At 40.7% G+C, this 281,569-nt stretch overlaps 2 protein-coding genes and 1 pseudogene across 3 annotated transcripts; 1 reads left to right on the top strand and 2 right to left on the bottom strand.

Annotated features, from left to right (window-relative positions):
* Positions 1 to 39,784: 39,784 nt before the first annotated feature.
* LOC136872027 (probable cytochrome P450 49a1) lies at positions 39,785 to 124,275 on the bottom strand. 2 transcript variants are annotated; one of them, XM_068227301.1, is made up of 12 exons: positions 124,118 to 124,275; positions 103,667 to 103,878; positions 96,297 to 96,430; positions 90,466 to 90,578; positions 81,079 to 81,195; positions 62,076 to 62,152; positions 61,308 to 61,509; positions 56,563 to 56,725; positions 55,981 to 56,150; positions 44,178 to 44,256; positions 41,639 to 41,845; positions 39,785 to 40,078 (listed from the first exon to the last, which is right to left on the bottom strand). In XM_068227301.1, exons 2-12 carry the CDS (start codon positions 103,866 to 103,868, stop codon positions 39,971 to 39,973), a joined length of 1,572 nt encoding a protein of 523 aa, XP_068083402.1. In that variant the 5' UTR covers positions 103,869 to 103,878; positions 124,118 to 124,275; the 3' UTR covers positions 39,785 to 39,970. The 2 variants fall into 2 exon arrangements, with proteins under 2 accessions (XP_068083402.1, XP_067001949.2); XM_067145848.2 differs by lacking the exon at positions 124,118 to 124,275 and adding an exon at positions 116,228 to 116,369.
* Positions 62,604 to 62,722, top strand: LOC137500705 (5S ribosomal RNA; annotated as a pseudogene).
* A 5,627-nt stretch (positions 124,276 to 129,902) lies between the features above and the next one.
* On the bottom strand, positions 129,903 to 203,851 carry LOC136872026 (probable cytochrome P450 49a1). Its single transcript, XM_067145847.2, has 12 exons — positions 203,767 to 203,851; positions 199,660 to 199,871; positions 194,425 to 194,558; positions 190,709 to 190,821; positions 184,292 to 184,408; positions 179,273 to 179,349; positions 175,629 to 175,830; positions 171,837 to 171,999; positions 169,163 to 169,332; positions 164,641 to 164,719; positions 158,362 to 158,568; positions 129,903 to 130,994 (listed from the first exon to the last, which is right to left on the bottom strand). Exons 2-12 carry the CDS (start codon positions 199,859 to 199,861, stop codon positions 130,887 to 130,889), a joined length of 1,572 nt encoding a protein of 523 aa, XP_067001948.2. The 5' UTR covers positions 199,862 to 199,871; positions 203,767 to 203,851; the 3' UTR covers positions 129,903 to 130,886.
* Positions 203,852 to 281,569: the final 77,718 nt, after the last annotated feature.

Genomic DNA, 281,569 nt, shown 5'->3' with positions numbered 1-281,569 from the left:
GCTCATACACGAGCCGGGAAGGAGAATATTTGGAGAGGCACAGAGCCCGTTTCAAGTAGATTGCCTTCAACTTCTCGATTTTATCTAACTGTTTCATACTCAAATGTTCCCAAATGTTTTCCAAGCCATATGTTGCTATAGGGCTGATTTTTAGATGAAAGAGTTTTATGGCCGTTTCTAAAGACAAGTTTCTCAGATGCTTAATGTCAGATATTGCTTTCATAGATGCATTTAGACGGTCCATGAGTTTTATTAGATCGAAGTCACCTTTTGTCAAGTCAGGCACATTCGAAATGCTGCTATTTGTTATATCCTTCGCATTCTATTGATGGGTCGTTGTTGCCGACTTCTTTGCTACTGGTGTCACATTGAGTTATTTCTTTCTCCTTGGTAGGTGGCATCGTAACATTCCTTGGACAGAATAACGTCCCTATGGAAGTCAAGCTTTCAGCACACTTTGATGTGTTATCACAGCGAGACTTGACCACACACGATGTAGATAATGTTGTGTATGTTGTTCTATATAACATTACACTCTCCACGATCAGTACCGATAACATTATATATCACAATGTAAGTGTACTTGCCTTGATATCTAGCTTGTAAAAGATTTCTACAATGAACGAAGTATCACAACACGATTACACATCCACCATAAAAGAAAAAGGTGTTGTCTGTGGGTGTAGATTTAATTGTAGGGTTTAGGGTGGGAGGGAGGTTGACGTGGTACCCTCCCGTAATTTGACTACACTTCAGATGGGAAACCACGGGAAAATATTTCGAGCATAGTCGATGGTGGATTCGAGTCCAGCTCTCTCCCGAGTACGGAGCTAGCAGTCATTACTGGCCGTCCCTAAACTGGACTAACCTGTTCGGTAGAATTCTGGTATTCGGTATGTAAAACACAAATCCAAGAAATTCGACATTTCTAAGCCATTTTGATCACAGATTTTTTTCTTTTAGCTATTTGCTTTACGTTGCTCCGACACTGATAGGTCTTATGGCGACGTTGGGATAGGAAAGGGCTAGAACTGGGAAGGAAGTGGCCGTGGCGTTGATAAGGTACAGCCCCAGGATTTGCCTGGTGTGAAAGTGGGACACCACGGAAAACCATCTTCAGGGCTGCCGGCAGTGGGGTTCGAACCCACTATCTCCCGGATGCAAGCTCACGGCTGCGCGCCTCTAACGGCTCGGCCAACTAGCCCGGTTGATCACAGTTTACTCATTGTCCTCATATATTTTCGAAAATTGCCCAAACCCTTTAGAGGGTAGCTCTGTACCACTTTAGAATGTAACGTTGTAATAAGAGATGGTTGGTTCTGATTAGGAAATGTTCTACTGGAGAGATAACTGAATCCGTGCGATAAAGTTATCAGTCATTTAATGATTCACAACCGGGTCCAGTATACAAGTAATGTGATGAAATACTTCATTCAACAGACTCATACCTTGTCGGTGATGAAATAGATTGTTATGATAACTGGTACAGGTATCTGTCCTCTTATCACTAGAGCTCGGATTCTTATAAAATTGCATATTCTACTCCTTTACTGTAGACAACTTAAAACGACGAATTGTAGTTCTGATATGGTAATTCATGGGTTTGAATTTACACAATTTTACATATTATAGTGTTATTACGTATTTTACATACTACTGTATGTCAAGAAGATCGCCTCTGTTGAGTAGTGGTCAGTGTGACTAGCTACGAGCCCTGGAGGCTCGGGTTCGAATTCCGGCTCTGGCACTAATTTTGAAAAGTCTTACGAGGCCTGGAACGGGACCCACTCAGCCTCGGAGGTCAACTGAGGAGAGGGAGGTGCGGTTCCCATCTCAGCCATACTTGAAATCTTTTCCATGGATTCCTCACTTCTCCTCGAGGCAAATATCAGGATGGTACTTACATTAAGGCTACGGCAGCTTCCTTGACTATTCCCTCCAATCTTCCCAGGCCCCAAAAGGCCCTTATGCAGTATAGCAAGTGAGGCCACCAGGGCTACTCCTTCGCAGTTGTATCCCCGACCAAATGTTTCACGCTCCAGGACATTATTCTTGAGGAGGTAGAGGTAGGATCCCTCACTGAGTTCGGGGGCAAAACCAACCCTGGAGGATAAATGAACAATTGTTGTGGAATTTCCCTTCATGTAGACCGGGAGAGTTGGCTGTGCGGTTAGGAGTGTGCAGCTGTGAGTTCGCATCCGGGAACTCTACTGTCGGCAACCCTGAAGATGGTTTGCCGTTGTTTCCCGTTTTCACACTAGGCAAATGCTGGGGCTGTACCTTACCTAAGGCCACGGCGGCTTCCTTCCCGTTCCTAGGCCTTTCCTGTTCCATCGACACAATAAGAACTCTCTGTGTCGGTGCGACGTAAAGCAACTAGCCTTTCATGTAAAAGATATTTAAATTGCTAAATTTCTAAGAAAATACCGTAGTTCCCTTAAAATTGAGATATCCAAACCTTTCTCTCTGAAGCAAAGTAGGTTCAAGTGCCTTAACTCTATCATCAATCCTTTGTCAGAAACTGTTTATTTTTTATTTTTAGGATTTGCTTTACGTCGCACCGATATAGATGGGTTTTACGGCGACGATGGGATTGGAATGGCCTAGGAGTGGAAAAGAAGCGACCGTGGCCTTATTTAAGGTACGACCCCAGCATTTACCTGGTGTGAAAATGGGAAACCACGGAAAACCATCTTCAGGGCTGCCGACAGTGGGGTTCAAACCCGCTATCTCCCGGATGCAAGCTCAAAACAGCGCGTTCCTAACCGCACGGCCAACTCGCCAGGTAAACTGGGGTTGTGTCCACGACGAGTGTATATTAGTAATGTTCTGTTTAGTCTGTTATATTACAAGAAGTTGACTAACTGAAAATGCTCCCCAGAATGGTACCCAATAATCAGCACACCCGTGAGCTCAGTTAGCATTTCGCATGAGGTTCTTCTCAGGAGAGATAGGTAATAACCACGGTTAGGAGTTTTAGATACAAATTTCAGGGGAAGAAAGGAAGGGAAAAGGTGCTCAAAAAAGGTATTAAAGAAAGGAAGAGAAAGGTGCAGATTTATTCAACTGATTCATCGATTTCCCTTTCCTCTATTCTAGTTTATTGAATTACAAACAAGTACATCACATTATCACTCATGGAAAGAAGGGGAAAACATGAAGTTCTTGTACTTCAAGACATTAAGCATCTCTACATTTTTAAAAGTAATTATTTTTCTATTAGGAGATAGAATGACTTTGTAGATGATAAAGCTCCTTTTGACATCCACAGAAACCAGTGGGGAAACCTTGTATTCACCCGGAATGGTAACTCACTAGTTGTGGCGAATTTCTCAATGGCTGGATTCTTCTGAAGACTAGACTCAAGTTTGTCTTTGGCAAAGCTATCTAACTGCTCCCTCACGGAAGTGAGATCTTGTTCTTCTATTCGTTTAATAACTGCAGTCAGACACTTGTAACTATGGATACAATATTGTTCTGTCTGAAAATTACGTATTTTCTCCGGTAAGAGAAGTTGCTGTGCTTTGGAAAATGGACCTGCGTTGGCTGGATCCAAATAAAGTACAAAATCAAATTTTGTCAAAATTCTCACACAACGTAGCAGCACACTCAATCCATGATCCGCAGCGAGGAATAACATCGCCACCTAGATTACAAAGCATTCCAGCTCTCTGCTATGAAGTTGATGACGTCACTATTTAGCCATGGAGCCGGATAGCTGTAGTTTTAAAGACTGGGAAGGCCTTAACTGTGCCATTAAGTAAACCACAATTAACTGAAACAGCTATACCATCTAGACTTCCAAACTGTGCATCATATTCAAACAATACATCTACATTCCATTGACATGTACCATCAGAAAAGAAAGGAAAGCAAGAAGGAAGTGCATTACAGACAGCTATTGCCAACAGTTTAAACACATTGAGTGAATTCAGTGGAAAATATTCCTTTCAAACATTTCATTAATTAACTGAGAAATTAAGTTATGTAAGCGTTGGTGATAAATGGTCATTTAAAAACATGAATCAGAGTGTTATTTTTCTGTTCATTGATTCTTACAAAGTGCCACGTGATATTGTATGTAGAAATATTGATGAAAACCTAAATTTTAGTGTGTTTTTAGGTGGTTATGCAATTAACTGTAAATATATTCCTACAGTAATGTTTTGTCTTCCAGAAATAGAAAAATATCATGAAAACTTGTCAGGGTTTCATGTTAGAGAGAACTAATAATCACCAATGTAGTGATCTCATTGTGAAACTCGTGGACAACTTAAATTGTGGGGATAAAAAGCAAAAATTGTAGAATTTTAAAAATCCCAACTTCAGTTGTGTGTTACACAACCTGAATGACATAGGTTTGACTCAAACGTATTTTTATTCGCACCTTTACTGTTTTCATATCTGCCCATGCATACACATTCTTAAGAAGTTATAGATTTATTATTCTACCTCACCCAAACACCATAAGAAAATTATGTGGAAATGTGAATGTTGATCCTAGTAATGAAAACTTTTTGTTGTACGTGAAATATAAGGTACCACAACTATAGGGGTATGAGCGTGTAGTAACACTCATGTTAGATGAAGTACACCTGATACAGTACTTAGTTTATAAAGGATGTAATGTTGTTGGTATGGCATATGATACAGCCATGTTTGCTACAAAAGCACATGTATTTATGGTTCAGGGTGTCGTTTCCTCTCTGAAGGATGTGGTTAATATTTTGCCTGACAAAAAAATGACTGCAAATAAATAAATGTTGTGTTGGCTTGGAGAAATTATGTTTTGAGGTAATTTGTAAAATTACTGATAATAACTCTATAAATAGGATAGCCGTTTCAAATTTTGCAAACCCAACTCAAATTAGTATTGCGTACCCCAATCCAGCTGAACCTTCAAGGCAATCATCATTTTTAATTGATGCTGTCCATATATTTAAGTGCGTAAGGAATAATTGGAAAAATTTGAAGTATGATGGCTGTACATTTGTCTACCTTGATTTCTTTGAAAGAGATAACACTAACTATGCTTCACTTTCTGCCCCTAGAGGTCTGTTTGACTCAGGAAATCATAACTTGTTAAAATTTGGGTATGTTATTAGCATTAAGGCTGTATGGCCATCAAATTTAGAGAGAAAAATGTCAAGCTTGTAATGCAATTATTTGGTGGTCACATTGCGAACAGTCTCTTAAAGCTAGGTCGTACGAAACATCTCCAGAACTACGAAGGCACTGCCAAGTGTTTAGAAATAATGAACAAAATGTGGAGTACTGTAAATGTAAAGACACCACTCAAAGGATTACGATCAAGGGAGAAGATGCAGAAACCTTTTACTAACAACCCATCAGATGAATAAAGAAACTTCTTGAAACAGTTTCTACTTTGGTTTGATGATTGGGAAAGTGTGAATTTACCAGGTGGAACACTAAACAGAGACTCATTCTGTTCTTAAATTAACCACTTAAGGTTTAATTGAGTTGACTGAATATTGTCTGGCTAGCTCAAAATCTTGTACCTGGCAAGTTTCAAACTGATGCGTTGGAAGCAAGGTTTGGATTATATTGGCGGTTGTCTTTTCCTCAGTATCATGTTTCTGTTAGACTGATATTTGAAGCTGAAAAATAATTAAGACTTTCAAGTTCATTGCAACTATCTTTAAAGCATTTTACCTCGAATAAGCTAACCATTAGCAAATTTAATGTACATGAAGAATATTATCCATTCCATAATGATTATTAAGAAACTGAGCATTTCAAACAAATAAATGTATCTGAAAGTAATTTGTAAATCTCCGATTCAGACTTGGCAGTGCTGATGTATGTTGCTGGTTATTGCTGTTATTCTATTTTAAGGATGATCGAGTGTTAAAACTGTTCTGAAATTTTAGTACCGGTGCTGGATAGGAAACTGCATGAGGCAAAGAGCTTGAGTTAATCACAGTGTTAGGTAGGGGAGGATTAATATATCATCAGGAATTGGCAGTAATAATTTTTGTGTATACATATTAGGCCACGCAGAAGCTGTTAGGTAAGGAGGTCATTCGAACCTTTTTTAAATTAAAAAGTTAAAGGCCAAGGGTTTTGAAACTGGTATCTGAATTAATCTGGTCCTTTGATGAATTTGTTACGTATCAATTTTGTACACAGCATGAATGTAGGAAGTGCTGGGGAAAATTATATGGATTTTATTAATATATTGATGAACAATTATTTTGAAATGGTAATCAATGACAAATCTTTCCAAACAAGAAACACTTGTAAAAGAAAGTTGAGTACTCTTAACCAAGAAATCTTACCAATAAAATAAGCCCATGTTTATCAGAAAAACTAATTTAATTTTGACACTGTTGCTTAAAAGATCCTGCATTTAATCATTGAAAATAAAATGTTTATATTAATAGATTGTGAGAAGTAATCTTAGGTCTGTGGGCTTATTATACTTTGTTCGGTGATGTAGTATTATTTTATGGTATTTTTATAAGCATAGAGCTATTAGGTTGAAGATACTTCATTATACAGTACCTTGTTAATGAAAACACTTGATTTGCTTACATGTTAGGTCTGTTATAATTACCATAATTATCCGTTGTAGTCTCGTTATTGTAAAGAATAATACTGAAGGTAATATTTTCATGAAAGTAAATTTCATTTATTTCAACACTAAGTTGTAAATATTGGAAAGACTGTGCTAATAAGATTAAGATGTGAAATTAATGAGCCGTAGTACTGTTTTTAGCCTTACCATTTTGGATTTTACTGAAATTTGACATAAATGTAGGCTAATAATGTGTGGAATTACTTTATACAGAGTATTACAAGCATATTCGTAGATAGGCTTTCTTGAGTTATTGAGTTTATAAAATCAGCGAAACTGCTCAATTGTAATGTACAGGAAATTATATGTATTTTTGAAATACATCTTGACATAGGCTTGAACAAGTTATTTATATAATAACTTAGCTCTTACTTGGTGATTCAGTTTGACTGTGCTGTACACAGTAGATGTATCAACACACTATAATCATATTTGTAAGTAATGTGGAAGTCTCTGCAGCTGTAATAGATTAGGTCCTTCCAGTAGTAGCTTACACATCAAATTTTGAATAGATTTCTGAAGATTATGATGAATGCCTGGTTTTGGGGGACACAAATAAGATTAAGCTACCCCATTAGCATGCTCAGAACACATACAATCCATCATTTATTATCATAACAACAAGCGAACTGAGCGAGTTAGCTACGCGTGTCACGTAGTTGTCACCTTACATTCAGAAGGTAGGGTTTCAAATCCTACTGTTCGTAGGCTTGAATATTCATTCTCACACCAGGCATATGCTGTGGCTATCCTTTAATTAAGACCACAGTTGCATGCTTGTTGCCACGAGCTCTGTCTGAGCCTGCATGATTTAAAACATGTAGCAAATCAAAAACAGGCAACAAATGCTGAAATGCCTTCAAACTTTACCTCTTCCTGTTGTAGTTTTACGTTTTGTTTCTTGAATTTATTAGAATTTGAGTAACAATTTTTGCTAATTTGTGTGAACTGATCGTAATGAAGGTATACAATCTCAACATTCCTGCCGGTTTTCTTGCGTTTATAAACACATAAGTTCTTCTTGGAGTTGCTCTTTAGTTGTAAGGTATGCAAAACTACATCTTGTGTTTATATTCTCAATGCACCAGTCATAAATCTAAAGAGGTGCCAAATTTGGTTGCTGTAGAGTCATTGTGGTCTGGTATGTGTAGCTGGTCACTTAACAGTTCCTGCCACACCATCATATCCACTCTTCTCATTGGATGTTGCGTAGAAATGCCATTAAACATTCACATTAAAATCAGTCTCATTGTTACAAAAGCTACACTGAGCAGGTGATCCATCAGAAAAAATGGATTATATGTTTTAATTGTATTTTTTTTTTCACTCAGAAAGAGCAAAGTTTAAAACTTTTAATTGTAGGAATGTTACAAAAACATTATTGTGAGAGTAACTAGACCTAGAATGAACACACCAGTTAACAAAGTAAATAATAAGATGTTTTTAGTTCTTGCTTCATACCTTCAGAATACAACATGTTAGAAACATTTAAATTAATATATTTGCTGTAAGATTTTTCAGTTCTAACTTCAGAATTTCAGAATATTTTAGGCACATTTTAAATAATATATTTATTTTAAAAGTAAGATGTAGGATTCTGAGAAATTGAAATTACAATTCTTGTCATTTTGTGCTTGAAAATCACAACTTAAAGAGCTATATGGGACTTGAAAGGTGTCTAAAATATATATTTTGCCTTGAAAATGAGCTGAAACTCAATTCACTTTCTTAAGAAAAACCAACGACGTATCAAAATATGAAAAAAAAAAAAGGCTGCATCTCTAATTGTAGCAATATTTCAGTAATTTATTCATCAATGACTCTTGAGATAATTACCTGGGAGGTAAATAATTTTATAAAATGCCATTTCTTTCTGTCTGTAACAATTATTTCGAGTATTTTTCAAATCCTAGAGGGTCAGATGTGAGCTTTGTTCATTTCACATGGAATGACTCAGTATGGTTGGTATATTTTTCAAATATTTTTAACATCAAAATGTGGTAAAATAATTAAATGCACATCTAACACGAGTTTTGCTACTGTGCTATGGTCATAAATTAATTTTAAAATGATATTTTTGTGAGAAACTTATGACGTGATAAATCACCAGAATTAAAATGGAATTTCTGAGTTTGAAATGCTAACCAACAATTGCTAACTTTGAATTATTTCCACATATTATTACTGAATTTTATTTATTATGAAGAATAATACAGGTGGTAGCGGCCTTTTCCGAAAAACTGGATTTAGTTAATGGTCTTCTCGATTGTCAGGTAGACAGCGTTCGCCTACAAGTCGTGACGTCGTGGTTGAGTTGGAAGGTTTTTGTCATCTAAGCGGCGTTGGTAATGACGGAATTTTGTAAGGGTCAGGCCATTGGTTTCCCTGTAGGCAACAACACGAATCGGAGCTTTCAGTAGAATCTTCTTCAGGGCAGAGATGAATTGATTTGTGGTGCCGTATTCGTTCTTTATGGATTCACAAACCCAGTGAAGGGTATGAACCAAGCATGTCACATGCTTCAACTTATAAAGTATAGGTTTCAATTAACAGCTGAAACCATGTATAGAGCTTGCTCAATAACCACAAGAAGAAGTTTTTCAAACTTGATACCAGTAGGCCAGAGTTTTTGGCAGATGTCCATAATTGATTGCATTGCTGTACTGGCATTGACTTTCCGCAGCTCATACATTTTTTACAACATGGGCTTAACGTTCTCCCCTGCTAAGGGAAAATCTAAAATTTTCAAAACATATCATTCTTTTCAGTCTATGGTTTCATCCACAACGATTCCAACATCGTAATCAGACACTTTCTCTTCGATCCTTTGTATGGTTTGTTGGTAAACAGGTTCCATGTAGCTTTTCTTAAAGTACTCTCATCGGTCATTGTCATCTTTGTGTATTTTTCAAGAAATCCCTTGAAGGTTGGATGGTTCACCTTATTGAGTGGAATTCCTGCTTATATAAGAGCTGCACACAAATCAATGTTTAATTCCTTCAAATTTTGGCTCTTTGAAGAACTCTGTTGAAACGCATTTCGTAATAGAGGGTACCGCGATTTGTCTGCTTAAAGAGTCTTATTCATTTGATGCTTAGAGCTGGAAATGTGTTGTTTGATGTGATCTCGCTGGTGTTTTTCATCTAACAACATTCTTGAATCACAAATAGTACCATCAGTATCTATGAAATCGTGTTTGAATGCCTGAGCCAGAGCAATAAATCAGGCACTGGATACCTTTGGCATGGTAAAATTTAGTAGTACACTCGTTTAGTAATGTAACAAAGTGCTAATACCAGTTTACTTGCTAACTCAATGCGACTATCACACAACTCACTCTTGAGCTCACTCGCTCACTTGCTGTGCACACTGTCTTATAACACCGCGACAGTTACCAGAATGTTATCATTCATGCAGGAACTGCAGTCTAAAGTCGCCAGAGCAGTTGCCGGCTCGGATGACGGCCGGCAACTAGTCGCTCAGTTGCGCCACTAGTCGCCCGCGGCTAATAGGCTCCATTTGATCCAATGGTCCGTGACTCGCCAGAGCAACTAGTTGCGCCACTAGTCGCCCACGGCTAATAGCGGCCTAAGCGATTTCTAGTATCTTCGAGCAGAACCCAGTCTCAATTCTCGGAACTACGCGGGTGCGGTTCATGACATCACTGCGTCACCAGTCTCCGCCTCCATGCGAACAGATGACTTCTCTCACAGAAAGAAACTCACATTCACGAACAGCAGGCTCCTGATTCTGGTGGAATAGAATCAGTGATTGCCAATTGCATTATAGCTATGAAGCGAGGGAAAGAGGTTTTGTCGAACACGCAATTATTTTCCATTGTTGCACGTGTGCTTTCAACTTCCGCATGGTGTTTACTGAAAGAGGTACGCTTAGTAAAACCTCAGTAACAAGAGTTAAAGAGTCGTAGGAAAATAAATGTTATCGACCGTCAACATTTTCGCAGCCGGTGAAATGATGGCTTCGTCAGGACTGTCCTAGGGGGCACCACTGTAGAAATTCGGAGGGAGTTCATCATAACTACCCTGTAGACTACGTCAGGATCACAGAATTCTTCTTATTATTATTTTTCCTCTTCTCTCCGTACCGCAGATGAAGCGTCTTTTAAACAAAATTTTTCACGGTCGTGGGCGTAGTAAGCCTACTATTCGTTAAAAGTGAGCATTTGATCGAGCATTTAATATGATAGCATTGCTTTTAACCGCGACGTCCAATTCGGTTAATACTCTATTCTGAAAAGAATACTGACGTCATTGCAATAACCTATGTCGAGATCGGTTTAATATTTGTCTAAATCAGTTACAGCATGAGGGAAAAATGAATGGGTGGATTTTAATGAAATTCGGTATTACAGTTTCGAAACAGAGTTAATGTAGGATCTTGGCAGTAAATTTTCCAAACCTTTCACCAGATCGAGAAAGTGACCTTGCGGTTTGGATCACGCAGCTGTGAGCTTACATTCGGGGAGATAGTGGGTTCGAACCCCACAGTCAGCAGCCCTGAAAATGATTTTCTGTGCTTTCCCCATTTTCACACCAGGCAAATGCTAGGGTTGTACCTTAATTAAGGCCACGGCCGCTTCCTTCCTACACCTATCCCTTTCCTGTCCCAGCGTCGCAATAAGACCTATGTTTGTCGGTGCGACGTAAAGGATATTGCAAAGAAATTCATCACGAGAGGGGTACTTCGGAAGGGGCCTGGTGAATAAAACTCGATTACGTGTCCCACGTTTGGTTATACATGCCGTATTTTTTTATCTCTTTGGGGTACAGTAATATGATTTGCCTGTGTCTGTTACAACATCAGAGGGAAATATATCGGTGAATTTTAATGAAACTTGATATTACATTTTCAAAAAAGGTCGACTAGATTTGTTTTTAGTTTTTCAGATATTGCATCACTTTCGCACTTTGAACGAAAAGTTCTGTAAAGTTCTCTTACACAACAATACAAATCACAAAAACACAGCTGACAATATTCACGTGCCACATTGCGTATTTCTACAATGAGGTTGATCAGTATCATCTGATTGCCACTATACTTGTGTTACTCACATTCCATGTTGGTTCTCTAATGGCCAATTTTATGCTTAGTTAAAGCTGGTGAGGTTTACAATATTTGAAACAGAGCCGATCATTTTTCACCACTCCTAACGATCAACGCTTCTTATTTTATAATTAATTGACCTTTTACTACAGCCAAGCACGATAGAATTTCACGCAGTTAATTAAATTCAACCAACGGACTGCCTCCAGTTGCAACATGAAATGTGTCTCATTATTTAGCACCTATATGTGTACAATATGCTCCGTATTCGCGAGTAAATTATGTAATAAATGGCGACATGTGCATCAGATACTTCATAAAGCATATCTACTGGTCCACGACTTTAAGGTGGCGAAATTACTGTACCCTCTGCCTGGTAGGTTATTCAGCTCAATTCCCAGTCAACATCTCCCCATGTATTACCCTTGTACTTCCTTTTTTTTACAATTGCTTTATGTCGCACCGACACAAATAGGTCTGACGGCGACGGTGATTGATGGTCGATGGGATAGGAAGAGGCTAAGAGTGGGAACGAAGCGGCCATGGCCTTAATTCCTTGTACTTCTAGGAGCTTTTTAAATCTGACTATATTACCTGGAAGGAATATGCATTAAAAACAATGACCTTGTTGTGATACCGTTAAGACACTGCCTTGAAAAAGAGAGTCTGTGAGTTGCATAAAGATTTCGCTTCCTGTATGCGTCGTGTGGAAATACAGACAGGCCATAAGTATTTTGACATTCACATTTTCGACTATAGATAGCGTAAATTGTACCCATGGTCAAAGCAAACAGCAGACCGGCTCATTACTTTACCTGACTAGAGAGTTCAGAGATGTCCATGTTTCGAACCCAGCGGTAAACTGGGACCATCTGTTTACCTGGGGACGTATTTTTTTTTTTTGCTAGGGGCTTTACGTCGCACCGACACAGATAGGTCTTATGGCGACGATGGGATAGGAAAGGTCTAGGAGTTGGAAGGAAGCGGCCGTGGCCTTAATTAAGGTACAGCCCCAGCATTTGCCTGGTGTGAAAATGGGAAACCACGGAAAACCATCTTCAGGGCTGCCGATAGTGGGATTCGAACCTACTATCTCCCGGATGCAACGTAAGTATTTTGACCTATGAGTTTTTACTTATAACAATGACTTACTTTCGTCTGATTTGCAGTTCTGTCTTTTACCCAAACTGATAAAAATGGAGGAATGGATAGAGTATTAATTAGATCTTTGGCAAGTAGTGATTGGGGCTTTCAAGGCATGCAGTAGTGAAGCACACGTTGCAGAGGACTTTGGCCTTTCTAGACAAATTGTAAATGTTTGGAACAGAGTCTACAACAATCACGGAACACTTTTGAATAAGTCCAGATCTGGTTGCCCTAGAATTGTACCGCTGCTGTTGAGAGACTCATTCAAAGACAATGTGTTGCTGAACCTCTTACGACGCAGCAGCTATTCGGAATAATTTAGAAGAAATTTATAACATCAAATGTATTTATTTATTTATTTATTTATTTATTTATTTATTTATTTATTTATTTATTTATTTATTTATTTATTTATTTATTCACGAAGCGCAAGATACAGCTACCCTGAGCAAATTTCACTTATCCCCGAACCCCCTCCCATGGCACTACAACCCTTGAAAGGCCTTGGCCTACCAAATGACCGCTGCTCAGCCCGCAGGCCTGCAGATTACGAGGTGTCATGTGGTCAGCACGACGAATCCTCTCGGCCGTTATTCTTGGCTTTCTAGACCGGGGCCGTTATCTCACCGTCAGATAGCTCCTCAATTCTAATCACTTAGGCTGAGTGGACCTCGAACCTGCCCTCAGGTCCAGGTAAAAATCCCTGACCTTGCCTGGAATCGCACCCGGGGCCTCTGGGTGAGAGACAGGCACGCTAATCTTACACCACGGGGCCCGCTCAAATTTCACTTATACTGTTAACAAACTAATTAAAAATTGTAAACATTCATGGTAAAACATAAGAAACATAACAAAAGTTAACGAGATCTGGTACACAACCTACTGATAACAACTATCCAAACTGAAAACCATGAGAGTGCGTGTGTTCGTAGCCAAGTAGTCGTGGGTCAAGATGGCTGTATAACCACTTCACATCAACTCATCCTTAAGAGGCTATTTACACCCGTCTCGAATATGCTTTATTTGATGCTATATCAAGCTCTTGCCTCCTGTTAATAGTGTTAAAGAGTGTTCGGAGGCGTTTTATGAAAGATCGTTGAAGTATTGAGAGCTGAGTGTGGGGAATGTGGAGAAGGTCTTTGATTCTGGTGGAGCGGGAAAGGACTCGGAGAGACAAAAATGACACAAGATGTCCCGAGCGGTAGTGTCCATTTAAGATCTCGTGGAGGAAACTCAGGTCTACTAAGTATTCTAACTAATTATCTTCGACAAGCTGAAGCCATTTACTGAAGGTGCTGTAGAATAATATCAGGCAGTATTCCGTTCAGGGATCAGTTCACCAAAAGGGTCCAGTTCCATGAATATTCTTAGAGAACCAGAAGTAAGTGAATGGATGTGGCATTAAAATAAGGCAGAAGAAATGAACATACCTTAAATATGAGAAACTAAAAATGAATTGAAACTATGGTAAAGTTATGAATCGGCATTTTCAAAAATGTTAATTTGGAAATAAGAGCGTACATTGGTAACATACAAATATGCTACAAAGTTTGGGATGTAGAGTCACATATGGCCTTCTATTCATCGTTGACAACAGCCACTTGTTCAATGTCCTGTTTGATCCGGATTGTAGAGTCTAATTTCAGTGATACTTCTCGAAGTTTCGTTCTAAGTGATTGTAGTACCGGCCATAAGTATTTTGACAAACGATTAAATCGCTTCTCTAACTATTGTTTTCACAGTGGCCTGATATCGCTGTCTAATTTCTGAAGTTTCCATCATCTTTACGCTAAACTGGTTTGGAAAACTCCAATCTCCTATATGCCGTAGCACATCTCTATTTGTAACTTCTCGATGACCAAGATGACGTCTGTATCCATGTCTGCTCCCCTGTTGGATCTAACGTCTTTTACATGGTTCTTGTACATTACGTCAATCATGAAAATATGGTCTACCAGATTTGTAGTCACACCATCTGGAGTTATCCATATGAGCATGGCCGCATTCAGCGGGTCAACACCCTCTGCCAATCGTTTTAAGGGCTTAGTGCAGTAATTCTTATGATAAGATCATAACCCTTGTAGTTTTTCCCATAGTGAGAATTCCCCTGCTGAACGATCTATATTCACTACCATGAGTAATGACACCGCCAACGGCCGTAGCCGTGTTAAAACACCGGATCCCGCGAGATCTCCGAAGTTAAGCAACATTGGGCGTGGTCAGGAGTTGGAAGGGTTGCCACGCGCTGTTGGTGGGGGATAAGGGATTGGAGGAGCGGAAAGGAACTGGCCACCTTAAACTCCGGCTCAGGGACATCTCTGTGGAGGTTCAAACCTGCCTTCGGGCAGAATAACTCTTACCTAGTAATGACACCGAGGTCTTTACAAGTAATCTACACAATATATATGCCATAAAAGAGAAAGGTAAATTAAAATTAAAATGAATTAAAATGAAGGTTGCCCGAGGCATTAAATGTATCAGAATGTTATGGAGGATTAAGGGAAGCCTGTGGCGAGAATACTTTACCGCAGGCCCTCTCAAACGCCCAACATCTCACGCGTGCAAACTGAGGCGCAGAGTTCCTGTGCACAGTGCATCGGTCCCACTCGGCTCGGCTCGGACCAACGCTTCGTCTCTCGGTTACTCGGCTCAACTCAGCTCGGATTTGGAGCGCTGTGGAGCAAGTGAGGAAGAGGTAGACAGGCGGAGTGAGCGAGACGGGCGTGGGGAAAGAGAGAGACAGCGCTATTGCTCCAAAGCGAGGAGTGAGGGTCTGCACTCTGGTCAACCTAGTGAAGTCGTCTTTCACACCGTGCACAGTGCATGCACCAGGTGGCTCTTCTTTACCGTATAGGAGGGTTGCACGTTGGTTCAAGGCGTTTTGTGCGGGTCGGAATTAGAGTAAGGATTTGCACTGAACTGGTGGGCTGTCCATTCCTCAAGATCAGATTAACATTGTGAGTTGTCCGGGAACTCTCCGTAAAGGTTAGTCTCAGTCATCGTATGATGTAGCACATACGAAATGTCTTAACATGAGGATAATCGCGTCGCTTTGGGTTCCACATCAACTCACTAACGAATAGGAATGGCACCAGTATGCACTGTCTGGCATCCACCTGGACATACAGCGCAACGAAGGAGATACATTCCTGCAGCGTATTGTCGCCCCTGATGAGACGTGGGCACGAGCCTAAGACCCTGAATTAAAGATTCAATCGAATGAATGGCGTCACCGAGGTTCGCCACGTCCACAATAATTTTGAAAAGAATTCAGTCGGGTGAATTTATGCTGATTGTTGCATACCACTACGAGGGTGTTATGCTTACGCGTGATGTGCCTGATGGACCAACCCTCAACAGTGACTACTATTACCGATTTCTGGAGTGACATTTGCTTTCGGCTATGCGGCGCCAAACGTTCACGTTTACTGCGAGACGACGCAGGTTGTCATGTCGCAAACAATGTTAAGCTCTTACTGCAGCGGTGGCATTGGGAGGTCTTGGAACACCCTCACTCACTGGACATGAGTCCTTGTGACTTCGACGTGTTTCCGAAGTTGAAAGAAACCCTCCAAGGCTGCCGATTTTCTGACGTGCCATATGCACTGTGCACAGTAGGGCGATCCGTCGCTGTCATCAACAGAGAACGCCTTGCCAGCGGTCCCCAACGGCTTTCCGACATTTGCCAAAAGGTAATGGACTTTGCGGGTGACTACTTGAAGGAATGTAATGCAATTGTACTTTTTAGTTCATTAAATATATATATATATTAATAAAAATTATAAATATATATATATATATATATATTAAATATTGCGTTCTATCAATATAGACTTTATTTACAGCCCTCGCATACTGATGCAAAGCAAAGGAAAGCAAAGTCATTTCCGTACAGGCCATGAAGACCCTTGGAGGGGTGGAATGTAAAGGCTTCCACTATCCCTAACCTCGGCACTTAGTGGGGTAGAGTGGTTAGCTCCAAGCCCGGGCGCTTTTGCCCCCAGAAATTAAGCTGCTACTCGTTTTTGGTGTAGGCTGAGTGAACCTTAGGGCCATGAGCAGCTCCGGAAGTGGAAATCTCTTTTCATAAATTTTACGACTTCCTGACGGGGAATAGAACGCACGTCCTTCCGGGCGAACCGAGCACTCATTTACCGCCGCGGAGAGGCAGCCCCTCGCGTGCTGACGTAAGTATATTAAAAGGACATGAGTCACTTGTAATGTGTATTGTTCCTCATTTTTTTTTTTTTTTTTTACTAGCAAATGTACTCGTACTTCGCCACGGTATTCTATATTGTATTCGAATATCGAAGTAAATACTGTACATGCAGTAAAGATTGTTCTAAAACTGCATGTCTCTTAGCGTTATCCGAGAAACAGCATGGGGACGTCCCCATACGCTGTTTCCAATGTAAAGTGTTTGTTACGGATTTGTGATATAACGGCAGGCTCACTTGCCTACTGCCATTCGCAATCGAGTTGGTAATTTTACATTATAATTGCAGGCCCCATTGCCTACTGCGCGGTCACAATCGATTTGGGGAGTTTTCGTTACAATGGCATCCCCCCTTTCCTACTTCCAGACGGATAACAGTTCAGGAGTTTCTATTATAATGGCAGGGAACTACCCTACTATCTGTTCAAAATGAGTTGTGTAGTTAACATTATGATGTCAGGCCCCTTTTCCTACCGCCAGCCAGCTTACTGCCAGTCACTCCAAATTGGTGAGTTTCCATCAAAATAGCTGGCCACTATGCCTAATGCCAGTCACATTTTAGATGAGGACATTTGTTTATAATTGCAGACACCCTTGCCTCCAGCCAAACACAATCGGGTAAGGGAGTTTTAAACAAAACCTCATGCTCCCTTGCCTTCTGCAAGTCAAATTGAGAAGTGAACTATTCATTACAATGGTGGGCCTTTCTTACTACTGCCAGTTACACAGGAGTTGGAGAATTACCCCATTCCTACTACCAGTCAAAGTCGGTGTGGGGAGTACTGATTACAATAGCAGACACACCCTTTCTCGATCGCTACAAATCAACATCAGTGAATATATATAGATAGACATACGAAAGTGTGCGCGTGTTTATAATATTGCAGACTATCGACAAAGGTTATACCATAAGACGCCGGATTTAGTGGCCTCAATGGCTGGTCCTATGATATCTCATCTATTCTTGGGTCAGACTGAGTTAGAAACGTTGAACAGAGTAAAGTTTTCGTAAGATTATCTCACATTGCATTACTTTCCGGATAATTAAGTGACACCTACATACATAGCATTTGACTCACGTTAGGCTACTGGGTGGGCCAATTTTCGTGAAATGTTTGATGATTCTATATTGATTCTATAGTGATTGAAAGTATGAATTACGCATGTGAAAAGTCCAAATTTACTTAACATCGATTAATTGACAAAAATAAACGTAAAAGGGATAGAGATACGACAAAAAGTCATAAGACCAAGGTTGTAGGTTGTAGATAATTCCAAATTGAACGGAGATTGTGCAATCCGTTATGTGATAGGACTTCCATAAGGTCTGCACCATCATTAAAATTGCCTCCATATTTCTATATTCATCGGGGATAAAAAGTGAAAATTTAAAGATTTTGGAAGTTTTCCGTCCGTCACAGGCTAAAACGTATAATTTTGTCAAATTTCCATTTTCTTTTTCGTCTGCAGATTATGCCACAATCTGAATTTTGGGCGAGGAGGGTAAAAATTAGGACTAACTGGAAACTAAAAAAAAAAAAAAATTGCAGATGTTCATTATTACCCCTTAAGCGGGTAGCTGAGCGAAAATTTCGCCAAAATAGTCAATGTAGAAACACACCGTCGGTTCGATTTCATTTATATAGATAGATAAGGAATCTGCTTCACGTACAACACCTTTGGGCTATTGCCGCTGGACTTAACCTGCAAAACTGACCATTCATGATATCTCCCTTATTAATCCTCCTGACGAAGAAATGCACATGAAAAAAAAAGTTTTAGAGACGGAATTCCATCACGTTTGATCGATTTCCAGTCAGGTTTGTTTTGTACTGTATATATTGCGCCGTTCCCGCGTCCAGGTAAGGACGCACAAGATCCAGGCTAGCTCAAATTAAATAATAATTGTCACTATTTGTCATTTACGGGCTATGAGTTCCGATTGAGAAGAGAGAACACCGAATTATGTTCGAGGAAATATCTAACTCACGCAGAAGGACGTCTCCTACTCGCATATTAGCTAGAATTCCCTACGGTTTACCAGATCGCCAAAAAAATATTAATACTTACAACTAAATAACTACTCTAAAAAAACATTAAAAGAAAGGTTGATATTTTGACGTATTACATTTATTATAAACTCAGTTCATTCCGTAGAAAGAATGACATAATTTCTCCTTTTGGAATAAAAGTAATGAGTGTTGGGCTATGCCTTTATCTAAAAATTCATTTCTGGTAACATTGAGTTAAGGTTCTTGAAAGAAACGAAATGTCCAGTTAGGATGCTTGAAAAATAAATAATCACGATCTTAGAAGATCTCAATCGAAGAACTACTTGTCTTGAATATTTCTATTTGAAAAGGGAAGAAACTAAATTAAATGACGGTATCGGATAAAGAAATATTGGGTAACGACAATATTAAGCAATTAACATATCAGATAATTAAAATACTAAATGATTAAAATATTGGATAAGTAAAATATTAGATGCATCTAATGAAGAAAAATAAAGTTTACATCACAATATAATATGTACAGTGTCGTAGATTGATGATGGTTCTAGAAAATGTAGGACGCTGGTTCATATTTGGCAGTAACCCTCTTAAAAAAATTGGAATCACATCTTTTCTACATGAAATCTCACAAAATTAAATTCAAATGTTCTGTTTTCTCTCCTCTTATTTACGTTAATTTACGGAAATGCAATAACTTCTCTTGATTCTAATTCTTTGTGTCTAGATACACAATCAAATTAACCTGGGAAAATATCCTCATAGCATTTATAATATTTGACAGTTGTACTTCAAGTAATGCTCATGTTTCTTGACGCATCCTGTTGCATAAACATCGGTAAGTCGCCTTTAAATTAATGTATACTCCCAAAAAGAATGGTCAAACGTCACATCTAGAATATTAGGTAAATTACTCTTTTAACTCGCGATTATTCATAAATTGAAGTGCGTATCCATGCTATTACACTGTATTACCAAGTGTTTGTAATCATAATTCCATTAAGATATACGATAATTATGTGGTCTACCTTGTGCGAAGACTCTACCTCAAATTAATAACTCTTATGCGTGCAGTTCAGTCACCAGTGATACTAGGTAATGCCTTAGAATTAACTTCCAAGTCTGCCTAACACATGAGAAAAACCTTATAATTAGAAGATATACACGGGTGTTAGCTAATTTAAATTCATCCTCCTCATTATGAATCATTTGGTGATTTTGAATATAAACGTCAACATACGGACGGCATTGTGATCGCATTCTATCCTACTCTTGGCTTACTCATGGATAAATAATCGAATGAAGACAGAATAAATTCACTAATCACTTCAAAAATACGTAACATGGAACATTATATGCACAACAACACAACCATTACTATATTCGCGAAGAACAACAACTACCACCAATATTAATTACCATATCTCATATCATTACTCACATTAAATAATCGTCATTTCACATTTCAAATAAATATCACATTTCACTTCACCGTATATGCCTTATCATATTCTAACTCGACGTACCTCTTATCTTTTTCATGGTTCGTGAACTTATCTACTCTGTCATAGCTTTAATCCTTTCATAATTCCAAAAGATTACCACATTCTTATATATAACAAGCACTTCATACACGATTTCCTTCCTACAATTATTCAGTCACATAAGTTCTCACATATGCCTAACTTCTATTTCAACGTCGTATGAAACTCACCAATACATTAAAAACTAGCCTCCTATCACATTATATTGATAGCGTTACGAACGAAGGCTTTATTATCACTGGATGACTGTTCCCTACATATGGATTTGACGTTTAAGGTTTGAAGAATACCTAACATCCTTTAACCTAACTTTGGTAACGAACTACTCGTATTCAATTATCGCACTTGCATTAACTAGAATAGCACATTAATAAAAAGAAAAATGAATAATATCTTACTTGTACATTGAACTCAAAGTGGACTTATCTTTGTTCAGCAACTCCTGTAGTCAACTCATGTCCGGGCGATTGGACATGCGGACATAGCTCCTTTCATTTCCCTTAGGTGTTTGGGAACATTCGGGACCATCTCATCTGGTTACGGGTCATCATGGGCTGACAACGTCATCCTACGGTGCGTTCATCTGGGCAGTCTCGCCTTCCTTCTCCTTAGAGCATCATGGTAATGGCTTGAGCAAATGGAACAGAATAATATAGCATTTCAGTCAATGTCGTCATCTTATAGCTATGTTCTGTTACTATTTGCCTATGATGAATAAACGTCGTTCTTGGAAGAGTTGATGTCAGAAATATTTAACAGTCTGGGATAAGTGAAGGTAATTATTCCACTCAAAATGTGAAAATTGTGTTTTTTTATATTTTCTTTCTCAATGTTCTTGCCGAAGATATAATCCTTTAGCCGCTTTAAATTGGGAGTATCGGCTAATACGTCGTCTAAGGAATGTAGTGTGACGTATCACCGTGGAATCTTCTATATTTTTAAAAGTAATTTATTTTGCGGAGTGAAATAATTTATCCCACTAATACTGTAGAGTATAGCCGTAAATAATGTCTTCCTCCTGTCTTCAGAATGGAATTCCAATGGGCTGATATCCTCCTTCTGGTAACCGACTATATCGTTCTTCTCATAAGCAGGTTGAGTGAATGAGTGAAATTTTCTTTCTGATTTTTTTCCTAGTAATAGCTCGTAACAATCTTCTTACTTCGTTCTTTTTCCACTGCCTTCTATGTTTTGTTCTTTCGCCGAGCGCTTGACGAAAATATTACTATCTCGGCTTGTAATAGTGTCTGACGTTTCAATATCGTCGTTTTGACAATTTAGACTCCATTTTTGTTCCGGTTGTATCTTTGGGTAACAGTGAAATGGCACAATATTGTGTAAGAGTAAAATCACCATTTTGGTCCCCTATAAACCACCAGTCCATTCCGGGAACATGAAATGTTAATGACATTTAAAAGCTACATTTGGGCAAGTGGATGTTAAATACAAAGTTTGCTTCGAATATCTTCAGTATTTTTCAAGTTGGAAGAAATAAGCTTTACACGCCCCCCGCTCTTGAGTTAAGTCCGATGGGACTCGTACCGAAAAACGGTCCGTTAATATCTCCCTTATTAATCCTCGTGTCGAAATGATGCACATGAGATAAAAGGTTTAGAAATTAATTTCCATTAAGGCAGGTAGATTTCCATTAAGTTTGGTTGTGTATATTTTGTGGGAGCGCAAAATCACGCTTTCGGTTTCGTATAAACCCCCAGTCAGCTCAGGGATTTAGAAACTATTTGCCCTAAAACCTACCCAAGGACAGGTGGATTCTAAATATGATGTTTGGTGTAAATATATCCAGCACATTCTAGCACTCGCGTATATACGGAGTAATTAAGGTAGAAAATAATACAGTTAAGAAAGTTGAAATTAATAGAAAATGGATTATAACTGAGGACAACCGGAAAACGACAAATATGTAAATGCCAAGTGAATGTATTGGAAAATCAAATGCCCCTCAATAAATTATGCTGGTGTGAGTTATGGATATAATAAAGCGGTAACAGAGGAGAAATTTAGGCGCAGTGATTCATAGGTAAACAGATAAGACGATGACTAATGGTGTTATTACTTAATATATTCGAGGGCGGTTATAACCTCCAACGATATTCCGCCAATATCCCGCAGATATGCCGATTGACGCCTCCCTTGCCTTCTACCCAAGGAACAACCACGATTTAAAAGCATGATGAGGAAAATGGCAAAATGTTACTTCCATGCTGGCCAGCAATAAGATACGTTACCATGGTAACCTCTAGGTCCGTTGTCGGTCTGTCGGTCACTCAAAGCAGAGCATGATATCCGCAGGAAATAGTAAGTTTCTTCGTCATGTGAAGAGTAAGCTATATTATGAACATAACAAAAGTTGTTTACGATGAAGAGACGTTTCACTTACGGTCCACGGAGTTTACAGAAAATCAATAGTATAAGAGAAAATGGGGGAAAACCGTTCTGGTTTTCCTATAAATCCCCCGTCTATTCAAAGATATTAAAAAGATATGCATATCCAAACCTTCCCCGGGATGAGTGTACTCTAAATATGAAGATTGGTTGAGATCTATCCAGCCGTTTCGACGTGATTGTGGAACAGACAAACAAACAGACTGACAGACACGAAAAGTAACAACCACTGATTTTGTCTTGAGTTGACCTAGAACGGATAAATATATGAAAAATTGGCAAAACAAAAGAAATTACAGACAGCGGACCCCCTACAACTTTATTTATATAGATTTCGCGTAGAGTTACAAATATATACCAGAATATTTTGTATTATAAATAATAAAGAAGGAAGTCAAAGATTAGAGTGCTGATTCCAGATCCATTTTACCACTTCTGCACCCAGGGTATAGGAGTACATGTCAGCTAGATATGCTATGATGCTTCACTGTTGAATGATATTTCCAAAACCGTGACGTAGAGCTTGACATCTCCAAAATCGGTGAGTGGTCTGATTCAATTTCAGTTCGTTCATGCATACTCTGTGATTCGTAGTAACGTGTTGATGATCTTCCTTGCAAGCGGTACTAAGTCGAACCCATCAGGTGCTTTTTGAATACTCATGCAAGTGAATACTCCTGGTAGGGAAAGTCGAATCCACGTTTTTTGCCACATCCGGTGAATAATGAAACCATTATGAAGCAAATGTGTGACAGTTTTCTTTGTTGAATATCTTGATTTGAGTGTTTCAGATACAGCACTGGTGATGCATTCATGAATACGGAAGTCAGCGTTATCCTGGATATTTGTATACACTTGCAGCAGAACACGTTGTCTTCTGAAGTCGATAGGTCGAATGTGACTTAGATTTGGGAACCTGAAAGTAGTTGTGGATGTTATACACGGTGTGCATAGTCACATTCCGATGGACTTTAAGGTTGTCGGTATTGCTGCTTTTCAGTCAGACAGAGCACAGTATTCTTCTGTACTGTAAAACAGATTACAGTAGTGAATATTTATGTTTATCTCCATATAAATTCACACTGTTAATGAAGAATTCTGCTCCTCATATAGTGTGTGGCTCTGGGCGTTAAATCAAACATTTATACTTCGGAGTGGAATTGAATTTAACCATGAAACAAACTTCAAATTGATGGATGGCAAGTTTCCTATTAAGATTAAAACATGAGCATTCCGTTCTTCCTGGGTTGGGTTTTAGTCGGCATTTCTTGTAGTACTGGCGTAAGTTTCTAAAATCGCCCGTCGTCAGTCTGTTCCATCCAAGGTCTTGTTGCTGACTGTAATGATAAAATCACATGCACAGCTAAATTTACTACGGGTAGTTTCTGAAACAATCTCCTGTGTAAGGATAAAAATGTATAGGAGGAAGAAAGGAACCTTGAGAAGAACGTTCCTTAGTGTCCTTCAGTTGCTCATGTAATGGGCCAGATTACTTGAAATTGTCTCGCACGCAGCATTTTGTTCAACAGCATGTTTCATCCTGAGAGTCCCTTTCTCCACACAGAATTACACGTTGCAGGTACGTCTAAAATTACTGCATATGTTATCATATATTTTTAAACCACCCTCAGTGAGTGTGTTCGTCAATAATTGAGGAAAATCCGCCCGTGAAATATCCCAGGCATATCAAGTGTAACGCACATGAAAGTGGAGTGTCCTGAATATCCCAGAACCATACTGTGTTTCGAAATTTAACTGAAAGTTATTGCTATTTTAGTAAGGCTTGCATCCTTTGTAGCATTAACGGAAAATGAGCAAGGCCGTAAAAGATTGTCTTGATGGGAATACCATGACAAACGCAACAATGGTGCACACAGTGTGTGAGAATACTTTGGTGTTGGTACCGTTTGTGGTAGATTTATCGGTATGCTTACTGCTGGACAGCGAAAATAGTGATCATCCACAGTTTTGCTGGAAGCTTTGCAACGAACAAAAACTTGCAACATAGCCTCACTACGTACTTCTTCTTACCACCCAATTTGCTTCCCCCACTCCAATCCCAACACACAGGTTGTAAAATACATTCTAGAACAGATATTGATATACTGTATCGTTAGTGAAGAATCCATTCTCTAATTATAAGTTTAGTTTCCTTGATTAAACAGTTCTATTTAACTTAACTGAGATGATCTGTTAGAAACATCAAGGAGGAGGGTACTGATGCGGTTTTATTCTTTCAGGTAAGTTGAATCCCACGGATGAATATAGGGCTGAGACTGCTCGTAGTTCAGTTAAATGATTAAATTACAGGGAGTGTAATTTAAGACTTCGCACTTATGGTCACGGGCCGCGGGAATCCATAAGCCAGTACCATATGTTTTGTCTCAGGCATGGCGTGATAAGACGTGTTGACAGCTGAAGCAAGAGACACTTAGCTCTCTCATTCAATTCGCTAGTAACTACTGGACATTTTAAGGTGTGTTATAATCTTGGTCGAGTTTCATTTGCACAGGAAGAAGAAACAAGATAGAATGTGCCAAAGAATATTCCGTAGACAGTTTCCCCGTTCGACACTACCATTTTGTTCGCCAGTAATTGTTCTACAAGGTTTCATCCTGACAAACTCTTAACGGGAGTCCTTCGCTCCACACAGTATCTAAAGTGTGGCTAAGTGTAAGAGAGGACCATGAGTCCTAACTTCGCCACTACAAATAAAGGCAAATATAATAATAATAATAATAATAATAGTACCACATGCCGCAGGTACGTCTACAAGTACTGCATTGTTACATTTACATGCAACAACTAGTTCACATGTGCCGTAGTATTGGTTCCGTGACTAACAAGGAAAGCAGCAAAGAAGAACAGCTCTCACACAGGTGAGGTTAGAAGATATACAGACTTGACTGCAAGTCAGTCCACAATATTCGCTTTGGAGAGGAGCTCAGGAGACTGGCATTTCTCACTCGTCAGCACGTTATGGAGTAAAATTATTACATTTACAATCTTACCGGACTCATTCAATTAATAACATTCAACCTACAGTTGTCATTGCAGGAATACGATTGTGCAATTAGTTAATGAACAGTGTTCATGACAGTATCGTGATTCTAAAATTTATTTATTACTTGATTACTATTTATTTGTCCTGAGCATGTATATAACTGGTGAGTTGTGTTTCGTTTAGTTTCTGTATGTGTAATAAAGCCGCTTCTTTGAGGCGGTTATATCCGCTCGCCATTGCGGTTACTGCGTTCGCTGTCTCCGTTACCCTGCGCTCCTATTCCTCAGTACTCCACCACGAAGCAGAAACGTGTAGTCTTCACCTTTCTATGTGCTGTACTTTATGCATCGAAAGTGGATATTAACATAGAGTCGGAGTCAGCACTGTCAGATTATGTGTTAATGTGAACACATTTCGAAGAGGATACAAAACATGGAAAACCTAAATACACCTCAATAGCAAATCTTCATCGTATAATAACCTATTTCAGGGAAGTAAAGGCAATCTGAGAGATATCCTAAGTTTTAGATGTCTCATCATTATAAACGTCAAAATGAAGGCCACATAGGATGAAAAAAAATGAAATGTTGTATGGCTTTTAGTGCCGGGATATCCCAGGACGGGTTCGGCTAGCCAGGTGCAGGTCTTTCTATTTGACCCCCGAAGGCGACCTGCGCGTCATGATGAGGATGAAATGAGGATGAAGACAACACATATACCCAGCCCCCGCGCCATTGGAATTAACCAAATAAGGTTAAAATCCCCGACCCGGCTGGAAATCGAACCCGGGACCCCCTGAACCGAAGGCCAGTACGCTGACTGTTCAGCCAACGAGTCGGACGACACACATGATGAATTATGAGTATACTTCGTAACATGGTAAACTGACGTGATGATAATGTCACGCACACACTTTATTGAGAGTATTCTTGAAATGTTCTTGGCTGTCAAAGTACACTAGGAAATTACGGTAATGGAATTGAAAGGTTACTCATCGTACACCACTTTTCCTAAGATATGCACATCCTCCACTTGGGTCATTGCACTTCTTTATGATTCATTTCCTAATGACAGCAAATGTACAAAAAAATATTCCCCTTACCTCTTTATCACAGTTAATAACAAGAGGAGTGACTGACAAACCCGTCCAAACATATATTTATTGTGAACTTGTATAATATCCAAGGGCGTCACAATGCTATTGGTGTGGCCCAAAGGAAAAATTGGAGCGGATTCAGATCCAGAGATCTGGATGGCTAGACAACGGGTCCTTCCCGACCTGTGCTGATATACTTTGGTACCTAAGAATAGTAAGAAGTTGCCCCATCGGCCTGAAACCACATTGTCTTACTGCACGAGTAGCGTCTTATGGTGGTTCAATGTGGATACTCAAAACGTATTCTGTACATGCAGGCAATACGGTAGTAGATATGGTCCGATAAAATGGTTTTCAACAATAACCGTTCACACATTAATAGAGAATTTCTTCTGATACCGATGCTCAATATCAGAACGCTGAATCACATAGAATCGTGCATTCCTTCTCGAGTAAACGTTGTTTCTGCTGTAAAGAAAACAACTGCGGCAAAAATACTTTAATCGAATTTGCGCTGCAAAAAATCCACTGAATGAAACGAGCATGAGGATGATGGGCCAATGGGCTCCATAACCTGTACCTGTTCCATGCGGAATGGGTGGTAATGGCTTCCATGCTGAACCTCCTGAACAGTTGATTGTTAAAAGCACCCAGTTCTCTCGGAATGCCCCATGCACTAGATAATAATGTAATTGGTTCAACCATGTTTAGTACAGCGTCCTTAACGTGAGCAGTAACACGCATGCGTGGGACATGCTCTCACATGAACGTTGGCCTGTAAAACGAAGCGAATGTTTGGTACTCGAAATAACAGCATTCACTCAGAGGAACGTGCTTTAAAGTAAGTTAAGGTGCTATACTACGATACGAAAACCGAAAACTCGCCCTATATTGTATTCGTTATTCTTACCAGGAATGCTCCCGTTTCTCGAAGTAGGTTCTTTTTTTTTTTTTTTTTTTTTTTTGCTATTTACCTTTACGTCACACCGACACAGATATGTCTTATAGCGACGATGGGATAGGAGAGGCCTAGGAGTTGGAGGGAAGCGGCCGTGGCCTTAATTAAGGTACAGCCCCGGCATTTGCCTGGTGTGAAAATGGGAAGCCACGGAAAACCATCTTCAGGGCTGCCGACAGTGGGGATCGAACCCACTATCTCCCAATTACTGGATACTGGCCGCACTTAAGCGACTGCAGCTATTGAGCTCGGTTCGAAGTAGTTTTTAAAAGGAACTCATTTATGAGAGTGCGCACATCGACAGAATGGAATTAATTAGCTGTAGTAACGCTGCGTCTGTCGCTCACATGATGGGGGTTTTCCGCTGTATATCACAAGTCAAGTCCACTTTCTTTGCCCAAGAGTACTGTTCATCGACGGTATTATACCAGTACGAAATCAAAAATGATTGTATGACATATTAGGGTTCCAGCAGATAAGACCTTAGCAACAATGCCATCCAGTAAACAAGTAGGTCGGGCCCAACGGAAAGAAGTACACCTGATGAATTTTGGATCCTACCTTCCTACGTGACTGCGGATACAACGAAAAATTGCCTCTCTTATCAATCAATCAATCAATCAATCAATCAATCAATCAATCAATCAATCAATCAATCAATCAATCAATCAATCAATCAATCAATCAATCAATCAATCAATCAATCAATCAATCAATCAATCAATCAATCAATCAATCAATCAATCAATCAATCAATCAATCAATCAATCGTTAATGATCTGCATATAGGGCTGTCACACAGGTGGCAGATTCCCTAACACTTTTAGCTAGATTTTTCTCAAAACTTTTCAAAGAACTTTGAAATATGTCGAACATTATCATTGATAATTTATCCTAGTTACTTACTGCTCTTCGTATAAATGAAAGTAGTATAATAAGCGGGTTCGGCCGCCTCCTCCTCCTCCCGCCGCCTCCTCCGCCTCCTCCTCCGCCGCCGCCGCCGCCTCCGCCGCCGCCGCCCGCGGGAAATTTGAATTTTGGCGGGAAATTTGAATTTTGGCGCGAGATTTGAATTTGTAAACAAAGCCACGTGCTTTTTGACAGCTGTCATCGACAACAACGCAACGCTAACCTCACTGCTGCCATCTTGACGGGCCTAAACCTCACTAGTGCCAACTTAACCTAACTAGCATGAGGTAAACAAAGCCACGTGTTTTTTGACAGCCACGTGCTTTTTAACAGACAACAACGCATCGCTAACCTCAGTACTGCCATCTTGACGGGCCTAACCTTAGTGGTACCAACTTAACCTCACTAGCATGAGGTAAACAAAGCCACGTGCTTTTTGACAGCCACGTGCTTTTCGACAGATTTGTAAACAAAGCCACGTGCTTTTTGACAGACAACAACGCATCGCAAACCTCAGTACTGCCATCTTGACGGGCCTAAACCTCAGTAGTGCCAACTTAACCTAACTAGCGCGAGGTAAACAAAGCCACGTGCTTTTTGACAGCCACGTGCTTTTTGACAGATTTGTAAACAAAGCCACGTGCTTTTTGACAGCTATCATCGACAACAACGCATCGCTAACCTCAGTACTGCCATCTTGACGGGCCTAAACCTTAGTGGTACCAACTTAACCTCACTAGCATGAGGTAAAAAAAGCCACGTGTTTTTTGACAGCCACGTGCTTTTTTGACAGCTGTCATCCGCCATCTTTAAACCACAAAGCATTGTACTGCCCTCTATATCGCAGTAGCCGCAAAATTCGTCACCTGTCATCAGCAGTGCTGCCATCTTGACTGGTCTAAACCTTAGTGCTACCAACTTAACCTAACTAGCGCGAGGTAAACAAAGCCACGTGCAGATGTCATCTGCTACCTTTAATCCAGAGAGCATCGTGCAGCCCTCTTTAGCTACTTACCTTTGAAATGTGGTACTTCACAGCTGTCATCCGCCATCTTGCATCGCAAACCTCAGTGCTGCACTCTATGTAGTGGCGGCAAATTCCACGTGCTCTTGTTTGGAAACAAAGCCACGTGCAGCTGTCATCCGCCATCTTTAATCCATAGAGCACCGTGCTGCCCTCTTTAGCTACTTACCTTTGAAATGTGGTACGTCATAGCTGTCATCCGCCATCTTGCATCGCAAACCTCAGTGCTGCACTCTATGTAGTGGCGGTAAATTCCACGTGCTCTTGTTTGGAAACAAAGCCACGTGCAGCTGTCATCCGCCATCTTTAATCCAGAGAGCACCGTGCTGCCCTCTTTAGCTACTTACCTTTGAAATGTGGTACGTCACAGCTGTCATCCGCCATCTTGCATCGCAAACCTCAGTGCTGCCCGGTGGCGGCAAATTCCACGTGCTCTTGTTTGGAAACAAACCTATGCGCTTTTTTGTCAGCTATCATCCGCCATCTTTAATCTAGAGAGCACCGTGCTGCCCTCTATGTGGTGGTGGTAAATTCTACACGCTTTACAAACCCATGTGCTTTTCTGACAGCTGTCAACCGCCAGAGAGCACCGTGCTGCCCTCTTTATGCCGGTGGCAAATTCTACATGCTTTTTGACAGCTGTCACCCGCAAGAGAGCACCGTGCTGCCATCTTTAGCTAGATACCTGTGGTAGCGGTAAATTCCACGTGCTCTTGTTTAGTAAACAAAGCTACATGCTTTTTTGACAGCTGTCGTCCGCTATCTTTAATCTACACAACACCATGCTGCTCTCTGTAGTAGCGGGCAATTTGAAAAGTTCTGTTAGCTATCATCCGCCATCTTTAATCAAGAGAGCACCGTGCTGCCATCTATGTGGTGGCGGCAAATTCCACGTGCTCTTGTTTAGTAAACAAAGCCACGTGCAGCTGTCATCCGCCATCTTTGAGCACCGTGCTGCGGGCAATTTCGTCAGCTGTCATCCGCCATCTTTAATCTACAGAACACCGTGCTGCCCTCTGTAGTAGCGGGCAATTTGAAAAGTTCTGTTAGCTATCATCCGCCATCTTCGAGCACCGTGCTGCCCTCTATGTGGTGGCGGCAAATTCCACGTGCTTTACAAACTCACGTGCTTTTTTGACAGCTACCATCCGCCCTGCTCTCTGTAGTAGCGGGTAATTTGAAAAGTTCTGTTAGCTGTCATCCGCCATCTTTGAGCACCGTGCTGCCCGGTGGCGGTAAATTCCACGTGCTTTACAAACTCACGCGCAGCTGTCATCCGCCATCTTACATCGCAAACCTCAGTGCTACACTCTTTAGTTGAAAAATGGTGGCGGATAATTTAAAAAAGAAAAATTCTACAGCGGCCATCTCTCGACGCTAATTGCACAAGATGGTGGCTATACATGACTCCTTAAAGGTGCTTATGCGAGATGATCGCTATACATAGACGCCCTTGGGATGCTTGCGCAAGATGGCGGTTATACATGGCTCCTTATGAGGGATGCTTGCGCGAGATGGTGGTTGCTCTTATGAGGCGGCTTAAGGATCCTTGGCTAGAGCCTCCCTAAGGATGCTTGCGCAAGATGGCGCATGCAAGATGGTGGCTATACATAGCTCCTTATGAGACAGCCAGTACAACATGTGATCAGAACATTGATTGATGTGTTCAGAACACAAAATAAGTAGAATCGAACACTGTACTCGATACAACATGTGATTAAAACATTGTTTGGTGTGTTCAGAACACTAATCGAACGCTGTACAACATGTTAGGGGATACCTTTGTTTAGATTGAAACATAACAAGACTAGAATTGAACACTGCACATTGATTGATGTGTTGAAGGGCATCCGGTAGTAAAACAATAGTTCGTGATTTAAAATCTAGCTGTAAAACCCCCGATTCTCGACAGATTCCTAATCCGAGTTCTTTGACGTCAGGAAGGGCAACCGGTTGGAAACAATTATCGAACACGCATCGCGAAGGCAAGAGTGTGCAGCGATATGCTTGTTTAGACTTGCAGATTACGAAAGAAACATAACAAGACGTGAGTCTTAAAACAAATTCTTGTGTTTTAAAATCTTAGTCAGGAAGGGCAACCGGCAGTAGTGATACAGCGATTTAAAATCTAAGAAGAGCATCTAGCTGTAAAACCCCCGATTCTTGACAGATTCTTAATCCGAGTTCTTTGACGTCAGGAAGGGTAACCGGTTGAAAACAATAGCGTATGATGTAAGAGCTTAGATACTACCAGTTTTGCGTCAGGAAGGATAACTAGTCTTAAAACAAAACAGATTCTTAATCCGATTTGTCAGGAAGGGCAACCGGTTGAAAACTATAGTGTGAGAGGTTAGATACTGCTAGTTTTGCATCAGGAAGGACAACTCAACACATTCATGCGATTTAAACACATTTTTATTCCCAAGAGAATCGAACCCGAGACTACTGGGTGAGAGGCATGCACGCTAAACTAAACTGTAGGCTATGGGTTTGTTCTACAGTCCTCGAAGTATCGGCACAGTCATTCTGAGCGAGTTGTGTGGAATGCATGTGTTAGCTGAAATTGTACACGTATCTTCCGGCTCAACCTTGAGCGAGGACACTGATAAGCGACTTGTAACTCGCGAACGTCTTCTTAGCTGAGTAGCATGTAAGCTCTTAAAACACAGTACCAATTAAGGTTGTAAAATATTCTGAAATAGTCCTCCTCTGTGGTGTAGTAGTTAGTGTGATTAGCTGCTACCCTCGGAGGTCCGAGTTCGATTCCCGGCTCTGCCACGGAATGTGTAGCATTTAGCCTATGTAAGTTCCTAACGTAAAATATCATGATTGTACGGAGAGGTTAAAACACACACAGTGCCTACTCCTATTGAAAGAACCTGCACGGTACCGGCATGTAGGCTTCTCCTGATGAAGGAGCCTGAACAAGGTTTAACGCCTCCTATCAACAGCCCTTACTTAATGCTAGCTTTTGCACACCCCGCCTCACACCATAGTTTTATACGACCGGTTACCCCTCCTGACTAGGATTTTTAAATCGATAACTAGATGTCCCGACATAGCCTACTCCTACCGAAGAAGCCAGCTTAACGCCTCCATCCGACGAATGAATCACCCTCAACACTCTTCAATCATTCACACTACTTCGGAAGATAGCGGGTTCGAACTAGAAGCTGTAAATGCTAGGCGAGGGGCCTGCGCGATCGTCATTACATGATCTAGCTAGATGCCCTTCCCGACGGCATAAGTTGCTAGGATTTGAATCGCGGTATCCATCATTGTGTCTGACTTGCAAGCTCACGCGTATTTTTATTTTTTGCTGAGATATCATGCTACTTCCGTTCGCCAGCTAGAGCGGAAACTCGCAGTACTGCGTCTATTTCATCTTACAACTTGGAGGAGACAACATGTGTACATATAATTTATGATCTTTCACCCCCCCCCTTAAAAAACATGTAAGTATGTAGTATCTCGGAACATTCTTATCCGTGTGTGTATCAGTGTTGTAATTACTAAGCGAGTGAGCCGAGCGAGTTGGCTACGCAGTGTGCTTTCTTGATTTTCGTATGAGTGTATTCACAATTACTAAGCGTCTGAGCAGTGTGATGAACGAGTTAGCTACGCGGTATAGATTTTTTTTTCGTACTAAGCAAATCATTTGAAGTGTTAGCTATGCGATATGTGCACAGTGTGTTTTTTGATTTTCATACTAGGCGAGATAGCTATGCGATATGTGCACAGTGTGTGTGTTAATCATTGAAGTTGTACTGAAAACATCAAACAATGTTCGATTCTAGGCTTGCTATGTTTCAATCTAATTTTCTTAGAACAAAGGTATCCCCTAACATGTTGTATCGGATCACATGTAACGACATCGAGTGCAGTGTTCGATTCTAGTCTTGTTAGTTTCAATCTAAACAAAGGTATCCCCTAACATGGTGTACAGTGTTCGGTTCTTAGGACAAAGGTATCCCCTAACATGTTGTATCGGATCACATGTTAAGGTTAACGACATCGAGTGCAGTGTTCGATTCTAGTCTTGTTATGTTTCAATCTAAACAAAGGTATCCCCTAACATGTTGTACAGCGTTCGATTCTACTTGTTTAGTGATCTGAACACATCAATCATTGTTCTGAACACACGTAACGACATCGAGTGTAGTGTTCAATTCTAGTCTTGTTATCTTTCAATCTAAACAAAGGTATCCCCTAACATGTTGTACAGCGTTCGATTAGTGTTCTGAACACACCAAACAATGTTTTAATCACCTGTTGTATCGAGTACAGTGTTCGATTCTACTTATTTTGTGTTCTGAACACATCAATCAATGTGCAGTGTTCAATTCTAGTCTTGTTATGTTTCAATCTAAACAAAGGTATCCCCTAACATGTTGTACAGCGTTCGATTAGTGTTCTGAACACACCAAACAATGTTTTAATCACATGTTGTATCGAGTACAGTGTTCGATTCTACTTATTTTGTGTTCTGAACACATCAATCAATGTTCTGATCACATGTTGTACTGGCTGTCTCATAAGGAGCTATGTATAGCCACCATCTTGCATGCGCCATCTTGCGCAAGCATCCTTAGGGAGGCTCTAGCCAAGGATCCTTAAGCCGCCTCATAAGAGCAACCACCATCTCGCGCAAGCATCCCTCATAAGGAGCCATGTATAACCGCCATCTTGCGCAAGCATCCCAAGGGCGTCTATGTATAGCGATCATCTCGCATAAGCACCTTTAAGGAGTCATGTATAGCCACCATCTTGTGCAATTAGCGTCGAGAGATGGCCGCTGTAGAATTTTTCTTTTTTAAATTATCCGCCACCATTTTTCAACTAAAGAGTGTAGCACTGAGGTTTGCGATGTAAGATGGCGGATGACAGCTGCGCGTGAGTTTGTAAAGCACGTGGAATTTACCGCCACCGGGCAGCACGGTGCTCAAAGATGGCGGATGACAGCTAACAGAACTTTTCAAATTACCCGCTACTACAGAGAGCAGGGCGGATGGTAGCTGTCAAAAAAGCACGTGAGTTTGTAAAGCACGTGGAATTTGCCGCCACCACATAGAGGGCAGCACGGTGCTCGAAGATGGCGGATGATAGCTAACAGAACTTTTCAAATTGCCCGCTACTACAGAGGGCAGCACGGTGTTCTGTAGATTAAAGATGGCGGATGACAGCTGACGAAATTGCCCGCAGCACGGTGCTCAAAGATGGCGGATGACAGCTGCACGTGGCTTTGTTTACTAAACAAGAGCACGTGGAATTTGCCGCCACCACATAGATGGCAGCACGGTGCTCTCTTGATTAAAGATGGCGGATGATAGCTAACAGAACTTTTCAAATTGCCCGCTACTACAGAGAGCAGCATGGTGTTGTGTAGATTAAAGATAGCGGACGACAGCTGTCAAAAAAGCATGTAGCTTTGTTTACTAAACAAGAGCACGTGGAATTTACCGCTACCACAGGTATCTAGCTAAAGATGGCAGCACGGTGCTCTCTTGCGGGTGACAGCTGTCAAAAAGCATGTAGAATTTGCCACCGGCATAAAGAGGGCAGCACAGTGCTCTCTGGCGGTTGACAGCTGTCAGAAAAGCACATGGGTTTGTAAAGCGTGTAGAATTTACCACCACCACATAGAGGGCAGCACGGTGCTCTCTAGATTAAAGATGGCGGATGATAGCTGACAAAAAAGCGCATAGGTTTGTTTCCAAACAAGAGCACGTGGAATTTGCCGCCACCGGGCAGCACTGAGGTTTGCGATGCAAGATGGCGGATGACAGCTGTGACGTACCACATTTCAAAGGTAAGTAGCTAAAGAGGGCAGCACGGTGCTCTCTGGATTAAAGATGGCGGATGACAGCTGCACGTGGCTTTGTTTCCAAACAAGAGCACGTGGAATTTACCGCCACTACATAGAGTGCAGCACTGAGGTTTGCGATGCAAGATGGCGGATGACAGCTGTGACGTACCACATTTCAAAGGTAAGTAGCTAAAGAGGGTAGCACGGTGCTCTATGGATTAAAGATGGCGGATGACAGCTGCACGTGGCTTTGTTTCCAAACAAGAGCATGTGGAATTTGCCGCCACTAGATAGAGTGCAGCACTGAGGTTTGCGATGCAAGATGGCGGATGACAGCTGTGACGTACCACATTTCAAAGGTAAGTAGCTAAAGAGGGCTGCACGATGCTCTCTGGATTAAAGATAGCAGATGGCATCTGCACGTGGCTTTGTTTACCTCGCGCTAGTTAGGTTAAGTTGGTAGCACTAAGGTTTAGACCAGTCAAGATGGCAGCACTGCTGATGACAGGTGACGAATTTTGCGGCTACTGCGATATAGAGGGCAGCACAGTGCTTTGTGGTTTAAAGATGGCGGATGACAGCTGTCAAAAAAGCACGTGGCTGTCAAAAAACACGTGGCTTTGTTTACCTCATGCTAGTGAGGTTAAGTTGGTACCACTAAGGTTTAGGCCCGTCAAGATGGCAGTACTGAGGTTAGCGATGCGTTGTTGTCGATGATAGCTGTCAAAAAGCACGTGGCTTTGTTTACAAATCTGTCAAAAAGCACGTGGCTGTCAAAAAGCACGTGGCTTTGTTTACCTCGCGCTAGTTAGGTTAAGTTGGCACTACTGAGGTTTAGGCCCGTCAAGATGGCAGTACTGAGGTTTGCGATGCGTTGTTGTCTGTCAAAAAGCACGTGGCTTTGTTTACAAATCTGTCGAAAAGCACGTGGCTGTCAAAAAGCACGTGGCTTTGTTTACCTCATGCTAGTGAGGTTAAGTTGGTACCACTAAGGTTAGGCCCGTCAAGATGGCAGTACTGAGGTTAGCGATGCGTTGTTGTCTGTCAAAAAGCACGTGGCTGTCAAAAAACACGTGGCTTTGTTTACCTCATGCTAGTTAGGTTAAGTTGGCACTAGTGAGGTTTAGGCCCGTCAAGATGGCAGCAGTGAGGTTAGCGTTGCGTTGTTGTCGATGACAGCTGTCAAAAAGCACGTGGCTTTGTTTACAAATTCAAATCTCGCGCCAAAATTCAAATTTCCCGCCAAAATTCAAATTTCCCGCGGGCGGCGGCGGCGGAGGCGGCGGCGGCGGAGGAGGAGGAGGCGGGAGGAGGAGGAGGCGGCCGAACCCGCTTATTATACTACTAATGAATATTTGCTCCAATTTTTGCTCTTTCATTCCAACTTTCTTTTCATTTCCTACCTTTAAATGATTTCAAAGACATTGGAAATTCATCGAACATCTCACATGGTAAATTATTCCAAATTCGTCTACCTGTGAACGAAAATTTGCCCTAATTTTTGAACTTGATCTAGATCTTTATCTTCACATTATGATCTTACTCCACTCAATCTTATTCATCTACTAATATAATTCCACGCCGTCTCTTCTCTGACAGATCGGAACATACCGGTTAGTCGACCAGCTTGTCTTCTTACTTCCAAGTCTTCCCAGCCCAAAGTGTGCATTATATTGGTAACACTTCTCCTTTGTCGGAATTACCATGATCAAATGTGTTGCTGCTTTTCTTTGGATCTTTTTCAGTTCTCGTATAAAGTAATCCCGGTGTGGGTCTCATACATTGAATCCATTTCCTAATTCTGGACGTTAGATATAAACTATCACAAACGCAAAACAGACGATTTTGAGGTTTTTAACGTATGTAACTTATTTTGGTCGAATCTTCTTATGAGTACGCTGTTGTATGTGTGTGTTTCTCCGGAATGAAGATAAACTGTGTAATACTATCGTATGTGCAAGAAGAACCGAGCGGTTAACAATGGTAAGATATCATTAGGGATCGGAAGTTCACGTATTTACATATATTTTTTCCACCATTGTATGAATGTGCTAGTAAATTATTTATGCAATTCACTAATATCTGAACAGAATACGACCACTTTGAAATGGAATAAAAAACAGTATCACATTTCGATCTTTAAGCCCAAAAATGGCATATTAAAATAATATTGTGCTTTTATATGGACGCGCTGACATTTTCTAGTAATATGTAATATGTTCCGCGACTGCAAGGATTGTGACTGATGACACTAATGACTCATAGATGTGAAAGATCAATCAGATAAGAAACGAACGTTTAGCTGCACAGTGTGAAGCTTCTTCAAGGAACGGCAGGATAGCGAGCAGGGAAGCATTAGCCTGGATATCATGTGTCTATGGTGCAATCCAAGTGTTTCTCCGCACTCACCTGGGAATCACTTTTGCCAATTTTGCTATTTTACATTAAACCAAGCTTTTAGGGTTATTGTTTAGCTACAAGAAACTGAGAATTCAGTACTGCTTCAGTGTTCATTTATCAGCACTTAAGAATGCACCTAACACTTCGTGCAGTATTGAACGGATTTTTTCGCGTTACAAAACTTCGCTGAGAGACAAGAGACCAAGGTTGATAATGAAAAGCATCCATCACTGCCTAGTTGTTAACTGAAAAAGTGGAAATTTCGCCGATGATGAGTCTGGCACTTCAAAATCCAAAGAATTTCGAAGTAAGTTACAGGTATATCTATTTTTTTTTGGAAAAAGCTCAAATTGATGATGCATAATATATTGCATGCATATAGGTACTTTTTAGAGCATAAATGTATACATATTTATGCATTTATGAGGGCACGAACTTCCGATCCCTAGTTATCACACAACAGTTCAAATTTATGCCGTCCGCTGCACTCCATATCGTTTTTGCTGTTACGATAGTTTACCATGGTCAGGATGTCAATTTGACCTGCCTTAGAGGTAGAAAATATGTGCCTCAGAAGCTTCTTTCTGCTCTCCCGTGAAGGTAGTGAAATGTCTCTTACTACGATTTATTTATGACGTCCAGAATTAGCCGCTCCACACCATGACGCCACCACCACCACCATCACCACCACCATACTGGTCCCGTTCAACGATGTTCCTGTGGTTGTATCGGCTATTCGGTTCTCTCCAGATTAATGTGCGGCGGGAATCGTTCTGCAAACTGAAGCGGGATTCATCTGTGAAGAGCACATGCCTCCATTAGTTCATGGTCCAGTTTCGATGTTGGCGGCTCCACAGTAAACGGGCCCGTCTCCGTGCTGGAGTGAGCGGAACACACACCGCTGGACGTCGGGCAAACAGCCCTGCTATTCTGACCCTCCGGTACACAGTTTTCCGGGAAACGGCAACCCTTGAAACGGCTGCAAGCTCCGCCGACATTTGTCTTGCAGATGCACTCAGATTTCGTCGGGCGGTTAAGGCCAGATATCGGTCCTGCTGTGGGGTGGTTACTCTTGGTGGACTTGGTACTGGCCTACGACTAACATCTCCTGTGTCCCTAAATCGTCATCAATGCTTGTAAATGACACTTTGTGGCCTGCTTCCAGGCGGCCGAGTATTCCACCCTGCAAAACGGGGTCCAAATGGCGTCGTTGTGCCATTATGTTGTCACGTTCACCACGAGACTACACTCCGCACAATATAACAGGGCAAACACGACTGAGGGAATATAGGGCGCAGGCACTGGCTCTGTTTACCTTGCGGTTACGCCGCTAGTCAAAGCAGGGAACACACCTTTCCTATACAAAGCTAACACGTAAAGTTGGTAGGTGCATATGTCGTGCGATTTGCGGTCTATTTCTTGTTGCCCTGCTTACTCGTAACTTATGCTTAACTTTTGAACATACTACTTCGACTACTTTCAACATTCTTACGTACATTCTAGTTTACGACTTTATTATCACTTTAATAAATATCTCTCAGCACTCTACCAATGACATATTCTTGTTACATTTCCTTAATGCCACACTTTCACACTATTTTCTACTATCAATATTTGTGTAACTTCTCTTATACGTACGTACATTTCTTTTATTTTGACGCTTCACATATTTCGAACAGAAGAACTCAAATTCTTGAGAGAGACAATGAAATTCTCGCGGGTTGAACATACGATTGAGAAGCGTTTTTTAATTCTTCCGACGATAAAATCTGTCATCTGTGAGGTAATGGTCACTCTCTTTCTTCCAACTTGAATGTCAGTGGGTTTACAACCATGTTGACAGCACTTAATTTTATTTTGAGTTCACGGTCGTACTCCAGACGGAAGTTGCGGAAAACCTGGAACAGAAAAGGCAGATAATATAACAAAAAACGATCTGATAGTCCATGATAGAAATTGATGGAGAACGTTGGTACTTTAATACATTAATGCTAAATGTGTTTAAGACGTTGTTAATGGTGGTTATGGTTGCTGTAGGAAGCAGAACTACAGTATTATCATTCCATTCGTAACAATGATTACAGAGAGGAGAGAGTGCGATACGAATTCTCGAAGTAGGCTACAAGGTTAATAATAATTGCGTGTGGCCTCCGGAGAGGCCTTGTGCAGGTCTCTCAATTTGACACCCTGAAGGCGATATGCGTGCCTGTGAAGATGGGGCCATACATAAGATGAATTCTAATGTCGAGTAGAGCACAAACACTCAGTTCCCGATCCCGAGAAATTAACCCGGCTGGGAGTCGAACCCGGGACCTTTTGAAGCAAAGGACAGCACGCTAAACATTTTGGCCGTGGATCTGAATGAAGTACGCTGTAGAAGATAAAGAAATGTGCCATGACGGGCGACAGAAATAAAGTACATCTTCAGGCGAGAAAACGTAACATAAACGTAGAAAACAACAAGTAACCAAGCTAGACTATCTATCAACGGTAACAAATGAAAAATATCCTGATACAATACCATATTCAGCCTGTATTCTCTACTGGACACTTCATTTTCACATATTGTGAGCTTCTACGGCCTGTTAATAGATCCCTGATATTTCCTACTTTACAGTAGAGTACTTTATAATCTGCAATGTCTACCTTGTACCTCGTATTGTATGATTAGTGTTGAGTTTCTCATATAAACAAAATGACATTTCGGATGCTTAAGTAATATCGAAAACGTATATCTTAAAGTCTGTGTATTGGTAACATTTATCCATTTTCTAATATTATAAATTTGGTGTTCTTCTTCTTCTTTATCTGTTTACCCTCCAGGGTCGGTTTTTCCCTCGGACTCAGCGAGGAATCCCACCTCTTCCGCCTCAAGGGCAGTGTCCTGGAGCTTCAGACTCTTGGTCGGGGAAACAACTGGGGAGGATGACCAGTACCCCGCCCAGGCCGCCTGACCTGCTATGCTGAACAGGGGCCTTGCGGGGGGATGGGAATATTGGAAGGAATAGACAAGGAAAAGGGAAGGAAGCGGCCGTGGCCCGTAAGTTAGATACCATCCCGGCATTTGCCTGGAGTAGAAGTGGGAAACCACGGAAAACCACTTCCAGGATGGCTGAGGTGGGAATCGAACCCACCTCTACTCAGTTGATCTCTCGAGGCTGAGTGGATCCCGTTCCAGCCCTCGTAACACTTTTCAAATTTGGTGCCAGAGCCGGGAATAGAACCCGGGCCTCTGGGGGAGGCAGCTAATCACACTAACCACTACACCACAGAGTCGGGCATATAAATTTGGTCTGCTAAGGGAAATCTTTGTTTCTCTTGAGAAAGTGGAGTTTCCTTAGGGAGAGTTCTGTGCCTCCTTTCGTGTAGCTAGCTACTTAAATCGAATGTGTATGTAAACTGCAATATATGAAATGCAGTAACGGAAAATAAATTCCCAAAGATCCAACGAGATTTACCTTTGCAGCCAATGTCTCAATCTCGAGCTCAGCAAACCGCCGGCCGATACACATCCTGGGTCCAAACCCAAAAGGAAGAGCGACAAATGGATGGATCTTATGGTGTTCCTTCTCACCCTTCAACCATCGCTCAGGGATGAAGCGGTTTGCTTGAGGGAAGTTTTCTTCTTTGTTGGTGGCTACCATGTGATGGATCAAGACATCGGTCTGAAAATTTGAAACACTCCTGAGTAAATTTAGTATACAGTTAATTACTTTGTTCAGAAATATGGTCTTAACATAGATTAAAAATAACCAAATAACCAACATACAGTAAAGTGCCTGCACTGAATACGTATATAACATTGAAATAGCCTCAACATGCCATATAATTTCCAGCGAACACTATAGAAATACGTAAACCCACATCGAACCTGGTTTCTTTCTGTAATGTATGTGATTTAAGAAGACGTAATTATGGACAGTATAAAAAAGGCGTATTACGAGATAAAACCTGTGGCGACAGCCCAATAAATAAGTGTAAGACTATTACTTCTGTATTACAGAACCAGAGAATCAAAAATAATATTGAATATGGTAATAATTCTTCAGCCGTAACATCCGTACAATATTCACGCAAAATTCCTGTTCCTATCCATCCACCAAGAAGTGAAAATTCCATCACTCCCCATTAATCAAAGTCTTCAGACTACGCCTAGTCTCATTCCCGTATATTCTCGTATATGGTGAAATATTACATTCGAAACAACAGTTACAGAGCCACGATGAATTTCTTATTTAGGTTCTACCAAGCAATGGGTGGAGCCATTTCTTTCTTTATTGCAGAAATGGAACATACAAGGAATATATAGGGCCTACTAAGATTTCAATCCTCATAGAACGAAATAAAAGGAGAAAATGCCCGTATTATTTTGCAATTCAAATATCTCTACGCACTTGTGAAAGTGTGAACGGTTTATTAAAAGAAATAGATGTTGAATATAGTCCGCAAGAATGGAGACATTATCTATTCATTAAAAGTGACTATGAAAGCAGTATTATTGCACTATGGAAATATAAGTGCTCCTAGTCTAGTACAGTAGCTCCCTCATCAGGTACAAAAGAAACCATCGAAAACATATCTCTATTCATTGAATACAGAGGCTTATAATGAACATCGGTGGGCAAATTTGGCCATTAAAATTTAATAGCTTTATTGCTCCAATTACGAAGGTATTTACCAAGTTTTGTCATTTCCAAATTTACAGGATAGCAGCCAAACAGTACAACATTGTGTGGTGAATGACTGGCCTGTCAGAGTATATTATATTTCTGGTGACCGTATGTTATATACGAACCGCATGAGCGACCCGACCTGAAACAAGTACTACAGCCCTCATTGCACCCGAAATTGGGCCTCATGGCAATTCTAGTGAATGTTTTTGATTAAAGCGGTGAAGAGTGGACTGCAATTGCTGCTATGTTGCTTCCTCATGGCTTTACAGTTCACAGCCGATTTAAATTACCTCGAAATTTAGATGAACATTCTGTATCAGGTTTCAATGTGAACAGCAAAGAGGCTAATATTATTCGTTCTGCTAAGCTCATCGTTTGGCATGAAGCACACTTGGAAAACAAACATTCTTTAATGTGTATAAACCGGTTACTTTCGGTGGAAAAATGATCATACTAGGAGGAGATTTCTGATATGTATTATCTGTTGTTCCTCACGCGTTAAGAGCTGCTCTAGTACAAAATTCAATTAGGTTTTCACCTCTGTGACCACTTTTCAAATTTTTAAACTTCACAAGAACATGCGAGCTAAGGCGAATGAATGTGAATCTGCAGACTTCCTGTTGAAAATATATAATGGTGAGTACCCTTCTAATGATGAGAACTTCATCGACTTCGATAATTTCAAATATCGTCACTGAAATTTATGGCAAGAATTTATTTTCATCCTCTCATGACACTTTCAATCTCTCCACGACTACAATTCTTGCACCGAAAAATGAACATTGCCATGAACTTAATAGGGTAAGTTCAGATCTACTTCCAGGAACTTCAAGATCTTACACGAGTGTGAATACATTGGTAACTGAAGAAGAAAGTGAAGTTTTGCAGTTTCCCATTGAATTTTTGAACAGCACTTGAAATGAGTGGTCTACCTCCCCATGTGCTGACTTTGAAAGAGGGTGGTATTGTAACGCTCCTTAGGAATTTCAATGCAACTACGGGATTTATGAACGGGACGAGGCTAATAGTTAGAAAAATGCACGACACTATCATAGATTTAGAAGTTCTAACTAGTGTAAACAGTGGGGAGCGAATACTACTGTCACTGCGGAGCAGCAGGGGTGCCCTAGTTTATTTTATTAAATCCATTATTATTATTATTATTATTATTATTATTATTATTATTATTATTATTATTATTATTATTATTATTATTATTGAAAATTTCCTTTTAGTTCCTTGTATGAGGTATCGATGCTATTTAACTTATTAACTTGACTCCTCCTTGGTTACAAGATATTTTGTTTTGTACAATTACACTTACCCCTTTAGGTATCCTGTAGTTGCTTAGAACTATATCGTTTGCAACTTTACGCATATTGCCTGGCGCAGTTGGTGAGATCCTGAAAGAAAAATAATAGAATTACTCAGGAAACGCTGTAAACAGAATAGAATACCCCTTCCTATTCTTTTTGTTAAACGGGGAGACATTTTGTCTAATATTATCCAATGTCAAATGTGAGCTGATAAAGTTAGTATTGTACTTAACTAACCCGGGGATTCCGGGTAAGAGGCAGGCACGCTACCCCTACACCACGGGGCCGGCTATCAGTTACACATATTTAGTGTTATTCCACACCCGGTATACTTTGTAATAATGCTTGAGTTATTAATAACTAACAATGCCACGCATTTTATAACAATATTACCTGTTTTCTATTCGACTGTTGTTATTCGCCATATGACTCGTATAATGTATAGAAATACAATTGTAGATAAATTACCGTCTGTACAGCTTTCCTGCCCCAGATCAACTCAGTCAGCACTTTCCAGTTTTCTTGTTTGCGTTTCGCCCTAAGGACCATAAGGTTGAACATGAAGACCGCACTTCCAAAACTGCCTGCATCCTTATTAAAAGATTTTGTAAAAAAACTTATAACTCATTTCCTTTTACTGGCAGTGTCCAATATTTTCAGTTTTATAGGTGGGTGAACACGCGTTCATTATACTCGTAATTATGAAAATAAAGGCTAGATATTTGCGAAGTTTTTAAAGACTACCCGTGGTGTAGGGGTAGCGTGCCTGCCTCTCGCCCTGAGGCGCCGGGTTCGATTCCCGTTCAGGTCAGGGACTTTTATCTCCACCTGAGGGCTGGTTCGAGGTCCATTCAGCCTACGTAATTAGAATTGAGGACCTATCTGACGGTGAGATGGCGGGCCCGGTCTCGAAAGCCCAGAATAACGGCCGAGAGGATGCGTCTTGCTGACCACACGGTCCCTCGTAATCTGCAGGTCTTCGGGCTGAGCAGCGGTCGCTGGGCCGGCCAAAGCCCTTTCAAGGGCGTTAAGTGCCGTTCGGTTTGATTTGGTATTAATGACTAGCTGATGTACCCGTGCTTTGCTACGGAATTCTACACTGTATACAGAATTGTCGTAAGTAGTGTACACGTTGTGAGTAAGATTATATTAAATTGGATAGCTCTTAACGTTACCCCAGAAACGCGACTGGGAGTCACCATGCGTCTTTTCTCAAGTGAACACTGTTACCTACTATCAGTCACAATCAAGTTGGGATCGTCGTCATAAGACCTATCTATGTCGGTGCGACGTAAAACAAGTAGCGAAATCAAAGTTGGGGAGTTTTTATTATAATGGTAGCCCACTTGTGTACTGCCAGTCTGAATCAAGTTGAGCATTTTTCATTATAATGGCAGACGCTCACTCTCCACTTTCCTTTTTACATCCTTAGAAAGACTGCCTCTGTGGTTTTTCCAACCGAAGTCAACTAAGGTCATTACAATGGCATCAGAACGAAGGTCGCGATTTAAAGCAATGCTACCATATAAATACTTGATCAAATGAAAAACCGCACATTTTCTCACTTTTAACAAACAGTGCTACACTGCCGATCTAACAGTCCAAAGTTGCAGAGCTTGAATTATCAGGCCGCAGACAGCCGTGAATACTCATCTCCCATTATTTCGTATAGTGTGCTCACTGCTCATTACAGTCAGTGCCTCAGCGTGGGGATCGAATAGTTTGAATACTATGGTAATAACGGCGTGTGGCCTCCGAAGAGGCCGGGTGCAGGTCTTTCGAGCTGACGCCGTATAGGCGACATGCGTGTCTATGAGAATGGGGCCCTACCTGTGATGAATTCTAATGCTGAAGACGACACCCACACCCAGCCCCCGAGCCATTGGAATTAACCAATGAAGGTTAAAATCCCCGACCCGGCCGGGAATCGAACCCGGGACCCTCTGGACCAAAGGCCAGTACGCTAACCATTTAGCCATGGAGCCGGACTGAATACTATGGTGAAACAGTGTGTTACGTACCGTTAGTTACCATGAAATGTATGAACCAGAGGAGTGTCGTGCTAAAGAAGAAAGTTATCTAACTCCCCCAGCTAATTTCCGCCAATGTTGAAGCAGGAGGTTATACTCGGTATGCAGAGATGAGAGGCAGCAGAAGACACAAAACACATCACAGCAAGGAATGGTCAATTTAATTTTATTGTTGACTAATTTTATGATGTTTCTATATTGCAGTCCTTCACATTTAGTTTTCTTCTGACTGTATGATATTATTGCATTAAATGTAAAGTGAGTCGTCCTTTCTTTCGAAGTGTCAGACCCCTTCCATTTTTTTTCATCTCTGATTAGTGTTGTATAGAGGATGGTTGCCTAGTTTTACTTCCTCTTAAAGTGATAATAATCTTACTGGACAAGTTGGCCGTGCGTTTAAGGGCACGCAGCTGTGAGCTTGCATCCGGGAGGTTATGAGTTCGAACCCCACAGTAGGCAGCCCTGAAGATGGTTTTCCGTGGTTTCCCATTTCCACACCAGGTAAATGCTGGGGCTGTACCTTAATTAAGGCCACGGCCGTTTCCATCCCATTCCTAGGCCTTTCCTATCCCGTCGTCGCCGAAAGACATATCTGTTTCTGTGCGACGTAAAATAAATAGCAAAAAAATAAACAATAATCACCACCACCATTCTTATCATAGTCGGTACGATAAAACATAATAAGACTTAAATGATCGGAAATTGTATTCTCTATGACTTATGTTCGTAGTACTTTTCGATAGGACCAATAACATAGGTTATTAAAAATTAAAATTTTAGTCGCCTCCCCTTAAACTACCATTTCAACCAGAATGGCTAACATTATTTATTGCGTAGATTGTAGTTTCTTATTTTCCGACTTTACATACCGATTTTGATTAAATTCTGTTTACCCATTTTTTCATGGCTCGATGTTGTTGTGGACTTAGCAACAAAAATCCAATTTCATGAATATCTCTGTTATAGACGGTACGTTAACAGTGTATGAGACATAAATGATAGAATACTTAATCCTATACAACTTTAGCTATGAATATCGATAGGACCACTAATATCATAAATATTTGAGAATTACATTTCAGGCCTTCCCCTAAACTACCATTTCACTCAGTGTGAATAAAATTATTTATGTCCTAGCTTTGCACACCAATTTTCATTAAATTCCCTCAAGCCGTTTTTCTGATGCGTGTACAGGCATATAGACAGATAGACAGACATACATAGAGACAGAAATTACAAAGAATTAAAAAGTGCATTTCCTGGTACTGTGGACATGACGGATACAGAAATATCATTCTTTTTTTAATTCTGAGCAATGTACAGATAAAATGCCTATTTTATATACATACTCGTAGATTTTCTGTTGGATGTAAAAAGTTTTGAAATTGTGCACTGGAATGAGAGAGTTTTAAAAATGAATTTATCATTTATATTAATATTATAATTATGTTGTACATCCCTGTGAGCAGAAATCATAAACTTGAAATTCAATCATTACCATAAAACTATAAAATATTGCAATACCTTTCTGAAACCCAAGCTGTGCTTTTAATATTAAGCACAAAATTCTTAGTGACATCATAATGATTTCTTCCTTTGCTTTGGAAAATGTTTGAACATTAAATCAAAATTAACACAACAGTTTAAGTCGTAAAGTCATAGACCTCTTCAGAGGGATGATGTAATTCCACATGCTCTTCACTTGTCTGAACTACCTACATTTCATCTTTATGGAATGACAAATCACTCATATATCACAACTCGGGCCAAAATTTACCTTGATCTAATTTTTGAATAGTTGGCATAAAGAGCTGCATGACATTTTAGTATACCCTGCACTGTGAAATTACCCCAACCAAAAACACACTGTTTTTTATTACAGCCTGTAAGATTAGCGAGAGAAGTAGGCCCATATCTGAAAAGAAATAAATTAGAAGTGATCAATACAGATAGTATTCTGGTTGCCAAATATTCAATTTACACGAAATTGTTTAAATCACTAGGACTCGCACCCTCAGAATTAAAAATTATAGGTACCCTTATCTCTGTCATTTCTTTTAGTTTTCCTCCATTTTAATGGATCACTCAGTTTCTTTCGTCTTCTGCCAAGAGGTGATAGCAATCTAACTTATACAGTGTTAGTAATGGTTGAAAATATGAACTTAAATTGACCTTGTAGGAAAAATTAAATGAAGGATGGGGAGAGATTTGGAACCCAGAAAACAAGTAGCAGGAAAGTTGCTTATGGGTTTTAAGAAGTTTTGTAAATAATAATCGTCGTGATAGAGATAGTTTTGGAGCTGTATACATGGTGGAAGGAGAGAGGTTTGAAAAATTACATCATCTTTGAAGCAAATCACAAAGAAAAAGGGCAAGTTTAGCCATGAAATAGGTAACAGATTTGTTAGAAGAGTTCGTTGAGAGACTGAGACCTCCATTACTTCTTCCTTTTTCAAGTGGAAGGAAGCAGTTTTGAAAGTTGTGTCTTCATATATTTCGATCAGAATTCATAATGGTCTGACCATCTATCAGCAGGTTTTACTGATTTCAAAGTAAGTTAACTCAGAATATTAGAGTAGGTAGAGCATTATTATTGGACTTTCGTGTTTTAGGCAGCCAAACTAAGCGCTTTTTATATTTGTCAAGAAAACATCGACTTTTCTGGAACGCACACCAGAAACAAAAATTTGTTTTTACCGCCTAACCGTAAGAGGAAAACGTCATATTATTAAACAATGACAATCAAGAGTGCACTTTTTCAATTATATGAAAAGAGAAACGCCTTCAAAACACGAAGTGGGCATTGTGACCGTGTTAAAACTACAACATGAGCCATACAAATACTATTTCTATACAAATGCTAAGACAAATTTTAATAGGACGATTTAATTGATTGGGCCTGTTAAAACGCATTCCATTCCATGCTCCGCAGACAAGCACCGATTATTTCACGTTCAAAGATCAGAAACATTGCATCAGCCAAATTCACCTTGCTTATAAACGACAACGCCTTATAGCACTGCAACAAAAGAAGTGGACATTCACCAACTCGTATAATGAATTCAATAAGTAACTAGAAGCCTGCCTTTACAATTAGTAAATTATTGATAATTCCTTCTTTCTGATATTCATCATATTTCCCAGTGTACTCATCCGTGTTCTTTATTTGCTTTTGTATTGCCTTTTGCTTTGTATTACCGTGTGATTTCTTAATGAATTTTTCATTTCTTTTCAATTGTAAATGGTATCATATCGTCGCTTCACCGGTAAAACGTTTTATCCCACAATACTCTTCCTATCCATTATTCTCCTTAAGACTGGTCACGCCTCCCAGCCACATATGGATATGCAGTCCATCAGGACAATGTCCGTTGTGTTCTTTTTCCTATGCCGACAAGTAAACGAAAATGAACCGTACATGCATTATACACTAGGAGTGCGTAAATACGCAATGCAAACGTACATTCCTATAGTACGGTACAGTAAGGTTCATTTTCCTTTACACATGAACATAGGAAAATTAACACAACAAAATTTGTTCTGATGGACTGCATATCCATACGTGGCTGGGAGGCGTGGCCAGTCTTAAGGAGAATAATGGATAGGAAGAGTATTGTGGAATACAACGTTTTATCTGTGGAGCGACGATATATAATGCTAATTTTGTTCTATTTTGATTTTTGTTGATGTTTAATTTTGTTTTTGTTAAACTTTAACTCCATAGATACACACTGTTACTGAATGTCAAGAAGGTACTTAATTGGATGTAAAACCTGCGTACTTTCAGATAAATAAATAAATAAATGAATAAATAAATAAATAATCTACACACACCGTGTCTCAGTGTACTGCAGCGTTTAAGGAAAGCGGGCAAGTTTTTGTGTGTGAGGTGGGAAGTTGGAATCCGGGCGGGATGTATTATTTTAATTTTTGGTTTTGTAATTGTTACCTCAATTTACGTGAAATATGCTCTTTTTATGCATATATTCAGTACATAAAAAGGTATGTGGCCCTACGAAGGACCGATTTGACAACAGGGTCGAATAAATGAGGAGCAGGGAGTAGAGGGAACCGAACTACACTGACAATATTTAGCTACGGTACAAAATTTTCGAAGTGATGACCTGCGAATTATATGTACATTTGGGCAAGCTGCTGAGTAGATCTTCTAGCATGCTGAAGCAAGACCGGTGATATTGATTTGCAGGTTTGGGTTATGACTTGCCGAAGGTGCTCTGGATTTTCTGACGCTTGAGTGCAAACTATTTGTTTCAAATGTCCCCATGGGAATAGGTCCAATGCAGGGAACTGACGGGCCGAGAAACAGGTCCTCCTCTTCCTGTCCATGTTTCTGGATGTTTATCATGCAGATGGTGACGGACGGCTAACATCCAATGTGGTGGAGCTCCATCCTGTTGAAACCATACCGTTAATCGATTTCCAAGTGGTGCATTCTCCAACAAAAGTAGGTATTCATGGCAGAGAGAGTGCAGGTAGAGCTTGCCTGTTAAATAACCCTCAAAGGAATACGGCCCGATCAAGTGATAACCCAAGATTCCACAACATACTGTACTTTCACTCCCCATTGTACTGGATAGGCTGCCTGTCACACGCAGGAATGATTGGCACCACACCAAAAACGCGTGTTATGGCGGTTGACGGTTCCATTATTGTCGAATCGCGATTCGTCCGAGAAGATGATGTTCGACAGGAATCATCATCATCATCATCTGTTTACCCTCCAGGGTCGGCTTTTCCCTCGGACACAGCGAGGGATCCCACCTCTACCGCCTCGAGGGCAGTGTCCTGGAGCTTCAGACTCTTGGTCGGGGATACAACTGGGGAGAATGACCAGTACCTCGCCCAGGCGGCCTCACCTGCTATGCCGAACAGGGGCCTTGTGGAGGGATGGGAAGATTGGAAGGGATAGGCAAGGAAGAGGGAAGGAAGCGGCCGTGGCCTTATGTTAGGTACCATCCCGGCATTCGCCTGGAGAAGAAGTGGGAAACCAAGGAAAACCACTTCCAGGATGGCTGAGGTGGGAATCGAACCCACCTCTACTCAGTTGACCTCCCGAGGCTGAGTGGACCCCGTTCCAGCGCTCAGACCACTTTTCAAATTTCGTGGCAGAGCCGGGAATCAAACCCGGGCCTCCGGGGGTGGCAGCTAATCACGCTAACCACTACACCACAGAGGCGGCTGTTCGACAGGAATGCTGGATCATTTTCCACATTTCCTAATAGCAACTGACAGAAATTCATTTGAGCTTCGAAATCTTGCCCGTGGAGTTCATGGTGTAAATGTGGACGCTAGACGCGATAATTATGTGCATTCGCCATACGCACGGCTGGCTGATGTTCAATTGCTGTGCAATTCACCATGTACTTGTGTGTGGATTACTGCGAGCTGTTTCCAGGTATGCTTTATAATTCTGACCAGATGTTACAGTTTTCTCTCGGACACGCCTGTTGTTCGTACACTGCTGAAAGACTTTACAGTCGGATGTCACCTGTCTCGATACCTTTCCTGGTACAGACGTAGTGCCTGGCGCGCATTTTTCCTTCCTTCCCCATAGATAAGGAGCATGTCCACGTATTCCTCCGTGGAAAACATGACGGACGACTGATGTGACTTATTCAAGCCGTGTAGTAGTGCAGCGCACAATATCGATAACAGCGGCGTTCTTCTGTTTGCATGTGGCACACACTGGCCCGTGCCTAAAACATCATATAGATGCAAAAAAGAATTGAAACCTGTAGGTTTCACCTGCTCAGCTAGCGTCTAACCTCATGCGCTACGATGTGACAGCGAGTGCGTGCTTGACGAATAGATTGGAGTTCCTCACTCCGTCAGTTCACTATTTTTTCACGTCACTGTAACTTCGTTTGAGGCATAAATTTTTTAAAACGGATTATAGCAACTGTCAGGTGTGGTCACAGTGCTTGAATTGTCAGCTTAAAGGGCATTAGTGTCACATATGATGCCAGTATGGACATTTTCACACGTTTGTTGGGCTGCATAAACACAATTAGTAGGCAGAATAGAATCACTCGTATATATTTAAATATGATATGAGTTAAGAACTGTAATCAAAGGTAAGCCTTCTCGTGAATGGTGTTACATCGAATAACTAAAATTGAACAATATTGCAAGAACTGGAAAGGACTTGGACGAAGTAGGGAGGGACGGTAAGCAATGGAATGATGGACATGGAGCTGAGAGGTCAGGTTGTATGTTTCACCCAGAGGGAACGTTCTCTCAGTTTGTATTGCTGTGTTGATATGAGTGAAAGTACTGTACCTCAAGGGAATCACGCTAAGTACCTGGGTGTTAACATAAGGAAATATCTTGATTGGGGTAGTCGGATTAACGGGATTTTAGGTAAAAGTTACATATCTCTTCAAGCGTTTATGAGGGTATTTTGGGGCTGTAGTAATACTGCCTCGGTGGTGTAGTGGCCACAGCTAATTTAGGCCATGGCCACTTCCTCCCAACTACCTTGTCTATCCCTTTCGATCATCCATCCCCCCACAATACCCCTATTCAGCACAGCAGGTAAGGCCACCTTGGAGAGGTACTGGTCCAGCCCACGTGTACCCCCGATCCAAAATCTCGTGCTCCGGCACATTGCACTAGAGGTTGTAGATGTGGGAGCCTTCGCTGAGTCAGAGGGAGAAAACTAACCCTGGAGGGTAAACGGCTTAAGGAAGAAAGTACTAAGGGTGTAAATGAGAAGACGTATAAGACCCCAGTCAGAGTACGGTTCCAGTGTACGGAACCCACACCAGGATTACTTGACGCGAGAAGAGGAAAAGGTTCAAAGGAAAGCAGCAAAATCTATTAAGTTTGATTTCCGTCAAAGGATTAGTGTCACGGAAATGTTGCTAACTTCAAGCTGGGAAGATTTGGAGGAGATGAACTTCACGACTAAGCGGTACTTCCCTTGCTATCACTGAAGAGATAGCTTTGAATGACGTTAATTCAAGAATAATCTTATATGGATTTCTTAAAAGAGCTCAGGTCATAATGTGAAGGTAAGGTTGGAATTCAAGAGGACAAATCGGAGCAAATATTCGTTCATGAGAAGATGAACTATGGACTGGAATAATTTACCGAGGGAGATGTTCGATAAATTTCCAACGTCCCTGAAATTATTTCAGAAAAATATAGGTGAACAACTGTTATTGAATATGCGATCAGGACGACGGCCTTAAATGTAGTTCGCTGTTAACAATGCTGACTAAATCACAAGAACAGTTATATATAGCGTTCCAATCTTCTGCAATCGACGAGAGAAAGATCGCCATTGCAAATATGAAAGTGGCTGAGGTGTGAGCGCATCAATTAGTTCCCTTTCTGATGGAGCCACTTCCTGTGATGAACTTATTGAGTGAGTTGGATTTCAGTGGGCTTTGTAGACTGATATACAATAGCATATTCCGCTTGGTGAGGAAAATAGCGGGAAACCTCCTCATTCCTCATTTCCATGGGAGGGCTCCTTGGTGAGGTCTGGGCTGCTTTTGACAACTGATACTGGAAATGTTCGGCGTCCTACCAGCTACCGGGGTGAGGAGGGGTGAGGAATTGGCAATGCCAATATACTATTGATTATTTATAAAATGTATAGACTCTTTGTTTGACATTGTTTTCATTCACCGTGTGAGTTAGCCTCATGGTAATGGTAGCGCAGCTGTGAGCATGCATTCCGGAGAGAGTTGATTCGAACCCAACTGTCGGTAACCCGGAAGATGGTTATCCGTAGTTTCTCATTTTCACATCTGGCAAAAGCTGGAGCTGTACCTTTATATGGCAACGGTCGATTTCTTCCCACTCCTAGCCCCTTCAATCCCATCATTGCCATAAAACCTGTTTTTGTCGTTACGACGTAAAGAACATAGTACATTCTTTTATTTCCAAAGTAACTAAGTAAGATTGATGTTTACTGCGGTGTTTACGTTCTGCCGCAATTGAATACCACGCACTCTACACCGCAGATTAATGTGCGAACCTGTGGTAAGGCAACGCGGATGTCGGCCTGCAAAGCTTTCTACACTTGAAGAAAATCACGTGACACTGTGTTCATTATCATCCGTAGATATTGTCGTAGATCGTTGGGTTCCGGACGAAGGAGGCATGGACCTAACAGTCTGTGGGATAACACGCCTATCTATATTAGGAGGTTCGTCTATGACCACTTCAACACCTACATGGAGGGGTTGAATTTATATCCATTTCACCTGATTTGTATTGAAACTCTTTACTCCCACAGTGACGGGTGACGTATACAGTACAAAAGAATAATATTTTTCTCATTTGTTCTTTGGCGATTTGATAATGGTGTGGAATAATTTCCAACTTTCCATTTTAATTTCATCTTCACCTAAGAGCTCTAAACAGCATTTGCAGAAATATTTAATTCGACGGAATGATGATGCACGTTGTTCCTTTCTTTATTTCTTTTCTTCTTCCTTTCGTAATCTGTTTACCCTCCAGGGTTGGTTTTTCCCACAGATTCAGCAAGGTATCCCACCTCTACCGCCTCAAGGGCAGTGTCCAGGAGCGTGAGACATTGGGTTGGGAATACAACTGGGGAGTAAGACCAATACCTCACCCAGGCTGCCTCACCTGCCATGCTGAACAGGGACCTTGTGAGGGGATGGGAATATTGGAAGGGATAGATAAGGAAGAGGGAAGGAAGCGACCGTGGCCTTAATTTAGGTACCATCCCGGCATTTGCCTGGAGGAGAAGTGGGAAACCATGGGAAACCACTTACGGGATGGCTGAGGTGAGAATTTTGAACATTTCATATTTAAGAAAATTCTATTTGGTATTCTGATGCGTTCTGCTCCTGTCTGTTTCCCATGATTAATGTACTATGTACAGTTGTAGAAAATGAGTGCTAACATGGAAACAAGGCGTTTACGGACCCATGCCCATAGAACACATTTTATTCTTCTACATGTGCGGAATGTGTCCTCAAAGTTCGGCTGAATCTTTTTGTTACACCCTTGTATAAATTAACTCCTGAAAACCATAATGTATCTTGTTTTACAATTATTAGTGTAAAGAAATTGCAAGCATAGTGGATACTCTTATTCACCTTCGGCCAGCTCTTTATGTACCAATGAAGTATAAATACTGACAGGCACTGAGTGTTAATAGTAATGTCTTATCAGACCCAGGCCGATTCGTTGGCTGAGTGGTCAGCGTACTGGCCTTCGTTTCAGAGGGTCCTGCGTACGATTCCCGACCGTGTCGGGGATTTTAACCTTCATTGGTTAATTCCATTGGATCGGGGAGTAGGTGTTTGTGCCGTTCCCAACATCCTTGAAACTCACACACCGCCTTCACACTATCCTCCGTCATAATTACACGTAGTTACCTACACATGGCAGATGCCGCCCACCCTCATCGCAGGGTCTGCCTTGCAAGGGCTGCGCTCGGTTAGAAATAGCCACACGAAATTATAAATCAGACGAGGACATTCAATATAATATAAGTTTCCCAAGCTAAGCCGTATTCAGCTACTGATCAGCCAACGAGAGCCGGAAGTTACTTGCACAAGAAAGCGCGCTTTTCTCCCATCTCAAACTGCCAACAACATGCTGATTTTGAATCCTAGTACTTACCACTGCTGCATATTACTTATCTTCGAAGATCGTATCTGATCTGGAGTTTCAGTAAAGCTATCACTGAAAACTATATCCGTTAGATGCAATTACATTAAAGCTACGCTATGAAAGTCTGACAAATTCCTCAGACAGATGTTTATAAACTTACCTCATTGACTCCTTTATACAGGCTTTTAGGTACTTCATGTCCTCCAGGTTCTGTGCTGTGATAGTTTGATCCTTGGATGGAAGGATTCTCTTCAGCTCTTGGTATAATTTATCCTGCTTTTCCAGGTTTCTTGCGAGATAATGAAGAAGCGTGGCCGTCGAGTGGGCAGTCTAAAATAAAGATGTCACAATAAGGCTCACTTTTCGATTAATAATTATACGCGTGGATCTACAGGTGGTGCCTTTATTATCTCTAAGAAACCATAATCGGCAAAATTGATACACGTGGAAGATAATCATCACACTCGCCATTGAATGATTCCTATGTTAATGAATGTAAATATATTTTAACAAGGCGCAAATATATTCTAGCCACTCTACAGTTACGTCCTTGAGTTGCATAAGTTTTAGGTGTTCTCATAGTTCAGATCGCTAAGTATTTATGCAAACATCACTGTAGAACTGTTGTGTGGGTAGAATAAACTAGCACTTTTGTTAAATACTGTACGTTTCCATTATAACTTAACTTTTTCGTGCCTTAATAATGATGGTGAATATTGTTGAGTTATGAAAAGAACTGTACCGTATCAATCCCTGCCAACATCATGTCGAGAGACATCACCACGCCGTATATAGGATCCTCGTGTTTGAGTAAGAGCGACTCCAGCACACTCAATTTTCGAACATCAGTTTCTGTATTTTCCTTTATTTTTTGCATAGCTTTACGAATGTATTTCATGGAGACCCTGGAAATAAAATCCACTTCAATCTAAGGTCAAGTGTTCGGAAATACAGTGATAATCAAGGCTTCAAATCTTGTAAGATGTATGACAATTTTAATTGGTTCTTTATTGTTATATAGTAAGAAGTCAACATGCAAAATTATTTCATGAGTAGCAAGTTTCATCTACGATGGAGAGTTGCTTAAACTGTTGTAATTATCACGGGCGATACACCCAATACTTGTGCAAACTTCATTGCAGAGCTGCAGTGCGGACTAGAAATGAAGAAGAAGCTACTCCTTGAAATAACTTTGCATTCCGTCATAATACTGAATTACCCTGCAGTATTAATCCTTCCAAATAAGGATTATAAACTGTAAATAATAGCATATTTTTGTTCTTTGCATATTTTAGAAATAAACTGATGACGAATCATAATAAAATATTCAGTTTTGTGGAAACTCTGTTCAGATTCACATTTACAAACATCGTTCATATTAATGCCCTGTCATTTTTAATGGAGGAGAAAATACCTCAGAATCCTTACGGGAAATAGCTCTGGGCAAAAATCCTTGATACTCTGGAAAATAATATCCTTCAATATGTAGAAAGAAAGGGCGAAAGAGCACAAACAAATATATATGGTACGTGACAAAAAAATACACATAAATTATTGCCCACTAGTACATAAGCCTGCCCTTAATAGTCGAAATTACTATCTGTAAAATAATTCGATATTCTGAATGGAATGTTAATATGTCTTATGAATAAAAGTTATACTTTCCAGGTTTATACGGCATTCGAATGGAACCAAAACTGGCAATGTAATATTTCCTTACAAACCATATAGATAGCATTTGTAGCTCGGAGTTGTACTTCGACGTTTATAGACCTGCGTACTCTTGAGATAGGTATGTACAACTGTCCGAAATGAATCACTATCTACAGCGTCATGTGCCCTCACTCCATGTGAGCACTGCAGAGAGGTTCTGAATTTAATCCAGGATTTTGCCTGCATTTTAGTGATTAGAAATTCTATAGCATCACCTCCCCAACCCTGCCGGCCAACAACCTGATGGTAAAAATATCCTCAACTCACAGTTCTTGAACTGGCCAACGAAGATATCAGTCCATATATATGATCATGACCACCATATGTGCTGCTCTGTCTCGCACTTATCGATAGAGATAAACCCCAGAATGGAAAAAGGTAATTCATTCATTTCATTTCATTGAAAGATAGTACTTTTCACTGAACGGTTCAAGTATGATGGTACCGCTTTAAGTCTCTCAAATATATCTGTGGAAGGCAACAGAATACAGGATGTACGCAGTTTGACATCATGCCGATAGATAGATCGTGGCGAATGAGACAGTACATTCGCTGACAGAAACGTACTGTTTCTTTTTAAAGGGTACGAAATCGTGGTTTTGAGAAGTTCATTGTATTTGTCCTGTGAATATGACATAAAAATATAGCATCGGTACCAATTTCAGTTATTAAAACCTTCTCATTTTTCAATATCACTGTGAATGACAAACATAATTATGGAATTTATATATACAGATGTGTTATTCACGTTTGTCGTGCAACGATGTATTGTTTGATGCTAAGTAATAGTTTGCCATATTGAGATTTTTCTGTTAATCGAGGTTATCACAACACAAGAGAAGGTGTTTTCCGTGACACGTTATTTCCTGTTATACGGAGCGGGGCGTCAGAATGGACGGTGATTGCTTCACGTTAAAGAACAGTATGATGAGCGAATTAATAATAAGACACCAAATAACAGAACAACCATGCGGGATCAATTTTATGATAACGAAATGGGACAACAGGGCGTCCAATAACCGCCGCCGCAGACGAGAATCATGGACAATTTCTCCTATTTGCGTTACAGTTCCCAAAGCTCAGTCTACGGAGAACATCGCTGAAACTCGGTTTGATCCCCTCTGGGGGTGGGGGTGGTAGAATAACAGCCATGTCCTCCCTCCACTCCTTGTTCTAAGAGACGACTAAAAGCGGACCCAGGGGCTCAGCTTGGGAGCATGGTTTGGCTACCACGAGGCACTAAGCTGGTCAAAAATCTTCCTTTTCTGATCCCGACGTTACTAGGTGTTGAGGCCCAGGGCGTCTTTCATTTTCACGTCCTTATTTTTCTTTGGCCGACACCTTCATTTTTCGAAGTGCAATTTTCCCTCTGATTAGTGATAATAGAGGATAGTTTTCCCAGTTTTACTCCCTCTTAAGACAAATATTAGCACGAGCAGCACCACCACCACCACCACCACAACCATCACCGGCAAACCCGGATTGAGAGATAGGTCAATTCGGTGAATGTTGAAAGAGCTGGGTGCTTCTTCGTAAGGCATTCAAGTTGCCCGGGGTACAGAAAGGGATCAGCGAGCCCGATTACAATGTTGCAGCTGCGGGTTGTCCATGACTTATGACTATGAGGATCCAGATGTGTCCTGCAACATATCGACGGTGTCAGTGCAATACCTCGTATCTGATAACGACCTTCCTATCAGTTATTCTCCTTAAGACTAGTCATGCCTCCCAGCCCCATATCGATATGCAGTACACCAGTACAATTTTTGTTGGGTTCATTTTCCTATGGTAATGTGCACTGCAGGCGAACTGAATGGTACTAATGTCCAGTGAGCAAGGGCTCGATTCTGAACCCTACCGATAGTTTATATCGTCCGCTCGCAAAACGTGATGCAATGAAATCATGTAGCGACGTCCTTTAATCATGAAACAAAGTTAATGTTTCGTGCCTCGTGACCGGGTGTAACGAAGAGGAGAATCAATGCATAACATTAGGTAACAGTACAGTAATTAGTGTCTAAACACCGAACCGGATGGCGTACGCACTCTACTCTCGTCCTACTACCAGTGTCGACATGCTCCTCATCGATGGGGAAGCAAGAAGACACGCGTTCGAGGCACTGCGTCTGTATGAGGAACGGCATCCCGACAGGCGATAACCGGCTGCAAAGACATTCCGTCGTGTTATAAGACGCCTAAGGACAACAGGCGTGATTTACAAGCATGCACCAGTCCGTTATAGGCCGTTACATCGGGTGAAACAGTAGATGTCGTTCAGGAGGTAGCTCGTAATAATCCACATATCAGTACAAGGGCGACTGCATAAAAGGTGAACACCAGCCGGCTGCTATCTGGCGAATACTGCATGAACAAACATTTCACCCATACCAGCTCCATAGCCGAGATTTAGAAACTTGAATGGAGTTCTTTCGGTGACTATTAGGCAGGCGGCATAATGATGCAGCATTTGTATCACACATCTAGTTCTCGGACGATTCGCGCTTCCACAATAATAGGAATGTGAATCGCCGCAACATTCGCTATTGGAGTCTCGACAATCTTCACAGGCGATCCTTCAAGTACTATGATGAGTGAATGTGTGGTGTGGAAGTGGAGGATCTCCTGACTGAACGTTATTTCTTTGAGGGCCGTTGGTTGGGCGCACGCTACTTGAACATTCTGCGTCAGGAATTCCTACTGCTGCTGGAGAATGTGACCTTGCACTATCGTTCGAGGATGTGGATTCGACAGGATGGAGCCCTCCCAGATTATACTTCACCTTTTCTTAACCATCTGAACGAGGAACTGCCGGGGAAATGAATAGGATGAGGTGGCCCTGTTTCATGGCCCGCCACATTACCGGATTTAATGCCGTTAAACTTCTTCTTGTGCGGGCATTTGAAGGACGTCATTTACACTCAAGTGCCGGAAAACTCCGACAAGCTCCGGAAACTCATCACGGACACCAGCCAAGCAATTACACCTCGAATGCTTCAGCGCACAATACGATCTATAGGACACCGGGCTGGAATGTGCAGAAACCAAAACGATCATTACTTCGAGCGTTTGCTGCGATAGAACCTTGTCAGGGCAATTGTCTTCCTATTGTATCCTGTCCGTATGTGTCCGGCCTACTAACTAATAAAATTGGGCCTTCTTAAAACCACAAACACATTCGTTCACACCAATTTGCATGAAAGCGGGTATTGAACTTACATTACTTGCGGTACGTATTAAACAAATATTTCAAAAATAAGGAGTCTTCGCTCCGGACTTGCACCTCACACATAAGCCCTCTTCGCCGTGCCTTTACCAACCACGCTACCGCTCCATACCGTACGCTGGGCAGCTTATAACATGTGTTACGTTTAGTGCTGTCACAATTTATTGTTTCGCCGGCGTGTCGTGTTCATATGATCTAGAAGACACACGCATGCCTTCCAGTGTTTAATGCGAGTATTATAATACGTCCTAACACGGTGAGGCGGTAAATACCAAGATATCCGGTTGTGTTGTCTGAGAATACCATCAAGGCAGATGTTTTCAGAATGGAATTAGTATTGTGCCCGTCTCTGTGGTGTAGTGGTTAGTGTGATTAGCTGCCACCCCCGGAGGCCCGGGTTCCATTCCGGACTCTGCCACGAAATTTAACAAGTGGTGCGAGGGCTGGAACGGGGTCCACTCAGCCTTGGGAGGAGAACTGAGTAGAGATTGGTTCAATTCCCACCTCAGCATTCCTGGAAGTGATTTAATCATTTATCACCAGTTACTTACCCATTGATGCAGTCCAGAGCATCTACCATCTCCTTCCATTCCTTCCTTTTCTTAAAGTGACGCAGTCCAGGTTTCAAATCAAGCTCAAATAGAGCATTCAACACTACATGAGTTGAGTCGATCATCTTTTGCGCATCAGAATCAGGACTGAATTGGCGTTCTAGAGAGCCTAGACGAGTGTCCAGTGCGACCAGGGAAATTGCTGCGGTTAAGAGAAATGCATATCGGTAATACTGAGATAAACATAGCAATAATAATAATAATAATAATAATAATAATAATAATAATAATAATAATAATAATAATAATAATAATAATAATAATAATAATAATAATAATAATAATAATAATAATAATAATAATAATTTAGCACTTTCTACATAGTACAAAACTATCAATACAAAGCATAACTTCTGCAGGTATGAAAATGCATAGCCACGTATATGTGTGGTTCAATTGTGATAGACAGAGCTAACAGTATTGCATGGTCTGGTATTTGCAGTGACAGCTCAGAAAATGGTCAGTCTGAGACAATAAGGCACGCGTTCAACGCTGGGTCAGATGCCTGTGATTATGTGTCGACTGTGTTGAGGTATCATTAGTATGCTGCCGTTATGATGTAGTTTATACCGACCAGAAACACGGTGTGACGTTATAGACATCTGTCTACATTTCAATTGAACAACCCCAATAAATAAGAAGATAACTCTTATATAAACATACACCATATTAACATGCTGTTACGATTGTACAAAAATATGTACTTACACTCCAGAGCCCAACGGAAGAGGTAATTGATGAAGTCAGGAGGCAGTTCAGCGTTCTCTCTTCTCAGCTCTCGCATTCTGCAATATGAGACAACGGATTTTATGTTGTAAGAAAAAATATGTTCAGTCCTGTCCAAAGGCTACTTGGATCCTCAACAGCTCCGCCATCAGATGTCACAGATAGCCTTCTTATCAGTGAAGAGTCGTACTGGGGGAATGAGAAGTGAAGTAATTTCCCGTTGATTTCTTCACTGAGCCAGATGCTGCTATACATATCAGTCTACTAAGCACACTGAAATTCATGCACGAACTGATACGAGCAACATTTCATTCATAGAAGGGACTGCTGCATAAGGAATGTCATTACTAGCATCACTCACTTTCTTATTGTCAAAGCCTTTGACTGAGACAGATAAACGAAAGTAAATATCACTCTAAAATGAGAGACAAGTACGATACAATTCAGTGGCGATTCATCAGCAGGGTTGTGGTCCTAACTGAAATTCCTTAGGAAAGTATGTGCTATATTGCCAAAGGCCATACCATGTTGAATACACAGGTTCTTGTCTGATCACCGCAGTTAAGCAACATTCGGCGCGGTCTGTAATTGTATGGATGACCGCTTGCGAACACCACGTGCCGTTGGCTCAATTCCCCCCAAGATCTTTGTAGGTCCATGCCCCTAACAAATAGCATTGAAAAGTGCTGTATTTTTATATTTTTAAATGGAGTTTATTCCTTAAGGATATACCTATATTTTGTACCCATTTAATAATTGCCGGTGCAGTATAGAACATACTATATTGTGCAATTTGCTGTCCTTTGAGCCGGCTAGACCCAGGGGTCGGTAAAGCGTTGGTCCTGTTTGTTAAGTGCGGCAGAATCGTAAGCTAATCTACACCTGTACTAGTAAGTAAATTGACAGGAAGAATGGACATATACCTTTAAATGAGAAACAAATGTGGGATGAAATGGATTTATTAATCCCCAGAAACATAGAAAATGGTCCATGCTAAGTGCGACTCGTATCGAAATATATCTTATCGACCTCAAGTTAGTCGTATAAAAAAATTAAAATGCGAGAAACGTTTATAAGAAAACGTTACTTTAACGAACAAGCAAAACAAATTTGGGCTACAACCCGTAAAATTTACATGAGTATTTCGTGCTTGTACAGGGAATAAGTCGTAAATATTTTACGTTGACCAATTAACAGTTGATTAATTTCAGTTGACCAAATAAGAGTTAACCCGAAGTACTTGAATGTATAATTGCGCCAGATAAGTACAATAAAAATCCAATAATATTGTTCGTAGCCATCGTCGTAGACAACGTTTCTATGATGAATCGGAGGTACTAATACATCAGTGAAATAGCTAAGACAATATATTTACAATCCGTCTAACTGCGGATACATACAGAAACAATATGGCTTAGGGTGATTTGCTAATATCACTTACAAACTAACACTGAGTCGACTTATGAGCACGCGGGCTCGCACAAACACAGTCCATGCAGAAATGGACGACAATAAAACCAGCTGACGAGCTGACATGCCCAAATTAGCGCAACAAGACACAACGATACAAGAAATAACACAAAAATAGATCACACCTATATACACTGACTGACAGAGCAAATGCAACACCAAGAAGGAGTGGTCAGAACTTTATGCCAATTGCAGGGTAGACTGACGTCACTGAGGTATGCTCATGATGTGAAATGCGCCGCTGTGCTGCGCACGTAGCGAACGATAAATGGGACACGGCGTTGGCGAATGGCCCACTTCGTACCGTGATTTCTCAGCCGACAGTCATTGTAGAACGTGTTGTCGTGTGCCACAGGACACGTGTATAGCTAAGAATGCCAGGCCGCCGTCAACGGAGGCATTTCCAGCAGACAGACGACTTTACGAGGGGTATGGTGATCGGGCTGAGAAGGGCAGGTTGGTCGCTTCGTCAAATCGCAGCCGATACCCATAGGGATGTGTCCACGGTGCAGCGCCTGTGGCGAAGATGGTTGGCGCAGGGACATGTGGCACGTGCGAGGGGTCCAGGCGCAGCCCGAGTGACGTCAGCACGCGAGGATCGGCGCATCCGCCGCCAAGCGGTGGCAGCCCCGCACGCCACGTCAACCGCCATTCTTCAGCATGTGCAAGATACCCTGGCTGTCCCAATATCGACCAGAACAATTTCCCGTCGATTGGTTGAAGGAGGCCTGCACTCCCGGCGTCCGCTCAGAAGACTACCATTGACTCCACAGCATAGACGTGCACGCCTGGCATGGTGCCGGGCTAGAGCGACTTGGATGAGGGAATGGCGGAACGTCGTGTTCTCCGATGAGTCACGCTTCTGTTCTGTCAGTGAAAGTCACCGCAGACGAGTGTGGCGTCGGCGTGGAGAAAGGTCAACTCCGGCAGTAACTGTGGAGCGCCCTACCGCTAGACAACGCGGCATCATGGTTTGGGGCGCTATTGCGTATGATTGCACGTCACCTCTAGCGCGTATTCAAGGCACGTTAAATGCCCACCGCTACGTGCAGCATGTGCTGCGGCCGGTGGCACTCCCGTACCTTCAGGGGATGACCAATGCTCTGTTTCAGCAGGATAATGCCCGCCCACACACTGCTCGCATCTCCCAACAGGCTCTACGAGGTGTACAGATGCTTCCGTGGCCAGCGTACTCTCCGGATCTCTCACCAATCGAACACGTGTGGGATCTCATTGGACGCCGTTTGCAAACTCTGCCCCAGCCTCGTACGGACGACCAACTGTGGCAAATGGTTGACAGAGAATGGAGAACCATCCATCAGGACACCATCCGCACTCTTATTGACTCTGTACCTCGACGTGTTTCTGCGTGCATCGCCGCTCGCTGTGGTCCTACATCCTACTGAGTCGATGCCGTGCGCATTGTGTAACCGTGCCGTCTCTGTTTTTTCCCCAACTTTCATCCCTTTCGAACCACTCCTTCTTGGTGTTGCATTTGCTCTGTCAGTCAGTGTATGTGTGTGTACATAAGTGATGAGACATGGGGATCGAGCTCGTTGTCTCCAGACTACGTTGGTTTGCGTTTTGGGGGACACAAGATGGTCTATACTCTCGGCTCTAAACCATCAGCTATAAGAGAAGTACACAATAATTGGCTGACGAGGGAGGCCGGTCTCGGAGTAACTTTCACTTTTCTTTGAGGGGGTAAACACAAACCCTGCCTGTCGGCCCATTCACTACGGGACCACAAATAGCTAGGCCTTTAGCCTGTTACAAAACCTTCCTCGAGGTAAACAAGTGAAAAGCTTATATTCTCAGCACAGCGGGTGAATTTATCGCACCTCCCAGCTGGGTAATTAGCACTCATATACATAAGGCTCCAGCAGGTCCTGGCGTTGATACCACTTCCATTTATAATGTCGCCTTTATTCCTGGAATACTGCAGAATAAGTAGATTACAACCAGCCTCTTCACCACTGTGTGTACGATTGTAATTTGCGATCTTGAAGTCAGGCGATAATTGGCTCAACCTACACACAGATTTTGGTTCGAAATTCGTGTCATCAGATCAAGGGTTCAGACCCAATCGACATAACCTCTTCTAGCGGCTTATACACATACGAAACCCACATGATTCACAAACAATCCGCGTACGCGAATGTACATTGTACACTGCTCGAATGTACATTTATCTCACGCGCGGCTCTCGAGCTACAATTAATTGAAATTATCAGTCAAAGGATTCGCGTGACCAAATCTTGGTCTATCAAATAAAGGCGAATGAAATCGGGACATACATTTTATCCTGCAATTGTCTTGCTCGAGATAGAAATGGAAATTCTAAATTCCCATGGAGGGAATTAGATATTTTTCCACCAATAGAGCATATAAAAAATCAGATAAAAAATTAGACGTATGGCTTTTCAGGCGTTTGCTCTATTAACCAGCATTTCGTCTTAGGTCTGACACTAGACTCGTCAGAGTGGGATGTGTCAGACCCTACCCACTGATGCTGGGGTGTATGCAGGTGAATTTGTCAGAAGCCTATTTATGAGACACAGTCTGACAACTGCATACGGGAGATAAAACTCCACAATGGAATTAATGCCCGCCTAGGAATTCCAAATGGAAATTCTAAATTCCCATGGAGGGAATTAGATATTTTTCCACCAATAGTGCATATCAAAAATCAGATCAAAAATTACACATATGGCTTTTCAGGCGTTTGCTCTATTCTGATTTTTGATATGCTCTATTGGTGGAAAAATATCTAATTCCCTCCATGGGAATATAGAATTTCCATTTGGAATTGCTAGGCGGGCATTTATTCCATTGTGGAGTTTTATCTCCCGTATGCAGTTGTCAGACTGTGCCTCATAAATAGGCTTCTGACAAATTCACCTGCATACACCCCAGCATCAGTGGGTAGGGTCTGACACATCCCACTCTGACGAGTCTAGTGTCAGACCTAAGACGAAATGCTGGTTAATAGAGCAAACGCCTGAAAAGCCATACGTCTAATTTTTTATCTGATTTTTTATATGCTCTATTGGTGGAAAAATATCTAATTCCCTCCATGGGAATTTAGAATTTCCATTTGGAATTGCTAGGCGGGCATTAATTCCATTGTGGAGTTTTATCTCCCGTATGCAGTTGTCAGACTGTGCCTCATAAATAGGCTTCTGACAAATTCACCTGCGCACAGGATCGCCGATCAACATATCCTTCACATGTCCACACTTTTTTCGGCTCGGTGGCCCTATTCTCTGCGCACACTCAGTCGGCCCAAGCATAATTAAACGGGCAGACGCCTCGTTGGCTGTCGCCTTCCCTATTCACCATGACTTTTCATCTGATTCTTGGTGTGGACCCCGCTATCGACGAAAATCAGCTTTTTGACGTTCTTCCCATCCGAGCAGTCAGGCGGCTACATGATCGCACCACTAATGACATGTCAACGCAGATCGTGGTGCAATTCTTTGATCACGTCGACGACAGCCCTCCAAACCAGTGGAGTAAACATCAACGGACGGCTTTATAAGGTGGTTCCTACTCCTGAGTTCATCCTTCAACAGTTGCGCTCTGACCCCGGCGAACCTCCCAGCGTTTATCTATGTCCCCCTCGCACACTTCAGCATTTCCCACCGCTCCCCACCTCTGTAACGATCACCCTCACTACTACTACTACTACCACCTCCACCCATTCTGCACTTACCCTCCCGAGTACTTCCACTCTTCCTCCTACAATTAGCCACCCCTCTCCCATCATGTCCACCCCTGCCCTCACCCCATCCGTCACATTGCCCAGTCCCCAACAGCCCCCTACCACCACCACAGCTGCCACCGTCACTGCTCAGCCAGCTTCCCAAGGAGAGTCCACCGCTGCCGCAGTTCTTCACCGGCCTCCGTCTTCGAGCTGCGTCCTCCGTGGCATGGACCCTACCATCACGGAACAGGACATATTGGGGGAACTCCACATGGTAGGCGTTCTGGCACTTCGAGTGTTCCGTATCTACAACAATGCTGGCCCAACGTTTATGGTACACCTCCAACTCCCGTCCGATGAAGACGTCCACAAACTGATCACCTCTGGCGTCCGCATCCGTCGTCGGCGCTACCGCGTGGAACATTCTCGCTCCCCACCCCGAACTGAGTGCTCACCTCCCATCAATTCTCCTCGTCGTCCTCGACCGGACCCGCTACCCACCCCACCCCCGCAATCGGTATACCTACCTGCTCCCCAACCCCCAACTTTCCTGTCGCCCCTTCCGATCCTAGACCTTCTTCGTCTTCTCGCTACCTCCATTACTAACATCACAACCACCCTCTACTACCTCCTATTACAAACATAACCCTCCTGCTTCTTACTAAACCTTTTAACCGAACCGCAAACTGTCCACTCATGTTTTGTTTTCCCGATGCTCCTTGGGTGCGGTACCGCTCCTCTTGTCCACCCTCGACGATCCGGCGCCACAAGCGCCCTCAATGATTGTTTTTTACCAGGTGCAATAAAGTGTCTTTCACGTGCATTACTATTCGCTACGTCTCTATGGTTTCTTTTGTGCGATTTTATCGCACTTGCTACCGACGTACTCCGAAGGACAACTGAACACTCTCTTCTAATTTCCTCCTTTTTCGTTATGTCTAGAGTTAACATTGCAGCGTAAGAAGAGCTGCAGGCCAATTCTGTTTATTTTACGTTATAGTAGTGCAATGTAAGCAATGCTGCAGGACTTTCACAATTTTCTGTTTCAATTGTATCCTTCTGCGCGGGGACAATCTACATATTATTTTACGTATGTGCATAACATACCCGCTAGATTTTGTTAATCTCACTCTCCCTTTCTCATTCGCAAGGCCCAAGAGCCGCTAGTTCGGCTGATGGCCCGCCCGCCGCACTCGCGGCGGGAATGAAATAACTTACGTTTCCTTCCTTTCCTTTCCTTTCACCTGCATACACCCCAGCATCAGTGGGTAGGGTCTGACACATCCCACTCTGACGAGTCTAGTGTCAGACCTAAGACGAAATGCTGGTTAATAGAGCAAACGCCTGAAAAGCCATACGTCTAATTTTTGATCTGATTTTTGCTCGAGATAAGCAGATAAATATTTATAAACGCGCACAGGCGGCTAACGTTTCTTGTTATCACAAAGAAAGATTCACATCTGCGCGCTCCGTACTGCTCGTACCAAAATCTTCAGAAGAATGAGAAAGCTTCCCTCTCCAGGGGCAATTAAATAAACAGTATGTCTCTTTGTAGCGCGAGGTAAATTCCCGCCTAACATTGGTTGCGTGACGGTTAACAGACTCTCGCCTGCCTATCGTCTTTCCATTCAAATAACATTATTATATAAGGACTCAAGGAACCATTATTCGGATCTAGGAGTGAATAATAAATATATCTTCAGGTGATACTATATTTAGTTTGGAACTGTGGAATTCTAGCTTAATAGCGAAATAATCGATAAAAGTCTTGAGATGCCTGTACTGTGAATTCGAAGTTTGTCAACCTGAAATCGTGTTGTAGGGTTCCCTTCGTTCAAATATAACCACCTCCACACTCAAGTGGTTTGAATTTGAAAGTTGGGGCGAGGCTGGTGTGCCTAGTAACCACGGCAACGACTCGCTTTGACCAAATTGGCTTGCAACCTTCTGGTAAATTCCATGCTGCGCCGTACCTAGCTCGGCCTGTAATGGGTTCTCAGAGTTCGTACCCTACTTCTTGCATGCGATTAAATGGATGCGTTGACCTAATTACTATATTTACATATTGAGGCATCCAGGGGATGGCTCAGTATGTTGTATACTTTATATATATTGCATATATAATTTTGTCTTCAAGAAATACCGGTAAATATGTTTGTCAAGCTCCACGTGGTGTACTGTGCACTTTCCACCTCGCGTTTGCAACCCAATTGTTTTCTGGGAGAGAAGGTGGAGAGATGTGAAAGTCACACCGGAAGAGATCTGGACTGTAGTGAGAGTATTGAGTTTTACACGCACATCCCTGAAGCGTATTCTTTACTGATTTGTAAGTGTGGGGGCGGGCGTTGTCTTGCTCGGGCGTTTATTTTTTATGGCACGCCTCATTTTATTTATAGCGCTGTGTATTAATTGCGACCCCATGCTCTATTCGTGGGCATCGGTTTGCATTGGGTGACGAAATAAGTGACGAGGTACGGATTAGGTTACGTCGAGAGCCCGCCTTTATTATTAGGATGGGATTCACTGCCTCATGGCTTTGCAGATATTATACCAGGTTGCTCTCCAGTCCCGTACTTTCTACACATAGGCTTAAGCAACCCACACAAAGTAATGACGAATGGGATGCCTAATCGCTGGTGTACAAAGGAGCGCTGAAACGTGCTTTATTTGGAATGTGAAACAATAAGAAGTCAGATGTGATATGGGCTTTTCCGCTTATACCGAGTAAGAAAGCAAGGTGAAATTCTTTACATTTCAGAAGGAATTTTGCTCCGCGTCTTTACAAGAAAATTTACTAGAAAGTCTTCCAAAATAATGAGGTTTTGAATTTAAGAATGCTTTACTGTTGGACCTCTCCTCTGATACTTCACACGCACACACGGTGTGACAGAACATCTTAATTTGATCTTAATGTTGTTGTCAGCTCCCGCTTGGAGCGTTTTGCTAGCATACAGCGAGCCAGCTGGTGACAAACACGTCCAAAGGTAGCATTCCAAGTTTTTCATTTTATGCAAGCCATGAATATAAATTAGCATTGAAATGTATTTTTATCTGAATATATGCATATAAAATGCCACATAGACTTTTGTTGCCACCTAATTATGCCAGTGGAATGATTTTAATGAATTTCATATATATGATTAACCATTAAATACGAACGTTGTATTTAGTACATTGTAACCGCAGGAAATTCTAGAAGAAGCTATGTAACTATCACTGTATCGCACTTCCTGTGTGGAACAGTGGCAGAGTGTCGGCCTCCGGATCCCAACATCGTAGGTTCAAACCGGAAGTGGTATTCGGATTTTTGAAGGGTGAAAAAAAGTGCATTCGGCGCACCATGTCATGGGATGTCGGCATGTAAAAGATCTCTGGTAGCAGATTTCGTGTTTACACGACAAAATTCACTATATTTCAGCCACAGATGCCACCTAGTAGTCCTAGAGAAAAACAGAACATCGAAATTGGTGAGCAGGCAGCCAGATTGCGTCAAATTAAAATTTCTGCACACAGCTGAAGCCATACGTTAGTTATTATTATTATTATTATTATTATTATTATTATTATTATTATTATTATTATTATTATTATTATTATCTTCTTCATCTGTTTACCTCCAAGGTAGGTTTTCCCTCGGACTCAGGGTGATACAACTGGGCAGGATGACAAGTACCTAGTCCAGGCGGCCTCACCTGCTATGCTGAACAGGGGCCTTGCGTGGGGATGGGAATATTGGAAGGGATAGACAAGGAAGAGGGAAGGAATCGGCTGTGGCCTTAAGTTAGGTACCACCCCGGTATTTGCCTGGAGGAGAACTGAGAAACCACGGAAAAACACTTCCAGCATGGCTGAGGTGGGAATCGAACCCACCTCTACTCAGCTGACCTTCCGAGGCTGGGTGGACCGCGTTCCAGCACTCGTACCACTTTTCAAATGTCGTGGCAGAGCCGGGAATCGAACTCATGCCTCCGAGGGAGGCAGCTAATCACACTAACCACTACACCACAGAGGCGGACTTATTATTATTGTTACGGAGATATCCGTGGTTCAGAAAGAGGTGAAAGGAGGTGCTAGTGTTGAATGGGTCTAACTATGATATCATAAATTGAGTTAACACTGTAAATAAAGGTTATATTTCTTTCAGGATTTCGAACTTAACAAATTTTTCACTCATTGAAATAATGAGGTTACAGGTACAATGACAATTTTAAAAATTGGAAAATTCAAGATTGGGGACTTTAACAATTCTGAGCTCCAAACCCCTAGGTTACAAATTTGCAATTTCAGGGTGGTATTATTTAGGCAAGGGCAGAAAACTCCCAATTCAAGAGCACTTTGCTTCAACAAATTTACAGCCTTCCAAAGGCACTCCTCAATATTGTAGTAAACTAGAAAAGAGATTACATGCTCTCCAACACTCATCTAATGTGAACCGCCCGCTTAAGGCAACATTACACAAAACTTTACGATCCCTGGCCTCTCAAGGCACAATTTAGACTTATAAAAGGTAGTACGCAGGGGTATCTAATACCCAACCAACGGGCCTTAGTAGAAAATGAACAGGTTAAATTAATGGCCCGAAACACAAACTGAATGGAGGCGTTCACTTGCAGTCCTAGATAATGAAGTATTAAAACCACAACAGGGCTCTCGGCCCGATAATACATGGCCTAATCCCAAGCTGCTGAGGTGACTGGAATGAAAGTACTAAATCGTAGCCACCTCAAATCAAGTTGAAGGGGAACTCGAGAGGGTAACATACTCTCTATCTCCGAATCACAGTTAAAGGTTTTATGACATTTATACATTAGCTGAACGAAAATTTACATTTTAGAAAAGGCTGGTTACATAGTTAGATATTCGGACCTTCCCCTCGGATAAATTTGCGGAGGCAGCAAGGAAGATAGAATTTATGTGGCCAGTACCTGGCTGATGTTCTGCCTGCCGAATTTTAGGCGCCTCGCCTCCTGCCTTAACACACCCACTCAGAAAGACGACGATCAATGAGATAAGGTAGCCAGAAAAGCCACAGCTTATATACCCGAAGGGAAGTTTCGAGAGGATTCTGGAATAGTCCGGACACACCCTCTCAATTTTATTGGCCAATTCAAAATTTTACACCCAAAAACCAAGAAGAAGCCTGTGATAGGCTGAAAAATAAGTACAGAAAATTAGTGATTGGTCACATTCAAAGACTGCGGATTGAGAGAGAAGTGTTTCAAGCCTTGAAATATATATAAAAAATGAAGGCTGGTTTACTTGTGAAAACCTATAAACAAAAAATTTATTTCACTGACAAATAGTTCTTCCTTGCACCAGAGTGCGTGACCTTGGTTTTTGTACTGCCATCTATGGAGAAATGTCCAAACTTCTTGAAGTAAACAAACACAAAGGAGCTAAATCCAGTCAGTTTAGGCAGTGACAGTTTCAGCAGTGACATCCTCTGATTAAAGTTCCAACTTTACGTAGTAGCAGTTTCACGTTTGGTTAGATAGGTAGACTTCTTTAAGGCGCATCTTTTGAATGTGCGGAGTTGAGGTGTACCTCCCGGTACAATTATCTATATATATAAAAGCAAGTCGGGCTGGAGCGATGTATATATAAATATTTAAAAATGAAAAAAGACGTGAATTAATGAGGCACTTCCAGAAATCTCAGAAATTTGAAACTTGGTACGGAGGAAACTTATGACCCCAGGATCCCTAGAAAAATCGGAAATTCTCAAAATTCCCTGAAGGGGGCACGCTGGGGGGGCTCAAATTTTGGGCTCAGCATAAGAACACAGTCGTATAGTATATCCAAAACGATAACCTATAGGTTTCGTGGGCTTAAAAATTTTCGAGAATTTCCTCATTTTTATCCCCTATCCCCCCAAATCAAAATGGCGGCACAACCTGCCAGACGAAGTAGACAATTGAAATTTGGTGAAATTATAGCTTTTGGTCCCTAACCGACGGGAAAATTCCAAGATGTTCAAATTTTTCACTTTTTACCCCCCAAAGATATCGAAATATGGAGGCAATTTTAATGACTGTGCAGACATTCCTTTTGAGCTATTTTTTGGCTAAACGGTAAGTCGTATCACAAAACGGATGGCACAATGTCCCTTCAATTCGGAGTGATCTACAACTTTGGTCCTGTGACATTTTGTCGTATCTCTCACCCTAATACGTTAAATTTGGCCGTATTTCTGGATTGTTCGTAAATTTGGTGATTTTTACAAGTATATTTCATTGTTTGACACACTTATAAGAATGATAGGATCATCACGTTGTGTGCGCACATTGGCACGATTAAGGGACATATGTGTACCAAATTTCATGATTCTAGCTTATACATAAGTAGGCAAAAAGTAATGTAAAATGTTAAAAATGCACCCAAATTTCACCCTATTCAAAATTTGATCTCAATTTACCCCCTTAATATGGGAGATACAATTAAATGGTTTAGAAACAAACATGTAGAGCGATAAATGAGGCGTCTGATGGCGCACACCGTTTCTTAATATCATAAACCGTTTAGGAGATATGAATCTCGAAGTGGAAGTCTGCACTTTTCAACGTGCTCATGCTTATCTGTCATCTATATATATAAAAGCAAGTCGGGCTGGAGCGATGTATATATAAATATTTAAAAATGAAAAAAGACGTGAATTAATGAGGCACTTCCAGAAATCTCAGAAATTTGAAACTTGGTACGGAGGAAACTTATGACCCCAGGATCCCTAGAAAAATCGGAAATTCTCAAAATTCCCTGAAGGGGGCACGCTGGGGGGGCTCAAATTTTGGGCTCAGCATAAGAACACAGTCGTATAGTATATCCAAAACGATAACCTATAGGTTTCGTGGGCTTAAAAATTTTCGAGAATTTCCTCATTTTTATCCCCTATCCCCCCAAATCAAAATGGCGGCACAACCTGCCAGACGAAGTAGACAATTGAAATTTGGTGAAATTATAGCTTTTGGTCCCTAACCGACGGGAAAATTCCAAGATGTTCAAATTTTTCACTTTTTACCCCCCAAAGATATCGAAATATGGAGGCAATTTTAATGACTGTGCAGACATTCCTTTTGAGCTATTTTTTGGCTAAACGGTAAGTCGTATCACAAAACGGATGGCACAATGTCACTTCAATTCGGAGTGATCTACAACTTTGGTCCTGTGACATTTTGTCGTATCTCTCTCCCTTATACGTTAAATTTGGCCGTATTTCTGGATTGTTCGCAAATTTGGTGATTTTTACAAGTATATTTCATTGTTTGACACACTTATAAGAATGATAGGATCATCACGTTGTGTGCGCACATTGGCACGATTAAGGGACATGTGTGTACCAAATTTCATGATTCTAGCTTATACATAAGTAGGCAAAAAGTAATGTAAAATGTTAAAAATGCACCCAAATTTCACCCTATTCAAAATTTGATCTCAATTTACCCCCTTAATATGGGAGATACGAGGAAATGGTTTAGAAACAGATATGTAGAGCGATAAATGAGGCGTCTGATGGCGCAAACCGTTTCTTAATATCATAAACCGTTTAGGAGATATGAATCTCGAAGTGGAAGTCTGCACTTTTCAACGTGCTCATGCTTATCCGTCATCTATATATATAAAATCAAGTCGGGCTGGAGCGATGTATATATAAATATTTAAAAATGAAAAAAGACGTGAATTAATGAGGCACTTCCAGAAATCTCAGAAATTTGAAACTTGGTACGGAGGAAACTTATGACCCCAGGATCCCTAGAAAAATCGGAAATTCTCAAAATTCCCTTGAAGGGGGCACGCTGGGGGGGCTCAAATTTTGGGTTCAGCATAAGAACACAGTCGTATAGTATATCCAAAACGATAACCTATAGGTTTCGTGGGCTTAAAAATTTTCGAGAATTTCCTCATTTTTATCCCCTATCCCCCCAAATCAAAATGGCGGCACAACCTGCCAGACGAAGTAGACAATTGAAATTTGGTGAAATTATAGCTTTTGGTCCCTAACCGATGGGAAAATTCCAAGATGTTCAAATTTTTCACTTTTTACCCCCCTAAGATATCGAAATATGGAGGCAATTTTAATGACTGTGCAGACATTCCTTTTGAGCTATTTTTTGGCTAAACGGTAAGTCGTATCACAAAACGGATGGCACAATGTCTCTTCAATTCGGAGTGATCTACAACTTTGGTCCTGTGACATTTTGTCGTATCTCTCACCCTAATACGTTAAATTTGGCCGTATTTCTGGATTGTTCGTAAATTTGGTGATTTTTACAAGTATATTTCATTGTTTGACACACTTATAAGAATGATAGGATCATCACGTTGTGTGCGCACATTGGCACGATTAAGGGACATATGTGTACCAAATTTCATGATTCTAGCTTATACATAAGTAGGCAAAAAGTAATGTAAAATGTTAAAAATGCACCCAAATTTCACCCTATTCAAAATTTGATCTCAATTTACCCCCTTAATATGGGAGATACAATTAAATGGTTTAGAAACAAACATGTAGAGCGATAAATGAGGCGTCTGATGGCGCAAACCGTTTCTTAATATCATAAACCGTTTAGGAGATATGAATCTCGAAGTGGAAGTCTGCACTTTTCAACGTGCTCATGCTTATCCGTCATCTATATATATAAAAGCAAGTCGGGCTGGAGCGATGTATATATAAATATTTAAAAATGAAAAAAGACGTGAATTAATGAGGCACTTCCAGAAATCTCAGAAATTTGAAACTTGGTACGGAGGAAACTTATGACCCCAGGATCCCTAGAAAAATCGGAAATTCTCAAAATTCCCTGAAGGGGGCACGCTGGGGGGGCTCAAATTTTGGGTTCAGCATAAGAACACAGTCGTATAGTATATCCAAAACGATAACCTATAGGTTTCGTGGGCTTAAAAATTTTCGAGAATTTCCTCATTTTTATCCCCTATCCCCCCAAATCAAAATGGCGGCACAACCTGCCAGACGAAGTAGACAATTGAAATTTGGTGAAATTATAGCTTTTGGTCCCTAACCGATGGGAAAATTCCAAGATGTTCAAATTTTTCACTTTTTACCCCCCTAAGATATCGAAATATGGAGGCAATTTTAATGACTGTGCAGACATTCCTTTTCAGCTATTTTTTGGCTAAACGGTAAGTCGTATCACAAAACGGATGGCACAATGTCCCTTCAATTCGGAGTGATCTACAACTTTGGTCCGGTGACATTTTGTCGTATCTCTCTCCCTTATACTTTAAATTTGGCCGTATTTCTGGATTGTTCGTAAATTTGGTGATTTTTACAAGTATATTTCATTGTTTGACACACTTATAAGAATGATAGGATCATCACGTTGTGTGCGCACATTGGCACGATTAAGGGACATGTGTGTACCAAATTTCATGATTCTAGCTTATACATAAGTAGGCAAAAAGTAATGTAAAATGTTAAAAATGCACCCAAATTTCACCCTATTCAAAATTTGATCTCAATTTACCCCCTTAATATGGGAGATACGAGGAAATGGTTTAGAAACAAACATGTAGAGCGATAAATGAGGCGTCTGATGGCGCAAACCGTTTCTTAATATCATAAACCGTTTAGGAGATATGAATCTCGAAGTGGAAGTCTGCACTTTTCAACGTGCTCATGCTTATCCGTCATCTATATAAATTAAATCGTAACGACCGTGTGTCTGTACATTGATTATTTTGGCGAAATTTCCGTACAGTTATCCGTTTCACCTGTAATTATGACCATCTGCATCATTTTTAGCTTTGGTGTCCGTTTGTCTGTTTGTTTGTCTGTTTGTCTGTTTGTCTGTCCTTCTATAACTTGAAAACTACTGGATATATTTCCACCAAACTTCATATTTAGAATCCACCTGTCCTTGGGTAGGTTTTAGCGCAAAAAATAAAAGCGTAACGACCGTGTGTCTGTACATTGATTTTGGCGAAATTTCCGTACAGTTATCCGTTTCAGGTGTAATAATGACCATCTGCATCATTTTTATCTTTGGTGTCTGTCTGTTTGTCTGTTTGTCTGTTTGTCTGTTTGTCTGTCCTTCTATAACTTGAAAACTACTGGATATGTTTCCACCAAACTTCATATTTAGAATCCACCTCTCCTTGGGTAGGTTTTAGCTCAAATATCGTTTCTAAATCCCTGAACTGAGTGGGGATTTTTACGAAACCGAAACCGTGATTTTGCACTCCCTCAAAGTATACACAACCGAACTTAATGGAAATCAACCTGCCTTAATGAAAATGCATTTCTAAACCTTTTTTTCTCATGTGCATCATTTCGATAACAGGATTTAGTAAGGGATATATCATTAACGGACCGTTTTTCGGTACAAATCCCAGCGGGTGCGTGTAAAGCGTACTTCTTACAACTTGAAAACTAACAAGATATTTGAACCAAATTTTATATATAGCATCCATCTGTCCAGGGGTAGGTTTCCTTGGTGTCTGTTAGTTAGTTAGTTAGTTAGTTTGTTTGTTTGTTTCTTTGTTTGTTGGTCTGTTTGTCTTTCTCTAACTTGAAAACTACTGGATATATTTCCACCAAACTTCATATTTAGAATCCACCTGTCCTTTGGGGAGGTTTTAGGGCAAATATTGTTTCTAAATCCCTGAACTAATTGGGGGTTTATACGAAACCGAAACCGTGATTTTGCACTCCCTCTAAATACACACAACCAAACTTTATGGAAATCTACCTGCCTTAATGGAAATTAATTTCTAAACCTTTTCTTCTCATGTGCATAATTTCAATCACTTACAGGAAAGATAGTATGATCAAACTCTACACGAACATTGGCCCACCCAGTACCCATATGTGAGCCAAATGCTATGCCACATAATTATCCGAAAAGTAATGGAAATGTAAGATATTCTTACACAAATTTCAACCTATTCAACGTTTTTGATTCAATCTGACCCATGAATAGATTAGATGCGAGAAAATATCATAGGACCAGCCATTTAGATCGCTAAATACTGCGCCTTACGGTACAATCCTTTGTCGATATGACGTACCGTTTAGCAGCAGTTAATCTGTAAATGAAGGTCTGCAATATTGTAAACATTCATATACTTTCGTATGTCCATCTGTATATATATTCATAGATGTGTCTGCTATTGTAATCAGTACTCCCTACACCGACTTTGACTGCTGGCAGTAGGAATGGGGTCCTTCTCCAACTCCTGTGTAACTGGCATTAGTAAGGAGGGCCTACCATTTTAATGAATAATTCACTTTTCGATTTGTCTTGCAGAAGGCAAGGGATCATGCAGTTTTGTTCGAAAGTCCCCTACTCTATTGTGTTTGGCTCTAGGCCAGGGTGCCCGCCATTATAAACAAATGTTCCAATCTAAAATTTGACTAGCATTAGGCATTGTGGCCTGCTATTTTCATGGAAACTCACTAATTCTGTGTTACTGGCAGTAAGCTGGCTAGCAGCAGTAAAAAGGGACTGTCATTATAATGATAACTGCACAACTCAATTTTGACTGGTGGTAGGGAAGTTGCCTGGTATTATAATAAAAACTCCTCAACTGTAACCTGTCTGAAAGTAGGAAATGGGTCTGCCATTGTAACTAAAACTCCCCAAATCGATTGTGACCGCGCAGTAGGCATTGGGGCCTGCAATTATAATGTAAACTTGCCAACTCGATTGTGAATGGCAGTAGGCAAGTGAGCCTGGCGTTATCATCACAACTCCGCAACCCTCACTTTACATTGGAAACAACGTATGTGGACCTCCCCATGCTATTTCTCGGATAAGGCTAAGAGACATGCAATTTTAAAACAATCTCATTTGCTGCACGCACAGTATTTACGTCGATATCCGCATACAATGTAGAATACCGTAGCGAAGCACGGGTACATTTGCTAGTTATTATTATTATTATTATTATTATTATTATTATTATTATTATTATTATTATTATTATTATTATTATTATTATTATTATTATTATTATTCCGGGGTATTTATGTACCGCAGAGGTGAAAGAAGGTGCCGGGATGAAGGGGTCTAACTACAATGTCAAGAAAAGAATTTAAAACTTAAACTGAAGGTTATAATTTTGAAAAACAACAAACTTAACAACTTTTCACTTAGTGGGATAACAATGACATTTCAGGTCCAAAATAGCAATTTAGAAACAAGACTTTGAAGAATCCAAGATTTTAAAACTTTAACACTCTTGGGCTACAAGCCCCTAGTTTTACAATTTTTGAGCTCCCAGCTCAAATTTCACAGGCCAGCATAAATTTGTTCAAAGGGCAAATATCCCCTAAATTCATGGAGCACTTGCTCCCAAAATACAACATCTAGCCTCCAAGTGGCATACAGTAATCTTACTTTGAAAAAGAGCTAACAGGCTCTCAGTTTTCCAAGCCTATTCAAGGCAACATAAACTTACAAATTCTGGCCTCTGAAGGCACAACTTACAATAGGAAAATGATTATACAGGGATATTTAATACCCAACCTACTGGGCCATAATGTAAAAGGAAAAACGGTTAAATAAATGGCCCGAACACAAAATGAATGGAGGCGAATGCTTGCACTCCTAGATATGAGCACTTAAAACCTAAAGGGCACTAGGCCGTGGAAACGGGAGCTATACCCAAACAACTGAGGTGACTCGTATAATGATAAATTAATGCATTACGGAAAGGAAGAAAGCCGGTTACAAACGTAGTCACCTCAAACCAAGATGAAGGGCAGCTCGAGATGGTATGTCACTCTCTATCCCCGATTTACAATTAAAGATTTAATGAAGTTTTTACCTAAGCCGGCTGAAAGTTATATTTTTAGGAAAACTAGGTTACGTAGTTAATGATTCGAACCTTTCCCTCAGGTCAAACTGCGGAGCAAGCAATAAATAAAGATGTTATATGGCCATTACCTTGTCGGTGTACTGCTGCCTGATGAAAGAGACGCCGCCCGCCTCCTGCTTCGACACACACACTAGGTCAGATGACGATCAATTGGCCAAGAAACTTGAAAATCAGCAGTTTATAGACCCTTGGGGAATGTTCGAGACCATTCGAGATTAAACTAGCCACACCCTCTCATTTCTATTGGTGAATTTAAAAGTTACACTCAAAATCGAAGAAGAATGTGATTGTTAGAAAATTAATTACAGAATTTAGGGATTGGCTGGATTCAAAACTGGCGGAAAGAAAAGAAAAATATTGCCAATCCGAAAATAAATGAACATCAATTAGTAAAAAAAAAATATGAATACCAACTTCTTGAAATCAAAAGTTCTTTCACTTCGCACCAGGGTGCATGATCATAGCAGTGACATCTATGGAAGAATGTCCAAACTTCTTGATGAAGGGCAAACAAAACAAGTAGAAATCCACACAGTACATGAAACTTCACAATAACAAAATTATATCAGATTTTAGTGGTGACAACTCTTCAGAGTAAAGTTCTAACTTGTTGTATTATTGGTTATACATTTGGTAGATAGAGGAGTTCTTTTAGGCGCTCATTTTGAACGCGCGGCGTAGAGGTATACCCCTGGTACAATTATTATTATTATTATTAGTTCTGTCCTCCATATTAAGTATGTAGCTGCTATCAATAATTGTTCAAGACATCGTCACGGATCTATAAACAGCACAGTTGAAGGAAAACAAAGTGGTTACTGAGTAACATAATTCTGTGATATTATAAAAACAATGTTTGAGAAAACAACCTAATTAAAAATATTGTTGGAATATTCCATTATACTTTTCTCCGCATGTGGGTCTGAAAATTATAAAGTACGAAACACAATATTATAAAAACGCATAACATACCTGTCGATTAAGTCCTTAGTTACAGTGTCTATTGGGCCCACATAGGACTTGGCGTTCCTTGGCTGCATCATCGTCTGATTAAATTTGGATCGCAACTCCTGCCACTCCTTTCCTTCTCTGTAAAGGAAATACAAGATATAATTACACAGAGTAGAAAGAAAGAACACTTAGAAACAAGCTTCAAGTCTAATAAATGTCCAGGATAGCGAAAATAGTGGTCAGAAATCCTAGGCAGAGTTAAAAGTGAAGTCTGGAAATGTGGTTTGATAGTCAACAAAATCAAGATGAAGGTCGAGGTTACAAATCGAGCTAAGTGAATTTACGGATGAACCTACTGTTTATAAAGGCAGTATAATAGCCCGGGCCATCAGGTTTCAGCTTCATGAAAGCCAGCCAGAAGAAGCTGACGCTGAGAAAAGAGAACATTTCGCCGTTGCGCCTTAAAATACCGTAATTTGACAATTTTGATGGGAGAAATCCTGACCTGCAGCACATGTATCACTTAGAACGAAAATTGTAACGACCGTGTGTCTGTACATTGGTTATTTTGGCGAAATTTCCTAACAGTTATCCGTTTCAGGTGTAGTAATGGCCATCCGTATAATTTTTAGCTTTGGCGTCTGTCTATTTGTTTGTCTGTTTGTCTATAACTTGAAAACTACTGGATATAGCCTATTTCTAGCAAACTTCATATTTAGAATCCACCTATCCTTGGGTAGGTTTTAGGGCCACTATTGTTTCTAAATCCCTGAAGTGACTGGGGGTTTATACGAAACCGAAACCGTGATTTTGTACTCCCATAAAATATACACAACCGAACGTAATGGAAAAGTACCTGGTTTAATGGAGATCAATTTCTATACCTCTTTTTCTCATGTACATCATTTCGATACGAGGATTAATAAGGGAGGTAACATTAACGGACCGTTTTCCGGTACAAGTCCCACTGGACTTAACTCAAGTGCGCGTGCGTGTAAAGCCTATTTCTTACAACTTGAAAACTCTTGGAGATAATTCAACCAAACTTCATATTTAGCATCAACCTCTCCAAAGGTAGATTTTCAGGTCCATACCATTTCAAATTCCCGGAATCGACTTGGGATTTACTGGGAACCGGAACGGTGATTTTACTCTCTCACAATATACTGTAGGGTATGCAAGACCAGCCTGACTGGAAATCGAAAACGATGGTAGCTCAACATATGGAATATGACCGAGAGTTGCAACAGCTTGAGTTTCTGTATTAAAGATCAAATACCTCTGGAATATATCGTGGAATGGTGTGTTCTCTTCCTTACGTTAAGGCACCGCCCAAAGGTGAGCACACATTGAATCCTTTCCTTAAAAATAATTAACTTGCATTTTTTCTATAATACATACAATACATTATAACATGAAGAAAGTTAATAACCTTCTCTCCCCTCTCCATTTGATGAAGGAATGTTCCACAACGCTCCCCTCGCTCCGCCCCTAATCCCCATCCCCTCCCCACGGTACAGTATGCCAGATTGTAAGGAATTAACCTGCCCTTCCCTATCCTTTGGGAAGGAATTACAACGTTCCACTCGTGCTTACCCGCTCCTCTCAGCGGAACAGTATGCTATTCCCAGAACTTTACACTATCCTTTCCATGAACAAAGTCCTGAAATAGTGTTTTGAGACACTGGAATAAACTTTGACAATCTAGACAAGTAAAGAAGTAATTCTTTATGTTAAAACGGTAATGGTTGAATATTTATTAAATCAATATTGTCAATACATGTTCATATCATCACCTAACTATCTATCATTGACGAATGACATGTTTCGTACTACAAGAACATCCTCAGATTCTATGAAATCACTTAAACCATGCGTTTAAATGTACGGTATTGTTTACATTGCGTAAATTTGTTTAATAGTGCGTATTCCTTAGCAGCTATGTTTGTAGTGTTATAATTTATATTTAAATTTTTGTCTGTTTGACAGACTGGAAAGTTTTTATGTTACATTCTACTAAGTATACAATGGAAAGTATGGCTTTCTTAACAAATCTACTACAAATAAACGAACAAAAATTATGATTTATTTTTCAGTATCCCACACAATTTTACATCTTGTATAAATTCATGACTTATCTTGGTATATTTCTGGACTTAAACAACCTAGTAAAGAAAATTTCTATGTTAATATTATCGGAGACATATACAATATAATAGTTGTACAAAGTATAATTGTCGATCTTGCATGATCGCTGCACTTTTATCGCCGGATTAATAATAAACAACTTTTCCCTTTGCTAAAATCAAATAGGCATAAATATGTCTACCGGTCATATCAATTCACCGAAGGCTGCTAATTTCATATGGCAACCAGCCATAAGTCATAGCCTGCATGGTTATTACGTAAAATTCTTTGGTCATCGATCCATACATTACATGAGAGCCTGCACGATTGCTAGCGTTACGCTACTTCCTCAACACAAATATTCTGATGACTAACTAGCTATAAGAAATATTCACGTCAAGAAACGGAGTTATTCAAGATTGTTACATTTTCAGGAATTAAGAAATATCAGCAAAAATTAATTCTAAACCAAACAGTATAGACATTAAATCTTTTTATATATTTGTGTACTGTGTAAATTATAAAATAACGGAGATGTTCACGAACTTACCTGTTGATTGCTACGTCCAACAGTACATCTTTTGGATAAATGGTGAGCGTTCAGCACAAATCCCCAGGTACGATTCGCTCTCCAGTCGGGGACTTCAGTCACATCTGACGGATTTATCTGACTAGGGGACTGGGTGTTCGTCGGAATATATACTTAACACATCACAATACGAATCATCACAAAAATGCTATGGTTAACAAATCCATCTCCAAAAGGTCTGGTGCCAGGAACGGCATGCGGCCTGATAATTTAGCCAAGCCACGTGAGCGACACAGTTCGCATCCGTGAACCCTGCGGTACAGTATATGGGAAATAAGATGGATGAATAATATTACATTCAACGTCAGCATCTTCGTCATGGGATCCAAACTAACTTACGAGGGATTGGTTGTTGTCGTGATTGCTTTTTAAAAATGTGGAAACCAAATAGTAATTAGGCCTTACTGCTCAGAAGATCCATTTATCAGGCAATCGCCAATTATCTGCGTTTAGGGCTCTCACCTAGGTGGCAGATTCCCTAACAGTTGTTTGTGTGGAGTCCCCTAATAATTTGGAAGTATTTGGGAATATACCAAACATCTACCTTGATAAAGTATTCCAATACCAAATTCATCAAATAAACGAATTTTATCCTCAATTTGTTCTCTTGAATTCTAAATTGATTTTCATGTAATGATCTTTCCTACTTTTAAAATTTCCATTCATACTTAATCGTCTACAAATATAATTCCACGGCATCTCTCCACGGAGAGACTGGAACATTCCACGTAGTCGAGCTGTTCGTCTCCTTGCTCCAAAGTGTCCCTAGACCTAAGTTTCAACCATTTTTGTGACACTGCTCTTTTCTCTTCGAAAATCGACCAGAACAAATCGCGCTCATTTCCATTCGATCCTTATTTCCTCAATCAAGTAATCCTGATGAGGTGAGGGTCGCGTACGTTGGAACCATACTATAATTGAGGTGACATCAGTGCCCTTTAAACCCTCTTCTTTACATCCTTATTACAAACCCTCAGAGCCCTCATAACATGTGAAAATAGAATGTGATGGCCAATACTGAATGTTCTGTTGGACAAATTTAATCGAGGATGAACCAGGCAGTAAAAACATATATATATATATTCGCAACAGTACTTGCCAATAAATGACAAAACTTCACTAATTAGTAGTCAATTACAACCACTTCTTGTGCTCACAGCGGGTCTGCGGCATCCTCAAATCTTTTAAAGTTTACACATGTAAAAGTAGGTATTTAGAATCTTCTTTAAAAAAAGGAACACGCACCTTTTTGTTTTCGAAATATTCCAATAGGAAGGGTGAAAAAGTTTGAAAAAGTGGTTGAATGCCTTTTTTGAGGATACTTATATCTCAGAAACTGAAGATATTACAGATCTGAACATTGGTATTTGGGGTCTCCTTTAAAAATACAGAAACAGGTATTATTTGTTTTTAGAAAATCCAATTAATTGTGGGGGGTGAAAAGGAGGGTGAAATTTTTAACTGAGTATATATATATATCAAAACAAGTGTACAGATGTAAAAATTGGTATTTAGAATCCCCTTTGAAAATAAAGAAACACATACTTTGTTTTCGGAAAATCCCAATAGGAGGGGAGAAAAGGGGTGAAAAAGGGGTTGAATACCTTAAATGATGATATTTATATCTCAAAAACAGAAGATATTACAGACCTGAAAATTGGAATTTGGGATCCCCATTAAAAATAAAGAAACACATATTTTTTGTTTTGTGGAAAATGCAATGAATGGGAGTTAAACAGGAGTGACAAATTGGGGTGAAATTTAGAAATACTATATCTACAGTATATCTCAGAAACGTAGAAATTGATATATGGAATCTCCTGTAAATATGAAGAAGCATAGGTGATTTGTTTTCGGAAACTCCTTTTAAGGGGAACTTAAAACGGGGTGAAATTTTAAAATGAGCATTTCTATAGTATATCTCAAGAACTGAACATGTTACCGAAGTGAAAAATAGTATTTTTTATCTCTATTAGAAATACAGAAACAAGTATATTTGTTTTCTGAAAAATCACTTGGTTGGAGGGGTAAAAGTGACTGAAAATGGGCATGAATTCTTTTAATTAGGATACTAATACCTCAAAAGCTGAAGATGTGACAGACGTGAAATTTGGTATTTGGAATCTCCTTTAAAAGTAAAGGAAATGTTTTCAGAAATCTACATAAGGGGGGGGGAGGGAAATTGAAAAATTAGTTGAATTATAGGTATGAGGATACTATTATCTCAAAAACAAAAGATTTTGCAGACGCGAAAATTGGTATTTGGAATCTGCTTTAAAATTACAGAAACGCGTATTCTCTGAAAATCCAATGAAATGGTGGGGGGAGGTGAAAGAATTGAAAAATAAGTTGAATTAATTGTATGAGGATACTTACATCTCATAAAAACTAAAGTTGTTACAGACGTGAACAATGGCATTTGGACCTCTTTTAAAAACAAAGAAAAAAGCGTTTTGATGGGAAATCACCTTTGGGGAGGGGCAGGGGTGAAAAGGAGTTGAATTCCTTTTATGAGGACACATGTCTCAAAAACTGAAGATCTTAGAGCCGTGATAATTGGTATTTAGAAGATCCTTTACTATTACAGAAACAAGTATTTTTTAACGGGAAATTCACTTAGGGCGAGAAGTGTGAAAGGAAGTGAAAAAGTTCATTCTTTTTAAGGGGATACGTATATCTCAGAACTGAAGGTGACAGACGTGAACATTGGTATTTGGAATCTCCTTTAAACATAAGGAAACCCGCCTTCTTTTTTATTTGGGGGAGGGTTGGGGGTAAATCAACTTAACGGCGGTGGGGTGAAAAAGGAGTTGAGACTAATTGATTTTGCTGTTCATAATGTACTTATTCTGATCATAAACTGATAAATTTTCACTTTTCTTAGGTTCATTGTCAAGAGCCATATTTTCCTTTGGAGAACGTAAAGTTAGATTACAATAGATTCTCCTGGCATATAAATGAAAATGTAAACTCATCTGAAATAAACGATAGGAATGATATTGACTGTGCAGTTGTTCACCTCTATAATAAGGTCAATAATGCACGGAAGTTTATCATTCGTGTCGCCAAAAATCTCGCGTACTAGCTAACGCGCGACGATGGTGCTGGTCAGATTGTCAGTAATAAGTATGGCAGCATATATAATTTACCGCCAAGTAGCGTTCTTGCACCTTGTTGTGGGTTCCAGACCATCAATAATAATAATAATAATAATAATAATAATAATAATAATAATAATGATGATAATAATAATAATAGTCTGGACCGTCGTAAAAATGTGCGGACGGCGCTAGAAACGGGTCCTGGCTGGGTAATGATTAAAATTGGAGTCCGGCCGCGGGTTCATTACCGCCAAGGCACCCAAGATGACACCACGCCGGATCTCCTCAAGGATTTTATCCATATTAAAAATGCTTATAGGAAAATATGGCAAAGATTTAGAGACCCAACTGATCGGGTGGAATACCTGAACCTAACCCGGGAAGTACGAAATCGATTGCTAGAAAGAAAGATTGAAAAATGGGAGGAACTTTGCCGTAATATCTCAGAAAACGAGTCAGATCACGAATTTTAGCGGATTCTCTCAAAAAGCGAGTTAGATCGCGAATTTCGGCGGATTATATATAAAACGTTAAGCATTCAGTTATAAATTTCATTATAATACTGTAGCGAAGCACGGGTATCTTGCTAGTCAGATATATACTTCGTCCGTTTTCTTGATTGACGTGTCTCACATTTCGCTTGCCTTCTCACGCACCGATCATTCACTCATTAGCTCCATGCACGCAGGTTCGAGCACAAGTCTACTGACTATCACAACACAGAAGTGCTGTACACTTGCCTCGACCCGTCAAGACCGACGAATCGCACAATAAACTCAGGTAACTGCTCCATACACAGAACTACTCAATATGTATCACTCAACAAGCTCAGTGGCAATGCGTTGGCCTCCAAATCTAAGGATTGCCGATTCAAACCCGATAGATATAGTCGGATTTTTGAAGGGCGGACCAAAGCCCAGTTTACAGTCCATGACGCAGGACGTCGCCATATAAACATATCTGGTGACTCTTGGTGATCACCTGATTATTATTACTTTTAATCGACAACAAAACACAACATCAAAAACTCAACTACGATCACACTCCAAAATTTCTCCTGTTCGTGGTGAGCCTACTTTTATACACCTGGTGATGGGGTTCTAGTATATTCCAGATGCGTGCAGAATAGGGACGTAATAGTTTCGCCTTCCATATATTCCCTGGAAACACCAGACGAAAAGCATAATAAATGGAGAGGTCGTTATATGGCCTCAGGTTGGCGGTGAAGTCCCCGGCCTGACTCATCTCTCTCATCCCTTCCCTGAAATATCACAGGACGGCTTCTAGAGGACTGGCTGTCGCATGAGCACGTAAGAAAATCAACATTAACATTATTTCGATTAAATTTTGTTAGCTGAGGTGTATTTGTCACTTCTGCTGCCGCTACTGCAAGAAAAACTAACCCATCATCGATGGGCGAATGACACTGTTTTGGATATATTTGAACTTCGTTGAATCATTTCGTAATCAGGCGAGTAAAACGTGAAAGCTGACATATTACAAATTTCAATAAAAGTAAGACGAAAAGTTATACGCCCTGTTGACGGGTTACTTGTTCTACAATTGCAACAGTAGAGTCATCCAGCGGAGATAAGCGGCAGCTGAATGGATAGAGCACTTTTTTCAAATAACATCAGTCAGATTAATATTAATTTTGATGGATTTTGGAGACTTGGGAACTTGTAGGCTATCACATTACTTTTCCGCGGGATGACGATGGGTGCATGAGAGGCTCAGGGATCCTTTCATCACCGCAATGTCTTTTATGGTTCCTTTTTTCTCTTATTGTTCTGGTTAACTCATTACCACCATTTATTTCAATGATGCTCGTCGTTGATAGGGTACACAATTTATATATTTTTTTTTTTACATTTGCTTTACGTCGCACCGTCACAGGCATATGTTACGGTAACGATGGGATAGGACAGTGTCAGAACTTTCAAGGAAGTGGTCATAATTGCCTCGTGTGAAAATGGGAAATCATGGAAAATCATTTCCAGGGCTTCCGACTATGGGATTCGAATCCACCATCTCCCGAATGCATATTCACAGCTACGTGGCACAATCCACGTGACCAACTCGCTTTGTACAATTTAAATTTTTAAATATCTCTATTAACAAAAATGTTATGGTGAAAATATATGAATCATAAAAGAACGGAAAATAAAATTCCTGCAACTATTACTGTTCTTTGATACAGCAAATTGACATTTCATGTTTTTTCCACTTTAATTTTGTTACGACGCTGTGTACCAACACCGTATAGAGCCTAGTGCACAACAGGGATATTCCTGATTTTAAATATTGTTTTCATATATACTGTTGGTCATTTTTCACGTAATATAGTTTGAAAAAACAAATAAACTAATGAACAAACAAAGAAACAGACAGGCAGACAGAAATTGAACTCTGGCCAGTTTAAATTTCGTACACCTAATGTGAGATGGAACTAAATGTGGGGCAATAATTTAAGTGCAAAGATAGATTTTTAATTTCATTTAAATAGAAGTCCTTTAATTCGTGCTCGTTCAGGTGGCCTAATGGCACAGAAAAGTTCAATATTCTATCTGTCAAAATAAATCAGGTTGAAGGTAGGAATGCTAACTTCTCGATTTTCAACAGAGGATTTTTGGGGTTTGGACCAATATAGCAGGTCTCCGGTCACAGTTTTAAACCGGATTGCCCAATATCCGGTTAATAACGTGATACCTTTCAGACGTGTGGTGAAGTTCTTTAGGGTCCACCAAAATATGATATGTGACGTCAAAACTGATTGTTCGCAGCTCGTGTTCAATGGTTCACTCTATGATTGGAATGTTTATTTCAGGGAACGATTATGCACTGCTCTGCAATGATTTCTAACAGAACGCAAGATGGGTTAGTCAAAATTCGAAATGTTATAAAGTGATCTTTTTCAAATTTCCCAGAAACTATTCTAACATTCTGGGGAAGTACACGTTTCTTCGGAATATAATATCAAGGTTTAGCCAAATTCTATATCTCTATATAAGTAATAATAATTTCGTACGTCTATTGCTAGCCTAGTGCAACCCTTGTTAGGCAGACCCTCCGAAGATGGTGGGCGGCATCTGCCATGTGTTGGTAACTGCGTGTTATTGTGGTGGAGGATAGTGTTATGTGTGGTGTGTGAGTTACAGACGGTGGGAACAGCACAAACACCCATCCCCCGAGCCATTGTAATTAACCAATGAAGATTAAAATCCCCTTCCCGGCCGGGAATCCAACCCGGGACTTTCTGGGCCAAAGGCCAGCACCACTAACCATTTAGCCATGGAGCCGGACATCTCTGTAAGTTATACACTGTCAATAATATTCTGTATTCGTGTTTTTGAATAGTTTAACATAAATTATTATCAGGGAGACAGGCTTAGAATATGCATTCCTTCCTATCTTCATACCAATAAAACGAATCAAATTCTAATGTAAGGATTTTTTAAATGTTAGAATTAGCAACCTTCTCTCTAAGAGTTAAGGTACCGGTAACCAGTCGTCACTGCCTATGACTTACAGGTTTTGAGCTCACGTGGAATAGGGTAGCTATTTCAAGGTGTCGTTGGCTATAATACTTACGACGTTGCTAGTCCACCGATGCCCTTGTAGAAGTCCTTTCGTAATACTGATCGGTACTCTTTGACTGATGGCAGTAATTGCCTGATAGGCCAAGGTCCTTCATTCCTGAAAACCTGGAAAGAATAAAAAGTATACATTGACAATATACGGGATATATCATGTATGATATGATAGCACAAACACACTGACAACGTACTACTAGTACAAAAATGTTTTCCTTCCTCCCCTGAAGGGGGAGGCGGGCCTCTTAGGCAATGACGCCACCTCCCAGGCCAGGAGATTTGTTACGGTAAAGAAGACGCTCGGAAAAGGTGAGGGGATTGGTGGCCGTGGTCTATACTAGGAAGTTTCTCGACATTCGCCTTAGTGCAGGAGAATGAGAAACCGGGGAAAGCCATTCGAGGACAGCCGACGTTGGGAACCAGCCGTGAGGTCCAACCCTTTCCCATCTCCCGAATAGAGAAGCGTAGAGTCACGATAGAGCCAAGGCCTCCCCACCTAAGCTCGGTTGGCCGGTCGGAGTGCAGAGCTGTTTGGTCACGGGCCAGCCGAGACCCATTCTGTATCCACCGACACCGATCACGTCGCAAATTTTTCAGCTTATGCTTAAAGCAGACCACGTTTTGCATGAGAGGAAAGAATTAACCACGAAACACTGGCCCGATGCAAAAATTATACGAGCAGAAAAACGTGCTCACCACACAAATTATATTCATAATTTCATCGATTGCAAATGCATCAAAATAAATTGTGAAAGGAGAGAAATGTATATATAGTAAAGTAAAAAAAAAAGTGTTTCTATCAGCGAAGTTGTTGACGCATATTCGCCATTATGACCCAGATACACAGCTACATCTAACGGCATGATGTCGAATTACGTACAGCCTGGCTTCTGTCCCTTTTCTAGAGATATATTTGAAAGACTTAAGCTGGTACCAGTTATGGGTTAGAAGACGGATGCCATGATGACCATCATATTTGAACTGTTCAGTGAAATGACTGATTCACTTTTCTCATTCTGAGGTTTATCTCTATCGATAAGTACGGACAGAGTCGATGACCGGTTGGCCATGATCGTCTTTATGGTCTGACACCATTGTTAGCCGGTTCAAGTCCCGTTCGTTGCTTTTTTTACAAGTTCCTTTACGTCGTACGGACACAGATAGGTCTTATGGCGACATAGGATAGGAAATGGCTAGGAGCGGGAAGGAAGAAGCCGTGACCTTAATTAAAGAACAGCTCCAGCATTTGCCTGGTGTCAACATGGGAAACCACAGAAAACCATCTTCAGGGCTCCCGAATACTGGATACTCGCCGCAATTAAGCGACTGCAGCTATAGAGCTTGGCTGTTCGTTGAAGATGTTTTTACAATCAGGATTCATGGGAACGTGTTAAGGAAAAGCACTTTTTCCAAAACAACTACTCTCTAAATTCTATATTATTAGCAAAAGGAGCGTAAGTTTTAAACGTGGTAATGATGCAATGTTAGTTAAGTATTCCATGGCCCACTCAAAAACACAGAAGCCTTCTAGGAAAATTTCTCATGTCTCATTTCAATGTGTTTAACATAATAAATCCAATTAATCCGTTTTACTTATAATTTACCTCTTAAAAATCCCTTCAGGCTTGCAACTCAATGTTGAAAATATCTTTGGGATATGAGGTATGGATTTTAGGCAAATAAAATAATAATGCTTCTTACGATGTGCCGGCATGGTGCCATATCCGGTCGATTAGATTAGCAGTTTTCCTATTCTACCACTACGAGCGCTGGTGTGAGTCAATAATGATGATGATAGGCGGTGGATAGATGATTTTTTACTGGAAACTCACCCATATACTGCTGATTATTTATTAGAATTTTGCCTTTTACTAACACTACGAGTGTTAGTCTTTATTAGGTGTGGACTTTTATAAAAAAAATCAAAAGAAATGACTGAGGTTATTGAACAAAGCGACACATTACATAAAGAACTTTGTAATTAATTAACTTGGCGAAGATTTGGATCGACAAGAAAACGATTCAAGAAACAAGCAATTTTGAGCTGTTTTCCCGGAACTGCATCTAGGCCGAAAGTGATTTTTGAAATTTATTTTTTAGTTTGATAGAGATATCCATTCAATATCACAATTTGACATCGTTTAGTGTCTTGTATCCTTTCAACTTTCGGCACAATAGAGGAAATTGCTTTATTTTACGTTTTCCGTATTATTGGAACACCTACTTTGCCTGCTAAGAAATATTTTCAACATTAAGACGCAATCTGAAAAAACAACAACCACGTTTTCATAAATTAATAACTGGTAGAGATGCCACGTAGAAATGGTAAGTGCGGTATCAAAATAAACTAACACTTCTGAAGATATTACTAATTTGTCGTTTAATTCATCCTTATAAATATTATTTCAACATGGAATGCCATGTGTTGACGGTGAGAGCCGGCAAATTCTGTTGACACACAAAAACAGTGGAGGGCAATATAACTTATTTATGCATTGTAACGATTGGTCATAGGGCTCACTAGAAGTGGTAGTGCAGTCTTCGCTGCCGTTTCTCAATGGTTTTTTTTTTTTTTTTTTTTTTTTTTGTAGGATTATCTTTCAGCAGTTTCCAGTTTCCAGGAAATTTCTGAAAATAGTGATACACAGAAAGTTGCTAAAACTATCAAATGATGATTTAAAAGAATTTATATTTACTTTCTGAAATCTGATTCTTTCGTGCAACATAAATAAAATATAAACATGAATAAATATTTGTAATTTTAAATATAAAATATGTCCAAATTTTGGATGACATTAGTAATGTAAATAAAATTACTATGGGATGAATAAAATAAAATAAATAACGTAATTAACTGAAATGTCTGGAATTTGACGTCAGTGTCTACCGAAATGGATCCCTCCAATATTGATAATGCATGATAAATCTCCCTCCCAGGGCGTGTACATAAATCATTATAATAATCGCATGGATATACAACTCTTGTGCTTGTGTACTGATCTAGTACATGTACTTGGTTTTCCATATCTCAAGGCAAATTTCGGTAATCTACGGCCTGATATCGAGGTATAGACCAACAGCGTATATTTGTGCAAACGAAAGTGTCTCCAAAATTAAGTGTTTGTCAGGACTTAAAGAGGTGCAGTTAAACCATGTGTTAATGATGAGAGCCGGCAAATTCTGTTGAACATAAAAACAGTAAAGGGCAATATAACTTCTGAATGCACTGTAACTGTTGGTCATCGCACTCACTAGAAATACCTTATAGGTATACCTGTTTCGGACCTTGCCTAACCCTCTGAAAACGATTTAACAGGTATTAAGTGCACCTAGGTGTTCTAATACCTTCTCCACTGATTTCAAATAACTGTCTATATTCTGACCTAACCCTAATCTGCACTTCATCAACTCAAAATAAATATAAAATAACAACACACTCAATAAATATTTACAACTGTTGGAAAACTCCCTGTGTGCAACCTAGAACAAAAAGTATTGAGAAACTACAGCGAGGTTTTCACTACCATTTGTAGTGAGTGCGATGACCAACAGTTACAGTGCATTCAGAAGTTATATTGCCCTTTACTGTTTTTATGTTCAACAGAATTTGCCGGCTCTCATCATTAACACATGGTTTAACTGCACCTCTTTAAGTCCTGACAAACACTTAATTTTGGAGACACTTTCGTTTGCACAAATATACGCTGTTGGTCTATACCTCGATATCAGGCCGTAGATTACCGAAATTTGCCTTGAGATATGGAAAACCAAGTACATGTACTAGATCAGTACACAAGCACAAGAGTTGTATACCCATGCGATTATTATAATGAAATAAATAAAAATAATTAACTGTAATGCACCTGTTAATTTTAAATCTCCTCACGTTGGGGTCACCATTACGGATGATTATTATAAAATCGCTCAAATTAAAGCACTGTTCCGAGTAATATACTTGTTATGAAACATTAGAAACTCAAAACAAAGAATGTGAACAAAAGTAGTAAAGACCGAAATAGTTTAGGTCAAAGGTTATATATAAGTTTATGTACAAAATATCTGTCCCAGTGTAAAGGAAGACGTTTTAATAACGTTATTATAATTACTACATAAGCTTATCAGACTTAAGTTAGGTACTTAGCTATAAAAGGCAAAATGAACAGTTCACTATAATACATAATAATATTTATGTTTGTTTGGCCAGGCATTGTCTCGTTTATCTATGGGGTCGGGTATGAGGTGAGATGAACCTGTCGTGGCGGTTTTTTTATCACCAGATGCCCTTCCTGACTGCAACCTCATCAGAGGAGTTAATGAGCTGAAATGAATGACGTGATATATGAGAGTAGGAAGGGATTTGGTGAAACCCGGTGACGGATCGTAGCCTACTCCTGTCGAATAGCACCAAGGTATCTGGTCAGGACTTAACTCTCCCTTCAGACGGACGAATCGCTACCAACCACGTCATATTCCCTCACTCCATATGAGCACTGCGGAGAGGTTTGGAATGTAATCCAGGCTTTTGGAACGCAATCTAGTGGTTAGAAATTGTATACCACCACCTCTCCTACCCTGCCGACCAACATTCTGATGGTGAAATTTTTTTGACCAACGGGGTTCGAACCGGCTAACGACGATGTCAGACCGTTTAGACTTCAGCGCCTTGACGATCAGGACCATCGGATGGCTCCAATACATAATAATATTTATTTTCCCTACCAAATAAGTCATGGCCTTCTGAATATCATAGTCTTCTCTAAGTGCTTCAAAATACAATTTCACACTTACAACAACAACAACAACAACAACAACAACAACAACAACGGAAACGACCGTATCCCGACAATTCTGATATGTTATACATGAACTAACTTCCGTTAATATGTTCCTTTGCACAGAATATATTTTTGGAATGGTAATAGGTGTAGGGGTAGCGTGCCTGCCTGTTATCCGGAGGCCCCGGGTTCGATTCCCGGCCAGGTCAGGGTTTTTTACCTGGACCTGAGGGTTGGTTCGAGGTCCACTCAGCATACGTGATAAGAATTGCGGAGCTATCTGACGGTGAGGTAGCGGCCCCGGTCCAGAAAGCTAAGAATATCGGCCTAGGGGACTCGTCGTGCTGACCACACGACACCTCATAATCTGCAGGCCTTCCGGCTGAGTAGCGGTCGCTTGGTAGGGCAAGGACCTTCAAGGGCTGTAGCGCAATGGAGTTTGGTTTTTCTAATAGGTAAGAATAAATATACATTTTTGAGGTGTGAATGTGCTTGCATTGGCATAATTTAAAAAATCGGCTAATGCCCAGTGATCAAATCTTTAGACTTATACAAAAAATGTCCACTTTGTGTATGAATTGCATGAATGACTAATATGGCCATCTCTGTCTTGTACTATCTTTTTGTGCGACGAGCTATTACGGAGATTCTTATGTTGTGATACTACTGTATGTGTACTGTAATACCTAACAACAATTCAGTAGCCATCTGATGGTGAGATAGCGATCTCTAACAGGGAAGCCAAGAATAACAGCCGAAAGTATTCGTCAAGCTGACCACGCTTACCTCATAATCTGCAGGTATTTGGGCTGAGCATTGGTCGTTTGGTAGGCCAAGACCCATCAGAGCTGTTGTGCCATATTGGTGTTGGGATATGGGAAGAGGGAGTTTGGGGAGGTACGTCTCATCGGAAGCAAGAGTGAAAGGTCATATGGACTGTCATGTAATTAGTTCCTCAGTAAGACCCTGCATTGAGGTAAACGAGACTAAAACTACCACTTAATTTGATCTCGTCAACAAATACAGTACAGAGATATTGAAAAAAAGACGTTACCGTCTCGAAATCTTGAGGGTCGAAAATAAACACCATGTCATCTCTGCCCAAGAGCTTTGGTATCTTGAAGATGTTCCCGTATTCTGCATTGAGTTTTTTGGTCATTTCCACGAAATCTAGTCCATCGTATTTACCTGAAACAAGAAATATAAGAATTATTTCTTTTTATTTTCAAAACACATACAATTAAGTCTCCATCTAGAGTGATGATAGAATTTTCGTAATATTTTGGGGTTTTTACCAAGTAAAAGAGGCAAACTCATCTTACGGGAAAACCTAAATTGTATGTCTATTTATCAAGGTCGCGAAGACACTCCCGGTTCGATTCCCTGTCAAAAAACTGGAAAATTTATGAATGAAGTCTCCACTTCCGGTGCGGTACACGGCCCTGAGGTTCACTCAGTCTACACAAGAACTCAGCACCAGGGTAGTTCCTGGGGCAAATTTGGCCGGCTTAGAGCTAAAGCCTGCCGCTCACCAAGCGATCACGAAAGCGGCGAGAGTCACCACGGCTAGCAAAATGATAATGCGTGTATGGACATCCGCGCACTGGACGAGAGCTGCCGCCTGGCCTCGGCGTTGGTCGCTGACATCAGCGACACACAAGTGACCAACTGGCTGCTTGTGTTATAACTCACTGATGTTCAAATCGTGGTACGCGTACCACTTGGGGCTCATGGGGCCATCTCAAGGGGTACGCAAATTTATCGTAGCTTTTCATTGTTTTCAGTGTGCATTCTATAAAAGAGCTGAGCCTGCTCATTTTCAATTAAATATTGTTTGGATTTAGTGTTTTTGTCTACCACTACAGAGTGTCCAATTTCCGAGCTATAAATTCTAAAATATGTGTCACTTTTTACCTCCTATTGACTAGATATGTACCCTTCCAGCCTACAAGTTGGGCGCCGGCTATTTATCCCAGGGTCGATTACGGGTGATCCCAGGTGAATTATTCTGAAGTTAAAAAACCAAACTTAAATTAATAAGCAGGAAAGATAAAGAGTAAAAAAATGAAAAAGATTATGAATCCAGTAAAACGATGTCAAAAAATAAAGCACTATATAAAATATAAATCGTTATCGAAAAATCACAAGGTCAACTGACATGAAAGTCCACTAATAATCCATTCGGATATTGAGTAATTCTGTTATATTTTCCAAGTCATATTGTTCAATTGAGTACAAATGCATCACTTATTGACTACGTTAAGTCGGTTTATTTTAATCTCAATTCCACTCATTAATTCTTTGCCATAATTTAACACTCCCTCAAAATCTTGAAATCCTAAAGAAAATACACATCGAATGGTTTAAGTTTGTTTGCTTTGCACTAAAAGAAACATTTCTTCGCGAACTTTTTACAAAAAAATTTACTAACGTAAAGCATTACAAATCATTACAGTTTTTTTGCCCTATTGTTGGGTTTCATGATTAAAATTATTAAAACATCATTATTCCAAAATATAATTGACATGTGTTACTTTTAAAAAATAAAATAAAATAATCTTTTTGCCGAATCATTGCTAAGATTTACTAATAAGGTTGTGGGAAAACCCCGCCGGCAAAATTTTGATAACCCTCACTGTTTCGAAATTGAGGACACATGCTCCTCTGTTTAGTCACCTCCTGTGAAATTCATGCACACAGATAAACATGCAGATCTGGACTTTAAGTAGTGCAGTACATCATAATGAGTTCCCACTCAACATTACAAGGAGGCATATCTTTATGTTTTCAAGACCCTGATGCTGCTATTAATTGGGTTAACAATCACAAAGGGATAAAATAAAATATATACATAACAACAAGCCTAGATCTGACCTATCTCCCTTGTTACCAAAAATAAAACAAAGCTAACACTCTGGCTACATATGCACTAGTCACCAAAAGAGCTTAAATAAAAAATTGAAAGAGAAATATAGAGAAATAGCTATCGCTAATTCATCCCAAAACACCTGTTCAACTTATCTTAAAACAGCAGACCTCAGGTCAGTCCATGCCGGACTCGGTTCTTGAGCTTAGCCCATCATCATACAGTCGTCATCCTGGGTTGACAGTCCTGGTCTCAGCTCCTGGAATGCCGTCTTCTTGAATATGGGTGTTGGTGGAAGGTCTAGTGCTATGGGCAGCTCTTGTCATAGTTTACACCGTGCTATCTGCAATTAAACACCCAGTCAATCGTCTGCAACGCATTCCGGACTCTCCTATTCCTTCTTAGTTACTTTAGGACAGAAATTGGCGGTGCGTCTAGCCAGTGCCTAGTGCTCAACCGCACACGAGCTCATATTAGAAGTCTGACTTTTACGTCAAGGCAATGATTGCGGCTTAACTAGCCGAAATGCACATAACAAGTGCCTCGTGCTCAACCGCACACAAACTTTATCAGAATATTTGTCTTTACATTAAGGATAAAGTTGCCGTCTACCTAGCCAAAATGTACTTAGGGAATACCTACTGCGTAACCGCACGCGAACGTATGTTAGAAATCTGTAATTCTTCCCCTTCTAGACCAGGCTCTAGCTACACCCCTATCTCGAATTGCACACTGTTCGCCAATTCATCCTCAACGACGAAGTCTTTGTTCTATTGGTAAGTTTATGGCGCAGTCACCTGCCGGACTGACACACACGCGACAGCACTGAAGAAAATGTTATAATGGAATCGGGCCCCTCTCCACACATCTCTCTCTATTTATTCGGACAGCCGGTGACGCCTCGCCAGGGACTTCACCCAGATACACACTTGAGTTCTTTGTGTAGCGAGTCGTTCGGTTCCCACGGTATTCGCGCGAATGTTGTATTACGGAAAACGATGCTCATTAACATCTCAAGACACAACATGTCATTCAGTAAATTATTAGGAATATAACTGTGGTTTTAATTTCTGTGATACCGAGCTCGATAGCTGCAGCCGCTTATGTGCGGCCAGTATCCAGTATTCGGGAGATAGTAGGTTCTAAACCCACTATCGGCAGCCCTGAAGATAATTTTTCCTGGTTTCCCATTTTCACACCAGGCAAATGCTGGGGCTGTACCTTATTTAAGGCCACGGCCACTTCCTTCCCACTCCTAGCCCTTTCCTCTCCCATCGTCGCCATAAGACCTATCTGTGTTGGTGCGATGTAAAGCAACTAGCAAAAAAATATTATCTGATATACTTCCAGGAGAGTAGATATGGCCCTGATTTCCAAACGCGTCAGGCCTGGTTTTTAGCGCTTTAATTCTTAGCAGGGTGGTAGATATAGTTCCCCGAACAGTATCCGAGTGTCCTCCTAAAACACTCAGCTCGAATTCATGCTTTTTGTGAATTCAATACTCTGACGCTACATTACTGCTATGTTAAATATCAATTTATCTTACCAAAAACGGTACGGTTCAGTAGTAACTGTTGCATTAATAATTATATATCATTGCTAGACATTGAAAATCTCATAATTTCACTCACGAAACAATCACGTTTCTCTATCCGTCTTGTGAAGGCTTGCCGTTTTGTATGAGACGGTGCCCGAAAATTCCAATGGTCGAATCATTTTTCTATGATTATGCAATGAAACTACCAGGACCAGTCCTCCGGCCATTCCTGATCGCTAAGTTTCGGACTTTTTCTGTAAATGTAACTCCGAAGGAAGTTCCCTTTGCCCAGCGAAGATTATATACAATAAATTATTGGTATAGTGGCTCAGCTGCTTGCCTATCATCTCCGTGACCATACTTTGTTTCCTAGTGTTGCTGTGGTGGTATTTTCCGTTGAAAATTCCGTGGTGTCAGGAAGGGTATGCGATCTTGAATTCCCGGCCACAACTGTTTCATACCTCAGCGCAAGCGGGATAATCTGCGGAAGATGAACATAATGATAATGACGATGGTCATGATTATAGTTAATATTATTTGGAATACAGCAACAATCATTTGTTATTTCTGTTATAATAGCAATATACTCGTTCATGGGTGGTACGAAGTTAAAACAATAGGATATTGGGGGTACGTCAATCGAAAAGTTTGAATACCACTGTAAAAGTTATATAACACAGCGCAATCAAGCGACCAGCAGCGCGGCTCCTTGCACATAAAATGAGTCCGACTTGTCAGTTCAGTGTGTGGCGAGTGCATAGGACCATGGATATCGACAGTGTGCAGTTTATATAATCAATTGAAAAACGACCTACAATTTGGGGCATGGCCTCGGAAGAATATAGGGTTAGAAATGTAAAAATAAAATAATGGGAGGAAATCGTTGAATTGTTTGGAGGCTACAACATTGTAAATAATAAAGAAAAACAATGTTTTAGTTATCTAAAGCTAAACTCGGATGCAATCAATAACTTTTCTTGTGTTTATGTATCTACTAAAGTAGCGGTCTCTTCAATCTCCATTTCAAGAGCCAAAACTGATGATAACCTCAGCCATCGTGCTGGTCGCTGTATTGGCCGTTCCATCAGCGACCAAAGACGCGACTTTTGCTGCTGTTGTATTCTCCTATAGGTATTTTCTGCTCTGATGGCGTGCGGCCTACATGCTGTCACGGGAAGCGGGGAGCGTTGGGCTGACCATTCAAGCACGACGCGAGAGGCCGTTAAGTGAAAGACACAGAGGCCACTATTACAACGTTGGCAGGATCTCCCGCGCGCGTGTTAAAGTTGTGTTGAAACCCACATAACTTAGTATGTTATAGCACGAATATGGCCGGTAAATGAGTTTTATTATTTTTATTTATTTCATTTATTAATTTACGTATCTACTTAATTATTTATTTATTTATGATACGAGTTAATTAATAGGGCATATAAAAAGTGCATTAGACAACAGACCGAAAAAATAATTCGCTCAAAAGTACAGAATTACACAACACATTTGTTCAGTTTAAGATATTCACCTTTTACGTAATAACTGAGGAGAGTTCTTCTTACTACATCTTTATGGAATCAGTCGATTGCCTTTGTTATACAGTTCCTGTTGTTTCGTTTGCGCGGTGATTGAAATGAGATGGAACCAGATGACTGGGTACTGTCTTCACCTTCCTTTACTATTCGCTGCACGGTTCGTGTACTAACTTGACAAGATTCAGACACATTCTGCTGCACTTCATACGCACTCACTAAAGGGCCATTATTTTCTGCTTCCTTTTGAAAATATTCATTATCATTGCTGATCATTTTTCTACCCCGGCTCCTTATCTCCTTCCTCTTCAACTTTGTAAGATACATAGTGCAGTTATTACATACAACAACAACAACAACATAGATCAATGCAAATAGAAACAAACTCACATAACAAACCGCGAACACCTTAATCGAAGAATGCAGTAAAGGACGCGGTAAGAATTTCTCATAAAACAAGAATTATCGTAAACAAATTCGTCAAGCAAGCTCTTTTTGTAATACCCCACTGCAAGGCTACTCGGCAACACAGCAGTTCGGAGAGCGAAGTGAGCGCGGCAAACTCCCCGGGCGACTGAGAAGTTCTCAGCGCCACCGCCAGGCGATCTTTTATCTGACTGGGCAGTGACATACTGCCTGCACCCCACTTCCCCTGACAGCTTTAGGCCGCCCGCCATCAGAGCAGAAAAGACGTATAGTGCGGGGGAAGCGTAACTGAGGTAACAGATTGTGGAAACCTTTATCTTCCACTCCAGCAAGGGCCTTCATAGAGTTAGCTTGGTTTGTCTGGTCTTATGAGAGCATCAAGCTAAAAATTGTTGAATTATTCCATACTAAAGTTTACTTGCGGTTTGTACGGGTGGAAATTAATTTGTGTTTCCTTTTATGAACTCCAGAATATGAATCAAAATGCGTTCATTCTCTTTTAGTGCTGTTTGAACATGTTCGTTTCCATTGATTTGTTGACAGAACTTGATTTTCTCTTTTTCCCTCCAGAAATATGTAGGTAAAGTTTAAGGAAACAATAACCAACAGAAAATTGTTTGAAGTGGTCATATAACAGAAACGCCGGTACTGGTACCTCAAAGTGGTACACCTCTACAAATGATGCGGCGGTACTATACTAAATAACATTCCTAAGGCCATGGATCCCATGCAGTGAGCAGAAAGTACCAATCGCTAGTGCTATACATATCAAGAAACCAGTAGTGAATCTGGTTGCGGTATCAGATGGTCCGCAAGGGATGTTTATGGGCCACTGTCCACTTCTCTTTGTCAGAAAGGTAATATTCCTGAGGCGATTCTTTTATTGTTTATGCGCTACTATGCCTTTGCTGCCGAGATGTAGTGTTCACAGTTGACTATGTCCTCTGGTGTAGAGAAAATATGTTACTTTCATTAAACTTGTCTCAGTCTCTTCTTGAGTTTGAACACATTGAAAGTGGAAAAGATATGAACAGTTCTAGTAAGAGATAAATGGCACTACACATATTAAGACACCCAGAACTTGTTTAGTTGGAATCGTGTACATCATACATATAGCGTGAGGCGTAAAAGCATACAGTTATAAATTCCTTTTATTACTTGTTTGAATGGATCAGCTATTTTCTATAAAATCTGTGCTGCCACAAGGAAATACTTTAACGCGAAATTATAATCTCAAATTAAAACTTAATATTAAACACACATCAATCACCCTAATTTTACAAAATTGTTCGCAAACTATCAGTCAACATCCGAGTAAAGAAATCTACAAGAAAAACCTTCAATCCATTAATACAAATCCTAAAATTAAACATTCAAAGAAAGTGTCCGGGAAGAGCCGGGTACTACAGCTAGTAATATTAATAAAATAAGTAATTTTTATAATAAAAATCTAATTTTATGTTCAGCATCCCTTCATTTACCATAGATATAATCAATTATCATCAATCATCGAGGCATTAGACTTTATTCCTCACGACTTCTTTTACGTGCTTGGTGTGAAGGACAAGTGCCACTGACCTCGACCAGAATCAAACTCCACTATCTCAGGAACAGAAGGACTGTAATTAACCAACAACGGGACTGAAATAATCACACAAGTAATAAAGACAGGCGAATGGCTCAATTAAGTATGCATACAGTTAAACCAGTAATATATATAAGTAATGAAATAAATGAAATAAAATCCAATTAATAACTGCGATAATAAAAAAGCAATTAAATAAATAAATCAAACGTAAGTGGGTAACTTTATAAATGTGTCCGTAAATAATTAAATAGCCAATAAAATAAGAAAGTTGGGAACCAAATAAGTACGCCAGTCAAGCAGGAAGTCAATAAGTAAGCAGTAAGTAAGTAAAGAACTATGGATGGTTAAAAGTAAATATGTGAGGAAATAAAGAAGTAACCAAACAAGTAAGTACGTCACTAAGTAGTAAAGTGACTGAGTGAGTAATAAAGTACTGCCTTGGTCATATATACTTAACGTTCTAAAATTTAAACACCGTTACCTACGAAAGGAAGAAACCTCCAGGCATTTCCAATGAGTGGCAAAGGTTTTGGACCGGGAATCTCCTCATATGGTCTGACCTGAGATACCTCTTGCTGTGTAGGAGCCATTGACATCTCCGCCTTGCTGACGAAGAGAACAGTAGTTGCTGGACGGACGAAATGGGCAAGACGCCCCGTAGACAGCTTGCCCAGTTTCAACATCGTGGAAGTGCTACAACAGGGAAAAATCAATTACGTCTGTTTCAGGTATAAGTATAATTATTTCGAGGAAGTACAGGTGTTACTTCATAATACCGGAATTACGAAAGTTATAAGATTTTCTGCTTTGCATAAAATTGTAACCAAACATTTTAATAAGGTGTTAAAAATTTTCATTATTTGAGGTGAAGAGGGTACAAGGTAATTATTCCAGTATTCTGATATTTTGAAAAGTCCCTAAAACTATCATTCTCCATTCGATCCGTCTTACCCCACCACCGAAGCTGGCTCATACGCCCACTTTCATCCATGGAGTTCACTCCCAGCTGAGTCTTTATCTCCTCCTGACGAGTATCCTTCTTCCATAGTCCCGACCTAATTGTTTCAAACCAACATTCTCGTTTCTTTAAAGTCTGTTACTTGCAGCTTCTGAAGAAAACGGACCTGATTACATCCAGATTTTACTCCAATTTGTCGGAGAAGGGCTGAGCTGAAACCGGTGAAAAGTACTATTTACCTTTCTTTGGAAATATTTTGAGCTCATAATAGTAGCTTTGCTACACATCGATTCAGATTCACTTACTACGCTTCCGTCCTGGGAGAGCTACCATCCTAATTTCTTAAAATGATCGATACCCTTTTGTTCTAGTTCCTTATTTCTTTCCTGACAGTCAATCCTCTTAGGTTTACTTCAAAATGACATATGTTTAGTGTTGGAGAAGCTAATTTTTATACCATAATGTTTCCACTTCACTCCAAGCTCCAAGATATTAAATTGCCAGCGTCCAGAACATTATGACACGAAGACCACGTCGCCGGCATTAGTCAAACTGGTTTTCAATGCAAATGAAACACTTGCCAACAGATATGACGTTCAGTGTAAATAAATAGATAAGGATGTTTTATTCGAGCTAGAAGTTATAGTCATTTTAATATTACATAACTGAGTAAAATAATGGAATTTGGAAAAGAACAATTCGATGATTCTAAAAGAATCAGACATCTCTAACAGAAGAAAATTAAATGGTTTTCGCCGAGAATCGGGCAATTGTAATTGCATTTTTCATCGTCCATTAACTCTCCCACACTGCATAACTCAGGGCAGAGTGGCATGCTGAGTCTGTCTTATAAACCCAGACCGAGCGCATGGTGCTTGTACTCTGCGTACAGCAGCTGCCTCAGCCCAGCTTATGTCGTGCGCACGGCCGCCCTGCTAAAGCGTGTATACAATCTTATATGACATCTTACCTATAAAATATGCTGGAAGTGTCATCCTTGAGGGACTTCATAAACACCATTAGGAGTTTCTTCACACCAATCGCGAGAGTTATGACTGTTCATACGACCATTAAGATGAAACTAGTCCTCATCTGAAAAGAACACAGTCTCTTGGTCGAATAAACGATCATTCAGTGATGTGAGATACCACTCACAGTGTCTCACTCTTGTGGCTGGATTATCAAGTTTTAAACAATGAGCCCGTGTAAACCTGCACGGTTTGATATGTAACAGTTTTGTAGCTCTGTGTGCGGAAGAAACCGAAACCCCCACTTGTGCTAGTTTTGTGAGTTATTTATTCGGTGACCGTTCAAGACTCGCACCAATATCATCTATCTTTTCCTCTATTAAAAATGTTCGTGAGCGCACATGTCTGTTATTGATTACTGAACCAGGGGTTTCAAATTGATTTCTCTTTATAGGAATCTGTGCTCATGAAAGTAGCACTTCACCAGGAAATTGCTGAAGAAATGCATCGCATATTCGTGGAACCGACTCGTAATAAAATAAATTGTACATGCGAAAATACAGTGTTGCAATAGTAACAGTCTCATTATCTTAACAGCTGCGATTCAGACTGGCAATTGGTGCTGGGTCAAACACGTAACGCTTTCTTGCAAGGTCGAGAACTATGCGCGCGCCTCCCGTGTAGCTGCTTAGGTCTCCCAGTAGAATCGCCGCTGGACGCTCTGGGTATATATGAGACTCTGTATATGGCTCGTTGTCTGTTCTTCTCCATGTCGCTTCTTTAGAATAACCCCACTTGACAAGGTTGTCCCTGGATTTACCAACACCTAATTGTAGTCTGTTCAATGAACTCCGGGTTATGAAATGAAAACCTACAACATGTTTTCCAACCAGTGACCGGGTCAGGGATGGAATTAATGAAGCTCCCATCTTGCGACGATGATAGGAATTGTGTCAGCTGCCGAGGCCTCTCGCACTCCTCTGGGGCAATGATTATGGACTGACAGATGAAATGAAATGATAGTGGAGAGTGTTGCTTGAATGAAAGATGGCAGGGAAACCGGAGTACCCGGAGAAAAACCTGTGCCGCCTTAGCTTTGTCCAGCACAAGTCTCACATGGAGTGACCGGAATTTGAAGCAGAGAACCTAGAGGTGAGGGGCCGGCGCAATGCCGTCTGAGCCACTGAGGCTCCATCTCTGGGTTAACCAGTCTAAAACACGTCCAGATGGTGAACATTCAGCAGTTGAAGATGGTTACATCTAGCAATAAGAGCAATTTACGTAGAAATCTGTGTACAATGTGGAATACCGCAGCGAAATACGAGTGAATTTGCTACTCCGGAATAATATCATTCGGAAATTCACGGGCTGTAATTGGGGAGCTCAGTCTCAAGTCATCAGAAAATCCCCCATTGCACTCTGTTTGTCTGCAGGGGGAATATCCATGTCCTGTGAGACAAACCAAGTGGATGTCGCGATAAATTAAATTGTTAGACCGAGCTCGATAGCTGCAGTCGCTTAAGTGCTGCCAGTATCCAGTAATCGGGAGATAGTGGTTTCGAGCCCCACTGTCGGCAGCCCTGAAGATGGTTTTCCGTGGTTTCCCATTTTCACACCAGGCAAATGCCGGGGCTGTACCTTAATTAAGGCCACGGCCGCTTCCTTCCAATTCCTAGGCCTTTCCTATCCCATAGTCGCCATAAGACATATCTGTGTCGGTGCGACGTAAAGCAAATAGCAAAAAAATTATATCTATATAAATAAAATTGTTTCTGTTTGTCTGTTTGTCTGTCTGTTTGTCTGTTCCACCATCACGTCGAAACGGCTGGATAGATCTCAACCAAACTTCATATTTAGAGTATACTGACCCCGGGGAAGGTTTCGATATGCATATCATTTTAAAATCTTTGAAAAGACGGGGGTTTTATAGGAAAAACGGTTTTCCTCCATTTTCTCTTATACTATTATAGGCAAAATATCGAATTTGTCGTATAAGGACGAGACAAAGCTCAATTTAATCCTCTTGACGCAAAGAACAAAACTCGGTAAGCCCTACGGGCCCGAAAACCATGTTTTAAGGCCCTAAAACCAACCGTTACGGAGATATTGGCACCACACTACCCCTGCTCTAGGAATCGGATAAAGAAATGAACTGCCGTAACCATGGCAACGTCAGCTCCAGGATTCTAGAGCAGTGAGATTATGCATGTACGTTTGGGCATAGCTGTCAACCAAAATAGGTACAAATAAGACTTAATATCTGGGAAAAAAATATACTGTTGTGTAAGGCACTCATAGGACTCCTTTGGGCGGGGATGGAAAGGGGGTGAAGAACGAGTGTAAAAATCTATATAAATAAAATTGTTTCTGTTTGTCTGTTCCACCATCACGTCGAAACGGCTGGATAGATCTCAACCAAACGTCATATTTAGGGTATACTCATCCCGGAGAAGGTTTTGATATGCATATCATTTTAAAATCCTTGAGTAGACAGGGGGTTTATAGGAAAACCAGAATGGTTTTTCCACCATCACGTCGAAACGGCTGGATAGATCTCAACCAAACTTCATATTTAGAGGATACTCATCGCGGGGAAGTTTTCCATATGCATATCATTTTAAAATATTTGAATATATGGGGGGTTTATAGGAAAATCAGAATGGTTTTTCCACCATCACGTCGAAACGGCTGGATGGATCTCAACCAAACATTGTATTTAGAGTATACTAATCCCGGGGAAGGTTTAGATATGCATATCATTTTAAAATCCTTGAATAGACGGGGGGTTTATAGGAAAACCAGAGTGGTTTTCCCACCATCACGTCGAAACGGCTGGATAGATCTCAGCCAAACTTCATATTTAGAGTATACTCATCCCAGGAAAGGTTCCGATATGCATATAATTTTAAAATCTTTGAATAGACGGGGTGTTTATAGGAAAACCACAGTGGTTTTCCTCTATTTTCTCTTATACTATTGATTTTCTGTAAACTTCGTTTACCGTACGTGAAACGTCTCTTCATTATAAACAACTTTCGTTATGTTCATAATTTACCTTACTCTTCACATGACGGAGAAATTTACAATTTTCTGCTGGTATCATGCTCTGCATTTAGTGACCGACAGACCGACAACGAACCTACAGGTTACCATGGCAAAGTCTCTGACTGCATGCCAGTAGGGAAGTAACGTATTGCCATTTTCCTCATCATGCTTTTAAATTCGTGGTTGTTCCTTGGGTAGATGGCAAGAGAGGCATCAATCGGCTCATCTGCGGGATATTGGCGGAATATCGTTGGAGGTTATAACCGCCCTCGAATAGATTAAGTAATAACACCATTAGTCATCTTCATATTTGTTTACCTAAGAATCACTGAACCTAAATTTCTCCTCTGTTAGCGCTTTATTATATCCATAACTCACGGCATTTATTTATTTGTCGTTATCCGGCTGTCCTCGGTTATAATCCATTTTCTATTAGTTTCAACATTCTTAACTGTATTATTTTCTTCCTTAATTACGCCGTATGTACGTGAATGCTAGAAACTACTGGATGCATTTCCACCAAGATTCGTATTTAGAATACACCTGTCCTTGATAGGTTTCAGGGCAAATATTGTTTCTAAATCCCTGAACTAACTGGGGGTTTATACGAAACCGAAACAGTGATTTTGCACTTCCAAAAAATATACACAACAAAAGTTTATGGAAGTCTACCTACCTTGGTAGAAATTAATGTCTAAACCTTTTTTTCTCATGTGCATCATTTCGATACGAGGATCAATAAGGGAGATATCATTAAAGGACCGTTTTTCTGTACAAGTCCCATCGGACTTAACTCACGAGCGGGTGCGTGTAAAGCGTATTCCTTACAACTTGAAAACTACTGAAGACATTCGAAACAAAATTTATATTTAGCATCCACCTGTCCAAAGGTAGGTTTTAAACGTAAATAACATTTCATGTTCCGGAATGGACTGGCGGTTTATAAGGAACCGAAATGGTGATTTTACTCTTCCACAATATATACAGAACAAGACCAACCTGACTGGAAATCGACCAAACCTGATGGAATTCCACCTCTAAACCTTTTTTTTCATGTGCATTTTTTCGTCAGGAGGATTAATAAGGGAGATATCATGAATGGTCACTTTTGCAGGTTAAGTCCAGCGGACATAGCCCAAAAGGTGTTTTACATGGAGCAGATTCCTTATCTATATAAATCAAATCGTAACGACTGTGTACCTCTACACTGACTATTTTGGCGAAATTTTCGTACAGCTTTCCGTTTAAGGGGTAATAATAACAATCTCCATAATTTTTGATTTCCTGAAAGTCCTAATTTTTACCCGCCTCGCCCAAAATCCACATTGTGGCATAATCTGCCAGAAGAATAAGAAGATAATTGAAATTTGACAAAATTATACGTTTTAGCCTGTAACGAATGAAAAATCCTATATCATTAAATTTTTCATTTTTTATCCCGAAGAATATCGAAATATGCAGGCAATTTTAATGATGGTGCAGACCTTCGGAAATTCCTATCACGTAACGGATTGCACAATCTCCGTTCAATTTGGAATGATCTACAACCTTGGTCTTATGACTTTATGCCGTATCTGTATCCCTTTTACGTTTGATTTTTCTCTATTAATCGATGTTAAGTCAATTTGGAATTTTCACATGCATTATTCATACTTTCAATTACTTATATGAAATACAGAATCATCAAACTCTTCACGAAAATTGGCCCACTCAGTAGCCATATGTGAGCCAAATGCTACGTATGTAGCTGTCACATTATTATCCGAAAAGTAATGTAATGTGAGATGATCTTACAAAACCTTTACCCTGTTCCACGTTTCTAAATCTGACCCAAGAATAGATGACATATCATTGGACCAGCCATTTAGGCCACTAAATCCGGCGTGTCTTATGGTATAATCCTTTGTCGATATGACGTACGTTTAGTAGCAGTTAATCTGTAAATGAAGGTCTTCAATATTGTAAACACGCATATACTTTCGTATGTCGATCTATATATATTCACTGATGTCGATTTAGCGATCGAGAAAGGGTCGGTCTGCTATTGTAATCAGTACTCCCCACACCGACTTTGACTGGCAGTAGGAAAGGGTTCCTTCTCCAACTCCTGTGTAACTGTCATTAGTAAGGAAGGCCTACAATTGTAATGAATAGTTCCCTTCTCGATTTGACTTGCAGAAGGTAAGTAAGCATGCAGTTTTGTTTAAAACTCCCCTACCCGATTGTGTTTGGCAGTAGGCAAGGGTGCCCGCCATTATAAAGAAATGTACTCATCTAAAATGTTACTGGCATTAGGCATATTGGCCTGCTATTTTGATGGAAACTCACCAACTTGGTGTGACTGGCAGTACGCTGGCTGGCAGTAGGAAAAGGGGCCTGTCATTATAATGATAACTGCACAACTCAATTTCGAGTGATAGTAGGGTAATTGCCTGCCATTATAATAAAAACTGTAATCTGTCTGGAGGTAGGAAAGGGGGGCTGCCATTTTAACGAAAACTCCCCAAATCGATTCTGTCCGCATAGTAGGCAATGGGGCCTGCAATTATAATGTAAACTTCCCAACCTGATTGTGAATGCCAGTAGGCAAGTGAGCCTGCCGTTATATCACAAATCCGTAACAAACACTTTACATTGGAAACGTACGGGGACCTCCCCATGCTCTTTCTCGGATAACGCTAAGAGACATGCAATTTTAAAACTATCTTATTTACTGCATGTACACTATTTACTTCGATATTCGAATACAATGTAGAATACCGTAGCGAAGCACGGGTACATTCGCTAGTAATAATAATAATAATAATAATCATGTTCTGGACCGTCGTCAAATGTGCGGAGCGTGCTGAAAACGGTTCCTGGACGGGTAATGACTAAGAATGCATTCCGGCCACGGGTTCAGTATCGCCAAGGCACCCAAGACGACACCACGCCGGATCTCCTGAAGGATTTGACCCATATTAAAAATGCTTATAGGAAAAGATGGCAAAGATTATGGACCTAACTGACCGGGTGGAATACCTGGACTTAGCATGGGAAGTACGAAATCGATTGCTGGAAAGAAGGTTTGAAAAATGGGAGGAAACTTGCCATAATCTATTAGAAAACGAGTCAGATCACGAATTTTCGCGGATTCTCTCAGAAAACGAGTCAGATCGCGGATTTCGGCGGATTATATATGAAACAATAAGCATTCAATTCTAAAGTTCCGTATAATACCGTAGCGAAGCACGGGTATCTTGCTAGTATATATATATAAATTGTTAGACTTATCATTGGATGTCTGGAATCAACGCCTATAAACAAGGTTTATTGCTTGACAGGTATGGCACCATCTGATATATGGCGAAAAGTATATGGAGATGCTGAGGGAAAGAAGGCTAAAACAAATCTGTTACATCCACTCCATGGCTATCGACCACCACGATCTAGGTTGAAATCCAGAAAACCTTTCCTTTATTTCCCCCTTACTATTGGTTACACGTCGCACCGACACAGAGAGATTTAATAGCGACGATGGGACAGGAAAGGGCTAGGAGTGGGAAGGAAACGTACATGGATTTAATCAAGGTACAGCCACAGCATTTTCCTGGTATGAATATGGAAAACCACGGCAAACAATCTTCAGAGCTGCCAGCAGTGCGGTTCGAACCCACTATCTTCCGGATGCAAGCTCACAGCTGCGCGCCCCTATCCGCACGGCCAACTCGCCCGGTAAATCTTCCCTCACTTCAACTTCATTGCTAACTGTGTCTCGCACAAAGAGCCAGAGATCAATTGTTTGTTGCTGGCCCGGATTCGATTCCCGGCTCTGCCACGAAATTTGTAAAGTGGAACGAGGGCTGGAACTGGGTCCACTCAGCCTCGGGAGGTCAAATGAGTAGAGGTGGGTTCGATTCCCACCTCAGCCATCCTGGAAGAGGTTTTCCGTGGTTTCCCACTTCTCCTCCAGGCAAATTCCGGGATGGTACCTTACTCTAACTTAAGGCTACGGCCGCTTCCTTCCCTCTTCCTTGTCCATCAGTTCCTTCCTTCCTATCCCCCACAAGGCCCCTGTTCAGCGTAGCAGGAGAGGCCGTCTGGGCGAGGTACTAGTCATTTTCCCCAATTGTATCCCCGACCGAATGTCTCACCCTCCAGGACACTGCCCTTGAGGCGGTAGGGGTGGGATCCCTCGCTGAGTCTGGGGGAAAAACCAACTCTGGAGAGTAACAGATTAGGAAAGAAAGAACGAAAGAAAGAAAGAAAGAAATGAAGAAAGAAAAAAATAACATGCGTCATCACTCCGTCGTACTGAAATACCCCCCCCCCCGGATTAATTGTTTCTTCAGATGCTATTCAGAGCTCTTAGGTGAAGAAGAAATTTAATGGAAAGTAGGAAGTAATTCCACACTATTATTAAATTACCAAAGAATAGATTAGAAAAACATTTTCTTTTGGTACTGCATACGTCGCCCGGTACTGGTGGGTGGAGAAGTGTTTCAACACTAATCCGGTGAAATGGATATAAATTCATCCACTCCATATAGGTGCTGAAGTGTTCATAGACGAACCTCCTAATAAAGATAGACAGGTTATCCCATACAATGTTAGGTCCATGCCTCTTTCGTCCGATACCCTACGATCTACGACGATTTCTACGGATGATAATGAACACAGTGTCACGTGATTTTCTTGAAGGGTAGAAAGTTTTGCAGACAGACATTCGCGTTGCCTTACCACAGGTTCGCACAGCATCAAGATACGGGGAAGAGGGCGTAGTATTCAAATGCGGGAGAGCGTACGTACCGCTGTAAACGTCAATTTGTCTTAGTTACTTTAGAAATAAAAAATGTACAATGTGCTTTACGTCGCACCGACACAGACAGGTTTTATGGCGATGATGGAAAAGTAAGGGGCTAGGAGTGTGAACAAAGCGAACGTTGCCGTAATAAATGTACAGCTCCAGCTTTTGCGTGATGTGAAAAGGAGAAGCCACGGAACACCATCTTCTGGGCTACCGACAGTTAGGTTTGAACCAATTATTTTCCGAATGCAAGCTCACAGCTGCGTTACCCTAACTATGTGACTATCTCATACGGTGAATGAAAACAATTTCAAACAAAGAGTCTATAGATATTATAAATAATCAATAGTACATTGACATTGCCAATTCCTCACCCCTCCTCACCCCGGTAGCTGGTCGGACACCGAACATTTCCAGTCTCAGCTGTTATAAGCAGCCCAGACCTCATGGAGGAAGCCTCCCATGGAAATGAGGAGTGAGGAAGTTTCCCGGTATTTCCCTCACCAAGCCGGAATATGCTATTCGATATTAGTTTACAAAGCCCACTGAAATACATGCACCAACTTACTCAATAAGTTCATCGCAGAAAGTGGCTCCATCAGAAAGGGAGCTATTTGAATCCCTCACACCTCAGTCACTTTCATATTTGCACTGACGATCTTTCTCTCGTCCATTGCAGAAGATTGGAACGCTATATTCCACCCTTCATGTCATTTAATCACCTAGTCACCACTGATCTATATTTAAGGCCGTCGTCCATATCACATATTCAATAACAGTTGTTCACCTACATTTTTCTTAAATAATTTCAAGAAAGTTGGAAATTTATCGAACATCTCCCTTGGTAAATTATTCCTGTCCATAGTTCCTATTCTCATAACTGAATATTTTCCCCAATTTGTCCTCTTGAATACCAACCACACTCTGGCCTAAGCTATTTTAAGAACTCCATTTAATATTATTCTTCGACTTACGTCATTCAAAGCGATCTCTTCAGTGTTAGCAAGGAAATTTTATCTCCTCCAAGTCTTCCCAGCCTAAAGTTAGCAACATTTCCGTGACACTTAATCCTTTGTCGGAAATCAAACAGTAGTTTTTGCTGCTTTCCTTTGGACCTTTTCCAGTTTTCGCGTCAAGTAATCCTGGTGTGGGTTCCGTACACTGGAACCATACTCTGATTGGGGTGTTATATGTCTTCTCATTTACACCCTTAGTACTTACTTTCTTTTTTTCTTTTCAAATAATAGTACTGTTACTTCCTTCCATTTCTTCCCCAGTTCCTCAAGAATTCGAAGAATATTTTCAGAATCAGTGTTTCATTGAGCCCTGAACAAAAGAGTAGGTAACTAGTCGGTAATTAATTTCGTGTAGCTATTTCTAACCGAGTGCAGCACTTGTAAGGCAGACCCTCCGATGAGGGTGGGCGGCATCTGTCATGTGCAGGTGGTGAAGGTTAGTGTAGTGTAGTGATGTGTGATTTGCAGGGATGTTGGGGAGAGCACAAACACCCAGCGCCCGGGCCATTGGGATTAACCAATGAAGGTTAAAATCTCCGACCCGGCCGGGAATCGAACCCGGGACCCTCTGGACTAGGTCGGTAACTCATCGTTAGTATTTTCCTGCTAAAACACATATAGTTCAGCGAAAAATTTAATGCGTAAAAAGGTTATGCTACATTACTCTATTGCAAGATGAATGTAATTCCTACATCTTCTGTCGAGGGAGGACAACATGATTGTTACTTCTCCTCGCAAGACGCCAGCTTGGCCGTCACCGTCAGCTTTCGGACTGTACTGAGATGTTAGGAAGGGTTGGACGTGCTGAAATCGAACTCCGGCTAATGACGAGATGACTACTAGGGAATACCTGCCTCTCCCAGGTTTTTCCGAAATCCCTGGCAAGAAATGTGTGACATAATAAAAATAATTTAAAAATGCGGCCATTCTGCCGTCCGTGCGACTGGATGACGCTTAAATAAAATATTAACGATCATCAATCAATCAGTCACTACTGACCTATATTTAGCGCTGTCGTCCAGGTGGAAGATTCCCAATCGTTTGTTTACATAGTGCGTTATTAAATAATATCAATGAAGTTGTAATTTTGTCAAACATCTTCCTTGATAAATTATTCAAATCCGAAAAAAACCTTTTCTTATAAACGAGTATTTCCACAATTTACCCTCATCTTATTTTTAAAACTGCACTCAAGCAGATTCATCTACTAATGTCATCTCTCCACTGACAGCTCGGAACGTTCCGCTTAGTCCAGTTGTTCGTCTCTTCTTATACTACTGTAGTAGTGAAAATGAATGAAAACCTACAAACTGTTTTCCAATCATTGACGGGTCAGGGATGTACTGAATGAAGTAGATATCGGCTGTTAGTACGATGGGGTCGCCACTCCCAAAGTGATTATTAATGAATGATAGATGAAATGAAATGAGAATGGAGAGTGTTGCTGGAATGAAAGCTGACAGGGAAAACCGGAGTACCCGGAGAAAAACCTGTCCCGCCTCCTCTTTGTCCAGCACAAATCTCACATGGAGTGACCGGGATTTGAACCACGGTATCCAGCGGTGAGAGGCCGACGCGCTGACGTCTGAGCCACGGAGGCTCCTACTGTAGTAGTATTTCATGTAATATTTCCTTCCACGGAATTCCTTTTTGTACTGTTGTTGTTGTTGAGTAATTATGTTTCGACTTTACTATATGTTCACACTACTGTTGACCATTCCCACCGAGATGTTTCCTATTTGCGATTTATTTGTTAAGGAGAAGAAGAAGAATAAAAAGAGAAATAAACTGGGTAATGTTTGCAAATATTTTCGTAACAATACTTGTAAAGAACATACGCTTACTTCACTTCAGCGGTTACCGAGCCTAACAGACATGGAAAAGTGGTACCCACAAAATAAAATAAAATATACAGGCAATACGTAGTGTTATAGAATTAATGTGCAAAATAAAAAACCTTGCTTAAAATGAGAAATGCTGAAGTTTAAAAGGCAAATATCTCCACATAACTAACCTTAACATTTTTATTTATAGAATCTAAGATTTAAATTCCCTTGACTACGTTCTATGCCATGTAACAATAAATAACCATTTTCAGTCTCATTCACAATCACGTGTGAAAAGGTGCTATTGATCACTGGGGTCTGTGAGATGGATACGATGGGGCAGATTGAGATCATCTAACTCATACGATGTACATACTCTGAAAGTTTAAAAAGTATGTATTTTCATCCCATGTTTAATAGTGTTTGTTTTCTTGGCAACTCACCTCCGCCACATTCGTCACTTTCCGCTGCTTTCCTCCCAGTGTTTGAGATCCGCACACTGCCACAGTTACGCGACTACTGTCAGCTGATTACCGCTTAAAAAACTGGATGACGTCATTGAATCTACGCTCTTCATGGATGGCCTTGGCGAGTGTAGTGCAGTGTGTCATGATTTCCTCTGTATCTCCCCTCTTATCTAGCTCTCTTTGCCTGCTGTTTCGACGCGTTCTTCGCCTGTTGGAGAGAGGGCAACAACTTTGTGTCACGCTGATGTACATTTTCACACCAGTATGGGAATTCTTCTTCGACCGCGAGGTATTGTAAACTTCGCACGACCTGTGTTCTCGAGTGGTTGTACTCCATAAGGGAGCAGCTGGATGTCAAATTCCATTGTTTCGACCGCTGTTCGAATTCACGAGAAAATGAACGTTCTGTGCGTCAACACTCTCGAAAACTTCATGTACTTCAAAATTTGTTTACCTTCTCGAACTTCGTAATAATCTTATAATGAACTTGTTTACGCTTATCCTGTTAGGGTTAAATGCATCTGTGTGATATCCAGTCTTTTCTAGAACTAATTTAAAATAACGCAATATTTTCTATTCAGGTGAATTCTTACGGTATGCCTGGACATTTTAATTTGTAATTTAAAATGCTGAGCTTTATTTCATTCTCCTTTTCTATTGGTTTCCTTCTTTTCCCTAATGCTTCTTATTTCACGTTATACAGTTACTGTTTAATGAATGTAATATTGAAAATATTATTCGGATAAAAATCTAAATTGTTGCTATCACGAATTTTTGTAATAGTTCCGTCGTGATTTGCTGTGGAAAGTGTCCTAATCTTTCGATATTTTGGTGCTGTACTATTTCTAACTTGCTGTGTCTTGTTTCAATACATCTACTTTGTTCATCCGAAGTTGCTAATTCTTGTTCATCCCTTAGTGCCCTTGTATTTTCCTGACTGCTTGCTCGTATATAGCTATTTATATCTTCCCTCTTTGTACTAGGCACGGTATACCTCTCCTTGCTCATCACTTGAATATTTCGCCTCCACGATGCCGTTAAACCTTTCTTAAATAATCTTATAATAACCACCCCACTACATTTGGTAGCGGAGCTAAAACCGAACACTTCATAGTGAACTTTTGTGTTCGATAGACTGAATATCTTTTATGTTACGTTTCAATTGTTTCTACTATTAAGAACATACCTTGCTTGCTAATAAATGGAAGTAGTGTAGCCTATTGTAAAGGGTCTGCTACTGGCTTCATTTAATGACACACTTGAAACGCAAACCTGCATTAGAGAGCCTGATCCCACCCATGATCACAGAAACACAGGAAATTATATCATTTTCTCCTGTGAATCCGACCGAAGGTTTCCAAATTAGACATCAAAAGGAAAGGAGCATAAAACGCCTTTGAAAGGTACCAAAGGTCTGACGTATGAGACTCCTGTTTCAACAAAGGAGGAACTTGTCTTTTGAACTCACACAGCGAATAAAATAGTGTACTCAGTTGAAGCTCCCCCGATGAATATTTATGAGGATTAATTAAAACAATGCATGGACATGGTATACAGTACGATAACATGAAACAACTTGCTGTGTGGTAAAGTAAATCCATTGTATGTATATTATGTTCTAACCTCAGCTCAAATGCTGGTTAAATCTCAGTTTGCTTCCCCATCGTCTGTTACAAATTGCCTAGGTGTACAAGCGAAATGAGGAGTGAAGTAGAGCTGTCAGCTTGCATTCGGGAGACAATGGGTTCGAATCCCATTTTTGGCTACCCTGAAGATTCTTTTCGGTTGTTTCCCATTTTCATACCAGGAAAATTATGGGGCTGTACCTTAGTTAAGGCCAAAGTCAACTAATTATCGCTCCTAGCCCTTTCATATCCCATCTTCGCCATAAGATCTATCTGTATCAGTGCGACGGAAAGCAAATTGTGAAAACTCCCCAGTTCTAGGCTTCAGCCAAGCAACTCAAGGTTGGAAACATTCTGGGGATATGAGCTACGACTTTTAGGTAAATAATGTATGATAAAATACGAGAATGTATTCTTTATTTATTCCTAAAAATTACAATCCTTTTCTTAATGATCGTTATCCGGGCAATTAGATTAGCAGTTTGCCTTTTTCTGCCACTACGAGCTCTAATGTGAGTCAATGTATTGTTTCACTTAGCACCACTACAAGTGCCAGTGTGAATCAATGCAGAGTTTCACTTAAGACCTTTCGACTACATGCGGTGCAGACATTTTTCAAAAAATCAAAAAACGCCTGAGAGCATTAAACCAAGGAACACATTACGGAAAGAATGATGTAAATGATGCAAATAATTGGCTAGGATTTGTATCAAAAAGGAAACGAGTAAGGAAACAAGCTAAGTTTGTTTTTCCGGAACTGCATTAAGGCCGGAAGTTATTTTCGAATTTATTTTTAGTTTGATAGAACTAGCCAAGACTCACAATTTGAATTATTTCCGAGCGACAAAATTGAGGAAATGGCTTAACTGTATTTTTTTTTCGTAGTATGGGGACCCCTACTTTATCTGCTTAGAAATGCTTTGAACTCAAATAAAGGAGTAAAATAGCTTCTCGTCACTTACGTCACTAGTCTAGAAGGTGCTATTGTATATCATCCTGCTTAACTCAACAAAATACACATACAAAGTGCTCCAATTAGGAATATTTTCACACCATTCGTACTAGGAACGAAATGCAAAGAGATTGGAATTCCCTACATTGGACATACTTCGGTTATTTTCATATTTTTAAAGCTAAGAATGGGATTGTGAAAGGAAAAGTTGTTCTAACCCACGCATCGTCAATCGAGAGCGAAATGCCTTCGGAGCCAGTTTGCTCCCCGCTCTCGAGCAACGAGAGCAGCTTAGCGAGCAAGTAGGGGAAGTGCAACTAAGGCCAGTGGCGCAAGTACAGCACGGCCACGGTATGCAACCCGTCTGACTGCTGCTCTCTTGTCACGTGACAAACACCCGTCCCGAGCGGAGCGGGCAATACCGGCTCCCTAGAGTAACTACGTGATGACGTCTGTTCTAACCCATACTAGATGACACGGTGAACACTAGGTTTCGCAAGGAATGGATCTTGTCGCCATTGCCGTTTAGTAATAGAAATATTAAATGTGCCTATGAGCACATTTTAACACATTGAGATCGAAGGCCGTACATCGTACGGGCTGTGCCATTTATTCCGAAGAACGAAGCCCGCACGGCGTACGTTCTCCGGTTTTCATCGTTGTTACTACGAAACAAACGTACTATTTGCGTTAATCGATACTACAGTATAAGATGAGGCTCATATAGTTCTCTAAAAGATAAAAACATAGATGCCAGCGAAATGCTGCTCTTCACATCGTATTGTTGCTTGCAAATCGTGTCCGAGCTCTGTCGACTCGACGGCAGTATGCCACGCGCGAACATAGACTGAACAACAGTGATTTACACCAACATAACATACCTAACAGATCACAAATAATATTTATATACTAATTATTACGTAGAGTTACTTTTTGTACAAACAATTCTGAACGCCCTTAAAACCGGACGAACTCAATATCAGACATAGTTTATTAGTTATGATTATACGTTGAACTTAAGAAATAAAAACCTACTCAATTCAATCCACTATATATTTGGTGATGGATCTATCAAATGTATTTCAGTTTTTACAGTCATGAGGTAGAAAATATGAACTCAGTTATAGCGGAATAAAACATTACCTAAGGTCAAAGCTATTATTCAATTTAAAAATCCGAAATTAGTGAGGAAATAGCCAGTCAGGAGGATTAAAATGTTTGAAAGTGAGCAAGACCTCAAGGTGTTTATAAAGGACTTTTAGTGCTGGTAGTATCCTAGGACATGACATCCATGGGTGACCTACGCATCTAGCTGGTTGATGAGAATAATAATTATGTAAGGAGAGGGTGGAAATTGGTTTCGACACATAGCCTACTCCTGTCAAATAACAGGAAGGTGTCCGCTCAAGGAGTGACGTCTCCCTACGAGGGACGAATTACCATCAACAGCGTCATTCTCCCTCAGTCCACATGAGCACTCCAGAGAGGTTGTGAATTTAATACACGCATTTAGCGAGCAATCTAGATATTACAAATTGTAGACTACCACCTCTCTTACCCTGCCTGCCAATATTCTTTTGTGAAAAACTTTTCAACAAATGGGACTCGAACCGACTAAGTTCGGAATTACAGTACGTAGAATTGATGATTTAACGATTATGGCCGCCAGGTCAGGTAGTCCATGGATAAGCAATAATGTAACCTTATACATATTTTCTTTTTCTCAATTTGATACGGTATTCCTGTATCTCTCTCATGGCAAAGGTCAAGGGAAAGAAATAGCTTACACTGAAGTCTCTGCCTCACTTAGCACTTTGAGGGTACAGAAGCTGCTGAGATATGTGTGTGCTGAACAAAGACACTTTGAGATTAATGAGTGAGTTCTAGGGTTATATATGGTGCTAGTCATTCTGGCAATCTCATTGAAGCTTGGAGTCGAATCCCTGACTGTTAGGTTAAGCTTGCACTCTTGAACCTAATTATGTTGGCATTTTGGTTCAGATTTCACTGTGAACCCTTAAACTTACCATCCAATCGTTGGTCGGCCACAGCTGCTGGACTAGAGCAATATCGAATTCTTAAATTCTGGGGTCGTAGCGGGAATATTTCGGTCACGATCTTAACCAAACGATGGGGTTCAGAAGAGAGCCTAACTACTTGAAATGAGGAGCAAATATGTGCTTACTAACCTTTATTGAATTAATTAAACGCAAACATTTATTTTCATAAAATCATTCATCAAAAAAATTAATTATTTAATATTTCAAACAGTCACATTGCATTGTGTGAGTTTTATTAGTTAGATTTATCGAAGAAGTTTCTTCGGAAAAAAGTAGAAATATCACAGATTAGCGGACAGCGAAAGTAGAAAAATGAAAAAAACCTGAAAATCGGGCACCTTTTGATCCAAACGATAACTGAGAATTAATCCACACGATAGGTGGAAAATCTGACCTTCAACAAGTAGAATTCTAGATTTATTTTTAATTAAGATCACCCACCAGCCAAATACCCTGTCGGATATGGGAACACCCGCCGAATGGACCCTTAATCCAACCAAATTGACTATCAGTTGCTTTGGATAGGTTGCGAAATACTACTGAAAAGCATGGTGTTCACCACAAGTTAACAGCAGTAGTCATAATAAAAAATAAAATTCCACCATGTATTGTCATCTCGTGACACCCTTATTTCTATTTCCAGCTGACGAATCGAACCCGCATTCGTAACTCAAGTCTCACATAAATAAGCTAAGTGTGAACGCGCACACAAACAAAGCAATCGGACGTCTGAACGGAAAACAATTGTCAGGAAAAAAACTAAAGTTCACTGAACTCAAACGTGCGTGGCAAACAGCAGTAAATACTCAATCACAGTTAGCTCAGTATCCAATATTGGACAACTCTCACGTTCATGCCACTAGTGGTTCCATAATCTTATGTAAACACCTTCCAGTTCGCAAGGGCTGTGCCGAAACATTGCCTCAATATTACTTTGCTAACACTCTTCGCATTGCATACACTACGGCAGACACTACCATAATTCAAGTCACTTCGCAAAAACACCTAATCTAAGACTTGAATATATACAGACGACACACTAAACCTATCGTCGCGGCCTATGAACTTCAATGTTAGGCCCCTTCAAACAACAGGCATCATCATCATCATCAAACCTATCGTCGGGTCTACCTAGTGTCTACACACCCTAACACTAACACCTATATATATACACACACACATTTTCCTAAACCTATCGTCGAGCGTAAACTCGGACGTCTTATCATGATAACGTGTGACTTCCTAAATCTATCATCGAGCGGAGACTGGGATGTCTATGCATCCTCTAGAATGTCAGGCGAAATCGTAACTTTAAACACACTTTTTGATATTTAGCTGGAAACCTTGTCGAAGCCACAGCACACAATGAAACGAATCTTTCCACAGAAATGAACGCAAGTCGGGAAATGCAACTAAGTCCCTATCTTGCCAATGAAACGTGAAATTGAAAATAAATAACGCGTGGCAAACAATCCACAACTCAAACACGATCTCGACATACGCAATTAAGTTTTTTTTTAAAATAATGAATTTCAGCACACGTCTAACATTCCGTGAATATCTCCAAAACATTAATCATCACCATCGCAAAATTTCACTCTATAATTCTAGGGTGTGGCCCAAAATCGCCTACCATCTCACTATTCCAAACATTAATATCCATAAATTATCCAGTGAAGCGAAATTCAATGAATCTACACAGCCAAACTATCGCTTTAATAATGTCCAATATCTCGTCCTACAGGAGCCTCCTTGGCTCAGACGGCAGCGCGCCGGCCTCTCACCGCTGGATACCGTGGTTCAAACCCCGGTCACTCCATGTGTGGTTTGTGCTGGACAAAGCGGAGGCGGGACAGGTTTTTCTCCGGGTACTCCGGTTTTCCCTGTCATCTTTCATTCCAGCAACACTCTCCATTCTCATTTCATTGCCTCTATCATTCATTAATAAATCACTTTGGGAGTGGCGACCCCATCGTACTAACAGCCTATATCTGCTTCATTCATTACATCCCTGACCCGGTCAATGACTGGAAAACAGGTTGTAGGTTTTCATTTTCATATCGTCCTACAATGTTTCCGATTTAATGATAAATTATCGTCTCGTAAAAAATGAAATTTTTGAATGAAAATTTGTTATAACAGTCAAATAACACCAACCGAGTAGTGAGAATGCTCTTGTATCCTTGAGGTCGCATACTATAATATTCATTATTTTTACTGACTTTACACAAATCGTCATTTGGACTTAAATGCAAAGAGCTACAAAATTTTACAGAAATTGTTTTTTTTCACTTGGAGTTCTTAACATGAAATCATACTGTGCGTCACAAAGGACTCATTTCGAACCAACCTTCACCCGGTCAGCTGTTCCGGATTGCTAGCGGAATCTCACAACAGCCTGCCTCAGAAATATCTCATTTAATATACAGGCTGTCTCAAAAGTTCTTCGCCATAGACAAATATAGCCTGTCTCAAAAATTCATCTTCATCACGTATCACGGCGGCATCATACATGAAATACAGTCTTCCTATGCCTTCAACATCTACACAACTATTCTCTCAACATATCATTCCGGCACAATCCATTTCTTCCTGTTTCAAAACTTTCCAAACCTCAATACTCCCGTGACGAACAATCTTATAAGAATCCTTTTCATTCATTTTTACTACAATTTTCGGACCTCAAGAATACAATAACACACCGTGATTTCCAATATCACCGACTACACGATGTCACAAAAATTACGTTCCCACGAATAAATATAACTTTATCAGACTTTACAGAATTTTGAGACGCACGCGAATCTTACTCAACAGCTCTGTTAAAGACACTTTTAATATTGAAACGTTTTACCCTGCTGTAATTATTATTATTATTATTATTATTATTATTATTATTATTATTATTATTATTATTATTATTAGACTATCATTATTATTTCGACAAAAAAATTCTGAACTCATACGATACGACTACATTATCGTTGTCACCTTTCTAACTTTTAACAGTTTGAACAAAATCTCAATTAATTTTAACACATATTTTAAACTTCGCATTTCACAGTATCTCGGCGTGAATTTTACTGCCCTGAAAAGTTTCACACGACGACCAGAAATGTAACACATTCGCCTGATCATAATTAAGTATTAATTCGACACACGCACTGTAAATTTTACTGGGACAAACAAATTCTGAACTACAATATTAATACAAAATATAAACACAGACCTGTAATAATAGTCATCCTAGAGATTCCGGCCACATTTAGCCAGCTGCCCTTGTGTTTAGCCGTTCATGGCTACAATAGACATCATCTTCTTATATATATAACTTCAAATACACAGATTTTACACTCGTTATCGATTAACACGCAAATTGGCCCACTTTATTTGCTTTTTAACATGCGACGAGCGTCCTTCTCAAGTAGCGACTGCCATTGTTTTCCCAGGACCCTACTTTCGTCCACCCTAATGCTGGTCAGGTGTTTCAAAGATAACAAAAATAGACCTCACTGGCTAGCCTCCAGAATCCCTTTGACAATATCAAACACACACAATTGTAGTACAGAGAGAAGCTCAGCTACGTATTCTAAATAGATATCTAAGCCTTCACAGTTTTCATCTGCATTTAATACATTTAATTACATTTAATACTCTACTTGAACCATTGACACGAATATATAACAAGAGAACTAAACCCCTCACTTTCTTGCAGACGAGCGACGTGGGTTTCACCGTCCAGACCTTCAGATAGTAATGGAAAATGTAGGTGGAAGGGATTTATTTTATACCTTCTGAGAGGACGCCACCCTCACCATGAAGCTCAATGGTGCAATATGATAATTCCACCTCCACTGGACCAATTTTCCTGAAACTTATTCCATAAATTCAGACTTATAATTTATTTTTGTGTTAATTTTTTTATTTTCCCATACTTACAACGGGCGTAATGAGTTTATTTCTGACTTGTAATTTCGCGGTCTTTCTTCAGAAATAGACCTCGACACGTGTCGCAAATCCGCGAGTACGAAGCCAACGTTCCTCCAGACTTAATTGCATTTAAATTCACCCTGGGGATTCTATCTTCATGTAATGTTTATTAATAATTTAGATACTTTATTCCAGGATTTACCATGTCGCAAAAGTCTCTCGATGTGAAGGACTTTTTGAAAATGATAAATTATCCAGTACTCGAGGTCAACCGGAGTATCCCGGTATTTCACGAGATGGCGGCCCTCTTGTCACGGCGAGCGTGTTCCCTCGAGAGAGGGAGGCTCTTGAAACAAAAACATGGCTTCTCTAAAAAAAGTTATTTGTAGCTGAAATAAATATCTGGAATTATTTTTCATCGTATAATTATGGGTTCAACTGTTTGGCATCGAACGCTCTGAAGACTGGAATCGAACCCGAGGTCTGTGAGGTTAAGCCTGGACATGTAACCAGCGTTAGGTCATGTGAGGTTAAGGGCGCACTCTTAGCCAACCAGCCTATTGAGGTCACACGAGGTTAAGTACACACTCTCATTCAGCACATTTCATGAGGTGGAGGCCTCGTTCAGGGACCGGAGGTTGAGGTGGCGGCAGAATCCCCCCCCCCACTTACACTACAGACTCAATACCTTGCTTCCGATGTACGGTGCGCACTGGGACGTTTTGATGAAAATGGCAGGAAAGTTTCCTACTGTTATTCACAATCGAGTTCGGGAATTTCCACTATAACTGCAGGCCCAATTGGATGATGCCATTCACCATTGAGATGGGGAGTTTCCACTATAAAGAGAGAAATACGCCACATAATGGCAGCTTGGCGTATCTTTTGACTTCTACCAATAATCAACCACGAGTTTAGAGGAATGACGATGACAACGGCATTACATTACTTCGCTGCTGACAAGTACCCAGAAATGTTACCATGGTAACCGGGAACTTCTGTGTCGGTCACTCAATGCAGACATTATGTCGTTCAATTGTATCACCTTATGTCGCTGTTGCTCACTTAGTACCACCCGGGGGACACGTGCAGGGCAATCAATAGGCAATATCCTGTGGACGTGAGCAACGGTCATCCCCATGCTCACATGTTCATTACCTAAATCCAACCCAAAAATTGAAGGGATTCCACATCCCAAGAAAACTATGGTGTCGCCTCAACAGACTGAGAACGGCAATTTCTTACGCCATAAGAGGGATTGGATGGATTCTCCAATGTGTGCATGCAGTGAAGAGGAACACACCATCGACCGTGTATATCCTGTGCTGCCCTCTTCATGCCTACTCCGGAAGCCGCAGCGACCTCTTTCATCTTCAAGAAAGTGTTGTAGAGTGGCTGAAATACTTGGACCTGTATTTATGAATTTGTAGTCATAATTACCATTGGATTAAATAAATAACTCAATGCAGAGCACGAAATCCGCAGAAAATAGTAATTTTCTCCGTAATTTGAAGATTAAGCGAAATTATATACATAACAAACGTTGTTTAAAATGAAGGTAAGTTTTACAAAAGGTCTACGGGTTTAAAAAAAAACCAGTAGAAGCTAAAATTTAAAAAATACAGTTCAGGTCTTCCTATAAACCGCCAGACTTTTTAGTAATTTTGGAATCATATGCATGTCTAAACCTGCTCCTCGATGAGTATACCCTAAATATGAAGTCTGGCCGGGAGCTATCCAGCCGTTTCGCCGTGAGAGGGAAACCTCTGTCGCTTTCATATTGTCAAAACCAAGGGTGATAGAGAGACAGGTCAATAAAAGTAATACATTTATTCGAGCCCACACTATAAGACATAGTGCACTGTAAACACTACATCTCGCCAGGACAGGCATAGTCTCATAAATATGAACTAAAAATTACGTCATTCATTTATGTGCTGTGAAAGCACATGGGTGGTTTTAGACTCAAAAGCCCTAGCTAGGAAATGAGATTGTGAGAGGGTACCGAGCTCGATAGCTGCAGTCGCTTAAGTGCGGCCAATATCCAGTAATCGGGGGATAGTGGGTTCGAGCCACATTATCGGCAGCCCTGAAGATGGTTTTCCGTGGTTTCCCATTTTCACACCAGGCAAATGCCGGGGCTGTACCTTAATTAAGGCCGCGGCCGCTTCCTTCCAATTCCTAGGCCTTTCCTATCCCATCGCCGCCATAAGACATACCTGTGTCGGTGCGACGTAAAGCAAATAGAAAAAAAAAGTAGAGATTGTGAGAATGGCTGGAATTCTTTACTAAGTGGAAATCTACTTTCACATTTTCACGTCCGTAATGGATATTGTTCCCTTTCATATGAAGAATATTTTGTTGGCGAAACACATAACCATTATTTGAGTTCAGAATTGCTCATGGTAAGTTGCAAACCAAGTGTTTAAGAAGAACCTTGCACCCAGTAAATGAGTTCAGTGTTTTATTAGAGTTTTATACCAATACTTGGCTTATTGAGTTATAAGAAGACCATGAAGTCTTTCTTCTAGTGCTTGGTCGTAACTTCAAACACTGGCAGTCGGCCTTATTCGTTCACAAATGTTCTGTATTTGTATTGCATTGGTACCTTTCCTGTATAATGATAGGTGGTATAGATAAATTCTATAACACCGCATAACAATCCAGACATTATTCTTTCATAAATTAAACAATCGGCATATGCATCAAATTAATCCACAGGTTGCGAACCAGCCATAAGAATCATGGATGTTAAATGGAGAGGGAGCACGTTATTTCATATCACCTATTCCCCAACAGACAGAGTATGGTCTAGCCGCTCCATTATTACTTCCAAATCACTGCCGTTAGCTTGCTGATACTCTGACATTAATACAATTGAGGTGCTGAATTCGAGAGTGATGGTGGTGATGATTATTGTCTTAAGAGGAAGTAAAACTAGGCAACGATACTCAATATAACACTGATGAGAGAGAAAAAGTGGAAAGGATCCAACACTTGGAAAAATGAAGGTATCGGCCAAAAAGGCAAGGGACACGAAGGGCGTGAAAATTACTCCCGAGGATTCGCAACCCAATACTGTCGGGGTCGAAAAGAACAAGAGTTGACCAAGAGAGTTCGGATAGGATAGATGTAAGTAAGAAGCCTGGCACAAGTAAGTGGAAGCAATGCCAGGACTCAGCTAAGGGCCCCGTGGTCACCAAGCAACACTCCCAAGATGAGATCCCCAGGGGTTCTTATAGTCGCCCCTTATGAGAGGCAGGGGATACCGCTGGTGTTATTCTACCGCCCCCATCCAGAGGGGGAGCTGAATTTGAGAAAATCTCGTATGATGAAGCTATATTTACAGGTACCTACATCACTAACTCTACACAAATTTTATGCTGCGCACGATTTAATCTGTCAGAATTTGCACAATCATCATTACCATAATTGGAAAATATTTCCCCTCCTTGTTTCTGGTAGTCTTACAGAAATATCAAATTCAGAGTCTGGAATGTCTGAAAGATTGGATATTTCAACCTCATCTAGAATTTGTGCTACAGTCAGCCGCTTTACTCTGCTATGAAGTACAGAGCAATTAACAAATCCTAAGTTAATGTGTGCGTGCATTATCATTGTATAGCGTCCGACTCGTTGGCTGAACGGTCAGCGTACTGGCCTTCGGTTCAGAGGTCCCGGGTTCGATTTCCGGCCGGGTCGGGAATTTTAATCTTCATTGGTTAATTCCAATGGCCCGGGGGCTGGGTGTTTGTGCTGTCCCCAACATCCCTGCAACTCACACACCACACATAACACTGTCCTCCACCACAATAACACGCAGTTCCCTACACATGGCAGATGCCACCCACCCTCATCGGAGGGTCTGCCTTACAAGAGCTGCACTCGGCTAGAAATAGCCACACGAAATTATATATATCATTGTATAGCGAAAACGTAAGCAAGTGTTATTCTATTTCTTCTTCTTATTTCCGTGTCTGGTTCAAACTTTGTCCAATAGCAAGTGGCTGATACCGTCTTGTCTTTTCTTAGGGCAAATCGACCATAGAGCAAGGAACGTAAAGCAAGAGCGTACTAGCAGAGAGCACCATCTATGTAGGCCAGAAGGTATCTGCATCACATGAGAGGAGATCCTATTTTCTTAAATAGACCTGACATCTAGATACTCATACTCTTGGGCGATTTAATGTTCTCCAAAGTAGATAAGAGAGCTCTCAAACTTTCGCAAAAATTCTTTCTTGGCTTTCAGGAAAGTGTCATCCAGCTCGTTGACTGCGAAATGATCGAATCACGCTACATACTAATATTAATACTGGGAATACTACGCAAGGTACACAAACATCATGTATTTTATGTATGTTAATCAAGTTTATTCTGTCACGTACTGCAAAGTCAGTTATGTTGACACAAATAATTCTACTTACGTTCTTCATCCTTGTCCAGACGACTTGTATGAATTCCAAACCAAGTACGACGGAAAATCATTAACAAAGTTGCGCGCACTGATCGTGAAAAACGTATCGTGGTTCGCTGATATTTTCTGGTCATAGTTGACAATGCAACAGTGTAACCCAAACGAGCAAATTTGAATGGACTGGAAATTACCCACCTGAGCATAAATGGGTTACTATTTGAGAGTACGAAAACGGAATATCTGGTACCATCTGTCTTCTCGGGAACAATAAAACACTGAACTAACGAACAGTGTGATAGGATAGTTATGTTGAGATTACCTACAAGAAGGAAATACAATGTTCTCCTTACTGGCCATGAAGGTATCGGTAGGAGTACGAGATAAATTCATGCACTACTTTTTAAAGGGTGAAATGCCTCACGATCGTTATTCCCAGAAATTTACTCTCTTCTAGCGCATGTTGGGACAACTGCTACTAAATTTTCTTTTCCGCCCCTGAAAAAGACGGTGGACCTTCTAGACCTTTTCCGACTAGCGTGCCCTGATGGTGTTGTTTATTACATTTTACAATCTAGTGTGGCATCAGTTAGTTTCCTTTAAAGTCATCATGAAACCCCGCCATTTGACTTCGTTTAGGTATTAGATTGCATTACATATAAATCCATTCGACTAACTGTTTCATGGTTTTATTTTGAAAAATTCAGTGGAAATTACATTTTTAAAACAGGTAAGTTTTAGGAATAAGATATATTTTTGCTTTAACCTAATACAATTTGTAAAAGATATGGCCAAACAATTAATTGTGACACACTTCTTCATTGAAGGATAATGCTGAAATATGCAATTTTTCTAGATTTTCGAAGCATTTATTACATGTTAAAAACATTAAAATGTACTAATTAATGTGTTGGTGTGGCATGCCACGGAAGTTGTGCTCATGTGTGGCATGCGTGACATATGTTCGCCATCCCTGCTCTAGGCCAGGAGATCTGTATCGGAGAAGATGTGCGGATAAGGTGAGAGGGTTGGCAGCCGTGGCCTATACTAGTAACATGCCCGCCATTCGCCGTAGTGCAGGAGAATGGAATACCAGGGAAAACCATTCTTAGGAGAGCAGACGGTGTGTCCAGCCCCTATCAGTATCCCGAATACAGAGGCGTAGAAATACGGTAGAGCCGTGGCTACCTCTCCTCTGCTCGTTTTGCGGAGCTGTCGGTCCGCGGACCAGCCGTGGCAACTTGTAGGCCGAGATCTTCTCTGCATCCGCCGCCGAAATAGAGGTGTCTAGACTTCCAGCCGTGAAATCGAACTATTGCTTGGACACCCTCCAACAACCTTAAGCAAATTCTAGTTTACAACTTTATTATCACGTAAATAAATACATATCGCTCAGCACTGTACCAACGACATATGTTTTGTTACATTTTCTTCATACCACAGAAATAAATAGTCTACATCAAATCGCGTATGTGAGTTACTTTCTATCAATATTGTGTAACTCCTCTTACATTTATTTTACTTTGAAAATCCACATTTTTGGAATAGAGTAGAACTCTATTTCTCGAGAGAGAAATATTTTTGGGTTGAAAATATGGTTCAGACACATTTGTTCTTCTCAGGACGATAAAATGCATAATCTTCTGTGACGTATTGATCAGTCTCTTTCTTCCAACTTGAATGACAGTGGATTCACAACCATGTTGATAGCGCTTGATTTTAGTTTGAGTTCACGGTCGTACTCCAGATGGAAATTGCGGAAAACCTGGAATAGAAAAGGCAGTGAATATATGAAACATTGATCGACCAAGTTGGGAATTGATATAGAATGTTCACACTGTAAGAAATTAATAAAAGTGTTTATGATCTTGTTGCTGATGCTGTTTATTGTTGCGCTAAGAGGAATAACGACAGTATTATCATCCATTCGTAACAATGATTATAGAGGAAAGAGAATGCGATAAAAATCGTTAAACTACGAGGTACCTTCAAAACAAAAGAACGTGCTGTGTAAGACGATGGATATGTCGCACATCGTCAGGCTAGGAAACCTATTGTAAACTTAGAGAACAACATTTTACGAAGAGAGACTGTCTATCGACGGTGTAAAGCAAAGCAAAGTCACCTCCGTACAGGCCATGAAGGCCCTTGGAGGAGTGGAAGGTAAAGACTTCCACCATTATTAACCTCGGCACGTGATGGGGTAGAGTGGTTAGCTCTACGCCCGGCGGCCTTTGCCCCCAGGAATTAACCTGGTACTCATTTTTGATGTAGGCTTAGTGAACCTCAGAGCCATATGCACCTCCGGAAGTGGAAATCTCACTTCTAAAATTTTACGACTTCCTGACGGGGATTCGAACTCACGCCTTTACCGCCTCGGCCAGGCAGCCCCCTATCGACGGTGTAAGACACGAACGTATAGCATGAAACAATAACATGTTGAACAAGGTTCCTCTACTGCCCACTTCAGTCTCAAACATTGTGAGAGCTGTCAATAGACTAGTGAACGTTTCTACCTTACAGTAGCTCAGTTGTCGTGCACCTGCTGAGTCGATATTTTCGGTCATTTCTGTCATTACAATGTGTTGTTTTTTAAGTATATTCTTCTTCTTCTTAATCTGTTTAACCTCTAGGGTCGGTTTTGCCCTCGGACTCAGCGAGGGATCCCACCTCTACCGCCTCAAGGGCAGTGTCCTGGAGTTTCAGACTCTGGGTCGGGGGATACAACTGTGGAGGATGCCCAGTACCTCGCCCAGGCGGCCTCACCTGCTATGCTGAACGGGGGCCTTGCGGGGGGGATGGGAGGATTGGAAGGGATAGACAAGGAAGTGGGAAGAAAGCGGCCGTGACCTTAAGATAGGTACCATCCCGGCATTTGCCTGGAGGAGAAATGGGGAAACCACGGAAAACCACTTCGAGGATGGCTGAGGTGGGAATCGAACCCACCTCTACTGAGTTGACCTCCCGAGGCTGAGTGGACCCCGTTCCAGCCCTCGTACCATTTAAGTATATCCAATATTTAAAATGTTTGTTAGTTTAACGTTCTTATTCGATATTCTATTTTCATTACAGTACAACTGTCCTCCACATTTTTAAACCAATACGACACAATTATAGGGATTTTAATATTTTATTTTATATACTCACTCATGATGGAACTAAGTTTCCGAAAACCGGTTCTGAATTAATATAATTTAATGTGTGCTGATATAGACCGTTATTAATTTTAAGAAGTGTGTCAAGCCACCAGCACTGTTTACAATGGGTTTTCTTTATAATCACCGGGCAAGTTGGTCGTGCGGTTAGGGACGCCCAGCTGTGAGCTTGCATCCGGCAGATAGTGGGTTTGATTGCCGCTGTCGGCGGCCCTGAAAATTGTTTTCCGTGGTTTCCTATTTTCGTACACGGAAAATGCTCGGGTTGTACCTTAATTAAAGCCACGGCCATTTCTCTCCTAGGCCTTTCCTATCCCAACGTTGCCGTAAAATCTATCTGTGTCAGTGCGACGTAAAGCAAATTGTAAAAAAAAAAAAAAAAAAAAAGAAAAGAAAAGTATAATGATTATGATTTCGGATGCTTCCGTAATATTGAAATTTTATATTTCAAGGTCAATTTTTTGGTAATATTCTTATTTAAAAAAACTTCAAATTACTATTGTTTTATGGGCAACTGCTGAGTGGCCTAGTAAGTGGTCCTGAGAGTCGGGATACCAGTTGCTATGGAATGGGAGTGGGCATCTCGGACATATTCTGAGTCATGGCCCTTCTTGTGCTCAGGCGGCTAGGACTATACAATCCACCGTGGTCCTTAACCCGTTAGAGGAGAGATCCTCACTTCGACTATGTGTAAGTAGGGTAGAATCCTGCTTCATGAATTTACCGAGCTCAGAACATTTTAAGCAAGCCTCGGACCAATGGGAGCAACTAAGGCTCTATAAGATGGGTATGCTTAGCCGCCATTTTGGTTCATACTTGATCAAACTCTAGTTTCTTCTACGAGCGCTCGCTTCGTCACGTTGAACGTATTGCTTTAATCACCGCGCCCATGGACAGAATAGTGCTAAATTTGTGTGGATACTTATTACATAATGGTGGGGTGTTCTGCACCTAATTGTAGTAATGCCTCTACTGCGGGATACAGGTTGTTTATATTCCCCTCTGGTCTGCATTATGTCTCCACTGCCTCTGCTACACCTTCTACTTCAACTGCTGACTTAAACCTACATCCAGCTCCCACTGACATTACTACACCCCTTAATTTAGTCACATTCAATATTCATTTCTGCCCCCAAAGTCTGGGAAGATGAGTTCAATATCCAAACACCACAGTTACAATATTTGTCAAAAGTAACTTCATATAACAGACATAATTTGTTTAATGTGGGTAGTAGTACAACAAGTGCCTTACTGAAAACCAAGATCTGTGGTAGGCTTATATGCAGACAGGTTTTAAACTATGAGCTTTCTGACTCAAGCTCCGAAACATGCGTATATTTTTTTAATTTGGGAGGTGTAAAGAAACCAAATTGTGAAGTTATGAAATTAATTTGTAAACTTGAGGTCATCTATAGGGACTATAAGCATTATATAATGCAAAATGGTGCAAAACTTGTAACGGAGAAAATTTTGAATGATAAATGTACCAGTACATGTTCTCCAACGTGTTGTGATTTAAAAGAAAAAAATGTTAGACACTTCTTCAGAAGATCTTATGCTGTTGTGCACTTTAACAAGAATGTACGGAAACGAGGTAAAATGTATGGGACTGCTTCGGAAAAGAAGAGAAAAATGCAAACAAGGAATGTTATTGTTTTGTAAATACTGTAATAAAGGGAGACAGTACATTTGGAAAATATTACTTAAATATATATTTTTCAAATGTGCTGTCTAAGCAAGTAAACCAATGTTGCAACCCTTTGAAGTTTAATAAGGTGAGTCGTCTTGAGAAATAATTCCACTTCTCCTCAAGCCAGAGGAATCTATGTTAAAAAAAGTACTGTTAACTTTGCCAAAGTAGAAAAATTTCTCCACAGCTCGTGGGTCAATCTCGTTAGAAGTCACTGGTAACTGATTATCAGTGCAATACTTCAGGTTCGGAGAGAAGATTCAGCTATAGAAGTAGTTACTATATTCCTATTTTCTTCCCGAATGTAATTTATAATAACATAACATTTGTTTCATGAATGTTCGGTTGAATAAACTAAAATCCTCTGTTCATGAAAACAGCATAAACAGATAACATTCATAACACTCACTAAAATTAAGTTTATTTTGCACATAGAGTGTCATTTTTTTAATACTGGTAAATAAGAAAATGGACTACATTTTAGAATAAAGAAATTAACTTAAAAATCCCAGTTACTTGGGTGTGTTCGTCTTCCTACATCACATTTCAGCGTGATTTTTGTTGGAAGAATATTTTTCTTATCATTTCGACAACATTGAAAATAGCGCTGAATCAATTTCACGCAAGTATGAAATAGCGACTGAGATCATGTAGTATCAAAATATTGTATTACAATTTATACATCTTCGACACTGACCGACTGCCACGTCACGTCGAATTCCACGATTTAAGAATGACAGTAGCCTATATCAATGTATTGTACCCGCTCAAAGCCTGAGTCCCAACCAGCATTTATCTCAGGGTGTGTTACGGTCCGAATCTATCGCAAATAATACACAATAAAAATATTTTTTGAGATATAAGATCTCAAACTAAATATAAGGGCGCCATCCAATCAGTACTACAGGATTGAACGGGACACTCTAATCTTTAACTTTAGGGCTCATCATCAAACACACAAATTATATATATTCAGATCAAAGGAAAATTATGGAGGCTCCGTCCTAGGAACGGGGACGGATATTTAAACGGTCACCGAGGGTTTACTATTCTACAAGAACAAGAACCTGGAACTGTTTCCTTGCAAATGCTAAAGGAGCATTTTATTAAGTAAACAAAATAACTTTTACACACAACAAAATCTGTTGACCCTTGATTTGCCGGTAATTTGGCAAATTATTCCTGAAAATGATTACATAATATTTATCACTTTTGACCACCCTTCCATTTGGGTGGTGGAACCGTTGATATCTGAAGGTATCAGATTTGCCTTCGTTAACACCATGATCACATTTGGTCATGGACCAATTACCTGTTGGCTAAGTGGGCGCGATCGCATGGACAATGTTATCGCCTCCACTTTGATTGAGATGAGACCAACCCGGGAAACTACAAACTCTCCCCGGGTTCCTAACCAAGATATGCTAATCGTTAGTTGAAGGAAACGACAAAGAGACTCTAACCTAATGGTCCAGATGTAGGGATTTGCCTTCATTTTACAACTATTAACTTAACTTATTATTCACAACAACTTGACATTATTACGTTATTTCGCCAGCTGACTTCCCTATTGTCATTCATCATCATCATCATCCGAAATAATCATAATAATAAATAAAAATATAAAAATAATTTATTTATTATTATTATTATTATTATTATTCTATTATTATTAATAGTGGAGATCGTGATTATCGTAACCCGTAAGCATCCTCGCTCTAATACTTCAACTTCTCGCTCTTATTATTCCCATCTGAAATAAAAAAGTAGCTTCCTTTTTTTATACTTCAAATATTTTTATTAAAGTGGTTTGAAAATTTCAATATTTTCAATTTAATTCCCACCATCATTATTGTGTTCATAAATAAAAATAAAAAAATCTTCTTCTGATTCAGTATTATTATTATTAATAAAATATTAATTTCGCTTGTTACACGGTAGTCCACTCTATATATGTTTAACGCATAACCCCTTTCACAATTCCGATTTATTTTGGCACTAATCAATCCAGACATGATTTACTTGGATTATTATTATTATTAATATTATTATTCGTTCGAGAATTTTTATTTTTGTTCCCCATCTTTATAATTTAGTCACATACGTTCTCTCCCAAACATAAATCACTAAGATCCGAAATCACATCGGTCGGGACATAATAGTGTTCGAAACCTCAAACTTATTTTCGTACTGTCGTTAATTCATGGAGACCATATGCTTCTAAGGCAATTCTCAAATCCCATAACACCTCGCAGTTGAGCATATGCCTCCAATCTCTGCAAATGTTAAATTATTCTTTCCTTTTCCATTTTGAAGTCCATTTATCCATCGGAAATCTTCAAAACATTTTCATTAATTAACCCTCGGTGCGTGGACTCTCTACTGCCACTCATATCACCGGTATAGAAATACAAGCTCTATGTAGGCCTTAAGATCCATCTATTTCTTCATCAACATCAGTACAATTCACTTTCATTTCGGGCCGGATTTCTGTCCCACAAGACTCCAAATCTCAACTTTTGGCTCAAATCACTCTGGGCCTCAAACATAGCGTGACCATATTATCAAAGTGCCTATCTCGTTTCTACCAAAATTTATTTATGATTATTATGGAGTCCGAAAACGATAAATCAACAATTAGAGTAAAACTCGGGTTTCAATGCCCAAATTAAATATTCATGCCCCATTTTATCTCCACATTTAAATTTAATTTGCAATCATTCTATCCAACTAGGCCCGTGCCTTTATTCTCAATGATTATTATTAAACACGCCTTTACACATTACCCAATATTAACTTATTACTCCGACACTTCTACCGATTATTATTATTTTGTCCACTGGCGAACTTCACGATATTTACAAACAAATTAATGGACTGCATTCCGTCCCACAACAATTTAAATCACTTGGCAACCCTACCTCTGGATTATCTTAACAACATGCCTTAATATCTATAAAATTTACGATAACGGAAAAACACTTTGGAAGCACTTCTAAATGAATATTAACCTTATCTTTAGGTGAAACGTGCTCCATATCATATCAAGCAACTCAAGCACTTGAATGAACAAATAAACCCTACACTACTCTATTAAATAATCTAAATTATGATGAGTACTTGATCTAATTATGTACATAATATTTTGTCCCTTTGTCTATCTATCTTTGAATTTACATGAGCCAGAATCGGCTCGTTTCACAATTAAATTACATGATAAATTAATATGATTTCCTCCCCCTAACGATAGCAATCTACAAATATCTTAAAAGGTTACTCATCTTCAATTTTCAAGATAAAAAATTGTTACATTTTAACAAATTTACACACACTAATATTGAATTGAAACTTTACACTCCTGGCCTTTATCTGACCCGCCTAATTCATACACATATTCTTCATTCCTTCCCCGGCACTAAGGAACTTGTGACAACTCGATATCACATTCAAATGGCCCGGCGCGCACTCGATTTTCCCGTCTCACGTTCGCGTAGCTGACCAGGTATCAATTATGATCGACTGCTTACTAGGTGAAATACATCGAACACTCGTGACCGTTCTCACGTAACGTACTTCCTAATCTGTTGCTAGAATCTCACACTCCGTAAGTTATGCTATACTGAATCCTGTAACTATTGGAACACTTCATACTAGAATACTGCTCAAGACTGTAATATGAACCACTACACGTCACGAATTACTGTGCTACGTAACATTCTGATATTTCGAACACTTCTCCACGAGTAAATACACTGACTGACAGAGCAAATGCAACACCGAGAAGGAGTGGTCAGAACTTTATGCCAATTGCAGGGTAGACTGACGTCACTGAGGTATGCTCATGATGTGAAATGCGCCGCTGTGCTGAGCACGTAGCGAACGATAAATGGGACACGGCGTTGGCGAATGGCCCACTTCGTACCGTGATTTCTCAGCCGACAGTCATTGTAGAACGTGTTGTCGTGTGCCACAGGACACGTGTATAGCTAAGAATGCCAGGCCGCCGTCAACGGAGGCATTTCCAGCTGACAGACGACTTTACGAGGGGTATGGTGATTGGGCTGAGAAGGGCAGGTTGGTCGCTTCGTCAAATCGCAGCCGATACCCATAGGGATGTGTCCACGGTGCAGCGCCTGTGGCGAAGATGGTTGACGCAGGGACATGTGGCACGTGCGAGGGGTCCAGGCGCAGCCCGAGTGACGTCAGCACGCGAGGATCGGCGCATCCGCCGCCAAGCGGTGGCAGCCCCGCACGCCACGTCAACCGCCATTCTTCAGCATGTGCAAGACACCCTGGCTGTTCCAATATCGACCAGAAAAATTTCCCGTCGATTGGTTGAAGGAGGCCTGCACTCCCGGCGTCTGCTCAGAAGACTACCATTGACTCCACAGCATACACGTGCACGCCTGGCATGGTGCCGGGCTAGAGCGACTTGGATGAGGGAATGGCGGAACGTCGTGTTCTCCGATGAGTCACGCTTCTGTTCTGTCAGTGATAGTCACCGCAGACGAGTGTGGCGTCGGCGTGGAGAAAGGTCAAATCCGGCAGTAACTGTGGAGCGCCCTACCGCTAGACAACGCGGCATCATGGTTTGGGGCGCTATTGCGTATGATTCCACGTAACCTCTAGTGCGTATTCAAGGCACGTTAAATGCCCACCGCTACGTGCAGCATGTGCTGCGGCCGGTGGCACTCCCGTACCTTCAGGGGCTGCCCAATGCTCTGTTTCAGCAGGATAATGCCCGCCCACACACTGCTCGCATCTCCCAACAGGCTCTACGAGGTGTACAGATGCTACCGTGGCCAGCGTACTCTCCGGATCTCTCACCAATCGAACACGTGTGGGATCTCATTGGACGCCGTTTGCAAACTCTGCCCCAGCCTCGTACGGACGACCAACTGTGGCAAATGGTTGACAGAGAATGGAGAACCATCCCTCAGGACACCATCCGCACTCTTATTGACTCTGTACCTCGACGTGTTTCTGCGTGCATCGCCGCTCGCGGTGGTCCTACATCCTACTGAGTCGATGCCGTGCGCATTGTGTAACCTGCATATCGGTTTGAAATAAACATCAATTATTCGTCCGTGCCGTCTCTGTTTTTTCCCCAACTTTCATCCCTTTCGAACCACTCCTCCTTGGTGTTGCATTGTCACTGTCAGTCAGTGTATACACATGCTCCCTAGCGTAGTAACGGCACGGAATATTCACAAGTAAGTTACGCACCCCTGGCGTGGTGACAGCTCGAACATATTATCAGAAGTAAGTAAGTCCGTCTCCACGACCCTATATTTATATTTGACTCCCCTCTCCTCCGAGTTCACGGGAGGTCATCTTAGGACGCACAGTCCCGATATCCTCATACGATAATTTGCGGCTTTGCTAGTGGCTTAAATATGGGATTCAATGATGTAATTATGTTCTCAAAGGGTCTATACCAATTCTCAACTATTATCGTTCGCTGATAATTGATATATTTGCGAATTTAGCTGCCATCTCCCTGCTCTGGATTTCGCGCTATATTCTGGCGTCCCTTGCCTGTAGCCAATCAACGAATAGCGTCCATGAATTCTCAGAATTACGCCAATCAATCTCCCTCAGTTATTTATTTATTTATTTGTGTCTTTATTAAGTGGCGAAGTTAGGGCCCTTGGACCTCTCTTACACTTAACCACATACATTTTTTTACAGTATTAATCTAAAGTATCATTGTGATCAATTACTGTTATTGAGATATGTATGTCAGATAAGGAATTACAATAATGCAATTAATTAAGGTTACAACTGATGAAAAATTATAGGATAAATAGAGAGTGGATAATAACCATATATATATCAACTTATAACCTAAAGAATATACCTACAACTACCTTAAAGAAAAACTTATTCAAATATAAGGCTAAAATAAATGAACTATTATGATACGATCTGAGTGAACTAAAATCAATGTTACTATGTAGTCTATTTCTATGAAGAGTATGTAGCCTTAAATGAGAGTAGTATGAACATAAATGGGATAGCCTAAGAACTTAAATCTAGTACGTCATTTTTGGTTTCATTCACACGTCATTCACTCTTACATTCATTTGAGTCAACTGTATGTAGTCTGGAGGAATTTACGGTAGGCTGTTTTAAATGTCCTAGACGAGCAAGACTTTTTAATATCATCCGGGATCGTATTTCATAACCTCGTAGCGGAGACCAGAAATGAATGGCTGTAGGTATTCGTTCGATGCGGTGCTATTTCAAGTATCAATCAATCAATAATGATCTGCACTTAGGGCAGTAGCCCAGGTGGCAGATTCCCTATTTGTTGTTTTCCTAGCATTTTCCTAAATGATTTCAAAGAAATTGGAAATTTATTGAACATCTCTCTTGGTAAGTTATTCCAATCGCTAACTCCCCTTCCTATAAATGAATATTTGCTCCAGTTTGTCCTCTTGAATTCCAACTTTATCTTCATATTGTGATCTTTCCTACTTTTATAAACGCCATTCAAACTTATTCGTCTACTAATGTCATTCCACGCCATCTCTCCGCTGACAGCCCGGAACATACCACCTAGTCGAGCAGCTCTTCTTCTTTCTCTCAATTCTTCCCAACCCAAACATTGCAACATTTTTGTAACGCTACTCTTTTGTCGGAAATCGCCCAGAACAAATCGAGCTGCTTTTCTTTGGATTTTTCCAGTTCTTGAATCAGGTAATCCTGGTGAGGGTCCCATACACCGGAACCATACTCTAGTTGGGGTCTTACCAGAGACTTATATGCCCTCTCCTTTACATCCTTACTACATCCCCTAAACACCCTCATAACCATGTGCAGAAATCTGTATCCTTTATTTACAATCCCATTTATGTGATTACTCCAATGAAGATATTCCCTTATATTAACACCCAGTTACTTACAATGATCCCCAAAAGAAACTTTCATCCCATCAACGCAGTAATTAAAACTGAGAGGACTTTTCCTACTTGTAAAACTCACAACCTGACTTTTAACCCCGTTTATCAACATACCATTGCCTGCTGTCCATCTCACAACATTTTCGAGGTCACGTTGCAGTTGCTCACAATCTTGTAACTTATTTATCACTCTATAGAGAATAACATCATCCGCAAAAAGCCTTACCTCCGATTCCACACCTTTACTCATATCATTTATATATATAAGAAAACATAAAGGTCCGATAATACTGCCTTGAGAAATTCCCCTCTTAATTATTACAGGATCAGATAAAGCTTCACCTATAATTTTCTGAGATCTATTTTCTAGAAATATAGCAACCCATTCAGTCACTCTTTTGTCTAGTCCAATTGCACTCATTTTTGCCAGTAGTCTCCCATGATCCACCCTATCAAATGCTTTAGACAGGTCAATCGCGATACAGTCCATTTGACCTCCTGAATCCAAGATATCTGCTATATCTTGCTGGAATCCTACAAGTTGAGCTTCAGTGGAATAACCTTTCCTAAAACCGAATTGCCTTCTATCGAACCAGTTATTAATTTCACAAACATGTCTAATATAATCAGAAAGAATGCCTTCCCAAAGCTTACATACAATGCATGTCAAACTTACTGGCCTGTAATTTTCAGCTTTATGTCTATCACCCTTTCTTTATGCACAGGGGCTACTATAGCAACTCTCCATTCATCTGGTATAGCTCCTCCGACCAAACAATAATCAAATAAGTACTTCAGATATGGTACTATATCCCAACCCATTGTCTTTAGTATACCGGTATCCCCAGAAATCTGATCAATTCCAGTCGCTTTTCTAGTTTTTAACTTTTGTACCTTATTGTAAATATCATTGTTATCATATGTAAATTTTATTACTTCTTTGGCCTTAGTCTCCTCCTCTATCTCGACATTATCCTTGTAACCAACAATCTTTACATACTGCTGACTGAATACTTCTGCCTTTTGAAGATCCTCACATACACACTCGCCTTGTTCATTAATTATTCCTGGAATGTCCTTCTTGGAACCTGTTTCTGCCTTAAAATACCTATACATACCCTTCCATTTTTCACTAAAATTCGTATGACTGCCAATTATGCTTGCCATCATATTATCCTTAGCTGCCTTCTTTGCTAGATTCAATTTTCTAGTAAGTTCCTTCAATTTCTCCTTACTTCCACAGCCATTTCTAATTCTATTTCTTTCCAGTCTGCACCTCCTTCTTAGTCTCTTTATTTCTCTGTTATAATAAGGTGGGTCTTTACGATTCCTTACCACCCTTAATGGTACAAACCTGTTTTCGCATTCCTCAACAATTTCTTTAAACCCATCCCAGAGTCTGTTTACATTTATATTTACCGTTTTCCACCGATCATAGTTACTTTTTAGAAACTGCCTCATGCCTGCTTTATCAGTCATGTGGTACTGCCTAACAGTCCTACTTTTAAGACCTTCCTTTCTATCACATTTATTTTTAACTACCACAAAAACAGCTTCATGATCACTAATGCCATCTATTACTTCAGTTTCCCTATAGAGCTCATCTGGTTTTATCAGCACGACATCCAGGATATTTTTCCCTCTGGTTGGTTCCATCACTTTCTGAATCAGCTGTCCTTCCCATATTAACTTATTTGCCATTTGTTGGTCATGTTTTCTGTCGTTCGCATTTCCTTCCCAATTGACATCTGGCAAATTCAGATCTCCCGCTACAATCACATTTCTTTCCATGTCGTTTCCCACATAGCTGACTATCCTATCAAATAGTTCTGAATCCGCGTCAGTGCTACCCTTTCCCGATCTGTACACTCCAAATATATCAAGTTGCCTATTATCTTTAGAAATGAGCCTTACACCTAGAATTTCATGTGTCTCATCTTTAACTTTTTCGTAGCTTACAAATTCTTCTTTCACCAGAATGAACACTCCGCCTCCTACCCTTCCTATCCTATCTCTACGATACACACTCCAGTGCCGTGAGAAAATTTCTGCATCCATTATATCATTTCTCAGCCGTGATTCAACTCCTATTACAATATCTGGTGAATATATATCTATTAAATTACTTAATTCTATTCCTTTCCTTACAATACTTCTACAGTTCAACACTAACAATTTTATGTCATCCCTACTTGATTTCCAGTTCCCTGTTCCCTTATCACCGCTCCCTAGGCCATCCCGTTTCCCTGAATGTACCTCCCTATTACCCTTCCAAACAAATTTCCTAACTTATACGTACCACTGCGGTTTAAATGAAGGCCATCTGAGCGCAGATCCCTATCTCCTACCCACCCATTTGGATCTAGAAATTTCACTCCCAGTTTCCCACATACCCACTCCATAGTCTCATTTAAATCCCCAATCACCCTCCAGTCAGTATCCCTTCTACACAGTATTCCACTAATAACAATCTCCGCTTTCTTAAACTTCACCCGTGCTGCATTTACCAGATCCCACACATCTCCAACTATGTTGGCACTTATATCAGCTTGCCTTACGTTGTTGGTACCAACGTGAAACACTACCACCTTCTCCTTCCCCTCCTCCCTCTCTTCTACTTTCCTCAACATCTGCCTAAACCTAATTCCTGGATAACACTCTACCCTGGTACCCTTTTCTCCATACACTTTCCCCACGTGTCTAACGATGGAATCTCCCATGACCAGAGCCTCAACCCTACCCACCTCGTTTGATCCCCTCCCCTCCTGGTCAGCCCTATCTTTCCTGATAACTGCAGAAGCTACTTCCTCCTCCCTTTTCTCCTTCCCATGACCCTGTTCTACCTGTCTTTTCCTATCATCTACTCTACATTTTCCTTTCCTACCTTTTCCCTTCCTCCTACTCCCACACATCTCAGCAACAGTTCCCTGTCCCTCATCTTCCCTCTGTTGTTCTACCTGGAGTGACTCGTACCGATTTTGCACAGACACCTGTCCTGAATTCTGATCCTGAATAGAGCTCTTAGCCTGCAATCTCCTTCCCCTTAGAACATTAGACCACCTGTCTTCTACAACTCCCCCCTTTCCTTCCCCTTCCTCTTGTACACCTACTGTAACTTGTACGTTGTTTGAGGGAGTCCTATTTCGTGAAACGAAGAAAGAAGCCTAAAATTGGACGACAGGGAGGTGGGGCTGTTTGAGGAAAGCAACTGATAGATAAGGGTCATTTGGTGCATTTTTCTACGGTCATTTAAACGTAGCCATCCCAACGTTTTGTAGTATGGTGTTATATGAGCATCATATCGGAGCTGGAAGGCATATCGAATGCAAGAGTTCTGTACACATTGTAGCTTTGTTGCTTGTTCACAGGTTAGATCAGTCAATAAACTGTCACAGTAGTCAAATATTGGAAATAGAAGTGTTTGTATGAGTTTTAATTTAAGGTCCAGTGGGAGAACATTTTTATGACGCTTCAAAGGATAAATAGATGCGTGTACTTTTCTGCACACATTGGTTTTATGCTCATTCCAGGTCAGAGCCTCATTTAAGGTGACCCCGAGGTTTGTAACTATCTTGGAGTATGGCACTTCGGTATCATCAATGGTAATTGGAGGAGGATTGTGATTACTATTTAGAGCACATAGTAATTTTTTTGTGTCCAATTATTATGCTTTGGGTCTTTCGTGGGTTGATGAGTAAGGCGTTGTTCCTGGCGTACGTTGTGAGTCGTTGTAGGTCTGTATTCATATGCTGGATCGCTTCGCATATACTATCTACACTGGTATGGTAATATACCTGTAGGTCATCAGCATACAGATGGTATTTACAGTGGACAAGTGAGGATGAAATATCATTGATATGCAAGCTGAATAATAAAGGTCCAAGCACAGATCCTTGAGGCACGCCAGATAATCTGATAGCCCATTCGGACGTAACATCGTTTACTGAGACACACTGACGACGATTTGTCAGGTAGGATATAAAGAAATTGAGTGCATTCCGGTCAACGCCAAGGAAGCGCAATTTTGAAAGGAGTAGTTGTATGTTGACTGTATCAAATGCACTGCTAAAGTCAAGGAGCGTGAGTACCGTCACCTGTCGCTTATCCATAGCAAGCCTGTTACCCGAAGGAGTGCTGTCGTCGTACTGTGGCCCTTCCTGAAGCCAGATTGCAACGGGTCTAGTAGTGAATGATTTGTGAGATATTCAGTTAGTTGCTCGTGAATAAGTCGTTCAAGGGATTTCGCAAGCGGAGGGAATATTGATATAGGGCGGTAGTCTGATGGATAATTTGATGTGGTGTTCTTTAATACTGGAATCACTAGAGCATCCTTCCATATGTCTGGAAAAGTTCCTGAATTGATACAGTAATTGAAGATATGAGTAATGATCGGTAATACTGCGCCGATGACATTTTTTATGAAGCCTATTGGAATATGATCTGTTCCTTTCGCGTGAGATTTAATGGAATTTAAAACTCGTTTTACTTCGTTTATATTGACAGTTCGCAATGAGAATGTTGGTTCAATATTCAAGTAATTGCAATCTTCGTGTAACGGGATTCCGGATTGGGGTCGAGTTTCTTTGATTTGATTACCAGTGAAATGAGAGTTAAGTATGTCCAACGATATTGTTGGTATATGAGGTATTTTAATTTTTCCTATTCCTATTGAACGTAACTGATTCCACGCATTAACAGTATTGAGATTTTTTGTTTGATTTCTGATATATTTAAATTTACTGTTTCTAATTAATTGTTTCGTTTTGTTCCGTAGACGACAGTATTGTTCGAAATCCGTTTGTTCTTTTGTTGCTCTGTACCGGAGAAACAAAGCATCACGGCGGGCCATTGTTGCTTTTATCTCAGTGTTTAACCATGGAGCAGGAGGGCGAGTAATCCTTGCCTGCAGAACGGGAGCATGCTTGTCATAGAGTCCTAACAATAAGGAGTTAAATCGTTGTACTTTCAAATTCACGTCGTGCAATTGACGTATGTCGTCCCAAGGTAAATTATATGCGTCATATTGTAGTAGAGTTAAGTCTATATTTTTCATGTCTCTGTAGTTTACATACTTAGCTTTACACTTCGGCACCCGCAGTGAGTAGCACAGATAGATAAGATCGTGTGTAGAGATACCGGGGACAGAGATTTGTCCGTGCTTGACAGCCTTATGGGGATTATTTGTCACTAAGTAGTCAATTTGGGTGTGGGTTGAGCCGTTACGTGTATGTACGTGTTTAGTTGCGTCTAACGGTAAGATGGCCATGTCCATTGACATGAAGAGCCTGCGAATTCGGTCCGAGTCACTAGTCTGGGTCAGGAGATTTATGTTAAAATCACCGAGGATTATGATGTGTTCGTAGCCTGGTATAAGTTTCAGCAGATCCGCTTCAAGTGCGTCTATATTACTTACCTTGGGTGGCTTATATACTACTACTATTAACAATTTCTGGTTCTTGACAATCGCCTCAAGGAACATATATTCAGTATGCGGAGTGACATTGGGGGAAGATTCACAGATTATTTTGCTCTTAATGTCGTCTCCACAGTACACTGAAACACCACCGCCTCGTTTACCTGCGCGGGCATTCCTGAATAAAGTATACCCATCAAATTTTACAAGCGCTGAACTGATACTGTTAGTCAACCAACTTTCACTCAGGCCGGTTAAATGCATATTTGTATCAGTAATTATAGAACGGACTTCGTCAAAGTGACTTAAAAGTGATAAACAGTTAATGTGGCAACATAGGAGGGTTCTAGGAAACTGCGCCAAGGCACGTTTCAATAGGATTCCTGTGGGCGTAGTTTGGGGTAGGGGAGCTACTGGTGATTGTGAAAGAGGGTTGTCATTGTCTTGGAATACGTCCGGGTCAATGGCACGCAGGAATTCCTCACCTACTACAAGCACAGGCTCATTAGTCTTAGCCATTATCAGGCATAACTAAAGAAACACTTATCGAGAATTTCCCAGGTACATTCGCTGACTCAATTCGCACACACTCAGACACACACACAAATATATACACATGAAAACTACTGAACATTTTAAGACTTACACCTTAATTCACTGTTACACCTGCTGAGTTTAGAGTTCTTTTCAAGTCACCTACAGTACTAATATATTCTTTTAATAACTTTTAATAACTTTTATTACTTGGTTAGGCGTCTAAATTCCACCTTATTCCGAATGTATAACTCATTTCCGTTTATAATTTTAATCCGTGGAGTTCAGGTTTCTCGTGCTACTTACAATACGAAGTTGGCGTACCTGCGACTGGTCGATGAATTTTTCTATTGGTCCACACAAACTACGGGACCGGGAAGGCTCTTATTTTTTTCTTGAAGTGCCAAACTCGCGTTCAACTCCCGCTAGTACATGGAGATACCCTGCCATCATTTCTAAGAAATCTGCACACGGCTCTGTGCGCTGTTGCCACTACCTATTTCGCTCGAGGCGAGGAATGTATCCCCTAACTTGTCAACAATTCTCGCCTCTCTCTTTCCCCCTTCGTCACCATTTCTGAGAATTCTAGTTCTGCTGTTCATTGTTTTTGTTAATCTCAGTGGAGACAACAGTCTGGGGTAGGTTTTACAACATCCTCTCGGCCTGGTCTGTATTTATAATATATAAAGTACGATCTTCTCGCTTCTGAAAATGAAATATACACTGACTGACAGTGACAATGCAACACCAAGGAGGAGTGGTTCGAAAGGGATGAAAGTTGGGGGAAAAACAGAGACGGCACGGACGAATAATTGATGTTTATTTCAAACCGATATGCAGGTTACACAATGCGCACGGCATCGACTCAGTAGGATGTAGGACCACCGCGAGCGGCGATGCACGCAGAAACACGTCGAGGTACAGAGTCAATAAGAGTGCGGATGGTGTCCTGAGGGATGGTTCTCCATTCTCTGTCAACCATTTGCCACAGTTGGTCGTCCGTACGAGGCTGGGGCAGAGTTTGCAAACGGCGTCCAATGAGATCCCACACGTGTTCGATTGGTGAGTGATCCGGAGAGTACGCTGGCCACGGAAGCATCTGTACACCTCGTAGAGCCTGTTGGGAGATGCGAGCAGTGTGTGGGCGGGCATTATCCTGCTGAAACAGAGCATTGGGCAGCCCCTGAAGGTACGGGAGTGCCACCGGCCGCAGCACATGCTGCACGTAGCGGTGGGCATTTAACGTGCCTTGAATACGCACTAGAGGTGACGTGGAATCATACGCAATAGCACCCCAAACCATGATGCCGCGTTGTCTAGCGGAAGGGCGCTCCACAGTTACTGCCGGATTTGACCTTTCTCCACGCCGACGCCACACTCGTCTGCGGTGACTATCACTGACAGAACAGAAGCGTGACTCATCGGAGAACACGACGTTCCGCCATTCCCTCATCCAAGTCACTCTAGCCCGGCACCATGCCAGGCGTGCACGTCTATGCTGTGGAGTCAATGGTAGTCTTCTGAGCGAACGCCGGGAGTGCAGGTCTCCTTCAACCAATCGACGGGAAATTGTTCTGGTCGATATTGGAACAGGCAGGGTGTATTGCACATGCTGAAGAATGGCGGTTGACGTGGCGTGCGGGGCTGCCACCGCTTGGCGGCGGATGCGCCGATCCTCGCGTGCTGACGTCACTCGGGCTGCGCCTGGACCCCTCGCACGTGCCACATGTTCCTGCGCCAACCATCTTCGCCACAGGCGCTGCACCATGGACACATCCCTATGGGTATCGGCTGCGATTTGACGAAGCGACCAACCTGCCCTTCTCAGCCCGATCACCATACCCCTCGTAAAGTCGTCTGTCTGCTGGAAATGCCTCCGTTGACGGCGGCCTGGCATTCTTAGCTATACACGTGTCCTGTGGCACACGACAACACGTTCTACAATGACTGTCGGCTGAGAAATCACGGTACGAAGTGGGCCATTCGCCAACGCCGTGTCCCATTTATCGTTCGCTACGTGCGCAGCACAGCGGCGCATTTCACATCATGAGCATACCTCAGTGACGTCAGTCTACCCTGCAATTGGCATAAAGTTCTGACCATTCCTTCTTGGTGTTGCATTTGCTCTGTCAGTCAGTGTATATTACTCCATAAATAATTACAATTGCATGACGCTTATCACACCCCCACCAGGGCGCAGTATATCAACACGGTGACCCTCATTTCATTTGACGGTACCGCGGCGCATAGTTTACGAACAACCTATTCTACTTAATATAATAATTAAAGAAGCTATTTATTAATAAGCAATTTTTTCTAAAATTTCTCCAGTGAGAGTACATGCCTAGTTTGTTTGTTTATTAAAAGGCAAGTTATCAACGCCCTTGTTTTCACAATCACCGTCTCGAGTAAATATTACACAATAATGTACGAAATCTATATATCTAAAATAACTTGTCCTGACTGACTGACTGACTGACTGACTGACTGACTGACTGACTGACTGACTGACTGACTGACTGACTGACTGACTGACTGACTGACTGACTGAGTGATTCATCATCGCCCAGCCAAAACTACTGGACATAAAGAAAATAAATTTTGGGCATAGATTCATATTAAGATGTAGGTGCTCGCTAAGAGAGGATTTTTGGATATTCCTTTGCTAAGGGGGTGAAAAGGGGGGTGAAATTTTAAAATGAGTGTGTCTATATCTCAAAACGCTGAAAGTTTACAGAAGTAAAAATTGTTATTAGGATCTCCTTTAAAAATAAGGAAACACATATCTTTTTGTTTTCAGCAAATCCCAATAGGAGGGGTGAAAAACGGTGAAAAAGGGGTTGAATGCCTTTAATCAGAATACCGGTACTTATATCTCAGAAAGTGAAGATATTATAGACCTGAAAATTGGTACTTTTGATCTCTCTTAAAAATAAAGAAACACGTTTTTTTGTTTTTGAAAAATCCAATTAATGGGACGGTGAAAAGGGGGGTGAATTTTTAAAAACAGTGCACCTATATCTCAAAACTTTTAAAGTTTACAGATCTAAAAATAGGTATTTAGAATCTTCATTAAAAATAAAGCAACACGTATTTTTTGTTTTCGGAAAATCCCAATAGGAGGGGTGAAAACGGGTGAAGAATGGGTTGAATGCCTTTAATGAGGATACTTATATCTCAGAAACTGACGATATTACAGACCTGAAAACTGGTGTTTGGAATCTCCTTTAATAAAAAAGAAGCACGTATATCTTTTGTTTTTGGAAAATCCAATTAATGGGGGGGGTGAAAAGAGGGTGAATTTTTAAAACGAGTATATCTATATCTCAAAACTTTTAAAGTTTATAGGTGTAAAAATTGGTATTTAGAATCTCCTTAAAAAATAAAGAAACGCTAATTTTTTGTTTTCGGAAAATTCTAATAGGAAGGGTGGAAAAGGGTGAAAATGGGTTGAATGACTTTAATGAGGCTGCCTATATTTCAGAACCTGAAAAATGGTGTTTGGGGTCTTCTTAAAAATAATGAAACACGTATTTTTTGTTTTTTGAAAATCCAATTAATGGGGGGAAGGGTGAAAAAGGGATGAATTTTTAAAATGAGTGTATCTATATCTCAAAACTTTTAAAGTTTACAGATGTAAAAATTGGTATTTAGAATCTCCTTTAAAAATAAAGAAACACGTATTTTTTTGTTTTCTGTAAATCCCAATAGGAGAGGTTTTTGGAAATACCACTTGGGTGGAAGGGTGTGTGTGTGTAAAAGTGACTGAAAATGGTGTCGATTTCTTTTAATTAGGCTACTGATATCTCAAAAATGAAGATGTTACAGACGTGAAATTTGATATTTGGAATCTGCTTTAAAAGTAAAAAAAACACGTATTTTCGGAAAATCCAATGAAGAGGGGTGGGGGTGAAAGAATTGAGAAATGAATTGTCTTAATTGTATGAGAATACATTACATCTAATAAAAACTAAAGTTGTTACAGACGTGAAAATTGGTATTTGGCTCTCTATAAACAAAGAAAAACGCGTTTTGCAGGGGAAACCATCTTGGGCGGCGGGAGTGAAAAGGAGTTGAATTCCTTTCATGAGGACACACAAATCAAAAACTGAAGAAGTTAAGAGTCGTGATAATTGGTATTTAGAAGATCATTTACCATTAAAGAAACATGTATTTTTTGCCGGAAAATTCACCCGCGCGGTGGGTGGGGGGCGAAAGGAAGTGAAAAAAGGTGAATTATTTTTATGGGGATACTTTTATCTCAAAACTGAAGATAATAGACTTGAAAACTGGTGTTCGGAATCTCCTTTAAACATAATGAAACATGCCTTCTTTTAATTTTTCTTTTTTTGGGGGGGGGGGGTAAATAAACATAACGGTGGTGGTGTGTAAAATGAGGTGAGACCAATTGATTCTACTGTTCATAATGTACTTATAAGGAGCCTCCGTTGCTCACTCGGCAGCGCGCCGGCCTCTCACAGCTGGGTTCCGTGGTTCAAATCCCGATCACTCCATGTGATATTCGTGCTGGACAAATCGGAGGCGGGACAGGTTTTTCTCCGGATACTCCGGTTTTCCCTGTCATCATTCATTCCAGCAACACTGTCCAATATTTAATTTCATTTGTCATTCATCGCTCATTGCCCCAGAGGAGTGCTTCGGCAGCCGGCACAATTCCTATTGTCGCCGTTAGATAGGGCTTTATTCATTCCATTCCTGACCCTGTCGAATGACTGGAAACAGGCTGTAGATTTTCGATGTACTTATTCTGATCATAAACCGATCATTTTTAATCTTTCCTGGGTTCGATTTCAACAGCCATCTTTTCCTTCGGAGAACATTTTAGATTACAGTAGACTCTCCTGGCATATAAATAAAAATTTAAACACATTTGAAATAAACGATAGGAATGAGATTGACCGTCAAATTATTCACCTCTATAATAAGGTCAATAATGCACGGAAGTATGTCATTCGTATCGCCAGAAATCCCGCACACTTGCCTACGCGCGACAATGGTGCTGGTCACTATGTCAACAATGACAATGGTAGGAGATGTAATTTACCGCCAAGTAGCGGTCTTGCGTCTTGCTGTGGGGTACAGAACATCTAATAATAATAATAATAATAATAATAATAATAATAATAATAATAATAATAATAATAATAATAATAATAATAATAATAATAATAATAATTTTCTAGACCGTCGTCAAATTGTGCGGACCGCGCTGGAAACGGGTCCTGGCCTGGTAATGACTACGAATACAGTCAAGCCGCAGGTTCAGTACCGCCTAGGCACCCAAGACGACACCACGCCGGATCTCCTTCAGGATTTGATCCATACTAAAAATGCTTATAGGAAAAGATGGCAAAGATTTAGGGGCCGAACTGACCGCGTGGAATACCTGGACCTACCTGTTGAAGTACGAAATCGATTGCTGGACAGAAAGATTGAAAAATATGAGGAACTTTGCCGTAATCTCTCAGAAAACGAGTCAGATCGCGAATTTTGGCGGATTCTCTCAGAAAACGAGTCAGATCGCGAATTTCGGAGGATTATATATAAAACGTTAAGCATTTAATTATAAATTTCAGTATAATACCGTACCGAAGCACGGGTATCTTGCTAGTATACTAATATTTATTGTTGAGTAACCGTTTGTGTAATAATGAGAATGAGTATTTTTACAGTACTGGTATGTTAGTTTAGCATTATTTTCTAGCATGGAGAACAGTAATAAAGGGAGATATACAAGGCTGGGGTGGTCGGCTGCCTTACCAACGTAGGGCGGGAATGAACCATAATGGCGGGCGAGCATACCTAGTCTTTAGAGAGCCCTAGGAGCAACGGAGTCCCACTCCCATTTGACAGGCGAGGGACTCCTTGGAAACAACTTGGCGAACAAAATGGAATTCGATGGGGAGCTCTCAATATTAATGGGGCTTATGGAAGAAAGAAAGTACAACTAGCTGACTCAGCATAGAGGATGTACCTGGATGTGCTAGGAGTAAGCGATATTCGGGTAAGGGGAGATAACGAGGAAGAAATAGGAGATTACAAAGAGTATTTGACGGGTGTTAGAAGGGGAAGGGCAGAGTATGGGGTAGGGCTCTTTACCATGAATACCATTGCACGTAACATAGTTTCTGTTAGGCACGTAAATGAGCGAATGATGTGGGTAGATTTGACAGTTGGAGGAATTAGGACGAGAACTGTCTCAGTGTATTCACCACGAGAGGGTGCAGACGAGGATGAAGTTACGAATACATTGATCAAGCATAAGGCTATTCACCGCTACACATGGGAGGCTGGGGGTACAAGATCCATAATAGACTATGTCTGAACCGACTTAGAATTTAGGAAATCTGTTGGGACTGTACGAGTTTTCAGGGAATTTTTCGATGATACAGACCATTATCAGATCTGTAGTGAACTAAGTATCTCTAGGCCAAGGGTAGAGAGAGTGAAATCTGTCTGCAAACGAATAAGGGTAGAAAATCTCCAGGACGAGGAAATTAGACAGAAGTACATGGATATGATTAGTGAGAAGTTTCGAACAGTGGACAGTATGCAGGTTCAGGATATAGAAAGAAAATGGGTGGCATACAGGGATGCTGTAGTAGAAACAGCAAGGGAATGCCTAGGAACAACTAGGAACATCTTGGTGGAATGATGAAGTGAGAGCAGCTTGTAAACGTAGAAAGAAGGCTTATCAGAAATGGCTCCTAACAAGGGCCGAGGCAGACAGGGAATTGTACGTAGATGAAAGAAACAGAGCGAAACATATAGTTGTAGAATCCAAAAAGAAGCCGTGAGAAGATTTTCGTAATAACCCAGAAAGGCTAGGTCAAGCAGCAAGGAAACCATTCTGGACAGTAATAAAGAATATTAGGAAGGGAGGGAAAAAGGGAATGAACAGTGTTCTGAGTAATTCAGTTGAACTCATAATAGATCCCAAGGAATCATTGGAGATGTGGAGGGATTATTTTGAACATATTCTCAACGTAAAGGGAAATCTTCCTGGCAGTGTTGCGAACAGCCAAGCTCATGAGGAGGAGGAAAATGATGATGGTGAAATTACACTTGAGAAAGTGTAAAGGTTGGTAAATAAACTCCATTGTCATAAATAAGCAGGAATAGATGAAGTTCGACCTGAAATTGTGAAGTATAGTGGGAAGGCAGGGATGAAATTGCTTCACAGAGTAGTAAGATTAGCATGGAGTGTTGGTAAGCTACCTTCAGATTGGTCAAAAGCAGTAATTGCACCTACCTATAACCAAGGGAACAGGAAGGATTGCAACAAATATCGAGGTATCTCATTGGTTAGTATACCAGGCAAAATATTCACTGGCATTTTGGAAGGAAGGGTGCGATCAGTAGTTGAGAGGAAGTTGGATGAAAACCAGTGTGGTTTTAGACCACAGAGGGGCTGTCAGTATCAGATTTTCAGTATGCGGCAGGTAATTGAAAAATGCTACGAGAGGAATCGGCAGTTGTGTTTATGTTTTGTAGATCTAGAGAAAGCACATGACAGGGTACCGAGGAAAAAGATGTTCGCCATATTGGTGGACTATGGAATTAAAGGTAGATTATTAGAATCAATTAAAGGCATTTATGTTGACTATTGGCTTCAGTGAGAAAAGATGGTAGAATGAGTTCCTGGTTCTGGGTACTTACAGGGGTTAGACAAGGCTGTAATATTTCACCTTTGCTGTTTATAGTTTACATGGTTCATCTGCTGAAAGGTATAAATTGGCAGGGAGGGATTCAGTTGTGTAGAAATATTGTAAGCAGTCTGGCCTATGCTGACGACTTGGTCTGAATGACAGCTTGTGCCGAAAGCAGTCTAACCTATTCAGCGATCGGGGGAAGACGTGCTGAATTGAGGTGCCGGTAGAGCCGGTGTGGTGTGTGACCTGTGAGTGGAGAAGTAATATGGGAGGGAAGAGGAATATGGTTGGTGTGCATCAATATCGGGTAGTTATTGGAAGATGGCAGGGGAGATGGAAGAAGGAAACAGCCAGGAATGAAGGAGGTAAAGTGTTAAAAAGAATGATGGGCGAGATGATACTGGTGGCAGCGATGATTATGGTACTACTAGCTATAGGGGGTGTGGAGGTAAACCCCGGCCCGACTTCCAGTGGCAACATGAACTGGGAAGACGTGGAGGCCATAAGAATAGTGGTTAAAAAAGTTGTGGAAGAAGTACATCCATTTGAGCAGATTAAAAATATGATGAAGGAACGAGTAAAAGAATTTGAACATATGAGGCGTTGGATACAAGGAAAACAGAAGAAACAATGTACAAAGTAGAAATCAATGAGAGAGAAATTATATCACTCAATAAGAGAGATGGAGGAAGAGGTGGTGATGCTGAAGACAGAAATAGAAGACAGTAGCCAAGAACGCAGGAAGGAATGCTTATTTATATATGGGGTGCCAGAAGAAAAAGGTGAGGACAAAGTGTTGACAACCTACAAATTTGTGGAAGTCATCAAGAAAATGATGAAAATTAAATTTAGTGAAGTAGATATTGATGATGTGGAAAGGAGGGGTAAAAAACGGGGCAATAGGCCGATGAAAGTGAAGCTGTTTTCTACCCTGATGGCGGAAATAGTGATAATAGGCGCAGACAATATACAGAACACAAAAATTGTATTAAAAGAGATATGGGAAGAGAAGGGATAAAGAATATAAACACTCTGAAGAAACATTTGGTCAGGGCTAGATTTCCTACATTAAGGGTCAACAATTAGTGGTAACCATGGACTATTGACCACATTCTGGACAGCGATGAAATTACGGGAAATGGAAGAGCATATGAAGAATGAAGTGGTAATGGGGGAGAGAGTGGAAGAAAGGCAAGATATGGATAGCAAAGTTGGTGAAGATGGGCGTGGGGACAAAGAAAACACCAAAGAAAATAGGGCATTGGAACAGAGCTTTGCAGCAAGAAGGAATTGGCAGGACAGAGGAAGGAGTGCATGCTATCTGCGAATCGATCGTACAAGGAGTCAGGGAAGCAGCAATTGAGATGAGGATGGAGATAAGAAGGAGAAGAGGGAGACCAGGGCATTAGTTAAGGAGCTGAGGACGGAGGCCAGTGTGAGAGAAGAAAGGAAGATACAGGGATTGATTGTGGGGGCGGAAGCACAAGATATGACAAGTGCACATAAACGAAGTGAAAATACGGCTTGGAGGCAGGAAGAAGAAGCAAGAGGTGCCTTGGCGAAAGGGAGAAGCTTGAGCCTAAGAGAGATATGGGGTAAGAAGAACACATTGGACGAAGGCATATTGAGAAGCAAAAAAAGGAAAACAATCAGCAGTTGTAAGTAAATTGTTTAAACACGTGAGAGTAGTGAAGTGTGTGTGTTATTCGTAACTGTGACAAGAGCGATCACGTAGTTAAATTAGTAGGCTGTAAAGTGTGTATATTAAGTTCTGTCATTAGATGGTATTGGAAGGCTGTAATTAAGATGAGGCGGGTTTTTGGCTAGTGACTAAGGAAGAGAGTGATTGTAAAATGGATAGGCCATAAGGGTAAAAGCTAATGGTAAGAATACAAGTGGTTGCAGGATGATTGGGATTCAAAGTTGCGATGGCATGTGTGGTAACTTTGCAAATAATCGTGAGGTTTCGTGATAAAGTTAATATGTGGAGATGGATGGTATATGAGCTTATGGTCAAAGTTAACTGTGAGTGAATAAGGTAATAGAGTGGATGTAAAAATTGTGATGAGTTAAGGCTGTCGGATGAATAGGGAGATAGTGATATTTGGTTGGTAATGGATGGAATTGAAAGAGAGATGGTTTCATTTAATGTGGAGAGTTGTCTGGGATTTTAAAAGATAATAAGTGTAGCGAGATAATAGAGTTTAACAGTGGACAATTGCAATGAAACGTAAGAAGAATAATTGCACACCGGCACTACAGTGGATGTAACACGAAGCCAGGTTTGCAACTTAAGTAGAGCAACAGAGAGGTCAGTGTTCAGGAAGGATTGCGCTGAGTTGCGAACCCGGCCGGAAGTGTGATACACTTTGTTTAAAGTGCTGGTACCGTCTGCCAACGCTATTGTACTCTACACAGTAATATGTTATTATTTTAGTTTCTTATTATCATATTGCCATAATGCCTTATGCCATGGCCAACAGACCACCTATAAGGGTTGATCTTGGGCCAGGCGACAGTGTTTACCCTGCCTCATTGCCATTTTATTATTATTGCCTGTTCCCTTGTTTTCATTTATTGCTGTATTATTATGGCTATCGGCTCTCAGTGAGGGAGATGTCCGTGCGCCAATTGGCAGCAGGTACCGATTATGTTAGTTCTATTAATTTTACGAGAATTATTCTATGTGTATGTCAGCATAAGCTGTCTAGGTTGGGCATTATTATTTTTCTCCTTTAATAGATCAATAAGGTATCAATACTGTAGATCTGGAGGAAAAAATAGATGATATGATATGATATGTGCCGATATGTGTCTAATATCTTGGAACTTGAAAATAGGTGCAATGAGTATGGTATGAAAATTAGCCTTTCGAAGACTAAATTGATGTCAGTAGGTAAGAAGTTAAACAGAACTGAATATCAGATTGGTGATACAAAGCTAGAACAGGTCGATAATTTCAAGTATTTAGGTTGCGTGTTCTCCCAGGATGGTAATATAGTAAGTGAGATTGAATCCAAGTGTAGTAAAGCTAATGTAGTTCGCTCGCAGTTGCGATCAACATTATTCTGTAAGAAGGAAGTCGGTTCCCAGACCAAACTGTCTTTACATCGGTCTGTTTTAGACCAAATTTGGTTTACGGGAGCGAAAGCAGAGTGGAATCAGGATATCTTATTGTTAAGTTAGAAGTAACAGACATGAAAGTAGCGAGAATGATTGCTGGTACAAACATGTGGGAACAATGGCTGGAGGGTACTCGGAATGAGGAGATAAAGGCTAATTTATCAATGAACTCGATGGATGAAGCTGTAAGCATAAACAGGCTTCGGTGGTGGGGTGATGTGAGGCGAATGGAGGAGGATAGTTACCTCCCCTGCGATGGAGGGTATGGGAAGTAGAGGGAGACTGAGATTACGGTGGTTAGACTCAGATTCTAACGACTTGAAGATAAGAGGTATAGAACTAAATGAGATCACAGCACTATTTGCAAATGGAGGATTGTGGGGAAGTTTAGTAATTTCACAGAGGCTTTCAGACTGAACGCTGAAAGGCATAACAGTCTGTAATGATAATGTATATATGTATGTTCTATCTCCAACATTAAAAGTTTGGTCTGCTAAGGATGTTTTTTCTCTTGAAAAAACCGATGTTTCCTTCGGAAGAGTTCTATGTCTCCCTACGTGTAGGTGCCAAGGTATCTAATTATCAACAAGCGATATGCAGTAACTGAAATTAAATTTCATGTATTCCAAAATGATTTACCTTTGCAGCCAATATCTCAATCTCGAGCTCAGCAAATCGCCGACCGATACACATTCTGGGTCCAAATCCAAACGGAAGAGCGACAAATGGATGGATCTTATGGTGTTCCTTCTCACCCTTTAGCCAACGCTCAGGAATGAAGCGGTTTGCTTGCGGAAAGTTTTCTTCTTTGTTGGTGGCCACCATGTGATTGAGCAGGACCTCGGTCTGCAAATTTGAAACACACCTGAGTGAATTCAGTATATAGCCAATTACTTTGGTCAGAAATATGTTCTTAACATGGATTAAAATAACCAACATAGAGTAATGAGGGTGTGCTGATTACGAATATAACATCGAAAAACCCTCAAAATGCCACATCATTTTCAGAAAGATATGGTATAGTCGGTGAACAGTAAAAACTGTGTGAATTAACATAAGACCCGGTTCCTTTCTTTAATGTAACTGTTTTAATTAATTACCTAATTACGGACAACATATGACTTGCTTTTGGGGTTTAAGTATGTGAAAGAGAATAAAGTTGGTGCAACAGCCCAATAATTAGGACAGAGGTTTTCAAATAACATGAAAATAAAATTTAATATCCTAACAATTCATGAGGTGTAAAACATGTGCAATATACCCCCGAAATTCCTATTCCTCTTCATCCACCAAGAAGGGAAAATTCTATTGGTCCTCTTTGATCAAAGTCTTCAGACTATGCTTGAAATTCCACTCAGCCTATCTTAATTCCCGTATATGATTATACGTTGTTGTTTGAGTCATCACTCCATGGATTGGTTTGTTGCAGCTCTCCATGACATCCCATCCTGTTCTAATCTTTTGATTTCTACGTAACTACTACATCCTGCTTCCTGCATCTGCTCTAATCTGTTCTTCATATTCATATCTTCGTTTACTCCTACCGTTCTTAACGCCTACGCTTCCCTCAAAAACCAACTCATCAAGTCCTGTCAGTATACCCCTCCTTCTCGTTAAATTTAGCCAAATCGATCTCCTCTCACCATTTCATTTCAATACCTTTTCATTCGTGATTCTATCTATCCATCTCACCTTCAGCATCCTTTTGTAACACAACATTTCAAAAGATTATATTCTATTTCCTTCTGAGGTTGTTATCCTCCATGTTTCACTGCCACACAATTTCACACTCCAGAAAAATGTCTTCAAAAACAGATTTCTAGTTCCTATATTAAGGTTCGAAGTGAACAAATTTATTTTCTTAAGAATATCTTTCATTCCTTGTGCTCACCTACATTTTATGTCTTTACTTCTGCCATGGTTAGTTATTTTACTAACCAAATAACAATTTTTCATCTACTTTCTATAAGACTTCAATTCCAAATCTAATATTTCCAGCATTCTCTGACTTAGTTCGACTAAATTCCATTATTTTGTTTTGGAATTTTAAAATTTCAACCTGTATTACTTTCCCAACTCTCTGTCCATGCCATTCTGCAATTTCTCCAGATCTTATGGAGTCTAAGAAAAAATAATAATATTGTCGGCAACTTTTAGAATTTTGATATTCTCTACTTGGATTGTTATACCTTTCCCAAGTTCATCTTTTATTTTCTTTACTGCCTGTTCTGTATATACATTAAGAAGCAGGGGAGACTAATTGCAACCTTGCCTCACTCCTTTCTGGATTGATGGTTCTTGTAAAAAGCCCTCGATTCTTATCACTGCAGACCGACATTTTTTACATATTGTAAGTAATTCTTCGTTCTCGGTAGCTATGCGTATTCTAGATGTGCGAACGCCACATAAAATCATATGTAAAGTCAGGATTGCTTCACTTCTTCCTACATCTTCCCCCAACTCAGTTTCAACTTGTCTTTTCCTTCTTCTGTAAATAATACCTGTTAAAATGTTGCAGGGGTGAGATACTAAACTAATGGTGCTGTAGATTTCACACTTGTCAGCGCTCGATTTCTTGGGAATTGGTATAACAATATTCTACCGAAAATCGGATGGCACATCTCCTGTATCATATATTGTACACACTAACATAAATGGAATAACATCGCCATCACAGTTTCTCCTAAGGCAGTTAGTAATTCAGAGGGAGTGTCGTCAATTCGAAGTGCCTTGTTCCTATTTAGGTCCATCAAAGCTCTGCCAAATTCTTTCTTCAAAATCGGGTCCGCAATTTCATTAACATCAACACCCTCTTCTTGTTCCAGAACCATATCATCTACTTCCTCAACTTGATACAACCGTTGGATATGTTCTCGCCATCTTTCTGCCTTGTCTTCTTTCCCTGGAAGTGGTTTTCCATCTTAGTTCTTAATATATAGCTTTTCTTCCTTCGAAGGTTTCCCTGATTTTGCGGTATACAGAATTGACCTTTTTACCTTCAAAATACTTGCACTTCTCACTCAGCCGTTCTTCCATGGCTGTCCTGCACGTTCTATCCGCTTCATTCTTTAATCTCATGTACGCGTTTCACCCACTTATTTATTTATTTTTTGCATTCTTGTACAAACGCAGTTCATTTAGTCAGGTCTAGTATCTCCTGAGTTATCCATTGATTCTTACTTGAAATTTGTTTTCTTCCTACCTATTCTTCAGCAGCCCTACTGACCTCATTCTTCGCAACTGTAGATTCTTCCTCTATTGTGTTTCCTATAACCTTTGCATTTAGTCCTTGTGCAACAATATCTCACACACATTTTTTTAACTTGTCTAGATCCCATCACTTTGCATTCCTTCCTTTCTTCAATTTCTTCAACTTCAGATGGCATCTCATGATCAACAAGTTGTAGTCAGAATCCACGTCTTCTCCTGGGAAAGTCTTGCAGTCTAACACCTGGTTTCTGAAATTCTGCTTAACCATAACGAAGTCTTTTCCGGTTTGACTAAGAGATGGTGCCAGCGAACACTACGCAGCGTATGAATTTGGCACATACGTCAGCTTGTTCGTCTTACAATAACCTACCAACACATACAAGTTGAGTCTGCCAAACGCTACCGTCTGTGTTGTATCGTTCAGTGATGATGTCGACGTTTGTGCCTGAAAAAGAACATTTGCGGCACGCATTGCTTTTCTTATTTAATCAAAAGGAGAAAAGTGTCGAAAGTCATCGTGTGCTGGTAGAAATACATGGTGAACACGCTCTATTGATTAGAACATATGAGACTTGGTTTCGACAATTTAAACATGGTGATTTCAATGTTAAAGTCAGTGCGCGCACTGGTAGACCACAAAAGTGCGAAAACTATCAACAGCAATTGGCACAAGCATTATATGTGTCACAAGAAACAATCAGCAGGCGTTTGCGAGCAATGGAGAAGATCAGTAAACTCGATAAATATGTCCCATACGATTTCAGTGAACGGATAGAAAATCGCAACGTCACTTGTGAAATGCTGCCTCAACGCAGCGAAATGAAATCATTTCTGTACAGAATTGTGACGGGTGACGGAAAAAGGATTTATTTCGAAGACCCGAAGCGGAGAAAATCGTGGCTGTCACCTGGCGAAGCCCGTCCTTCAACACCAAGGCCAAATCGCTTCGACATGAATACCATGCTTGTTGTCTGGTCGGACCAGAGCGGTATTATGTATTATGAACTCTTGAAGTCCGGCCAAACCGTTAATGCACAACGCTATCGCCAACAAATGATTAATTTATATCACGCATTATCGATATACGACAGGAATGGGGCAGAAGATATGGCAAAGTGATTTTGTTACACGACAATGCGCCTTTTAACACAGCAAAACTAGTGAAAGGGCTAGAAATCGCTTGGAGGGGACATCCTTTCACACCCGCCGTACTGCTCCGACCTGGCGCCATCTATCACCTTTTCGCATCAATTGGGCACGCGCTCTCAGAGCAGCACTTCATAAATTTCGATGAAGTTGGAAATGGCTCTAGGAATGGTTTGCCACAAATGACAAGCAGTTTTTCTGGCATGGTATACATGACTTACCTCAATGATAGGCGAAGTGTGCAGAAGATGATGGCCAAAGTTTTGAATAAATAAAAAATGAATTTCCCTTAAAAATCACGTGTTATCTTTACCACAAAAACCGAAATAAAATTTATGCATACATACAGGCCAGAGTAAAGTGTAGCTTCCACCGAATTCCCAGTCAACATCCATGGCTGTGACAAAATGGAAGTTGCTGGGGTATGGGTAGTGCTGAGTAATGACATTCAGCACATAAATAGTGGATCTGAGTGTTATGAAAGGTGCTGCTCATAGGGTCAGTCATGCTGCAATAGTACTTTCTGACCCAGTGAGGAAAGCAATGGCAAACTACCTCACTCCTCATCTTGCCTAGTACGCCTCATTTTGGTGCTGCCATTGGTTTTTGGGGTTTCCTTATAACCGCATAACCTTTGGTGGTGCTATTTGAGGATCCAACCAGCCTCTGGGCTGATGACCTAACAGACAGATGATATGTATTACCTTCCAAAGTGTCCAGGGCTCATCCACGTGTATAGCCGTCGATTGTAGAGTTTGAACCAAGTATCAGCAAGGACCAAATTATGAGGGATGCAGATTTCAACCAGCCTACTTCCTCTTTCATCCCTTTGTTCCAATCCGAATTCTCCTACTGCGCTACCTTCTTTTACTCAACCTACCACTGAATTCAAGGCTCACACTTATGTATATTTTATAAAACCTTCTATCTCTTCATATGTTCTTAATAATTTTTTATCACCGGCTGAACTATTAGGCATATGCATGCACTGTTGTTGTGGGTATTGCCTTGGTGTCTATCTTGAAAAAAATAATCCATTCACTATGCTAGTATTAGTAGCTCTGTCTCTGCCCTGTTTTCTTATTCACTATTAAACTAATTCCTGAATTTCCCCTGTTCGATTTTGTGTTGGTAATTCTGTAGTCGCCTGACCAAAAATCCCGCTCTTCTTGCCAAATTACTTCACTTATACCAACTACATCTAATTTTAGTCTATGCATCTCCATTTTCAGATTCTCTAACCTACCACAAGGATTCAAACTTCTAACACTCAACTCTCTGACTCCCAGAATGTCCGTATCCATCTTCCAGATGTTTGGCCAAACTCGTGTAATCCCCACCCAGAGGTCCCAACTGGGGACTATTTTACCTCTAGAATATTTTAGCCTGGAAGAAGCCATCATCAGTACATCATTCATACAGAGATAGCCTCATGTTCTCGGGAGTTAGTTACGGCTATAGTTTCCCGTTGCTTTAGGCCGTGTAGCAGTATCAACGCAGCTATGCCATGCTCAGTCGATCATCTGGACTGCCGCCTTTGCAACTTCCGAATGGCTGCTACCCACTTTTTGATGAACCATTCGTTAGTGTGGTCTCTCGACAGATACCCATCCTATATACTTGCAGCTGCGGCTCGGCTATCCGTTTCTCTGGGACATCGCGACGAGGTCTCATGGTTCACAAGGGAGGATATGGCAATATGCCACTTGTGAAACTGAGAACGGTTTATGAAAGACATTTAATACAATCAGGAAGAATGGAGGCATTATTGATTCATCAAAAGTGAGCATGAAAGCAGTTTTATGGCCCTATTGTAATATACACCTTTTAATCTAATAGCTCCTTCACAAGATACAAAAGAAACCACCGAATATATGTATCTTTTTTTATTGAATAAATTAATTATCATGAACATCGATGTGCCACTTGTGGCTATTAGAAGTTAATAGCTCTATTGTTTCGATTACGGGGGCATTTACGAAGTTTTTCCCTTTTCATATTTGCAGGATAGCCAACAAACACGAGAACATTATGTGGTGAATGACTGGCCTGGCGGAGTGTATTATACTCGTATTCCTGGTGAACATATGCTTTATACGAACCGCATAAGCGACCAGAAATAAGTACTACGACCCCCAATGCACTCAAATTTGGCTTCATGGTTGCTAATTAAGCGAAGTATGATATCTTTGGAAGATATACACCCGAGAAATGAGACCAATATTGTGTTGAAATTTGAAAATGAATCTGATTTAAAAATAAAAGGCCAAAACTTATCACACAAAACGTCATAAATTGCGGAATTCTCACTGTCATTCTCATTTTCAGCACGTGGAAAATTGGCAAGATGTAGTTTACTAACGTTACGGAAAGAAGAGATAAATATTTAGGGAACAACATTTATTATTATTATTATTATTATTATTATTATTATTATTATTATTATTATTATTATTCAGAATTTTGTTCAGTTCTTTGTATGAGGTATCGATTCTATATAGAATTTATTAACTTGAATCGTCCTTGTTTACAAGATATTAGATTTTGTAAATTTTTACTCACCCCTTTAGGTATCCTGTAGTTACTTAGAACTACATCGTTTGCAATTTTACGCACATTGCCTGCCGCAGTTGGTGAGAGCCTGAAAGAATATCACTCGAATTAATCAAGAAACTCTGTGAATATAATAAAGTTAAGTACCCCTCCCTCTTTATTCTGATGAATAGGCAGGCTTAAACAGTGATGCTTGTTGGGTGGGAGAGGGGCAAAGAATGGAAATGTTGGAAAAGTCAGGTTATAGTTTCATTCTCAGCTATATTACTGTTGTGATATGGGAGTCGCGCTGCCTGGCCGAGGTGGTAAAGGCGTGCTCAGTTCACCCTGAAGGACGCGGGTTCGATTCCCCGTCAAGAAATCGAAGAATTGAAGAAACGACTTTGCCATTTCCGGAGGCGCATATGGCCCTGAGGTTCACTCAGCCTATACCAAAAATGTATGTTGGGTATTCAGCCCAAAGGCTGGTTTAATCCTCCACAGTTCCGCCAAACAGCTGTCATAGATAGCCTAGACGTCACAGAAGAGGCATACTAGGGAAATAAGGAGTGAGGTAGTTTCCCGTTGCTTTCCTCACCAAATTGAGTACCAGGTTCTTTCCAGGGGTAATGGCGACCGGACGTAGAGCTAAACACTCTACCCCACGAAGCACCGAGGTTACGGATAGTGGAAGCCTTTACCTTCCACCCCTCCAAGGGGTCTGTACGAAGATAACTTTGCTTTATTTTGCTTTGTGGCATGGGAGACAGTCACTAGGGGGATTGTAAAAGTAAATTATATATCTCTTTCAAACGGTTGTGAGGGAATTTTAGGGGTTGTAGGAAGGATGTAAATGAAAATACGTATAAGTTTCTGGTAAGACCCTATTTAGTGTATGGAACCCACGCCAGGATTACTTGACACGAGAAATGGTGAAGATCCAAAGAAAGTCAGTAGGAATTTCTCAGTATGGTTGCCGGAAAAATAAAATAGTGTTAGACAAATGTTGCTGACCTTAGGCTGGGAAGATTTGGAGACGAACTTCATGACTTGCTGGTATGACCCTTGCTGTCAGTGAAGAGATGGCTTGGAATTAAATTAGCAGGATAGGTTATAATGTGAAGGAAAATTTGGAATTTCAGAGGACAAGTTGGGGCAAATATTCGTTCATGAGAAGAGGAACTATCGTCAGGAATAGTTTGCCTAGGGATATGTTGGACAAATTTCTAACTTCTGTGAAATTATTTATTGTTATTATTATACTTTATATTTACATGGCCTGACTCAGTTTATAACGCCTGCTATTCTGTCAAACCATGTATTAAATGTACACACAATTTAACATACATTTTACATAACTGATTACACACATGCACTGGAATACAACGCTTTAAATAAAACACATAAAAAGAAAGAATAAAGAAACGCATATAAAATAACCCAGAATAATTAACATTGTCCTAATCCATCAATGGATTAACATTTTGGAAAACATAATGACACACGGAATGCAATAACAAAACATGAAAACATTATTCATGTACTTACACTCAACTTGATAGGTCCAAGTACCGCTGCCAACATTTCTTTTTAAATTTGGGTTCAGATAGGGTGTTCCTTACGTCATTGGGCAACAAATCCCATGTTAGAATTGTACTGACAACAAAGAATTATTGTAGAGGGAGGATCTGTGGTTAGGTATTTTTAGGGTTAGGTTACTTGCATCTGTGGTCGGAATGTTATGAATGGTTGATAACAACTGGAAAGAATCCCTTAGATAAGAGGGTGCCTGCCTGTATATTATTTTGAGGAATAGAAGCAATAAATGATAGCTACGACGCTAGTTTATTTTAAGCCAATTTAGCTCATGGAAAGCAGGAGTTATGAAATTTTGGAACGTTCATTACAATGCGGACGCAAGCATTTAAGAAAATAGTAGGTGAACAACTGTGAGGGAATCTGCGACCTGGACGATGGCCCTAAATATAGATCAGTGGTGACTATGATTACTGAATTACAAGAAGACCAATGTTAATATACTTGTGGGGGATATAGTATTCCAATTCACTGTCTTCTGGCATATGGGAGAGAAAGATTGTCATTGCAAATATGAAAGAGGCTTAGGTATGAGCGATGCAAATAGCTCGTTTACTTATGAAGCCACTTTGTGTGATGAACTTATTGGGTCAGTTGGATTTCAGTGGGCTTTGTAGACTGATATCTAATAGCATATTCCCGCTACGTGAGGAAAATAATGGGAAACCTGCTCACTCCTCATTTCCTCTTCCCGGAGGTCTGGACCAGTTAAGGCAGATTATACTGGAAATATTCGGCACCCTACCAGCTTCCGGTGTAAGGACTTTGCAGTGTTAATATATTATTAATTATTTGTAAAATATATAGACTCCTTGTATGGCATTTTTTCTTCACCGAGCGAGTTAGCTGCGCGGTTTTGGCCGTGCATGGGTTGCTTGCATTTGGGAGATGGTGGGTTCGAACCCCAATGTTGGTAGACATAAATATGGTTTTCCGTCTTTTCCCATTTTCACGCCTGGCAAATGCTGAGGCAACGGTCGCTTCCTTCCTAATCCTGGCCTTTCATATCCCATCATCGCCATAGGACCTATCAGTGTCGGTGCGACGTAAAGCATTGTAATTTTTATAAATTTCTGAAGTAACTAATAAAAATTGACGTTACAGCTGTACTTACGCTCTTCCGCAATTGACTCCTAGCCGTCTCCCCCGCAGCTCGGTGCTGTGAGAACCTGAACCTATTGTAAGACAACGCGGATTTTTCTACCTGAAAAACTTTCCTCCCTTCAAGAAAATCACATGACGGTGAGCTCATTATCATCCGTAGAAACTCGTGGTAGTTCGTTGGGTATCGGACAAAAGAGGCATGAACCTAACATTTTATGGGATAATCTGCCTATCTACAGTCCACAAAGGAGAACACGTTCTTTATTAAGAAGTTCGTATATGATTTTGATTTTCCGTCCACTTCAACATCTACATAGATTGGTTAAATATATATACATTTTATCTGATTTGTGTGACTGGCGTAATTAGTACCAAAAATATTTCTAATTTGTACTTTGGTAATTTGACAATGGTGTGCAATTATTCCCAACTTTCCAGTTTAATTCTATATTTACCTAAGAGCTCGAAATACCATCTGAAGAAAATGCCATATAGCGGGGATGGGGGGGGGGGGGGAGATTTAATAGGACGGAAAGTTGATGCACATAGTCCTATCATTGCTAAAAGGAGGGCATTTTGAACATTTCATGTAAGAAAAAGTTCTATTTAGTATGATAGTACGTTCGTTTCCTGTGAGTTTTCAAAGAGTAATGTACTATTTACAGCTGTATAAAATGAATTCTAACATGGAAACATAGCGTTTCCGGACCCATGTTCATATAACATATTATCTTCTTCTACATGTGGGGAATGTGTCCTAAAACTTCGGTCACACCTTTTTGTTACACGCTGTATAAATTAACTCCTGAATTACATAATGTATCTTATTCTACAATTATTAAAGTAGATATTTAACCATCACAGTGAATAATCTTATTAACCTTCGGCCAGCTCTGTATGTACCAATGAAGAATAAATACTGACAGGTTCTGAGTGTTAATCTTAATGTCTTATCGAACCGAGGGCACTGAATATCGCATCAGTGTGTAAAGGTAAGCCATATTTAGCTACTGATCACCTAATGTGAGCTAATGTGAACTGGAAGTTACTTGCACAAGGGCATGCTCCGCCTCCCTCTCTCCCTCACCCATCTCAAACCGTCAACAGCATGCGGATTATCAACCCTAGTACTGATCACTCCTGAATGTTACTTAACTTCGAAGAACCTATCTTATCTAGAGTTTCAGTTAAGCTACGTTGGTTGATAAATGCAATTACAGTAAAGCTTCTATCTTTATTTCTTCCTTCCTTCCTTTCTTCCTTTCTTCCTTTCTTTCTTTCTTTCTTTCTTTCTTTCTTTCTTTCTCAACCCGTTTACCCACTAGGGCCGGATTGTGTCTCGGACTGAGCGAGGGACCCCACTTTTTCCGCCTCAGGGACATTGTTTTGGACCGTAAGACTTTGGTCGGGAGTATACAACTGGCTTAGAGGACCGGTACCTCGCACAGGTGGCCTCACCTGTTATGCTAAGCAGGGGCCTTGTGGGGGGGGGGAGGGATGGGAAGATCTGAAGGAATAGACAAGGAAGAAGAAAGGAATCGGCCGTGGCCTTAAGTCAGGTACCATCCTGGCACTTGCCTGGAGGGGAAGTGGGAAACAATGGAAAACCTCTTTGAGGATGGCTGAGGTGGGATTCGAACTCCTCTTTACTCAGTTGACTTCCCAAGGCTGAGTGGACCTCGTTCAACCCCTCGTACAACTTTCCAAATTTCGTGGCAGAGGCGGTAATCAAACCCGGACCTCCGGGAGTGGTAGCTAATCACACCAAACACTACACCGCAGAGGCGGACTACCAGTAAAGATATGCCATGAATATCTGATGAATTCTCCAGACATAAGTTTCTAAACTTACCTCATTGACTCCTTTATACAGGCTTTAAGGTACTTCATGTCCTCCAGATTTTGTGCAGTGATAGTTTGATCCTTGGATGGAAGGACTGTCTTCAGCTCTTGGTATAATTTTTCTTGCTTGTCCAGGTTTCTTGCAAGATAATGAAGAAGCGTGGCGGACGAGTGGGCAGTCTGTAATAAAGTCATCAAAATAAGAATCGCTTTTTGATTACTGATAGCTAAAATCGAATTGTAGGTACAATTGTATGGTATTAAAATGCTGTTATATTAAATCCCCTAGAAATTCTTCGACTAAATAGAATCAGTGTAGGAATAGCTTATTGGATGTATGCAACTCAAACTACTACAGACAGTGAAACATTCAGTTTTACTGTATCTCTCCCATTAAATCACATTTACTGAGATGTGTTATAAACATGTTTCCCAGAAGGGTTTCAAATAGTTTTACATACCACTAGAATAAGAAATATTTCTAAATCAATAATATAATTTTCTGAGTTTGATTATGTTCCATATTTCAACCAACAATTAACTAACTTCTATAGCATTAAAAGTAAGATTTTAAAAATCCAACAAATAGATGGATCTGACAGGAGGATTAAAACGTCTCTAGAAACATCAAACAGTTACTATTGTAACAGCAATCTCAGCAACTCGATGACAAATCATCTTCAGACTGCTCTGCATCAACTAAGTTTGCCAAAAACCGCCTCTGTAGCATATTGCTTTGTGCTATTAGATCCCATCTTTGGGGGCCCGGGTTCGATTCCTGGTACTGCCACAGATTTAAGAATGGTAGGAGGGCTGATATTTGGTTAAAATAGAACATAAAGCTCATCTCCATCGGGTGTGTGCCTGAACAAACCTGCACCACCTCGGGATGGGGACACGAGTTTACTTACTTTACCACACAGTATCTACGAGAAACTATAGGAAGCAGCTATACTGGACTGGACAGCTGTTATACATTCAGAAAATGTGTGAAGTCTTGAGACTGGATAATACAGAGGTGTGAAATTAGAACGCTATTTAAATTTTGTACGGGCCGTGCTGAGTGGCTCAGACGGTTGAGGTGCTGGCCTTCTGACCCATACTTGGCAGGTGCAAACCTGCGTCAGGCCGGTGGTATTTGAAGGTGCTTAAATACGTCAGGCTCGTGTCGGTGGATTTACTGGCATATTAAAGAACTCCTCACGGACTAAATTCCGGCAACATGGCGTCTCCAAAATGCGTAAAATGTAGTTATTGGGAGGTAAAGGTAATAACACTATTATTATTATTATTATTATTATTATTATTATTATTATTATTATTATTATTAAATTTAGTGCGTACAGAAAACTCTTTTCAAATCTACTAAATTTTCATTACCGAACTTCAACATAATGCAATGTGTTACACTTGATCATTATATCACACAGTCATTGACAAGTTTAAGTAATGTTAAAAATATATTGTTGTTACATATATATGCATGCATATATGTGATATTTTTGCTAGCTTTGCGGTTTAGGGGTAGCGGTGGTGGTTGTGTGGTGGCGGTGGTGATTATTGTTTTAAGTGGAAGTACAACTGGGCAACCATCCTCTATACAGGGGTAGCGTGTCTGCCTCTTATCTACAGTGTACAGGTTAGATCCCGGCCAGACCAGGGATTTTTACATGGATCTAAGTTCTGATTCGAGGTCCACTCAGCCTACGTGATTACAATTGAGGAGCTAGCTGACAGTGAGTTAGCGTCCCTGGTCTAGACAGCGAAGAATAACGGCTGAGAGATTTCATCGTGCTGACCACACGACACCTCGTGATCTGATGACGTTCGGGATGATCGCTTGGTAGACCAATGCCCTTCGGTGCTGTTACACTATGAAGTTTTATAATTAATTTGACGGAATATAATGAATGGGTTTTAGAGGTACTTTATAAAGTTCTAAGTGTTTCGATATACAGAAGAAATAGATATTTTTATTAACTAAGTGGATACTGAAAAATAATGGAAACAAACGAAAAATAGCAGGTGGTGCAAAGGTGGAACACAGAAACAGGGAGGACTGCGGAAAGGATATAATGACGCTCTAAAATCTAGTAAGGAGGAGTGCTAAATTGAAGTTGGTTACTGTTAGGGTGTATCAACTGATCTACCATCTATGTGCGATGTATTATCCAAGATATCCTGCAACAATTTAAACCACAGAAACGGAGGCACGAGTCTGATAAAAGGGACCGTAGAAATTTAACGAAAAATCAGATAAGACATGCCCACCAGGTTCTAGAAGAAGAAGGAGCTATCGCAGATTTGATCTCCTAGTTTATGGTGGCACGTGTGGTTCTACAAGAGGTGCGTTCATACATCTCAGAATCCATAATCGTCAAACCTGATACACTTGGAAGATAATCATTACACTCGCTACCGAGTGAATACCTATGATAATGAAGGGGCGGATTTGTAGGCATGAATACAGTAGGTTAGAACGCAAACGTATTTTGAACAAGGCGCAAGTATATTCTAGCCCCTCTACAGTTACGTCAGTTAGATCCCGAATATTTATGCAAAACTCACTGTAGAATCGTTGTGCGGGTAGAAGACAATTACGCCTTTGTTAAATACGTTTGCAGTCTAACTTAATCGTGACCAATGATGGTGAATAATGTTTTGAGTTATGAAAAGAACTGTACCGTATCAATTCCTGCCAACATCATGTCGAGAGACATCACCACGCCGTACAGAGGATCCTCATGTTTGAGTAGGAGAGTCTCCAGCACACTCAATTCTCGAACATCCGTTTCTGCCTTCTCTTTTATTTTCTTCATAGCCTTGTGAACGTATTTCATGGAGACCCTGAAAATAAAATCCACTTCAGTTGGGACTACTGATTAATTTTTCAAAATTTTATACCCAGATATAATATCTAAGATCAAGTGTTGGGAGTGACAATGACAAGCCAGGCTGCAAAACATGTAGGCTGTATGAAGATTTAAATCAGTCCTGCATTTTTATACTGTAAGAAGATAAAATACAAAATTATTTCATGAGTAACAAGTGTCGTCTACGTAGGAGAATTGCTTAAACTGTAGTAATTAACAATGGGCGATTCGCCTGATATTTATGCGAGCTTCATTGCGGAGCTGTGCGTACCAGATGACAACACAAGCCACTCCCTGAAATAACTCATTTGACTCATGTTTTTCATTCTTGTATATTTTAAACCGCAGATGACCTCTAGGAAAGTATAAATATGTCCTACTATGTAGCACTTTAGACAGACAACTTACTGAATAGCAATAAATTATATTGAATAGGTGGACTTTAAATTACTTTTTTAAAGTTATCTTAGGTATTCAAAGTCAATACGGGCCCGAAATGAAGTTCATTATTTGTAACTGAAGTAATTTTGGATTGTTCACAATGCTGAATTGCCCTACAGTAATAATGTTTCAAAATAAGGTCTTAAAACTGTAAAACATGGCATAATTTTTCTTTACATATTTACAAAATAAATAGTCCCCGAATCAGAATACAATGGGCAGTTTTGAGGAAACTCTGTTCAGATTCACATTTACAAAAATAATGCATATTAATGCCGGGGAAATTTCAGTGAACAAAAAAATACCACAGAATACTTACCGGAATAGCTCCGGGCCAACATGCTGGAAATTTTGAAAAATAACAGGTTTTAGTGTGCAGAACAAAGGGGAGTATGAGCATAAATGAAAAAAAATATACCGCATGTGGCAAAACAAATTACAGGGAAAGTATTCCTCATGTCCTCTCCAAGTTTTCCTTGCAACGAAGTATTTATATATTGTATGGAATAGTTTGACATATTGTGATGTGTGTATTTATTTCGGCAATCGAGATTCCGACAAGAGAGTAAGAAGTGTTTATCGTGGAACATTATTTCCGGTTCTAAAGAGTGGGCTGACTTTTCTTCTGGTTAAGGAACAGTGTGAGGAGCGATTTAATAAGGAGCTACGAATATCAGAACAATGTTAACTGTCGTTGAAAAATTCCATCGTGTGCAATAATATTTATGTCAACGAAACGGGACAAAAGAGCGTCCAAAACCGTCACCATAAACGAGACTCATGGTCAAATTCTCCCTATTGGTGTTACAATCACCAAAGCTTAATCTAGGAAGAACATCGCTGAAACTCGGTTTGATCAACCCTCCTGTGGGTTGGGGTGGTAGAGTAACATCCATGTTTTCCCTCTTCTCTTTGTCGTAAGAGGCGACAAATGGTAGACCCAGGGGATCTTAATTTGTAAGCGTGGTTTCGTGACCACGTGGCTCTTATCTGAGTCCTGGCATTGCTTCCAATTGCATGTAAAATGCTCCTTAGCTTCACCTAACTTATCTGACTTCCCTTGGTGATTATTTTTCCTTTATTGACCCCGACGGTATTAGGTGTCGAGGCCTTGTCTTCCTTTGGCCCATACCTTCATTTTTCGAACTGAAGGAACCCTTCAAATTTTCCCTCCGTTTAGTGTTAATAGAAGATGTTTGCCATAAAGTAATAATCACCACCACCACCACCAAATTTGGATTGAGAGATAGGTCTATTCCGCGAATGTTGAAGGAGCTGGGTGCATCTGCGTAGGGCATTCAAGTTGTGCAGAGTTTAACAGAAAGGAATCGGCGAGCCCGATTACAATGTTGGAGCCGAGTACTGTCCATGACTTACGAGGATCCAGGTTTATTTAGCGACATATGACTTTCAGACGAAAGTCATATTCACCTTTACGGCTTCATCAGCAATCGAACAACTCATTCTTTTTGTGATTGAATGATCTGACGTCGTTATACGAAACCACTAAACGGTGGGAGGTGATGATTTGGTGCGCCGTGTCCGGTCGTAGAATTTTGGGCCCTTATTTTGTTGAGGGTACCGCAGAGAATACCAAATATGGATCATGTAGTCTACAGGGACATCATTCGTGTGAAATTTTCACCGTTCTCACTGCGCTTGAAACTTAACCTTGCAATGGCAAATGATGCAGCAATGAATAAAATGGGGTATGGCTTTCAGTGCCTGGAGAGTCCAAGGACAAGTTCGGCTTGCCAGGTGCAGGACGACCCCGCAGGCGACCTACATGTCATGATAAGGATGGAATGATGATGAAAACGACACATACGCCAGTCCCTGTGCCAAAGGAATCAGCCAATTATGGTTAAAATTCCCGACCCTACCGGGAATCAAACCCTGGACCTCTGTAACCGAAGGTCAGCAAGCTAACATTTTAGCCACGGAGCCAGACGAAAGGGTGCGGTAAGATGGAGCTACAGCCGTCGCGCTCGCAGCGTTACTTACCCTTTTTCAACGATCCTTTCGAGAGAGCCTAATTTGCCGTAGTCCTCCATTTTCGTACACTTCTTGCTTCTCGGAACTCACGGCCCCACATACTTACGTATGGGACGTGATTTTTGTGACCTTACATAAATCTTTGTCGATCAACATATTCAAGAATTTCCAAAAACATGCGGCAAGTGTGACATGTTATTGTACATATTTTGAACACATAATGTACTAAAGCAAAGTCATCTCCGTACAGACCACGAAGGACCTTGGAAGGTAAAGGATTCCACTATCCGTAACCTCGGTATTTGATGGGCTAGAGTGGTCAGCTCTAGGCCGCGTCGACTATGCCCACAGGAATTAATCTTGCACTCATTTTTGGTGTAGGGTGAGTGAACCTCAAGGCCATGTACGCCTCCGGAAATAAAAATCACGTCGGCTTCGTGACGGGGAATCGAACACATGTCCGTGCGCTTGAACCGAGTACGACCGTAACGTCTCGGGCAGGCAGCCCCCACATAATGTACCAATGTAATTAAATAATCTTTCAAAACCATTCGCCTCCCGCATGCGATAGTTTATTGCATGCTGTATCCAAATTGCAGCGCAAGCAGCTTTTCACGAAAGCTGGTTTTCGTTTATTAATTTAATTGTTATTAGCCGATATTAATTTTTGTGGATAATACAGATAAATTTACAGATACTACTCTCTTTTCAAATACACACAGTTCACTTCTAAGTGGGACAGACTGTTCATCTCTAAGCCCAGAAAGCTTTGTTCCCAGGAATGAATTTGGTGTAATTTGAGTGAACCTCAGGCTCATGTAACTTCTATCAATGAATGCATTATCAAGAGTGATCTTGTTTTCTTTCTAGAACTTGCTTTACGTCGCACCGTCACAGATAGTTCTTATGGTGACGATGGGAGAGGAAAGGCCTAGGAATAGGAAGGAATCAGCCCTGGCCTTAAGTAAGATACAGCCCCAGCATTTTCCTGGTGTGAAAATGGGAAATCACGGTAAAAACATCTTCAGGGATGCCTACAGTGTGGCTTGAATCCACTATCTCCCGGATGCAAGCTTACAGTTGCGCGCCCCAAACCGCACGGCCAACTCGCCCGGTCAAGAGTGATCTATCAACTATGCAATTAAATATGTTTCACAATATACTTACTCATTGATGCAGTCCAGAGCATCCACCATCTCCTTCCATTCCTTCTTCTTCGTAAAGTGACGCAGTCCAGGTTTCAAATCAAGCTCAAATAGAGCATGAAACACTACATGAGTTACGTTGATCATCTTTTGAGCATCAGAATCGGGACTGAATTGTCGTTCTAGACAGCCTAGTCGAGTGTCCAGTGCGACCAGGGAAATAGCTGTGTTTCAGAGAAATTCATATCAGTAACAGTGAGAGCAATATAGCAATAATAATAATAATAATAATAATAATAGACATAGACACGTACTACAGAGTATAGAAAGTATCAATACAAACAAAATAACTTCCTCTCTATTTGCTTTACGTCGCACCGACACAGATATGTCTTATGGCGACGATGGATGGGAAAGGCCTAGGAAGTGGAAGGAAGCGGCCGTGGCCTTAATTAAGGTACAGCCCCGGCATTTGCCTGATGTGAGAATGGGAAACCACGGAAAACCATCTTCAGGGCTGCCGACAGTGGGGCTCGAACCCACGATCTCCCGATTACTGGATACTGGCCGCACTTAAGGGACTGCAGCTATCGAGCTCGGTAACAAAATAACTTCATGTATGAAAGTACGTATTAAAAGGCGGTTGTCAATGGATACAGACAGAGCTGGCTGTATTGCATGGTCTGGTATTTGCAGTAACAACTCAGAAAATGGTCAGTCTCAGACAATGAGACACGCGTCCGCTGAGTAGTGGATAAATATGTGGTATAATAATAATTTCGTGTGGCTATTTCTAGCCGAATGCAGCCCTTGTAAGGCAGACCCTCCGACGAGTGTGGGCGTCATCTGCCATGTGTAGATAACTGCGTGTTATTGTGGTGGAGGAGAGTGTTATGTGTGGTGCGTGAATTGCAGGGATGTTGGGGGCAGCATAAACCACAGTCCCCGGCCCACTGGAATTAACCGATGAAGGTTAAAATCTCCGACTCGGCTGGGAATTAAACCTGGGACCCTCTGAACCGAAGGCCAGCACGCTGACCATTCAGCCAAAGAGTCGGGCAATCTGTGGTGTGTTTCGTGTTTTATGAGTACGTCTAAAAGGATACAACGTGGCATGACTTACTTCGCGTGGCAAAAATGTATTTTTAATGGATAAACAGTCTCAAAATGTCTGAAACCTTGATTGAATAGTCAGTGTTGAGGCCCTTGGTTCAGAGGATCGCAGATTCAAATTCCCGGCCGGGTCGGGGATTTTAATTGGGTCTTATTAATTCTTCCCTCTCTGGGACTGGGTGTTTGTATTTGTGCTAAGCCTTCCTTCTTCATATTCACAGAACACACCACACTACCAACCACCACAACAACACGCAATATAAATTCTTACATTCCTCCATAACGTTGGCGTCAGAAAGGGCATACGGTCGTAAAACAGGACATAGTTCGCACACTCAAACTTATACGTGTGTTAAAAAGAATAACAACAATAGGAAGAAGGACAAATTTTACGAATGTCTGCTGTGCTCCACAATAACACTATTTGACCTCCCGTAGTTAATTCTCGTCCCTTTCCGACCCCGGCAATATTAGAACATTCGAGGCCTATGAAGTCTTTTATTTTCAAACCCTTCGTGGCTCTTGCCTTTCTTTGGCCGATACCTTCATTTTTGGAAATGTCGAACCACTTCTTTTTCCCCCACTGATTGCTGTTAATAGAGGATGGTTGCCTAGTTGAATTTCCTCTTAAAGCGATAATCATCATCACCACCGCCACCACCACCACCACTACCACCACCATTCCACGATAACATGGGTAAATTTGCTGACAACACAACAATGTTCAATCGACACTGTTTTTAACTGGGATCTTACCAATCATCCACCGTACATCTGCCATGGCATTGCGCTTCTCATATGTTGAATACTCGGCACCAGTTTGGCGGAACTCCGCACATGTTAGATTGATGTAGCTCTGAATGGGACTGGACTCATCGTGACAGGATGTCTGAGGCCAACTGATGTCCGTAAAATATATCAAATCATGGCAATAGAGCTACTAGATATTCAGAGAAGAATATCTGAATAGATGGAGAAGAAGAATAAGAATAAGAATAAGAAGAAGCAGGAATCTGGTGCAAGACATCCCCTGCACAGACAAGAACAAGAGCTTCCAAGGCTAGGATCAATAAAGATCTTCTTCCATTCAACGGTGGCAATTACATCATCACCTGGTAAACGTCGACCGAGCTCGATAGCTGCAGTCGCTTAAGTGTAACCAGTATCCAGTAATCGGGAGATAGTGGGTTCGAACCCCACTATCAGCAGCCTCGAAAATGGTATTCTGTGGTTTTCCATTTTAGCACCAGGCAAATGCTGGGGCTGTTCCTGGATAGGCCACGGCCGATTCCTTCCCTCCTAGCCCTTTCCTTTCCCGTCGTCGCCATAAGACTTACCTGTGTCGATGCGACGTAAAGGATAGGACGGATGGAAGTGAGAAGTCTGGGACAAGTAAGTGGAGGAATGCCAGCACCGTAGTCTTCAACCCACCTCCTAAGTTAAAAGCCCCTGTCAATCAATCAATCAATCAATCAATCAATCAATCAATCAATCAATCAATCAATCAATCAATCAATCAATCAATCAATCAATCAATCAATCAATCAATCAATCAATCAATCAATCAATCAATCAATCAATCAATCAATCAATCAATCAATCAATCAATCAATCAATCAATCAATCAATCAATCAATCAATCAATCAATCAATCAATCAATCAATCAATCAATCAATCAATCAATCAATCAATCAATCAATCAATCAATCAATCAATCAAAGAAATAAAATTATTCATTCATTCATGAATCAGTGAATCAGTGAATGAGTCGCCTAGGTGGCAGATTCTCTATTGTTTGTTCACCAAGCCTTTTCATTTTTTTAAAGAACTTGGAAATATATCGACCTATTACCTTGATACATTATTCCAATCCCTTATGTATAGTATGTTTAGTTATCCCAATTTGACCCCTTGAATTGCAACTATATCTTCATATATGAGCCTTCCTAATTTCAGAAACTCCGTTCAAGCTTATTCGTCATTCTACACCATCTCTCCTCTGATGTGGGGGTGGTGGTGATTATTGTTTTAAGAGGAAGTAGAACTAGGCAACCATCCTCATCTCTCCGCTGACAGCTCGGAATATACTCCTTAGTCGTGCATCTCGTCTCCCTACTTCCAGTTATTTCCAGCCCAAAATTTGCAACATCTTCGTTACATAACACCTTTAACGGAAATTACCCAGAACAAATAGTGCTGGTTTTCTTCGGATGTTTTCCAGCTGTCGTATCAAGTAGTCCCGGTGTGGGTGTCATTGGCTTCCCCTTTTAGTTGCTTTACAACAGGCAAGGGATACCGTGGATGTCATTCTACAACCGCCACCCACAGGGTGATGTTCGGCCTGATCAGTGAGGGTGATTGTTCACTATGTTTAAGTACCATCTGTACGCTGTCGTTATGATAGTGTATGTGGACCAATGTACACATTGTAATAATTGAGACACCTGTCTATATTTTATTAGACCAAACCCAATAAATAACAAGATAACTACCATATAAACTTCCAACGTGCCAACATCCTGTTACGATTTTATTGTATTAAATGAACTTACACTCGAGAGCCCAGCGAAAGAGGTAATTGATGAAGTCAGGAGGCAGTTCAGCGTTCTCATTTTTCAGCTCTCGCATTCTGCAAAAGAAGACCACAGCATTTATATTGTAATAAGTATCAATGTAAAATATGATTTACAGCTGTGGAGGGAAAAATGAAATACAATTGAACGGTGGTGCAAATCTGCATTTTTTGAGGAAAAGGAAGTGTTTTTCAATATGAATTTCAAAATTGAGTTTTTTCCTTGAGCCTATTGTACACGCTAATATTTTTGTCTAATTCAAACGTTCACAATAATTTTCAATACTTCACAAGTGTATTTGTCAAATCGCTTGCAATACTTGATAAGTCTTGAGAAGACTTGAATGAGAATTAGAACATGTTCTATTGGATTAAAGACTGTCAAGTATTTGGCAGTATTGACCAAATGAAATCCAGCATTAACGGTGCGCAGAAAGCCGCTACGCATGCTAAGATTGTAGGGACGGGAATCCTGGTTTCTTTTGGGGATTATTGTATCTAGGTGTTAATATAAGGAAAGATCCTCATTGGGGTAATCACATAACTGGGATTGTAAATAAAGGGTACAGATCTCTGCATATGGTTTTGAGGGTGTTTAGGGGTTTTATTAAGGATGTAAAGGGCAGGGCATATAAGTCTCTGGTAAGACCCCAACCAGAGTATGATTCCGGTGTATGGGACCCTCACCAGGATTACCTGATTCATGAACTGGAAAAATCCAAAGAAAAGCAGTCCGAATTGTTCTGGGTGATTTCCGACAAAAGAGTAGCGTTACAAAAATGTTGCAAAGTTTGGGCTGGGAAGAATTGGGAGAAAGAAGACGAGCTGCTCGACTAAGTGGTATGTTCCGAGCTGTCAGCGGAGAGATGCCGTTGAATAACATTAGTAGCCGAATAAGTTTGAGTCGCATTTATAAAAGTAGGAAAGATCACAATATGAAGAAAAAGTTGGAATTCTAGAGGACAAACTCGGACAAATATTCATTTATAGGAAGGGGAGTTAGGGATTGGAATAACTTACCAAGGGAAATGTTCAATAAATTTCCAATTTTTTCACACCAGGCAAATGTTGGGGCTGTACCTTAATTAAGGCTACGGCCGCTTCCTTCTCATTCCTAGGCCTTTCCTATCCTATCGTCACCATAAGGCATATTTGTGTCGGTGCGACGTAAAGCAAATAGCAAAAAAAAAATCCATTTTTTTAAATCATTTAGGAAAAGGCTAGGAAAACAACAGATAGGGAATCTGCAACCTGGGCGACTGCCCTAAATGCAGATCAGGATTGATTGGTTGATTGATTGCTTGATTGATTGATTGATTGATTGATTGATTGATTGATTGATTGATTGATTGATTGATTGATTGATTGATTGATTGATTGATTGATTGATTGAAATAACCAAAATGGCTTCGGCTTCATGACCAATGGATGTTGTATGTGTATTAATTGCTACGTTGTGGCACATCCCTGTCTATATTCAGTGTACTCCGTAGAATATCACAATAAAATAAAGGAAACGGATGCGTGCGAGGAGATTACAAGAGAAATATCTCAAGGAAGTGGAGAGCTTTTATGTTTATTACCTCTACGGTAACCTGTAAATAAATACTGTCACCAATGATCGATTTTTGACAATCTCCATATGTTATTATTATTATTATTATTATTATTATTATTATTATTATTATTATTATTATTATTATTATTATTATTATTATTATTATGGAATTCCTAATATTCCTTCGTGTAATAAAATTTGAATATGCGTTCTACAGCTATCACATTTGTACAATGTTAGTAAATGCTATATAACATAACCTCTGCAAACGGTGTTATGACAGTATACATTGTAAATATTATGTTTAAGATAGCCACATTAACAATTTCCCCATATAAATTAGGATTGTTGCGCGTTTCACTTCCTTTAAGGGCAGAAGTACGTGAGTGCCCACTGAAATAATGCTGAAACTTACCACAACATTTCTCACAATATCTATTATAACACGAAGGGTAGAAATGCACCAATTTTGCCATGTCAATTCAAAGCCCTTGTGATTCTAATGGATTGCAATTTATAGTATTGTGACTTCTAGTTTCTTTTAAGGAATTTTTTGAATATGAGAAATTTTTCAAGGTCTTATTGAAACATGTCGTCATGTTGGCACACATTGCTCCTAAACTATTCTACCTAGAGATATGAAATTCTCCACACTCATATATGACTGTACTGCAATACCAAAACTCTAGAATTTTTAATGTTGCTTCTAAACTGTGATTTTATAAACTTTCTTTTGCTAAAATTATTTTAAAATTAAAATTTAATTTATAACTGAAGACATAAATATTTATCAAATATGAAAATTATAGAGTTTCAAGACATTCATGCATTTATGAATGTGTGGTGATAATTTAAAAGCAGTGGTACCACCAATACTTTAGTAGTAATGTGTACCAACATGAAGACATGTTTCAATAAGAAATTGAAAAATTTCTCATATTCAAAAACTTCATTACAAGAAACTAGAAGTCTAATTACTATAAATTGCAATGCATTAGAATTAGAAGGGCTTTAACGTGACGTGGTAAAATTGGTGCAATTCTATCTTTCATGTTAGAATAGATATTGTGAGAAATGTTACGGTAAGTTTCAGCATTATTTCAATGGGCGCTCAGGTACTTCTGGAGAATGTATCCCACTACTAGTTCAAGAACTACAATTGCCGTTTGCCTTTCCTCCAAGTTAAAACAAAATGCTATCAAACCTTGCCAAATCTTTTCAAATCTTGTAAAACCTTCAGCAATATTGAACAACCTTAGACAAGATTTGACAACTTTAGTTGTGAAGTATTGAACTGAGAGAAAAATTTGATGGTGTATAACTGGCATTATGGATATGTGTAGGTATGTAAGAAATTAGATACAGTATAGAAATGTATACTGTATATATAATTTTATCTTCTGACAAACACCGGTAAATATTTCTGTCCAGCTCTACATAGTGGACTGTGCCCTTTCCACCTCGTTTTTGCTTCTTAGTTGTTTTCTGCGTTCGAGGGGTGGAGATGTGAAATTCTCAGTAATATAGATCTGAGCTATAGGGGGTTTGTTGAAGAGTTTCCTACCTAAAACTATGAATCATATTCCTCACAGATTTGGCGGTCTGGGGAAGGGCATTGTCATTAACAAAGATAAATTTATTTGATATCATGGCCATGTGTGTTGACTTTATGGTGCGCTTCATTTACTGCCACGTGTCTTTATAACGCTGTGCATTGATTGTGGCCATATGGTCGATTCGTGTACTTCGGTTTGCATCGAGATATGTAAGTAACTAGGTACAGATGTGGTTATGTCGACAGCCGGCCAGATTTCTCAGGATGGGATTCACTGTCTCATGTCCTTACAGAACCGATGCTTATGCTGTGATGTAGGTTAAAGAAAACTCCAAAAAACATATGGTGTTAAGTATAACCGTATATAATAAGCTAGGTCAGGAATACCGTGAGCTCCCACTGAATATTTTCAAACGACATATTTATAAACGGTGTTCAGTAAATGCATGGTACTCCATTGCCGAGTGCATTGAAGAGGACTGGAGCGGTCCACAGTGACATCGAGTGTTAATTCCTAGGTTTCTATATCTTCAGAAGGGGTAATGTCTTCCATCGTATTTGCTAACATATGATCCATATCGAGTTATATAAATGCGCTATGTATAACTGACGACAAGGACGATATCTTTAACAATTTTTTGTTATTGTTATGATTTCATTCGAATGGCCACTACACAATGAACTGCATGAGAGTCCACTGTCATACGTTACCAGGATTCAAAGCCTAAATGGATTGACTGAGCGTGTATTTGGACAACAGCATCACTGCACCGCTCATAGATATTTTCTTAAAATATACAGTACAATATTATAATTAATTTGTTGTTACTCTCATATCTGTCAATATACTTGGGTATAATTTGTAGGTTCTTTAAAGAGCATACATGCATATTGATACAGAAATATATCCACTGGGATGTAAGATACTTTTAGGTGTATCTACTTACAGTACATTGTTATTACTAACCTCATTACTTTCGGCATATGACAGGGTACCGAGGGAAAAGATGTTTACTATACTGGGGGACTATGGAATTAAAGGTAGATTATTAAAATCAATCAAAGGCATTTATGTTGACAATTGGGCTTCAGTGAGAATTGATGGTAGAATGAGTTCTTGGTTCAGGGTACTTACAGGGGTTAGACAAGGCTGTAATCCTTCACCTTTGCTGTTCGTAGTTTACATGGATCATCTGCTAAAGGTATAAAATGGCAGGGAGGGATTCACTTAGGTGGAAATGTAGTAAGCAGTTTGGCCTATGCTGACGACTTGGTCTTAATGGCAGACTGTGCCGAAAGCCTGCAGTCTAATATCTTGGAACTTGAAAATAGGTGCAATGAGTATGGTATGAAAATTAGTTTCTCGAAGACTGCATTGATGTCAGTAGGTAAGAAATTAAAGAGAATTGAATGTCAGATTGGTAATACAAAGCTAGAACAGGTCGATAATTTCTAGTATTTGGGTTGTGTGTTCTCCCAGGATGGTAATATAGTAAGTGAGATTGAATCAAGATGTAGTAAAGCTAATGCAGTGAGCTCGCAGTTGCGATCAGCAGTATTCTGTGAGAAGGAAGTCAGCTCCCAGACGAAACTATCTTTTCATCACAGTAAAGCCGCTGTGGGGAAAAGCATTTTCGCGCTTCATATTCAGTATGTAGCTTGTGCCTACAATTGTACAGGACATCGTTACAGATCTATCAACTACATCGTTGAAGTAAAACAAAGTGGTTACTGAGTAGCAGAAGCCAGTGATGTTATAAAAAAACAATATTTGAGAACATAACGTAATTACAATATTGTTGGAATATTCCAGTATATTTGTCTCCTTGCATATGGATCTGAAAAGTTAAAGTTAAGAAGCACAATTATAAAAATACATAACGCACCTGTCGATTAAGTCCTCAGTTACAGTGTCTATTGGGCCCACATAGGACTTGGCGCTCCTTGGCTGCATCATCGTCTGATTAAATTTGGATCGCAACTCCTGCCACTCCTTTCCTTCTCTGTAAATGAAATACAAAAATGGATATAATTACCCATAGTAGAAAGAAATAAAGGAAGAAAGAAGGAAAGAAAGAAAGAAAGAAAGAAAGAAAGAAAGAAAGAAAGAAACCAGCTTCTGTTGTAACAATTATTAGGCAGGGAAATTAGTGGTCAGAAGTGATAGGGAGAGTTAAAAGTAAATTCGGAAAACGTGGTTTGATAGTCAACACAATCAAGTTGAAGGTCATGGTTACAGATCGCTATGTCGTTTCCCGAACAAATCTACTGTCTATAAATGCCATATAGTAGAACAGACCATAAGGTTTCAGCATCATGAAAGCAAACCAGAGGAAGTAGCGACTGAAAAAGTGGTACATTGCGTCGTTGCGCCTCAAAATACCGTCATTGACAATATTGTGGAGAGAAATGCTGACCCGCAACACATGTATCACTTACAGCGAAAATTCCTTGATGCACTTCATGCAATACTTAACCTTAGATGACAGACAATTTCAGAGTTCTAAGCTGACAATATATTATCACATAAAAGTAGGTTGTTCTAGGCGGAACGACTATTTACATTCCTACGCTCTCTTCTACAAAATTAATAGCATTTACAAGGTATTAAAGTGTTTTAGCTGGTGCTTGAAGCACGCGGTAAGGTACCAGCACTCTTCATGAAGAAATTTGATTAGCCACAAACTGGAGCACAAGACATTGTACTTAATGTAATTCTTAGTTCATTGGGGTTTGTAAAATCCCACCTCTAGTGTTACCAATACATGCACTGCACAATGTATTTCACAGACTATACATTTACAATGATGTAGGTCTATATTTTATATTGTATTAGTACACTTCGACAAAGTGGCAACCTGTAAATTCAGAGAGTTGATGGTTCAACGAGAAATAATCTACCTTTCGATTAAAGGTGAATAAAGTTAATTTATATGAGCTCTGGTTTAGAAAACGATAGTAGCTCAACAGACGGAATATGACTGAGTGTTGCAACAGCTAAATTTGCTGTATGACTGTTGAAAGGCACCTGGAATTCATAGTGGAATAGTGTGTTCCCTTCCTTACGTAAAGCAAATTCCTCCGTTTCCGCATGTAGGCACCGCTCACATGTGGGCAGTCATGATTCCGTTCCTTCATATAAGTCAGGAATTAAACAAACTTTACCAAACTGCCACAAGGATATCTCAATAATATACTTCGATTAAAACAAATCTACAAGATAGCGTCTATTACGATGTGCACAAATTAGGATTATTGTTTTTATGTGCCTCGCCCAGTTTTGCAGTTTGTACAAATTAATGGAATCTCTTCGCATGCTTTGGTGAAGCTTTTAGAATTTAAGAGCTCAGTAAGAGTAGAATTTATCTGTTAATATTATCGAAGATATATGCAAAATAATAGTTGTACAAAGTTTAATTTCTGATCTTTCTGGATCGGAGCGCTTTTAACGCCGGAGTAAAAAGGAACCACATTTCCCTTTGCTAAAATCAAATAATCACAAATACGTGACTCGGTCACCGCCATCCATCAAGGACTGCTAATGTCAGGTGACTACCAGCCATAGGACATACTTACGCCAAAAACGCAGATATTAGTGATCATGATATATTTTCATGAATTAAAAATAATCTGCGAAAATTAAGTCTAATGTAAGAAGTATAGATATTAATTTTTTAAATATATTCTTTACCATGTGAATTATAAAATAATGGAGATGTTCACGACCTTACGTGCTGCTAGCTACGTACAAAAGTCTATATTCTTGGATGGATGTCAACTTTCAATGGTTAGGAACAGAAGTTCCCAGGTTCGATTTGCTATCGGATCGGGGAATTTAATCGCGTCTGGCGGATTCTTCTCACTCGGGGAATAGGTGTTTGTCGAAATGCACATCTTAAATACAACAATACGAATCGCCACAGCTAAACTAAATAGTTAACGCATTCCTCTCCAAAAGGTTTGGCGTCAGGAAAGGAATGCAGCTTAAAAAATTGAACCAAGCCACATGAGCGACAAAGTTCGCAATCATGAGCCCACCGTTACAGTAGCCTGCATGGAAAATAGGGTGGAAGAAGAATGCTAAGACCTACGCCAGCAGCTTCGAAATTCAAGTACGGCATTATTATCACAATTAAAAATCTAACCCATAAATGGCGGATGCATAGTACTTTACTTGGATATAATTGAACTTTGCAGCAACATTTTGAAATTAGACAATGCTTCGTTTCAGGACAGATTGCACGTTACAAATATCAATAAAGGTAAGACGAGTAGATGTCGACGGGTTACTTTTTCTACAGTTGGAACAGTAGTTTCATAATTGCCCCGTGTGAAAATGGTAAATATAGGAAAACCATTTTTAGAGATTCCGACAGTGGGGATAGAACCCACCATGTCCCGAATGCAAGCCCGCAACATCATGACGAAGGCCAGGTGGCCAACTCGCTCTGTAATATCTTAATTATTGAATATCTATATTATTATAATTTTAAGGTGAAAATCTATGAATCATGTTCGAGTTATCAGTCCATAGACTGATTTCATGCTGCCTTCCATGCCACCCTATCTTGTGCAAACTTTTAATTTCTACATAACCACGGCATCCTACATCTTCTCTAATCTGCTTGTCATGTTCATACCTTGGTCTACCCCTACCGTTCTTATCCCTTACACGTCCTTCAAAAACCAACTGCAAAAGTCTCGGGTGTCTCAAAATGTGTCCTATCATTCTATCCATTCTTCTAGTCAAGTTTAGCCACAACGATCTCCTCTCACCAATTTGATTCAGCATCTCTTCTTTCGTAATTCGATCTATCCATCTCACTTTTAGCATTCTTCTGTACCATCACATTTCAAAAGCTTCTATTATCTGTCTTTCTGAGCGAGTTATCATCCATGTTTCACTTTGATACAACGCCAAGCTCCAAAGGAATGTCTTCAAAAACATTTTTCTAATTCCTGTATCTATATTCGAAGTGAGCAAATTTATTTTCTTAAGAAAGCTCTTCCTTGCTTGTGCTAATCTGCATTTTATGTCCTCCTTACTTCTATCATCATTAGTTATTTTACTACCAAAGTAACAATATTAATCCACTTCCTTTAAAACTTCATTTCCTAATCTAATATTTCCTGCATCACCTGACTTCGTACTAGTGCAGTCCATTACTTTTGTTTTGGACTTATTCATTTTCATCTTGTACTCCTCAACCAAGACTCCGTCCATAACTGATTTTTAATAGATTTTTATACTGATTGTAGATAATTCTTCTTTCCCGGTACCTGATTCCCATCACCTTCAGTATCTCAAGTAGCTTGGTCCAATCAACATTATCAAATGCCTTTTCTAGATCTACAAACGCCATGTATGTGGGGCTGCCCTTATTAATTCGATCCTTTAATATCAGACGTAAAGTTAGGATTGCTTCACGTGTCCCTACATTTCTTCTGAAGCCAAATTGATCTTCTCCCAACTCAGTTTCAACTTGTCTTTCCGTTATTCCATAAATAATACGTGTTAGAATTTTGCAGGCGTGAGATACTAAAGTAATGGTTCGGTAATTTTCCCACTTGTCAACACCGGCTTTCCTGGGAATAGGTATAACAACATTCTGCCGAAAATCAGACGGCTCTTCTCCTGTCTCATGCATCTTGCACACTAAATAGAATAAACATGCCATGCTGGCTTTTCCTAAAGCAGTCAGTAATTAAAAGGTATTGCCATCAATTCCAGGTGCTTTGCTCTTATTTAGCTCTCTCAAAGCTCTCTCAAATTCTGACCTCCAAATTGGGTCAGCCATTTCATCAACATCAACAGCCTCTTCATGTTCCAGAACCATATCATCTACGTATTGACCCTGTTACAATTGTTGGATAATGTTCCTGCCATCTTTCTGCCTTGTCTTCTTTCCCTAGAAGTAGTTTTCCATCTGAGCTCTTATTATTCATATACCTAGTTTTCCTTTCTCCAAAAGTATCCTTGAATTTATTTTAAGCAGCATCTACCTTTCCTTACATCGTACAACTTTCAACATGAATCATAAAAGAACGGAAATTAATTTCCCTACTATGTTAGCTGTTACTGCTTTTCCACACAGCATGAATTAATTAAGAAACTTGACATTTCCTGATTTTGCCACCTTTATTTTGTTAGGACACTGTACACCAACACCGTATAGTGTAGTGCAAAACAGAGATGTTCCTAAATTTGAATACTGAGGTTAGGTTGATCCATTTCCTTTTAATATAGTTAGACAAAAACAAACAAACAAAAAACAAACAAACAAACAAACAAACATACAGGCAGACAATAATTGAACTCTACCCAGTTTCAACTTTCGTATACTTAATGTGAGATGTATAAATATACGTGGCACCAAGCTCGATAGCTGCAGTCGCTTAAGTGCGGCCAGTATCCAGTATTCGGGAGACAGGGGGTTCGAACCCCACTGTCGGCAGCCCTGAAGATGCTTTTCCGTGGTATCCCATTTTCACACCAGGAAAATGCTGGGACTGTACCTTAATTAAGGCCACGGTCACTCCCTTCCTACTCCTATCCCTTTCCTGTGCCATCGTCGCCGTAAGACCTATATGTGTAGGTGCGACGTAAAGCCAATAGCAACAAAAATATACGGGGCAATAATTTAAGTGTGCAAACACGTCCTTAACTTCATTTATATAGAAGTCCTTTAATTTGTGCTTTTTTCAGGTAGCCTAATGTCACAGAAAGAAGTCTAGTATTTTATCTAGGACAAAATAATTCAGGTCTGAAGGTAGGATTGCTAACTTTCCGGTTATGAACAACGGATTTTTGGGTTTTGTTGCGATTAGCCGGTCTTCCGTCACAAGTTTAAAATGGGTTGTCCAAAATCCATTTATGACGTGGTGAAGTTTACTGGGTCCATCATAAATGGTTCGAGACGTCAAAAATGATTGCTCTCACGCCCGAGTTCTCCTCTGGCTGATTCCTAAACAGAGCAACATCAAGACTATTCGGAAAAGAAAAGTTTCAATCCTTGGTTGGAAAATTATTTTAGGAAAATATCATGATGCGATGCGCTGCAGTGATTTCTAACAGAACGCAAAATGAGTTCGTCAGAACTCAGCTTTAATGTCGAAATATTATTAATTTAGTCAAATTCGATAGAAACTACCCTAAAATTCTGAGGGGAACACATGGTTCTTCAAAGTATAATTTCTAGATGTAGCTAAATTTTGCAACACTAAGTTAAGCGTGTTTTTTATATTCTGTATTCATGTTTAATTTGAATAAAGTATTATAAATTAATATCAGGGGGACAGGGTCAGGATGTGCGTTCCTTTCTATCTTCATACCAAAAAAAAAAAAAATCAAATCTCTGTAATGTTTTAATTTTAGAATTGGAAACCGTATCTCTATGGGTTAAGGTAACCATTCGTCACTCTCCATAACTCATAGGTTGTGAGCTCACGTATTTCAAGGTTGCCTTGCCTATAATACTGCTACGGGCGTGGCCCCTCCGTCCGCCATTCTCAATCTCCGACGTTAAATATCGCCAGCGTACGTAAGCTGTGTGACGTGACCGGGCCGGAGCCTTGTGAGGGAAGGCCGGCACCCATTGGACAGATACTCCTTCAAGTGCCGTCATAGCCACTCCGTCGCTGTGATCTCGAAGAACGTGGAAACGAGTAGCTTATGGGACGACATATTTTCGTATCTGGAGGTTTTTGCGAGTTTCAAGTCGCTGACGTATTTTGAAGGGCCGGTCACGTGTATATAAGGCGATGGACGAATACAGAGTCAGGTCAGTCAAAATGTGGACTCATTGTGAGCGAAGGAGGACGAAAGGTGCTACATTCACGGGTGAGCTCAGTGTGAGCTCCGTCAGCTGGTGGAGTTGACAACGAGTAGCCGAGAATGAGTGACAGACTAGAGTTGAGTGGGGCAGTGTGTGAATTGTTCTTCTGACGCCTGTCACCATGAATTGTGTCTATTGTGTTTCTACTGCTGGACTAGAACATAGCGAGTGTTCTGGTGCAGCTTTAGAAGAGAACACTGAATGACGGCATGCGTCTTTGAACCGAGTTCTATCGGAGGTGAACAGCGAACATCATCCTGTCGTGTGCGGGCTGTGACAACGGCAACGAGTGACTGAGGATATGTGTGTATCAGTGTAAATAAGCCGTGAGAGACGAAGTGTGCGAACTGTACAATTGTGTGTCCTGTATGTTAACGTGTAGTTTTATAAGATAACAAAGTATAGAAATAGGACTTTACCAGGTACTGTCTTCATTTATTTACCGAGCCAGCACGTTACAATACTTACGATGTTGCTAGTCCACCGATTCCCTTGTAGAAGTCCTTCCTTAATACTCCTCGGTACTCTTTTATTGATGACAATGATTGCCTGGCAGGCCAAGGTCCTTCATTCCTGAACACCTGAAAAGATTATAAAACGTATAAATTTACAATATACAGGATGTTTCAAAAATTGGGGGCATAATTTCAGGTATGTATTTGCTATATGTAGACAATCAATATAGTTCATTACAACATGTGTCCGGAAATGCTTAATTTCCGAGTTATGCGCTTCACAACACTGAATTTCACCGGAACGTTTTTCTACCGCAGGTCGTTGTCATTACAGAAGATGTTCAAAATGTCCACCTCCTGCTTGAATACAGACCTCACATCGAAGTCTCATTGACTTGGATCGAATGTTTCCTAATCGATGGGTAGGTAGAGGTGGCCCGATTGCTTGGTCTCCACGCTCACCTGATCTGAACGCTCTCGTTTTCTACTTGCGGGGTCATTTAAAATCATCAGTGTATTCGTCTCCGGTGCCTGGTGTGGAATCCCTTCGGAATCGAATTGTGGCATCGTGTGAGGACATACGCTATACTCCTGGAGTTTGGGATCGTGTTCGCAGGTCAATGAGACATCGATGTGAGGTCTGCATTCAAGCAGGAGGTGGACATTTTGAACTTCTTCTGTAATGACAATGACCTGGTGAAGAAAAACGTTCCGGTGAAGTCCAGTGTTGTAAACGCCATAACTCGGAAATGAAGCATTTCCGGACACATGTTGTAATGCACTGTTTTGATTGTCTACATGTAACAAATACATACCTGAAATTATGCCCCCTATTTTTGAAACAACCTGTATAGGACACATCATTTATGATGTGAGAACACAAACACACCGGTCACATAGCAGTAACATTTACTATTGCAACTTGTAAGTAAAGTAGACCGCTTTATTTTTTGCAAGAGTGGAAAGAACTAAGTACGAGGCATTGGCCCTGTGTCAAAATTATATAGGCAAAAAATGTGCATGCCACACAAGTTTCATATATAATTTCATAGATTATCATTCCAACAAAAAAATCGTGGAAAGAGTAATATATAAAATCCATAATTCTGTCTCATATTCACAGCGGTGTTGAGAAAATTAGTATCAGTTATAGATTTCTGTGTCTTCTTTACGAGGAAAATAAAATGAACCTCTCTCGACAACGAATTTTATACTTTTTTGAAGAAAAATACGTTTCTATCAGCGAAGTCGTTATCGCATATTTGCCATAATAGCGTAGGTACACAGCTATGTCCATCGGCATGATGTCCAACTGCGAAAATCTTGGCTTCTGTTACCTCCGACAGATATATTCAATGGTACCCAATGTGGGTTAACTGTTCAGTGAAAAATACTACGTTTCAGCGAAATTAATCCTGTTTTTCATTCTGATGTTCATCTCTACCAATAAACACGCTGTTCAGCAGTCCGTCTAGTGGTCTTTGTCCTTAAAGTGTCAAATATGTACGATGAGAATCCGTTACTATTCCTTGAAAGTACTTTCACCATCAGAATATATTTATTCAGGGTATGGGAGGTAGTGTTGTACAATTCTTAAACACTACGATGTGTGCCAAAAGCCTGGTTTAACTTCCAAAACCTCTCCGCAGTACTCATATGGAGTGAAGGCCTATGACGCTGTTGATGATGATTCGTCCGTCGGGTAGAGACGTAAAGCCTTCAATAGACCCCTTAACGCTATTCGACAAGTGTAGGCTATGTTCCCGGCACCGCGCTTCACCTTACCCCTTCCTGCAATCTTACATCGCGTATTCATTTCATCTCATAAACTCCCGGGATGAGGTTGACGTCAGAAAGAGCATCCTGTTGTAAAACCTCGCTACGAAAATTGTACGAAAATTCAGCTCACTTCATACACGAGCCCGTAGAGAAACGGGACAAGTGTTGGGTGTACAAACATGAGATGGAAAGCCTTCCCCTGAGTTTGAGGAATGGCACCTTAACAAACGGTGATGTTGGATGCTTCGTTGTAGATGTTTCTATGGTAAAGATATGATTCCGTTGAGATGGAATTTCGTATGACTGGTTCTTTCTCGACGAAATGCCTCTCATTGAACGAGGCGAGATTGTAATTTTGTTGGACATACTAACGTTAACGTAATTTTTTGTCATAAGACTGAATCAAGTTCTACTCTTTATTTTGAAGCTTTCCCGTATTGAATCTAGCAACAGACAACAATGGTTGATGTTTCTCATTCAGTGCAGTGTAGTCCTTTTAAGGCAATCTAACGACATTAGACTGAACGAAGTCCTACTGCCCGCTTTAATATCTTCGCATTACGGATAAACATATTAGCAGATAACAATCATTCAATATATTTGGATTCTACACATTTAAGTGTTTGGGTAGTAAACATTGTCTTCAATTGCTCGCATTATACTGGCAGATTTAAGGAGTGAATTACAATCTGGAGGATTGAGATTATGATAACTTTTCATGATATAGTCACCCGAGAAACATATTTTAGGACACAAAATATTATATTTTTCATTGGAGCTTCGGATTTATTTTAACCGGCTATAAGTACACACATACCGATAATAATTGGAGGAAATGTCAAAATATTGATTATGTCACGCATTGTATAATTCAGACATTAATACTTCGTTGTCACGACAGAAGGATTTTATATTTAGACTGTTCCTGACTCCTGACCCTAGTAGATTACTTTGCCAAACACAATCGATTGCGGAGTTCACGCCATCGATTTTGCTGCATCCGCCAGTTCACCAGAAATCCTTTGGGAGAACATGACGTCCATGAAGGTATGAGGTTTCACTTGAAATAATTTTCGATCGTCAAAGGCTGTATGGATTTCGTGTATTAAATCAGCAAGTGTTTAAAAATGCCGACCACCCAACGTAAAATAACTCCACAGGGAAGACGAAAAGAGTAAACAAAAGCAGAATTGACAAACGTAAAATACGCAGTTTACAAAGATAAACTACAGAAGCTAAAACGATACCTTTCGAAAATGATGAATTGAGAAATGTTAAGTTACATGAAAGAGAAAGTAATTCGCAGACCTCTACGTCTAACATAAACATGCCAGAAGTAGCGAAATAAATGAAACAGGTTAAGTTACTGATATGGGACGAGGCAAACATATCTTCTCTTTACTGCCTTTCAGCAGTAGGTCATTTACGTATAATGAACAACAAATAACCTTTCCCTGGAAAAGTGATCTTGCTTAGTGCAGACAGACAGTGTCGGGCAGTCATACCTCACTGTTACAGAACGGATATTATCCAGTCAAGTTTTAAATATTTTACTTCTTGGCTGTTGCATGTTTACTTCAAAACTCCTTGTGGAAATTTCTTTGCTCTAAAAGAGCCATCTGATGGTGAGATAGCGATTTCGGATAGAGTAACCAAGAATAACAGCCCAGAGGCTTCGTTACGCTGACCACACCTCCCCTGATAATCTGCAGGTCACTAGGTTGAAAAGTGGCCACACGGGAAGGCCGAGACCCATTAAGGCTCTAGTACCATATTAGTGTTGCGATGGGTAGGTGGGGATATGTCTCATCGGAAGCAAGAGTGAAAGGTGACAGAGACTGTCATGTAGTTAGCCCTCCGAATTACACTGCACTCTAATTATTCTGTACTGAGGTAACTGAGACTAAAATTGCCACTTAAACGCAGTACGGGGATATCGAAACACGTTACCGTCTCAAAATCTTGAGGATCGAAAATGTACACCATATCGTTCCTTCCCATGAGCTTTGGGATCTTGAAGATGTTCCCGTATTCGGCATGAAGTTTTTCGGCCAGCTCCACAAATTCAAGTCCACCATAAGTACCTGAAACAAGAAACATGAAAATTAATGTTTAGTTTCGAAACGCATACAATTAAATTCTAATCTTGAGAATGATCATAATATTGTCATAATATTTTGCGGGTTTTACCCAGTAAAAAAAGGCGAACTCATCGTACGGGAATAAGTAAATGATATCATGACAATTAATTCCTCTTGGCCACAATGCGTGAACGGTTTGGTTCCCAGTCAGAAAATCGGAAAATTTATGAATGAATTCTCCTCTTCTGGAACGGTACATTGCCATCAGCCCACATCAGAATTCATTACGAGGGTAGTTCCTGGGACACAGTCGGTCGGGCATATGGCTAACCACACTATCCCTCCTGGTACTTAGGTAACGGGTTGTGGAAGCCTTTATCACTCACTACTCCAAGTACCTTCATGAAAATACCTTGGTTTGGCTAGTCATGTGATGGCATCAACCTAAGAATCGTAAATTTATTCACTACTAGCTTTTGCTTGCGGCTTTGAAAGCGTGGTAGTTAATTTGCCGTCAGTATCTGGTCTTCTGGGAGTTTACATGTCCTGTCAGATGGAACCAGGCTTCATCACCCATGAATGCAACAATCTACTCACAATTGTTGGAAGTAGCCAAGTGCAGTAATTCGCACGTTTTGTTTTGCCTTCTCACCCCCCTCTCAGTAGTTGCAGGCTTGTTGTTTTGTATAGCTTCAACCCTATGTCGTGTAAAGCAAGTGACACTTTCACATACTGCGACAATTTGCGCGTTGACTTCTTATAATTTTGGATCATTCCTGCTGGAATATCCGCGATCACAGCAGATGTACGAACGAAAGTGATTCGATTCGTTTCATTTTTTCGTTTTCTTGTGTTTCCTTACCCCTGATACCTACGACAATACAAAATGTTTCAAATTAGCGTGTTTTTATAGTGTATTTATTGGAAGGCATTCCATATCCTTTATAAATGCTCGTCGGAGTTTGATAAAACTACACCCTGTTATTTATAATGACCATCATTCTAATGATTTGTGTAGAAACAGGTGTATATACAGGGTGAAGCGTAATTCGCGCACTCGGGCGTCGCTGCGCGACTCCTCACATGCCAGCAATAAAAAACTGTATCTTACAAAATTTCGTCTTGCGAGTATATCCGGCAGAAAAACGACGTTGAAAAGTAGCAATCTGGCAACACTGTAACCAGATGTAGGGTAACTACCTCTGTCAGCAGAAGTTAGTCGTACTGTACGGTTAGTGCAGTGGATAGAGTTTTGGGTTAGCATGCAGGAGGTCGAGTGGTCGATCCTGGGTTGAGGCGTATGTTTTTTAATTCGTAAATGTAGTCCAGGTGGCATGGTACCTGGCATCTTAATCGTCAACACCGATTGCAGTGGGTCCTCTAGGAACCATTTGCACTTACATACTACGATCCTAGAAATGGATTAACAATCGTTTTCATTGGTCAGCTTTGACAGGCGCCCTTTCCACGTCGTGGGCGTGAATTTATTCACACCACTTCATCTACTAGATGTGAAACCTGTTTTCTTTGTACGCTCCTCCAATGATCCCATAGATTAGTACCAACTATTATTCTTGCCTCGTTCAGGTCCATTACATTTCGTTAGGGCCTTACGCTACCAGTAGGCCTAGCAACGTGCTCTGCGAATAATGTCCAAAACCAAACCAAACCCCATGGCACTACAGCCCTTGAAGCGCCTTGGCCGACCAAGCGACCACTGCTCAGCCCGCAGGCCTGCAGATTACGAAGTGTCGTGTGGTCAGCACGACGAATCCTCTCGGCCGTTATTCTTGGCTTTCTAGACCGGGGCCGCCATCTCACCGTCAGATAGCTCCTCAATTCTAATCACGTAGGCTGAGTGGACCTCGAACCAGCCCTCAGGTCCAGGTAAAAATCCCTGACCTGGCCGGGAATCGAACCCGGGGCCTCCGGGTAACAGGCAGCCACGCTACCCCTACACCACGGGGCCGGCGAATAATGTCCAAACTCGGTTAAAATTTGTATGTGTTATCACCATGGTCCCAATAATTCTGCCTTTCAACATTGCGTCTGGTAACCGCATGCTGTTTAGTACGTATCTCAATGCATTATTATTATTATTATCATTATTATTATTATTCTTATGTTGTAAGTGTAGGATATATTTGACCACAGAAACGGTGTCTTATTGTATTACAGTATGTAATGTCAGGTGGAAATTAGCAAATAAAGAATGCGCCTCAACCCAGGATCGAACCATCGACCTCCTGCATGCCAACCAGAAAATCCACCCACTGCACCAACTGTACGGCACGACGAGAATCTGCTGACAGCGGTAGTTACCATACATATGGTTACAGTGTTGCCAGATTGCTACTCTTCAACGTCCGTTTTCTACCGGATATACTCGCAAGACGAAAATTTGTAAGAGATATTTTTTTATTGCTGGCATGTGAGGATCGCGCTGCGACGCCCGAGTGCGCGAATTACGCTTCACCCTGTATATTTAGGTAACAAAGTTCGTATCGTTATCTCGGTAGATATTGTCATAAAGTTCGATCATGATAATACTAAGAGTTACTAATATTACTAAATGTGAAACAGATTTTCGGTATATTTCATAGTTCACATGTTAAGGAGGGTGATCGTCTTAGCTGACTCACCCTCTGCAGAGAGAGTGACATAATAGATTTTCGAGCTGATATATATTAGATAATTTTCGCTTCAGTACTATCATATTATCTAGGTTTGTATCGAGATTAATTTTCTGTGTTTCCTTAATTTAATTGTAACATACATAAATTTGATACTTTCAATGAATATGACGTACATTTCGAGAAGTAACATCCGTAGGGTCCGCCTCTGTGGTGTAGTGGTTAGCGTGATTAGCTGCCACCCCCGGAGGCCCGCGTTCGATTCCCGGCTCTGCCACGAAATTTGATAAGTGGTATGAGGGCTGGAACGGGGTCCACTCAGCCTCGGGAGGTCAACTGAGTCGAGGTGGGTTCGATTCCCACCCCAGCCATCCTGGAAGTGGTTTTCCGTGGTTTCCCACTTCTCCGCCAGGCGAATGCCGGGATAGTACATAACTTAAGGCCACGGCCGCTTCCTTCCCTCTTCCTTGCCTATCCCTTCCAATCTTCCCATCCCTCCACAAGGCCCCTGTTCAGCATAGCAGGTGAGGCCGCCTGGGCGAGGTACTGGTCATACTCCCCAGTTGTATCCCAGACCAAGAGTCTGAAGCTCCAGGACACTGCCCTTGAGGCGGTAGAGGTGGGATCCCTCGCTAAGTCCGAGGGAAAAACCGAACCTGGAGGGTAAACAGATGATGATGATGATGATGAACATCCGTAGGGTCAGATCACATACGGAGAGAACACCGAACTGCGTACGTAAGTTGTAAATGAGTACGTCTACTTAGGTATCTTGAAGTTAAGAAGTAGTTACCAGCCACTGTGTGTTACAAACAGAAAGAGGGCCTTCTCATCACAGGTGGAAGTGAGCCAGTTATTTAGGCCACTTCGTTTCCACAGAATGGCATCGTATATTTCAGTTTAATAGCCAGGCCGAGTAGATCAGATGGTGGGGCGTTGGGCTTTTTAGCCCAAGTTCGTAGGTTCAATCTCCTCTGAGTCCCATCGTATTTGAAGGCGCTAAAAATATCAGCCTTACTAGCACTTTAAATAACTCCTGCATGATAAACTTCGGTGACCTCGGCGTCCCCAAAACCGCAGAAGTAGTTGTGGAACGTAAAACCTATAATATTATAACAACACCTAATACAGGTTAATAAAATCTTCTTGGAAACAATACCATAGTAACAGAGGGATTGCATTTCGAAGAACTACTAATTATTTCTAGTTTACAACCAGCACTACAGGAGAAGGCATAGTTGACATCAATTAAGTATCTAAGCACTATTGCTAACTTTGAGAAGTTATTGTCGGCATTTCCTTCTTGTTAAATGTTTGATTGACAATACGATACATAGCAATACCTCACTTGACCCATCTCACATGGGCCAAAATAGCAAACTCGGTGTTCCAAATTAGATATATTAAATTGTTAAATGAAACTTATGCGTGATGAACTTGAAAAAACATCTGGTAATTCGATATATAATAATTAAGCAGTTTCAATTCGAACAAATATTACTGTAGAAGATATTCTTTGAGTTGAAAAGTATTTAAAAAAATATACGCTTCTTTTTCAATAAACTGTACATCTGTGGCCAGAATGAAAATTAAAATAATTGACTATCACTAAGTATTTCCTTCTTTCTGACAACGGTATTGGTGATTATTCGTATATGTATAAAAGCGGATTGTTTATCAGCCCCTCATTTTAAAAGCTGTGAATAATACGCTTCAGGTGGAGAAAACCTGAACATTCGCTATTATCTGGATAGAAATAGGATTATACTGTAGTTATCGAAAGTCCTTGGCGCAGGCTATAATAATAATAATAATAATAATAATAATAATAATAAACTCATTTCCTGTTTACATCCCTTAATTTACAATAGATATTGTCAATCTTCATCAGTCACCGAGGCGTTATACATTGTTCCTCAGGAATTCTTTTATGTGTTAGGTATGAAGGACAAGGAATTGTCTACATTTAAACAGTCATAAATTCCACTAACCTCGGCCAGGATCAAACTCCGCTATTTTAGGAACAGAAGGACAGTGATAACCAACAACGCGATTGAGATTAGCAGACAACAAGGAAGGACAGACGACTGGCACGATTAACTATGTATGCTGATAGTTAAACCAGTAAGACATATGTCAATAAATAAATGAGATAAATAAATAAAAGAATAAGTAAATAAATGAATAATTAAATAAATTAGTAAGTGAGTAAATAAATAAATAAATAAATAAATAGATAAAAAGTAAGCGAGGAAGTCAGAATGCAGGCTCCGTAACTAAGTAAATAGCCAAGGAAATTAGAAAGTATGCAACGAAGCAGTATATCAGTGAAGCAGGAAGTCAGTAAGTAAATAAGTAAATAAAGGTCAGCAAGTAAGTACGTCCAGCAGTAAGTAGAAAACGAGTGAGTAAGTAAGAATGTGCAGCATTCGTCATATATACTTAATGTTCTAAAATGTAAACACAGTTACCTATGAAGGGTAGAAACCTCCAGGTATTTCCAATGAGTGGCAAAGGTTTTGGTCCGGGAATCTCCTCATACGATCTGACCTTAGATACCTCTTGTCGTGTGGCAGCCATTGACATCTCTGCTTTGCTGACGAAGAGAGCAGTAGTTGCTGGACGGACGAAATGGGCGAGACGCCTTGTAGGCAGCGTACCCAGTTTCAACATCTTCAAAGTGCTACAGCAGGGCAAAAACAAATTACGTGGTTTTCAGCTATAAGTATAATTATTTCGAGGAATTACGGATGTTGTTTCATAATATTGAAATTACAAAAAAAGGGCTGTAGTGCCATGGGGTTAGACTAGATTAGGTTGGGTTACTCTGTTACTTCCGGGTTCGCGATTCAAATTGACGAACTTGCCGTATTTGCTATGCCAGAGAGCCAGGCGCACTGTGTTGCTGTACGTCAGAGGATGGAAGAGAAAAGAGGGAAAGTGGGGTGTGGGAGACAGTGGTAATGCTCGGTGTAAATGCGCAAGTTTCTCGTTCGTTTCGCATAGCCGCTTCCCAGTCGCAGTAGGCAGTATACTGTTTGTTCCGCTCAAATTTACTACTATGCGAACCCCGTAGAAAGAGAACATAAATTGTTACCAATAATACAGGCAGCTTTTCAGGTCGTTCGCGACACACCAGATCTCCTCAACAGAGTCCAAATGTTATTACTACACCATTGTGAACTGCATACAGAAGTAGGAGGGATCAAACCCTTGGGAGTATTGTTTCCATCGTTCAGTACTTCATTCCATTTACAATGTTGTGAATACATTTTTTTTTTGCTATTTGCTTTACGTCGCACCGACACAAATAGGTCTTATGGCGTCGATGGGATAGGAAAGGCTTAGGAATGGGAAGGAAGCGGCCGTGGCCCCAGCATTAATGTTATGAGTAAAGGATTACACAAATGTGGGGCGTCAGCGTTGCATCTTCGAGCATGTTAAATAATAAATAACGTTACTGCGACAACAGACGAAAGGAGAAACCATCTGGTGCATTGCTTGACTGACAAGTGTGTCTTAATTGTGTTCTTGTACTGTGTGTGGAGTTACGGCTGTTTAACAAACGAACTGTGGATATTTCCTTTAAGAGACCAGGACAAACCTGTGCGATTTGAACGAGGAAACGTGTGCGTTGGCTCGAAGCATTATCTCTGTCTCCACCATACACCCCACTTGCCTCCCTTTCCTCCCACCCTCCCACGTGAAGCACGGTAGTGGCTTGTGCTCTCGCAATGCAAATATGGCGAGTTCGTCAATTTGAATCGTGCGTCCGGAAATAACAAATTAAAGTAATTTCCTCGAAAGTAACTATTTTCTCTGAGAATCCTATTGCACTATCTTTCTTAACATAACACGAATAGCATCCCTGATTTTTTGACGGTTGACGAAATTAAATGGCGTATGGCTTTTAGTACCGGGACAATTTCGGCTCGCCGCATGCAGATCTTTTTATTTGACGCCCTTAGGGGACCTGAATGTCGTGATGAGGATGAAATGATGATGAAGACGACTCATACACCCAGTCCCCATGCCAGCGAAACTAACCAATTGTGGTTAAAACTGCTGACCCTACCGGGAATCGAACCCGAGAACCCTGTGACCAAAGATCAGCACGTTAACCATTTAGCCATGGAGCCGGACGTTTTGACGGTATAGTTCCCATACACCCTGTATAATAGGTTTAATTAACATAATCAGGGTACATGGAATATAGTAAAATAAAATGAAACAATTTGCATTGTAAGTGACGTATGTATGTGTTATCCTCAGCCCAAGTGTTGTTTAAATCCCAGTCACCTCCACTATAGTCTGTTATGGATTGCCTAGGCATACAAGCGAAATAACGAGTGAAGTAGCCTCACTGAGGCCAGAAGGTGCTCTTATATATCAGTCTGTTAAACCCACAAAAATGCACTTAACAACTGATCCCATATTAGGGATATTTTTCCCCGCATTCATACCAGGGACTAAATGCGAAGGGATTAGATATAACAAAATTGGACATACTTCGGGTATTTCATATTGTCAAAGTCTAGAATGACCGATCTCGATAGCTGCAGTCTCTTAAGTGCGGCCATTATCCAGTAATCGGAAGATAGTGGGTTCGAATTCCACTGTAGGCAGCCCTGAAGATGGTTTTACGTGGTTTCCCATTTTCAAACCAGGCTGTACCTTAATTAAGGCCATGGATGCTTTCTTCCCACTCCCAGCCCCTTCCTACCCCATCGTTGTCATAAGATCTCTGTGTTGGTGCGACGTAAAGCAACTTGTAAAAAGAAAAAAGTCCAGAATGACACTGAGACAGGGCAGTGAAAGTAAAAAAAATAAAATAAAAATGCCCTAACCCATACCAGAAGACATAGGCTAGTGCGCTGTGGACACTAGATTTATTATCATTGTTATTAATCAAAAGCAATCGTATCAGCCCACGATTTTATTCGACAACCAGTTTTCGACCAAGAGCCTTAGCACCAGGTCTAAAATATCGTAAATAGTTTTTACACTGATGATGGATCTTAGAGTCCGAAAACCGGCTGTAGGATAAAATAGTGTGCTGATACGACTGTTTGTGATTAATAATAATAAATACTATCATCAGCATTGTTATTAATAAATATGGCTTTGATATTTTATAATGATTATAACCATAGATATTTTATAATGATTATAACCATAGATCTCTTAAAAAAATTGATCTTCGTCCCCTCTGACATTTAGTAATGCAAATATTAAATATGGCTGAGGCTTTATTTCATTTCATGTATGGCTTTTAGTGTTGAGAGTATACGAAGACACGACGTCCAAGGGACACCTGCGCATCTGGCTGGTTGATGACAAGAATAATTAGGTAGGAAGAGGGAGAAGCCAGGTTTCGGCACGAAGCCTACTCCTGTTAAAAGACACAAACTGGTCTGCTCAAGGGTTAATGTCACCATACGACGCACGAATCACTAGTACCAGCGCCATATCCCCTCAATCCATATGAGCACTGCGGAGAGGTTTAGAATTGAATCCAGGCATTTGGCAAGCAATCTAGAGATGACAAATTGTATACTACCACCTCTCTTAACTTGTCTGTCAACATTGTGATGGTGAAAACTTTTCAACCAACGGGACTCTAACCGCATAAGTGCGGAATAACACCACTTAGACTTTACTCCATAATGATCATGGCCACCAGGTCAGGTAGTCCATATATAAGCAATTATGTACCCCATATACATATGTTACATTTCTTAATGGATACAGTATTTCTGCATCTCCTTCATGCCACGGATCAGAGGAAAAACAGCTGCCACTGAAGTCTCTTTTTCTTGCTAGTGGCTTTACGGTGCACCGACACAGATAGGTCTTATGGCCAAGATGGGACAGGAAAGGGCTAGGAGTTGGAAGGAAGCGGCCGTGGCCTTAATTAAGGCACAGCCCCAGCATTTGCCTGGTATGAGAATGGGAAAGCACGGGAAATCATTTTAAGGGCTGCCGACAGTGTTATTCGAACCCACTATCTCCTGGATGCAAGCTGACAGCTGCACGCCCCTAACCGCACGGCCAACTCGCCCGGTCCACTGAAGTCTCTGTCCCATCTGTCACTCTGAGGGTACAGAAGCTGTTGGGATTTGTGTGTGCTGAGTAAAGATACTTGGAGCTTAATTAGTGTGTTCTAAGGATATATAACGTGCTACTCATTGGGCCAGGTTTGCTTGAATGGCACCTTATGACCTACCGAGGAAAGCAATGGCAAAGTAACTCACTCCTCATGCCTAGAACGCCTCGTTTAGGCACCACTGATCCAGAAAATCTCCGTGCGGATGACTCAATAGACCTACAAGTAATTACGAATGCATTTTGAACCATTATTTGGAAAAAGTCTCATGGACTTGCTGTACCTCCTTGTTAAATATTATCATGCGTACAGCATGGATCCCCACAAGAGTAAATGCAGTTATCTTTGAAGTTCCTCAAAACCAGTGCGTTTTTTGCGTATAATTATACCGTTATCGCTAAAAAAAATCATAAAAAGTGAACTAAACCGCATGCAGTATTCGTTTAATCATACTAAAACTCGGATAACTTACCTGTTTCTATGTGGGATGTTCACACAAACTACGACACTTCTTGAGTGATATCCATCTTCAGATATGGTTTCATATAAATGATCGGCAAAGCTTATCACTGAGATAAGATATAAACATTTATCTTTATATTAGGTCCAATAAGCTCGTGCGGGAGATGTTTTTGTCATTTTTGACCATGTTGTAATTGCATAGCTTCATTACTGACGCATTTGACATCCATGTGTTGGGCGTGTTTGCTGTTACTTGGTCTTTGTATATGTGTGTGTGTGTGTTATCTACAGCAACTACATTACTTCATCATCCTACCTAAAGGTCATACCGGTTTTAAATACATGAAAAAACTATGATATGAACGATGCTATACTCTGTCTCAGAGAGCTTGGGGCAGGAAGGGAGTCAGTGAAGGACGTAAATCAAATAGCAAAAAAAAAAAAAAACAACTAAGCGGTATGTTCCGAGCTACCATTACATGTGTAAACCAGATACAGTCATTGTCATGTTTGCCTCACAGGAAGCACGTCCACTTCAGTTCACAATACATCCTGCACATATGAACAGTCGAATAATTTGGAGTCATCCGTGGATACCTATACACTTCTTTTTTTTATATTTTGTAAAAAATATGCAGTTCATCTTTTAGAAACAGCATTATTTTTTGTTAAATATTATGATAACGTGAATGCATTGTTGATGAATTGAATTGCAAAGGAAAATCAGTAACTTCGAGTTTCGACCCTCACAAAAATATTTCTCCTCGTAACATCACTTTCTAATATAAAGAACCCGGTCCTTTGGATTTTGTTGCTAGAAATTTGACAAATGTCCTGTTGGTCGATGTCGGTGGGATCTTTCGTGTCACATGAGCATAGCCGATATAATGTATTCGGGAGATGATGAGTTCGAATTTTAATGTCGGTAGACCTGAAGATGGTATTCCGAGGTTTCCAATTTTCACACTAGGCAAATACTGAGCATACTGAGCCACGGTTGGCTCGTTACTGTTCTTTACCATTGTCACGATGATTCTTGTCTGTGTCTGTACGACGCAAAACGAATAGCAGAATAAGACGTTACAGAAAGGAATCCTTCTTTCCTGAATCGTATTATAGTTTGCACGCATGTGCATAGTTCATAATTGTGCAATATACAGTAAGTTTCTCTCATCGGTTGGCCGGCAAGTGCGCCCAGCTTCTCAGCCTCCCGTTGACTCATCACTCCCCGCTCCGTGGCATAGCAACAAGTATAGAATTTCGCTCACTTTATCCGTGCACGACATGAGGCAACAATTAACATTAAGAAAATAAGAATTAAGACAATTATTAACTAAGAATTATTAAGAAAATCAGCTCGTGCCTTATGACAGATTTTGGAATTGTTCTCCTGCATCCACATATTCCTGGCATCGTCATAGGAGACACGTATACGTTCGTCCTCTGTAATTGAGGCCCTTTCTCTCCGGATAGTTCTTTAACATTTTTCATAGCCCGCCATACAGAGCTCTTCGAAACTCTGTCTTCTCGTCCAAATCGTCTCAGGGATTTTCTAGGCGTATGTTCTAATTCTTCTGCGATTTCATTTACTTTTCCCTCATTAAGTACACGTTTAAGTAACACTTCGCTTCTTATCGAGTAAAGAACCAGTCCCTCTCCATTTGTTTACGAGTTTCCGCTCCCTCTCTCTCTCTCTCTATGTGGAGGGTGTACACCTGGAAATCAAGTTACTTGTAGCCTAACTAATTCCCTGCAAGACTTTGTTTCCACATTATTATCATACATAAAAATAACCTATCCCCTACCGTGTAAACATGTGGAGGCATGAGAATTATAACCCGAGATAACACTTCACAACTCGAGAACAGCTGAAGCGACAGATCAACACTTAACACACGTTCTAAGCACGGACCTGAACTGTGAAGTGCGGGCATTCCCGTGCTGTCGCTGCAATGTGTAACGGGAAGCAATGAGTCAACGGCAGGCAGATAAGCTGGGCGCACCTGCCGGCCAACCGGTGAGAGAAACTCACTGTTTATTATTTTATTACAAGAAATGATGATATCATTATTACTATCACTAGTTTCTTAGTTGTGCCTATGGCAGCTGAGTGTCAACACTAAATCTGAACTGAGATCCGATACGGAAGGTATCAATTACATTATATGTATATTTGTGTGTGGGTGGATTTTATTTAGGGCAAAATTTTGATACAGCCTGTTTTGTTGATATTGCTTGCAGTTAGTCAGTGGTAATATGAAATTTATATTAAGAATTCATAGATACCTTCTCTTCTGTTGCAGGTAAGTTCGAACTTCACTATTTGGGCCAGGAAGATATCCAGTGGGACCGGCGGGATCCAAGTCATAGAATGGTGAAAGATTATGACTGGAAATACATTTGATAATTTTCATAATTTTATTCCATAATAATCGTAATTGCTCATGGTAAGTATTCCTAATTTCGTTATTATGATTATTAAATTATAGGTATTATGCACAGCGCACAATCAAGATGAATATGAATTATGACATTTATTCAAAATAAATTTCGAAGTCACCGAGGTAGAGAAAGCACAATTTTTCTGATCTCGTCTAAAATTAATTCTAAGATTCTAAGATTAGTAGTACATTTAACAAGGTGGTTATTGCGAAAAAAGTCCACAGCCTGTTTCCAGTCATTCAACCGGGTCAGAAATGTAATGAATGAAACCCCACATAGCTGCGAGTACAGGAGCGTGCCGGCTGCCGAAGCCTTCCACTCTCCTCTGGGGCAATGATTAATGACTGACAGTTAAAATGAATTGATTTTGGAGAGTTTTGCTGGAAAGAAAATGACAGGGAAAACCGGAGTACCCGGAGAGAAACCTGTCCCATATCCACTTTGTCCAGCACAAATCTCACATGGAGAGAACCACGGACCCCAGCGGTGAGAGGCCGGCGCGCTGCGAGGGAAGAGCAAGGCGCCCATTGTCGAGTTCACAAACAATGATGATCAAAAGACACATAACTTATACCATGGGCAGGGATATTGATGGAAGAAAGGTGCATTCAACCTAAATGGAAAGTGACTTCCATCCCTGTGGATTTATACGATCGAGGTGGAGTAATTTTATTAAGCACTACATGTTCTACATCCATCGTTAGGTTTTGTAACGTTCGAATTTCACTGTCAACAGACCTGAGTATGTTTATCGCTGGCTACTCATATACACACTACTCATATTCTTACCTAGCGAGGGGCATTCGGAAGATAGAGAGTTCGAACCCTACTGTCTCCAGCCACGAATATAACTACGGTGGTTTTCCATTTTCACACTAGGCAAATGCTGGGTCTATGCTTTGTCAGAGAACAGTCGAGCCTGCTCATTCTCAGTAACATCTTGGTTTGATTTAGTTTTTTCAGTGTACCACTACACGAGTTCCCTTTCCTAACTATTCATTCTAAAATTTGTGCCAGTTTGTACCTCCTATTGACTAGGTATGTGAAAATGCCTACCTAACCTGCATTGCACTTCCTAAATTTTCTGTTCCGAAATTCACTCATTCTATTCAGTTTTCTTAGTAACAGTGTATATAGTGCTCTAGTAACTTGTTGCGTTAATAATTAATTATACTTGTTTATATATCGTTTCTAGGCGATGATAACCTCATAATTCCACTCACGACAAAACCACGTTTCTCCATCTGCCTTGTGACGGCTTACCGCGTTGTTTGAGAGGAGAACAGAAGACTCCAATGGTCGAATAATTGGGGTACGGTTAAGCAATGAAAATGCCAACAATAGTTATCCGACCGTTGCTGACCCGTCAGTTTCGGGATTCTTCCGTAAACTTTACTCCGAAGGAATGACTAGGTTTCCTTTGCTCATCGACGATATTGATACAATACTGTTACGAATAAAAATCCATATGTGTCATTACTGTGCCAGCACCCGAGGTGTTGGGGTAGCGTGCCTGCCTCTTACCCGGAGGCCCCGGGTTCGATTCCCGGCCAGGGCAGGGATTTTTACCTGGACCTGAGGGCTGGTTCGAGGTCCACTCAGCCTACGTGATTAGAATTCAGGAGCTATCTGACGGTGGGATAGCGGCCCCGGTCTAGTAAGCCAAGAATAACGGCCGAGAGGATTCGTCGTGCTGACCACAAGACCCCTCGTAATCTGCAGCCTTATTGAGGTACAGTTCAACTTAAGAAACAAGAACTTCCTTTTCCTGGCAAAAAGATGGGAAAACATGGAAAACCACCTTTCTGCCTGAAGAATGTGGGATTCGAACCCACTATATCTCTAGTGCAAGCTTTATGCTACGCGAACCTAACCACGTTCAACTCATCAAGATTATAAATGATTTAAAGTGTATCTGCACTTCGCAGTGATACGAAGAATATCAAAAGACTTCTTCTTCTCTACTACAACAACCTTCCCAATTCCTTTGCTGTTGGTTTAACATGGCACTAAAACGTCGAAGTTTTCCGTTGATGGAAGGATGGGAAAGAGCTAGAATTGAAATTCTGTTAAGTGCTTCCCATGATGACCCCAACAATAAAGCAAACAAACATACAAACAGTACACAAAAAGATAGATAGGCTTAGACCGAAATAAATGTAATTTAACATACTTCTGATTATTTTTGTAATGCGAGAGAAAATCGAAGTACAAGGCATGAATTTGAAGTGTACAGGCAAAGTTAGTATTTATTGAGTCTGTTTTGTTTTGTTGGCTTATTATCTTAGTATTAATAGTGAAGAACACATCTTACACAGATAGAATTCCAAGAACACATATGCGTCTCATATCAGTACGATAAACTGATTATAACCTGAGAAAGTAGAGCCAAACTGTAGGCCTATTTGCATCAGCCTGGTGGGATAGTACGTCAGTGAACGATAACATATGGCGAATTGACGAGTGTAATCAGTGGACTTCGTACAGGTATGCTTATTATTGCCGATAAAGTATACCGGTGAAAACTACTCGCCGATCACAAAAGCAAAGCAGTATAGCTGAGAATGTTGTCAGACATACCACGTAACACTCCAGTAATCGTTATTTCCCGGAGAAAATATCATAAGGGAATAATCGAGCAATCGTGTGCGCAATATGCGAGAGTGTTGCGACCACTCTTTGATGTTCCTTATCCACAATGTTCTCCTCCCTCAAACACGTTTCCGACTTTCAATTCTGGCCTCTAATAACCGTTGGAAGCCGGCCTCGCGGTGTAGGAGTAGCGTGGCTGCCTCTTTCCCGGAGGCGCCGGGTTCGATTCCCGGCCAGGTCAGAGACATTTACCTGGATGTGAAGGCTGGTTCGAGGTCCTCCCTGTCTACGTGATTACAAGTGAGGAGCTATCTGACGGTAAGATAGCTACCCAGGACTAGAAAACCAAGAATAACAGCCATGAGGATTCGTCGTGTTGACCACACGACATCTCGCAATCTGCAGGTTTTCGGGCTGAGCAGCGGTCGCTTGTAAGCCATGGCCCTTCGGAGCTGTTACATCATGTGGTGTTTCTTTCATTTAATAACCGATGTAAGATCTGGCAGCGGTCATTACTTAGTATGGGGGCAAAGTAAGAGATTTTTCTGCACATGACTGTAGTCACGAGTTCCCCTTTTAGCTGATTCCATTACAGTGTTATTATTATTATTATTATTATTATTATTATTATTATTATTATTATTATTATTATTATTATTATTACAAGAAATAGCAGAATGAAAAAAATAAGCTGAATCATTTCATCATCTTTAATTGATAATACCTAGAAATATTGTATTAATTATCCTTTCAAAGAAATACAAACGCCTATCTTCATGATTATTTATATATTGTGTATACTTTACCATTTGTTTTACATCGCACCGACACGGTTAGGTCTTATGGAGACGACGGGGTAGGAAAGGGCTAAGAGTGTGAAGGAAGCGGCCATGGCTTTAATTAAGGAACAGCCCCAACATTAGCCTGGTGTGAAAATAGGAAACCACGGGAATCCATCTTCAGGGCTTCCCACTGTGGGGCTCGAACACTATATCCCGGATGCAAGCTCACAGCTGCGCGCCCCTAATCGCACGTAACTCGACCGATCTTCATGAATATTATCTCTTTATTGTTTTTACTATATTTCGTGCTAAAATTTCTCCACTTGTAATAGGAAATGCATACATAGAGTGTTGAAGTAGGTAAATTCTCCAACACAGGATCTTCACGAAATTCTCCCCAAAAAAAAAAAATAATAATAAAATAAAATAAAGTCAACAGGTGCTTAACTATCTGCTTTCAGACAGTTAAAGATGATAAAAACGCTTCTTCTTCTTCTTCTTCTTCTTCTTCTACTTCGCCACACCTTTGGCATCACGGGTGAGAAATGTATAGCACATATATATATATATATATATATATATATATATATATATATGGCCCAGTTTTACGGCCGAATGCCCTTCCTGACACTAACTATATGTGGAGGAATGTAATCATTATTACGTGTTTCTGTGATGGTTGGTAGTGTAGTGTGTTGTGTTGTCTGAATATGAAGAGGAGAGTGTTGTGACAAATACAAACACTTAGTCCCCGAGTCAGAAGAATTAATCAGACGTGATGAAAATCCTCGACCCGGCCTGGAATCGAACACGGGACCCTCGGAATCGAAGGTCTCTCCACTGACCATTCAGACAAGGTGTCGGATATTGCATGTTCCCACAATTAAACTGCCATGATTTTACGTTAGTAGATCGTATTACGTATGTATCCGCCATGTTGTTGAAGGTTGCCAATATATGTTCAGAGTATACTTTCATACAAGAACACTTTTTGAGAATCCATGCTATTTAGTCGTTCGAGTTACGTAAAAGCATCACTAAGGAGAACATAAATGTTTAGCCGGGCTGAGTGGCTCGGACCGTTGAGGCGCTGGCCTATTGACCCCAACGTGGCAGGTTCGATCCCGGTTCAGTCCGGTGGTATTGGAAGGTGTTCAAATACATCAACCTCGTGTCGGTGGATTTACTCGCACGTAAGAGAACTCGTGCGGTACTAAATTATGCCACCACGGCGTTTCCGAAAACCGTCAACGTAGATAGTGGGACGTAAAACCAATAATATTATTCATAAAAGTTTACAATTGTTAGCTATTACAATGAAATGAAACTAAATAAACATTGTGCAAATCTTAACTGTCAGAGGATGGATGAAACCTTCTTGCTGGGAATTATTTCAATTTATCGATGTCCAGCCCTTGCCCCGTTAATCTACGGGATCGGGCATGAAGTGGGATGAGCGAGTTTTTACGACCGGATGCCCTTCCTGACGTCAAACTCATCAGGCAAGTTAATGATATGAAATGAATGATGATATATGATAGTAGGAAGGGAGAAGGTGAAACCCGGTACCGGCACGTAGCTTACTGCTGTCGAGTGGCACCAAAATGTCTGCTCAAGGCTTACCGTCTCCATCGCTCGGACGAATCACCATCAACAGCGTCATACACCGTCACTGTATATCAGGGCCCCTCAAACATCCAAAATCTCACGCGTGCAAACTGAGGCGCAGAGTTCCTGTGCACAGTGCATCGGCCTCATTTGGCTGGGCTCGGACCAGCGCGTCGCCTCGGGGTGACTCGGCTAAGCTCGGCTCAACTCGGCTCGGATTTGGAGCGCTGCGGAGCAAGTAAGGACGATTGAGGTAGCGGAGCGAGCGAGACAGGCGTGGAGAAAGAGACATCGCTATTTCTCCAAATCGAGGAGTGGGGGTCTGCACTCTCGTCAACCAAGCGAAGGCGTCTTTTGCACCGAGCGCACCGCAATGCACTGGTGCTTGCACCCTGTGAGGCCCTGCTCTATATGGACCCTTCAGAGAGGATTGGAACTGAATACGGGCTTTTGGCTCGCGATCTAGGGATTATAAATTGTATACCTCAATCTCTTCTAGCCTACCTGCCAACATTCTAATTGTGACAAAGTTTTTGACGAATGGGACTCGAACCGGCTAAACACGGTGTCAGACCATGTAGGCTTGAAGCCTCAACAATCCTGGCCACCAGGCGAGCTGGGGACTATGATGCCAGTGCTGAGTCATATCCTCGGAATGAACTGTCGATGTATTACATCGTGTTCATTTGTACTGTAGGAAAGAATTTAAGCTATTACCAGCACACATCGGGCACTTCGTTCGGTGCGTTGTACTCATGTTGAAAATATCACGTAGTTCGGTTTATTATTATAATTTTCATTATTGAATATTGAATTTTTACGACCGCATTTTAATCGGAACCGACTTTCAACCTGTTAGGTCGTGTTGCGTACATTTAGTACGTGTGAAGAGATGTTAAGTACCGAACAAAACTGGCCAACCGGACACCAGTAGGTTCCGAAATAACAACCTCCCGAAACCGGCAACCGACGCGAAATCGGGAGATTCTGAGACATCAGTATCAGAAATCACAGCAGAATCTAAGTCTTTTTTTTATTGAGCCACACGTTTTCAGGCTTGTGACATTTCATGAGTGAGAAGATCTTCTTCGTAAGCTTGTCATTGTCCATTTTCAGAAGGTGACCCGTAAAACTTCGGTTACCAACATCTCATGGTGTTGTTAGCCGTTTCCAACTGTTGATACAGTTCGGAGTTCGCTTTCAGTCACTAGGCTCCATCCGGGAATACTCTCGGCATATGAATTGTCCAGAGGATACGTCTTTCAACTATTTCCCCAGAGCGTCCATTGTGCTTTTCCTGTTCATCAGTAGGATCACATCCGCACCATGTAAGAGCTGGAATCTGACAACAGTTTTGTAATGGCATACATCGGCGTTTTTCGAAAAGCACTTCTTGTTGTAACGGTTTTGCGACAAATGGTATTATTGTTAATAATATTATTATTTGCTGTCAGAGCGTTGATACAATATGAACAGCAAATGGGGTCCTGAAAAGGACCTTTTTAAATTCATGTTCTTCAACGAGTCTGGTGTGAAAAGATCAGTCGCTAAACCATATCGAATCAATCTCTGACGCTGCCCAGGGTACGCCCGATTTCTGATTTTATCTTGAATGTGTCCGACTCGTTGGCTGAACGGTCAGCGTACTGGCCTTAGGTTCAGAGGGTCCCGGGTTCGATTCCCGGCCCGGTCGGGGATTTTAACCTTAATTAGTTAATTCCAATGGCACGGGGGCTGGGTGTATGTGTTGTCTTCCTCATCATTTCACCCTCATCACGACGCGCAGGTCGCCTACGGGAGTCAAATAAAGAGATCTACACCTGGTGAGCCGAACCCTTCCTGGGATATCCCGGCACTAAAAGCCATACGACATTTCATTTTTTTCATCTTGAATGTCTATCAATGCAATCTACGGGGATACTTCTTTCGTGTACCCCTCGGTTCAGTGTTCGACCATCCTTAAGATCTGCCAACAGTTCAATATTCTGTTCGGACAGATCTGGCATTATAAAGGTGTATAAGCGAGGATTCATTTCCCTTCGTCCTTCGTTCAGCGCGTCATTTCTTTATTTTCGCTTCTTTATTTATATATTTCCAGCTATAGCCAGAGTTATATATATTGATTTTGAGTGTTCGTCTTTCTCTTTCTAAGTAATTTCCTGTTCCTGCGGAAGGTGACGGAGTTCATTTCCAGGGCCTCAATCATATTTAAATGGATTTCTTCTCCTTCACGGAATTCAGGTTGAAATGGAAGATGGACAGCAGCTGTAGAAAGTTTCCACTCAGCAATTTTCAAAGAAACTTTCATTGTGTGTGTGTTTCGTGTCTTATTATTTATTTTTATTATTTATTTTATTTCCTTAAGATATACGCCCACCCACCGTCATCGGACGGACCGCACCGATCGGACAGATCGGATTTTATTTTCATATCCATCGTTTTAAATGAACGTCGTCTGCATGGGATATTCGCGAGAGAGGCATTAAATCCGAATAGGCCGTACGGAGTGAACGACGGCTTCAAGATTTCCCAGTAAGTGTGTACACTCACCTGCCACACCGTTAGAAGTTACGAGGTTGCTTATAATACAGTGAGATTTCAACAATGTCGCTCGTCATGGATTGAGAGCAATTATTGTCATAGTGCAAGAATATGACATTTGTTTACAATTTGATTTACGTCGCACCGACGCAGATAGTTCTTATGGCGACGATGGGATCGGAAAGAGATAGGAGTGGAAAGGAAGTTGTCGTAGTGTTAAATAACGTACAGCCTGATGTGAAAATGGAAAACGATGGAAAATCATCTTCAGGGCTGGGGACAGTGGTACTCGAACCCTCTGTCTCATGAATCCAAGCTCAGAGTTGCGCGCCCCTAACCGCACGACCATCTTGCTCGGTAAAAATAATTGTACAATTCGTAACAACTTAACAAAATCAGGAAAGAACGTTGGTATACTCTGTAACAACTAATTCTTATTCATTTCGTGAAACCAGATATTCGGTTTTGTTTATTCCCTGTTTCCCATCCTCTTCTGCTAGCAATTAACCGGATACTAGTACTTCCTTCTCACGATCCATAACTGTTCACTATAGTCAATTTTGAAAACCAAAGTTGGTCAAGAAGTGAACTTCACTGAACAGTGTTACGTTATGAACCGGGCACTTTTTGAAGGTGAGATACGCTCTCAGAAATGCGGATGTTTTGAATATATTTTATTGGCAGTCACAGAAACTAACTTCACAAAGCAAGTGGCCGTGCGTTTCTGGCCACGTAGCTATCGGTTTGCATTCAGGAAATAGTGGGTTCGGACCCCTGAATATGGTTTTCCGCGGTTTCCTCCTAGCCATTTCCTATCCCGTCGTCACCGTAAAGCCTACCTGTATCTGTGTGATGTAAAACAAATTTTAAAAAATGAAGGAGGACAAAGGAACAAACTTGAAAATGAAATGGCGTATGGCTTTTAGTGCCGGGAGTGTCCGAGAACATGTTCGGCTCACCAGGTGCAAGTTTTTTATTTGATACCCGTAAGCGACCTGCGCGTCGTGATGAGGATGAAATGATAAATAAGAAATGGAAATGTTCTGTAAGTGGGCAGAAATATCTGTTGAACAATACATCAAATAAATAAGTAAATAAATAAATAAATAAATAAATAAATAAATAAATAAATAAATAAATAAATAAATAAATAAATAAATAAATAAATAAATCACCAAACATACATTTCATTGAATAACTTGTCAAAATGAAAACTTTCAGAAAAACCTAACCTGAAATTCTCAAAACAATATGCATACAGAGGAAATAGGTACAGAGCAGCAACTTACAAGGCAAGCATGTGCAAATAGAGTACAAAAACATATCTACATATGCTTACCTAACAAGCTGCAATTCTCCATTTCTTTTCCTGAGAAAATCAATGATATTAACATATCACTTGCAATTATGTATTGTTTTAGAGGATGCTAACTACACCATACCAGAAAGTGGATGATTTTCTACAGTGCATTTTTTTTGTAAATACATTACCAAATATAACTAAAATATGTCAAAGTTGCCATCTAAGGAATTATTACTGTTGAGCAGTGTTGGTTTGCTGGTTTTTATAAAGTGACTACCAATAGCTACTCGACCATTTTAATTGTAATTATACATGGTATTAGCATATTCCACGAGAGTTTTACATGGGCTAATAATACAGGATGACTACCTACTGTGACTAATACATTGTCAAGAACAGCAATAGTACTGGCAATAAAATTAGTACTTATTAAGTCAACTGACAATTATTGGCCTACAGTTTAATTTATTCTCTACAATGAGATTAATTTTAGAGAATACAAAGTAATTCTGTCAGTCACTACTGATCTGCATTTAGGGCAGTCCCCCAAGTGCAGATATCTGTTATTTTCCTAGCCTTCTCTTAAATGATCTCAAAGAAATTAGAAATTTTTTGAACATCTTTCATCGTAAGTTATTCCAATCTCTAACTCCTCTTCCTTTAAACGAATATTTGCCCCAATTTGTCCTCTTGAATCCCAACTTGATCTTCATCTTGTGATCTTTCCTACTTTAAACAGCAAACTTATTCGTCTACTGATATCATCTCTCAGCTGACAGCTCAGAACATACCACTTAGTCGAACAGTTTGTCTCCTTTCTCTCAAGCCTTCCCAGACTGAACTTGGCAACATTTTTGTAACACTACTCTTTTGTCATAAATCATTCAGAACAAATCGAGCTGCTTTACTTTGGAATTTTTCCCGTTCTTGAATCAAGTAATCCTGGTGAGGGTCCCTTGCCGGGGTCTTGTGACGGCAGGCCTACTCCTATTGATTTACAGGGAGTCAGATCCAAATAAAATCATTGTAATTAAGCCGAGCACGCCATAACTACCTCGCTTAGCTAGGCTACAACATTTCAATATATGTTAAGTCTTTATCCGGGAGGAAAATTCATATCTAAAAATCACGTTATTTTACGGAAAGTACAAACACAGGTGGTGGCGTCTTACATAGGTTTGCAAATCATGGTGAGGAGTGAGACTGTTTGCTATTACCTCACTCGGTGAGTAAGAAAATGCTTTCCCAACACAACAGCCCCTATGAGTAGCACCTTGCATAAAAACCGGACACATATTTAGCTCCGAATGTCGTTAATCAGCTCCACCCGTACCTTAGCAGCTGCCATACAGTCCCAGCCATACATACGACCGAGATTTTGGTAGAAGATACATTTTTCTCTGGCCTATGTCAGATGAAAAAGTACTACATCCATCTAGAGATGGCAACAGAATAAAAAGTGCATTATACAGGGTGGTCGGAAGCATGGCCATTTTACGCCATAGTCGTCCGGCTCCATGGCTAACTGGTTAGTATGCTGGCCTTTGATCCACAATCATAAAATTATTTTCTGGTGCTGTTCCTGTACAAGTTATTGTAATCAGTCATTTTAACAGTCTTCTATTACTTACTGTGATATAATGAACTATTTGGTAAATCATTTTTCGGAAAAATAATATTTTTTTTTAAGTTTGAACACTTTTTTCTAAGCAATCCATTTCGCAACAGAAAAATTAATGCTTGAAGTTATATAATATTCAACAGAGAACATACAGAAGAATTTAAAGCTCAGTTGCACTAAAACTGGTCCGCAACACATAATATCTTTAAAAATAAAAATAGGTGAAAAATGCGTTTTTAAGAAAATAAGCAGCTTTTACAACTGTCAACTTACACTTATCAACAAGAACTGTCCTGCACCGTAAATGACACCTTCCTTCTTCATTACAGCCTCCTTCTCCAGGTTTTGAAACTTTTCTTGTGACGGGCTGTTTTTCTCCACTCAAAGGCTGACCGGATAATTTTAAAAAAATCCTGCGACAATTTATTGTGCTACATGAGGGAATTTTACTGAAGATTTGAATTCAGTTGCAGCAGTGTACCCCATATAAAATTCTGCTATTGAATTGCAAACACCAATACTCAGTCTTTCATGAATCGATTTTAAATATGTTATTGTCCTATTTTAGCATTTATATTCACCACGTAGTACCATTAGTAATAGTTCTTATCAGTGCTGCTAGATTGCAGCCCAGTACAGTCTCCAGGCACGTGACAGGAAGCAATTTGATTTAATTAGCTTTAAAATGGGAGAAAATACATTCGCTACAGAAATCTATCAGAAGAGGGCGGTTATAGGTGTATGCGCTGGGCATTTTTAAAAACTTGCAGTAGATCTTCATAAATGGCGGAGTGTGGAAATAATATGCCTAATCATTCCGTAATGTGAGATGTGTATTTATGATGAAAAATCGGAAAATAGGCATTTTTGATATTTTTGGGCTAACTCTAACTCTCCATGTTCCTTATAGCGGACCCAGCCTGTGACCGAATCAAATTTCAGCATGTACCCGCTAGCATCCCGTGGTGGATTGGCAGTGGAAGTTATTATTAACAAATGCATCGCAATTGGAAAATATCCTGGTAGCAATGATCACTTGCATTGGTGTGATAATAAAGTAACACTTAATTACTCAATAACAATAACAATAACAATAACAACTACAACAACAACAGTACAAGAAGTAATTCATGGAAGTAAACTATTATAGAAACACTACTAGTTTAACATTCTAAGTCCAGAATCATCATATACAAATTCACCCACAACTTAAGTATTTCTAGTGCTTAATACTACGGCTTACAGTATTATACGTTGAACTTATTACTAGTTTAACATTGCAACATCGTCATATACCAATTCCAAATTCACGCGTACCTTAATATTTCAGCAGTTTGCAGTATGACTTAAATACAACAACAACGACAACAACAGTACCGCAAGCAATTCCGTGGAAGTAGAAAAAGATAATTACAAATACTAATAAATATAATCAAGTAACGGTGTGGAGTATGGATGCAGGGTGATTTATTTAATGATCAGTGAGAAAACACACTCCTGGACTTGAACCATGGCCATGTTCGGTGGCCCCTCACAGGAAGCACTAAGCCTTGAAGGGCTGCAGGGCAAGGGTGCAGGGCTAGTTGATTAGTGGGAACAAGGCTTCGATGGTCCTCTCCAGGAGACAATGGGAGGAGATAATGGACAAAGCAAGTGTAGAGGCTGTATGTGATCTATCAGCTGGGTGGGGGGACTGCGCGTTCTCCTCTGATTACGCCGCATTTCTTACTGCGTTACCATAACTGATTTATGTTCGCTGATTACCTCGCCTCCAGCTAAAACAATTGAATTGATCGATAAGTTGAGGAAGAGATGCTGAGCAAAGTACAATTCTGTCCTTCTCACACGGATATCGAATGTGGATGCGATTTCTTTTTACATCTGGTGATCCCTACTAACAACGCATCGTAACCACTAGATATAGCTTGACCGGGCGAGTTGGCCGTGTGCGTTGAGGCGCGCGGCTGTGAGCTTGCATCCGGGAGATAGTAGGTTCAAATCCCACTATCGGCAGCCCTGAAGATGGTTTTCCGTGGTTTCCCATTTTCACACCAGGCAAATGCTGGGGCTGTACCTTAATTAAGGCCACGGCCGCTTCCTTCCAACTCCTAGGCCTTTCCTATCCCATCGTCGCCATAAGACCTATCTGTGTCGGAGCGACGTAAAAGCCCCTAGCAAAAAAAAAGATATAGCTTGTAAATTTTCATTCAGTCCGCCTATGTTGTGTAGTGGTTAGTGTAATTAGCTGTCACCCCCGGGAGGCCCGGGTTCGTTTCCCAGCTCTGCCACGAAATTTGAAAAGTGGTACGAGGGATGGAACGGGGTTCACTCAGTCTCGGGAGGTCAACTAAGTGGCGGTGGGTTCCATTCCCACCGCAGTAATTCTGGAAGTGTTTTTCCGTGGTTTCCCACTACTCCTCCAGGCAAATCCCGGGATGGTACCTAACTTAAGGCCACGGCCGCTTCTTCTGCTCTTCCATATCTTCCAATCTTCCTATTCCCTTCAGAAGGCCTTTGAAGCATACCAGGTGAGGTCATCTGGGCGAGGTACTAGTCCTCCTCCCCAGTTTTAACCTCGGACCCAAAGTCCCACGCTCCAGGACACTACCCTTGAGGTGATAGGATCACTCGCTGAGTCCGAGGGAAAACCAACCGTGTTGGTTAAACAGATTAAGAAGAGGAAGACAAATTTTAATTCCAATATTGATAGTATTGTCCGCCTCTGTGGTGTAGTGGTTACTGTGATTGGCTGCCACCCCCGGAGGCCCGGGTTCGCTTCCCGCCTGTGCATATGGCCCTGAGGTTCACTCAGCCTACACCAGAAATGAGTACCAGGTTAATTCCTGGGGCAAGGGTGGCCGGGCTTAGAGCTAAGGATAATGGAAGCCTTTATTTACCTTCCACCCCTCCAAGGGCCTTCATGGCCTGTACGGAAATAACTTTGCTTGCTTTGCTACCTTTTCTTCAGCTCGTTAATAATAACAAAGAGTCAGGATGTCTGAAGAACGTTCTAAGGTAACCTTCGCTGCAAGATCCAAGAAGGTAACGTTACGTATAAGGACAAGAATAACAACCAAATTCTGTCAACGTACTTAACTGTGAAGTTCCAAAATCGGCATTTACTGTACCTCTGAACAGATTGCGAGAAAGTGAATGTTTGCAGTCCGCCACTGTGGTGTAGTTATTATTGTGATTAGCTGCCACCCCGGAGGTCCCGGTTCGATTTCCGGCTCTGCCACGAAATTTGAAAAGTGGTGCGAGGGCTGGAACGGGGTTCACTCAGCCTCGGGAGGTCAACTGAGTAGAGTAGAGGTTGGGTTCGATTCAAACCTCAGCCATCCTGGAATTGGTTTTCCGTGGTTTCCCACTTCTCCTCCTGGCAAATGCCGGGATTGTATCTAACTTAAGGCCACGGCCGCTTCCCTCCCTCTTCCTTGTCTATCCCTTACAATCTTTCCATCCCCCAGCAAGGCCCCTGTTCAGCATAGCAGGTGAGGCCGCCTGGGCGAGGTACTGGTCATCCTCCCCAGTAGTATCCCACGACCCAATGTCTCACGCTCCAGTACACTGCCCTTGAGGCGGTATAGGTGGGATCCCTCGCTGATTCCGAGGGAAAACCAACTCTGGTGGGAAAACAGATTAAGAAAGTAAGAAGAAAGAAATATTGATAGTATTAGTAATACGAAAGAAGAGACCAAAGAGAAATTAAAAAATTACAAGAAATAAATTTAATTATATGCCAGTATTAGCTTTAGCCCGCCTTGTGCCTAAACCGTCCGACACCGTGGTTAGCCGGTTCGAGTCCCGTTGGTCGAAACAAATTTCACCATCAGAATGTTGGCTGGCAGGGTAGAGGAGGTGGTGGTATGCAATTTCTAACCACTAGATTGCGTGCCGAAGGCCTGGATGAAATTCCAAACATCTCCGCAATGCTCATATGGAGTGAAAGCATATGACGCTGTTGATGGTCATTCGTCCGTGGGATGGGGACGTTAAGCCTTCAGCATATCTCTTGGTGCTATTCGACAGGAGTAGGATATGTGCCGACATCGGGTTTCAACCTCTCCGTTTCTACTAACATATATCACCTCATTCGTTTCATATAATTAACTCCTCTGATGAGTTTGACCTCAGGAAGGTCATAAAAACCCGCCACGATAGGTACGTCTCACGTCTTACCCGATCCCGTAGAGAAACGGGACAAGGGTCGGATAAACAAACATTGTCAAAACAGTGTAATCTTTAAGACTTAAAGTAAATAAACTGTGACATTTTTCAAGAAAATATCAAAATAAGAATGTTTAAATCTATAAAATCCAGTTATGATGAGCACAACTTATTAGGTTAGAAGTTGTTGGCATGAACGTTGTTAGCATATAAAATTTTGTCGTTGGATATTGTGCTGGATTCGAAGATTATTGCTATTTCTGTGATGTTACAGAGTGATAAACAGGAGGAACTTTTGTTTAAAGACGCACAAGCCAAATGTCAGGTTGTGCCACAAGAAGATAGACGGGCCTAAAGTGCAAATGAATATCATGAAGGTATCCTTAAATGTGGCCGTGTATAAAAATACCTACATGACAAGAGGTGCGTCAGAGATGTCGCAATTTACTTGACGTATTCGACAATCGAATCATATTCTATTATTTTAATGTGTTAATAATATCATTGTTGTACGTATTTTAACTTGTCGTTTGAAGATGTCCACAAGGTGGACGAAACTTGTCCTGAATTATAGTATTTTATGTCGACTTCAAGAAAACAATATTTTAAAGGTGGAATCTTTTGTCACGGATCATAAGGCAGTAAATAATTACAAACATTTTAGTTATAGAGAAATTGGCCGTTCAGTGAGCAGTCTGTAAGTCGTTGTGAATGAACTAAGCTTCTCGACATCACTCTGTCGTCAACCAGAAATTTAGTACATCTCTTACATTGAAATCCTTAATAACTGAGATGAACAATCATCCTCCTGGGCTTTCTATTCTCCTCCTTTCATCTCAAATGTATTCTGCATTTTTAATGCCCATATGGCATTGTTACTATCTGTTTAGACCAAATAATCAAAATAGCCTAATGAATGTAGCGATACTGATTCGGTGTATATTATTTTCACAGCATTCGGAGAAATTGCTCGTTCTCTGGGAGCCAATAACGTCTATCACCCATTTTACTGTGTTCTTATTTTTGCGTATACAAGAAAGAAACACTATGCTGTTTAGACTGTTAAATAATTCCAGTGGTGTACTGTTGTCTAGTAAATATTAATAGTGTGTGGCCTCCAGAGGGACCTGGTGCAGGTGTTTAGACTTAATTCCCATAGGAAACCTGCGTGGCAGAGAGAATGGAGCCCTACTTGCGATGGATTCCAGTGTTGAAAATGTCACATACACCCAGCTCCCGAGGCAGATAAATTAAGAATAAAGTCCCCGACTGGACCAGTAATCGAACCAGGGACAGCTTTGAACAAATGCCAGCATACTAACCAGTAAGTCGTGGAACCTGACGACTATCTACATTAGTAGAACCAACAATTAGGCAACAATCCTCTATTAACACTAATCAGAAGAGAAAAAAGTGAAGAGTTCTGACACTTAGAAGAATAAAGATGTCCTCAAAAGAAAGACAAGGGCAATGAATGGTGTGAAAATGAAAGATTCCGTCAAATTTGGCCGAATCGTTAGCCTTTCAGTAATTTGATTCTGTATATCTTCGTGTGTGATTCAATCTTGCCACATCGCCTACAATAATATTGTTCTATGATATCACGTTTTGAAAACTCGAGCATCATTTTTTTGCTCTCCGTATCTCTTAAGTGCTGACATGGGAGAGTCCCATATCAGTAGTCTCATTTAATAATTAAAATATCCCATTGCACAACTCTAGATTATCATAAAATCGGTAAATATATACTAATTGAAAGGAGGAGTCCACGTAATAAAATTTTTAAATATACACAACTCAATCTTTTAAATTATTTTTGCTACGAATCAGGCCTTCTCTTGGATAAGTAAGATGCGCGTTATATGCAAAGTAAGCAATAGGTTATAGCCTCATTCCAGGTACTAAACAAGGATAAGTTAAATGTTGGATAAACGGGACTTGAAACCGACATTTTTTCTGAACGAGCATAGGACCTACCTTGTGTTCCACATCTGTCGATAGTTGTAAGGGGAATTAACATTAACATCCACCTGGAAACACACGTGGCTTTTAGTTACATTTCAGATTGCTAATCCCTTTCAATATCTTCTGCTGAAATACCACAACACTCATTATATTTGGATTAGTTTGAGATTATTTCCATTTTCCATGTCTCCACAACGTTTGACCTCATTTAATCAGCCGTATTACCAATTTATGGCGAGAGTACGATTGAGTGACCTGTACTCTGTGGGTTTTGATAATCAACAGCGTAATTATGTTTGCACTGAGTTATAAATATAATCTAGTCTAAAATCCATTTGAAAGCAGTATAAATAATACCCTCTAATAGTCATTAATCCCGTCACTCAGGTCTTTGTTTACGTCATAACATCCGACAATAGTTCCATCTGAAGCACACTCAATGGTTTAGAGAGGGTTTTGTTAACAAACAGTAGCTATTCATGACCTACATATGCCAGTAGTATAATTGATGGTCAGACACAGTATGACGTGAACTCTCACTTTGCGATTAAACCAGAAACGCTTCCATTTATATTATGTATATATATTGCACAATGAAGTTTTGAGAATTTACTGATAATTTCCAATGACTCTTGAGTAATGTGACCCTAATATTTGAGGACGAAAACGGGGCACACCTCAGCATCTCTGTAAGCATACAATATGACGATAAAATATTTTTATTTTAAAATAATATAAATAGAACAACTTTAAGCCTCGATATTATATGAGATGCAACGAACATCGGAATAGGTCCGTCTGTTCCTCGTGAAAGTGTACCTCCGGTAAAATTAAGTACGGTACTTTTTGATTTGTACTGTAACAGTACAAATTATTATTATAATTATTATTAACTATTGTTTTTAGTATTCAATTCTATCATCTGATTTCGCTATTTATTAATTATTTCTTCCTCTATTTCATTTCATTTATTATGTATCATACGTATGTGTGAGTTAGTATTAAGAAAATTTGTATATCGCGAGATTTGCTACTTAACCCCTTCGGTGGCGGGTTTTGGCAGACCTCCTGTGCCAGAAAAGTGAGGTTTTTTCGGAGGAATTTATTTATTTTTAGGAAGCAAGGAATGAGTAACAATTATTAAGGGAACACATTCATATATTATTCAAGGTTAATAAAAACTTACTTTACACTCTATTTACACTTCTTAGAGTAGGCCTGTGATATAGTTTCATAAAATATTGTTTTGAGTAGGGCCTATACTGTCCTGTGAGCAATGCATTTTTATTTCAGGCTTTTGTATTATTCCCATCAGCAATACTAACGCAATAAATTGCCAAATTTTGTAAGAGCTTCTTTTTTCCAAAACTGTACCCTTCCATGCGGAGATTTATTTACAAGGTTTTCAATGCACTTTTAGCATAGGGCCAACGAATTTTTTTCGGTCACTGTCAAATTTACAACTTCATCTGTTAGAATCAGTTCAAAACAGTCAATCGCACTCACCTCTGGTAATAAGCTAAGCCTCACACCAGGATTTCCCGTAAATTGAATAAAATTAGTTCACACACTATCCCCAGGCTTACACTTTTTCCAAAAGAATGTATATTCAACATCTACCATCACCTTAGCGTCTGACGTAATATCTTCTTCACTTTCACTAGAATTACTAAGGTCATCATCTGAAGAATCAATAGAATCATTATAGCTACTATCAGAAATACTAATGTCACTTAGTGATTCATCTTTGATGTAGTTCCTTATTTTGTCTTCAGACAAACTTCTCTTCCGTTTCGCGCTCGCCATTTCTGTTTACCTCGTCAGCTGGCCAGAGGTTGTATATGTAAAGTAGAGAAGATAAGGCATATTTTAAGCCAGACGCTACGTGAATACAGCTGGAAATCCTCCCGCCATCTGTTGAGAATACTTGAAAACATTTTCCCAAACGATTAGAGTACCCGAGAAATTATTGGGCGATCGCGAAATGAACACTGCAGCTAAACGAGAATTTCTCGGGCGGTGACGTTATGGGCAGGCGTGCGCCACCCGAGAATTTCTCGGGCGTGCCACTGAAGGGGTTAATGTAAGATATCAATTTAGTATGTGAACCAACGTTAAGGAAGTTGCACGAGGTGGTTCAATACAGGAACTTTAGTGTCGAGTCTTGGTTCTGCCCGCACGTCACTGCGTTCATTTTGAAACAGTAGGTGCTCGGAGGGAGTTTTTAGCCTGCCTGAGGCGATTGCCTCATAATGTGCAATAGTTTGAAGCTTGGTTTGAGTGAGGTCATGGTTTAATTTATCCATGACTTAGGAGTAAACAATGTGACTATGAGAATCTATATAAGGGCCTGTGTCTCATGATAATCAGTTAGATGGTAGTGAGCGGTCGGGTGGAAGGATATTCTCAGTTAGTTGGTCAGTAAAATGGATGGTGAACAGTGAGATAGTCAGTCATATGGATACGGAGTCCTCAGTGATCAGATGTAGTAGATGTTCGGAGTGTGTTCCGTGTGTGTGTTCGGTCGGGTTCTTGTGTTGTTTCGGTGGCAGCCGAAGGTAGAAGGTACCTGATTCAAGAACTGGAAAAAATCCAAAGAAAAGCAGCTCGATTTGTTCTGGGCGATTTCCGACAAAAGAGTAGCGTTACAAAAATGTTGCAATGTTTGGGTTGGGAAGAATTGAGAGAAAGAAGAAAAGCTGCTCGACTAAGTGGTATGTTCCCGGCTGTCAGCGGAGAGATGGCGTGGAATGACATTAGTAGACGAATAAGTTTGAATGGCGTTTATAAAAGTAGGGAAGATCACAATATGAAGATAAAGTTGGAATTCAAGAGGACAAACTGGGGCAAATATTCATTTATAGGAAGGGGAGTTAGGGATTGGAATAACTTAGCAAGAGAGATGTTCAATAAATTTCCAATTTCTTTGAAATCATTTAGGAAAAGGCTAGGAAAACAACAAATAGGGAATCTGCCACCTGGGCGACTGCCCTAAATGCAGATCAGTATTGATTGATTGATTGATAGAATCGTTGAGATGTAGAATAACATTTCTGTGGATTACGTGTAAAGTTGCTTGAGCAGTGTGGTTACATATTTAGTCCATGCTGTCTTTCGTTGGTGAATCTAAGACGGTAAGTCACCAAATTATGTTTTAGATACCTATAGCTTATGCCATTTGCAAGGAGTACGTCACCGAGCACGATAGCTGCAGTCGCTTAAGTGCGGCCAGTATCCAGTATTCGAGAGATAGTGGGTTCTAACACCACTGTCGACAGCCCTGAAGATGATTTTCCGTGGTTTCCCATTTTCACACCAAGCAAATGCCGGAGCTGAACCTTAATTAAGGCCACGGCCGCTTCCTTCTCACTCCTAGCCCTTTCCTGTCCCATTGTCGCCATAAAACGTATCTGTGTCGGTGCGACGTAAAGCAACTTGTAAAAATAAAGGAGTACGTCCTAACAACACTTAAAGTGTCCAAGGTACTGTAATGTGAACTGGTGAGGGATAAATTTCCTGTAGAGATTTCAAATGTCCGGTCAAGAGTATTTTAAATTTAATGAGTAGAGCTTCATCCCACTTTAAATTCAGAGTTTTATTTTGTAATTTCAGTATCGCAGAAAATCTCACTATTTCAATTCAAAATGTAAGAATATAATTTATATAATATCAAGTGCAGTTAATTGTTTTATTTCGCAGCAGAACAGGTAATCCCAAATTCTAGTTGGGAAGCAAACCATAATATCCTTTTCCCAAAACCTATCTTAGGTTATGCTGTCAAAGTCAGCTTATTAAAATTATTACCCTACACCCTAGAGATATCCAAGACTCTCATACTATTATTTTTACATTTTTGGCACCACAGAGTGCGACGGTTAAGCATTTTATTTTATCAACATGTCATTATTAGAGTAATTATCACAGTACATAATTACCGAGAGTTAAATTTTCTTACTACCAAGCAAGGAGCCTCCGTGGCTCAGGTGGCAGCGGGAGGGCCTCTCACCGCTCGATCCCGTGGGCGAAATCCCGGTCAATCCATGTGAGATTTGTGCTGTATCAAGTGGAGGCGGGACAGGTTTTTCTCCGGTTACACCGCTTTTCTTTGTCATATTTCATTCCAGCAACACTCTCCAATAACTTTTAATTTCATCTGTCAGTCATTAATCATTGCCCCAGAGGAGTGCGACAACCTTCGGCAGCCGGCACAATTCCTGTCGTCGCCGCTAGATGGGGCCTTCATTCATTACATTCCTGACCCGGTCGAATGACTGGAAACAGGCTGTGGATTTTCATTTTCATGTCCATTATTATTATTATTATTATTATTATTATTATTATTATTATTATTATTATTCCTCTATTCCTACATCTGTGGGTTCGCGGGTGCGAACTTTGTCACACACATATGTATGTATGTATGTATGTATGTATGTATGTATGTATGTATGTGTGTATGTATTGCCCCCGTTTTGCCGGGCAGCTCAGCCGGTAAGCAAAAGTCCCAGAGGCGGAACGTTCGCTTACAGGCAACGCTAAATTATAGAGGACAGGGGCAACCTAAGGACTGACGACAAATGAAAACACTAAAAAAAATATGGGTTTTAACATTTATTAAAAAGAAATTATTAGCACTTTCCAAATTCCATTAATATTTTCAAAATCTTGAATAAACAATATTTATCTCTTCCCTGCTGGAATCCACCCACAGTTCTTCATTAAATTGCATTCTGCAAAGATACGAAACTGAGTCTTAATAAATCGTATTAGGAAATTAATAAAATTATTATCTGAGAAAATCCTATCTCAAAATATCAAAAATCTGATTTTTCAAATTATTATTTAAATTAACAATACTCTGCGATTTATTTTGCAATGAGTCAAATTTTTACCTCACACGAAAAATCAAATAAATCATTTCTATTAATTAAATATTATCCTAATTAATTACTTATACTTCAAATTATTTAATTAAATTATTTGAAATCCAATATTCAACTCATTAGATTTTTACTCTTGTATCAATTGACCTAGTGTTGTGCACAACTCATAATAAGGACTTAAAATTCTCGCATTGTAAAGTTAGACAGTTTACATTTTGTGAGCTTAGTTCATTGACGCGATCCTTGCTTAAGTATTTTCCGTTGAAGCAAAGATTCTAATCTATCTTATTCCGTCATAAAATTGCTTAAAGATTTATAATTGAGCCAAATATGCTCGCCACAAAACAACAAAAAAATCGAAAACTTTACGCGCACAGCGTACACATATCATAACAAAATATCACCATGAAATTCACATTTACAAACAAAATCAGTCATTCATCCATCTCACATTCAAGCTTTGGTCCACGGTAATATTATCTAACAGATTTATCGAACCCTATCTCTTGATTTTTAATTTTAAATTTTATTTGAAATATGAGAGTTTCTCCCGATGACAATATCAGACAAGGGCTACCATTACGATCGTCTGGCGTGTGATTGTAACAGGATTATCACTTTTCCAATGAAATAGATTCCACAACGATGTTCCAGGATAATTTTACAGTAGAAATCATCACTAAAAATTCCATAGAATTGCCTACAGTCATAGATAAATAAACATTCGCGCATACGGTCTATGAGTCACGACTACGTTATTTTTAATCTCCTATTATCTCAAATTATCGATCAATATGTGCTGCATAAGAAGAAATTATGTTCAAAGACACACTCTCTTCCTTAACTGACTCATGTAATGGACACACAAATAAAATCCTATCTTAAGATCCATTTACAAGTCTCAAAAATACCAATAACAGTAAATGCAAAATTTGTGGACATTCAAGTCAGACCAATATTCCAGGCCAACATCTACTTCAATATAGCACACATTAATCATTTATAAGCACAGTAATAATTACACTCATGACCTTTAAACATTCTATTAGACCGTAATAATGTCAATTATTATTATTATTATTATTATTATTATTATTATTATTATTATTATTATTATTATTATTATTATTATTATTATTATTATTATTATACGCGCGCGGTCGCGTCATCGTAGGCTATGGTTTAATGAAATCATAGATGACTCTATCCTATCTCGAATCTATGATAAACCACAAAAAAATCAAGGAAAAATCCTAAATTCACAGAACACGTCGATATTCTGTCCCAAATAATTCAAAAATTATTCCATCATTATTTTATAAATTAATAAATGTTATCGCGTGGGTCCAATATTTTTAACACTTTCCTCGACTTATCATGGGACAGTGAGAACATGTCACGAAGCACTCACTCAAATGGAACAAATTATAGGTCCCAAATACACTCTCACACACATCAAATCTACCAGCACCAGTGAAAGAAGAGTGAAATTCCTAACTACAAAGACTATTAGAAATGATCTCAAATATTCAAGCAAGGACTACGTCTACATAATTATTACAACAGAAAATAGAGAAAAGTATAATTTAAAATCTTAGCTGTAGTAGACTTGGCTTCTGGACTCGGTTGATGATCAGTGAATATTTAACCAAACTCCATCTCCGATATTATTCTCCCCTGGGGTGAATTATGCCTCACATTTTAGTTACACATGGCAGCAGCAGGCGAGGACTTTGGACAATTACAAACTCTGTCGTAATGCTGAAGTTCCATTCTTCCGAAATAGTTCAGGACTGCTAATGATCTTCCGTCTTCTGGTGAAAGCTGAAACTAAAAGGTTTGTTTCAGTAATAGTTCCCAACACACACTCGATTTTCCAAGCTGGCACAGTTTTTACGTACTTTAAATTTTCCCTCAGATTTATAAAATTAAGAAAATCTGAACTGTTGCGTTTCCAATATTTCCGTATCTCAAAATTTCCTCAGAAGCAGAAAAAATATCGTCTTTCATCAAATGAATGCTTGTAATGTTCAACGTCGGATATGCCGTCTCCAATAACACATGTGCTCTTACAACACGATGACTTATACTTGTGCGAAGCAATTACTCCCGTAGACATCTGAAGACACAAAAAAGCAAAAGAGAAAGATTCCCCCAGATACATGGGTATTTATTTCTTCAAGACGTAGGTGTGTTTGTTAATTGAATTTTATTGGCTGAGATTTAGCGATCGGGCTAACCTTGCGATCCAATTGGTTAAATATCATGACGTCAAAATCTCAAAGTATTGATCGCTTTTGGTCTGGTAGAGTTCGTGTCCACGTGCCACTCATCTGGTGTCTTCAACAAGGCACAAAAAAAACCCAGACTCGCTTAAACGGCGGGGAAAACCTGTTTCACTGCGGGCTAGCAGACAGTGCAGAGTTGAAATCTCCTTCCTGGATGATAATTTTATGCATTGTTCCACCCCAGTAATAAAATATTCTTTCCATACAAACCAATAACCAATTTTCAAGGGTGCAGTATGTATGTATGTATGTATGTATGTATGTAGGTAGGTAGGTAGGTAGGTAGGTAGGTAGGTAGGTATGTATGGCCATGTTTTACGGATAGCTGCCCTTCCTGACGCCAACCCTTGTATATGGGTATTATTATTATTATTATTATTATTATTATTATTATTATTATTATTATTATTATTATTATTATTATTATTATTATGTTTGACTCGTTGGCTGAATAGTCAGCGATCTGGCCTTCGGTTCAGAGGGTCCCGGGTTCGATTCCCGGCCGGGTCGGGGATTTTAACCTCCATTGGTTAATTCCAGTGGCCCGGGGGCTGGGTGTTTGTGCTGTCCCCAACATCCCTCCAAATCACACACCACACATAACACTATCATCCACCACAATAACATGCAGTTATCTACACATGGCAGATGACGCCCTCCCTCATCGGAGGGTCTGCCTTCCAAGGGCTGCACTTGGCTAGAAATAGCCACTCGAAATTAAAAATTAAATTATTATTATTATTATTATTATTATTATTATTATTATTATTGTTATTATTATTATTTTACAAATGAAGTAAAATGCATAACACTTAATATATAGGAAATTACGTTTACAGAATTTTTATGATATTGTGACGTTATCCGCCATCTCACTGAACAGCAGTGGGAGAGGGTAAAGTAGTCAGTTCAACCGCGAGCGATATCCCTTTGTTACAACCCCAGCCTATCGCTACTAAAAGCAACCAGTCAGATACAAGTCAGGTGCTTATTGCACAGTCCTTGCTGCCACTACTACCATTGGCCTTATGCCATTCGAGACCTCTTAGCTGTCTATAATCAAAAAGAATTGATTGTGCATAAGAGGAGTAGAATTGCAGAGATTTCCTCGGTATTATACTCGTCCGATATATCTGAAAGTGCTGTCTCCCCTATAAATGGCACGCCGGACGAGATTGAGGCTGTTGAGTATGAGCACAGTTAGATTGAAAGCGAGGAGGGCAGTAAGCGAGACAGTGTTCTGAAGTGAGTGTGTATTTACTAGAATACTGGACCAGCCTTCTACAGCGTCCAGACAGTGAGTGTCCTGTGTGGACTGACGAATCAGTGCAAGTGAACGATGAGTGATAACAGTGCCTCGGACCGACGAGTGAGAACAGGAGAAGACTGCCATGTTTGAAAGTGTGTGTGTCTGTGAACTCTGTACCACGTACGAATTTGTGAGACTGTGTGCGTCCGCGAAAATTGTACAGTGAGTCAATAGTGAACTGTCCGAGGGTATAAGCGACAGTTACAGGAGTGTGTGTAGTGTAATTGAAGAGTGCAACCCAAAAACCTGTTACGTGCCTTTTTTTAAATAAAATTAATGTTTGCATTACAACCCATCCATGTACCATTACCAGTTCACCCAAGGTATGGCTATGTGCCACATGGTTAGTTTAGTTCATACATTCATTGCAAGACTGAAGTTCTGCTATATTGCTCACTAGTTAACCCAGAAGTCTGCTAAGTACCAATAGCTGATTTCAGAAATGAGGGAAAACAGTTCAGGTGCTTTACATGCAAATAAGGTTGAAAGGGTGAGAAAAGAAAAAAGAAAGATACTGGATATAAGTTAGATGTGCAGAAGAAACTGAGAATTAGTGGGAAAACATAGAAAGCATATAGGAATGAGATTGAGAAGAGGAAGACCTACATGACAATGTAAGATGTGCTACATATGCTAACAAATTTTAAGTCGTTGACTTAACTGAACAAAATATGTTCATCAATATTCAGTCTGCTTCTAACTCCTTGATAACAAGGAAACATTTCCAGATCTGAAAGCTAACGATGATACTCTTCTCAGCGAGGAATCCCGCGGTCATAGGAGTAAAATATACCTTTACCGAATGATAAACTTGGAAACATATTAATAGACTATTCTAAAAAGGGGAAGTGTAGCTTCTTTACACCAGAAATGTAATATTAAACGTAATTGAAGGGTAAAATGTGCTTAGCAAAGAAAACAAGAAAACTTGTTATCAATGATACCCTATTTGGATGAAAAATACAGACCATTCTATGAGAAATTGTGTCATAATAATATGGTCTGATTTTTTTTTGTTCCTTTCAAATAGCTTAGTGGTACTAAGACTGAAACTACCTTTGACACTTAGCTGATTTTTTAGTCAAAGAGTATAGAGACTTAGCTATGTTTAGTATTTCTGACTTAAACAATTTGTACTACTTATTTGACGTGCAATATCATTAATTAAACATTACAGTCTAGTTGCAATTGTCCTTCTATTTGGTGTACACTATATTCAATATTAATTTTGAAATGAAAACTCCTGGAACACATCTTTTAAAATATAACTCCGAACTAACTATCGGCACTTATCAGGTTCTTGGGTTACACTCATCAATTGTTATAGCTCGTAACTGTTAGACTTAAACTTTTGGGCAGGTGCGCATGGCTATAAGGTGCAACATAAACACATTTATTATTACACACCTTGTTATAATTGGCGGGACATTATTTTCGTCATAATATGTATAACCTGAGGAATCGTCCACCAGATGACCATAGTTCTGTAAGCTTCGCCACGTCATGCATTGTTTTTAGAGTCTTCATTAGGTGTATTTTGCGTTGCGGACTGTTCCTGCGCGCACCTGGCCATTTTAGTAATATAACGATTCTTTCATGTTGTTTAGCATTTAGAGCTCAATGCGAATGTAGTAAATGTGTTTCGTGTTAAATACGTTCAGTTAGTGCTGTACACATTATTCAGATGTAACTGTAGTTATTTCCTGCAGTAGTTTGTGTATTGTTCCTAATGGGTCGGATCCAAGCAGAGAATTTCAAAGACGTGTTTATTGTTTTGTAAATTGATTTTAAGAGTTTGTTTATCCACTAGATAATTCATGTGCAAATCCTTTCGAATTGTCACAACTTGCGTTCACTGTTTGTAAATCGTTTGTAAGAGTTTCTATGTGTCCATGTAAGGTAATAAAAGAGTTTCTGGCTAAATATCCCGTTATAAAAGGTAGGAGAGATAATGTGGCAAAAAGTGCAACGCGCGCCCGCTCTCGTAACAAGAACGGCGCTCCTGCCAGAGGGTTAATAGCTAGTATGACGGAACAATGAGGATACAGAGAGAGAGAGAGAGAGAGAGAGAGAGAGAGAGAGAGAGAGCGCCATTTAGGGTGATGATGTAACTGTGTAACTGAATAGCAATTAGTGTTAGTTAATATGTCTTAGAGTAAACGCTACCAGTGTATTTACTTACCTGCTACCCGCCTCCACGTTGAAATTTGCAGTGTTTTTACGCAGTTAATTTTTACGGGGAAACTTGACATATCCCCTTTTAGACTTCTTATTATCGCTACGTCACTGCACATAAATCAAATCAGGTATAGCCTAATGACCTCTCCCGATATTCGTAAACTTAAATTCTGAGTTTCAAGATAGTCTGTTATGTGGTTTTCCCGTAATGTTCCATAATAATGGCGATAGGCTGTCTTTATTGTAACGGCCGCAGGGTTTTGCATGTTCCGTAGACTTATTTACTAGAATTAAAAGACAAATATTATGTGTATATACTGTAATGTTCCTAACTCGCTATCTTTTGAAACATATAAAACTGCATTTAAGTTGATAAAATCTGAAAATTAATATTAATTAAATAAGATACACAATCGTCGGACCTTCCGCTCACACTTACTTCTTACCTGCTTACTTACACATTCGTTATTTGATGGGCGCCAGCTACCACTCAGTGCAGCAATAATAGAATGTGAATCTTGACTATCTCTAAGGTGTGGGGTAATAAGTTTACTTTTGACAACATACCATTTAAGTTCTGGGAAAAGGAGATTGGCGTTCGGTTTCCCCATTCAATTTTCTGTTATTGAAATAATACGATGAGTTCATGTGTTAGAACAAAATATATTCCTGAAATAATTTCAATAAAATAGTGAGAACTGCTGCGATTTAAAACAGATGAGAATATGAAATTATGACATTGCAACTGAAAGAAACTAGGCATGAATTATAATTCTTGACCGGACATTTAACAATTTATACGAAATCTATCCCTCACTGGTTCACTTGACTGTACCTTCAACACTTTGAGTGTGATTACGACGTATTCCTTTGATCTGGTGTTTACTGTACATGTCACGCCTAATTTGGTGATGTATCCATGTGACTGCTTCTTCTCCATATCATTTGACTTCTTGGTAAGTCTGTATTGTAGGACTTCATTGCAAGTGTATCCTTCTATGACTCCATAGTAAGCCTTTCCGTCCGTATCTTCAACTAAGTGACCGACTGAGGCCTCTCCATCTCGTTCAGTAAATGACCAACCGTGGCCTCCCCTTCGAATAGAATAATGACTGACGCTACAATATGCAGCCACCTTATATAGACGTTAGGTTGACGCACCTATGCAACCTCCAGAAATAACTATGATCTACTCCCACCTCGCGATAAATATTACACACTATGGCGACATCGCTCTGGGCTCCCTAGGTAACTCAAAGACCGTGAGCGTATTGCTAAATAAGCACGATGACGTAGCCATGACGTAGCGATGACTCTGCATTTACTCCAGCAGTACTGCACAATGTAGCGATGTCATATCCACATCTGATATACGGAAACTCTTTACTGTACATGTTTTTAGTGTTAAACTACACACACGTATATATGCATACATTTAACTACAATCACGCAAGCGACAAACATTGCAGAATTGAATTGAATAATAATTATAACACAATAATAGTAATCTCACAGATAAAATAATAATAGTACGGACATAACAATAGTAGTAATAATAATAATAATAATAATAATAATAATAATAATAATAATAATAATTGTACCGGGAGGGAAGCGGCCGTGGCCTTCAGTTAGGTACCATCCCGGCATTTGCCAGGAGGAGAAGTGGGAAACCACGGAAAACCACTGCCAGGATGGGTGAGGTTTGAATCGAGCCCACCTCTACTCTACTGAGTTTACCTCCCGAGGCTGAGTGAACCCCGTTCCAGCCCTCACACCACTTTTCATATTTCGCGGCAGAGCCGGAAATCGAACCCGGACCTCCGGGGGTGGCAGCTAATCACACTAACAACTACACCACAGTGGCGGACTGCAAACATTCACTTTCTCGCAATCTGTTCAGAGGTAAATGCCGATTTTGGAATTTCACAGTTAAGTACGTTGACAGAATTTGGTTGTTATTCTTGTCCTTATACCTAACGTTACCTTCATGGATCTTGCAGCGAAGGTTACCTTAGAACGTTCTTCAGAAATCCTGACTCTTTGTTATTATTATTAACGAGCTGAAGAGAAGGTAGCAAAGCAAGAAAAGTCATTTCCGTACAGGCCATGAAGGCCCTTGGAGGGGTGGAAGGTAAAGGCTTATCCTTAGCTCTAAGCCCGGCCACCTTTGACCCAGGAATTACCTGGTACTCATTTCTGGTATAGGCTGAGTGAACCTCAGAGCCATATGCACCTCTGGAAGTGGAAATCTCGTTTCTTAAATTTTACGACTTCCTGACGGGGATTCGAACCCACGTCCTACCGGGCGAACCGAGCACTCCTTTATCGCCTCGGCCAGGCAGCCCCTGGAGAGAAGCTGCACATTGCTTAATTGATTTCAAACAACAAGCGCTAGCATACTGCGATTCAGAATGGAAAATTAATCACCCATAGTAACTTAAACAGTGTCTGAGAGAATGAATAGCTGCAATATTTCATCACGAAAGGTCACTTGTATACAAATGTTACCGTGACACGCAAGTTCTGTTGACATGTGGCTTAGAACAGACAGCATATCCAATTGTTTTGAGTTGCCCTTCAAATAACTTTATCTGCTTGCATGACGTTGCTTTCGATCGTAGGGCAATGAATACGCGTTACTAATACGGTGAACCTATCAATCACACATCACTGATGCACCGTCATATTCAATTCTCCCTGTGAGTGGGGATGGTAGAATACATCAGCTGTATCCTCTGCCTGTTATAAGAGGTGAATATAAGGAGAAATACAGGGGCTGTCAACTGGACAGCGTGCGTTAGTGTCCACATGGGCCCAAGTGGGGTCTGACATTGCTTCTACTCAAGTACGGCAGGATCGTCACTTTTATATATTTGGCCTCCTTCGGTATTGTTCTCTTCTAACACGAGACGTAGAGGGTATTTCTTTATCACATCCTTCATAGTCCTTCCATTTTTTTGGCGAGAGCTTAATTTTTCGATGGAATGAATCGCGTCCATTTTTCCCTCTAATTAATTTTTAAAGAGGGTGCTTGGTCAGTTGTGATTCCCCCTTAAAATACAGTTTTAAAATGTCCCTTTGTGATGAGCGAATGATCGTAAATCTTTCCTAAAATGTGAGACGAATGTTATCTAGCAACCATGCAGGCTGTGATATGAATTATTGATTGATGGCCATGCTATAAAGCTACACGGCCTGTACAGCTTTCTGTATACAGATCCACGGCCTGTAGAGCTCCCACGGTGCTGTTGCTAGGTAACATTGCGTTACATATTTTCTTACATGTCATATTTTCAGATGATCCACAGCTCTAGGACATATTTATGTCAACAGTAATCACTACCACTGTCACGGTAAATCAGAACCAAGCTTGTACACTTACGCGACAGTGAGCATAACCACTACATCCAGAATGGATGAAAACAATGAGAGACCACACTGCAGGTCGCGTGTGATTGTAGCCATGGTGAGGCTGAAGAGAAGAATATTGTTAGTACAGATTCCTTTGAGAGGGAACTCATTAGAGATTTCAATCTTAGGTGACTGGGGGAGTCCAAACGTCTCTAGTATTGTGATCACTAAGAGCATATCAAATATGTACTTCAAAATTAGTGGACATTCTTTATACATATTTGACGCATCGTTAACATACTCACTCTAACTCACGTAGAAACAATATATCCTAACCTTATATCAATCTCAATAAGAGAAATTACAGTTTTCGCTGTACAGTTCAAATATTTTTTCCTAATTTTATTTTTATCTAGGACTAGTTGTGGGAAAGTCGAAAGTTGATTCACTTCAAAATGTGTTTGTGTATGAATCTGTTAACGTAGACTTACGTTACGTTCCTCAACAAAGGGTACATGGAAAGAAAAAAATTAAGATGCTTTTGGTGTTTAGGTATGTATGTATGTTTAGTCATCAGCCCGAAGGCTGGTTAGATCCTCAACAGCTCCGCCATCAGCTGTCATAGATCGCCTAGGCATCACTGAAGAGGCGTACTAGGGATATGAGGAGTGAGGTAGTTTCCCGTTGCTTTCCTCATTTAGGTAGAACTCGTATATCACCGAGAGTATTTATCTTACGATTATGTCTTAGGTCTGAAATGACACTCTGTTATGAGATGGCGCTGTGTTGCCTCACGAGATCAGTTGGAGATTAGATGTCGTTGTGAACACATCGTGGACGGTTGTATAGAATAACACATTTAATAATGGTAAAGAAAGATTTGTCCGTCTCTGTGGTGTAGTGGTTAGCGTGATTAGCTGCCACCCCCGGAGGTCCGCGTTCGTTTCCCCGCTCTGCCAAGAAATTTGAAAAGTGGAACGAGGGCTGGAACGGGGTCCACTCAGCCTCGGGAGGTCAACTGAGTAGAAGTGGGTTCGATTCCCACCTCAGCCATCCTGGAAGTGTTTTCCGTGGTTTCCCACTTCTCCTCCAAGCAAATGCCGGGATGGTACCTAACTTAAGGCCACGGCCGCTTCCTTCCCTCTTCCTTGCCTGTTCCATGCAATCTTCCCAACCCTCCACAAGGCCCCTGTTCAGCTTAGTAGGTGAGGCCGCCTGGGCGAGGTACTGATCATCTAGAGTCTGAAGCTCCAGGACACTGCCCTTGAGGCCGTAGAGGTGGGATCCCTCGCTGAGTCCGAGGGAAAAGCCAACCCTTGAGGGTAAGCAGAGTAAGAAAGAAAGAAAAGATTTTTGTACTGGAGTGAATTGCTTCATAAGGGTGAGGGTGTACAGTTTTTTAAGGAATGTACTATGTACGTTGGGTATTCAGCCCGAAGGCTGGTTTCACCCTCCCCAGCTCCACCAACAGCTGTCATAGATAGCCTAGGTGTCACTCAAGAGGCATACTAGGGAAATGAGAAGTGAGGAAGTTTCCCGTTGCTTTCCTCGCTGGGCCAGAATTTGCTCTTACATACCAGTCTGCCAATCCCAGTGAAATGCATGTACCAACCGACCATATGAGCGATATTTTCACACCATTCACACTGTAAGAAGGACTGGCTGTGTAATGAATTGCTCATGTTTCGGTCACTTTCATATTGTCAAAGCCAAAGGTGCTACTAAGACAAGTCAGTGAAAGTGATAAATTTATTCTAGCCCATACCAGGGGAGATAGTGCGCTGTAAAAACTACATCTCACCCGCAAAGGCATACTGAAGGAATACACACCGATTAATTAGTGGATGCCAAATCACCATAGTTTATCATGTTCAAAATTGCGGGAAGCAATCAAGATGACAGCTGACGTTGTCGCAGTTTTACATCACCTACCTACCTATTTACACTGGATCGGTCGAAACTGGCTAGGAAGTGCCAAGAACTAAATCCAGACTTCTTAGACGAGGGAAACAAAGTGTAAAAGGCACGCCCCCAAAGAAGAGAGCCAGTAACGTAGAACAGAGGTCAGTTAAAACGAATAAGGTTTATTAACATCAGCTTAGCAAGAAATCATTAAGATATGGTCGTAGAACAAGCTTAATGGGGAAACATAGGGAGTCAAACACTCACATGCATAGTTTGTGAAGATATATCAATCGCAATCGAATCGTTTGACTCATCAAACTGGATCTCGTGGAATTTTGCACTGTCGCAACAGAGGTATCATAAAAAGTGATACAATTATATTCATTCATTACCAGACAGTGGTAATTAAAACGCGATCCAAACTATTTCTTTCTTAGGAACCAGATGTCATAAAGAGGTGAAGTTTGCTGCTTTCCCGCAAGAAAATATTATCACGGCTACCCAGATAAGGTCAAGGCTTTTATAAAAGAAACATGGCTCCCAACAATTTCCATAGAGACTGTGTCCCCAGAAATTAAAAAAACGCCATTGTAGCAACGCTGGTAGAAAAGGAAACGAATATTTAACACAAGGAGGCTAAAAAGGAGTTGCCATAGTTACGGAAACAAATAAACATGAGTAAAATGAACCAAGTAAAATAAGAGTTAAATCCCGAAATGGACATGTAAATCGGCTGAGCAACCCGAAAACAATAGCGAGATAAAATAAGAATAATGATAATAGCAAAAATCCAGAAGATACTTAAAAATAACACAGGTCTAATAACCATACTACGCTCACACACACACACACACACACACACACACACACACACACACACACACACACACACACACACTCAGAGACCAAATATGCGAAGCAGAATGAACAAATAATATAATATCAAGACACGTTTAGAATCGTAACAGTATGGCAAGAATCAGTCGATGGCTCATGAGCTTAATTTGAGAGCACGGATCAGATACCTGGGTCACCGCAAATAGGCCTGGCTCACCCAGTCGACACCATAACCAAAATAACTTACATGCCGCATGACACGCATTCATATCGCACATCAAGGCGAACATGAATCGTACAGAATCAGCGTTAAACCGTATTACAGAACATAAGATCAAGCCAGACGACGAAGCCGTAGATAAATAAAAGGTCTACAGTCAAAACCCACAAACAAACCCATCACACACACGAAGCAATCAGATCTGAGCGACCTTTCGCTCTACGTAGGAATGATAACATAATATGCAGAAAAAGAAAGGACACTGAAATAAGTCTGCAGCAAATGAATAAAAGAATAATACGCAGCACAGGGATCTCTCAGTAAACAAAACCAGCATAACTATCGCAAGCCAAAGAAGGATAAATAGGTTAAATACCTGGAAACTGAAGAAATCAATCGCATTGATTCTAAGTGTACCGGGCGGTACACCTCCACACCGCTAATTTAAAATGTGCGCCTGTTGAAACTCCTCTGCTGGAGGAAGTCTGAACTTTACCTACGCTATTAATTCTTTACCTTCTCAGAAGATGTCACCACGTGGAAAATTTTGAGTTTTTGAACTGTGTCATTTTTGATGTGTTTTTGTTTCGCTTGAAGTAAGAAGTGTGAACTTTCTCTTCTAGAGGACACTACTGAAGATCAACAATAGTGCACCCTAGTGCGGAGTCAAAGAACTATTTTGTTGGAGAAATTTTTATTTCAAAAGTTTGTTTCTTGTTAAATTTCTTTCTGTTATTGTTTAAGTTGGCTGTATACACCTCTTTTTCCCCTTGTTTTAGATTTATCCAATCCCGAATTTCTTTTAGTAATTTCCGACCAATCCGATGTATCTTCCCCCAACTTGGATATGTTTCTGTACCCTAGCCAATAAAGTAATTGTGGGCGGGTGTTTTCATTCCCCTAACGCCTAGAACCTTCCGCGAGAGTATTTAAACTGCTGATTTTAGGGTCTCTGCGCCACTTCTGTTCCATCTGTCAGTGTGTAAAGTACTTAGCAGGGGGCGGGGAGCGCCTCTTTCCTTGGCAGCGGTCAACAACAAGGTAATGGCCGATTAATAACTTCTTTCTTTGCTAGATCAGCAGTTTAACTCTCGGGGCGGGTTCGAAGCGTTCCACCAGGTAACCTTTTCCTAAAATGTAACTACTCTTTCCATCTATTCTCTTTAAAAGCTTCATACTGGGATAGAGAGTGCTAACCCTCTCGAGCTCCCACTCATATTGTTGTGAGGTGAACTTAGTTTTCTCAACCTATTCTTCGTTAACGTAAAACAAATTGTTCTCTTCTTAAGTCACCTCTTTAGTATGGGATTAGCCCTTGTATTAACGGCCTAGTGCCAAGTAGGTCTTAATCAAAGTGTATTAGGAGTGCAAGTTTGCCTCCTCTCAAATTGTTATTTTAGAGGTCATTTAATTAACCTTCTTTTCGTTTAATAGACCTCAGTAGATTGGGTATTTTACCCCTGTGTTTACGTCCGTTGAGGACAACTTGAAGGTGGAGTTTGAGAGCGAGTGGCTCTTTTGAAAATTGAGTGTTGTATGCCTCGTGGAGGCTTTTCAGTGTAAATTGGAGCTAGGGCTCCTAGGCATGAATGGGGTTTTCTGCCCCTCTGTTGAAGCTTGTGTTCGGGGTAAAACTGAGCTGATTGCCCTAGCTTTGTGAAGTCAGGGCGCGAAGCCCAAATCCTGTAAATATTGTAACTACCCTTTTGGACTTGCTACCTTGTACCTGCCATACTTGTTATTTCTTTGTTTTTTGAAAAGAAAATATAACCTTGTTAAATTTTAAATTAATTTTACTTTAGTAGCTTGAGACCTGTTCACCACCCTGCACCTTCTTTCACGCATAACTACCACAAAAACTCGGTAACAAGTGGTAGCAGTGCGTGGTTGAATGGGTCTCAATTTAGCCCCTTTTGACGGCTAAACATTGTTTGTCCCGAACTCTAACAATTTTCTCAGTTGCTGGAATTTTCTGATTTTTTTAAAAAAATTGTTCTGTCATCATGCCCGGCCCTCGCGATGTTCTCCATCTTAACTATTTGCGCAAAGAGGAGTTGATATATGAATTAACTATTAGAAATGTGCAATCTGGAGGCACGGTTGCAGTAGACACCAACAAGCTTAGAGAGTCCCTTGATTTGCTCATTTCCCTCCCCACCTTGGGAGAGAAAGAAATTGATGACTCTCTGTCCACGATCACGGAGAATATTACTGGGCTAGCTTCTGTAGTTAGTTTTTTTGATGAAAATGATCCTTCTCCTAATCAAATTAAGCGTGTGCAAGCTAGGCTGTTTCATTTTTCAAATAGAGTTAATGATCTGTTGTCTCTAAAGTTGAATGACGTTCAGAAGAAGGAAGCTAGTACGCTGCTTGAAAATATGTCTGAATTATCTAGCAAGGTCACTCAATTGTTAACTTGGGAGGTTCCTCCCAAAACTGATCAACCCGTCACGGTGAATGTAGGTAGCGAGGAAGAGCCTCATAAGGGAGAAGTCAATAGGAAAACCATTGCTGCTCAAACAACCTCTGCCCCATTGGACGAGTCTGAACGCCGTAACTCATTAAATAATGTACGTTCTGAATTAACTACCTTGCCATTGAAACCTTTACCTACTATGTCACCCGGGTTTAGTAGCTTGCCTCATCCCTTGGCAATGTTGCTCAGAGGTATCTCTAAGTTTTCCGTTAATACCACCAGTGACGTAATTTCATTTTTAAGATTTCTAGTTGAATTTCAGGATCATGCCCTTGTTTTTTCTCTTTCTCCATGTCAAATTTTGCAAATTATCTATCCGTATGCTATTGGTATTCTCTCTGATAAAATAGTAAGAGTCATAGCTGAACAGTCATCTATTGAAGATTTTCATGCACACTTGCTTGCAAATTTTATTCCCGCCCGCGCGAGGTCATCTCTGATTCAGAAGTACTATTACCGTGTACAACGCTTGGATGAAAACTTGGCTGATTTCATACAGGACATTAAGTTGTATACTAGGGTGTTTGCTCTTCATTTCCCTGAGGATCAGATTGTACAAGCTATTGTGGAAGGGATTTCGCCACCCTACAGGTCATATTTGTGTTTCGCGGCGTGCCCGCAAACCTTCTCGGAACTTGAAGCATTGGCCGTCTCAGCGGAAGGAGTTAGATACGCCGATTCCTTGCGTGTAGCGAAAGAACCCCCGCCTTCCTTTAGTAATACTCGGCCTCCACCTCGCCGATCAGTCACCCCTCGTAAATGTTATGCTTGTGGGTCGCCTGACCACCTGCGCAATAAGTGTCCACTGATCAAGTCGAGTGGGACAAGTAATGGGGCTGGTTCATCACAAGGCTGTTTTAAATGTGGGCCCTTCTCACATATTGCCAAGAATTGCCCAAATTCGAATAGCACCCTCTCCTGCTCAACTTCTGGTGCAAATTCCACCTATGCCAATAATAAAAAGTGACTAGTGGCTTCGGCTGAGTCGACTAATCCATCTTCTCGAGACTCAGCCCCTAGTAAACAGGTTGTAAATTCAGGGAACGAGCAATTTTCAAATTTATCTTTTGAAGGTCCCAAAGAGTGTCTTAGGATTGCGGCGGATTTCCCCGCACCTGTTCCTTTTCTTAAGATTGAGCTAAATAACGAGCCTATAACAGCTCTCTTAGATTCAGGCAGTGTTTGTTCGATTATTTCGGCTGAATGGTATTCTAAATTGAAATCTATTTGTAAACTACCTGACTATGTCTCATCTCCTGTTCAATATGTTTCGGCTAATTCATCCCCAGTAGAAATTCTAGGTTCCTTATTGGTCAAAATTCGTATTCTTAAATTCACTTGGAAAGTTAAATTGTTTGTGGCCAAGCTCTTGTCTTGCCCCATTATATTGGGAGCGGACTTTATTTTTCACACTGGTCTTGTGCTCGATCTTCAGAGTAGGTCTTGCACTTTCAAATTTGCCTCTAATTGTAGCATCCCTCTATTAAAGTGTAATTCTGCATCATGTTCTTCTATTTCGCCTACCCAGGATGAGATGTTGTTAGACCTTAGACATCTACCTGAGGAGCAGGCTGATAGTATTCGTAAGCTGTGTCAGTCGTTTCCAGAGGTATTTTCTGATACTCTTGGTGTTACTGACCTTATTGAATACAAAATTGAGGTCACGGATTCGATTCCTGTCCGTTTTCCACCGTATAGGCTATCTCCACCTAAAATGAAAGCACTGAAAGAAATTATCGATCAGATGTTGAAGGATGGTATTATTAGGCCCTCTAAGTCGGCGTATTCTTCGCCTATTTTTCTAGTTCCGAAACCCCAAGGAGGCTTCAGGCCTGTCATTGATTATAGGGCTCTCAATCGGAAGGTGGTGTTGCAATCTGTGCCCCTTCCTGACCTTCATTCTTGTTTTTCATGTTTTCGTAAGGCCAAGTTCTTTACTATCTTGGACTTAAATCAGGCCTATAATCAAATTCCCCTTGCCGAAGAGTCTAAACATCTTACAGCGTTTGCCACGGACTGGAATTTATATGAATACAACCGCGTGCCTTTCGGGCTCCCCACGGGAGCAGCTGTACTCACTAGGCTACTAGATAGGGTCTTCTCCGACATCAAATTTGAGTACTTATATCACTACTTGGATGATGTCGTCGTATTTTCAGAGACTTTTGAGGAGCATCTAGATCATCTGCGAGAAGTTCTCAATCGCCTTCGTAAGGCTGGGTTAACTGTCAAGTTGTCCAAGGTTGCCTTTGCTAAGCCCTCTATGTCATTCCTAGGGCATATTGTGTCACCTGATGGTGTTGCAGTCGATCATTCGAGAACACAGGCCATCCGTGATTTTAAACCTCCCAAGGACATTAAAGGCATCGCCAGGTTTATTGGTATGGTGAATTTCTTCAGAAAGTTCATTCCTAACTTTGCTAATAGAGCGGCGCCCTTAAACCTTCTTCGTAGGAAAGGCATCAAATTCGAGTGGGGACCTTCTCAACAAGCCGCTTTTGAAGATCTTAAATTGGCTCTCTGTAATGCCCCGGTACTTGCTATGCCTAATTTCTCGAAGAAATTCATCGTCCAAACTGACGCGTCGTCGTCAGCAGTAGCTGCAGTCCTTCTTCAAGAGACTGAACTAGGGAGGCGACCCATCGCCTATGCATCTAGGACCTTGTCGGCTCAAGAAGCCAAGTATTCCATCTATGAGCTCGAAGGTTTGGCAGTCTTATTCGCCTTAGAAAAGTTCCGTCTCTATCTGGAACACGTCAAATTCGACCTGGAGACAGATAATCAAGCCTTAAGCTGGGTCTTAGGTAGGCCGCGTCGTACTGGTCGCATAGCCCGTTGGGCCATCCGTATTTCTGCCTTCCAATGCGATGTCAGGCATATCAGAGGTACTGAAAATGTTGTTGCTGATGGACTCAGTCGTATGTTTTCTAACGACGTCGAGACCCATGAACCGGTCGACAGTTCATCACCTTCCGAGTCCATACTATCTGGTGTTAATGCCATCTTAACAGATGCTCCCATGCTTTTTAGGGATATTGAGAAATACCAACGTGAAGATCCAACGCTGGCTCCGATAATGGAAACCCTTTCTTCTGGGGAACATGTTGTCCCTTATGTTCTGAGGAATGGCGTTTTATGTTGCCCTTCGAGGCATGATAAGATGATGAAAGTTGTCGTTCCAGCTGTACTTGTACCTATGATCTTCAAGTACTATCATGAGACCCCATTGGGCGGGCATCTTGGAATCTTTAAAACTCGTGAAAAGATTCGTGAAAGGTTCATTTGGAAAGGTATGGACGGTGAAATCCGTGAACTTGTAAAAGCTTGTAAATCTTGTTTGCTCAGTAAACCCACAATGTCCACCAAGGTAGGCCTTTTGTCTTCGCATCAAGCGTCGCGTCCCATGGAACGCCTGTATATTGATTATGTAGGACCCTTCCCCCAGTCAAAGGGAAATGCTAACAAGTTCATCCTTGTATGCGTAGATGGCTTTACTAGATTTTCCTGGTTATTTCCGACTAAGCTGGCTACCGCTCAGTCTACCATTACTTGCTTAAATTCTATTTTTGCTTCTTTTGGTCCGTGCCAATATATTGTATCTGATAATGCTAAGGCTTTTACATCTAATTTATTTCGTAAATTCTGTTTTGACTTGTCCATCTCTCATGTAACTACTTCTGCTTATTACCCTCAACCATCTCTGGCTGAACGAGTTAATCGTAATCTCAGGTCCGCACTTATTGCCTATCATCATGAAGATCATTCCAGGTGGGACACGTCCCTGCATTGGTTAGCTTTTGCTTTGAATTCGGCGGTTCATGAATCCCATAAAATCACTCCAGCTTCTTTGATGTTCAAGTTTGTTCCCAACTCGCCGCTCTCTAACCTCTGGTCTCTGAGTGACATTCTACCCGAGACAATAGATCCGGATAATATTAAAGATCTTTGGAAGAAGGCTAAAGCCAATCTTAAGGTATCTCATGAAAAGGTTAGGGAAAGGTATGATCGTGGACGGAGACCCACCCCTTTGAAGGTAGGTGACCAAGTTATGGTCAAGAACTTTGTTCCCGCGGGCAAGCTTGCCCCCAGATTTCATGGGCCTTGTATCATTCTCGATTTTCTTACGCCGGTTACATTGTTAGTAAGCAATCCAGCCACCGAGAGGATATTTAGGGTTCACCTGTCACAGGTGAAACCGGTGTAATTTCTGTGTTAAATTGCTTCATATTATCGTGAAAGGGGATATGAAGGTTATATTTTTTTTGAGTTTTCAATTTCTAGGCATTCTGCCCCTTCTATAATATTTTGTTTTATATGTAAGCATTTGTGTGAAACCTCCCCCGATTTGTTAAACTGCCATCCTGTCCTTGCCTCGGCCATTACCACGCTCCCGTCTCCTGCTCCAATACACACTATGGCTTGATTAGATTAAATGCCATGGATATTTGCACGCCGCTGGCCCCTCTACCTCTCCAACAAGACTGCGCCCTCAAAAAAATGATGATGGTCCAACAATATTCTGCCGCCTAGCTTTAATGTTTCAGTGCCCCCGCAGCCGCGCGGCGCTGTGCCGCGTCTGGGTTCGAGGACGGGGCCCCTCGGCCCCAGCGAGGACGACATGTGCACGGCGAGCCGGAGCTCTCCTCCCGGCCAAGGCTGATGTGCGGCGCACGACCTGCTACTTGCCCGCAGCCTGTATATCTTCACCGCGGGCGCGGCGTGTTTCAACACCACTGCTCCCCTCATAGTGCGGGTGAGCGGTATCTCAGGGTACTTGAGGGGTCCGAGCGGCCTCCTTTGGACACAAGCTGCAACGGCCGGTCTGGCCATCCAACTTCATCAACATCAACTACATGAACAGTTCCTATAAGCATTGACTACACTTGGGAATTCAACAGCAATATTTGGTGGACATGGCAAAAATTTTCTTCACTTTCAAGTATTAAAAGTTTATCTTCAGAATTCAACATCTACAATCATAAAGACTGTACTTCACCTGCAACAACAATATTTTGAAACTGAATCAAACCAAATTAAGAAAATCTTATAATTTTTTTTGGCAATTAATCTCCTTATCTACATCAAATCTTGGAACTTGTTTTCAAACAATTTCATGTGTCACCCCTGGAGGAACTTTTTTGGGGGGGGGGGGAGGTCTGTACCGGGCGGTACACCTCCACACCGCTAATTTAAAATGTGCGCCTGTTGAAACTCCTCTGCTGGAGGAAGTCTGAACTTTACCTACGCTATTAATTCTTTACCTTCTCAGAAGATGTCACCACGTGGAAAATTTTGAGTTTTTGAACTGTGTCATTTTTGATGTGTTTTTGTTTCGCTTGAAGTAAGAAGTGTGAACTTTCTCTTCTAGAGGACACTACTGAAGATCAACAATAGTGCACCCTAGTGCGGAGTCAAAGAACTATTTTGTTGGAGAAATTTTTATTTCAAAAGTTTGTTTCTTGTTAAATTTCTTTCTGTTATTGTTTAAGTTGGCTGTATACACCTCTTTTTCCCCTTGTTTTAGATTTATCCAATCCCGAATTTCTTTTAGTAATTTCCGACCAATCCGATGTATCTTCCCCCAACTTGGATATGTTTCTGTACCCTAGCCAATAAAGTAATTGTGGGCGGGTGTTTTCATTCCCCTAACGCCTAGAACCTTCCGCGAGAGTATTTAAACTGCTGATTTTAGGGTCTCTGCGCCACTTCTGTTCCATCTGTCAGTGTGTAAAGTACTTAGCAGGGGGCGGGGAGCGCCTCTTTCCTCGGCAGCGGTCAACAACAAGGTAATGGCCGATTAATAACTTCTTTCTTTGCTAGATCAGCAGTTTAACTCTCGGGGCGGGTTCGAAGCGTTCCACCAGGTAACCTTTTCCTAAAATGTAACTACTCTTTCCATCTATTCTCTTTTAAAGCTTCATACTGGGATAGAGAGTGCTAACCCTCTCGAGCTCCCACTCATATTGTTGTGAGGTGAACTTAGTTTTCTCAACCTATTCTTCGTTAACGTAAAACAAATTGTTCTCTTCTTAAGTCACCTCTTTAGTATGGGATTAGCCCTTGTATTAACGGCCTAGTGCCAAGTAGGTCTTAATCAAAGTGTATTAGGAGTGCAAGTTTGCCTCCTCTCAAATTGTTATTTTAGAGGTCATTTAATTAACCTTCTTTTCGTTTAATAGACCTCAGTAGATTGGGTATTTTACCCCTGTGTTTACGTCCGTTGAGGACAACTTGAAGGTGGAGTTTGAGAGCGAGTGGCTCTTTTGAAAATTGAGTGTTGTATGCCTCGTGGAGGCTTTTCAGTGTAAATTGGAGCTAGGGCTCCTAGGCATGAATGGGGTTTTCTGCCCCTCTGTTGAAGCTTGTGTTCGGGGTAAAACTGAGCTGATTGCCCTAGCTTTGTGAAGTCAGGGCGCGAAGCCCAAATCCTGTAAATATTGTAACTACCCTTTTGGACTTGCTACCTTGTACCTGCCATACTTGTTATTTCTTTGTTTTTTGAAAAGAAAATATAACCTTGTTAAATTTTAAATTAATTTTACTTTAGTAGCTTGAGACCTGTTCACCACCCCGCACCTTCTTTCACGCATAACTACCACAAAAACTCGGTAACACTAAGTAATCATATTTATTGACTCTGAACTGAGAGACTCATACAAAGTAAAGTATGAATCTTTTGGATACACCAGTTATATGAGATGAAAATCATCTGGCAGACTGACGTCTCAATCTTTCTTATCCAAGGCTTTATTGTCCCCTTATCAGAGATCACACGAATTAAAGATAAGCTAGAAAGAAATGACTTATCTAGAACCTCGTAAAGAATGCGGTATCAGTAAATTAATGAAGGTAATGATGTGCGGCACAGCTTGCTCCCTATCTGGCAGGACCCAGGTCAACACCCTTTGTCGGCGTTGCCAGAGCACGAAACACTTGCTCATGTCGTGGGTGCTTGTCCGTTCGGAGATGTATTACAGAATATTCGACACCACAAGATTCGACACATAATGGCCGGCGGCTTCAAAGAACGAGTCTCTATGGCCTACAAGGAAGAGCCTGGATTGGCGGCTAATGGAAGTACCAGGCGAACAGGTACCATAGACTTTAAACCAGAAAGCAAAAAAACTGAATGATCATTGAACCAACGGCGCAATTCGAATCGCATTCCGGTCAACCGCAATAATTGGATTTAGAGAAGAATAGTATTTATGACTCTACAGTCCCGTATTATAAAGGAAAAGTATGGATCGCAAAATATATCAGTTACTGGAGTAATGGTGGGGGCCCGGGGGACAAATCCTAAATTTGTATCGCAGGTTTGGACTTCATTAGGTATAGAAAAACGTCCGCTGACAACAAAGCGGCAGGTGGCAACCACGTTTCAATATTAATTTTAATATTAAACGTGTTATTTCCTTTAAGTCCCACTAACTACTTATACGGTTTTGGGAGACGCCGAGGTGCCAGAATTTAGTCACACGGGAGTTCTTTTACGTGCCAGTAAATATGCCGATACGAGGCTGACGTATTTGAGCACCTTCAAATACCACCGGACTTAGCCAGGATGGAACCTAACAAGTTGGAGTCAGAAGGCCAGCGCATTAACAGTTTGAGCCACTCAGTCCGGTAATATTCATTTTAAGAAATCATTTATACAGTCAATATCATCGTGTGCTTACTTTATGCTTCTTAAATCCTTCTTGTATTGTACGTGAAGAACATTTCATGCTGATATTATTTATTACATAGTATTTTCATTATAATCGGTTACGCAGTGATGGGAAGTTGTAAATTGAAAAATGAAGTCTGCTTTGTCCTAATAGTTATAAAATAAAATGAAATAAAATATCATACTCCAACATGGATTTATTCCCCACCAACAAAAGTAGGATTTAGATAGACAATCCAGTCACGATTAATAAAGAATCAGGTGAATACTCGATAACTGCTGAACTGTGAATGTGTGCAGACGAAAATATAATAGAGAGGATCACTCATTTGATTTCTGATATTTGGGACCTGAGGACACACTATGTGACTGGACCTCAGCCCTCATTCACTCCCTTCATGAGAAGTGTGACAAACCAGATATAAAAAATTATCGTGGCCTTTGACTACTTTAAATAACTAACAAAATCCTGTCAAACCCCTAAAAATCACAGCAGACGAAAAATGGATATTTTTTTTTTTTTTTTTGCGAGTTGCTTTACGTCGCAGTGACACATATAGGTCTTATGGCGACTATGGGAGAGGAAGGGGCTAGGAGTGGGAAGGAAGTGGCCGTGGCCTTAATTAAGGTACATCCCCAGCATTTGCCTGGTGTGAAAATGGGAAACCACGGAAAACCACCTTCAGGGCTGCAGACAGTGGGGTTTGAACCTTCTATTTCCCGAATAGTGGACACTGGCCGCACTTAAGCGACTGCAGCTATCGAGCTCGGTAAATGGAATAAAGAAATGGAGTCTGTAGCAAGGAACGTTCATCTACCGGACAGATCATAAAGCTTAAACCCATCCCTTCATAACTCGAATTCTACCTTTGTTGACTGTCAAAACGCTATAACATAACACTAAATAAAAATGTTGAATAAATCTGACCGAGAAAATATTTACAATAGGACTAACGCTGGATTAATGCTTGTTAATGAACATCGCAGAGGATGCTGGAAATGGACTCATCTAAATAAATGAAAAACTGAGGATACAAAAGTCCTGACTCCACTTCACTCAGAAATCATGGGCAGAACTCAACACGCTAAGGTTCATCTGGACGCATGCACAACACTAAATTTTCCTTCTTGATAATGTTTCGACACGGTGATCTCCTAATACCCACTCCCACAGATAAGGGGCGTTGAGATTTCTCAGGACTTCGTTGCAGGATTTCCTTCACTCGAGCAATGTTTACTGGTGTTCGGTTAGTTACGATTTCTATTTCGCTACAGAGACCATTTCACGCCACTTTGCCACTAAGTTTGGCATTGCAGAACTTACCGGAGGTTTTTCCAAAACACTTCCAGTCTTAAAAACCCTTGCGCAAAGAGTTCGGCACGGGTTTCCTACGAATTACACTTCCCATAACACTCAACAATGAACAAGGCGCTGTTTCATGGTGAGCAACATTTTGTGTTCCATTCAACCGGTGAAATGTCGTATGGCGTTTAGTGCCGGAATATCCCGAGACGGGTTCGGCTCGTCTGGTGCAGGTCTTTCTATTTGACTCCCGTAGGCGACCTGCGTGTCGTGATAAGGATGAAATGATGATGAAGACAACACATACACCTAGCTCCGTGCCGTAGGAATTAACCAATTAAGGTTAAAATCCCCGACCCGGTCGGGAATCGAACCCGGGACCCTCTGAACCGAAGGTCAGTACTCTCACCGTTCAGCCAACGAGTCGGACTATTCAACCGGTCACTAAACACGTCTGCTCCTGTCACTCATTCACTCGCAATGACACAGTGTCGTACTTGGGAGATGCGGGAGATACGCACTCGCAGACATGTGAGAGCAACCAATAAGTGCATCGAAATCACGGTTTCCTTCTTAACGAATCCTGTGTGGATTCCATTAATATTTACAGTTCAATCGATAGAACCACTCTTAACACAAATCTTGAAAGAAATGAGCCCAACCAACAAAACGAGATTAGGCATCCATCGCACTCTGAGCAACACCATATCACAAGTGAAATTCACGGAGCGGTCTTAGATTCCTTCGTAGTCCAGACGAGAGATGGACAGGATGATGACCTCTCACTTCTGCTCTACATCTGTGTACTCGAGAAAATTATTCGCGAGGGGCGAAGAACTGAGTAATGAAATGGTTGAAAACGTGGTACAAATTGAGTGCAAACACCCGAATCTCACAGTCGACAGTGTAGTCTTCGAAGATGACCTTGCAATCTTTCCTGATTTTCCAGACACAGCCGCAGAGCAGATCAATCAACTCAAGACGCACTCGCGAAAAAAAAAATGGAGTTCATAAGAAATATCAAGCTGGCTTCCGAAGAACTGTACGTTGAAGGAGAAAATTCAAACGAGCAGAATTACGTAGCAGGTAAGGCCGCTTGCGCGAGGTACTGGTTATCCTACCCAGTTGTATCCCTCAACACAATGTCTCACGCTCCAGGACAATGCCCTTGAGGCGGTAGAGGTGGGATCCTTCGCTGAGTCCGAGGGAAAAACCAACCCTGGATCTGTATAGGCCGACGCCCCGAACAAAAATCATTTTTCTCTCAACCAGAGGGCTGGTTCGGGGTCCACTCAGCCTACGTGATTAAAATTGTGGAGCTATCTGACAGTGATATAGCGAGAGGATTCGCAGTGCTGACCACATGACACCTCGTAATCACTTTTTATTTTTCAATTTGCTTTACGTGGCATCGACACAGAGAGCTCTTATGGCGACGGTGGGATGGGAAAGGGCTACGAGTGGGAAGGAAGCGACCGTGGGCTTAATAAAGGTACAGCCTCAGCATTTGCCTGGTGTGAAAATGGGAAACCACGGAAAACCATCTTCAGGGCTGCCAACAGTGGGGTTCGAACCCACTATCTCCCGAATACTGGATACTGGCCTCACTTAAGCGACTGCAGCTATCGAGCTCGGTAGACCTCGTGATCTGCCGGCCTTCGGGCTGAGCGGCGGTCGCTTGGTAGGCCAAGGCCTTTCAGGGGTTGTAGTGTCATGGGGTTTGGTTTGGTTTTAAGTAACATATATTCGAGGCAGCTCAATATTTTGTTACATATCACAAGTACATTTTGTTGTCAATTTTCGTATTAATCAAGAAAGAGAGGGATGATTTCGCGGCGCGCTTCATCTTACGTCTCTATTTACGAGCGGTAAACACGACAGGCCAATATTTACAGGAATACTTTCATTTATATAAGAACTTCACATGAATATCAATGAAGTGAGAATCAATATTTCATGAGCGGAGAGGATACTCTTTCTACACCAGTTTACGACCGTGCTGGTTGGCTGCCTCGTCGCAAATGAAACGAGTTCAGGCTTGACCTTATTTCCAGTGTAGCGCATGATCATGATTGTGTTGCATGTAGAAATTTTCTTTCCAAATGACAAGCACGGTAATAAAATTCCCTTATTTACTGCTTGTTGTCACAATACTGCAAGGGATGGCAAGTGCAAATGTCATTAGCCAAATTTGTGACATTCGAGAGAGCTGAAGTGTTCGCCGTGGCCACTCTAGCATATTAAATCGTGGATTTACAAGTAAAACGTATTAAGTCAGTTTTTAGAGCCTTTGACAATATTACACTACACTACGTGATTTTCTCCGTTCCATCCATGTTGTACGGGGTCATTTGGTTAGTGAATTTTCTAATTTTAACTTTTTCTCTCTAGAGGAACATTTCATCCAAGCATTAAGCAGAGTTATGACTGAAAACCAATCTTTTAAACACGAGCACATATTAATAAGATATAGTCGCACGAAAAATTTGGAGTTGATTAGTTAATGATGCAAAACTATTGACAAATACCTTTTATTTCTAATGTTGAAAATATGTCTCAGCAGACAATTAGGGGTCCCCATACCACAAAAATGCCTTTGCTGGCAGGCCCTAATGTTTAGAGTGCACTATGTCTTCTGGTATAGGCTAGAGAAATTTTATTACTTTCACAAATCTGTCTCTGTCTTATACTTGGCTTTGACAATATGAAAGTGACTGAGGTATGAGCGATGCTAGTAATGCCAATCATTATGCAGCCAGTCTCTGCTATGAATGGTGTGAAAATGTTGCTCATAGGGTCAGTTGGTGCATGCATTTCAGTGGGCTTGGCAGACTGATATGTAATAGCAACTCTGGCTCGGTGAGGAAAGCAACGGGAAACTACCTCACTCCTCATTTCCCTAGTACGCCTCTTCAGTGATGCCTAGGCCATCTATGACAGCTGATGGCGGAGCTGTTGAGGATCCCACCAGCGGAATCGCTGACGGACTGAACATACATACATACATACATACCACAAAAAGAACGTAAAATTAAGCAATTTTCTGAATTATGCCAAAATTTGAAGGGGTAAAGGGGCCGGAAGTGTTTCAAATTGTGAGTACTGAATAGCTCATCTTACCAACAGTGATGCGGTGCTTGAAAACTGCTTCATTATTACCAACGGTTGCGATGACTGATCCAATATATTCGAACTTGTCAGTCATCATGAATAGTTTTCCACCAAGGAAGATAATATTGTGTGGTCCCGTTTGCCCGGGCTGCGCAAAGGTGAAGAACATAATATACTCTGACATCTAGTGACTGATTCCTAATCTACTCACCTGTAGTGTTACACCGCCGGGCTGAGTGGCTCAGACGGTTGAGGCACTGGCCTTCTGACCCCATCTTGGCAGGTTCGATCCTGACTCAGTCCGGTGGTATTTGAAGGTGCTCAAATACGTCAGCCTCGTGTCGGTAGATTTATTGGCACGTAAAAGAACTCCTGCGGTACTAAATTCCGTAAAAGAGTAGTTAGTGGGACGTAAAACAAATAAGATTATTATTTATGTAGTGTTACATGCCATCGTTCCAATACTGCCTGAGCCTCTTGATGTGACTCACCAAACAAAACAGTATTGTCTGCGAAAAGTATGATCCACAGCAGGTCTGTCAGGTAGTTGACGAAAAATATCGAAAATCCCTACCGGCCTAAATGCAGTTCCAGAAAATATCCCCAAATCGGTCGTTTCTTCTCTCGTTTACTTTTGGATTGAAATACTACCCAAATTAAACTATGTCAATAAATCCTTCTGTAATGTGTTCCTTGGTTCAATACCCTCAGGCGTTTTGTGCTATTTGAAAAATGTCCACAAACCGAGTGTAGTTATAAGGGCTTGATTGCATCGATTCACATTAGCGCACGTAGTGGTAGATAAGCGCAGTCTGCTAATCTAATCGACCGGATAACAATGAATAAGGAAAGGAATGCAATTTTTATATAAAGAATATATTCTTATACTTTATTATTAATTACCGATAATTCGAAGCTCATATCCCTAAGAAGTTTACAACATTGAGTTGCTTGCCGGAAGAGCTAGAACTGTGGATTTTAAATGTTGCATAGACAATGCTCCTTGAGGCATAGTTTTGTTATTTTTTGGGAGGGGGCGGCAATAATTTGGCAGGCTTGCCAAAAACACTCACATATTTAAGAACAACTCCGGGTTAGCAATCAGGTAAAAACTACTGCAGACATATTTTATTATTTTTCCATTTTTCATTTATAGGCAAAAATCTAGTTTCCTTCTATTTCAGGAGTAAGAATATGAAGACAACATCTAACTGATAATAAAATGCAAACCTGATTTTAATTGCACGTTCTCTGAAATTTTTTTCAGTTTGTTTTACGTCGCCGGCACATATAGGTCTTATGGCGACGGTGGGATAGGAAAGACCTAGGAGTGGGAAAGTAACGGCCGTGGCTTTAGTTAAGGTACAGCCCCAGCATTCGGCTGGTGTGAAAATGGGAAACAACGGAAAACCATCATCAGGGTTGCCGAGAGTGGGGCTCGAACCCACTGTTTCCAGTATGCAAGCTCACATCTGCGCGCCCCTAACCGCACGGCCAACTCGTCCGGTGAATCCGATAAGAACTGGGTCGCAAGGAGCATTCTATGCATGGCAAAGAGCTGAGAATGTTTTAATATATTTACATATTGAAAGTTTTAAGAAGTATACTTGCTTTAGAGTCCACCTCTGTGATGTAGTGGTTAGCGTGATTAGCTGCCATCCCCAGAGGCCCGGGTTCGATTCCCGGCTCTGCCACGATATTTGAAAAAAGTGGTACGTAGGCTGAAACTGGGTCCACTCAGCCTCGGGAGGTCAACTGAGTAGAGGTGGGTTCGATTCCCACCTCAGCCATCTTGGAAGTGGTTTTCTGTGGTTTCCCCACTTCTCCTCCAGGCGAATGCCGGGATGGTACCTAACTCTCAAGGCCACGGCCGCTTCCTTCCCTCTTCCTTGCCTATCCCTTCCAATCTTCCCATCCCTCCACAAGGCCCCTGTTCAGCATAGCAGGCGAGGCCGCCCGGGCGAGGTACTGGTCATTCTCCCCAGTTGTATCCCCAGACCAAGAGTCTGAAGCTCCAGGACACTGCCCTTGAGGCGGTAGAGGTGGGATCCCTCGCTGAGTCCGAGGGAAAAACCGACCCTGAAGGGTAAACAGATGATGATGATGATGATGATAATACTTGCTTTAAAACTGCTCTATACCGCAAATTACTCCCTCTGATGTCTTTCTCCTCTTACGCACAGCGTAGGCCTACTACAAGGGAAATATATTCCAGCGGTAACCTATTACTGAAATCGTATTTCCGCAGAACTTTGAAGCTAATTTTGTCTGACAGCATAAGACAAAGGGGATTGGGCTTACTCTATATACGCCGAACCGCTACCTATAATTGCGGCATTCAGATCCTAAAAATAGCCTAAGGGAGAAACTGATAACAGCATTTGAAGAAAGGTTAAATTGGAAGATTTTTAAAGTTAGAATGGAAAATTCGATTTTTTTTTTTTTTGGGTTGAAGATCACAGCATTTCAGTTACGACTCCCCTTAAGTTGCTTATCGCGCTTAAATATATTTAACTGTGAACTGAGTGGTGGATTTTTCTGTTAACGCTTATTGTTCTTTGTGAATTATTCACATTATTATTTGCATTATGGACATCAGAAATCTAAGTTCACTTGGTGCAGTGAGAGGGTTTATTTCTGAACGTGTTTAAATCATTTCTGGTCATTATTGTTAGTTTCTGGTACCATTCAGTGTCATTATTCCCGTATATTGTTAGAAACTTAATTGAAATATTGAAATGTAAATGATATTCAAAATAAGCTAGTACGATTTTTCTAAACTGCTCTAAATGCTGTACGTAAAGAAAAATAAACAAATAAAATTAACTGTCTATTTTAATTCAAGATATGCCATTTTTCTCGAAGTGCCTAAGCCAAGAAAAACACATTAAGTAATTCATTGACATACTTTTTCTTAAAATTATTGTTAAACTTCTATAACTACGAAAATTATAACTGAAGCTACTCAGTGCTATTCTAGATACTCTAAAAACTCATTCCATAGTTTTGTGGCGAAATATTCTCATTCTGAGAGCGTATATTTTGACACTGAAATACTTTGACAAATGTCAAAGCTCTTTTTGCTCGAACTTAAGACTTTTGACTGCATGCGTTTTCCCTGTGAAATCACGAAATGTAATACATTCAAGAATATTTCCTTAGGGCGAAGTGATAGTGGGGTTCGAACCCACTATCTCCCGAATGCAGGCTGATGCCTACGTGACCCAAACCACGCGAAGAGAACAAACACGCTCGGTTTTCCCACATCTACCTATTCTAATTTGTTTGCGATTTTCATGTCTTGTGCTCAACCCTCTACAGTTTCCTCAAAGCTCGATAGCTGCAGTCGCGTAAGTGCGGCAAGTATCCAGTATTCGGGAGACAGGTGTCGGCAGCCTTGAAGATGTTTTTCCGTGGTTTCCCATTTTCACATCTGGTTGTACCTCAGTTAAGACAACGGTCGCTTCCTTCCCACTCCTACCATTCCCAATACCATCGTCGCCATATGACGTAAAGCCAGATGTAAAAAAGAAATGTTTCCTAAAGTACGAACTGACAAGTTCTCGGCGTCTCAAAATGTGCCCTACTAGTCTATCACTTCCTCTGGTAAAATTTCGTCAAATAATTCTCCTCTCACTAACTTGATTCATTATGTGATCAACCGTACTTCAATCTATCCCGAATTCGATAGCATAGATGCACAGAAAGTTTCAATTTCTCAAACAAACTTCCTGCGATGCTGATTCAGGATTTGCTTTCAACATGCGGATCCCATTCTTGTCTTAGTGGTACGAAGGTACATGACATGTGACACCCTTTCAATGGTGTCGTGAAGTGGTATTTGTTACTGCTAAATACTGTCGAAGGATGGATAAAATAAATTTCGCCAATGAACTAATTAAAGGCCTGTTAAATGTATGTATCGCAGAACGTTCAGTATCCGATGGGGAGACCTCGTATCCAATGAGAAGGTAGGTACCCCGTCATGTGTGAAGCACTTGCAAATTTCAGGAATGTAGCATAGTTTGGTCATATCTTCCGAAAGGTCAAGTAACGTTGCGTTAACTCTACTCCCATTTGTGGTGACGTCACGGTCAGTTACCATTCGCCACGTGTTTGCCAGAGTGCATATAAGTCAATATCTAAAACTTGATTATCACGGCTAGAAGGTGCTGGCGGACATGCCTAACACTAGGAAATGTCCCGGCATCCACAAGTGGCCACAGCTGGTCCGTGGTCCAGCAACTCTGCACTCTGACCAGCGGCCAACCAAGCAGAGGAGCGGCGGCCACGCCTCTACCGTGGCTCATGTCCCGGCATCCACAAGTGGCCACAGCTGGTCCGTGGTCCAACGGCTCTGCACTCTGACCTGCCAACTGAGCAGAGGAGCGGCGGCCACGCCTCTACCGTGGCTCATGTCCCGGCATCCATAAGTGGCCACAGCTGGTCCGTGGTCCAACGGCTCTGCTGCCAACTGAGCAGAGGAGCGGCGGCCACGCCTCTACCGTGGATCATGTCCCGGCATCCACAAGTGGCCGCAGTTGGTCCGTGGTCCAACAACTCTGCACTCTGACCGGCGGCCAACCGAGCAGACGAGCGGCGGCCACGCCACTGCAGTGGCTCATATCCCGGCATCCTCAAGTGGCCACAGTTGGTCCGTGGTCCAGGAGCTCTGCACTCTGACAGTCAACCAAGTAGAAGAACGACTCTACGCCCCTGCTTTCGGAAGACGGGACAGGGATGGACCTCACGACTGGCTCCAACCGTCAGCTGTCTTGAGAATGATTTCCCGTGTTTTTCCATTCTCCTGCACTAAGGCGAATGCCGGGACAGTTCTTAATATATGCCACGGCCGTCAACACCCTCACCTTCACCAATCATCTCCTTCACCGTAACAAATCTCCCGGCCTGAGAGACGGCGTAAGCCCCCACCCCCTTCCGGAGAGGAATGAATACAATTCATTAGTAGTAGTAGTAGTAGTAGTAGCAAAAGTGAGGAGAGCCTCACGGCTGTGAGGTTTTAAGTACCGTGAATTTAACAAGTGTCTTTTTCTGCTCACCATAGAAGTTCAATCTTGAGTTCCTTGGTATTCGAGAAGAAAGCGCAGCAGTAGAAAACACGGGATTATGTCCTCCAACTACACCGAAGCCAAAAGGGGACTGACTTTACCGGTTGGTTGGTCGGGCTAATTTATAAAACATGCTACAACATCCTACAACAAGGTTGAGTCTAGTGTCTTCTGGAAGTGGCAGGTGACATCAGTGGTGACGCAGGCTATGGGTAAGTAGCATGCAAGCCGACCAGTGTTTGTTGGAGGATGGTGTACACTGGTTGACCCGCGGAGAACGAGTTTGCGGCTGGCAGATGTAGTGTCGAAGTTGATAAGGTACAGTTTCAATGGTTACACATACGCTGCCATTATAAGGGAAACATGGAGGTGGGTGAAAAATTGTAACGTGAAGGAGAAGGCCCTTTGAGTTAGGCGAAACATTAAGCGAACTGCTTTAGTGTCACTGGTAACGAAACATTCGCTAATAGTTTACTCTTTAACCTACTATACCCATAGGTTCCACTCTATCCCCTGTTGTGGACAAATAGGAGCTAATGTTTGAACATTTTAGTGAGAATTTTGAACTTTGAGGTTGGCATACCTTTCCTTTTTTATACATGAATTTTCCGATACCTGTGCCCAAGTAATAGCCAGCCCGCAGTAAATAAAAGGACCCCGTAGCTGCCCCCAACTACCTTTCCTGATCGTCGACTACAGTCCTATTTAAGGTCGGGTAGTTGTCTCATTTTTGCTGACACCCGTGGTGTAGGGGTAGCGTGCCTGCCTCTCGCCTGGAGGCTCCGGGCTAGATTCCCGGCCAGGTCAGGGATTTTTCTCTCAACCTGAGGTTTGGTTCGAGGTTCACTCAGCCTACGTGATTAGAATTGGGGAGCTATCTGACGGTGAGATGGCGGTCCCGGCCTTGAAAGTCCAGAATAACGGCCGAGAGGATGCGTCGTGCTGACCACAAGGCCCCTCGTAATCTGCAGGCCTTCGGGCTGAGCAGCGTTCGCTGGGCAGGCCAAGGCCCTCTCAAGGGCGTTAAGTGCCGTGGGGTTGGGTAGTTGTCTCCTTTGCCAATGGCAAGGGAAACTGATAAGCTACCACCACTAGGTATTTTTTATTATCAAGTGACTGACGGAGATCCTTAGTGATATATTACGCAAGATTTAGGGCAGTTATTTCACTCTCCCTATTTTAATAATGTAGGAATTTTTCCGACAATTTTTATTTCTAGAACAAATGTAGGTGCTTCTAAAAGACCCTCGAATGTGAGCCGTTATTTATTTTTTCATTCTTTCTGTGACTACGACTTTTTAAAATTTAATCTAATATACAGTATATTGTTTGTTTGGAATTTTCCTCGTTTCCTAATCACATATTACCATGGGCTAATCCTCTGTATCGTTGGGCAATTATGCCCCATTAGATGTTGCTGTCAAGCTATTCCTTGGGGATCGTGAAGGACATTTTCTATATTCCTATTCAATTTATTATTATTATTATTATTATTATTATTATTATTATTATTATTATTATTATTATTATTATTATTATTACTTTAGTGCCATATTCTAAGATTTATGTTGACATTTTATTTTGGCTTCTTACTGATTAGTACACTCTCTGTACCAGTGTACTTCGGGATTCTCTTCACTTTTGAAAGTTGAGTTGTCCTGGACATAGAATCACCCACAGCGATATGGTAACTTTAACGCGGAAGTACAAGATTAGATAAAATAAGCCATTATAATCGTCAAAATTCTGTGGGAAGACAACATGAGATGGTGAAGAAAAATCCTTGGAAGTACAGTGAAAACACAGGAGATAAAAAGCAACAGAATGGTTTTCTACCTATTTTCAGACGTATCAGGTGCTTATCCGGGTAACTGATGCTCTGCCAGAATATTATCAGATTACATTTTTTACATTGCGAAAGGTAAACAGTCGATTTATACCGCATACGAGTGTGACATGGGGTTAGTATGCTAGTTAGTCCATTCCAACAGCAATTGGTGAATCCTGCAACCTCTTGCTCATTAAATGAAGCTTAGCGACGGGAGCTGGGATTAGCTGCAAATGGAAGCCTTTGTTTCCGGCCTGCTTGTACCTGACCCTCAGGCCCTATGACGCAGTTGACTCCCGTTACTCTTATCACGCCAACAACTCTGGAAACTTCTGTGCCATAATCTGAAGATACCCCGCCGTAGGACCTGCTTTCTGATTTGAAACTGTCCGAATTGCTAAAGCTGCTTTAAGGTATAATGTGTTAAACGTTAAGTGATAAAATCATCCAGACTTGTGTCTCGTCTATCTATAATAATAATAATAATAATAATAATAATAATAATAATAATAATAATAATAATAATAATAATAATAATAATAATAATAATAATAATAATAATAATAGTAATAATGACCAAATAGCCTCAGCTACCTCGTGCAAGTGTATATACACGGTGATTCAAAAGTCCGTTAACATTTGACGAAGCAATACTTCACAGAATATTGAAGGTAGAGAGAGGTAATAATTGACAAACATGATTGGTATGACATGGTGTTTTATTTACACCGAAATAAAGTACTTTAAATGAACGACAGATGGCGCTTCGTACGATACACAAGCAATAATTTGCATAATAATCGAGGTTAGCTAAGACAATGTTCTTTAAAACACATGTTCAACGTCAACATGTCGCCCGTCATTCATCAGCAACACCTGTAGTCATGGGACAATGTTGTGAACAGCACATATCGCGATTGCGGGCGCATCTGACGCCTTCTCTCACGACAGATCTTTTAATACCGTACACTGGTCCCATGCGGCATCATAGACGTGTTGCAGTCCAGTACCATCTATTGGCGTGTTTTTGCACTAGTTGTTGGTGTCAATCAGCTCGTTGGTGTCAATAAAACCCCAAGCATGTGTGGTCATTAATGCCTGACGTGTTGCTAGCCAGCGTCATCTGGTGGTCATTTTGTGTACTTTATTATGGCCATACATAAGCTGTCACAGCGTCTTCAAGAATGCATCAACCGACGTGGTGATCATGTAAAAAGAAATAGATATGTTCGACCTTTAAAATGATGTAAATATTATAACATAAAAGGTTCTTTGTATTTATAAAAATAGAAGAATTTATTTTTGGGATAGGTCTCGTATAACGCATCATACTAGAAAGCACCACAGAAACACGCATTATTGAATACATCCCTCAACATGGGGTTGGTGTCAGGATAGGCCACCGGCGATAAAATCAGGCTACATTCATACAAAGTGATGACTTAATATAACTGGGAAAAATACAAGAAGAGAAGAAGAAGAAGAATGTTGATCGCTACTGCAAGAACTTACATTGATTTTCACTTAGTATACTGCCATTCTGGGAATATGTTCTTTCTTTCTTTCTTTCTTTCTTTCTTTCTTGATCCGTTTACCATCCAGGATTGGCTTTTCCATTGGACTCAGTGAGCGTTCCCACCTCTACTGCCTCAAGAGCAGTGTCCTGGAGCGTGAGACTTTGGGTCTAGGGAATACAACTTAGAAGGAGGACAAGTAATATGGCCGGCACCTGCTATGCTGAACAGGGGCCTTGTGGGGTATGGGAAGATTGGAAGGGATAGACAAGGAAGAGGAAAAGAAGCGGCCGTGGCCTTAAGTTAGGTACCATCCCGGCATTTGCCTGGAGGAGAAGTGGAAAAACATGGAAAACCACTTCGAAGATGGCTGAGGAGGGAATCGATCCCCCTCCTCCTCCCATCTACTCAGTTGACCTCCCGAGGCTGAATGCACCACGTTTCAGCCCTAGTACAATTTTCCCCGGGGGGGAGGCTACTAATCACACTAACCACTACACCTCAGGTGCGGACTCCCTATTCCTACCGGATGATTGTAAAGCACAGGGCACTAAACAAACACCGTTGTAGAAAATATTTGCACAAATGGGCTATGCTCCCTTAAATACCAACCTCGTTACATCGGAATTCGTTCTCTTAACATTCATCGGAGATGAGAAGCAACAAGCTACTTGGTTTGCTTTGTTACATGCATTCTGGTTAGCTTCCCTTGTTGCTGCTATTCACACAGATCACAAAACGTCTGTTAACACGATCGTGGCCAATCACGACACATCTACGTTATGAATAGCGCCCTGCGCGGATATACAAAATATTATCTGCATCCGCTACGCATCCGCATCCGCAAATGGTTATCCGCATCCGGGAATAGTTATCCGCAGATACTGTACATATTAACTACCGTATATAACATCCAAGGTATTGAAATGGATAGATCTCCTAATATAATACACTGACTGACAGAGCAAATGCAACACCAAGAAGGAGTGGTCAGAACTTTATGCCAATTGCAGGGTAGACTGACGTCACTGAGGTATGCTCATGATGTGAAATGCGCCGCTGTGCTGCGCACGTAGCGAACGATAAATGGGACACGGCGTTGGCAAATGGCCCACTTCGTACCGTGATTTCTCAGCCGACAGTCATTGTAGAACGTGTTGTCGTGTGCCACAGGACACGTGTATAGCTAAGAATGCCAGGCCGCCGTCAACGGAGGCATTTCCAGCAGACAGACGACTTTACGAGGGGTATGGTGATCGGGCTGAGAAGGGCAGGTTGGTCGCTTCGTCAAATCGCAGCCGATACCCATAGGGATGTGTCCACGGTGCAGCGACTGTGGTGAAGATGGTTGGCGCAGGGATATGTGGCACGTGCGAGGGGTCCAGGCGCAGCCAAAGTGACGTCAGCACGCGAGGATCGGCGCATCCGCCGCCAAGCGGTGGCAGCCCCGCACGCCACGTCAACCGCCATTCTTCAGCATGTGCAAGACACCCTGGCTGTTCCAATATCGACCAGAACAATTTCCCGTTGATTGGTTGAAGGAGGCCTGCACGCCCGGCGTCCGCTCAGAAGACTACCATTGACTCCACAGCGTAGACGTGTACGCCTGGCATGGTGCCGGGCTAGAGCGACTTGGATGAGGGAATGGCGGAACGTCGTGTTCTCCGATTAGTCACGCTTCTGTTCTGTCAGTGATAGTCACCGCAGACGAGTGTGGCGTCGGCGTGGAGAAAGGTCAAATCCGGCAGTAACTTTGGAGCGCCCTACCGCTAGACAACGCGGCATCATGGTTTGGGGCGCTATTGCGTATGATTCCACGTCACCTCTAGTGCGTATTCAAGGCACGTTAAATGCCCACCGCTACGTGCAGCATGTGCTGCGGCCGGTGGCACTCCCGTACCTTCAGGGGAAGCCCAATGCTCTGTTTCAGCAGGATAATGCCCGCCCACACACTGCTCGCATTTCCCAACAGGCTCTACGAGGTGTACAGATGCTTCCGTGGCCAGCGTACTCTCCGGATCTCTCACCAATCGAACACGTGTGGGATTTTATTGGACGCCGTTTGCAAACTCTGCCCCAGCCTCGTACGGACGACCAACTGTGGCAAATGGTTGACAGAGAATGGAGAACCATCCCTCAGGACACCATCCGCACTCTTATTGACTCTGTACCTCGACGTGTTTCTGCGTGCATCGCCGCTCGCGGTGGTCCTACATCCTACTGAGTCGAAGCCGTGCGCATTGTGTAACCTGCATATCGATTTGAAATAAACATCAATTATTCATCCGTGCCGTCTCTGTTTTTTCCCCAACTTTCATCCCTTTCGAACCACTCTTCCTTGGTGTTGCATTGTCACTGTCAGTCAGTGTACAAAAGGCCTGATACCTGGCATCAGACCCCCACAGTCGCAGGTTTATGAGGGATTTTCTCTTGCGACACCTATCGACGCATTGACCTTTGTTCCCTCCTTCCATTAATTGCTGCAGGAGCCAGTTAGGCTTAGGTCAGATTTACGGCTTTATGGTCTCAGTGCTCTTTATACACAGTTCAAAAAAATTAGAGGAACATGTTTTGTAACGTCTGGTATGTGAACGTTAAGTTAGTAGATGGCGTTAGCTACTCAGGGTAGTTATACTCCGTCTGTAGGCGTAGCCATGTCAGGTGACCCCTCAAATCAAATTGAATAGCGGTGCGTCCGTGTGTCGTTGTTAGGTACACAGACTACTGCGGTCATTAGAGCACGTTGTACTGCACCCTCCTGGCTTTATTCCGCATCGAGCCCCACTGTTGGGTGACAAATATGCACCCTCGACGCGGCGCTGCCCCATAGATTAGCACTGGGAGCACTCTACACCCAGGGTCTTGACGGGTTCTTTTATTGTTGTGGGGCTATTTCAGGATCACAGGACTTTGTATGTGCCTCAGCTAGCTAATATGTTCCGGTGAATAAAAATCGCATCAACAGTGGAAAATTGGATTCGGAATCCTATCGGGCGGCTTATTTTCATATTACTATATTAATGTTTTTAAGCCAATCGCTATTGTGTTTGCATCACCTATTTTCATAATTTATGACATGCTTATAATAATCGAGACCCTGTCTTGAATTAAAATTGGTTATACCAAATATGATCTTGAAATTTGAATTAATTTCATAAGTAAGGCCATAAATATCCATTTTATAATGAAAAGATGGAGATATTCTGGATCGGATTATATTTATTAATTTAAATAATCCTACTAGTTAAGACGAAACCAAAGTATAACCCAAATTAAAAATATTACCGAAGAACAAATTGGTAATGACATAAAATAGCTGTCGTAATTGAATTAATTTATACCCGATTCAACATAATGCAGTGATTTCAAATTGATCATTCCTCATTTATAATGGCTATTTGAAATTCCGAACCTAAATCTATATTTATTCAATAACGTGCCTAAACCTGAAAAATTACCATAATGACTGTGTTCTTTGTTTTATTCCACAAATTTTAGGTGTTCTTATTCCTTCAGTTTTGATTTGATGTCAGATTTTCAATAGGAGAATTTCGTTCATGTCAAATTCAGCTGATAATAGTGTCTTTTTATATGTGATGCCTAACCTAATTAAAATAAATAATCATCACCACCTTAACTAACTCGTTCGTCCTGATGAGGTTCGCCTCAACGCGACAATAATTACAGGTCCACCCTCGCGCATACCTTCGGGGATCATGTTACCTTAATGCTAATGCATAAAATAAATAATCAAAGATAATATACATAAAGACAAGAATATATACACTTAAATGTTAATAAAACCACATACGACATCTCTACTACATCTACTAAACTACCATGTCCATGAAGTAAACATCTAACTTATTAATATCACGTCATATGTCCTCGAAGCTGTCCGCGTGGTAAGCTTCATGCACGCCTCGATTACGTCGCCGTCATACCGACTAAAAACCCTAATGATTGACATAGATTTTGAATATGACATCCGAAACGTAACGATAATCGATAGGACAATTGTGGCCGACATCTGATTGCAATTAATAATTATCCGCCTTACCATCTTAGCCTACACTTACATAACAACATTACGATCCCAGCATTCACTCATGTAAGAGCATTATAACCTTAACATCATCTTATACTAGGGCATTACAATTTCAGCATTCGCTTATATACAATTGATACACCTCCTTTTGCTTTATCTTAACTTCACACTGGCATGAAGCAATATCAAGATATCAAGATAAACCTTCATTGTCACCTCCCATCTTATTAAATAATCCACACAACACAACACTTTTCATTATTTCAACCACTTAAATTATATGTGAGCTAACCCACACATCGATGGCACATCACGATATCATCCCCACGTTTTATTATTCATCATCATAATAACTATTACCACCACATGCACTTAATACACTTGAATTATTCATCAACACAATGACCACCATCACCGCCGGTACTTAATATATCTGACACTCACACCATCATCATCATTATTATTATTATTATTATTATTATTATCTCACGTTGATTCATACCAGTGTCATTACTCACAGCATTACTACATTTGTACCACTTACCTGCAATACCAAGGTTAGCTTCGCGATAAATATGCTGATTCTATGTTGATGTTGTTACATATGTATAGATAGGCTCACGTTTTCCAGTAATTACGGCACTATAATATAATATAAGCGATATCGAAGTCATCCACTAACATAACCGTTCATTCTCTCGCATGGTATCGTATCATTTCGAATGCCGAGTCGCCTAACGCATATAAGAATTCCTATATTCCAAATAACATAATATCATGCCGCTGGAGATGTAATTACTATTACGTTTTGGCGAACTACTTCAGGACATGTACTACATATACACTACTACCTACATTAAATAAACTAGTAACTAAAATAAAATACAGATGAATGTTGCATCAAATAAAATGCACACAATAAAAAGACCATTATAATGGAAAGCAGTTACTGACTACTTGTACATAATTTAGCACTCCATATTCTCCTTTGATTTAGTACTTCCTTTTAGACTCATGCAGATTACACCTGAAAAAGGTTAATATTAGTTCTTTGACAACACACAGAGCCACTAGTAAATCAATTACGCATTTACTTCTAATTATACGAAGTAATTTGCGATACGGACAATCTCTATTATATATCGTATTGCTCCTTCTGTAATGGCTTGGCCTTTATACAATCATAAGCGTATCACCGTTATTTTACGCCGGGTGCATTTGCTTAACTGCATATATATATTCCCTATTAATTTCCTTTGCATACAATTTCTAATTTTTACGTATCATTTCCATACTACCATCACATTGACAATAACAATTAACAAGAATACTTTTAATGTTTTACACAAGTCATAGAATAACAAAATTTGCTACTAGATATGGAACCCTATCTTAGGTGTTTACTTACATCTACTGACATCTAGATGTCGCTACCGTTCTTATTAGCAAATATCGATATTTTATACTCCGTAAGATTACCCTATGTGTTCAATCTTTGGTTTCGTCTTGTTTTCATACATTCTACATTTTACATTCGACTTAATTCTAACAGTATTTACACATATATACACGTTTTCTCCGCTTAGAGATGAAAGCAAAGTCCTTTCTTCACAATCACTTCATTGCGTATTCGACATTTATAAGCCAGTCTTCGCCTAAACTGCTTCGGCGCCATGTTTCTGGACCTCGTGCTAGTTGGTTTTGTTCGCGCTGTAGCATATATCACACATGAAAACGGCACAGTACGTCAACCAGCACATCCCATGAGACGTCTTAATGAGGTTCAAGTCGCAAGGGACGTCACTTTGATCCGGAAAGGATGGACTTCTCATCGTGTTGCTGTGGATCTCAATGTCTCTCCGTCAGTTATTCACCGCTTGTGGAATCGCTATAATGAGACAGGCCAGTTCACAATGAGGGTTGGACAAGTTTGTTGACTCATGGCAACCTCACAGGATGACCGATATCTGACCATCTGTGCGTTACGTCATCGTTCAGCAACTGCCAGAGAACTGCAACAAGACCTCAGGAGGGTCACTGGAGTCACGGTGTCTGAACAGACAGTAAAGAACAAGTTAAGAGAAGTGTCCTTACGATCCAGACGTCCTGTTCGAGTACCCCCTTTAACACAGCAACATCGCCCAGCTCGCCTTCTGTTTGCCCGTACCCACGTCAACTGGCAAATTCACCAACGGAGACCTGTGTTGTTCACAGACGAGTCCAGATTTCCCTTGACACAGCGTGATGGACATCAACATGTATGAAGACGCCGTGGTGAGCAGTACATGCCAAATTTCTGTGATGATGTGGGGTGGCATCAGTATTGATGGCCGTACGGATCTTGTCGTCGTCCGTGGTATCCTTACCACTGCGGGGTACATCGAGCACATACTGCTACAGCATATGTTGGTTACTGCATAAGGTGTTGGCCCTGAATTCGTACTCATGCATGACAATGCCAAGGCTCGTGTAGCGCACATCACCAGAGCTGCCTTGCGAGAACTGGACATTGAAGAGATGGAATGGCCAGCAGAGAGTCCCGACATTAATCCAATCGAGTATGTGTGGGATAGGCTTGGCAGAAGTGTTCGTGGGCGTCCTGTTCGACCACGGAATCTCCAAGACCCCGAAGAGTCTTTCATTGAAGAATGGGACCTAATATCGCAACGTAACCTTCGTCAACTTATACGGAGCATGCGACGTAGGTGCCAAGCTGTTATAAATGCTCGTGGAGGACATTAACCATAGTGAAGTTCTCCAATTGTGATAAAAATCCACCCTAGAGGACTGCTATCACTTAGGTTTCGCCAATATTTGGACATTTCCGTTTGTGTTTTGAAAATGAACGCGACTCCATCGATGTTCTGTTGTGTATTTCAACGGTAAATAATAAAGGTTTAGTTTGAAATATACCTGGGTGTGAGGTATTGTTTTGTGGAGCATGGCATACGTTCAAAAACAAGTTAACGTAATTTTTTTGAACTGTGTATATATCATAATTCCCCATACCCTGTCAAGAGTATACCTGAGTGAAAATTAATAAATTCGTTACTGTATCCGTATCCGCGAATTGTTATCCGCGGATATTGTAAATATTATCCGCACTGCCATACAGTCTGCGTCCGCCAAGACAGTAACTTCTCGGATAAATAATGCGGATATCCGCATCCGTGCAGGGCTCTAGTTATGAACCCACTTGTGTCGTGCCAGATGCAACCATGCCGTTCGCATGCGGCGTTGACAACCAAATTTTCATTTGATAAGCTGTGTTAGATCGGCAGCATAGCACTGTTTGTTCAAAAGCAGAAAATGTGCGGTTTTCTATTTGATTGAGTATTTCATGTGGTAACATTGCTTATAATCGCAAAATTCCTTCTGACTTCATAGTAATGACCTATGATAATTTCAGTTGGGTAAACCACAAAGGCAGCCTTTCTGACGATGTAAAAGGACAGGTGTAGAGTGAGTGCCACGAAACTGCCCAACTCGACTGACTGGCAGTAGGCAAGTGGGCCTGCCATCATAATGAAAACTCCCCAATTTCATTGTGATTGATAGTAGGCAAGGAGAACTGCCATTATAATTCCGTACCCAGTCTTCACATGAGAAAAGGCGTATGGTGACTTTTCTGTCGCTTTTCTGGGTAACTTTCAGAGCTATGCAATTCAACATAATCTTACTCACAAGTGTGCAGTACTTAGAATTCTGAATACAATATAGAATTCCGTTGCGAAGCACGGGGACATCAGCTAGTCATAACTAAATTTGTTTCAGAATCTAATTACGCTATACCAGGGACTCCGAAGTTAAGGTTGAAACCATTTTAGAAAGCAAACGATGATGTTTGATAACAAAACACAAAGTAGCGTTACGAAAATGTTGCTAATCATGGGTTGGGAAGACTTAAAGTCAAGAAGACGAGCTGCTTGACTAAGCGGGATGTTCCGAACTGTCAGTGGAGTGATGGCGTAGAATGACCTTAGTAGACGAATAAATTTGAGTGGAGTTTTTAAAAGTACGAAGTATCACAATATGAACATAAAGTTGTAATTCAAGATGACAAATAGGGAAAATTATCGTTTAGAGGGCGAGGAGTTAGGGATTGGGATAATTTACCAAGAGAGATGTTCAATAAATTTCCTAATTCTCTGAAATTATTTTCCGGGAGTGTCCGATGACGTGTTCGGCTCGTCTGGTGCAGATCTTTCTACCTGACGCATATGGGCGGCCTGCACTTCTGGATGTGAGATTATGATAATGAGGTTGTGAGAGGGTGAAACCCGGTGTCGGCACATAGCCTTCTTCTGTCGAATAATACCAAGGGGTCTACTGAAAGCCATACGTCGCCATCCGACGGTCGAATCACCATCAAATGAGCATCATATCCCCTCACTTCATTTGAACACTGCGAATAGGTTTGGATTTGAATCCAGGCTTTTGGCACGCAATCTAGTGATTACAAATTGTATACCACCAAATTTCCTACCCTGCCGGCCTGAATTCTGAGAGTGATTTTATTTTTCATCCAGGCTAAGTGGCTCAGGCGGTTGAGGTGCTGGTCATCCGACTCCAACTTGGCAGGTTCGATCCTGGCTCAGTCCGGTGTTGTTGGAAGGTGCTCAAATACGTCAGTTTCGTGTCGGTGGATTTACTGGCACGTAAAATCTCAAATACGTCAGCTTCATGTCGGTGAATTTACTGGCACGTAAAATAACTCCTGCATGACTAAATTCCGGCACCTCGGCGTTTCATTCAACCAGAAGCGTAGTTACTTGGACGGAAAACCAGCAACATAATTATAATATATAACCTATTTTTTCGACCAACGGCCTTCGAACCGGCTAACCAAAGCGTCAGACATTTATTTTAGAAAATACTAGGTTAGTAACTGATAAGCAATCTACCAATTAGTGACAGCCCTAAATGCAGATCGATTGTAAGTGATTGATGGGTCGCATGCGGCACGGTGCTTGATCCACTCGGTCGCTAGCGGCACAATAATGGCCTGGTCGCATCCGCCACGGTCGCTCCTGGCACGTAACCCTCCACTTTCACTTAGTAACGATGACGACGCACGTGCGTCACACGTCGCCCCAAATTTTGAAGCTCGTATTTCCACTAATACCTATGTAAACAAGTGGATCTCCTATCTGTGCATTGTTTAGCTGTTGTTAAACGTATGCTCCAAGTTGGCATCAGGTTAATTGTTTGTTGCTATAATTGTAGTCGTTACAATTCGGGATAATTTTCTGCGATGTCAACAGAGAAAGTTGCAGGGCCTTCTCAGCGGTAGATACACCGTCTCAGAGGCCCCCGAAATCTATCACACCGCCTTCAGGAACACATTTTCCAGTGCGAAGCGAAGCGAAAATAAGTTATTTCATTCCCTCTCCTCATACGAGGAGGAGCGGGCCATCAGCTCAACAAAGGAGCTCTTCGGCCATAGATGAAGGAAAAAGTCAATGAAGAAGATTAAAGTCGAGGGGGGTATGTGTCGAACATACCTGAGGGGGAAGACATTGAATGAAGGTGGCGTAAGTTCACCGTCACAACAAGCCGGGACCAGGGGAAGACCCGCAAAGCACCCCGCACAAGCAGACCCCTACAAATACCAGAGGGAGAGAGGACAAGGAATTTATTTTATCGATGCATCTCTGGCGCGCAATCCGGAAGAGTAGTTACAGAGATAGACACAGAGTTACAGAGAAATACATTAATGTATTACATAAATTGAGCTGGTATGAAGTTGGAGTTTTTTTTTTTGCTAGGGGCTTTACGTCGCACCGACACAGATAGGTCTTATGGCGACGATGGGATAGGAAAGGCCTAGGAGTTGGAAGGAAGCGGCCGTGGCCTTAATTAAGGTACAGCCCCAGCATTTGCCTGGTGTGAAAATGGGAAACCACGGAAAACCATCTTCAGGGCTGCCGATAGTGGGATTCGAACCTACTATCTCCCGGATGCAAGCTTACAGCCGCGCGCCTCTACGCGCACGGCCAACTCGCCCGGTGAAGTTGGAGTAAGGAGTAGGGTAGTGTTGTGAGAGAAAGTAGTAAAGGGTTGTGGTAATATTGGTAATTGAAGTGGCAAGGAGGCGAAGAATGTCTAGTGTCTGGAGGGGCGATATGAAGTTCGGTTGTGGAGCGGGTAGGTTGACAGCGTGCGGTGGTGGGTAGAGTGGCGGGGCAGGCGGGGGACTATGAAAGGGTATAAAAGGAGGGGAGCGGGAGTGCTCCACTCTATAGGTTTGCCTGCGAAAACGGACGCCTGTAGTGATGAGATGGTCTACGTCGCCTAGTGATGAAAGCTGGAGGTGAACCATGAAGATCGGGCCGTCGTTGTTGAAGATTCGAAACGCCCGGCGGACGGGGAAGCCTGCCAGTTGCAGTTCCTCCTCTAGGATATCCCGTTCCGTGACGGCAGGGTCAAGCCCACGGGTGACACAGCTCGGTGATGAAAACTGTTGATGCGCAGGTGTGGAGGTGTCTTCATTGCCATGGGAGATGGGCGGAGCTGCGACGGTGGCATCCATGAGATTGGCAGGGGGCTGCTGGGGACTGGCAGATAGGGAGGTGGCGGGTGTAGACATAATAGGAGAGGGTTGACTAGACGTAATAGTGAAAGTAGAAGTAGACGGGGAAGGATGGGCAGAAGTGGTGATGGTGGTGGTAATAGTAGTTATAGTAGGCGATGAATGATGGACGGAGGTGGTAATGGGAGTAGTCGTAGGAGCAGTGAGAGGGAAGTCAGGAAGGTAAGCCATTTGCTGTAAGAGATGTTCAGGAGTAGAGACCGCTTCATTGACATCTCCATAGAGTAATATACCATACTTGATGTATGACGCAGTACATCTGGATAACAAAAGAAGGCTACAATGTCCGGGGTGTGTTGACCAGATGAAGCATTTTGGAGGCGGAGAACCACTTGAACTGCGATTCCACGTTGGCGAAGTTCCTGGCGAATGTCAGATGGGGAATAAGGGGTGTCCACATTCTTGATGAGGCAGGAGTAAGACGGCATGATGAGGGGAGGCGACAACCAACTAGGCGCCTGCCCGTTAGATTATTCTTGGGCCGACTGAGCTGCAGCAAAGAAGAGCGCAACCCAGCCGAAAAAATCGTGGATATGCGACGTACGAAGAGGAATGTTTACCAGTAAATGTTTGGCTAAGAAGAATGTGTGTAGATCGCGGAAGCCAAGCAGATAGTGTTAGAAGGGGAGGCGGCGCAGGATTGGATGCTCTACGGGAGAGAGTGTCCAGAACAGCCAGGCTTGTGTCTTGAGCAAGATTTCACGAAATTCGTCAAAAGACAGAAGCAATTGACTCCAAGCAATGTCACATACACCGTGTTTGCTGCAGCGCACTATGAGAGGATACTGCATAGACTAGGTCCCATGTACAGCCATTGTTCACACAGCAATAACACCAATTTTACCAGGCAGCATTTTTTCCAGAAATGTTCAAAAACGTTGTAGGGAAGTTATTGAATACCTAAGACCGAACAAATCGTTCTTCTCTCAGTTCCACTTCATTACCTGTCATGACACATACGCAGCGCCGAATGGCAACTGCGGACGAAAACTCATCTGTTCTGCCACTGACGCACCGTGTGCGTCATGGTCCCCATGTAGAGAAATATTATTGAAATAACTTAATTCAAATGGTCCACCTCTGTTGAGTAGTGCTTAGCATGACTAGCTGTCCCTCCAGGAGGCTCGGGTTCGATTCTCGCCTGTGCCACAAAATTTGAAGAGTGGTACGAGGGCTGGAACGGTGTTCACTCAGCATCGGGAGGTCAACTGAGTAGAGGGGAGTTCGGTTTCCACCTCATCAATCCTGAAGTAGTTTTGCGTGGTTTCCCACTTTTCTTCCAGGCAAATGCCGAGATGGTACCTAACGTAAGACCACGGCCGCTTCCTTCTCTCTTCATTGTCTATTCCCACCAATCTGCCTATCCGCCCCTAAGGCCAATGTTCAACATAGCAAGTGAGGCCTCCTTGGCGGGGTATTTTTCCTCCTCCCCAGCCATATCCCCCGACCCAAAGTCTTACGCTCCAGGACACTAAGTGGGATCCCTCGCTGAGTCCAAGGAAGAAATCAACCCTGGGAGGTTGAATTAAAATAGTAATAAAATGTATAAGGGTAGAGATATATACTCCGTTAAGCAAAAAGATGATTACGGTACCGCGATAAAGGTTAGGCCTACCCATAGCCGAGCGGCCGCGAACGTGTTAAAATCATTAGCAAATTTAGGCAGCAAGTTGATATGAATTGCTCTTATACTTCACATATTTGCTTTCCTCGCGGCTTTGATACCTCCCTTCTCTTTTTGCTTTGTAGAGAAAAATACTCTGTCAGAAGGTCGTACTGAAGGTGTCCTTTTGTCAGTTTGAAAGCTGAATACAGCAGTGTTGCGGCATTCTGTTTGGTGTGGTGCGAAGTGTTAGGAGGGCTTTTTAACAAAGCTCACAGAAGAAAAAACAAGCGAACAGCTCGGACGGACTCTAATAACATTAGCTGTGGAAAGGCTTCCAAATTAAAGTAGCCAGGGTCTTCAAAGCTTTTAAATTCAAGCTTCGCACAAGACAGAATCATATTCAGTCTACTGCCATCTGTAAAATTTCTTAAAATGCTTTCTGCAAGTTCTTTGCAGTTATTATTTGAGGTGACACACATCCAAAATACCAGCTTTAAGTATATTTTGGTTTGGTTTACTTGTTGTGAATGAGAAAATCAACCAGCTCCGAAGAATACGGGTAGCTTACCAGCCTTTTACCCGGAGGTCCACGGTTCCATTCCTCGGCAGTCAGGAAATTTTAATTCACGATGTGGGCTGGAATGGGTCGTACTCCGTCTCATGAGATCAACTGAGGTGCTGTCTGACATGGAAAGCATCGGGCTCGGTAACGAAACAAAGCAATATGCTGATTATTTTTTCACGTGGTATTCCAGTAGATGCAGACAATTTGGCTGGGCAGGAATCATCTTGGCAGTCCAAGGGTGAGTTGTACTACATGTTTCGTACATAAAGGATAAAGCCGCTTCCGTATTTCAGAGAAGAGGAAGGGACGGAAGTGAAGTGTAGTGTATGATGGAGACAGAAATAATGCTCGGCGCGTATGCGCAAGTATCCTCGTTCTACACGCACAGGATTTTCCTTGTCTCTCACAGGAATATCCACAGCTCGTTTATTTGATAGTCGTAATCGCACCCACGGTATTAGAACACACTGTAATTAAGACACAATTGTCAGTCAATGAATGCGCCAGATCATTTCTCCTCTCGTCTGATAGTCGCCTCGTCGCTAAATGGTTGGCGTGCTGGCCTTTGATCAGAGGGGTCCCGCGTTCGATTCCCGGCATGGTCGGGAATTTTAACCATAATCGGTTAATTTCGCTGGCATGGGCGCTGGGTGTATGTGTCGTCTTCATCATCATTTCATCCTCATCACGACGTGCAGGTGGCCTACGGGCATCATATCCAAAGACCTGTAAATGGCGAGCCTAACTTGTCCTCGGACACTGTCGGCACTAAAAGCCATACGCCATTTCATTTCAGTAACGTTCTTTATTATTAAATTTGCTCGAAGATGCAACGCTGCCGTTCCACGGTTGTCTATACCTTCACTCACAACATTGTAAATGGAATTAAATACTGAACAAAGGAAACAACACGTCCATTGGTGTGATTAATGTAGGAGATGTTCAATATGCCCCCTCCTACTTCGATGCACTGTTCACAAGGGTGTAGTAGTAACCTTTGGACTCTGTTCACGATATGTAGTGTGTCAATCATAACCTCTGTCTCCCACTTCCCTCCTGTAACGCACAGCAACAGTTAGCCGCTGGCTCTGTAGCATTTCCCCAAAAAAATATTTTCTCCGCCAATCCGATTGCACCATCGTCCTTAACATAACACGAAGAGCAACCCTGATCTTTGTAGGTATAATTCTGATGAAACCTGTGCCGCGCGTTGTAGCGCTCCTTTCTGAACCAGCGATTAGGCATCCCGTTCATCATTAGTGCATGCGGGACACTTATAGGTAGAAATTACGGAGCTGCAAGGCCACCTGGTATAAACAGATAAAAATATTAGCATAATATCTGTATAAGCATGAAGCATACATTTACGTGAGAATGTAGATTAGAAATAGCAGTTGCTTCTCGCTTCTTGGACAACATTTCAGTAAACGTCCTTCTTGTTAATCTGATGCTAAACTTTCATGTTGGAGTCCCGAACGTACGGCAGCCACGAAATACATTCACTGGAATTATATTGCGGTCTTTGAACTAGAGGAATGTACAAAGCAATCAAAAGGCAATAAGTCTCCTCTCCGCCCCGCTAGTTGCAACAACTATCCGCACAGTTAGATAAACAGCTGGCACGCAAACTGTCACATCTCAAAGATTGCCTGATTGATTAGAGAGCTACCGAACAGTTTCATTGCATCGCCCTCACACTGTCATTTAGATTAAATTCTTGGAGCAAAGGTATGAGCGCAACATTTTAAATTACATTCCTATAATAAGGGAGGAGAAATTTACGGAATATCCAGTCACATTTTCTAGGATATCACGAAAGAAATATCAAATGATTGAGTATGAATTCAGAGAAATGTAGGTTCTATAATTCTGATTGGAATAATAATAATAATAATAATAATAATAATAATAATAATAATAATAATAATAATAATAATAATAATAATAATACTAATAATAATAATAATAATAATAGTAATTCATAATTAAAATACTATTCCGTTAATTTTAGCATAAATAAGGAAAGCAATTTTAAAACACTCATATGAAGTAATAAGGGAACAATTCCTAAGCTTTCATTATTATTATTGTTATTATTATTATTATTATTATTATTATTATTATTATTATTATTATTATTATTATTATTATTATTATTATTAGCCCGCCTGGTAGCAATGATCGTTAAGGAGTTGAAGTCTAAACGGTCTGACACCAAGGTTAGCGAGTTCGAGTCCCGTAGGTCGAAAAAGTTTTCACCATCAGAATGTTCGCCGGTGGGGTAGTGGACGTTGTAGTGGTATACAATTTCTAATCACTAGAATACGTGCCAAAAGCCTGGATTAAATTCCAAACCTCTCCGCATTGTTCATACGGAGTGACGGCATATGGCGCTGTTGATAATGATTCGTCGTCAGATGGAGACGTTAAGGCTTGAGCAGACTACATGGTGTTATTTGACAGGTGTAAGCTATGTGCCGGCACCGGGTTTCACTCTCTAGGCATTTCATTTCATCTCATTAACTCCTCCGATTATGTTGACGTCAGGAAGGGCATCCTGTCATAAAACCCGCCACGACAGATTCATCTCACCTCATACACGACTCCGTACAGAAACGGGACAAGCGTTGGGCAAATTTTATTATTATTATTATTATTATTATTATTATTATTATTATTATTATTATTATTATTATTATTATTATTATTATTATTATTATTATTTCATTTTTAATCAGTTCACCGTCCAGGATAGATTTTCCCTCGGACTCAGGGAGGGATACCACCTGTACCGCCACAAGGGCAGTATATTGGTAAGTGAAACATTTGGTCGGGGATACAACAGGGGAGAAATACCAGTACCTCTCCCAGGTGGCCTCACCTGCTATGCTGAACAGGGTTATGCGAGTGATAGGAAGATTAGAACGGATGGCAAGGAAGATGGTAGGAAGCAGCCGCGGCATTAAATTAGGTACCATATCGGCATTTGTCTCAATAAGACGTGGGAAATCACGGAAAACCACTTCGAGGATGGCTGAGGCAAGCATCGAACACCCTCTACTCAGTTGATCTGCCGAGGCTGAGTGTATCCCGTTCCAATCCTTGTACCACTTTTCTATTTTCGTGAATGAGCCGGGAATCGAACCAGGGCCTCCAGGGGTGGCAGCTAATCACACTAAACGTTACACCGCAGAAGAGGATTATTATTATTATTATTATTATTATTATTATTATTATTATTATTATTATTATTATTCCATGAGGCTGTTGGTAGCCTATTGCAGCCCTTCTACGACAGACAGTGGCGTCTGTCGTGTATTGGAAACTTCATTTTGTGTTAGATAGTGTAATGTGTCGTGTGTGAGTCGCAGGAATGATGGAAGCAGCACAAAACCCAGTATCCGAGTCAGTGGAATTAATCATTTATAATCCTCGATCCAGCCGGGAACTGAACTCGGGGCTTTAAGTACCGAAGCCCAAAACGCTGACAACTCAACCATGCAGCTGATCGTTCTCTGAACAAACTTTACATTATCTTGATACGAAGCTTGTTAACGTGGAAGTCACAAGACCCTAAGTCCTGCAATTTCATACAGTAACATTACAAAGTCTGTCTTAGGCCCATTGTTATTTCTTTTGTCTATGTACCCAACATACATACACATGTAAATGACATTTCTCTTTTAAAACTTAAGGAAAAAATAATTAAAACTTAAGGGAAAAATAGTTTCATTTTCCGATTATATAAATATACTAGCGCTTTACCTGCGGCTTCGTTCGCGTCATAGTTATATTTTGTTACTCCCATTTTCTTTTTAAGGCCACCGAACCAAACTTTAGACGTTCATCGACTTTCGTCAGAAATGATAGACGTGAACGTAAATGATGTGTTTTCCCGTCGCGGCTTTTAAAAGTTTCACGTGTAATGTAACACCCATAACATGAAGAGATATTCTATTTATACCGCTTATTATTCCGAGTTCACTGTTAAATGAAATTTAAAATTCCCTATGATCTATAAATGTAAATATATTAATATTTTACATTACTTCCTTTGTAACAATTTCTTTGCTTGCTTTATGAATGGAAACAAATAATATTGAAATATTAAAAATATGAATAAGCTTAATTAAATCATCTTAATCTTAAAATTAACTTTTAGTTATGAAATCAACATACAGAATTAAAACACGAATATCTGGTATCGAACTAATATAATTTTAAGGATTTTAAGAAACGCATTATAATTAACTATATCAAAACCTAACCATCAAATAACTTAAATCTCTTTAGAAAACATGAATATTCTTAATCAATGAATAAGTAACGTAAAATCGTACGTATCACATAAGAACAAATAAAAGAATTTTAAAAATATAATTGTTCAGTTTACAACTTCTTTATATACAATATTGGCAGTTCTACCTTCTGGTGCCAAAATGGTTAAGCTACTTGGGGAACTTACTTTGGAACAGGCAACATAAATTTTTCCGTGGAAAGAAAAACCAGTCTTCGTGTAGGTCGATTCCTGCAAATATTAAACTCTGGCCTTGGGATTTGTTAACTGTCGCAGCAAAGCATAGTCTAATTGGAAATTGCAGTCTTTTAAACTCAAACGGAGAAACTGATGGTGTAATTGGTATTCGTGGAATGAACACTGATTCTCCTCGAGCAATCCCTCTAATAACAGTAGATTCTATTCTTTTTAACCCGTCACACGTAATCTAGTGCGAGTGCATAATTTAGGTGGTTTGAGGTTACGTAACATTACAGGTGCTCCTACTTTCAAACGAAGTTTGTGAGATGGGAATCCAAGAGAAATAAGAGTATTTAGAAATTCTACTGGATAATTCACAGCATCGTCCGTTTGAAATACAATGTCAACTGATTTATACTCTATTTCTTCTGCATCAAAATATGTAAGCAATGCTTCATTTATTTCATTAACCGTCACATATTTTGGTGTGAGAATTGCTCGCTCGCATAGCCAGTCCATGGATCTGTCTTTTAGATTAGCGATATCGGGTATATGCTTGAAATAATATTTCCTAAAGAGTTTACTACTGAACCTAAACCTTCAGGAGTGGAAATTTTCTCAGCGACTTCCGATAATTCTCCATTTCCGATTTTCAGAAGAAGTTCCAAAAATTCGCCAACCGAAAGATCACCACTCAAATGGACCCCCATATTTTATTCTCAAAGTAAGTTTTTGTGCTGTAGACCATAAGTACTACGTTCCTATACATTGCTTTGCCTCGTCAGCACATGTCGCTCTTGGTATCGCTGGTAATGTATGTAATTTCCGTACAGGCCAGGAAGGCCCTTGGAGGGGTGGAAGGTAAAGGCTTCCATATCCCCCTCCTCACCACTGGTAAAGTTTGACGAAAATCCCCAGCGAGTAGCACAGAAACTCCACCCATTATAATATAAGATGTATTATCTTTGTTACCTGTACTCCTTAAGTCTTGGAGAGTATTATCGAGAGCGTCATACTCGCATGTATGTCCCATTGTACTTTCGTCCCAAACAATGAGTTTACTCTCTCGCAAAACCTGCACCGTTAGATTGTTTAGAAATATAAAAGATGGGAGTCTCAGTGCGAGTAAGATTAAGAGGCAGCTTGAAGGCTGCGTGTGCTGTTTGACCTCCCTCCAGTAATGTTGCGACGATCCCAGACGATGCAGCAGCTACAGCAATGTTTCTGGTACTTCTGAATTTTGCTAATAGCAAATTTATAAGGAATGTTTTTCCCGTACTACCTGGAGCACTTAAGAAGAAGAGTTTTCCAGGTTCAGACTGTATGCTACTTAGAATTTTACGATATACTGCAAGTTGTTCTATAGTTAAAGATTTTTCACTGGTAGTTATTAATCGTTCCAAAAATTGAATATCATAAATGGTTTTCTTTAAGTATTGTCTATTCTTTTCATTTCCTGACCTTACGGGTTGATGTAAGCCATATTGATTTGAATTCTGTCCTCCTACAGATAACACTGCATCTTCGATTAATAATAGACATTGGTTGTATACTTCACTG

The sequence above is a fragment of the Anabrus simplex genome, chromosome 4 (assembly GCF_040414725.1).
Source record: "Anabrus simplex isolate iqAnaSimp1 chromosome 4, ASM4041472v1, whole genome shotgun sequence".
Lineage (NCBI taxonomy): Eukaryota > Metazoa > Arthropoda > Insecta > Orthoptera > Tettigoniidae > Anabrus > Anabrus simplex.
Note: the sequence above shows the minus strand (reverse complement) of the source record. Positions and strands in the feature narration are given on the sequence as shown.

Bases quoted from the DNA above. Each gene is read 5' to 3' on its own strand.
- LOC136872027 (XM_067145848.2), bottom strand. The intron at 96,431-103,666 runs GTAACGGTGTTT...TTCTTGTTTCAG, and splicing joins GAGGTTTCTTCCTTTCGTAG to GTAAATACGATGGACTAGAT. The intron at 56,726-61,307 runs GTAAGTAACTGG...TTTTATTTCCAG, and splicing joins GCTCTGGACTGCATCAATGG to GGTCTCCATGAAATACATTC.
- LOC136872026 (XM_067145847.2), bottom strand. From the start codon at position 199,861: ATGTTGAAACTGGGTACGCTGCCTACAAGGCGTCTCGCCCATTTCGTC. The intron at 164,720-169,162 runs GTAAGTTTAGAA...ATATTCTTTCAG, and splicing joins TGTATAAAGGAGTCAATGAG to GCTCTCACCAACTGCGGCAG. The intron at 158,569-164,640 runs GTGAGTAAAAAT...TCAAATTTGCAG, and splicing joins ACTACAGGATACCTAAAGGG to ACCGAGGTCCTGCTCAATCA.